Raw genomic sequence first — 285,697 nt, forward strand, 5'->3', positions numbered from 1 at the left:
TATGTAGATATTTTCACAGTCCTCTTTGTAACCATCACCCTCTTTCTGTCCCATGCAGGAAACTCCAGAGATAAGCCATAATCCACAGGTTAATCTCTGGAAAAGTATACTGCGGAAGATACTTTCCTGCAAAAAATGATGCCCTTCTTGAATTTATTTATTTAGTTTTATGTGCTGCCCAATCTCATCTAGAGAAGAACCCATCTCATGTTCCCCTAAACTTCAGAGAATATTTATCCTACAATGCAAGTGTAGCTTGCTCTTCTTTTGAAGCCTACAAAAACCAACCATCCATTGTGGGCTACATTGCATTCCAGTTGAGGATGTAATAAAGGCAAGTTCAGAAGGAGCAACCAGCCCTCCAGTAGAGCCTGCAGAGCCAATACAGTCTACAAGACAGTGTAGTGATTAAGGTGCTGGGCTCTACCTGGGCACGAAGCTTTCTGGGTGATTTTGGGCCACTTGTTCTCAGCTGTGTCTATCTAACATGGTTGTCATAGTGGACAAAAATAAAAAATAAGGGAGTCTTATCTGCACATCCTTTCTCTTTGCCTGGTTCCTACATGTTATACTCTTGGCCAACACACCAACCTGGAGAAAGTTGATGTAGCAAGTGATGAACTACTAGATGGACAGGTCTGGTAGAACTTCATGTACTCATGGAGAAGTTAAGAAAGAACAATCTGGCCTCCGACTGGAGTATTCCTTCTTCAAAACACTACTTCCTTCCTAAAACCATCTGGCCTATAATAACTGGAGTGTGGCCTCTACTCCTGGCTAAGAATCTCACGGTTGGAAAGTTCATGTTCAATCTTCTTCACTACAAAGACAATACAGAAAGCAGCTTTTAAATCTTGAACCCACATAGAAACAGAAAATCGTTGTTGCGTGTTTGGAGTTTAATCCGGCGCCCGGAAAGCAGACTGGATGGAGCTATGAAAAACTATGATCCTCGTTACTGATTGCTCTTGAAATATAATTTTATGGAAGTTAAAGATGGTAACACCGAGTAAGGACTTGTGGGTTATGTTCACACATGCTTGAGCACAGCTATTAGAAGACTGGACTCTGTTTTCTAAGTTTGCACGACACTTTGAAGGATCAACAGATCAACACAAACCACCCTGGATGCTTTCACCCAAAAATTACGACCAAGGAAAATTTTGGTTTGTAATGAAGTTGTTATTACTATTATTACTTATCTTTATTCATTAAACATGAAACTCAATCAACTGAACATTCAAAAAGGCATCACAGATATAATTGACTGGTGCTGATGGTTGATACGGGTTGCTGTTATTATTATTATTATTATTATTATTATTATTATTATTATTATTATTATTATTATTATTATTATTATTATTATTTTAAGATACTTGGTTGATACCTAGGACGTTGGCAGCAACCCATATCAACCATCAGCGCAAGTCAATGATATTGGCGATACATTTTTAAATGTTCAGTGACTGACTTTCATGTTTAATGAATAAAAGATATGATGATGATGATAATAATAATTTGTGATTTTTTTCCAGTTCTTTTTCTTCTACCAGGAGACGCCAGAGTCGAAGAAAAAGAACTGAAAAAAAAAATCACAAAATATCGCAACCTGGCCATCGAAACTACACGGCTATGGATGAAACATGTAACAGTGATACCCATTGTCATTGGGGCACTTGGTTCCATGTCCAAGAATTTTACAAAACACATCAAGAAATTGCGCTACTCGGAATATCATATATTTTAAGAAGATACTTGGTTGATACCTAGGATGCTGGCAGCAACCCGTATCAACCATTAGCACCAGTCAATCATATTTGTGACACATTTTTAAATGTTCAGTTGACGGAGTTTCATATTTAATGAATAAGATAATAATAATAATAATAATAATAATAATAATAATAATAATAATAATAATAATAATAATAATAATAACAACAACATGATGATGATGATGATACCTAGGACACTGGCAGCAACCTGTCTCAACCATTCATGGTATTTGTGATGCATTTTTGAATGTTTAGTTGACTTGAGTTTCATGTTTAATGAATAAAGTAAATAATAATGATAGCTTTGTGTGTACATTGAGCGCTTCTGTACCAGAGACAAATTCCTTGTGTGTCTAATCATGCTTGGCCAAATAAACTATTCAATCCAATCCAACCCAATCTCCTTTCTCTAGCCAGTGGCCTTCCAGGTGTGTTTGGCCATAGTTATTATCATCGTCAGTCGCCACAGCCATCCAGTCGCCACAGCCATCGACTGGAGGATGTTGGAAGGTGAGACCATCACACCTCAGGAGGCACCCGATTAAGGAAAGTCATTAGAAAAATTTGAATAGCGTTTCCAGACTACCTGGGAAGATGGCTGCCATCCATGGCTCTTTTGGCTCAAATGGGAAAGGGTTGAAGTTAGGAAGGACTAGGGGGTCTTGGAAAACCATCACCAGTTCTCAGAGGCACAGGAAATAGGATCCAAGGATGTTCATACCCCTACCCAGATTGCTCACTGTCCTTCTTCAAGCAAACACAATTTAGGAGAGGGGAAAAAAAGGGCCAATTTATCCAGAATAAAACTTCCGATTCTCTCATTCACAATTTCCCGGTCCAGATTTTTATAGCAACAAAGATGATTTGGTGTTAAATCTGGACTAGCCTCCAAATATCTTGTAAACAGATTTTTTTTTTCCTCCCTTGGGGTCGTCATAACCAGCAGAAATAAGCAGCGTGTAATGGGTTATGCATAAATATGTTTCTTTTTCTCTTAAATAAAACAGCCATAACTTTTTTTCTTCTTAAAAAAGCAACTCCATTTTCTTAAGAGGGTTTGTTTTGGTAACGTTTGGGAATATTTTATTTATTTATTTATTTATTTATTTATTTGTCACAATAGTATATGTAAGCGTAAGCATGAAATAACTATACGATATATAAGCATATATATATATATAAGCATAAGTATAAAAAAAGAAAAACTATACGAATTGGATACAATCAAAGGGAACGTTAGGACAGGAATGGTAGGCACGTTTGTGCTCTTATGCACGCCCCTTACAGATTTTGCAAAGAAATTAGGGGAAAAAAGATAAGATTGTACGGTCCAGCCAGAAAACGTCCAGGGAAAATGTCTCACTGGTTGAACTGGGATGGTCCCAGCATGCAACACCCCAATACGACAAGAACAGAATAACAGAGTTGGAAGGGGCCTTAAGAGGTCTTCTAGTCCAACCCCCTGCTTAGGTAGAAAACCCAAGGTCAGAAGTGCTTGGGCCCTTGCTTTTACTTTCATGGGTCATCCCTGCCTTCCAGACAACCTGTAATCTGTCAAGACAGGTAGCAAAAAACCCTTGCCAAAAGCACAGTTCTAACCTCTCCTTCGGTTCACACAACCCATTAAGGGCTCCCCCGCATATTAATAGATAGGATGCAGCTCTACAAAAATAAAAAATAAAAATCTGCAACCCTTCTATCCGCTTCCTCGGTTTTCATTTATTTATTAGCGGGTTTATTTACATATGCATGCATATTTCTATATATATCTCCCCCCCCACCTCCATTCCAAGCAAGGCAGCCTGGCATAATCCTCACCATGGGGGGGGGGGAAGGGGGGAACCCGCGAGTTTGATACCCACGTCGGTCATCCCGATTTGGGACAGATCGGGAGCCTCGTCTCCCTCACCCCCGACCATCCCCTCCAAACTTTGACATGGCCAAATGACTTTGGGTTTTGGTTTTCTGCCCCCCACCCCGCGCCCCCCACCCCGCGTTTAGAGAGGAGGGTCGGTTTCACACGTTCGATCTTCTTGCTAAGCTCGCTGGCAGGGCACACAGAAAGAGAGAGAGAGAGGGGTGGGGGACTGGGGAGGCTTCCAAACTCGGCCGCGTCGCTCGATCCTGCCGGAGACGCCCGCAGCCCGGGAGGGGAAGCGAACACGGGTTCGGTTCCCCACCCAGCCCGAGCCCGATCGATGCACGAGGGCTGCTCGCTTGCAATTTCCTCGTTCCGGAAGTGGCCGCGAACGATCGTCAGAAGCTCCGGGGAATCTCAACCTCCCCCCCCCCCCACATGGGGCTATATAAGCCAACCGGGTGGCTGCCAATCTTCCATCCTGCGACCCTCCCCTCACCCCCACCCACCGTCTTGGAGCCCTGGCGATACGCGCGTGCCCGTGCCCGTTTGAAGCCCACCCCCCCGCTTTTTTTTTTGGCAAAAAAATATATATATACACGTGTATAATGGATGAAGCGGCCAGGCCGGGCCTGAAGACAGGAAGAGCCCAGCGGGGGTCGTGGGGAAGGGAGGTGGAAGGCTGATCCGCACAGCTGCCTGACCCACCCAGTGAGAAAAGAAGAAGACCCGCTCCGGGCAAGGGGTGGAAGAAAGGGTGGTCTTCTGAACGGGTTACTTTTTTAATGCCCGTGACCACCACCCACGACCCTCCCCCTCCCTCCCCACGCGCGTTGCAAGGGGCAGAAGAAAGGCTGGTCTTCTGAATGGGTTACTTTCTTAATACCCGTGACCACCACCCACGACCCTTCCCCTCCCTCCCCACGCGGGTTGCAAGGGGCAGAAGAAAGGCTGGTCTTCTGAATGGGTTACTTTCTTAATACCCGTGACAACCACCACCACCACGCCACGCACGTTGCAACCCACGCACGAAAGGGGCGGCCAGGACGCGGGGTTTTCTCCCCCCCTTTTTTTTTCTTTGCAAGCAGCCTGCTTGAGCCATGCACGTGGGAAGCCGCCGACCCGTGTTGAGGAGCGGGCGCGCGCGCGCGCGTGTGTGTATGTAGGGCGGGGGATGCGTGCAAGGGCGAGTGGCGGAGAGTCCTTCGGCTTGGCACCGAGCCCGCGCCGGCTTCCCTCTCGCTTCGTTTCGTTTCGTTTCCCCGGGAGCTGCGCTGCGGAGTTGGGGCAGCACCACCACCTGGCTGGGCTGGCTGGAAAGTAGGCCGGCGAAGGGAGGCGCGCAGCTCCGGCCGCTGGCTTCTCCGAGCCGGCCCGCCTGGCGTCTGCAGCCGAAGCTCCCACCTGGGCTCCGTGCAGGGGAGAGGACGAGTCCGTCCTCGGCTTGCAATGCAAGCCGCGCCGGTCTCCGGGCAAGCGGGGAAAGAGAAGGGCGATTCCACGCGTGACTGCCGACAAGCCCCGCCGCGTTCTGCGGTTGCAAGCGGCGGGGAAAAGTCGGTGCTTGGAACCGGCCGCGAGACGGTTGCTCGATGCCAGACTCGGTGGCCGGGCGAAGGCGAGGGGCGCACGGGGGGGGGGGGCTTTGGAAGCGACGTCCATCTGCTCCCCTTCCTTCTTCCTTAACCGCCCCCCTCCCCGGAAATCCCGGATTTAGGGAAAGACCGGGTGGCGTAGTGGTTAGAGCAGTAACCAAGTTGGAAGGTACTTCGGAGGTCATCTACTCTGACCCCCTCGCTCAGGCAGAGATCCGTACTAGGGATTCGAACCAGTGGGGAAATCCAATTTTTTATTTTTTTTTACTGTGGCCGGTTCTGTAGGTGTGGCTTGGTGGGCGTGGCTTGGTGGGCAGGGCAGGGGAAGGGTACAGCAAAATCTCCCTTCCCACCCCACTCCAGGGGAAGATGCTGCAAAATCCCCCTTCCCTCCCCAGTCCTGAGGGAAGAATATTGCAGAATCTCCATTCCCACCCCACTCTGGGGCCAGCCAGAGGTGGTATTTGCCAGTTCTCCAAACTACTCCAAATTTCCGCTACCGGTTCTCCAGAACCTGTCAGAACCTGCTGGATTTCACCAGATTTGAACCCGCCGAATTGCCGACCTTTCTGATGGACAAGCTCAATGTCTTAGCCACTGAGCCACCTAGTCAGGTGAGGGACTTCCTCTCTCCCCTCCCCGGGTCAGACACCCCCTTAAGCCGTGCCAACTCCATTAAAGAAGTTGAGGCTGGCTTCTGGAGGAAAAGGTGGTATAGGAAGCCACCTACCCATCAAAATCAAGAAAAAGAGAACCTTGAACTCTTAAATACCTACCAACAGGTTGTCCCAAAGGTGCTTTTTTTTCAGGAATTTCTTGTTTGTTTTCTTTTGAAGACCTTTCTCCTCTCGTCCAAGAAGCTTCTTCAGCTCTGATACTGGATGGTGGGAGAATGGAAGGATTGATACTCCTTGCCAGACAGCTGGTCCTTTGCATCCTTTTAGAGGGTCCTTGAAGCCCTTGGAGGTTTATCTGTATCCTCAGGGTCACCTGAGTGATGCTCCTGGTTCCTGAAGACCTGAAGACACAGATAAAACCTGCAAGGGCTTCAACGTTTGGGGTATCTTGCTTACACATGGGAGGTGGGTGGAAGCATTTTTATCCCCAAATAACATACCTGGCCGTACGGTATGTCACATCCTTTTTAAACAATCATATTCCCTCCAGATGATGATTGATGCTTGGGGTGTGTGTTGCAACTCTATAAACATCTGGAAGAGAGAAGGCTTCACATTTTGTTACTATCGGTTCGCCCCGTGTGCGAACGCTCGATTCGCCTGCGCACCTGCCTTCTGCACATGCGCATGGCCTTCTGCAAATGCGCTTTTGTGCGTGCCTTCCGCGCATGTTACCGGCTTCAAAAACCTGCCTAAATAGCGCCAGGTTAGGTGAGCGGCACCCAAGATTTCCACTGCCGGTTCGCCTGAAACGGTTTTAACCGGCTGAATGCCACCTTCTGAAGGTCGCCCTAGTTGTTATAAGGGCTGTTTCGATCAAGGAAGCTTCCCCAGGTTGTAACAGTCTACCTTGGAATTCCTCTTCTGGAATGGCAGCTGCTCACACAACACTGTCAGCGTCCCCCGATCAGTGGATTAAACCATGCATTGGCCAGCTTGCTTGGATTCACATCGCACTCCCTTCCAAAGGGGTCAAGATTAAGAGGATAGGTCGTCCTTGGCTTACAGCCACTCGTTCAGTGACCGTTGGAGATTATTAACGGCACTGAAAAAAAGTGACGACAGCTTTTCGCATGACCATTCTTGTTCACCCGATCAAAAAGTCAGAGGTTTGGGAACTGGTTTGTATTTATGACGGCTTTTAGTGTCCTGATCCCCTTTTGTGACCTGCTGACAAAGTCAATTTAATTGCAGTGATTCCCTTAATGACGGTGGCTAGAGAGGTCATATCACGGGGCGAGACTCACTTCGCAATTGTCTTGTTCGGCGGCAGAAATTTTGGCCTCCATCGTAGGCCATACGCCGAGGACTGGCTAATAACGCAAAGGATAAGTCGAAGCCTTCCAGCTGCTCGGCTGCTATTTTGCCTTTCTGGCCTGCAGTTCAACAGGAGCAGCGCATATGCCGCCCCAGTTCAAGGTGGGGAGGGTGCGTGGGGTGGCGAGAAATGAAAGAGAAAATGCTGCCCCAAATGGATCTGGGCGAGATGTAAACAATTAGGTCAACGTCAGTAGAGATAATTCCTGGTGGATGAGACAGGAAAGAAGTCAGGGAGGGGTGGGGAGAGAGAGAGAGAGGCGGGTGTTGGTCATCGGGCTTTTGAGTAGCCGGCTGCAGTAGATTTAATGGAGGTCTGAACAGATTTAGAGGGGTGGGCGGAGGAGGAGGAGGGGGGAGGCAGACACTGGAACGGGAGTCAAGGATCGCTTGCAATCTGTCTGGCTGCCGATTTAAATCCCCCGTTTAAAGCTTCTGTTTGGAAGAGAACGGCAAAGCAGAGACGACAAAAAAAAAACGGTTGTCGCTATAATCCCACCCCTAGAAAATTAATACAGTGAGTCCTTGATTTACGGCCACCTTTGAGCCCCCGGTTTCTGTGGTTAAGTAAGAATTGGCTAAGCGAGTTTTGTTCCATTTTACACGCCTTTCTTGGAGTCTGTGATGTCTGTGGAGGTTCTCCGTCATCCAGGTCAGGGGTCTCCAACCTTGGCAACTTTAAGCCTGGTGGACTTCTACTCCCAGAATTCGCCAGCCAGCAAAGCAGCAAAGCTGGCTGGGGAATTCTGGGAGTTGAAGTCCGCCAGGCTTAAAGTTGCCAAGGTTGGAGACCCCTAATCCAGGTCAGGGTTGTGCCAAAGGTGCTTTTCCAGCTGGACTTTCTTGGTTTCTTGCCGAAGACGTCTCGCTTCTCATCCAAGAAGCTTCTTCCGCTCTGACTGTATGGTGGGGGAATGGAAGGGTTGACGCTCCTTTCTTGCCGCCGTTGTTCGGAGAATAATTGCCGTGGTGAAGTTAGAAGCACGGTTAGGCGAATCCGGCTTCCCCATCGACTTTGCTTGTCAGGTGGTCATAAAAGAGGATCACGTGACCCCAGGACACTGCAAGCGTCATAAACACGAGTCAGTTGTCAAGGGTCTGAATTTTGAACACGTGACCATGTGTGTGTGTGCTGCCATGGTAATAAGTCTGAAAACGGTCGTAAGTCACTTTTTCAGCGCTGTTGTAACTTCAGTCACTAAACGAATAGTTTATAAGTCGAGGGACTACCCTGTATCAGAGCTTTCTCGCAGGTGGAAACTAAATAGAAGGTAAGTCTGGCACAAATTTTACAATCTGATTAATTGTGGATGGGGTTTGTTTTGTTTTTTTGGCTACTCTTACCAATGTTTGCTGGGCATTATGAGTATTGTGATCCTTCCTTTCTCAGGATCCTTGCGATGGAGGAAGGCAGAATTAAGCCCCACGACTCTGGGGGTGTTCCTTTGCGACTCGTTTGGGACACCGGGTTAGAAACGGCATGTAGTATTTTCATTTGCACGAAGGTGGGTTTATAGTGTTCCTAGCACTGATGAGGTTACCTAGTATGGTAGCGAAACATCTGCAAGGAAACAAGCAAGCTCAGAGAGCACCGAGGACCCCTCATTTTAACCCTCAGCTACAAATATTCTATATATACAAATAGAATATATATATATATATATATTCCAGAGGATGGTAGAGGACAGGAGGGCCTGCAGGAATGTTATCCATGCGGTCATGATGGGTCGGACATGACTTTGCAACTAAGAACAACAACAAATATTCTCCTTTAATGGTTTTCCTTGGATGACTTTTTAGTATCCTTGTCCACAGAGATGGATTTTTTGATATGCTTAGCGTTGGCTTCATGTCTGTCGCTGTTATTCTCCAAAATAACACCAAGCACCAATAAATAAATAAACAAATAGCACCAAGACAAATTCCTTGTGTGTCCAATCACACTTGGCCAATAAAAAATTCTATTCTATTCTAAATGGGTTTTTTTTAAAAAAAGAAATGGGAAATCCCCTCTCCCATGGAGGCAGGACCACCCATCTATTTATAGCATCGTTAAAGCTAATAAACTTTTAACAAAAATGTGCTGCTATTTTGATGAAGCAACACATATAAAATGATGCAATACAGTCAATTTACACGCAACAGTTTTGTTTGCAAAATTTATCCTCTTCCTGTCACCAAGAAGGGGGAAGCGTGTAAAGATATGAAAACATCACCTGCCGATTCCTAAAAAAAATGTTGTTCAGTCTTACCCACTCACCTGTTGTGACCCAGGCCCAAGTCGGTAGTAGGAAACGGAGTCAGTGAAAAAACAAACTTTATTCAAACAGCTGAGAATTACTTCATTCCCAGCGTAGTTCAACTAAACTAAAGCAAATTCCTCCCAACACAAATTTCTCAGTCCTATCACAAACCTTGGTCCAATTAGTTAAACTGCCAAAGGCCTTTCTTGTTGTTCAGAAGACACTGATACAAAAATAAATGCAAGACGACGAAGCTACCAACGTTGTTTTCCGGCAAAGCCCAAATGCCATTGCTGGTCTTTTAAGCCTTATGGGAGGGGCCAACCATCTCTTGGCCCTACTCCCGAGTCTTCCTCTTTGCTTGGGCTGCTCTTGCCTTTTGGCAGCTCTTCTCATGCGTGCATTAGGAAGAGGCTCCTCCTGTTCCTCTGCCTCGCTACTATCAGTCTCTGGAGGCTCCGGAGTCCACACCTCACTCCTCAATGGCCCTGGCCTCACCTCAGCCTCATCGCTGTCCGACTCCATTGCCAGCTCTGCAGGCTGTTGGTGGACCACAATATCACCTTCCTAACCGTCTGAAACATCAACCTTACCTAAGATCTCGGTCGTAAGGATTGGAAACTTAGAAAAACAAAACGGTCCTGGCCAGGTTGAATTGTGGATCGATAAAACCACCAAGCAGGGGAATTGTAACAACTTCGGACAACGAGTAATAAGCAAGCAGCCTAATTTATTTTTGATGTCTACGAACTCTGGCAAAGCCCCCATTTTTAAAGTCACGCCTGTAAATTTTGAATAACACTCATTATCCTTTTTTTTCTTTTTTTTTTTGCATCTCGTTGAGAAAATTAGGAGGAAAGAAAACGCAATCACAAATTCGCCCTTTGGTACAAAAACACACTCCTGGCTTTAGAAAAAAAGAAACGAAAAAGAAAGCACGAAGAGACACTTTTCAAAAATATATAGATCCGTTTATTAGTTGGCTGGTTCCGGTTATTTTTCTAGTGCTAAACGACCTGGGTTGTCTAGGCAAGAAAACTTCCTGTGTTTTTTCCATTCTTTTCCTCCGTCCAAATTGCAATTTTGTTTTTCGGGTGCGTGAATTATATATTTTTTTTCCATCCTGCTTAAGGAGAGTGGAATTATGAGCGTCTTAAAGTGGAAATACAGAGGTTTTAAACAGACAAACTGAGTGAAGTGTTCTGTCTTTTTTATTTTGCTGGCAGGGTTGGGGGTGTTGTAAGGTGCTTGCACTTTAACCTCTCCCCAAACAGGAAGAATCAATCCAATTATTTTGGGAGAAGGGTTGAGGTTTTTAACTGGAGAAAGTGGTGCCTTAACCTGCTGTAAGATCTAAGCACCTTTTTTCACAGTTTATTATGGTGCCTGCAAAAAGGCCATGGTTATAGGACCGCTTGTTCCCAGGTTAGCTCATTGGTCAAGAAGGGACGAGTTGAAAGAGTTTTAACTAACTTCTTTAGTATTTTAAAAAAACAGGGTGGGTGAGCGAGGGATACGGAATAAAACCAAATCATTTGAAAGAAAGCGAGTATATCTTCCAATTGGGCAGGCAAACCTGTATATAAGATCCTCATTCAGTAGTGGCCAAAATTGTGGAAACCTTTTGGGATGAGTGTATTTTTGAGGTTTGATAGCTAATAACGCCACTTTTTTTTTTTTTGGAGTTTCAAGATAATCCTATTCCACTGCTGGAATGGTCTGGGAATAGCCCAGACCTTAACTCAATTGAAAATCTATGGAGTTGACTAAAGAAACTTGTTAGTCAGAAGTGACCCAGCAATAAAACCCAGTTAATAGAAGCCATCATTCAACCTTGGTTTCACATGATAACAGCTGCACAACTCAAAGACTTGGTTCACTCCATGGGAAGATGTTGTAAGGCCCTAATTCATGCTAAAGATTACCCAACTAAGTATTAATTGATAATTTTTAATTATTAACTGATACATTATTAATGGTGATAATTTTTGTATATATCTCATTTTTTGGGGGGTGACAATTTTTGCATATCTCATTTTTTCTATGTGTTTCATTTTTCTTCTTTATACTGTAACTGCTATTCTAATAGCAAATCCTTCACAAACATTGCATTATTACATTCTTGATGAAATTATCTTTCCATTGATATATAATTTTATGGTACTACTCCGGGAAAAAAAATGGGGTTATTAGCTAGTTTTAGAAAATACACTTTCCCCCCAAAAGGTTTCCACAATTTTAGCCACTACTGTATATATAGGATCATCTTCAAAGTAAGGAAAAATCCAAAGACAGGACATCTGCTTGGGACAATGCCAATAAGATGCCAATGTGCCCACTGGTCATATCGGCACAAATTCACTCCTACCGGCCTTTCTTCTTTGGGATACGGTGGGGACGAGGCGGGCGGAGAGGGAGGGTTAACTCCAAATCTGGTTTCGGTCCAACGGCGGCTGTCGACCTATCCTTCTGATGGATCAGGTTGGTATCTTCTGCAGTGATGGGACGGATGATCTGGCCAGGCTGTGTGATGATCCGGGGAGCCGTCAACTGTTGGAAAGCCCGTTGCGTGTTCCACGTGGAGCCCACCGGCACTTGGATGCTGCGTTCAAACTGTTGACGGTTCTCAAAGGGGAAGGGGAGCTGGTTCACCTGTGGGAGGAAAGGGATCCATCATGGCATGCAAGAAAGACCTTGGGAGACGGGATGCAGAGATGCTGTCTAGGGCAGTGGTCACCAGCGGGTGGTCCGTGGACCACTGGTGGTCCGCGAGAAATTTTTGGTGGTCCGCAGAAAAATTATTTGCATTTTTTTGTATTGCACTAAATCAGGGGTCCTCAAACTACGGCCCCGGGACAGATATGTGCACTGAACGTTTGGGTTGCTGCAGAGAGTCTCCCCCTTCAGAGTCTTTTTATGCGGGTTGGACGGGGGCAGGAATTCCGACTTGGGGTCTATTTTAGCCTCCTGGTGTGGGGTTTTGGGCGAAGGCTGGAGGGAAGCGCTGTTGGTGGCGAAGAGCCGGAAGGCCTCGTTCCAGTGGGACTGCATCATGGCCTGGAACTGGCTGAGCATCTTAGCCCGCTGAGCCTCCGGGTGCCAGTACCTGGCCTTGCACTCCTCCAGGTCTTTCCTCTGCTTGTCTGAATCTGCATTAGCAATAGACATATACTGATCCCCATCGGGATTGAACTCCAGGCTGTGGGCAGAGTTAGCCTGCAATACTACACTTCAACCACTGCGCCACCAGGGCTCATTCAAGCCAGCACAGTATCAGAATAAGGCAGTCGAGGGATATCTGCCTTCTGAGTTAGCGATTATTTTTAAATTTTAGTAGTTTTCATTTATTTTACCCAAGTTCACAATTTGTAAAACACGGATACTTGGCAACATCCATCCCAGATCTAAATTTTTAGATATAAAATAATGGCCTACTTTACACACCATGTTAAGCTTTAGAAATTGTTTCTGGTCCTTGCGTAGCCCCCCCCCTCCCACCTGGGGTGAAATGTAAAATTTATTACTACCGGTTCTGTGAGCGTGGCTTGATGGGCTTGATGGGACTGGGTGGGCATGGCCATTTTTTTTTGTTTACTTTTAAAAGCATTTTTTCTACAACCTCTTCGGCCGAATGGTGATGGTCCCAGCTGAGCTGCACGATCATCAGAGGCTTTTTTTAAACTTTTAAAAGCATTTTTTCAGCCGAAGAAAAAATGCTTTTAAAATTAAAGAAAAAAAAGCCTCTGATGATTGCGCAGCTCAGCTCAGCTGGGCATGGGTGGGGGGTGGGGGCAGGGATTTTTGCTACTGGTTCTCCGAACTACCCACCGCCATCACTACCGGATCGGGCGATCTGGTCCGAACCGGGAGCATTTCACCCCTGCACCCCCAAAAATGCCCAAAGTTGTAATATTTCAAAATTTTCACCCATGCAATCTTTGAGTATAATTTTAGTATGATTTTTGGAAATTGTATAAGATTCTCAGAAATTGTTAAAAAAAGTTTTTAAATATATTTCTTTTTCTATAATATTGGATTCCTATGGATTTTATGTTAGCATATCATAGGCGCCATTTTTTTAAAAAATTTTTTTAATTTACATTTATATCCCGCCCTTCTCCGAAGACTCAGGGCAGCTTACAGTGTGTAAGGCAATAGTCTCATTCTATTTGTATATTTACAAAGTCAACTTATTGCCCCCCCAACAATCTGGGTCCTCATTTTACCTACCTTATAAAGGATGGAAGGCTGAGTCAACCTTGGGCCGGGCTTGAACCTGCAGTAATTGCAGGCTATTGTGTTCTAATAACAGACTCCTTACAGCCTGAGCTATTCCGGCCATTCCTGTTCCTTGCACTTAACCACTGGCTGGGTATGCACAATTCATTTAAACCAGGTTAAAGATGGTAGTAGTGGCATTCTAATAATTCACTGTATTGGTGGAACCCAGAAAACAGGTTAGTAAGTCCAAGGACCAAATTAAGTGCCTTGTGTAAAAACCAGCGAGTGTGTGGTTAATTTATTTATTTTTATTTTATTTATTTATTTGTTGAGTACATATTAGATGTAAGTATAAGCATGAATTGAATACATAAAATGAATACAATTAAAGGGAACATTAGGACAGGGACGGTAGGCACGCTGGTGCTCTTTTTTTTAAAAAAATATTTTTTTATTAAGTTTTACAATTAAACAATTCTTATTCACCGCTTACACATGACTGTGACTATTTTTATATCCTCTTATTAGTATTCACCTATGTTCTACACATTTATACTAATTTTACATTCTATTTAGAGGTTCTAGCACCTTTTTTTCCTTCTATTTTCGATCCAATTATACCATTTCTCCCATATTACATAAAAATCCGAATCTATCAGCACACCCCTTACAGACCTCTTAGGAATGGGGTGAGGTCAACAGGAGACAGTTTAAAGCTTAAAGTTTTGGGGGTTTGGGGAAGAAACCACAGAGTCAGGTAGTGCATTCCAGGCATTGGCCACTCTGTTACTGAAGTCGTATTTTCTGCAATCGAGTTTGGTGCAGTTTACCTTAAGTTTGTTATCTATTGTGCGCTCGTGTATTGTTGTGGTTGAAGCTGAAGTAGTCATTGACAGGTAGGACATTGTAGCAGACATTGTTTATCCGATTCGGAGTTAGCATGGCTGGGGAAATCTGTCTGCTTGGGCCCTGCGCTGTTGACCTGCCAACTCTGGCTTGCTTTTAAATGGGAGCCCCTGCCGTGAGATGGGCAGCTACATCCATCAAATCAATAAATCCAGTGAAGCACCCAGAATTTTAACGGGAAGAACCATCCTGAAAAAAGGAATGTTTGCTCTCACCTGATGAGCGGCGGCTAAAACATTCTGCCGTTCGTTCAGTAGGACGTGGGGCAGGTGCCGGTCTTTCCTTGGGGGTCCAGGCGCTGGCTTGACGAGGAACCTGATTTAATAGCAAGAGTTGGAAAGGATTTTGGAGGACTTCTAATCTAAACCCCTGCTCAAGCAAGAGACTGCATACCCAATTCGGGACAAATAGCAATAGCAATAGAGCTTATATATATTCTTATATACTTTACAGTGCTTTACAGCCCTCTCTAAGCATATTGGCCCCCCAACAATCTGGGCCCTCATTTTACTGACCTCAGAAAGAAAGAAAGCCTGAGGTGGTCAGGATTGAACTGCTGGCAGTTGGGAGAAATAATCTGCAATACTGCAATCTAACCACTATACCACCACAGCTCTAGTGGATTTAGATAGATAGATAGATAGCAATAGCACTTAGACTTATACACCGCTTTACAGCCCTCTCTAAGCGGTTTACAGAGTCAGCCTATTGCCCCCAACAATCTGAGTCCTCATTTTACCCACCTCGGAAGGATGGAAGGCTGAGTCAACCTTGAGCCTGGTGAGATTCGAACTGCCAAATTTCTGGCAGCCGACAGTCAGCAGAAGTAGCCTGCAGTACTGCATTCTAACCACTGCGCCACCCTGGCTCATAGCTGCCCAGTCTCTTACAAACCTCCATTGATGGAACGCCCACAACTTCTGGTGGCAAGCCGTTCCATTGGTTAATTGTTAAGAGAAGCAAAGAGATTGAGCAGAGAATAGGGCAGGGGCCTCCAACCTCATCTCCCGAAGTACCTTTTCTTTTTCTTTTTGCTTGGATGCAGCCCCACGCCTCCCCACTCGCCCCATCCGGGAAGCACCAGATCAATGGTTTTCGGTTTGCCGGCTTCTTCAGCCGCTCGCTTCTCTTTCAGGAAGTCATCCAGGACGTTGTCGCTCGCAAAAGCCTCTCGGATCATCTGCCTCTGGCTTGCGCCGGACTCCAGCTGCCCAAGGAAATAAAAACAGGCTCTGGTGAAGAAGCAGCTCCTTAGGTTCTCAGTCAACAGGCGAGGCAATGGGTCAGGGATGAAATCTAAAAATTTTCCCTACCGGTTCTGTGAGTGTGGCTTAATTGATGGGTGTGGCTTGTTGGTCAGGTGACTGAATGGGCACGGCCAATAATAATAAATAATAAAGTATACAAAACTTGGGAGCGCACCGGTCTACCTTCTTTAAAAATAGAGGCACCGGTCTACCAATTGCCGTTTTTTGGGAGGCATCGGTCTACCTTCTTTAAAAATAGAGGCACCGGTCTACTAGCCGCCTACAGCACTGATCAGCTGTAGTGCGGCCCTTGGAAGCGCCGCGGCAGTCATTTAAGGCCGTTCGCAGCTATATCACTGAGCACTTCAGGGACAGAGAACAGCGAGGCGTGGGCGGTGGGCGGTAGGGTTTTTTGCTACCGGTTCTCTGAACTACCCACCCTCATCGCTATCGGATCGCGCAATCCGGTCCGAACCGGGAGCATTTCACCCCTGCAATGGGTGAAAGTTATAGCTGTGGTTCTCTGGGCTATTTTAAATGTGATTAAAAAAAAAAAAGTTCAATGACTGCATCACTAAATTTCCAACACAATGTCAAACTATTTACTAAGATTGTATTACTATTCTTCTTCTCATCCTATATTACCTATCTTCTTTTCTATTTATGACTATAACCTTGCTGCTAGAGTAGTAGCCAAAATTGTGGAAACCTTTTGGGAAAAGTGTATTTTTGAGGTTTGATGGCTAATAACACCACTTTTTTTTTGAGTTTCAAGTTAATCCTATTCCACTGCTGGAATGGCCTGGGAATAGCCCAGACATTCACCCAATTGGAAATCTATGGCGCCGACTAAAGAAACTTGTTAGTCAGAAGCGACCCAGCAATAAAACCCAGTTAATAGAAGCCATCATTCAATCTTAGTTTCACATAACAGCTGCAAAACTTGGTTCACTCCACGGGAAGACGTTGTAAGGCCGTAATTCATGCTAAAGGTTACCCAACTAAGTATTAACTGACATGGTGATCATTTTTTTTTTTTTTTTTTTTTTTTTTTTATTGAAAGAGTTTTAAAAAAAACAAAAACATTTTCCCCCTTTTTTCCCCCTCTCTCTCACAACAAAAAAAAAAACAAAACATCCCCTCCTCCCCACCCCGGCTTCCGGGACAATCACAAGGTAAACTCCAATCCAAATAACCACATCCAAAGCTTTTCGTCTCCCAACCCCCTCCCCATTACATAAAATAACTTTCTAATTATTCAAAGGCAATCTGATATTTCTTAATCTGATATCTGTTTTGTAGATAATCAATCCATTTTTTCCATTCAATTAAATATCTTTCCTGCGTATTGTCTTTTAAAAACGCTGAGATTTTAGCCATCTCAGCCAAGTTAATAACTTTCAATATCCATTCTTCTATTGTAGGTATCTCTTCTTTCTTCCAGTATTGTCCAATCAACAGTCTTGCTGCTGTTATTAAGTTCAAAATCAGTTTAGTCTCAATCCCTGTACAATCCATTATAATTCCCAAAAGGAAAAATTGTGGCAGGAACTTTATCTTCTTCTTTCCCACACAGTTCCTATAGGTGTCCCTTTGTACATATTAAAATCAAAAAATTCTTTTAACTGTTTCTTACAATAAGTTACATTATCCTCATATCTAAACAGATTTTCATTCAACCTCCATGTTCTACCACCTTTTTTCCCTTGTAATAATTCCATCCATACTGGGCTATGGTCAGTTAAACACCTCGAAAATATCTTCGTTTTCTTCACCCTAGAAAGCAAGTCATTAGAAATTAAAATAAAATCAATGCGTGAAAAAGATTGATGCCTATCAGAAAAAAAAGTAAAATCTCTCTCATCTGGATTCCGTAACCTCCATATATCTCTAAACTCAAAGTCTTCCATCATTTCAAAAAAAGATTTTGGTAATTTTGCATGTATAGGTATCTTCTTGGAGGAAGTTCTCTTATCCCTTCTTGTATCAATTACTCCATTCCAGTCTCCTAATAAAATAAACGAACTATAATCCCAGAGGGTCAACCTCTCATGTAACATTTTGTAAAACTTTTCTTGTTGCTGATTAGGTGCATAAATACCTATCAACAAAGTCTTTTTTGCATCTATCACCAGTTCAATAGCAATAAATCTTCCTTGAATATCTGCCTCAATTAGCTTAGCTGGTATATCCTTCCTGATATATACAACAATTCCATGCTTCTTTTCCAAAGCTGATGCAACAAAATGGTTACCCAATTTTGAATTAATTAAATATTTTTGGTCTGATAATTTTATATGTGTCTCTTGCAAACAAATCACATCATTTTTAAATTGTTTCAAGTAGTGAAATATTTTCCTTCTTTTCTGAGCTGAATTCAAGCCATTAACATTCCATGACAAGATTCTATTTGCCATTACTGGCCTCCTGAAGCTTTGAAGCAGACAACGGAAGCTCCTCCTCCGGTATCTTCCGTCTAGCTCCTCCCACAGCTTCCATAATGGGATCCTGACTTTTACTTTGAGACTGTTGCTCTTCTTTACGCTTAAGGGCTCCTCTTGTCACCCTTTGCTCTTGTGGTTCCTCTAATACTGGCAGCAATAAAGGCTCTTGGGTCACCACGCCTTCTTGAGTCTCTTGAAGTTTTTCTATCACTTCTATTTCGACTTTCAAAACTGTAGAAAGAAAATCCTTTGCCTTTAAAACAGTGTCAATTCTATATCTCCTTCCTTGATAGAATAGTGTCAGTCCAACTGGCACCTCCCATCTGAATTGAATCTGATGTTTTTTAAGTTCTTGTGTAAAAAAAGCAAATTCCTTCCTGTCTCTTAACATCTTTGAAGGAATCTCTTTCAACACCTTCAACTCCTGTTCTCCAATTTTTAAAGTTGTCTGATATGAAACTTGCAGAATTTGATTTCTCATAGTCCTTTTCACAAAATAAACCACAATGTCCGAGGAAGCTTTCTCTGTCTTGCAATCCAAGAATTAACTCTATATATTTTATCAATTTGGTAAGCTACCTCTTGGGGGTCCGCTTCAATAAATTCAGCCAATGCTTCTGATATAATTTTTCTTAAGTCTTCTCCACGCTCTTCTCGCATACCACGAATTCTAAGAGCTCCTTCCATAAGTTTATATTGTAATATCACAACCTGATCTTCATTTTGATCCACTTTTTTCTGAACACCTTTCATTTCATCTTCTAAATACTTATTTGACTGAGAGATCTGTTGCATTTCCACTTCCAATCCTTCAATTTTTTTACTCAGTCCTTGAACTGCCATAAGAATATCTTCTCTTATTTTTGCATTAAAATTCTCCATCATCTCTTTTTGCCTATCTTCAGAAAGTTTTAATTGTTCTTTCAATATTTCCTCAAGACTTGGTTCAGATCCCCTTCTTCCAGAAGGCTTTAAAGGTTTAGCTGCCATTCTGTCTTCAAAAGAATCAGGAATTCAAACTTAATAACTCTCCTTCCCTCCTTTCAGTATAAAAACTCCGTTTGTCACAATCCACAAGTACCGCTGCTTCATCGTACTAAAAATTTTTACTTTCACTTTTAGACGCCATTTTAAAAGTCAATTAATCAAAGACAAAGAAAGGTTTCAAATTTCAAAAAGGGAGTCGGTACTTGCCGTGCTGATTCTACATCAAAGTTCGAACGCTTGTGAAATTCCCGTCTGCTTGGAATATCAATCAATTTAATAAGTTCTCTAGAGCAGAAGCAACATTCCTCTCCTTTTCCCTGATAAAAAACAGGGGCGTGCTGAAGTTGGAAGGAGTGGAATTCGGTGGGGTCATAAATCCAGGAAAATTCGCTCTTAAGAGCAAACCCCCTGTCAGACCTGCCACTCTTCCACAATTCTGATAATCTCTTTCACCCAGAGATTATGCTAAGCTCAGTGAACAGTGATTTATTTTCTGTTTCACTGACTTTTACAATCTTCTAACACGGAGTGCTCTGTTTGAGCACCCAGCAGGAGGGTGACGTCACTGGAGCCTCACATGGTGATCATTTTTGTATATCTTGTTTTTTTCTACGTGTTTCACTTTTCTTTTTTATACTGTAACTGCTATTCTAATAGCAAATCCTTCATAAACATTATCGCATTACATTCTTGATTAAATTATCTTTCCATTGATATCATTTTATGGTACTACTCAAAAAAAAAAGTAGTGTTAACAGCTAGTTTTAGAAAATACACTTTTTCCAAAAGGTTTCCATCATTTCGGCCACTACTGTAGTATCCTTCCTAGTATGGTTTATGTTGATTGCTTATTTATGTACACTGAGAGCTTATGCACTGAAGACACGTTCCTTGTATGTCCAAACACACTGGGCCAACTATTCTATTCTGTTCTATTCTGTTCTATTCTGTTCTACATTCTATTCTATTCTATATTCTATATTCTATATTCTATATTCTATTCTGTTCTGTTCTGTTGTGTTTAGAACTTGCAATAAAGATCCTGTTGGACCTTGAAAGGAGATGAAACAGTATGGAATGGAGCAAATGAAGTGTTTGGGGTCTTGTCTCTCCCAACATCTGTCCCACAAAAGCTAAAAAAAACCAAAAACGTTATAAGGGGTTCTTGGTGCTTGCTGAGCTTGCTTGTTTTCTTGCAGCTGTTTCATTACCCAAACTAGGTAACATCAGTGCTGATTATAGCACTGATGACGTTTTCTAGCTTGGTCATGAAACATTTGCAAGAAAATGTCCAAGGATCCTTCATGTCAACCCTGAGCAACAAATATTCTCCTTCATAAATAAAGGTAAAGGTTCCCCTCGCATATATGTGCTAATTGTTCCTGACTCTAGGGGGCAGTGCTCATCTCCAAAGAGACAGCGCTGTCCGAAGACGTCTCTGTGGTGTGGCCGGCATGACTCAACGCCAAAGGTGCACGGAACGCTGTTACCTTCCCACCAAAGGTGGTCCCTATTTTTTCTACTTGAATTTTCTACTCGAATTTTTTTTCCGAACTGCTAGGTTGGCAGAAGCTGGGACAAGTAACGGGAGCTCACCCCGTTACATGGCAGCACTAGGGATTCGAACCGCTGAACTGCCGACCTTTCGATCGACAAGCTCAGAGTCTCAGCCACTAAGCCACCCCGTCCCTTATAAATAAAGCTTACTAAGTAAAGGTTAAGAAGCATGCACTAATTTGTCTTGGGGGGGCAATTGTTTATCTGGATTTATTCTGAGGACCAGCCCAGATTGCTGCACCTTCCTTCCTTCCTTCGGTGCCCTTTGGATAAGCAACAACTCCTTGCAGGGTTAATTCCTGCAGTGTTGTTGTGTTTTTTTTTTGCAAGATTTCCAAAGTGGTTTGTCCTTGCCGCTGCCGCCTCCTCCTCCTTCCTAGGTGGGGAGAGAGTGACTGGCCCAAGGTCACTCAGCTGGCTTCATGGTCAGAGGTGGGAGTAAAAACTCACAGTGTCTTGGTTTCTTAACCACCGACTCAAAGGGGCTCCATGCACCGCTTATGACCTGCTTCCTTACCAAGTCCAATGCCAGGGAGCTGTGGTTTGAGCTGTTCCTAATGCATCACGAACTAGAGCAGGGGGTCTGCATCCTAACACTCAAAAGAGCCGTTTGGATCCGTTTCTTTCACAGAAAACACCGGGAGCCACAAAACCCTTCCTGTGCCTGACTATTTCCTGAGCAGCTGAATTAAACATTGTTTTCTTCCAAAACTTTTCTTTCCTTGGATTTATCCATGCTTGGCCTACCGGGGGTTCAATATAGCTCAATAAAATCACGTGCTTGGAGGGTGTCGCACATTGGTGGTTGTGACGCATATTGTGAGTGACAGGGAGCCGCAGCAGAGGGGTGAAAGAGCCACATGCGGCTCCAGAGCCGCAGGTTGCTGACCTCTGAACTAGACCGTCCACAGCTAGAAGAAACTGAGGAATGTGTGGCCGGTTCAAGAACAAAAGCATACCTCGGTTTCTTCCACTCGTGGACACATAAAAGAAGCCCAAGGGAGCCGCCGGCTTATTCTTGTAACAGGCCATGACCTGTCTTGTCTTTTTAATTTGGGTTAATGTGATCTGAACTCAACCCTGAAATGAGTGAAAGGAGCAGCTCGTACGGAGAAACTGCTGTAGTCCACTCTGACCAGTTTCAACTGAGCTTAGGCCCCAGTTACTAGACACAAGTGAACATCCATCGGGGGCTTCTGGTTGCTTCCTGCCACTAGTTGTTGCTGTTATTTGTGAAGTCGTGTCCGACCCATCACAACCCTATGGACAACGTTCCTCCAGGTCTTCCTGTCCTCTACCATCATCTGGAGTCCATTGAAGCTCACGCCGACTGCTTCAGTGACTCCATCCAGCCACCTCATTCTCTGCCGTCCCCTTCTTCTTTTGCCCTCAATCGTTCCCAGCATTAGGCTCTTCTCCAGTGAGTCCTTCCTTCTCATTAGGTGGCCAAAGTATTTCAGTTTCATCTTCAGGATCTGGCCTTCTAAAGTGCAGTCAGTCAGGGTTGATCTCCTCTAGGACTGACCGGTTGGATCGCCTTGCAGTCCAAGGCACTCGCCACTAGTGAGATCAGTTAAATCAGGGGTGTCAAACTCGAGGCCCATGGGTCGAATCCGGCCCACAGGATGCTTAAATCTGGCCCACAGGGGCATCCTGGAAATAACGAAGGACCGGCCCGCAGTGCCTCTGCCAGCGGAAATGGAGGCTGCAGCCCTCCCGACCTCCGTTTGCACGGGCAGAGGGTTGCAGGAGGCTGTTGCAGCCGAAAATGGAAGTCGGGAGCCTGTTTTTGCTGGCAGAGCACTTGGGCCTCCGCAGGCGCCCCTGACACGAGTGACGTCGAGCTGGCCAAGCCTACCGTGGCCACGTCCCCCCCCCCAAGGTCAAACACAACCCTGATGCGGCCCTCAATGAACTTGAGTTTGACACCCCTGAGTTAAATGAACCAGGTAGCTCCCATTCATGGTTTGTTCAGCATTACCCTCCAGCTGAGATCCCAGGTTTGTTCCCCTCTAATATACCATGATCAGAGACCAAATAGGATTTCCTGTCCTACGACTTTGTTAAAAGGAAGATCAATTCAAGAGTCCTGGTTCAGACGTTCACAGTCGATCCTAGCTTATTTAGTCACCTCTGGCAGAAAGAAGACAAGCATGGACTCTTAAAAGACTCAGTCAGGGGTTCTTCCTTTTCTATCATTCTGATCCCTTTTGGACAGGAGTTAAAACAAGGAGCAGATTTAGGAAGCACGTCTCGGACACGATCTACCACGACACGAGTGAAGAGGGAAAGGGAAAAGGAAGGAGAAGGAAGAGGGAAGGAAGGGAGGGAGGGAGATTACAATAAGAGGGAATGAGAGGCTGAGGGAAGTCCTGCCTTAGCATTTGGCCGCCACAGGCGCCCCCCCCCCGCCACGAGTGACGTCAAGCTGGCCATGCCCACCCTGGCTACACCACACCCCTCCCCCCCCCAGGTCAAACACAACCCTCCATGAAAACAAGTTTGACACCCCTGCTGTAGCAAGGAAGGAAAAATAAGGAAAGAGGGGAAGGAAAAAGAAAGGAAAATGAAGAGGGAAGGAATAACAAGAGAAGGAAGGAAGGAAGGAAGGAAGGAAGGAAGGAAGGAAGGAAGGAAAGATTATAATGAGTGAGAGAGGGTGTGAGGAAAGTCCTGCCTTAGCACTTGGCCACCACTGGTGCCCCCCAACCCCTGGACACGAGTGACGTTGACTTGGCCAAGCCCATCCTGGCCACGCCCCCCGAGGTCAACAACAATCCTGATGTGGCCCTCAACAAAATTGAGTTTGACACCCCTGCTCTACCAGAACAGTCTACCCTCCTCCCCCACTGATGCTCACCTCATCCTCCACTGCAGCAGGCACAAGTGGGCACCTTGTGGCAGGCGGTGCTCCCGCAAGGACCGCCTTGAGATCAATCAGGGTCTGTTGCTTGGCTGACTTCTTGGACTTGCTGATCTGGGGCTGCAGCAGGGACTCGGCGCCCACCGACTGGGAGGTCTGGGTCTCCTCGGGCTGCCGCATCTCGTCTTCTCGTGGATCGTCTCCTGGCTCCAGGCCCTCTTCAAGATCCTCCAAGGTGCGGATCCGTTTCAGCGTCTCACTCAGGAAGGGCTGCTCCCCTGACGGGGGGCTCGGCGGAGCCTCTGGTGGCATCTCTCCGTTGCCAGGTTCTGTACCGGAAGAATCAAGATAGTTATGGATGACAGGAAAAGACTGCCAGGCTGGACTAGAGCAAAACTCTAGTTTCAGATCGGTTCACACGCGCTAGCTAGGCTAATATGGGAATCGCTCAGGGGTGAAATCCTCTGAAGAGTGCTATCGGTTCTGGTTCTGGAAAGGAACGTTTTGAAGCCTTCCGAGTCTGCAAAGGTAAGTAGAACAGCCGGGGGGCGGGGGGCGGGGCGGGGGGGAATCGCTGTGCCACACAATTTAATTAGCTAGGAAGCAGGAAATCCGATGATTCTAGCGAATATAAATCATGCGTCACAGCTGATCGTTGGATCAGCTTCAACTTCAGCTTCAACCACAATAATACACGAGCGCACAATAGATACAAACTCAAGGTAAACCGCTCCCAACTCGATTGCAGAAAATACGACTTCAGCAACAGGATGGTCAGCGCCTGGAATGCACTACCTGACTCTGTGGTCTCTTCCCCAAACCCCCACAACTTTAACCTTAGACTGTCTACTGTCGACCTCACCCCATTCCTAAGAGGTCTGCATAAGTGCGCCAACATGCCTACCGTCCCTGTCATAATGTTCTCTTTAATTGTATCCATCTCATGGAATCATAATTATGTCTATACCTATATATGTTATCTAATACATGCTTGATGAAATAAATAAATAAAAACAAATAAAAAATAAATACCGGTTCGCCCGAATCGGTAGCAATTTTTTACTACCGGTTCGCATGAACCGGTCTGAACCGGCAGCATTTCACCCTTGGCAATTGCTTATGTTTGCATGACAAACACCACTGATTAGCCCAAATCACTCCCAATTGTCTAGGTGGAATTCATCCGGCCTGGTCCATAATGGCATGTAGGAATGACCTTGGGAGACAGAAGGCAAGAGCTGCAGACAACACAGTGGTCGGGTAAGAGGCAACGGAGCCCACAGAAGGAATCGGGGCATGGCAAACAACTCAGGAGAAACCTCTTTAATTTCTCAGGCTGTAAAAGTGAGGGGGGAGGGAAATATACTTTCAGACCTGCAAAATTCTGTTAATGTAACCTTATGCAATAGAGTAACAGATTAACAGAGTTGGAAGGGACCTTATAGGTCATCTAGTCCAACCCGCTGCCCAAGCAGGAGACCCTACACCATTTCTGACAAATGGCAGTCTAATCTCTTCTTGAAAGCCTCCAGTGATGAAGCTTCCACAACTTCTGGAAGCAACTTCTGTTCCATGGGTTGATGGTTCTCCCTGTCAGGAAATTCCTCCTTATTTCCAGGTTGCACATCTCTTTGTTCAGTTTCCATCCATTATTCCTTGTCTGGCCTTCAGGTGCCTTTGAAAATAGCTTGACCCCCCTCCTCTCTGGGGCAGCCCCTCAAATATTGTAAGACGGCTATCATGTCTCCCCTGGTCCTTCTCTTCACTAGACGAGCCGTGCCCAGTTCCTGCAACCATTCATCCTATTTTAGCGTCCAGTCCCCTAATCATCTTGGTTGCTCTTCTCTGCACTCTTTCTAGAGTCTCAACTTCTTTTTTATAGTGTGGTGATCAAAACTGGATGCGGCATTCTAGGTGTGGTCTTATTAAGTGGTATTAAGTATCTGTCTTGATTTTGATTGTATCCCTGTTAATGCAGTTTAGGATTGCATTAGCTTTTTTTGGCTGCCACCGCAACTGTTGGCTCATATTTAACTGGTTGTCTACTAAGACTCCAAGATCCCTCTCGCAGTTGCTGCTATTAAGCCTGGTTTCACCCAGTCTATATCTGTCCTTGGGGTTTTTCCTGCCTAAGTGTAAGACTTTACTTTTCTCTACATTGAATTTCATTTTGTTAGATAGGGCCCAGTGTTCAAGTCTGTCAAGATCCATCTGGATCTTGAGCCTATCATCTAGGGCAGGGGTAGTCAACCTTTTTATACCTACCGCCCACTTTTGTATCTCTGTTGGTAGTAACGTTTTCTAACCGCCCACCGGTTTCGTAGTAATGATGATGTATAAAGTAGAGAAGTAACTTTACTTTATAAAATTTATAAAGCAGAGTTACAGCAAGTTAAAGCATATAACAATAATTACTTACCAAATACTTTATGTCGGACTTTCGCTAAGTTTGGCAGAATAAATCTTTATAAAACAACTTACTGTAGGTTAAATAGCATATTTTCAGAAATTTAAATTGTCAAGGGGAATTTTATGAAAACCTAATGAAAATGTTTTTAAATAATGCTATTAATTTTTTTTAAAAAAGTCAATTAAATTAAAAAAAAAAGGAAAGTGCTTCTATATGGGACAAAACCACTACCAGCCACCATGAAAGCTGGAATGCCCACTAGTGGGCGGTAGGGACCAGTTGACTACCACTGATCTAGGGTGTTGGCTATTCCTGCCAGTATGACTACATCTTCATACTTCATCTGACTGTGCTTCTTGTCTGGATTACCTCATAAACTTGACACAAGTAGGCTATCTGGTTGTGCAAATGCTCAGACACCCAAACTAGCCAACTACATTCTAACCTACTGCGCCATGCAAAGTCAGTCAAAATACCTGATTTATGGGTCTACACGGCAACCTAGTTGGCTTTGGTTGTGCAGGTAAACTAGGGTGTGTGTGTTTCATACAACGTGCAAACCACGCCAAAGAGTACACAAGTTATCAGCGAAGGGAAATCTGCAGGTTTCCCACTTGTCATCTAACATGCCTCGCTCAAGGCCAAACTGATAAAAACTTGAGTTCACCAATATCTGAGGGAGGCCAACAGATTCTCTAGTCCACGTACAAACTGATGGTGCCTGGCTGAGGAATTCTGGGAGCTGAAGTCCGTAAGTCTTAAAAGTTGCCAAGTTTGGAGACCCCTGACATAGAGGACTCCCAAGATACGATTAAAGCTTTTCTGGATACTTTGGCAGCTCACCTTGAAGCCCAGCCCTACCGTGCTGACATTTCAGGCTCTGCCACTGTTCGTCAGAACCTTGAGACGGATCCTTCTCGTTGGCCACGAGTGGTTCTTCTCCTTCTCCCTCACTCTCTTCGCTGTCTTCTGTTGGGAGATTTGGCTTCTCCTGGGATTCTGCGGGACTTTTTCCTAACATCCAGGGGTTGCTGGAAGCCATTCCGATATGCCTCTCATTGACAACATCCGGAACAAGATCCTTCTCTGCTTCAGGGTTGTCACCTACGTCTTCCTCTTCGCTTTCTGAGGCAGGAGAGATCTTCTTGGTTAGTTCTTTGTTCTGAGCCAGCTGCTCTTGCATAGCTTGCCTAGCCTGGGAAATGAAAAGGCAGAAATCACCATACAGCAGCCAAATATATATATATATATATATTGTAACTCAGAGGTCTTCAAACTTGTGGATTTCAACTCCCAGAATTCTCCAGCCAGCTACGCTATGCTGGCTGGAGAATTCTGGGAGCTGAAGTCCACAAATCTTAAAGCTGCCAAGTTTGAAGACCTCTTCTGTAAGTAGATCAACACAAGTCTCACTCTGACTCCATTATTTTTATCTAAATCTTCAGAGATCACTAATCCAAACCAGGAACAAAAAAGGAACAAGAAGCACACCACAAGTTGTGCAGTTAGCCAAAACTGTATCCGAGCCGATACGCTGGGCCAACTTGTAATTTATAAAGAACGTTTTTGGCCCGGTATCTACTAGGGATGAGGTGTTAAATAGCAAAACTTAAGGAGTAGCTACTTCTGGCATCTGGTATTCCTACAACCTCCAAAGTCAGAAATTCCTGCAAAAAGGCAGACATTAATGAATGAGCCAATATGCATAATTAATCTTCCTTAGACAATTTTCTCCTTTAGGGGTTTTCAACGCTTTCTTGAGATGAATGTAGAAATACTGGGAGTGACTCCATTAAATAGCAATAGCACTTAAGATTTATATACCACTTCATCATGCTTTATAATTCTCTTTTAAGAAGTTTACAGAGTCAGCCTATTGCCCCCAACAATCTGGGTCCTCATTTTACTGACCTTGGAAGGCTGGAAGGCTGAGTCAACCTACAGCTGATCATTGAACTCCTGGCTGTGGGCAGAGTCAGCCTGCAATACTGCATACTAACCACTGTGCCACCAGGAAGGAGAATGAGAAAGGGAATAAGAGGAAGGGAGGGAAGGAGGAATAGTAATAGCATTTAGATTTATATACCACTTCACAGTGCTTTACAGCCCTCTCTAAGCAGTTTACAGAATCAGCCCAACCATCTGGGTTCTCATTTTACCGACCTTGGAAAAATGGAAGGCTGAGTCAACCTTGAGCTGGTCAGAATCGAACTGCCGAACTGCTGACAGTCGGCTGTCAGCAGAATTAGCCTGCAGTACTGCATTCTAACCACTGCACCACCACAACTGAACATCTTAAGATGTTCAGATGAAACCTTCTCCGATGCTCTCTTACCTGGAGGTCATACTTTGCCATAAGGATAGTCGATTTGGCCCACCTGCCCTTATTCTGGTGTTTGAGGCTCATCCTCTCCTGTAGAAAGAAAGACAGAATGGATCAACGCAACGAGCATTGGTGCCCCCTAAAACCAAGAATGCCTGCATGTTTATCTTGAAGCAGAGAGGCCTCATTTTTATTCTTCATTGGCCAAGTGTGATTGGACGCACAAGGAATTTGTCTTCAGTGCATAAGCTCTCAGTGTGCATAAAAAATACGTTCATCAAGAATCATAAGATTCAACACTTAGTGATAGTCAGAGGATACTAAGCAAGCAATCAAAATCATGCTAGGAAACTAAATCAAACAATATAATCGTAAAGATACAACCAACAAGGTTATAGTCATAAGTAGAAGGAGATAAGTAATAGGAAGGATGAGAACAATAATAGTAATACAAACTTAGTAAATAGTTCGACAGGGTTGTGGGAATTAGTTGTTTAGCAGAGTGATGGCATGTGGCGAAAAAAACTGTCCTTGTGTCTAGTTGTTCTGGTGTGCAGTGCCCTATGCCTGTGATGGCGAACCTATGGCATGCGTGCTGGAAGTGGCACGCAGCACCATCTCTGATGGCACGTGAGTTGTTGCCCCAGTTCACCTCCGCTGTGCATACACACGCACCTCCCGCCGGCCAGCTGGTCTTCAGGTCTCTGCCGTGCATACGTATGGGGCGGGGCGTGTGCGGGGGCCGTGTGGCATGCACGAGGGGGTGGGCGCAGGGCCACATGTGCATGTGTGGGGGCACGCATGTGGGGGGGGAGGGCACTGCAGAGGAGCTGCACATGCAATGGGGGGGGGCAAAGCGTGTGGGGGGGCCAGGGCACATGTGGGGGCTGCATGTGCATGCATTTTGGGGGTTCGGGTGTGCACGTGCACATTCGTGCGCACACTTTGGGCATTCGGTCCGGAAAAGGTTAACCATCACTGTTTCCCTGAAAATAAGACCCAACCAGAAAATAAGTCCTAGCGTGATTTTTCAGGATGCTTGTAATATAAGCCCTACCCCCCTCCAAAAATAAGCCCCAGTTAAGATTGTCAGCCATTTAGTACCGTATTTCCCCCAAAATAAGACCTAACCAGAAAATAAGGCCCAATGCATCTTTTGGAGCAAAAATTAATATAAGACCAGTCTTAATTTTCGGGGAAACACAGTACTGTCGTTTTGAAGGTAGAAGTTGAAACAGTTTATGTCCAGGATGTGAGGGGTCTGTAGATATTTTCACAGCCCTCTTTTTGACTCATTGTTGTGTCTACGCCCCCTCGAGCCGGCCCCCCTGCCAGAAAGTGACTCGGAAAGTGTGGGGGAAGGGCCATCAGGACTTACCTCTGGAGCACCGGCTTCCCTGGCTCAGCTCCAGGAGCCAGAGGCAGGCCAGGTGGAAAAGATAACGAGGCCTCCGTCCCCTGACTCTTTCCCCCCGCCCAGGCCACGCCTCCAGACCCAGCCGATGGCAATCAGGCCTGGCTGGACCCTAGGTTTCGTCGGCAGGAGAGGCGGGAACAACAGAAGCAGGAGTGGGGCAGGCCTAGGAAGTGCTGAGTCATGGAGCCACACCCCACAGGATATAAAAGCAGCAAGGGCTGCTATACCCCTTCGTGGCAAGCAAATCAACTGATTAACTAGAGCTGAAGTACTGTTTATTCCTGGTTGACTCATCGGCATCAAGAGAGATAAGAGACACTTGGCAGACGCTCGCTAGTTTGCTGCCAGAGCTGATAGTTGCCAGCTAATTAAGTCATCACTCAGAGTGAGGCGAGGGGGACAGAACACTCGTTCAGTATACAGGTATTAGCTTCATTCGAAAGAAGACCAGCTTCACCTCAATCCGTGCTTTCTCAATCTTCTCCAGCTGTTCCAGGGCAGCTTCCGGGTTGCATTTCCGCAGCGTCTCAAACTCCTGCAAGACCTTCCGACTCTTCCCTTTCCTAAGCATTTTGTGAAACCTTGGGGTGAGAGAAGGAGAGAAAGGCCATGGAGATAATCAACCAAGTTGTGAAGAAGGAGTTGCCGCCAACGCAACGCAACCCAAGAGGACAAAGCGCTGGAGGAGAGCCCGGAACCGCTCGTCCTCTGGATGTTTTTAATATATTACATCTCGCATCATATGGGTTGTCCTCGACTTACAATCATAATGGAATCTACAAAACCATCCTAAATTGTAGTAATGTGACTGTGGGATCCTGAAACGGCCATAAAACATAGGCCGGATGTCAAGTACCAGGAATGTGATCACATTGGAACCAGGTCTTCAGTTCCTTTTGGAAGGGGATCTTTCTTAACTGAATGGTTGCTAAAAGATTGGTCCTAAGGTTAAGGGCTACCAAAAGAAATCTTTTTTTTTTTGTTTACATTTATATCCCGCCCTTCTCCGAAGACTCAGGGCGGCTTACAGTGTGTAAGGCAATAGTCTCATTCTATTTGTATATTTACAAAGTCAACTTACTGCCCCCCCAACAATCTGGGTCCTCATTTTACCTACCTTATAAAGGATGGAAGGCTGAGTCAACCTTGGACCTGGTGGGACTAGAACCTGCAGTAATTGCAGGCAGCTGTGTTTTAATAACAGGCTTCTTACAGCCTGAGCCACACCGCGGCCCCTTGAATTCTAACTCTATTTAGGCCTTAATACAGTGATGGCTAACCTTTTTCTCATTGTTGGCCGATAGTGCATGTGCATGCCAGCACCCATAATGCAATGCTCCCCCGCCCCGTGCATGCGTGCATTATTTCAGGGTTCAAAAAAAAAAAAAAAAAAAAAAAAAAGACAGGGCCTTATTTTCGGGGAAACACGGTACCTGCCCCATTCAAAGGAAGCACCAGTTCCTTGCATTGTAACCCATTCCCACCCGTGGCATTCCAACGCTGCTTACTTTTTGCTCTTAATTTTCCCTTCCCGTCGGGCTTTTGCTTCGTAATAGGACTGCAAGGCCCGGGCTCTCTGGAGCTCCATTCTGCGCAGCTTAGCCTGGAAGACATGGAAAAAGTAAAAAAAGAGCTGGCTGGAAGTTCTGTGAAGTCGCAGCGGAGTCAAGCCCGACTGGGCAGGCAAGGTGAAGGACGGGACGGGCTCAGCCAGGTCAAGGTTTACCTCTTCCAGGCTCATGGCTTTCAAGGAGACTTTTTCCTGGGGGGTCAAAAGTGGATCCTTCACCGGTTGCTGGGCTTTGTGGAGAAGGCTGAAGATCTCTTGCTCCAAGGGCGTCCGGGCCTGCAAAAAAGGGGCATGTGGACTTAAACCACATAACCACACGTGAGGCTGGCAAAGATGTTTAAAGATAAATCAGCTAAACGTTGGAAATGCCACCAGATACCTGGGACGTATTACCACAATGTTGACGAACCTATGGCACGCGGGCTGGAAATGACACACGAAACCACCCCGTGAAGAATGCGCGACCTTGCTGGCTCCTATTCCATGTTCCTGTGATCACACACGCGCGCCATTCAGTTAGCCGTTGCGCGGAAGCAGCGGAACCTGGACGATGCGGCGTTCCGTCACACGCGCGCAGGCCAGCACCCGAATGCCCGGGTAGACATCGTACGCATGTGTGATGGCCAGCTGTTCGTCAGGCGTGCATCCATGCTGACATCCGTGTGCCGGCTCGCGCATGCGCGATGGACTGCTGCTCTTCCGGATATCAGGCACTCCTGCACGTGTGAAGGCCAGCGGGGCCGTGCATACCTCACAGGATGGTTTTGCATGCTACTTCCGGCACGCAAGCTGCCACGTGGTGACGTCAAAAGTTCGCCATCACTGTATTATCATGTCTAGAGCAGGGGTGAAATGTAAAATTTGTTACTACCGGTTCTGTGGGCGTGGCTTGGTGGTGGTGGGAGTAATGTGGCTGGGTAGGCATGGCCAACTTGTTTTTTTTTACTTTTAAAAGCATTTTTTCTACAACTTCTTCGGCTGAAGAGATTGTAGAAAAAATGTTTTTAAAGGGTTCTGGCGATGGCAGCTGAGTTGCCAAAGAGGCTGTAAAAAAATGCCTTTAAAAGGTTCAGACGATCCCAGCTGAGCCGTGCGATCGTCAGAGGCTTTTTAAAAAACTTTTAAAAGCATTTTTTCGGCCGAAGAAAAAATGCTTTTAAAAGTTAAAAAACAACAACCCTCTGATGATCACATGGCTCAGCTGGGCATGCGGGAGGGGGGGCGCAGGGGGGCGGGATTTTTGCTACCAGTTCTCTGAATCACCCGTCACCATCGCTACCGGATCAGGTGATCTGGTCCGAACCGGGAGCATTTCACCCCTGCCTGGTCTAGAGGCAAAAAAATATTGGACAAAAATACAATGACTGGATGGTGGGGAATGGTCAGAGCCGGAGAAGCTTCTTAGATGAGAAGTGAAACGTCTTCAAAAGAAAAAAAACCAGAAAGTCCAGTTGCCTCCTGAAATAGCACCTTTGGGACAACCGTGATACTGGATGACTGAGAATCTCTACAGACTTTTCGGGCACTTGGCAACATGGCCACATTTATGGATTAGTATGACGGAAAAATCCATCCAAATGGTTAAATAGTCTGTGATAAAAACCAGGAGATGGAGACCTCTAGTCTTGGCATGGAAGCTACATGGGGTGACTGAGCCGGTCATTCTATTTCTGCCCTAGATGGAAGAGAAGACCAAGCCTTCCTCTAAACAAGCCATTTCTAAAATGCTGCCCCAAAAATGCAGGAACTTTTTCAAGTAGTTGCCTGGAGTGAAGTCTGACTTGAAGAAAGAAAGAAAGAAAGAAGGAAGAAGAAATAAGAAGCACAATCACAACTTGACCTCCTGTTTGAATAGAACCAACTTAATTTCCTGACAAAAAAGGGACGCAGTGGCTCAATGGCTAAGACACGGAGCTTATCGATCGAAAGGTCGGCAGTGCAGCAGTTCGAATCCCTGGTGCCGCGGTAACGGGGTGAGCTCCTGTTACTTGTCCCAGCTTCTGCCAACCTAGCAGTTCGAAAGCAGGTAAAAAATGCAAGTAGAAAAACAGGGACCACCTTTGGTGGGAAAGTCACAGCTTTCCATGCGCCTTTGGCGTTGAGTCATGCCGGCCACATGACCACGGAGATGTCTTCGGACAGTTCTGGATCTTCAGCTTTGAAACGGAGATGAGCACTGTCCCCTAGAGTTGGGAATGACTAGCACATGTGTGCGAGGGGAACCTTTACCTTTACCTTAATTTGCTGAACCATGGGCTAGGAAAAGCATGGTAAATGGTCCATACAGCACAGGGTATATTTTAGGGGATTACCAAATTGCTGCGCGCCAGAACAGACCAACTTTAATGATCATAGGGTCCAAATAACACTGACCTGCCAACCTGACATCACCTCCTCAATGGGCAAAATGCTCACGCTCTCCTGCTGCAGCGGGAAGATCAGCTGCTCTGCCCGTCGATTCTGCTTCACGACTGGATCCCATTTGTTCAGCGCTTCGGCTGTCTGTGTGTAAGCTGCTTCCCTTACCACCTGCAGACACAACCGGATAACCATGGGCCCCCACATGGTCAAAGCATCCCATTAAGGAGACATTAGAAAGGGTCAGTGACAGAAACTCATTTCCGGTAGCGCTTTACAGACAAAAGGCGCTTTCCTGCCTTTTCTTAATTCCAAATTTTAATTATTTGATTCTTAGTTTTGTTTTATTGTATTTTTTTGATACTGTTGTGGTCCGCGAGCAGCCTGCAGAGCTGGCAACGGAGTCGGACAATGATGAGGCTGAGGAAGAACATGGGCCAGTCCTGGAGGCTGGAGAAGGCCCGGATGAGGGCTCTGCATTGGAGGAAGAGGTGGGGCCAGGGCCCTCTGGGAGTGAGGTGTGGACTACCAACAACAGATACGCATAATTAAAAACATTGTTTTTCTGAACTTACCCGTTGGGACTCTTCCTTACTAAGTGGGATTTCAGTTGGTATTTTCTGCTGGGCTTTTTTCAGCTGTTTCTGAACCGGTCGCAGAGCTGGCACAGCCGAAACCGGTTGTAGGAGCTCCGAGAGCTGGACTTTCTCATTGGCACCTGCAAAAGGCCATGATATTTCTGAGTCGGGAATGTTGAAGTTCACATTGTTATCCTACACACAATTTTCAGAGTTACAGCCTTTGAAGCATCCCCATGATCAGGGGTCTGCAAACTTGGCTCTTTTAAGACTTGTGGACTTCAACTCCCAGAGTTCCTCAGCCAGCTTTTCTTTGGCTCTGGGAGTTAAAGTCCACAAGTCTTAAAAGAGCCAAGTTTGCAGACCCTTGCCCATGATCATGTGATCAAAATTCAGACCCTTGGCAAGTGACTCCTACCTTGGCAAGTGAGTCCTTGGGACCGTTGCTGTCCCAAGATCACGTGATGGTTTTTTGCGACCTTCCGACAAGCCAAGTCAATGGGGAAGCCAGTTTCACTCAACAAATCGGGTTACAAACTTTTATCAGCTGCAATATTTCACTTAGCGACGGTGGCAAAAAAGGTGGTAAAATGGGACAAAAGTCACTTAACAAACGTCTCCCTTAGCAACAGAAATTTTGGGGGCTCAATGGTGGTCGTAAGAAGAGGACTACCTATAGACTGTCGCGGAGTAAAAGTTTTACTATGTGGCCCCTAGGACTTGATGGTACATAATCAAAAGGTATTGTATGGATTTAACAGTGAGAAGCAAAAAAATAATAATAAAATAAAAAAATAAAATAAACCTTACCTCCACCACCCACATCGAATTCTGAAATCTGTGCGCTGGCCTCAGAACGTTCAACCTTTCGTCGTCTGCAGGAATGACAGTAACCAACTTGTTAGTGGGAAAGGATTGCATGGACCGGGATGCCCTATGCACGGTCACTCACGCCCTCATGACGTCTTGCCTGGATTACTGCAACGCTCTCTACATGGGGCTCCCCTTGAAGGGCATCCGGAGGCTGCAGTTAGACCAGAATGTGGCTGCGCGGGTGATAGAGGGAGCCCCTCGTGGCTCCCGTATGACACCTATCCTGCGCAGACTGCACTGGCTACCTGTGGCCTTCCGGGTGCGCTTCAAGGTCTTGGTAACCACCTTTAAATCGTTCCATGGCATAGGGCCGGGTTATTTACGGGACCGCCTACTGCTACCGAATACCTCTCACCGACCCGTGCACTCTCACAGAGAGGGACTCCTCAGGGTGCCGTCAGCAAGGCAGTGTTGTCTGGCGACGCCCAGGGGAAGGGCCTTCTCTGTGGGGGCTCCCACCCTCTGGAACGAACTACCCCCAGGACTTCGTCAACTTCCGGACCTCCGAACCTTCCGTCGCGAGCTTAAAACACACTTATTCATCTGCGCAGGACTGGATTAGATTTTAAATTTATTGGTTTTAAATGGGTTTTATTTTTTATAGTTTTTAAACATTCGGCCTTTTAGAATAAGTTTTTTAATTGTTATTTTAACCTGTATTTATGTGTTTTTATTTGCCTGTGAACCGCCCTGAGTCCTTCGGGAGATAGGGCGGTATATAAATACGATAAATAAATAAATAAATAAATAAATAAATAAATGGTATAACCTTTTTTTTTATTATTTGCATTTCGCCGTGAGCTGAAAACGCACCTATTTATTCAAGCGGGACTGGCTTGAAAGTCTTAAATGTCTTATTAATTTTAATTGGGGCTATTTATAATTTTAAAATTTTAAACTGTTTTAAATTCTCGGCCATTTGTAATATGCTTGTTTTAGTTTTGTTTTAATGTGTATATTGTGGGCTTTTTAATATTTGGCTGTACACCGCCCTGAGTCCTTCGGGAGAAGGGCGGTATAAAAATCTAATAAAATAAATAAATAAATAAATAAATTATATCCCGCCCTTCTCCGGAGACTCAGGGCGGCTAACACTATGTTAGCAATAGTCTTCATTCTATTTGTATATTTATATACAAAGTCAACTTATTGCCCCCAACAATCTGGGTCCTCATTTTACCTACCTTATAGAGGATGGAAGGCTGAGTCAACCTCGGGCCTGGTGGGACTAGAACCTGCAGTAATTGCAGGCAGCTGCTGTTAATAACAGACTGCATTAGCAGCCTAAGCCACAGAGGCCCGTGGCTTTGAGGATGGCTTGTTCTCAGTCTCCCTCACCAAGGACTTTCTCTCTTACCGCTTCCCACCAACCAAGGCGGTGAGGGCATCTACCAGTTGCCGGTGCTTCTTGGCTGCCCCTTCCTCGTCCACCTGTGGAACGAAAGAGTCCCAATGAGCAAGAACTCATCACTTTAACATTTTATTGAATTACAAAATATTGTAAAATACAAAAAGTACCGTATTTTTCAGAGTATAAGATGTTCCGGACTATAAGACACACCTACCTTTTTTGGTGAGGAAAATAAGAAAAAGATTCCAGCAATGTTGCCTCGTTGCAGCAAACAGCCTGCTTTACTTTCATTTTCAGCATAGCTTCATTAGCACAAGAAAAAAAAAAATCTGCTACCAGCAATTTACCTCCTTGCAGCAAGCAGCAGAGGCCCAGCAATAGGCCATGGCAATCCCTGCAGCCTGAAACAGCTGAGAGTCGGGAGGCTGCTCCAAGGGACAATCAACTTGCGCTAATTAGGTTGTGCTGAAGCTGAAATAGGCTGTTTCTTCTTGCTGCTTGCTGCAAGGAGGTAAACTGCTGGGAGGCAGAGGCCAAAGGGTGGGGGCCAGTGGGTGGGCCGAAATATCATATACGCTGAAAAATACGGTAAATAGAAAAGCAGTGGGGAGGAAAAGGGGCAAGAGAAATGAGAAAAGATAAGAAGGAAAAAGAAAAAGTAACATTGACTTCTGACTCTGTTGCAATAAAACAGAGTAAGACATTAACCTCAAATTGCAACTTTTGGCTTTTTCATAATAATTTGAACAAGCCACTTCTGTAAAGATCTATCAATCTATTTGGTGAAACCCAAAGTCAGAATTTCCTTCTTTTCCACTTCAAGCACCAAGTTCAGAAGCAGTCTCCAAGTGGAAACAAAAGTACTTGGTAAAGAAAAGTTCTTTTCTTTAATCAAAGTAGTCAGTTTTGCCATTTCAGTCCACTCAGTCAACTTCTGCAACCATGATAGGAATCAAAGTGTCCTTCCATTTTTGTGCATACAACAGTCTTGCTGCAGTCAACATATATAATAAAGCAAGAACTCATAAATCCAGACGAAAGTAACGTAATTTATGGGAAATTATCCCTGCATCAACAGGCTTTTGTTATCCATTGTTGTTCAGTTGCTAACTTGTGTCCTACTCTTTGCACCCCCAAGACCATAGCACGTCAACACACACACATTCCCCCCCCCACAACATGCTACAGTTACAAAACCTTTCTCAATTAAGACTTTTAGCTACACAATCTGGGATGAACAACCCTTCGAAAGGCGTGAGAGTAAGAATGGATTCCCAGAGGAAAAAAATTGCAGACTATAGGAATCAGGAGCCCCACTCAGGTGACCCTGAGGACACTGATAAACCTCCAAGTGCTTCACTCTAAAAGGATGCAAAGGACCAGCTGTCTGCAAGGAATAAATAAATTCTTCCATTCCCCACCATCCTGTCCGGAGCTAAAGAAGCTTCTCGGCTGAGAAGGAGTCTTCAATCTCCATTCCCACCCCACTCCTGGGAAAAGGATACTGCAAAATCTCCATTTCCTCCCGATCAGCTGGGACTTGGGAGGCAGAGAATAGATAGGGGTGTGGCCAGTCAGAATTTTTACTACCGGTTCTGTGGGTGTGGTTTGGTGGGTGTGGCTTAGTGGGCGTGGCAGGGGAAGGATACTGTAAAATCTCCATTCTCTCCCCAATCCAGGGGAAAGTTACTGCAAAATCTCCATTTCCTCCTGATCAGCTGGGACTCGGGAGGCAGAGAATAGATGGGGACAGGGCCAGTCAGAGGTGGTATTTACCGGTTCGCGGAACTACTCAAAATTTCCGCTACCGGTTCTCCAGAACTGGTCAGAACCTGCTGAAACTCCCCTCTGGCCCATCGGTGGTGGAAATGCATTCTTTGCTACTTATCCGATCCCGTGCAGAGAATGATTATATAAAACCCAACTTCCAGGATCAGAAGGGATCTTTTCTCAGGAGGGAGATCTCACCTCTTCCACCTCGTCCTCCTCGCTCGGGATCAGCTCCCTCTCGGAGGGATCTTCCTCTTCGACAGCTTCCATGGAGGGGGGAGGGGGCAAAGCCACCGAAACTCCAGCCAAACACGAGAACGACCGGCTTTCCTCCTTTTCCGAGCAGGCTACGGAACACGTGTTTAAGAGCCCTCTCAGCCGTAAAGCACGCCGGCAGTTCCGCCTTTGAAGCCAGACTTTTGCAGCAGTTCCGCCCTTTTCCCCTTTCTTTCGTTCGGAATTACAAGCACAGGGGGCCGCTCTTGTCCTGTGCGGGTGCGCCCCGCCTATGCTAATTATTTAAATATTATGCAAATGAGCAATTACCCCATTCCCAGGCGTTTGGGGAAGGGCTGCGATAAAACACTTAGTCGTCCCGCCCGCTTCCTTCAACCTTATCCTGATTTGCAGGGCGAGGTCCCTGGCAAATTTAATAAGCAGGTGGGCGGGGCTACCGCTGACCGCGCCTCCCCTTTGGAATCTGGGCCACCGTGGTGGTGGGGGGGCGCGGCTGACCTGATCCAATGAAGTGTAGGAATTCAACGCCGGCCCCGCCCACCCGTTTCGATTAGTTGACGCAAGAAAAAAAATCGTTCCAGCGCTTTGCTCGCTTAGCCCCGCCCACTAGACGGCTCGCGCCGCCGCTCTTCCCAAATGACGGGCCACCCGACCAATAAGAAGGCTGCCTTCGGGGCCAAGCGGGCGGGTTCGAGTCTCCACACAACATCAGGCGCTGTCTGAGGGGGACGAAGTCCGCCTTTTAAAAAAAAAAAAAATCCCTGCTCTCGTTTGGAGAATGAGCTGCCACCTGGGTCTCCGGGAGGGTCCCCCGAGTTGAGGCGGCGCCTCTTCCTTCCCTCGCCCACCCTCCGACCGAGCGGCAAAGAAGCCAACCGAAGAAAAACAGCCTCGCCCTCTTTCCTCCCGTCTCCCCCCCGCCACCCCCACGCCCGGTGCTTTTAATTCAGCGTAAGTGACAGGCGGCTGGACCAATCGCAGCGCCCACCTGAGCCGGGAGGCGGTGCGGAGGCGCGGCTGGGCCAATGAGCAGCGGCTCTCCCTCACCCCCCTCAGAACCGCGGCGCGGCAGAAAGCAGGAAGGCCTCGGCCGGAGCTGGCCTCGGTCTCAGCCCCGGCAAAGCCGGGCGGCAGGTGAGAGAGCCACGCCACGCTGGTCCGGGCTAGGAAGCCGAGGAAGAGGGTTAGCGTTCCCGTCTCTGGCCTTGCAAGAGTGGGTGGGTGGGTCGGTCGTGCGGTGCAGGGACCCTCCTCAGACCCCCCTCCGGCCTCGCTGCCTCGGCCGCCCGGGGGGTGTGGCTGGCTGGCTGCCCGGCCGCACGTGGGGGTGCGGCACCTGACAGGCCTCCCTTGTCAGACAACTCCCCGCCCCTCCCTCTTCCCCCTTCCCGGTTGGACCTAGGCCGCGCTCTTTCCGCCGCCGCGCACGTGGGAATGCCCAGACGCGTGTCGAGATCGGGTTGGGTTTGTCACTGGCGGGGTGGAGGTGGGAATGGGGGCTTGGGGTCGTCGGGATCCTGTCGGTGGGCACGAAAAAGGTGGCTGGGTGGGCTTGGCTGTTATTGTGGGGGGCTGGGTCGGGGGTGGGGGGGAGGGAAAGCGAGGCCCTGCCTTTGTCTGCCGGGGACGCTTGTGGGAACGTGTGGGGGGGAGGGAGGCCGGGACTCGCGTGGCTGCTGTGTGGTGGGGGGGTGGGGGGCATCCTGCAGAAAGAGAAGAAGAGACGTCGGTCCCTCAATCGGGAAAGAAAGAAGCGGACGCCAATTAAAGCAGGAAAGAAGCTGAACGGGGGCTCCGTGTTTATGCCCCACCCCCGCCTGGCATAAACATCGTTTTTGCGGGGAAAGAAAGAGGCCGGCGTGGATGGACGCGCGTGGATCGAGACCCTTCCTCCCCAAAGCAAGCGAACAAAAGAACCCCTCCTCGCTCTTCCTGCTGTTGAAAAATAAAAAATAGGATAGATAGATAGATGATAGATAAGAATTGGATAGATATAGATATGTATATAGCAGAGAGATCCTTGAAGCCTGCCTTTGGGAAAATGTCAGAAACAGTTCTTTAGTTCTGAATAAGCTCTGCTGATTTTTCTCCAAGGAACTGGATGATATGTGGCTCTTCCCATTCCTTTTATTCTTGCAAAATCATAAAGGGTGGATTAGACAAAAAGCTCCTTCCTTCCTTCCTTCCTTCCTTCCTTCCTTCCTTCCTTCCTTCCTTCCTTCCTTCCTTCCTTCCTTCCTTTCTTTCTCTCTCTCTCCCTCCCTCTCTTCTTTCTTTCTCTCTCTCTTCATCCTTCCTTCCTATCAATCTATCTTAATCTATCAGTCTGATACATCAGTCTAATCTATCAATCAATCAATCTAATCTATCAATCAATCTAATCTATCAATCTAATCTAATTTCGAGTCCCTATTTATTTTGCTTGTTTCATCTTAACCGGTGGAGTGTTTTTCTCTCTCCATGCTCTTTGTCCCGGGTTAAAACTCCTTTTCTTGAAGGGTTGCTGAGAGGAGCCTAAAAAAAAAGGTGGATCTTGTGCGCTTGTTTTTGAGCAGAGCCAAGTTATTTTGAGCCTTGATTCTGAATTTGAATGGGTCTGTTGACAGCTTCTTCTTTCTTCGTCAAGCCTATCCCCGGCTTTATTTGTTCAGGATCCTGGTTGGAGAGCCAGTAGGCTGTGGGCAGTGGAGACTTTGGAAAACCAAAGCTAGGGAAAAAAAGAGAGAAGGGTTTGGTTTTTTTTGTAAATGCTTTATTCTCATTGTCGGTCTGTGTGGCCTTAAAGCAAGTAGGCGAAAAGGTGGGGCAGAAAGAGACAAGAGGAGGGGAGTTGATTATTAACCACCCTGGATCCGGATTCAGTAGGGAAGCAGGTGGGTTCGGTCGTTGGGTAACTCTGGACTGAAGTACTAAGGCCAGCATGTGAACGTCTGGGTTTGGTCCAAAGGCTTTGAGCTAGACTCAAATTACTCTGTGTGATGCAGGGTGTTAACTTTGTGATGACTGCCCGGAAATCCATGCAGCATTTTGTGGTTACAATTGGAATGTAAGTGATGAAATATTATTTTGACTGGATCGGGCTTTACTCCCTGTAGCACAGACTGACATGTCGAGGAGGAGGAAAACAAACCTCTCATAAAACACTACTGTGGTTCTTAGGCTCTCTGTTCATCCTCTGAATCAGAGGAAAGGCTTGTCAGGAATGCAGTGAGGTCCAAGTGAGTTTGGATTGTTTTAAACTAGTCTCGTTTGCCGGGAGGAAGTCATGATCGATTACCCAATTACTGGATCGAGCAGGTTTCTTTCATACCAAGAATCACGGCACGTATTCTTTCCTTCTTGGTCAGGCCCTTGTCTTGCTTCATGAAATTGTACGGTGACTAAAGCTTAAATGTGGCATGTGGGTGTGCCAGAAAGGATTTGCTTCCAGTAATAACAGCTTGGACCAATTTCCTAATCTTAAGTGCCTCCTGAGGAGTTGCCTTGACCTTTCCTTATTGCTTACTTTTCCAGGGGCTGAGGCTGGATTGCTGAGGATGGTGTGTGCTTCCCGGTGGCTGGAGTGGAGACAGGCCATTACCGACTTACCCCACCTTCGGTGAAGGTGCAGCCATGTCTGTGTTGATAGCAAGGAAGAAAGTGACGCGGAAATGGGAGAAGCTACCAGGGAGGAATACGTTCTGTTGCGACGGGCGCATTATGATGGCCCGTCAGAAAGGCATCTTCTATTTGACACTCTTCCTCATTGTGGGGACGTGCGCTCTCTTCTTTGCTTTTGAGTAAGTTCATCATGATTGGCCTGCTTGCTTGTATGTTTTACTCACAAGACTGGAATTCATTAACAGCCCACATTCTTATAGATCTAAGTGCTGCTTGAGCAAGGTCCCTAATATTGTCTGGGACGCTGCACATGCTCTTCACAACCTGTTTTCCTTGTTACCTTCTGGGAGGAGACTTTGTGGTATCCAAAGGAGAACATCTAGATTCAGTCACATTTTTATTCCATAGAGCATCAATCTTGTGAACTCTCAAGTTTCCGTTTCCACTATGTATTCAAAATAGACAGTGATTAACATATGTGTGTGTGTGTGTGTTTGTATTTGTATGTATGTATGTATATGAATGTGTGGATGTAGGTATATATATGTATTTAGCATATATATAAATGTGTGTGTGTGTGTGAGAGAGTAAAAAAACCCCACAAACCTCTCAAAAATAAGGACACCATGAACAAGTAAAAAGCAGATTTATTGTAGAGATAGAGATATATATAGCATAAGCTTTTGCAAAAGTGTTTGTGTGTGTGTGTGTGTGTTGTATGCGTATGGGTAGATACGTACTTTCTTGTGAGAGCAGGCAATAGAATTTCATTTTTAATGTGTGCCAGTGTGTTCAGAGTAAAAAATGACAAGATTATCTTACAGTTGCTCTAGAACAGGACTGCAAACTCCCGGTCCATGGGCCGGATACGTCACGCGCTTGCCATGCCCATGTCCAGCTTAGCGAAGGGGGGGAAAGTCCCAATATGTCACATGATGCCGCCCTGACTACGTGAGTTTGACACCCCTGCTCTAGCATGCTATGGCCCATTTGGCTTCTTTTGGAGATGGATATGCTTTTTCTGTCTTGATCGCTTTGGATGAAAGCAACAAAGTTGTCTCTGTTTGTTTTTTTTCTTCCCACACCAGTACATTCTTTCAAAAGAAGTTGGTCAGAGCAGAACATACTAACACTCAATCTCCATTATTATTATTATTATTATTTTTGAAAAGAAAGGTTTTGCTAAATGATGTCAAGAATTTCTGTTTTGAAAGGTGCTTTCATTCTTGCGGTTTCTTATTTGAAAGAGATAAATCAAATGAAGGAATTTAATACGGTAATTTTAATGCCTTGTAAAAATTGAAAAGAAAATTCTTGGCTCCTTTCCTGGTATGGAATACCGTGTCAGATTTCAAAGGTATTTGAATAGTAGAGATTGGATGCATTTGCCTTGTTAGAGAGAATGTGGTTTCTATTTTGGATTGGGGAGGATTTGTTGCTGACTGGAATGCCCTCTTTTCCAGAATATGGTTCACCTTTGGGAGAATATTCTGATAGGAATACCTTACAGTTATGAACTTAGGAAATGGCATAATAAAAAGATGTTGTCTTCTGCCAATAATGTTTGTAGCATAATTTGCGGGAACCTTTTTGGAATTGCTTAGTTGTGAGGCCATTACGCTAATGTGAGTTTATCTGAAATTTATGCACTTCCCTCACTTTTCAGATTCATAACTTGGCCAGTTGGTCAAAGGAAGGAAGACTCATTTCTGGAAAAGGATGTGGTTTAATGCATATTATATAAAAACGAGCATGTGCAGGGGTCAGTTTTTTTTGCAGACGAAGGGTTCTAGTTCTGTTATACTGGTAGACTGCTGTCTTCTTTGGCTTGTAATTGCTTCTTTGGAACTAAATTTGTTACGAAGGAATGTGGACGCCAGAGGAAACTGGCATGTATGTATGGCACGATCCCCCATATCTTCACCTTTTGGAGCTACAGTATCTTAATGAGTACCTTTTCTCATACTTTCCGTTAAAGCTTTGAGCATATCTGAAATCCCCAGCTGCAGTTGTGGTTAGTAGAAACAGGTCTTTCAGTAATACCATCTCCCACAGCCTCTGTTTTGGAGTAGTTGTTTAGAGTTCTACCAAAATAATTAGTTTTTTTTTAAAAAAAATTTTTACATGCTTTTAAAAGATTTACTTCCAGTATTTATTCTTGTCATGCCTATTTTCACCTGTTGCTTTGGACTAGTCATTTTTTATTTGTTCATTTTTAACATTTATATAGATACAGACTTTGCTGCCGGATCTGCTGACATTCTGTAATAAGATAGCTTGTTGAACATGAATAGGACTTATGGAAGCATAGCATCCTTTATGGTCCTTTGGGTGCTTTGTGTGTATATCCAAGGCCAATCTTATATATCTTGATTCTGGCATTGTCTACCTCCATCTCTTGTAGTGACACTGCATCACTCTTACCAATCTTGGCTACCTCCATTTGTAATGGACTCCTTAAGGTGTTATGACTGTTGCGCGTTCATGAAGATAATAGAGTGATGGATCAGTCTTGTTACACAAATGATTATATGTTGGCACTCATGTCTTTCAACTCGCTTTGATGAACATTCAAGCATTTGCTGGCAAGAGGGGGACAGACTGGTCTGAGCCTGCTTCTCAACCTCGAAAATTAAATGGCATTTGGCCATTTACTTTATTTTTTCTTGTTAACATAGAATTTAGAATAGTAGAGCTGGAAGGGACCTTGGACAACTTCTAGTCCACCCCACTGCTCAAGCAGGAGAATCTATACCATCTCAGACAAGTGACTGTCTAGTCTCTTCTTAAAAACCTCCACAATTTCAGAAGGCAAGCTGTTCTACTGGTTAATTGTCCTCACTGTTAGGAAGTTTCTCCTTAATTCCAGGTTGCTTGTCTCCTAGTTTAATTTTCAACCATTATTTCTTGTCCTGCCCTCTGGTGCTTTGGAGAATAATTTGACCCCCTCTTCTTTGTGGCAGCCTCTCAAATACTGAAATACTGCTATCATATCACCCCTAATTCTTCTTTTCTCTAGAGTAGCCAAACCCAAATCCTGCAGCCATTCTTCGTATGTTTTAGTCTCCAGGCCTTTGATCATCTTAGTTGCTCTTCTCTGAGATTTTTAAAAGATGTTGAGATTTTTCCAAAATCTCAACATCTTTTAAGTAATGTGATCAAAATTGGTTGTAGTATTCCAGGTGTAGTCTTACTTTGCTCAGAATTCTTCCTTGTTTAGCCCTGCGATGGGATGACTGTGTCCAAAAAAACCTGGGGGTCCTTTTGGAGACTCCTGCTTGGATCAAAGCTGGGAATTACAGCCAGGAAGGTCATATTCAGAAACTGATGATGCATGAGTTGTGACCTCCTTTGGATCAGGAGATTAGTAACTCATGGCCTTGTCGTTTTGCGTTTGGATTATCGCAATTTATTCTTTATGGAACTGTCCTTGAAGGCAATTTGGAAACTCTTTAATTGTACGCCTACTAACTTGTCAACACCAATTTTGTAGGAGGTGCACTTGTTATCAGAAGTCTCTTGGGTGGAACTCAAGGTGCTTGATGATCACTTATCAAAGGCCCATGTGGCTCAGGTTGCTGCTATTTTGAGTAGCATCTGTCCCAAAGTACAGTCTGCCCACCCAGTTCCCAAAGATAGGAAGATGTTATGGGTGAGGGAGGATCACGAGGGCAAATTAATGTTACAGGGAGGAAGTAGGGAACCAGGCCTTCTCATCGCAGCTCCTTCACTTTGAAATAGTCCCCCTACAGAAGGAGGGAGGATGCCTCCGTTCCTGTTTTTATTTGGGAAAGCAGCCAAAACTGCTTTTTCCATGGGCCTTTTGGGGTAGGAGGCAAAACACTGAACTTACAGAAGAAGTGTTCTGTAGCTTAAGTGCTATGTGATGAGCTGTGATTTATTGATTTTGCTATTTGTCTTTTATGATCGTTTATACGTTTTCATCTTGTGAGTTGGAGGGATATCTTAATAAAACAAATACTGTTGTATTAATTAAACAACGTTAACTGGAAAGCAGAGAGAATCCTGCCTTGGAGAAGATTTCAGAAGCAGTTCTTCAGCTCTGAATAAGCTCTGCTGATTTTTCTCCAAGGAGCTCAGGATGATATGTGGTTCTTCTCATTCCTTTTATTCTTGCAAAATCATAGAAGGCGGATTAGACAAAAAGAGCTTGTTCATACCCGAGCCACCTTCAGATGCCCAGGTTCTAGAAGTATGGCATTTATGCATGGAAACTGAACCTGTAGTCTTTGTACCACTTTTCTGATATTAGTCCCTGTACCGTATCGGTATTTTCCTGGAGTAATATCTTTAGAAACTGCTTTCACACCTTGGGTGAAGAATGACAAATATCAGAACTGCTCTAGTATTGTATAGTAAACTGTTCCCAGGTTAGAGAATGTGGCAAAACAGTGAATGTGTAGAACTGTTCCATAAATTATATTTATGGAATATAAATATTTAATGTCGTTCACTGAGAAATCTAGGAGAAATATTAACCCCAGTCTGCACTTTGGCATGAATCAGCAATAATGCAAAGTGGGAAATATAGTAACCAGAGGTCTTGTCCAGCACTTTATATGTCGCTGCTTGATTGATGATACAAAATATTAGAAATAAATAGCTATATCCGATATGTGAAAGGTTATGTTTGAAAACTGAGAAAACGTGTCTTAAGCATTAAAAGACAATAGAGAAGATTGCTGTATGTGAACTTTTAGAAAGGTTAATTCAATCATACCAACTTAATTTCGATGAAAGTGACGTTGGAAAACTTCATGTTATTAGTTCAATGTAAATCTTCAATCTGTTCTCCCCTCTTCAGGTTTGCAAGAAGGGATTAGCCTGATAAAGACCATGATGTTCTAACCACCTATGATGCTGGGGAAGTGTTTCTAAATAAAGAAAGGGAACTTTCTTTTTAAAAAAATATATCTTTGCTTATATTGGTTAACGTTTCAATAAGATCCTGGCATTCACCTCTGTAAGCAGAAATGAGAACAGGGTGAGAAAGGACATTGTGAAGGATATCATTGAGGACTATTGTATAAGTTCAGAGCGAAAGTACATAGCAACTTAATGTTGATTTTGTTATGCATGTTTAGCCTGTGAGACAAGGTTAATTGGCTGATTGTGTCACGTCCAAACAAAACACTCACTTTGTTTCTGATTCATATGGAACTTTGAAAAAAACAACCAGAACATTCCGCATTTGAACCTTGCTTCCAGAAGTGTTGAAAGCTATAGGAGGATTATTTTAAGAAATCACTGTGATTCATCTAGGCTAGTATTTAAGCAGCGGGTCTAGGAATATTTTTGATTTTTGGAGTTGGTTCAGGTTTTTGTTTTTGTTTTTAAAAAGCAGATGTTATCAAAATGATTGTGTTGTGAATAAGTTTATCTAAGTCACGTGAACTGATTTCCATGAATGCTTAAATGTTGTTTACATTTCAATATACTTCCTGCCTGCACTTTTAGATCAACCAGATTAAAAATGTTGGCACGGAACACTATTCTTGGCGATGTGCCTTTTCTCCAAGGGGCAGGGCCGCCAATTTGATATAAAAATGTATGTGTTCCTTGGGATGCAGACATGTTTATTGTGTCATGTATATGTTTATGACAGAATACCCAAAATAGAAGAGATAGATGGGGAGGATGATCCATTTGGAATCCCTCTAAACTGGGTTACTGTGCAGTTAAAATATATAAAACTAGACAACCTGTTGTTCATTGCCATTGTTTCAGTGAATATCCATTTGAGACACACATGGTTGAAAATGTTTTGCCCCCTTCGTGCATCGTTTCACCCAGTTAAAGGTTAGAACCATGAAAGTTTTTGTAGTACATAAGCTAATCCACGAGCCAGCAATTCTTGCTCTCATTATTCCTCTTATTCTCCGCTCTCAATATTTAAAGTGCCAGACATTTTAACTCATTAAGTCTTTCTGATTGTTTTTGGTTGAAATATGAGATCAACTGCCTAGATGAGCACAATTTCTGTCTGAGCTTTTCCTCAATTATCATATTTTTTTAAAAAAAGTTGTTTGCAAAATAGGCACATGATCGTTCAAAACCAACTCCCTCACTAAAAACAAGTGCCAACCTAGAGTGTCAATAAATGCCACAGGAGGAGGAAGCCAGAAATCAATGCTGGTCCTTATACAAATGTGATTTGGTTCTAAACTTGCACTGGAAGCTGCTGAAATATTTCCAAGAACTTTCAGCAAATGTGGAATTGACGTCCGAAAGGTGCTTTTTCAGGAGGCAACTGGACTTTCTTGTTTTTCCTTTTGAAGATGTTTTGCTTCTCATCCGAGAAGCTTCTTCAGCTCTGACAAGATAGTTGGGGAAAAGGGAGGATATTCCTTGCAGACAGCTGGTCCTTTGCATCCTTTTAGAGGATCCTTGAAGCACTTGGGGGTTTATCTGTGTCCTCAGGGTCACCTGAGTGGTGCTCCTGGTTCCTGTAGTCTGCAATTTTTTCCCTCTGGAAACCCATTCCTACTTCCACACCATTCAAAGGGCATCCATCCCAAAACTAAAAAATCTGTACAGATTCTCAGGCAATTGGACTTTCGTGTTTTTTCTTCTTTGAAGACGTTTCGCTTCTCATCCAAGAAGCTTCTTCAGCTCTGACAGGACAGTTAGGAAATGGAAGGATTTATATTCCTTGCAGGTAGCTGGTAAACTGCATCCTTTTAGATGAGAAGCAAAACGTCTTCAGAAGAAAAAAACAGGGAAGTCCAGTTACCTCCTGAAAAAGCACCTTTGGGACAACCATGACCTGGATGACTGAGAATCTACAGGGATTGATGAGTATTGTTTTTAGAAAAGGGGTTTCTTGAAATACAAACTGCTTCAACAAGTCCCTTCTTTGGCCTCTAGCGAAAGGGTGGAAATCCACAGTGTTCAGACTCTTGCCTGGAGTCCTTTTTAGAACTTTGTAAGTCTTCACAGGAACTGACCGTCTTTGCGTGTCATTTCAGTGACCTGAATTCTTTCCTATTCCAGGTGCCCGTACCTTGCTATCGAGCTCTCCCCAGCTATCCCCGTCTTTGCAGTAATTCTCTTTTTGTTTTCAATGGCAACCCTGTTGCGGACAAGCTTCAGTGACCCTGGGGTCATTCCACGGGCCCTACCTGATGAGGCAGCTTTCATTGAAATGGAAATAGGTATGTGGAGTGGCAATTGGCAAAATCAGCAGCCAGAAGATGCAGACTTCTCTCCTCCCCCCTCCCCCCCCACCCCCGGTTTCGCCTGGTGAGATGGGCAAAGGTCAGGCAGCCAACGGTCTGCTTTCATTTCAGAGGCAACCAATGGAACGGTGCCTCCCGGCCAGCGGCCACCTCCGCGCATTAAGAACTTCCAGATCAATAACCAGATCGTGAAGCTGAAGTATTGCTATACCTGCAAGATCTTCCGTCCACCCCGGGCCTCACATTGCAGTATTTGCGACAACTGTGTGGGTGAGTGACAAGTGGCTGGGCTCCAATCCCTTCAGGGCTCTTATTCGGGGCTGAGAATATGCACCTGAGTACCTTCTCCCGATGGCCCATTGAGCTGTTCTACAGAATGTAAGACATTCTATTAAGGCAGTAAGCGTTCCCTTTTGCTACTGATTGAAGGGAAAACGAAATTGAAGGCCTGGCAACTCCATCTGCCCGGATGCAGGACGTCTACAGCCAGCCTTCAAACCTCTCTTTAAGTGTAAATTCTAGACTTTCAAGTGAAACGAAAGCAGGAGTTTGGGTAGTTTGTAATTTCGATGCCACGCAAGCCGCCACACTACATCTGCGGTGGATTTGCAACTTCCCTATAATAAGAGGATGAGAATACCTGAAAGCAAGAGCTTGTGTTCTGTTCTTGTTTTTCAGGTTCAGATAAAGTAGGCCTTAGCCCCTCGTGTCTCCCCCCCCCCCCGGCTGCTTCTGGTTCCCTCTGCATTCCCCAAAGAGTCCAATGTGAGGTTTACTTTACCATATGCATAAAAATTCGACAAGCCCCTTTCCTGTAAGTTGCTGGGTCTCTGACGCTATCACGGAGGTACGCTTCTTTAAAACAAAGCGAGTTTGGAAGGCAGAACTCAAAGATTGCACTTGGCAATCCTCCCACCTCAAAGACGAGGGCATGAATCCGTTCCACAGTTAGCCAGAAGGATTTGCAGCGTGGGCTTGGTATGAGAGTGAAACTTTGCAACATGCTGGCCGAAGTTTCTGTGACAGCAGCGAAGAGAAAAGCAGCAAAAGCTTCTCTGTTGTTGTTTTTTCACAGAGCGTTTCGATCACCATTGTCCCTGGGTAGGAAACTGTGTGGGAAAGAGGAACTACCGTTATTTCTACCTCTTCATCCTTTCCTTGTCACTCCTCACCATCTACATCTTCTCCTTCAACATTGTCTACGTCGCCCTGAGTGAGTAAGGCTTGTAGTCAAGGGAGGAGGGATTTGGACCAAAAGCTTTGGACAGGCATCTTGGAAAGGAAGGAAGGAAGGGGGCGGTGATTTGGGGGGGGAAAATGGCCTTCGCCCTTGGTGCGGTTAATAATTGCGGATTAAATAGATTGTGTTTTTCCTTCCATGCAGAATCCCTGAACATCGGCTTTTTGAATACACTGAAAGAAACTCCAGGGACATATCTTTTCTGCTGATTGATCGGTAGCCGGTTTTAACTCGGCCGGAGAGAAATAGGAGAGAAATCATTCTGCCCTGCTCTCCAGTGTGTGTGTGTGTGTGTGTGCGTGCGTGCGTGTGAGGGAGAAATGGGGTAGGATAGCATTGGGAGAAGTGAATGATTCTGTAAGGAATTTGTGTTCCTTAACTGACCTTTCCACGGCTCTGGAGGTTTTGATCTGCTTTTTCACTCTTTGGTCTGTGGTGGGCCTAACTGGATTCCACACGTTCCTGGTAGCATTAAATCAGACAACGAATGAAGATGTAAGTACTTCCGAAGACACAGCTCCCCCTTTTCTCTTCTCTCTCTCTCTCCCCCCTCTTTGTCCCTTTTTTCCTCTCCCTCTCTCCTTCTCCTTCTCACTCCTTCCCTCTCTCTTTCTCCTTCTCTCTCCTCCTCCACTCTCCTTCTCCCTCCCTCCCTCCCCTTTTTTCCTTTCCCTCTCTCCTTCTCTCTCCTTCTCCTTCTCTCTCCCTCCCTCATACACCCACCCACACACACACAAACACACTTGTAATCTCTGTGAGAATGTTCTTTTTTGGAAACATTGGTTTAGAGCTATTGTCATAGAACTCTGGCCTTGCTCTAGACAGGCGTGACTAAGTTTCTTGAAAGAATACCCATTCTCCTTTAAATGGATTGGAGCCACTGGATTTCCTTCCAAAGAACACAATAAGCTTTCTTCCAAACATGTCAATTTTTTTTAAAAAAAGAAATCATTTATTGAAGTAAAGAACTTAAATGCATTTCCACCTTCCGTCCCTTTGCTGCAATTTGCAGTGTTTCTTCAAATCCTTAGGTGGAATAGAGCCCCGCCTATTCAACTGGGCAGTTGTTTCTTCTCATTGGCAAGCGGTAAGGAGTCTTTGATTGATGCATCAGACCCCGGGGGTGTAAAACTCTTCTGTGGATGAGGAAGGCATCTCATTAGGACAAAGTAATTAGAAAAACAGCAGTAGCCAAGCGTTCCAGGAGAGATCGGTTGGAAGAAGCCAGAGTAACTTGAAAGATGCTTTTTCATTTGGAATCTGGGTGTACATCATCATCATGTAGATCAGAGGTCTTCAAACTTGGCAGCTTTAAGACTTGTGGACTTCAACTCCCAGAATTCTCCAGCTGGCGTAGCCGACTGGAGAATTCTGGGAGTTGAAATCCACATGTCTTAAAGCTGCCAAGTTTGAAGACCTCTGATGTAAATCAACGCTAACATTGGTTCTGGATTTTTAGAGGCTGCTGCTCTTGTTCTTTCAGATTAAAGGATCCTGGACAGGGAAGAACCGTGTGCAGAATCCCTACAGCCATGGTAACATAGTGAAGAACTGCTGCGAAGTTCTGTGTGGTCCTTTGCCTCCCAGGTGATTGCTCAATCTGTATCTCGATGTTGTTCTCCCTGTCTATAAAACGGTGCAGCAGCATCTGTGGTGGAGAGGGAATTGATGGAAGGGGCCCTTCCTGCAGATCTGAGATGGAATTTAGCTGTTAAGGCATCCTTGGTGCTCTCTCAGTCACGATGTCTCATGACACAAACTAGGTAACATTCATCAATGCTAGCGATCAATGGATTAGCACCGATGATGTTACCTACAGTAGCGGCCGAAATTGTGGAAACTTTTGGGAAAAGTGTATTTTCTAAATAGCTAATAACACTACTTTTTTAGGAGTAGTACCATAAAATTATATATCAATGGAAAGATTTGATCAGGAGTGTAATGCAATAACTTTCACGAAGGATCTGCTATTAGAATAGCAGTTACAGTATAACGAAGAAAAGTGAAACACGTAGAAAAAATGAGATATACAAAAATTATCACCATGTCAGTTAATACTTAGTTGGGTAATCTTTAGCATGAATTACAGCCTTACGATGTCTTCCCATGGAGTGAACCAAGTCTTTGAATTCTGCAGCTGTTATCATGTGAAACCAAGGTTGAAGGATTGCTTCTACTAACTGGGTTTCATTGCTGGGTCGCTTCTGACTAACACGTTTCTTTAGTCGGCTCCATAGATTTTCAATTGGGTTAAGGTCTGAGTTGTTCCCAGGCCATTCCAGCAGTGGTATCTTGAAACTCCAAAGGTTTCCACAATTTTGGCCACATCATCGATCATGAAACATCTACAAGAAAACACCAAGCTCAGAGAGCACCAAGGACCCCTATTTTCAACCTTGATCTACACATATTCTTCTTTATTGATAATTTAGCTGTTTTCATCTCTATAAACATTCCCCCCCCCAAAAAAGTCTATTTTCCCTGATCATCTGCTTCTGCTTTATAGCGTGCTGGATAGACGGGGCATCTTGCTTCAAGAGAGTGCTATCTCAGGGAGCGGCGCTGGGCCTGAGCCCAGAACGCAAGGAGAGAAGAGAAGCGCAAAGGAATGCAGTGCCCAGGAAGCCGGTGGTGCCCCCGAGGGCGGCAGTGCCTTCCCAGAGCAAAGCCTGGTAAGTGTGGAAAGCAGAGGTGCGCTTAGGATGAAAATTACCACATTTTTCAGAGTATAAGACATACTTTTTTCCTTCCTAAAAGAGGCTGAAAATTTGGGTTCATCTTATACTCTGAATGAAACCTTGCCCACCCATTGGCCCCCACCCTTCAGGCTCTGCGTGTCCTCTTCCTGACTGCAGAGGTTGCTACCGACAATTGGCTTGTGTTTTTGGGCTCTGCGTCTCGTGTTTTCAGCCTCCAAATGCTCCATTTGAGAACCCTTCAAGGCTGCGGGGATCGCCAAAGCACATTGCCCCCAATCACCGCCCGAAAACACGACACATGTGGAGGCTGAAAACATGATGCACGGCGCCCAAAATGGCTACCCGGAACAGCTGCTGCCTTTTCTTACCCCTTCTGTGCTTTGCCTGCTTTAGTCACTGGAGCTCCCACTGACGATCAGCTATGCTTTAAAAGCTGTTTTTCAGCCCCAACATGACGGAAGCAATCTTCCGTGCTTTGCCTGCTTTTCTAATTGCTGCTCCCTCCAACGATCAGCTGTGCTTTAGAAGCTGTTTTTCAGCCCCAACCTCAAAACCAGAGAACGAAGTAATGTGCTGAAGCTGACCAGGCTAAGGATGCTAGCCAGATGAGATAGGCAGAATTTTTTTTCTCTATTTTCCTCCCCAAAAACTAAGGTCTGTTTTATACTCTGAAAAATACGGGTACCTCCTCCCAGCCTTGGCACCAGCACTGTGTTCTAGTAGCCCATAGGGAAGTTGCCGGGTGGATGGATTTCCAGAAAGGATTTCTATAATGGGCAAGATATGAAGCCGCATCTTTAACGTGCCTCCAAATGTCCGTAAGATTGACAGTTTTGCTTTCACAGAGCTGTTTGCGGGACTCTGCTGTGAATTGTTCTCTTCCCTTCTTTTCCTCCTCTGCAGCTCCCTGGACCAACAGACAAGGTGCCCCAGGAAGCCACGAAGTCACCTGTCGCTGCTGCTGCTGCAGAAGAAGAAGAAGAATCATCATCTGTTCAGACACTCGATCCTGCGCAGATGACACCTTAGCCTCCGAGATGGACCCGAGAGTGCTTTTACTTGGCTGCCTCTTGTGAAGCTGCAGCGTGAGCAAGGACGGGAGCAGCTGGCTGGACAGCATGTTGTTCCTTAGGCGGTTTGTTCGCCAGCGGTCGTGAACGGTGACCACAAACTTGACAGTTGCCAATGCTCCCTTTTTCTCACCAGAGGCCGGGCACTCGTCGCTGCTGCTTGACGGGACTCCTACATTCGTCGGTAGTCTCTAAGCCCAATTAAGGGAGTGCCTCTCTGGCCCCAGCCCTGGAACATGGAATGTGCTGGGAAGAAGGCGGAACCTGGTGATTGTGAACTGTGCCATCTTTCTCCTCTGTGACTGCAGTATTGTGTGTTTGACTGGTCCCGTTTGCCAATGGAGTCGGGCTGGATCCATGGAAGCTACTGCCTGCCAAGTTCAGAAATCGTAGCCTTCCTTTAAACGTTCCTGACAAACAGTGCCAATTGGCAGCTCGAAGTCCCAAATAGTCCTAAATTACACCCTGCCAGAGGACCTCGCGGTCCTTTTGTCTGCCCCCCCCCAACCCCCCCTCTCCATGTCTGTTCAGGTATTGGAATCTGTGGTGCAGTATCAACCTTCCCTTTTCCTCCCTCCCTTTTTCGATTAGAAGCGGTTCTGATCGCCTTCCATATCCTGGAAAGGGTAGAACTTTCCTTCTCACTAGCAGTTACCGAAGGGCTGCTGGGGAAATGGGGTCACAAGGGCAGCGTAAATGCTCTGAAAGCAGAAGAGCCAGTGTTGTTGTGGGTAGAAAGTTTTATCTCTGTACAGATAGACGAGGTGGGCTCTCGGTCTGTGACTTCCGTACAGCCCATAATGTCTGTGCTCGAAGCTCTTTTGATCCAGTGCTGGAAGCTGCTTTGAGAAATACCTGACTAAATTATGACTTGAGTCCGGAGACCCTTGTGTGTTATTCAGTCCTCTCTCTCTCTCTCTCTCTCTCTCAGTGTGCGTTGAGAATCCATATGTCGGGGAAGTCATGTGGACTCTGAATTTGTACGGTGTTCTGACCTAGGCTTCCTTAGAAAGCATAAAGCACAAACTTAGTTCCGGCAAACCTCTTTAATTCATACGACTGTGAATAGTTGTCATTCCCAGTCCAAAAGGCTTCTCAAACAGTGTTTCAGGGGAATGTTTATAAATACCCACCTTATCTCCCTTGGAATGCTGCCAGAGAACTAATTACCATGTGCAGGGCAAGGCCAAACTTAGCACAGAATCAAACAGAACTTTTCCAAAGCTTCTACCAACCAGATGAATTAATTACTTCCTGAAAAAGCTCATGTCCCACTCGCTTCTCTTTTATGTCTTATGGGAGGGGCCAATCATCTCCAAGCCTTACTCCCAAGTCGACCCTGTTTCCTTAATTGTTCCTGTCTCCTGGCAGCTCTGCACATGCGCACACTGAGAACAGGCTCCCGCTGTTCTTCTGCCTTGTTGAAGTCAGACTCCGGAGGCAGCAAAGAACTACCAGATGGCCTTAGCCCCCTCTCTGCCTCTGACTCAGAGCCCTCATCCAAGCCTTCCCCAGACTCCAGGACTGGCCCACGTTCCTCCCCAACCTCCTCACTGTCCCAATCTGCTTCCAGCTCTTCTGGACGCTGGCGGGCCACAAAAGATGGGGTGGGCAGGGGGAACAACGACAGATCATCTCTGCCCATAGAATCATTGCAAAGCTATACTACCCCATATGTTTCTAGGGTGATTGTGCCAGTCAGACAGGAAAACGGGAATAAATAATGGAACAATAATGTTCCGGTGGAGAGAGAAAGCTGGCTAAGAATCCTTCCCCTGGGATTATTATTTTCTTCCGGCAAAAGAATTTTGGGGGAATGAATTTAAAAAATAATGCCTTGTCCTCTGAGTACAGTACAGGTAGCCCTCGAGTTGAGACCCCAATGGAGCCCAAAATTTACGTTGTCCAGTGAAACATGCATTAAGTTGAGTTTGCCCCATTTTACGATTTTTCTTGCCGCAGCTCTTAAGTGAATCATTCCATTTGTTAAGCGAGCAACACGGTGAATATCCCATTGACTTTGCTGGGTCAGAAGTTTGCAAAAGCTGATCACATGACCCCAGGCTGGACACTGCCACCATCATAAGTATGAACCACTTGCCCAGGTATCTGAATTTTGATCACGTGACGATGGGGATGCTGGAAGAAGGAAGATCGTGTGAAAAATGGTCATAAAGTCACTTCTTTTCCAGTATTGTTGTAACTTTGAACGGTCGCTATCTGAACTGTTGTAAGTGGAGAACTACCTGTAGCTACCCTCTCTAGAGCGGGAAACAAAGAATGGCCTGAATCTTTGAAACCTACTTCCCAGGAATATCTGCAGAGATTCTCCATCATCCATGTCCTGGTTGTCCCACAGGTGTTTTTTCAAAAGGCACCTGGACTTCCTTCTTTTGAAGACCTTTTGTTTCTCACCCAGGAAACTTCTCGCGAAGAACCAAAGAAGCCTCTTGGATGAGAAGCGAAACGTCTTCAAGGAAAAATAAAGTCCAGCTGCCTTTTGGAACAAATCCCCTCCCCCCCCTGCCTTTGGGATAGTTCTCAGGAAATAACCTGGTTCAGATGCATAGAGAATCCCAGAACTAAAAAAACCCGTATCTTGAAAAATGGTTGGGAAAGAGAATGGCAGCGACGAAATCTCTCACATTCCTGCATCGCCTTGGGACGATCGATCTTTTTTTTTTTTAAACAAGTTTTTATTGATTTTTTAATTTCCCCCCCTTACAAACACACATGGTTTATGAACAGAGTATTGGCCATATCGTATCTTACACAATTCAATATATTCAAATATATTTTACTTAGTTACAATTTTTGCCAGAATATTCTTCTTTCATAATTTTTATTCATATCCTAATGTTTCCTTGCTCATTTCACTAACGTCACATCTTTCGCCCTCAAGTTCTAATTTCTCCATTTTTATTAGTATTCCTTCTCTTTCTTTTCTTTTTTAACGGTTTGGATTTTTATCCTAATATATTCAAATGTATTCGGAGTTGCCTTTCTTCCATTTCATCTTTTCCTTTTCACAGCGATCCTTTCTTCTCTTGCACACTCCTCTTCCTCCCTTCTTTCATCCTCTCTACTTCCTTCTCTCCTCTCCTACTCCTTCTCTACTTCCCCTTACTTTCTCCCCCTCCTCCCTACTTCCTCCCTATCTAACCTCCTCTCCTACTCATTTCCCCGTATCTTGAAAAAACATTGGGAAGAGAATTGCAGCGAGGAAATCTCGCATTCCTGCATTTCCTCGCATTCCTGCATGCTTTGGGACGATTGATCGTAGTGTCAAAGACTTGGAAATTGCTAAGGCTCCTGCCGTGTTTTGGAATAATACACCATCCGCCCTCCGCCACCTGACTCTTTTATTTCTCATCCCAGAAATAGAAGGCGTTTCCATAGTGGCTGCTATGATTGACAGGAGAGGTACTGCATCCAGGTGTAATATGGTAGTCTGCGTGGCTTCCTCTACACCCTGTTGCAGAAAAAAAAAATGCAACTCTTTTTTTTCCAGTGTGTCTGTTTGTCCTTGGCTTCAAGAGCAGAAAAGGCTGCTGGTGTTCTTCCCCTTTGCTGCTGAGAGGAATTGCCTGCTCTCTCTTTTAAGATACCCTTTTTCATGTTCTCTGACAGGTTATTCCAGTCTAGCCATGCTAGCTACCTTAGTATGTCCACCTCTGGTTTCCGTGAAGGTTTTGGATCGTGTGTTTGTGTGTAAGTTTTGTTTGTGTGACCTTGGCCTCAGACGGCCCTCCCCCCCTCGCCGCTCACCTCCATAACGGCTTTTTGTGCGGTGCCCCCACTTTTGATGTAACCCAAGGAAGCTGTGCTAAGCAGACCAGCCCCCTGGGTGCAGAGTGGGAAACCAGGCCACGAATATCTTCTCGGCTCTCTTGCTGCTTGGTTTTCAAGATCAGGCCTGCTTAACTTCACCTTCGCTGTTCTGCAAAACCTGTCTTTTGAGATCTTCGACCCTTTTTGGATGAAGCCTTGGGGGAATAAGCTACCTAGCTGTGCTTCATAATAGAGTCCTGGGCCTATTGTGTTTTTGTTCTTTTCTTTTCTTTTCTTTCTTTCTCTCTCTCTCTCTTTGTTTCCCTCCATTTCTTTTCTTTCTCCCTCCCTTCTTTCTTTTCTCCTCCTCCTCCTTCTTTCTTTTCTTTTCTCCCCTCCCTCCTCTCTCTCCCTCCTTCTTTTCTCCTCCTCCTTCTTTTTTTCCTCCTCCCCTCCTCCTCCTTCCTTCCTTCCTCCTTCCTTCCTTCCCTCCTTCCTTCCTTCCTTCCTTCCTTCCTTCCTTCCTTCCTTCCTTCCTTCCTTCCTTCCTTCCTTCCTTCCTTCCTTCCTTCGGAATATTTTACCTTTTAGTTTTTCTAAAAACAACCCAGACATATAGGTTCAGATCTACACTCCAGAGAAAAATGTGCTTTATTTGAAAAGTCAGTACCAGGGAATAGTGCTTGCCATTTCATACAGTAAGCCAGTCTAAAAATTGCACCTACCTTTCTTTCCTGAGGATCTTGTCCTAAAGCTGCCTAAAACCTAGCTGTTTTACAATAAAGTAGATCTATTGGAAAAGAACTAGAGCAGAGTCCCTCCTCCCCCTCCCCCCTGCCCTTCCCAACTACACCTACAAGAGTGGATACCCCTCCTCGGGTGACTCAGGAGGGTGGGAGAAGCCCCACCCCACTCAGAAGTTCGTTGTCCATATTTGTGGCGGGATTTGGACTGCGCAGAGACTGTGGGGTGGGGGTTGCGGAGGCAAGCAAACACTCTTTGCACCCAAGAGAAAGACTTGGGCACGTGGAGGCAGAGGCGAGTTCGGTTGCTTCTTGGGAAGTCTCAACATAGCTCCTCCTCGCCGCAGGCAAAACTCTGAAAGAGGCACCCCTGGCATGCAACAGTCTGGCAACAAGAGTCTGTGGTGCAGTAATCAGTGCGGATTCTGGATCCGAGCCTTCTCCTTGTTCCTCAGCCAGGATTTTGGAGCTCTATTCCTACTTGGCCTAAAGAGTTATCTTGGCAGGGGAAGGAACAAGAGGCGTGTTCCTGGAAGAACAGCTCCTGCCAGCCAACCAACCAACCAACCGGGGCTCAGGATGCAGAGCGAGGGGCCTTCATCTCAGCCCGAACTGGTCAGAGAATGGGATGGCAGCCCCTCCCCAAGCTTCACGTCTTCTTCCCGACCACTGTCCAAAGTCTCCGCCCCTTCAAAACAGCCGGAATCACGAGGAATGTCTTCTTTGATCTCTCCGGGAAATAGTTGACCCTCCAAGGCGCCTCCTTCCTCTTCAGCCTCGCTGCTTGCTGTGGGAGAAGAGAAAAGCCAGCTATTAAAAAAAAAGAAGAGCGGGGACAGTTCCAAAAGTGGCAACCCTGGAAAGGGAAGAAGGATGGCCTGGCCATTTGTTCCTGGGTCGTTGTGGGCGCTCCATCACTGGAAGTTTCTTTTAAAGAAATGTTGTGACCCAGGCCCAAGTCGGGGGGAAACTGAGTAGGAAATTCAGTCAGTGAAAAAACAAACTTTATTCGAACAGCTGAGAATTGCTTCATTCCCAGCATAGTTCAACTAAATTAAAACAAATTCCTCCCAACACAAATTCCTCAGTCCTATCACAAACCTTGGTCCAATCAGGCAAACTTGCCAAAGGCCTTTCTTGGCAAAAGTTCAGAAGTCACAAAAATAAATGCAAGGCGTAGACAAAGCAGAAGACGAAGCTACCAACATTGTTTTCCGGCAAAGCCCAAATGCCGTTGCTGGTCTGTTTTAAGCCTTATGGGAGGGGCCAATCATCTCTTGGACCTACTCCCGAGTTGTCCTCTCTGCTTCAGCTGCTCTTGCCTTCTGGCAGCTCTTCTCATGCGTGCATTAGGAACAGGCTCCTCTTGTTCCTCTACCTCACTACTATCAGGCTCTGGAGTCCGTACCTCACTCCCCAATGGCCTTGGCCTCACCTCAGCCTCATTGCTGTCCGACTCCATTGCCAGCTCCGCAGGCTGCTGGCGGACCACAAGAAGAAGAGACTGGATGATCCCTTGTCTGAAATGGCATAGGATCTCCTGCTTGAGCAGGGGTCTGGACTAGAAGACCTCCGAGGTCCCTTCCAGCTCTATTCTGATTGATTAATTGATTGGGTGAGAAACAGAAGTTTCTGTAACCTGGCTTGTGAAGAGCAGGAGCCTCTCGGTAAATGTTGGGACCGCCAAACAAGGCTTCCCACTATGGAGCCATGTTCACATGTCATGAGTTAAAGGTAAAGGTTCCCCTCGCACATATGTGCTAGTCATTCCTGACTCTAGGGGGCGCTGCTCATCTCCGTTTCAAAGCTGAAGAGCCAGCGCTGTCCAAAGACATCTCTGTGGTCATGTAGCTGGCATGACTAAACGCCAAAGGCGTTTACCTTCCCACCAAAGGCGGTCCCTATTTTTCTACTTGCATTTTTTTACGTGCTTTCAAACTGTTAGGTTGGCTGAAGCTGGGACAAGTCACGGGAGCTCACCCTGTTACGTGGCACTCGGGATTTGAACCACTGAAGTGCCGACCTAAGCACAGCATCTTAGCCACTGAGCCCCCATGTCCCTTAGATCACATGTCATAGGAAACTACTATTTCAAGATTTGTGATAGTCTATCCCAGGGGTGTCAAAACTCAAGGCCTGGGGGCTGGATCTGGCCTGCGGGATGCTTAGATGTGGCCCATGGGCTCACCCTGAAAACAGTGAAGGACCAGTCCGTGGTGCCTCTGCCAGCAAAAAGGGAGCTCGGGAGGGCTGCGCGCAGACCTCCCGGCTCTGTTTCGGACTGTAACAGCCTCCTGCAACCCTCTGCCAGTGAAAATGAAGCTTGGAAAAGCTGCATGGCAGAAGGTTGCAGGAGGCTGTCGTGGCCCAAAACAGCCTGGGACAGCCGCAGGCGGCCTTCTCAAGCTCCATTTTCACTGACAGAGGCCTGCAGGAGGCCGTCACAGCCAAAAATGGAGCCTCGATGAGTGACATCAAGCTGGCCAGGCCCACCCTGGTCACGTCCACCTCCCTGCCTCCCGAGGTCAAACACAACCCTGATACGATTCTCAATGACACCTCTGGCAGTAGTGGGTTTCACATACCTTCGCTACCAATTCGGAACTTGAGTGCACAGTCACGCACGGTGCTTCTGCGCATGCGTGATGACATCCGGGTGGATGGGTGGAGCTTCCTGCCACCACCAGTTCATTCGAACCAGGGTGAACCAGTAGAAACTCACCACTGACCCCAGGTCTATCTCATTGTGGTCTAGTCCAATTTATCAATTCGGTTTTGTGTCACAGTTGGTGTTGTGTCTGCGCCCCCCGAGCCGGGCCCCCTGCCAGAAAGTGACTTGGAAAGTGAGGGGGAAGAGCCATCAGGACTTACCTCGTGAGCACCGGCTTCCCTGGCTCAGCTCCAGGAGCCAGAGGCAGGCCAGGTGGAGGAGATAACGAGGCCTCCGTCCCCTGACTCTTCCCCTCCCCAGGCCACACCTCCAGACCTGGCTGATGGCAATCAGGCCTGGCTGGACCCTAGGTTTTGTAGGCAGGAGAGGCGGGAACAACAGAAGCAGGGGTGGGGCAGGCCTAGGAAGTGCTGGGAGCTACACCCCACAGGATATAAAACCAGCGAGGACTGCTATGCCTCTTCATAGCAGGCAAATCAACTGTTTAACTAGAGCTGAAGTACTGTTTGTTCCTGGGTGACTCATCGGCATCAAGGGAGATAACAAAGTCATTTGGCATATGCTCGCTAGTTTGCTGCCAGAGCTGATAGTGCCGGCTAATTAAGCCATCGCTTGGACGGAGGCGAGGGGGGACAGAACAGTTGGTCTTTAATACCAAATGTGGTAGGATTTCAAGGTGGGATTTTCTGCACCCAGATCTGGCCTCGCTTCAGGAAAAGAGCCTGACAATGGAGGAAGGAAGAAAGCAAGCTGTTGGGGAGTTGGGAGGGGGGCCCAAGAAGGGCACTTACTGTCATAATCCAGCAGTAGATCGGCTGCTGTAAGCAGCTTGGTGCGATGCTGTGGGTCAGTGATGTTCAATTCATTCAGGTGGTTCTCCTGCAGCTCCTTGAAGTCCTCCACGGTCTGGTAACCATTTAGTAACAGTGTAGAGGTGTGCTCCTGAATGTGGGGGGGTGGGGAAGAGAGACAGTCCTGTTATAATACTTGGGATAGCTTACCCGAGGGGGTGGGTGAGAGGGATTTGTTTTCATTTCTGGCCCTGTAATAGCAACAGCGCTTCGACTTGCTGTATATCCCACTTCACAGTGCTTTGCAGCCCTCTCTAAGCAATTTAGAGCAGGGGGTCTCCAACCTTGGCAACTTTAAGCCTGGCGGACTTCAACTCCCAGAATTCCCCAGCCAGCTTTGAATTCTGGGAGTTGGAAGTCCGTCAGGCTTAAACATTGCCAAGGTTGGAGACCCCTGTTTTAGAGAGTCAGCCTACTGCCCCCAATGATCTGGGTCCTCATTTGATGGACCTCGGGAAGGATGGGAGGCTGAGGCGGTCATGGTTGAACTCCTGGCTACGAGCAGACTCCGTCGGCAATACTGCAATCTAACCACTGCATCACCAGGAAGGAGAATGAGAAAGGGAATAAGAGAGAGGTGGGAATAGCAATAGCACTTAGACTTGTATACTGGTCCCTAGTGCTTTGCAGCATTCACTAAGCGGTTTACAGAGTCAGCATCTTGCCCCCAACAATCTGGTTCTTCATTTTACTGACCTCAGAAGGATGGAAGGCTGAGCTGGTCAGGGTTGAACTCATTGCTTTGGGCAGAGTCAGCCTGCAATACTGCAATCTAACTGCTGCGCCACCAGGAAGGAGAATGTGAATAAGGAAGGGAGAGAGGAAGGAATAGCAATAGCACTTAGACTTATATACTACTCCCTAGTGCTTTGCAGCCCACTCTAAGCGGTTTATAGAGTCAGCATCTTGTCCCCAACAATCTGGGTCCTTATTTGACCGACGACAGAAGGCTGAGTCAACCTTGAACCGGTCATGGATTGAGGGACTCGAACTCCTGGTAACGTGAGCTGAGTTAGCCAGCGATGTTGCATTTTAACCACTAGGCCACCACTGTTCTTGGAGAATGAAGAAGTGACTTGACTCTTGCGTAGAGGATTTAGAACTGGGTCTGGTCCTCCAGAGATTGCTAACGGCAATTCTCATTGCTTGGGAGTTTAGTTTCCAATCCCAATTCACACCATCAAGGAGATCACCTGTTTTTGTTTCATACAATGACACGTAGAATCCTGCTATGAGGAATGGCATATTGGGAGGGGAGGGGCCTGGATTTGGTCACCAAGTAATATTTGGAGCCGTGGTGCGAGGGTAAAGAATGTCTTGGGACCTTTGTACAGCATCTCGAGGAGAAAGACTTCCAAAGAGTTAACTCCTATAGTAGATCAATGTATGAAGGGAAGGGAAGAGCAAATCAGATTCAATTCTGATTGAGGAAGGGATTCAACAGCTCAAGCTATCAGCTCAATAATATGAATTGTGCATCCTTGACGGTCAGTGGTGGGATTCAATTTTTTTTTACTACCGGTTCTGTGGGCATGGCATGGCATGGCATGGCTTGGTGGGTGTGGCAGGAGAAGGATACTGTAAAATCTCCATTCCCTCCCCACTCCAGGGGAAGGATACTGCAAAATCCCCATTTCTTCCCGCTCAGCTGTGACTCGGGAGGCAGAGAATAGATGGGGGCAGAGCCAGTCAGAGGTGGTATTTACCGGTTCTCCAAACTACTAAAAATTTCCGCTACCGGTTCTCCAGAACTGGTCAGAACCTCCTGAATACCACCTCTGACTACGGTAGGTGAGACCTGAGCAAACCTTTTGGCACAAGGTGCCTGCCCAGGTGTGGTCTCGTGGAACAAAGTGCACAGGAGCTATTTGCTCTGTGTGTGTTGCTTTATTTTTGTGCTGAGTACAAGAACTAGCAGTCTCCATCGCAGCTATGATGGAGCTGTTTTCAATGTTTTTGGGAGAAGAAATGACATTTAATGTATTTGTTATGTGACTGTAGCTGTTTGCTAGCCAACTCTAGCAGTTGAGACAGGGATATAAGGTACTGTAACTGTTTTCAGAATAGAATAGAATAGAATAGAATAGAATAGAATAGGAAGGGACCTTGGAGCATAGCACGGCATAGCATGGCATGGCATGGCATAGCATAGCATAGCATAGCATAGCATAGCATAGCATAGCATAGCATAGAACATGCTACCTGTTGGAAGGGACCTTGGAGGTCTTCTAGTCCAACCTCCTGCTTAGGCAGGAAACCCTACATCACTTCAGACAAATGGTTATCCAATCTCTTCTTAAAAACTTCCAGTGTTGGAGCATTCACAACTTCTGCAGGCAAGTTGTCCCACTGATGAATTGTTCCAACTGTCAGGAAATTTCTCCTTAGTTCTAGGTTGCTTCTCTCCTTGATTAGTTTCCAACCCTTGCTGCTGCTGCTTTTTTTTTACATTTTAAATACTTTTTATTTTTTTAAAAAACAAGAAGACATAACAAACACTAACATAAAACATATACTCCTTTACATCAGCTTTGCATCGGTAATCTTCTATTAATCAATTAATCAATCAATCCACCCATTGCTTCTTGTCCTGTCCTCAGGTGCTTTGGAGAACAGCTTGACTCCCTCTTCTTTGTGGGCAGCCCCTGAGATATTGGAACACTGCTATCATGTCTCCCCTAGTCCTTCTTTTCATGAAACTAGACATACCCAATTCCTGCAACCGTTCTTCAATGTTTTAGCCTCTAAATGTTTGAAGTGGCCGTTTTTCCGGTTACGTTTAGAACTTTTACATTTCTAGTTCTGTATCAGACGAAAGGAGAGGGAGCAAGTTGCTTCTTAAATACTGTAACTAAAAAAAAATTGGCTGCAGCAAAACCATGAGTCTAACTGAATGCTAAATGCTACCACATTTGTTATGTGCATTAGAAATAGATTCTGACAATCCAAGACAGTTTTTAAAAAAACCCACACAATTGTGGTTTAATCAACCTCAAATGCAGATTAGGCTTTATTTATCTTTTAAGATGCAAAGCCTAATATTTTCAGGAAGAGGATTTGAAAAAAAAACCCAAACGCAAGTCAAGCACCTGTATTTTTAGTGAGTAGGTATATCTAAAGAAATAGTTTTTCCTCTTTTATGAAATATTTACTCCGCTGCTAATTGCAGTAGCTAGAAATGGGTATCAATATATTGTTCTCCTGTTTTCTGCCACGTCTCAAAATGAAATTTAGGCTGGCACCCCTTTTCCTACTCTGTGGGGAGCTCGAAACATGGATGAGGTCCAAATCCCTGCCCCACAGCCTCTCCTTCAGTTCCCTTTTAATATGACAAGAAATGTTCAGCGAATGGACCAATGCCATTTCCTGTTTATAAAGTATTGTTCTGGCCAGGCCCGCCATCAGGGTGTTGAAGGTGATGAGTAACACTTTTCTGATGCATATGAGGCAGGAGAATTGCTGGAAACTTCCTCACACAGGTCAAACCCAGGGCCCATTTAGTTCTGCTGAGCGTATGTGTTGGCCTTGACTACCCTCATCCTCAGCAGCTGGCCAAGGATGGCCATCAAGCTATACTTGCTTGTTGAGAATGACCACGCACCCTGACTTCTCAACAGGATCTTCCATCGTTTCACCGAGAAATGTCAAGAATTAGAGCCACCTTCTGAATCATATAGTATAAAGGTAAAGGTAAAAGTTCCCCTGCATATGTGTGCTAGTCGTTCCCGGCTCTAGGGGGTGGTGCTCATCTCCGTTTCTAAGCCGAAGAGCCAGCACTGTCCAAAGACGTCTCCATGGTCATGTGACCGGCATGACTCAACGCCAAAGGTGGACGGAACACGTTTTACCTTCCCACCAAAGGTGGTCCCTATTTTTCTACTTGCATTTTTTAACCTGCTTTCGAACTGCTAGGCTGGCAGAAGCTGGGACAAGGAACGGGAGCTCACCCCTATTACGCGGCGCTAGGGATTCGAACCGCTGAACTGCCGAACCTTCTGATCAACAAGCTCAGCACCTTTGCCACTGAGCCATTGCGTCCTAGTTAGAACATTAATTAGTGTTCTTTGGACTTGCTTCCACAAGTTGTGGGTGTTCCAACACTGGAGAGATTGGACAACCATTTATCTGATATGGTATAGGGTTTCCTGCTTGAGGAGGAGGTTGGAGTAGAAGACCTCCAACGTCCATTCCAACTCTATTATTCGGTGGAGGCTTCCAACCTTGCATTTTCCCCACCACAACCACCCTGTGAAGTGGGTTGGGGCTGAGAAACAATCTTGGCCGAAGTCACCCAGCTTGGGTTTCCTTTCTAAGGAGGGGACTAGACATCCTACTGAGTCATTTCCCTTGCCTGTTAGTGCTTCATTGTCAGGGCAACATTCCCCACCTCAAGGTTCATCCGTTGCAACAGCTCCTGCAAGGTTTTGGGCTTTGGCCTTTTGCTCCTGTGCCGCGAACTGGTCTTCGTAGCCGAGACGGTCTCTTCAGGGATGATACTGACGTAGATAAATTTGAAGGAGCCCACTTTGTCGTTCAGAAGGCCAGTCCAGGTGCCGACAGGAGGTTTTGCAATGATGTGGATGATGTCCCCTTTCTGTGCCAAATGCCGTATCGTTAGCATCTTTCAACCAGATCCTAGTAGGTTTCTGGTTTATTTATTTATTTATTTATTTATTTATTTATTTATTTATTTATTTATTTATTTATTTATTTATTTATTTATTGTTCACATTTTTATACCGCCCTTCTCCGAAGACTCAGGGCGGTGTACAGCATAGATAAAACACAGATACAAAAAATTTAAAATACAATATAATTAAAAATCTAATTCCATAAGCTGAATATTTAAAATACGTGAATAAAATTATAGAATAAAATAACCCCATTAAAAACCCCATTAAAGACCCTTGACTAAAATTTATCATTAGGCCAGCCCTGCTTGATGAAAGAAGAAAGTCTTAAGCTCGCGCTTAAAGGTCCGAAGATCAGGGAGTAAGCGTAGTCCCATGGCTAGTTCATTCCACAGGGCAGGAGGCCCCACAGAGAACGCTCTTCCCCTGGGGGCCGCCAGCCGACATTGTTTGGCCGACGGCACCCTAAGGAGGCCCTCCCTGTGAGAGTGCACAGGTCGATGGGAGGCTACTGGTGGCAGCAGGCGGTCCCGTAAATATCCCGGTCCCATGCCATGGAGCGCTTTAAAGGTGATGACCAAAACCTTGAATCGCACCTGGAAGACCACCGGCAACCAATGCAGCCTGCGCAGGAGAGGTGTTACATGGGAGCTACGAGATGCTCCCTCTATCCCCCGCGCGGCCGCATTTTGCACCAGTTGGAGCCTCCTGGTGCTCTTCAAGGGGAGCCCCATGTAGAGAGCATTGCAGTAATCCAGGCAGGAAGTAACGAGGGCATGAGTGACTGTGCATAGAGAGTCCCAATCCAGGAAGAGGCGCAACTGGCGAATCAGGCGGACCTGATAAAAAGCTCCCCTGGCGACGGCTGTCAAATTATCTTCTAAAGACAGCCGTACATGGTTGTACAATCGAGCACAATCGTGGTTCACTCTGCATGTCACAATGGGCTAGGTTTGCACAACACGTTATGTCCTAAAGCTGTGGTTTACATGCTTGATTCACGCAGCGCAGGAAACCCAAATCAAAACATATGACGGGTTCGTATGACGCTTATTCCTAAGAACAACAAAAGCTGCACATTTCCAAAAGCAAACTGTGTTGCAATATCGACTTCTGGGGAACACCAATGAACATCGAAGAGAACTAATTTACTTTTCCGATAGTTATTTCTGTACTATGCATTGGATTAATAGATTCTGCACAGATTTTCTTAATAAAATCAGAATAATATTTTAGAACGCGGGTGTCCATCCTTGGCAACTTTAAGACCTCTGGACTTCAACTCTCGGAATTCCTCAGCCAGCCAGGAAGTGAAATTAAATCTCCCAAACGACCACCAAAAAGCTCTTATTAACCCAGTGATGAAATCCAATTTTTTTTAAAACTACTGGTTCTGTGGGCTTGGCCTGGTGGGCATGGTGTGGCTTGGTGGGCATGGCAGGGGAAGGATACTGCAAAATCTCCATTCCCACCCCGCTCCAGGGGAAGGATACTGCAAAATCTCCATTCCCACCTCACTCCTGGGGGAAGGATATTGCAAAATCTGCATTCCCACCTCACTCCTGGGGAAGGATATTGCAAAATCTCCATTCCCACCCCACTCTGGGGCCAGCCAGAGGTGGTATTTGCTGATTCTCCGAACTGCTCAAAATTTCTGCTACCGGTTCTCCAAACTGCTCAAAATTTCCACTACTGGTTCTCTGAACTGCTCAAAATTTCTGCTACCAGATCTCCAGAACCTGTCAGAACGTCCTGGATTTCACCTCTGTATTAACCCCAATATTCTAAGTGGTCTAGCACTGCTTCTTGAGTGGAGGGTCCTCTTCCTTGTCTGTGTATAATCTTTCCATGATTTTTCTCTTCCTGCTTTTCTTCTTCTTGCCATGGAAAATCAATTTGGGAAGAAGCAATACCTGCCCTGTCTTTTTCACTTATGGCATTGGGAGCACTCTTGGAAAGCTCCCTAGAGCAGGAGTCGGCAACCTTAAACACTCAAAGAGCCACAAAGTTCCTAACTGGAAGCCCCCCATTCAATTCTGGAGCCGACCGGAAGTCCAGTTCCCCCATCATAGAGTCTCCTCCTAGCGTGGCATCCCTTTTCCTCTGCTGACCAGAAATCTGGTTCCCCCCCCACCATAGAGTCTCTTCCTAGCACGGCGTCCTTTTTCCTCTACCTGTCCTAACCGAAAATCCTATCAATTGTGGAGCCGACTGGCGACAGGGAGCCGCAGCAGAGGGATGAAAGAGCCACAGGTTGCTGACCCCTGCGCCTAGAGAAATGCAAAGCACTCACCTGAAGCTTCAGAGAGTCCTTGTCATAAGGGCTGGGAATAAAATCTGTGTGAACCTTGGCTTTTCCACAGAAGGGTCCGTTGTATGGGGTAGAGATGGTCTCTTCCTTGCTGCAGAGGCTGCTCATGGTGGGGCTGAACAATTCCCTTTCTAGAAGGGGACAAGAGCCAGGAGAAAGAAATGTTAGCTGACTCTATGGCAGCTTGGAGACGGTAGTCCTCGACTTACAACGGTTCATTTAGGGACCTGTTCAAAGTTAACGATGTCACTGAAAAAAGTGACTTATCACCATTTTTCACACGTCATTGAAAAATGACCCCATGGTGACATGAACAAAATTCGGACAGTTGGCAACTGGCTCATATTTATGATGGTTGCTGGATCCAAGGATCATGTGATCCCCTTTTGTGACGGAGCAAAGTCAATGGGGAAACCAGATTCACTTAACAACCAGGTTACTAACTGCAGTGATTCGCTTAACAATTGCAAGAAAGGTGGTAAAATGGAGCAAAACTCACTTAACAAACATCTCGCAACGACGTAAATTTTGGGCTCCATTGTGGTCCTAAATCGAGGACTATCTGTACTGAGTTTCTCCATCCTACGAACCACCAGAATCATTGCTCTGCACTGTGTAGTTCTAGGTTTTGTTAAGTAATAGTTGCACTTCATTCTATATTGAGAAAGTATCTGCTGAGCAAAACTCCGCATTGGTGACAGGAAGGGCATCCGGCCAGTAAACACTCAGCTCCATTCAGTTGCCCAGACTCCGCCCCACAAGGGATTGTTAAATGTGGTTGTTAAAAGAAGGTGATGATTCTATGTTAGATGGACGGACCCTATCTCTGGAATATTATATCTGGTTCTGGACATGGTAAACCAGAATAAGTTTAGGAAAGGACTATCAGAGGCCAGAAGCTGAATCTCCTGAAGACAAGGAGAGAAGAGGGATGACTTAGTCTCGAGAAGGAGGGAGAAGCAGAAAGATCTTCACAGTTATTTGAAGACTGTCCAGACCAGGAGCCACCAACCTTTCGAATTTCAGGGACCACTAAATTTATAATTTTAAATCCCGTATTGGACCACTCATATGATCTGCCTAATGACCGCCTGGGTGGGCTTGGCAAGATGGTCATGTGACTGGGTGGGCATGGCCAATGCAATGTCACTCACATTGAGGGGCACCTTGCCAGCCTCTACTCGCTACTCATTGCCTGCCCGCTCGCCCGGGCTCTTTAGGGCCCCAACGGGAAGCAGTTGCTGGAGCTAAGCAGCCACCACGAGAAAGAGTTGGCAAAACCGCTGGCTCAGTTCAAATTGGATTGAGCAAGAAGAAGGCTCAACAAACATAGGCATTCCAAACAGAGGGAAGACCTGCGGGAGTGCAAGGACAGGTACCGGCGCCTGGCGGCTCAGTGGGCTGAGATGGTCAGCCAGTTCCAGGCTATGATGCAATCCCATTGGAACAAGGTCCTCCGACTCTTCACCACCAGCGGCCCTTCCCTCCAGCCTTCACCCAAAGCCCCACACCATAAGTTTAGTTCATGTTACGTAAGTGAAACTAAATGGCGCTATAGTGCGACTGCAAACAAAAGAGCCTCATCCCAGAATAGCTCGCGCATCTCCCCACCACCACCCAGCTGTAACAGACAAGCAGAGCTGGTAGCTGGCGCTCCCCCCCAAACCCAATCCACGATGCGTGACAGGCATGCGCAGACGATGATACACGGCGCATTACTGTGGAACCGGTGGGCGGTTAGAAAATTTTACTACTAACAGAGATACAAAAGTGGGCGGTAGGTATAAAAAGGTTGACTACCCCTGGACTAGACAATCTTCTGCTTCGAATTGGATTCCTGCATGAAGGAAGTGGTTGGATTCAGTTGCAACTGCTCCATTCTCCTCTACATCACGATGAGATTCTGCCTGGTTGGGAATGCAGTCCCCGGCACAGCCAGCCATTTTTTTAAGAAAAAAAAAGGCCACATCAAGTTAAGGAACTGGATGGGAGACCATCAGAAACTCCCTGGGTTATAGCAGAGACTCCGAAATGGCAAGAAACCAGAGGCAGACGGCCACTTCTCTTCTGTGGCCAAGAAAACTTCACCAGCGCAAGGCTGAGGAATCTTCAGAGCTGAGCTCAACTTGTAGGAATCTCTACCTGCCCTTACTCAGAAAATATTTGCTCACATTAAGTAAAGATGCTCAAGTGCCAGAGAAGCACAGAACTTCTGCTATAATGTTCAGTTGCTTCATGTGAAAAGGGAATGAGGCCTTGTTTGGAATAGACCCCATTTTGCGCTGGTGTAGTCTATCCCAAGCATTACCACTTCCATGCGCAGTAAACCTTAAATCGAGGTTACATTGAAGCTGTCTGTCATCTTCACCTCTATAACTGTCTGGTTTGGTTCTGCAACCCAACAAGACAGACACAGACTTCAGAGGATAGTTGGAACTGCAGAAAAAACAATGACTACCAACCTGCCTTCCATTGAGGACCTGTATACTGCACGAGTCAAAAAGAGGGCTGTGAAAATATTTACAGACCCCTCACATCCAGGACATAAACAGTTTCATCTCCTACCCTCAAAACGACGCTATAGAGCACTGCACACCAGAACAACTAGACACAAGAACAGTTTTTTCCCGAATGCCATCACTCTGCTAAACAAATAATTCTCTCAACACTGTCAAACTATTCACAAAGTCTGCACTACTATTACTATTAATCTTCTCATCGTTCCTATCACCCATCTCCTCCCACTTACGACTTTATGACTGGAACTTTGTTGCTTGTATCCTTACGATTTATATTGATTGTTTCCTGATTGCTTATTTGTAGCCTATGACTATCATTAAGTGTTAAATTTACCCTATGACTATCATTAAGTGTTGTACCTTGATGAAGGTACCTTTTTTTTTATGTACACTGAGAGCGTATGCACCAAGACAAATTCCTTGTGTCCAATCACACTTGGCCAATAAAAAATTCTATTCTATTCTATTCTATTCTATTCTATTCTATTCTATTCTATTCTATTCTATTCTATTCTATTCTAGTCTAGTCTAGTCTAGTCTAGTCTAGTCTAGTCTAGTCTATGACAGTAACACTGTTGCTGTATCCTTATGTTTTATATTGATTGTTTCCTAGTATGATTCAATTGCTTATTTGTACCTTATGACTATTATTAAGTGTTGGATCTTATTATTCTAGACGAATATATCTTCTCTTTTTATGTACACTGACAGCGTATTCACCAAAGACAAATTCCTTGTGTGTCCAATCACACTTGGGCAATAAAGAATTCTAATCTAATCTAAGATGGGTGAGCTGTTTACCGTTGGAGGCACTGGGGCTGTTAGTCTCCTGGGTTGCGACCGGAAAGACGGGAAGGTCTTCTTCAACAGGACTGTGGGCTGGAGATGCAGGAGTCTCGGATTCATCGTGTCCCTGCAAGACGAACGTGAAACCATGGAGAACTCTTTCATCCCAAGACAGAAACACAGTTGGCCATGGTTGCTGTGTTTGATCCTTGCTTCCTTTGAAGGCCTGCCTTCCACGAAGGCCAGGCATGCTTTTTGGGGAAAGAGGAAGAGCATGTTGCGCACACACAAGAGTGTTTAAAAAGAAGGAACTGCACAGGTCAACAGGTTGCTTTTCTGACCCAACAGAAGCAAGAAACAGACTCCTGGTCACGAAACCCCCCTCTTTATTTACCTCTTGTGAATTAATTGCATTCACCCACCGAAAAGTCCAGGCAAGAGTCCTTCAAAGAGTTAACTGCAGTGACAGACCTTATCAGTTCCTTGCGATAATTGATAATTGCAAGGCTGTGAGCTCCCAGCCGAAAGGCTGCAAATTAAGTTCTGGCAAGCAAGTCTCTGTGGCATGAAACACAATGAGCAAAATCTTCAGAAATACGAACTGTTGTCTTCTACGACAACCACTCCCCTTTCCTTCTATTTATTCCCCAGCCAGGGAGGAGCCATTCAGCGTCCACGTGTGCTTTGCTTCCTGAGTCAACTCCTTGTCCTCTGTTGTTCACTTCTCCTAACTGCTCTGCGCATACGTGCATCTGGAACAGGCCCCAGCTGTTCTTCCTCCTCACTCATCTCAGCCTCCAAAGGCAGCTGCCTCTCCGGTGGCTGGGAAATGTCAGACGGCCCTGGCTCTATCTCTGCATCTGATGCAGAGCATCCATCAGAGTCTTCCCCAGACTCCAGCACTGTTCCTCCCCAGCCTCCTCATTGTCTGAGTCTGCTGGCAGCTGGTGGTCCACAACAGTTGCTCTAAAAGGAGTTGTGGAGCAACTGCCTGGTTGAAGGTATCTTCCTGGGAGCTCCCCATTAATCATTTGCAGCAAGATACTTGATTCTCATCCTCTCTTCTACGGACTGCCCAAATATCATTGCCCAGCTGCACTTAAAGATTAAAAGATTGGGGATATGAGACAGAACCATGACACAAAACAAAAGGAACTGTCTCATCGGGTAGTGTTGTGGTCTTCCAGCAGCCTGTGGAGCTGGCAGCGGAGTTGGACAGCGATGAGGCTGAGTAAGAAGAGGCTGGGGAAGGCCCGGATGAGGGCTCTGCGTCAGAGGCAGAGATAGGGCCAGGGCCATCTGGGAGCAATGTGCGGACTCTGGAGCCTCCAGAGGCTGACAGTAGTGAGGCAGAGGAACAGGAGGAGCCTGTTCCTAGTGCACGCATGAGAAGAGCTGCCAGAAGTCAAGAGCAGCTAAAGCAAAGAGGAGTAGGGCCAGGAGATGATTGGCCCCTCCTATAGGGTTTAAAAGAACGGCAATGGCTCTTGGGCTCTTTGTCAGAAAACAATGGTGATAGACTTGCTCTGTATCTTGCTGTATTTATTTCTGCTCGGCGTCTTCTGCTTCTGAACATTTGCCAAAAAAAGCCTTTGGCAGTTTGCCTAATTAGACCAAGGTTGGTGATAAGACTGAAGAATTGTGTTATGAAGAATTTGTTTTGGACTACGCTGAGAATGAGTTTAATTCTCATCTGTCCTAATAAAGTCTGTTTGTTTTCGAACTGATTGCGTCTACTACTACCTACTTGGGCCTGGGTCACAACAGGTAGAAAGGAGATTTCATTTCATGTAACCACCTTTAAATCTATTTTAGGCTATTAAAAAAAAAGAGAGGCACATTTGTGCTGTGTATATAAGGTAGCAACAGAAGCCCGCATCCTCAGTTTGGTTACTTGCTGAAGAGCTCACAAGCAGAACCTGCAAGCCTTCACTGTTGCATGCTCTTTTTTTTTCTGCTTTCACAAAACTACACGGAGAAGGAAGTGTATATGTGTGTGTGTGAGACAGAGAGAGAGAGAGAGCATGCAAATAGGCTTAAAGGAAGAAGTTAAATGCTGGGCAACAGTGAGGCTTTTTGGAAGGAGGCATCCTATACAACTCTCTTGCTCAAACACACGCAAACCATATCTTATAATAATGTTCTCTATGGGTTTTATTTTATCAATGGCTAGATAAAAAAATAGGTTGAAGTTTGACAGAGATATTCATAATATAAGAATTGTTGAAATAAACAAAGTATAACGTAGTATCATTGGTTTGAATTAAGAAGGGGAAATGAATGATACAAACATAATTAATGTAAAATCTAGTACATTTTATATGAGGCTAGGGAAGAAGCATTTATAGTTAAACCAAAAATCAATTGATAAAATATTTGGACGTATATTAGACTGGTAAAATGCAAAATAAGATAAATTACATTTTATGAATATGGTGAAATTGCACAAAAGCTTTGTAACCAACCAACCGACACACTGTATTTTGATTGAAGATGTTTTTATGTATGTTTGTTTTAGAAAAATAAAAAAATTCTCTCAAAGAAAAACAAAACAACAGATGCAAACCCAGGGTGGAGTGGACACAGTCTCGCCTCTCACCTGATCTACCAATGCTTTAGCCACTGCCTTGCCCGTCTTCCGGTTCATGGTCCTGGAAATGGCGGCTCTCCATCTCTTGCCCAGCTTTGAGCGCCCTACATCATCCGGGCTAGCTGGTGGGTTGCCTTCAAGAACCTGCAGAGAGAACAGTAGACCTTGGCTTTCCAGGAAGGGAGAAGATGACTCCTCATTGGTATGGGCATGGATGACTTGAGTTCAAGAATGGACCTTCCTAGCTTGGGACACTGATTTTTGGGCTCCGTATCAGATGAAGTCTGCCTTTCAGAAAGCAAACAGTTTCTCTGACCAACCAGTAGACTACAACTAAAGGTAGTCCTGAATTTACCACTCGAGGAGTGCTCATTTGAACTTAAGATGAGCTTGGAAAAAGGGACTGATGACCAGTCTTGCCCTTCTCAGTGCAGTCATAGTGCAGATAAAAATTTGGATCCTTGGCAATGTTGTGTTTATCATAGGGGCAGCATCCTGGAGTCACGTGATCGTCATGGATGATCTTCCCAGTTGACTTCCAACAAGCAAAGTCAATGTGGGGAGAAAACTAGATTTATGAATTAATTGTGTGATTTGCTTAATGATTGGTGCCAAAAAAGGTCATAAAATTGACCACGGTTATCGCTTAGCAACGGGTGGAAGTTCCTAGTCTTGGTCGTAAGTGGAGAACTACCTGTAAGGCAGGGGTGTCAAACTCAATTTCATTGAGGGCCACATCAGGGCTGTGGTTGACTTTGGGGGGCTTCATGGACATGGCCAACTGGGTGGGTGTGGCCAACTTGACGCCATTCCCCAAACTGCTGGCATGTTTCGTCTTTGCACTGGGTAGACCGGGCCAAAGCTACGTTAGCCCAATGTTTCCGCATTGGGTAGACTAGGACGGTCCCGCGGGCTGGATCCGACCACATCGCAGACCACATCGGGCCTTGAATTTGACACCCCCGCTGTAGGGTTAGAGCGATGGAGAAAGGTAAAGATGCAGTTGGGAGGGATTTGGCTACTGATAATAGAAGGATGTGAGCCAGGATTGGTGTTGTGTCTTGCCCGCTCTCACCGCAGCCGGGATCTTCTTATCTGCTTCCGAACACTGAGGAATGTCCTAGCATGCCTCCCGGCCCCAGCCCTGGCTCCATGCCCAGACAGGCTGTGGAGGAGGGAGCATCTCCCGGCCCCAGCCCTGGCTCCATGCCCAGGCAAACGGAGCAACTAGACCCCTCCCCCTCCCCCACAGCATGTGAGCCTGAGGGAGGTCAATTACCAACAGCTGCCGATTGGAGTGACCCTCGCTTCAGGAGAATTGATAGGCGGAGGCAACAGAAGGAAGGGAAGGGCAGGCCTGGATAAGTGCTGAGTCATGGAGCCACACCCCATGGCCTATATAAAGGATCTGCTTTCTGGCAGTCTCTGAGTCAGGCAAAGTCTAAACATATCTTGCTGAAGTCACTTTCTGGTCTCCTGCCTGCCTGCCCTGAGGACTTTGCTAGGACTTTGGCAGAGCTGCAGAGGCACGCCTGATTCGGATTTCCCTGACCAGCGGAGGAGTGGGACACGACAATTGGTGGCAAAGGGGACAATGAGAAGCCAACTGAGCTGTCATTGAAAGGGCAGAAGAAGAGGAGCCCAAGCAGAGGTGGTATTTAGCCAGTTTGCACCGGTGTGGTGAACCGGTAGTGGCGATTGCAGGTGGGCCCATCCACCCACCTTGGCTCCAAGTCATGCTATTTAGGTATGTTTTCGAGGCCGGGCGCATGTCCAGATGCACAGAAGGGCAGGCGCATGCGCGGACAGCGTGCATGGGGTAAACCGGTGGGAAAGGTAGTGACACCCACCCCTGAGCCCAAGGTTTGGGGAATGGATGGGGCGTTACCTCTTCCTCTTCGAGGCTGAATGCCTTGTTGTTCGCCAGCGGGGAGCTGGGTTTGGATTTGGCGAAATCCTTGAAACTGCTGGACCGCTGCAGCGACAGCTGTGGGGGGGAAGGCATAGACGGTCAGGAACAGCAATGGATTGCAGAGCAGAGAAAGCCAACCTTGGGCCTTGGGAATCTTGCAGCCTTCTCCATGGTTATTTATTTTACTTTTATTTCATTTATGTAGCTGCCCATCTCACATCCGTGACTCTGGGCAGCTTACAGGACTCTCGGTGAGAAGGGCTAGCGGGTGGAGCTGCAAGCCAGAAGTGGATGGAGTTGCCAGGAGACCACTGTTCTTTCGCCTTCTCCATCCCTCGGTGCCTCTTACGCGGGAAGGCAAACCTGTGTGCACAGATGTGCCCCCCCCTCCTCCAGAAGAAGAGGCAGTCAATCAGCGAGAGCTGGATGATGCAGCAGGTTACATAAAAAAAATATGAAGTCCTGCTTCTCACCTCCGTTTCCTCTAAACCGGTTCCTGTAGCTGAAAATACACACATTTCGCTGCCTGTTTGCCTTCCCCCACCCCATCTGCTGATGGAACCTGTCACTTTTTCAGATTATAAAGTCCTTGAGACCAAGTTCTCCAAGTTCACCACTCCTCCGAATACAACAAAATCCCTTATGCCACCAGACTTGCAATCCTGGGTTTAGAAAATTTCGAACTCCGCCGCCTTCGACATGACCTGAGTTTAACTCATAGAATCATCTGCTACTAGGTCCTTCCTGTTGAAGACTACTTCAGCTTCAATTGCAACAATACACGAGCACACAATAGATTTAAGCTTAATGTGAACCTCTCCAATCTTGATTGCAGAAAATATGACTTCAGTAACAGAGTTGTTAATGCCTGGAATACACTACCTGACTCTGTGGTCTCTTCCCAAAATCTCCAAAGCTTTAACCAAAAACTATCTACTGTTGACCTCACCCTATTCCTAAGAGGTCTGTAAGGGGCGTGCATAAGAGCACCAACGTGCCTACCGTTCCTGTCCTAATGTTCCCTTTGATTGTATCCAATTTCATATAGTTATTACATACTCATATTCATATATATGCTTATATATTGTATAATTATTTAATGCTTATGCTTATATATACTGTGTGACAAAATAAATAAATAAAATAAAATAAAATAAACAAGTCCTGTTCTCTAATGTGCCTATCTGTCTGCCTGTCTGCTGATGGAGGGATGATGAGGGAAATTTTTGTAAATTTTTATAGGGTGTTATTGTATTTTAAATTTTTGGCCAATTGAATAAGCTTTTTAAGGGGTGTTCTTAATATTATATGTATTGTTTTTCTTTGTATTTTTATTCTGGCTGTGCACCGCCCTGAGTCCTTCAGGAGAAGGGTGGTATACAAATTAAAATATTATGATGATGATGATGATGATGATGATGATGATGATGATGATGATGATAATAATAATAATGAGGGTGATGTTTAAAGAAGAAAAGGTAAACCAGGGCTGGGCTGCTGGGGGTTCGTGGGGTTTCGGGAGAACCTCTAGCTAAGATTCTGTGCACTTCGGAAAACCCCCAAATCCCACTCCTGGCTGGTCCCACCCGCCCCTCCCCTCCCAGGAGTCCCCACGCGGCCCATTTTGGATGCAGTATTGTATTTTTCAGAGTATAAGATGCACCTTAGTTTTTGGGAAGGAAAATAAGAAAAGTTGATTGGCAGATGGATTGGCCTCCCGGAATACCCCCAATCAGCTGTTCCCAGAGGTGAATTTTAGCAACAGGTTCCTTGGTTGTGAGCTCTGTGCCTTGCTCTTTTTTTTTTTGGCCTTTTTTTTTTTTTTGGCCTCTGAAAATTCTGAAACTCTGTTTCAGAAAAAAAACTTTTTTTCCTGCCTCTGAAAGCCTCCGAAACAGCTTCAGAAAAAAAGCCTCTGAAGCTCTGTTTGGGAGCTTCTTTTCTGAAGTTCTGTTTGGAGGCTTTTTTCCTGAAGCTCTGTTTGGGGGCTTCTTTTCTGAAGCTCTGTTTGGGGGCTTCTTTTCTGAAGCTCTGTTTGGGGGCTTTTTTCCTGAAGCTCTGTTTGGGGGCTTCTTTTCTGAAGCTCTGCGTGGTTTGGTGGGGGGATATTGTGACTGGGTGGGCATGGCCAACTTTTTTTTTTACTTTTAAAAGCATTTTTTCTATGACCTCTTCGGCCAAAGACGTATAAAAATGCTTTTAAAAGGCTCTGATGATCCCAGCCGAGTTGTCTGATCATCAGAGGCTTTTGTTTTCTTTTAAAAGCATTTTTTTTGTCTTTAAAAGAAAAACAGTCTCTGACGATCAGGCAACTCAGCTGGGATCGTCAGAGGAGCTCTGACCTCTTTGGCTAAAGAGGTCGTAGAAAAAATGCTTTTAAAAGTAAAAAAAAATGGCCATGCCCAACTGTGGGCGTGGTTTGGTGGGGGGATATTGTGAGTGGGTGGGCGTGGCCAACTTTTTTTTTTACTTTTAAAAGCATTTTTTCTACAACCTCTTCAGCCAAAGAGGATGTAGAAAAAATGCTTTTAAAAGGCTCTGAGGAACCCAGGTGAGCCACACGATCATCAGAGGCTTTTTAAAAAACTTTTAAAAGCATTTTTTCGGCCGAAGAAAAAATACCTTTAAAAGTAAAAAAAACCCCTCTGATGATTGTGCGGCTCAGCTGGGCATAGAGGGGGGCAGGGATTTTTGCTACCAGTTCTCTGAACCACCCGCCGCCATCGCTACCGGATCGGGCGATCAGGTCCGAACCGGGAGCATTTCACCCCCGGTCAGCACTGTTCACTTCCGAATACTGAGTTGTCCGGATGCTTTTTCTAAGTTGATCTAGCTATGTTCTGACTGACTGCCCCTCCCCGCTTCCTCTGCAGCTCTTTCTCTTTCTCTCTCTTTTTTTTTGCAGAGTTGCTTAAAATCGACTCATAGATCAATACCGTGCAGAGGAAGTGGGTTAGCATCAGGTGACCGGCAACTACAGTTTCCAGAATCCAGACACCTGGGAGAGTAGAGAGGGTGAGGGTGGGTTGATTTCTGTTTTTTGTTTTTTTAAAAAAACAACAACAACGAGGGTCTGCAGAAACCCAGTTTGTATCGAGAGCAAATTTGGTGTCGTGGTCCAGGCACCAGGTTAGATACTGGTAAGGTGACCAATTGTCCTCCTTTAGGGAGGACAGTCCTTCTTTTGTAAGTTCTGTCCTCTCTCGAAAAGTGTCCTCCTACATGTCCTCCTTTTCGATATTTGAAGACTAATCTGTAAATCTCCGTATTCAATCGATGCCGAGCTGATCTGTTGTGTGGTGATGGGATGTATTTGTATTTGAGATGACAATTCGTCAAGCTTCGGTACAGTGCAGTGAGACGCGATTATGCGGAGCATGTGCTCTGCACAGGAGAATTGTTTTGAGAGAGTGCACCGCGCGCAAGTGGATTTTTTTCCCCTTCAATTTATTTGTGTCCTCCTTCTCATTGTAAAAAAGTTGGACACCTTAATACTGGGAGGCAGTGAGTTCTAGTCCTGGTTTGGGTACAAAGCCAGATAGGTGACCAGGGGCCGGTCCTTCTCTCTCAGCCTTCCGAAGGAGGCAAGGGCAAAGGACTTCGGAAATTTTGCCAAGAAATCTGAAGACTAATCCAGGCAGGGAGGAGAAGTAGGAGTAGGAGCAGAAGAACTTGTTCTGTTTATAGAAGCTTTTGCTAAATTAAAAACTTATCCAAAATAGAAGAAGGAGAAGGAGAAGGAGAAGGAGGAGAGGAGGAGGAGAGGAGGAGGAGGAGGAGAGGAGGAGGAGGAGAAGAAGAAGGGGAGAAGAAGAGAAAGAAGAGAAGGAAGAGGAAAGAAAAAGGTGGGGAGGAGAAGAAGAAGAGGAGGAGGAAAGAAGAAGAGGAGGAGGGGAGAAGAAGAGGAGAAGAGGAGAAGAAGAGAAAGAAGAAGAGGAGGAGAAGGAGAAGAAACACATGCACATGCATTGCATTGCACACTTTTGGGTGTTCCTGGAAAGGCATGGGCTGAGAACCCAGGAACCCAAATACATCCCTCGGTGCCTATGGGCCGAGTCCAGGATGCTGCGGTGAGAGAGGCTGCTACAGGATGCTGAGCTGCAGCCTTAGTTCCACATTCAGATACGCGCATGCAAATCTGAATGTTCTTGCAAGAACTAATGTTCTTAGCAAGAACTAAGCGAGAAACCAGCCTTTTTCCTTGGAAGAGCAGGAACCGCAGCCCGTTGACCCAAATATACCGCTAACCCTTAGCGGCAACCCCAACCACTGTTCTGGAGACACCTTACATTGTGGGGGGGACGGGACCTGTGATGTTTGCAAAGCTTGTCCCCCAAAGTATGGAGCTGCTAATTTCTGGGAAACCCAGGAGCTATTCCAAGACACCCCGACTGCAAGTTGTAGCTTGGTATGCACGCAGCAGACTGAGAGGGACACACCTTCCCCTGAAATTAACCTGTTGCCAAACTGATTTTGTGTTGGCATTAAGCTCATCTCTTCCAATGGTAGAACTGGGGTCCTAGAAAGAAGGGGAGGAAATGAAGGGAGGTGATAAAGGGAGACATTTTTTAAAAAAAAAGTAGGGTGGGGGAATTTTAAGGAAGAGCCAACCAAGAAGAAAACTGCTTTCTTTCAGTCCTTAATTCTTGTTTTTAACATGAAGGTGAATAGTTGCTTGCTAAGCTCATATGCAAGGGACGCGGTGGCTGAGGAATTCTGGGAGTTGAAGTCCCCAAGTCATAAAGTTGCCAAGGTTGGAGACCTCTGATCTAGAGAGCCCCCTTGGCTACCTTCACTTTAATCTCAAGGAAGGGAAAAGTCTCAGAGGACTTTTTCCAAACTGGGGAATGAGGGCAGCCAGGGAGACTGTAGAGAGATGGAATGTTGTGCTACAGAAACAACACAATGGTAAGTGACAAAATATGACCCAGAGAAATCTGGTGTTGGGGGGGTGGAATCTGAATTCCCAAGAATAAGTTAGAAAAGTAGAAGGAGAAAGGGAGGAAAGGAAAAGAAAGAAGAAAGGGAAGGGAAGGGAAGGAAAAGAAAGGAGGGGAGACAGGAAGGAAGGAAGGAAGAAAGGAAAGAAAGGGAAAGAAAGGGAAAGAAAGAAAGAAAGAAAGTAAAAGGAAGGAAGGAATAAAAGAAGGAAGGAAGAAAGAAAGAAGAAAAAGAAAGAAAGAAGAAAGAAAGAAAAAGAAATAAAGAAAGAAAAGAACTTGTGAAAAGTTAAAAAGTCAGATTTTGGTACAGCTCAGGTAAGGAATCCTTATGATCGGAGGAAGATCATTGTGTGTTCTAACAGTAGATTCTGGTAGATTACTGGAACAGTCTGATGTTAAACCCAACCTCACTACCCAGAGACTTATATGAGTGTCACTGTTATCACGAAACTTGTTCTGGCAGCAGAAAGCAGCACCGCCAAACCACATCCAAGGGCTGTTATTCAAAACGGTTCCCCAGTTACAATAGCCCCCCTTCTCCCTCTCCTTGCATGCCCCTTCTTCGTTAGCGTGAATCCACAACCCGCCTGGCTGCTCCTGCTGCAGGAGCTCTTGAAAATGCTTTGGGTGGTTGTGATGGCGTCCCCGATGGAGTAAACCTCTCTGCTCCATGTGGGGTAGATCAAGAATAGAAACAGACAAACGAACAAAGGAAATTAAAGAAAAGGAAGATACAAATTATGATGTAATCTGGGATAAATGGTTCAAATGGCTGGAGATTAGAAAAAGTGAACAAAGCTGAAAGGGGAGAAACAATAAGCGCAGGATGTTTGTAAGGTAGTGTATAAAATGTATAACTTTAATATTATGAGTAATAGGAACTATAGAGTAATAAGGGATAATGGGACAAGAAGGACATAAATATTATAAGGGGAAATGGGAGAAAAAAATGTAAATATTAGGAGATCACTGCTACAAAACAGTTGTAACAAGGGAATGTATGTTATGCGTTTTGTGTTTGTTATGTTGAGTTATAAATAAATAAATAAAGAATAGAAATAGAATAAGAAAGTTGAAAGGGACCTTAGAGGTCTTCTAGTCCAACCCCTTGCCTAGGCAGGAAACCCTACACCACTTCAGACAAATGGGTATCCAACATCTTCTTAAAAACTTGGAGCATTCACAATATCTGTAGGCAAGTCGTTCCACTGATGAATTGTTCTAACTGTCAGGAAATTTCTCCTTATTTCTAAGTTGCTTCTCTCCTTGATGAGTTTCCACCCATTGCTTCTTGTCCTGCCTTCAGGTGCTTTGGAGAACAGCTTGACTCCTTCTTCTTTGGGGCAGCCCCTGAGATATTGGAACACTGCTATCATGTCTCCCCTAGTCTTTCTTTTCATGAAACTAGACATACCCACTTCCTGCAACCGTTCTTCATATGTTTTATCCTCCAGTCCCCTAATCATCTTTGTTGCTCTTCTCTGCACTCTTTCTAGAGTCTTCACATCTTATTTAGAAGGGACACACGAGATTGATGACAGCATTCAAAACACCGAGCGGGAAACTGGTGTGGATGTCTCTAAGGATGTCTCCAACCTTAAACTGTCCACCGTTGACCTCACCTCATTCCTAAGAGGTCTGCAAGGGACGTGCATACATAAGAGCACCAGCGTTCCTTCCATCCCTGTCCTTTTTACTCTCACTCTTTTCATGTATTCAAATTACGTTTATGCTTTTACCTGTTATCTTATATATGCTTGACAAAGGAATAAAATAAAAATAATAACTAAAAGGGGTGAGGCAGGGCTCAGATTCCCTCGGTGGGCCTTTTGAGTCTTCATCTCCTAACTTGACCCAAAGTGTCTCTCTCCAATGTCCTACAGAGTCTACATTTGGAGGGTCTACAGCCGAGGTAAGGAATCTATGCTACCTTCTAGGCCAGGGGTCTCCAACCTTGGCAACTTTAAGACTTGTGGACTTCAACTCCCAGAGGTCCTCAGCCAGCTTTGCTGAAGTCCACAAGTCTTAAAGTTGCCAAGATTGGAGACCCCTGCTCTAGGCTTCTTCATTGCCTTGTTGCAGTCCATCTCAATGGATCAGCTGGGCAGTTGCCTTGCGAGGGCTTCAGACAGACCTTCCCCAACTCACCTTCCTCTTTTGGACCGGGTCTTTCTCGCTGGCGTTGGATGGCTTCCGACGCAGCATGGTGACACCTCTGAAGGTCTTTAATGCATGGATGGGTGATGCAGGAGGACCGCCAGAGAGAGAGAGAGAGCAGAGGAAAGCAAGAAGCCCAGAGGCCAGGAAACGGGCAGGAAATCAGTGCATCACATGGACCTCCTTTCCCAGCAGCTGGGCCTCTGCAAGAGACGAAAGCGAGACCCAGCCCTGCGCTTGCACATTTTAAACAGGAAGGAAGTGGCAACCTGACGTTCATGAGGACTGGCCTCGTCTGAAGCTACCAAAGATGACTTTGGGAGGGAGAAGTGTTTTGGGACACTTCTTTTCTTTTTAAGACTTGTGGATCTGAACTCCCAGAATTCCCCCAGCCAGCACTGAATGGCTGGGGAATTCTGGGAATTGAAATCCACAAAGCCTTTAAATCCAAGTAGCTTCTTTAGCTCTGACTGGAAGGTGGGGAATGGAAGGATTTATTTATTCCTCGCAGACAGCTGATCCTTTGCATCCTTTTACAGCAGCGGTTCTCAACCTATGGGTCGCAACCCCATTGGGGGTCGAATGACGATGTCTCCCTCTCAAGCCAGCTGCAATCACTCCCAATCGCTAGCCTAATCTGGCTTCAGGCGCAATAAATTTAATAGGGGAGGAGTCTCTGCTTTAATGCCTCCGTCCTCAAGGCAATCGCAAGCACTTCAGATCGCTAGCCAATACGGCTTCAGGCGCGATAAATTAAAAAAGAGAGAAATCTTTGCTCTGATGTCTCCTCTCAAGCCAGCTGCAATCACTCCCAATCGCTAGCCTAATCTGGCTTCAGGCGCAATAAATTTAATAGGGGAGGAGTCTCTGCTTTAATGCCTCCGTCCTCAAGGCAATCGCAAGCACTTCAGATCGCTAGCCAATACGGCTTCAGGCGCGATAAATTCAAAAAAACAGTTTGCCGCTTTCCCCCCCTTCTGCGGCTGCTGAGGCGTGCTGAGATCGCTGCCTATCACCGCGATGAAATTAATCAGCGGTCTTCCTGAAGCGCATCAGGGCAAGCCCACAGTCACTTTCAGGGAATTTCTGCTAAACGGTTGGGGTCGCCACATCGTGGGGATTGTATTAAAGGGGTCGCAGCGCTATAAAGGTTGAGAACCACTGTTTTAGAGGATCCTTGAAGCACTTGGGGGTTTATCTGTGTCCTCAGGTTCACCTGAGTGGTGCAAATGGTTCCTGTAGTCTGCAATTTTTTTTCCTTTGGAAATCCATTCCTATTCCCACACCATTCAAAGGCTGTTCATCCCAAATTGTACAGCTATAAAGCCTGTGGAGATTCTCAGTCATTCCCAAACCAGGAACCATTTGCACCACTCAGGTGATCCTGAGGACACAGGTAAACCTCCAAGTGCTTCAAGGATCCTCTAAAAGGATGCAAATGTCCAGCTGTCTGCAAGAAATATCAATCCTTCCATTCCCCACCATCCTGTCAGAGTTGAAGAAGCTTCTTGGCTGAGAAGCAAAACGTCTTCAAAAGAAAAAACAAACAAGAAAGTCCAGTTGCTTCCTGAAAAAACACCTTTGGGACAATCATGACTTGGATGACTGAGAATCTCTATACACCACAGGCTTTGAAGTTGTCAATGATGTACGACAAGGCTGAAACACTTTGGTTTTATTGAGATTGTCAGAACTAGCAGAATGTATGGACGTCCACCAGATGGTAGCAGAGAGACAGCAACGTCTAACCCTTTGCTACCCTCTTGTGGTCATCTGGATCTTTGCAGCTCAGATCCCTAGATTTATGGTGATTTATTTTATTTATTTATTTTTATTTATTTTATTCAATTTCTATACCGCCCTTCTCCCGAAGGACTCAGGGCGGTGTACAGCCAAGTAAAAAATCACAATATCAATATTAAAAGAAATTAAAACAAGCATATTATAAAATGGCCAAATTTAAAACAAATTAAAATATTAAAATATAAATAACCCAATAAAATTTTAACCCAATAAAATTTTAAGCCAGTCCCGCTTGAATAAATAAGTGCCAGCTCACGCTAAAGGTCCAAGATCAGGTACTTGACGAAACCAGGGGAAGCTCATTCCAGGCGTGGGAGCTCCCACAGAGAAGGCCCTACTCCTGGGGGCCGCCAGCCGACATTGTTTGGCGGACGGCACCCTGAGAAGGCCCTCTCTGTGAGAGCGTACGGGTCGGTGGGAGGCAAACGGTAACAGCAGGCGGTCCCGTAAGTACCCGGGTCCTAAGCCATGGAGCGCTTTAAAGGTGGTGACCAAAATCTTAAAGCGCACCCGAAGACCACAGGAAGCCAGTGCAGACTGCGCAGGAGTGGTGTTACATGGGAGCAACGAGTTGCTCCCACTATTACCCGCAGCTGCATTCTGGACTAACTGCAGCCTCCGGGTGCACTTCAAGGGCAGCCCCATGTAGAGAGCATTGCAATAATCCAGGCGGAAGTTACGAGGGCATGAGTGACCGTGCATAAGGCATCCCGGTCAAGGAAGGCGCAACTGGCGCACCAAGCGGTTTCATATAGATGTTGAACAGGAGGCGAGAGAATCGACCCCTGAGGCACCCCACAAGTGAGGCGCCCGCGGTCGACCTCTGCCCCCTGTCAACACCGTCTGCGACGGTCGGAGAGATAGGAGGAGAACCACCGATAAACGGTGCCTCCCACTCCCAATCCTCCAACCGCGCAGCAGGATACCATGATCGATGGTATCGAAAGCCGCTGAGAGATCTAATAGGACCAAGGCAGAGGAACACCCCTGTCCCTGGCCCTCCAGAGGTCATCCACCAACGCGACCAAAGCTGTCTCCGTGCTGTGACCGGACCGAAGCCGGACTGAACGGGTCTAGATAGACAGCTTCATCCAGGTACTGGGAAGCTGCCACGCAACCACATTTCTACAACCTTCGCCACAAAGCGAAGGTTGAGACTGGACGATAGTTACCCAAAATAGCTGGGTCCAGGAAGGCTTCTTGAGGAGGGTCTCACCACCGCCTCTTTCAAGGCGGCAGGAAAACCCTTCCAACAATGAAGCATTTATAATTCCCTGGAGCCAGCCTCGTGTCACTTCCTGAGTAGCCAGCACCAGCCAGGAAGGACACGGGTCCAGTAAACATGTGGTCGCATGTAACCTTCCCAGCAACCTGTCCACGTCCTCGAGAGCCACAGACTCAAACTCATCCCAAACTACCTCAACAAGACGTGCCTCCTCCATCCCATCTGGACCATTGCAATTTTGGTCTAAACTATCCCGAAGCTGAACGATTTTATCGTATAGATAACCGTTAAACTCCTCAGCCCGTCCCTGCAGGGGTCATCCCGCCTCCTGGCGAAGGAGGAACGGGTCACCCGAACAGGGCGGCTGGGCGGTTATTCGTCGATGCAATGAGGGAGGAAACGTAGGAACGCTTCGTCTCCCTCATTGCCACTAGATAGGTCTTAGTAAAAGACCTCACTAGTGTCCGATCAGCCTCGGAACGGCTAGACCTCCAGGTGCTCTCTAGGCGTCTTCTCCGGCGTTTCATCTCCCTCAGCTCCTCAGAGAACCATGGAGCCAAGTGAGATCTACGCCGGGTCAGAGGCCGCAAAGGCACGACACGGTCCAAAGCCCCAGCTGCGCCCGCTCCCAGGCCGCAACTAGTTCTTCAGTCGTGCCGTGGGCAAGATCCTCAGGAAACGCCCAAGCTCCGCCTGGAACCTCTCCGGGTCCATCAGGCGCCTGGGACGGAACCAACGCATTGGCTCCGCCTCCCGCGGTGGTGAGCGGCGGTCCGAAAGTCTAGGCGAAGGAGAAAATGATCTGACCATGACACCGGTTCTGTCACTAAATCTCCTAATTCCAGATCATTAATCCACTGTCCAGAGATAAAGATCAAGTCTAGTGTGCCTCCCCCCGTGTGTGTAGGGCCATCAGTTACTTGAATCAGGTCCATGGCCGTCATGGAAGCCAGGAACTCCTGAACTGCCGTTGACGACAAGCCGGCCGATGGCAAGTTGAAATCTCCCATGACCAGGAGTCTGGGAATCTCAACTGCCACCTCGGCAAGCATCTCCAGCAGCTCAGGTAGGGCTGTAGTCACGCAGCAAGGAGCCAGGTACGTGATCAACAGACCCATCTGATTCCTATGGCCCCACTTCACAAGGAGGGATTCACAACCAGCTATCTGAGACACAGTGGACTCCCTCGGCTCTAGGCTTTCCTTAATCACAACCGCCGTGATGGCTAGAGAACCGGGGCATCTAACAATGCCTCTCCTTTCCTTAATTTTTAACTAGCTTTTTATGTTCGGTGCAGGGAAGCAATTCCTTCTTTTACCTTTATAACATTCCCCAACCCGCCACTCAGCAGAACTATGGGCTTGTTGCTCTGAAGATTCTGCAACATTTTTTTTTTTGCAAACGAAACCAGGAACTGCATCTATTACATCTGACAGGTTGGGGGGAAAAAAGATCACCCAGGGTTGAGTGACTTTATTTCAGTCATAACCTCTGGCAAAATTTTGAATTTGAATTAAAAATGGGTAAGAACTAAGATCTTCTTGGTAGTATTTTAAAAGTTACAAATCAGGTTTTGCTCCACTTGAATGCAAGGAAGTTATATGCTAATTTCCCCCACCTCTCTCTGTATATACCCTATGTGTAGACAGAAAGAGAGAGAGAGAGAGAGAGGGAGGGAGAGAGAGAGGGAAGGAGATAGGGAAGGAGGGAGAGAGAGAGAGGGAGGGAGAGAGAGAGGGAGAAAGAGAGGGAGGAAGAGAGAGCGAGAGGGAGAGAGAGAGGGAGGAAGGGAGAGAGAGGGAAAGAGAAAGGGAGAGAGAGAGAGGGAGGGAGGGGGAGAAGGAGGGAGGGAGGGAAGGAGGGAGAGAGGGAGAGAGAGGGGGAAGGAGAGAGGGAGGGAGAGAGGGAGGCAGGGAGAGAGAGAGAGAAAGAAGGAGGGAGGGAGAGAGAGAGAAAGAGCGAGAGGGAGAGGGAGAATTGTATTGTTTTATTGCTGTTTATAGCCTACAGTTTCATGGATTTTAATCTTTTCATCCCCAAACTGTCTAAAAAAAAACACTGTAGAACTTCCTTACTGCTAAGACAGCTGTGCAGCGATGGCCCAAAGTCACCACGAGCCAAGCTTGACTTGAAAGAATCTTTAATCTTTCGGATCCAGATAATTAGGACAGGATTACATTCCCAGTTTGTGGCCTCCCTTCCACCATAAATATCAAAGTTGAATAACATCCATAATTAATAAAGTTATAATGAGGTTCTTCCCCCCCCCTTTTTTTCTTTCTTTCTTTATACAGAATAATGATTTGCACATAAAGGTCACGAAACGTGTCATTTCCTGGTAAAACGTCGAAGCAGATTTCAGTAAAAACTGGTGAGCAATTCTCCACGTGTGAGCTTGGTTGGTCTGATGAAATGTGTGTACATTTGTGTCATATGACTTTGGTGGGCAACCAGCTTGCGTCACCCTGATTTCGTGCAGCAAGTTTGGACAAATTATTTAGGTTGCGGGCAGTGGTGGGTTTCAAATTTTTTTACTACCGGTTCTGTGGGCATGGCTTGGTGGGCGTGGCATGGCTTGGTGGGCGTGGCAGAGGAAGGATACTGTAAAATCTCCATTCCCACCCCACTCTTCCTCTTCCCCTCCTCCTCTTTTCCCCTCCTCCACCTCCCCTTCTTCTTCCTCCTCTTCCCCTTCCTCTTCCCCTCCTCCTCTTTCCCCCTCCTTCTCCCCTTCCTCTTCCTCTTCCTCCTCCCTTTCTTCTTCCACTCCTCTTTTCCCCATCCTCCACCCCTTCCTCTTCCTCCTCTTCCTCCTCTCCTTCCTCTTCCCCTCCTCCTCTTTTTCCCTCCTCCTCCTTCCTCTTCCTTCTCCCCTCCCTCTTCCTCTTCCTCGTCCCCTTCCCCTTCCTCCTCCCCTTTCTCCTCCTCCTCCTCCTCCTCCTGCAGTTCCCTAATGTCTCCGGCAGAGGACAAATTCTGTTCTATTCTTCTCTGGAAGACCTCTGTGCAAATGGCTAAGGTGGAAATCCAGACTTTCTGCATGCAAAGCACCAAGCAACCCACCCACCCCGACTACCAATAAGCTGTAAATCGGGGGGGGGCAGGTCCTCTTTTGAGCTGGTAATTGCTGTGGGCTTCCCTTTCAACTTGCAAACTCGGGGCTGGCAGAGCATGGCAAAAGCCCCGAGTTTTAGATTTCCAAATGGCCAGACCCTTCTTTCGACTGGAAGTCACTCCAAGAGTCATGGAAGTCCGTCATTCATTGTAGTCACTCTGTTAAACTGTTGTTCATTGACCATTGGTTTCAGTGGTGGGTTTCAAAATTTTTTACTACCGGTTCTGTGGGTGTGACTTGGTGGGCGTGGCATGGCTTGGTGGGCATGGCTTGGTGGACGTGGCAGGGGAAGGATACTGTAAAATCTCCATTCCCACCCAACTCCAGGAGAAAGTTACTGCAAAATCCCCATTTCCTCCTGATCAGCTGGGACTTGGGAGGCAGAGAAGAGATGAAGGAGGGGCCAGTCAGAATTTTTACTACCGGTTCTCCGAACTACTCAAAATTTCCGCTACCAGTTCTCCAGAACTGGTCAGAACCTGCTGAAACCCACCTCTGATTGGTTTCCATCTTGGGCTCCTACTTTTCTTCGTCTTCAGCCTGCAGATGGAATCAACCATTAGTCTGGTCACCTACCAGTGAGCCACTGTTCTTGTCAGCAGTAGCCCCTCCGCGCCTAGCCCCCAACTCTAATTTTGTTATATGACGTTTTTATGAGGTGATGAGGAACAAACCCAGGCACAGATGGTGCACAGAATTCAGCAGGCCCTTTTTTCCTCTCCATTTCAATCTGTCATCTGCACCTCCATAACTGTCTGGTTTGGTTCTGCAACCCAGCAAGACAGACATAGACTTCAGAGGATAATTAGAACGGCAATAAAAAAAATGGCTACCAACCAGCTATTGGCTACCAACAGGCCATTGAGGACCTGTATACTGCACGAGTCAAAAAGAGGGCTGTGAAAATATCTACAGACCAGGGGTGAAATCTACTTACCTTCCTTACTGGTCCAGAATTGCATGCACCGCACATCACATTCGCGCACAAACCTTCTGCGCATACACAGAAGGTAAAAAACATTACTTCCTGGTTAAAACCAGGAAATAATGACACTTGGGTGGGTGGGCAGAGCTTTGCTCTGCCATCGCTACTGGATCGCCAAACTACCGGCCACAATCGCTATCGGATCGTGCGATCCGGTTTGATCCGGGAGCATTTCACCCCTGCTACAGACCCCTCACATCCTGGACATAAACCATTTCAACTCCTACCCTCAAAACAACACTACAGAGTACTGCACACCAGAACAACAAGACATAAGGACAGTTTTTCCCCAAACAACTAATTCCCACAACACTGTCAAATTAACTACTAAGACTGTAGTTCTTCTCATCCTTACTAGTACTTATCTCTTCCCACTTATGGCTATATCCATGTTGCTTGAATCTTTACAACTCATATTGTTTTCATCATTTCCTAGTATGATTTGATTGCTTATTAGTATCCTATAACTATCACTAAGTGCTGTACCATATGATTCTTGATGAAGGTATCTTTTCTTTTTATGTACACTGAGAGCGAATGCACCAAAGATAAATTCCTTGTGTGTCCAATCACACTTGGCCAATAAAAATTCTATTCTATTCTATTCTATTCTATTCTATTCTATTCTATTCTATTCTATTCTATTCTATTCTATTCTATTCTATTCTTTATTAAGTCTGCATTACTATTACTATTAGTCTTCTCATCGTTCCCATCACCCATCTCCTCCCACTTATGACTGCATGACTGTAACTTTGTTGCTTGCATTTTGCAGGATTTATATTGACAGTTTCCTAGTATGATTTGATTGCTGATTTGTACCCTATGGCTATCACTAAGTGCTGTAACTTATGATTCTTGACGAATGTATCTTGTCTCTTTATGTACACTGAGAGCATATGCACCAAGACAAATTCCTTGTGTGTCCAATCACACTTGGCCAATAAAAGAATTCTAATTCTAATTCAAGTCATAAAAAGATAACACTCAGCGAAATTCTTTAGATGTCATTTTATTAGCAGTACCTATTTGGCTGGTTTTGCAAGCGGACCGGATCAGTTCACGAAAGGATGCTGTATCAGTGGGAAGGACTAACCTCCTGAATGACAGCTGCTCTTCTGTCAATAGGACTTAAGATGAACCAGTGCTGATGTTTGTGGATGTAGCAGGTCCCCATTATGAGTGTAATGACACAGGTGTGCCGTTATCTCTTCATAACATCTTAGTAGGCGTACCAAATAATGATTACGCCTCTGAGTCAGCCTCCTCCAACCTACAGCCCTCCAAATATACAGCTAGTCCTTGACATATGACCACAACCAAGCCCAACATTTCTGTCATTAAGTGAGACATTTGTTAAGTGAGTTTTGCCCCGTTTTTATGATCTTTCTGGCCACTATTGCTAAGTGAACCAGTGCAGTTGATAGGTTAGTAACTCAGTTGCTAAGCAAGTCTGGTGTCTCCATTGACTCGGCTTAGTTATTTTCCTAATAAATCTATTTTTCTACAATTTAATATTATAAGGAGTGAAGGATCCACAAGGAAGGAGCTACCCTCAGAGGAGGTATGGACAGTCCTCATCTTACGACCACTTACTGAACCCATAATATGTGTTGCTAAGGGAGAAATTTGTTAAGTGAGTAAGTAAATTAAGTTACTTTGAATTACTAATTAAGTAACTTTGAACGGTCACTAAATGGACTGTTGTAAGTGGAGGACTACCTGTATTACCTTGTGAAGCTTAAAATTATATCCTCCCTCCCTTCCTTCTTTCAGCCTCTGCTCCACCTTGGCTCCTCAGGAGAGAAACGGAGAATGGGTTTATACAGTTCCTGGCCTGGAATCAGATCAGTGTGGTGGCCCGCCAGCGGCCAACAGAGCTGGTGGCAGGCTCAGACAGTGAGGAGATTGGGGAGGAACATGGGCCAGTCCTGGAGTCTGGGGAAGGCTCTGATGAAGGCTCTGCGTCGGAGGCAGAGATAGAGCCCGGACCGTCCGACAGTTGTCAGCTGCCTTCGGAGTCGGACATCGGTGGAGCAGAAGAACAGCTGGAGCCTGCTCCCAGTGTGCGCATGCGCAGGGCTGCCAGGAGAAGAGAACAGCTAAGGAACAAGGGTCGACTCAGGAGTAAAGCCACAGGTGGACAGTGAATGGCCCCTCCCATAGGGAATAAAGAGCAAAAGGAGGGTTTGCAGGAGACAATTAGTTCAGTTAACTGGTTCGTGATTCTCAGAGACTCCTTGCCAAGTTTTGAAGACATCGGCCTGGCAGCTCTCCAAGCCAGAGAAGGCCTGTGACTGTAAATTCACCCTTGAAAGACTTTGCTGGATGTGAATGAGAGGAATTCACAGTAACTTAATAAAAAGGGGTTTTTGGAGTCTGCTTCGTGGTTTGGGGACGCCTAGGTCAGAACAGCAGGAGATTGTGGTGATGCCAATGGAAATGGGAAGAAGGATGGTCAGTGATGCTTAGAGGCCTAAAATGGAGGCCTGGGAGACATGGGTTGAGGTGGACCATGCCATGAGACTTGGGATCACACAGGGCGAAGAGTTGCAAGGAAGTTGTGGGGTGCTCCTGGATCAATGCTGGGCTCCTGGCAGAACGGTAGAAGCCAGTGTGCTCACTGCCAAGGTGCCAAGAGAAGCTGCCAGCAAGGAGGCGTGAGAGAAAGGCTCTGTGTTCTTCTGCAGCCACCGGTGCTCCTCTTTCAGCTGACGTCTCTCCAGCTCAGGCCCAATGATCTGGCGGATGGTCTCGTAGTACTTGTTGATGTACTGGATCTGCAGAAAGACAGTCATGAATTTCAAGATGGCGTCCCTTTGGTTTGATCCTCTCTATACCCATCTAGCAGGGGTGAAATGCTCCCGGTTCGGACCGGATCGCCTGATCCGGTAGCGATGGGGATGGGTAGTTCAGAGAACCGGTAGCAAAAATCCCTGCCCCCCCCCACCGCCCACGCTTCGCTGTTCCTCTTCTCTGTCCCTGAAGCTCTCGGTGGTGATATAGCTACAAACGGCCTTAAATGACTGCCGCGGCACTTTAAAGGGCTGCAACTACAGCTGATCAGCGCTGTAGGTGGCTAGTAGACCGGTGCCTCTATTTTTAAAGAAGGTAGACCGGTGCCTCACAAAGAAAGGCAATTGGTAGACCGGTGCCTCTATTTTTAAAGAAGGTAGACCGGTGCCACCCAAAAAGGGCGATCAGTAGACCGGTGTCTCTATTTTTAAACAAGGTAGACCGGTATGCTCCCAAGTTTTGTATACATTATTATTTTTATTATTTATTATTATTGGCTACGCCCATTCAGTCACCTGGCCACCAAGCCACGCCCACCAATTAAGCCACGCCCACAGAACCGGTAGGGAAATTTTTTTAGATTTCACCCCTGCCATCTAGGCCTCCTTTACCTGATCCGGAGATAGGAGACTCTGGTTAATGAGGTTCCGTGCATAGGGCACCAGGGACACCACCTTGAACGTCAGGTAGGGCTCTTCGGGCACCGGATACTGCAATCGATCAAAAGAGGGGAGGCTCAAGTCTTGTGGGACATGCAAGACCCCTGGGCTTGGCCCTCCAGGTGGCAACTGGCATTTCGGAATCTTTGGAAGGTCTCTGAGCTTTCTAATGAGATGCAGGAGATTCTGCATCTCATTAGAATGTATGTGTTGCTTCTTCAAGAAATAATAATAAAAACAGGCTTTCTGTTCATGGGGACGAGTTATCCCCTGCCTGCTTGCCAGCTGGGGTTCTAACCACCGTACATATCTGTTATTACAAGTATGTATTATAGTATAGTATAGTATAGTATAGTATAGTATAGTATAGTATAGTATAGTATAGGATAGGATAGGATAGGATAGGATAGGATAGGATAGGATAGGATAGGATAGGATAGGATAGGATAAATATAGGAGGGAATGGAATGGAATGGAAGAGAAGAGAAGAGAAGAGAATAAGAAAGTAAAGAATGGAATGGAACGGAATAGAATAGAATAAAAGAGAAGAGAAGAGAAGAGAATAAAATAAGAAAGTAAAGAATGGAATGGAAAGGAATGGATAGAATAGAATAGAATAGAATAGAATAGAATAGAATAGAATAGAATAGAATAGAATAGAATAGAATAAGAAAGTAAAGAATGGAATGGAAAAGAATAGAATAGAATAGAATAGAATAGCATAGAAAGAAAGTAAAGAATGGAATGGAAAAGAATGGAAAGAATAGAATAGAATAGAATAGAATAGAATATTGGAATGTAGACTAGACTAGACTAGACTAGAATAGAATAGAATAACAGAGTTGGAAGGGATCTTGGAGGTCTTCTAGTCCAACCCCCCCTGCTTAGGCAGGAAACCCTACACCACTTCAGACAAATGGTTATCCAACATCAGTTTAAAAACTTCCAGTGTTGGGGAATTCACAACTTCTGGAGACAAGTTGTCCCACTGATTAATTGTTCTCATTGTCAGGAATTTTCTCCTTGCTTCTAGGTTGCTTCTCTCCTTGATGAGTTTCCCCCCATTGCTTCTTGTCCTGCCCTCAGGTACTTTGAGGAATAGCTTGACTCCCTCTTCTTTGGGGCAGCACCTGAGATATTGGAACACTTACTATCATGTCTCCCCTGGTCCTTCTTTTCATGAAACTAGACATACCCAGTTCCTGCAACCGTTCTTCATATGTTTTAGCCTCCAGTCCCCTAATCATCTTTGTTGCTCTTCTCTGCACTCTTTCTAAAGTCTCTATAAAATAATCTAGAAAGTCTGTAGATTACATCTAATCTGCTCATTAACGAAAGAGCTTTATTACCTGCCATAACACATTTTATTTTCCCTTCCACGTTGTCTCTTGGGGAGTCAATTCCCAAAACCCCATTTCAAACACGTGGAGTATAGGAAGAGGGTCCAGGCCTAAGTAGATTGGCCTGCTGCAGCTCTCATGGCCTGTTTTTGTTGGCTGAGAAGAATTGGGACCATAGTTCCAGTTAAGATTATTTATAGCTCATGCCTATACACAAGAACCTTGTCAACTGACAGCCAGCATTAAATTGGCACCGGATAAGAATCAATAGAATTCAAGTGGGGTTAGATCAGGGTGTCAAACTCAAGGCCCAGGGGCCAGTAGGGTGCTTAGATCTTGTTTGCAGGGCTGTCCTGGAAACAGCGAAGGACCGGCCTGCGGTGCCTCTGCCAGCGAAGACGAGCTCAGGAGGACTGCCAGCGGAGCCGGTGCTCGGGAGGGCTGCGAGCTCTGTTTTCGCTGGCAGAGGGTTGCAGGTGGCCATTGCAGCCAAAAACAGATCTCGGGGGGCCATTTTCTCAGGCAGAGCACTCGGGCCCCAACAGGAGTGACATCGAGCTGGTCGTACCCACCCTGCCCACACCCACTTTACCCTCCCATCCCAAGGTCAAACACAACCCTGATGCGGCCCTCAATGAAATTTTAGTTTGACAACCCTGGATTAGATTGTTTGTGGGAATGGAATGATTCTAGGCTAATTACTTGCTTGACTCTGCTTGCCCTTCCCCTATATATTTTCTCAATCAGTGGTTATCTGGAAATCAGCAAGATGGGGAGGGCTGATAAAAATCCCTCCTCCTTTCAACATAATAATTGTTGGGATAATCCCAGATTCCTTTTTCCCAGAGACCTCCAGCATACCATAGATGAGTCTACTACAGCTAATATTCCAGGTCCTGCAACATTCTTATTCTCTGCATTGAAATATATCTACCTGCTAGGACTGCCTTTCCTAGCTTATCATAGCCAACCGCCTGTTGTGGTCAGCCAGCAGCCTGCGGAGCTGGCAATGGACTCGGACAGCAATGAGACTGAGGAAGAGTGTGAGCCAATCCTGGAGGGTGGGGAAGGTCTGGATGAGGGCTCTGCGTTGGAGGCTGAGGTGGGGCCAGGGCCATCGGGGAGTGAGGTGCGGACTCCAGAGCCTCCGGAGACTGATAGTAGTGAGGCAGAGGAACAGGAGGAGCCTGTTCCTAATGCACGCATGAGAAGAGCTGCCAGAAGGCAAGAGCAGCTCAAGCAAAGAGGACGACTCAGGAGTAAGGCCAAGAGATGATTGGCCCCTCCCATAAGGCTTAAAAGACCAGCAACAGCATTTGGGCTCTTAGCTGGAAAACAACATTGATAGTTTCGTCTTGTTGCATTTATTTTTGTATCAGTGTCTTCTGAACTTTTGTCAAGAAAGGCCTTTGGCAGTTTGCCTAATTGGACCAAGGTTTGCGATAGGACTGAGGAATTTGTGTTGGGAGGAATTTGCTTTAATTTAGGTGAACTACGCTGGGAATGAAGTAATTCTCAGCTGTTCGAATAAAGTGTGTTTGTTTTTACCCTGACTGAGTTTCCTACTACCTACTTGGGCCTGGGTCACAACATCGACTGCCAAGAGGTGATCCTTTGATGGACGGCGTGTTGTGAGTAAACTGATCAAAGGCTGGAAAAAGGATCTCACCTTTGTCTTAGCTTGCACCACAAGTGCAACATCCTCGAGACGGATACCAAATTCCCCATCATGATAATAACCAGGCTCTGGAGACAAAGAAAGGAAGAAAAGTAGAAGAGAACAAAATCTGAGCTATTTCAGATGCTACATTTATGATTGTCCAATGTTTGTGGGTTTTATCTTGTAAGTCACACAGAGTTACCTTGAACCAGAGGTGGGCTGCTGCGGGTTCGGGAGAACCTCTAGCTAAGATTCTGTGCAGTTCGGAGAACCCCCCAAATCCCACTCCTGGCTGGCCCCGCCCACCCTGCCTCTCCCCTCCCAGGAGTCCCCATGTGGCCTATTTTGGACGCAGGTAAGTGCAGGGCACACACGGAGGCTTGGGGAGGGCAAAAAACAGGCCTACTGGAAGTTCGGGAAGGCCAGAAACGGGCTCCAGAGGTCCTGTGGAGCTTGAGGAGGCTGTTTTCGTCCTCTTGGAGGCTCGAGGAAAGCCTCCGGAGCAGAGGTGGGTTTCAGCAGGTTATGACCAGTTCTAGAGAACTGGTAGCGGAAATTTTGAGTAGTTCAGAGAACCGGTAGTAAAAATTCTGACTGGCTCCACCCCCATCTATTCTCTGCCTCCTGAGTCCCAGCTGATCGGGAGGAAATGGGGATTTTGCAGTATCCTTCCCCTGGAGGGGGGAGGGAATGGAGCTTTTGCAGTATCCTTCCCTTGCCATGGCCACTAAGCCATGCCACGCCCACCAAGCCACACCTACAGAACCGGTAGTAAAAAAAATTGGATTTCACCACTGCTCCGGAGCCTGGAGAGGGCAACACCACCACCCCGCCATGGTGCAGGAGGCCGACTAGGCCACGCCCACCATGGCCACGCCCACCCAACAACCAGGCAGAGAACCCCTTGCTAAAACTTTTGAAGCCCACCCCTGCCTTGAACCGTGAGATGTGCTGATGGGGGCAAATATATTTGATACATGAATTAAATAAAATAAAATCAGGTTGTCCTACCTATGGAAGTGAACATTCCCTTGTCCAAAGGAATGTTGTTGGACTGGAACCCCACAGGCCCTGATGGGGGAAGGAAACCGTTATTTCCGAAAATGCAAAATAGTTGCCCATCTCCAACGGTTACACACTATGAGGCGCTGCTTTTTAGTTTTTCCTCGTGACTTTCCCTGACAAGGGCAAGGTCTCTCTCACACATGCATGGCGCAGTGTGTTGTGACTCGTCCTCCCTCCTCTCCTCAGCCAGGCCCCTCCCGTCTCCAACCGGGCCTGTTATCAGACTCCGAGTCTGATAATGAAGATGAACGGCCTGTCATGCCTCCAGCCCCCAGCCCTGGCCCCATGCCCGGAGAGGATTCCAGGAGTGAACAAACAAGCCCAATAAACCTCACTCATACGGCGTGTGTTCCTTTGGCTCAGCCGTCAGAGGAAGCCAGCCAGGGATTGGAATTGCTCGGGCCTACTCCTTCTGACCCCTCCCTTTCCCAAACAGCAGAAGACAATTCAAAGTGGGAGGATCCTCGCTTCCGGAGATCTGAGAGGCAACGCCAGCAGAAGGAAGGGAGCGGGAGGCCTGGATAAATGCTGAGTCATGGAGCCACACCCCACAGCCTATATAAAGGACCTGCTTTTGGCATTCCAACCTTGAGTCAAGCAAAGTCTCATCTAGTTTGCTGAAGTCACAACTTGGACTCCTGCCTGCCCTGATAAACCTCGAAGGAATTTGGCAAGCTGCAGAGGCTTCGTTGCCACGTTTGATATGGACTTCCTTGACCCGGTCGTCAGAGGGGGAGTGGGATACGACACAGTGTGTTTCCTAGCCTACACCTGAAGCACGTTCACAAAACATTAGGGAGCGTGTGTGGCTTTGCAAACCCCTCTTGTGTAAAGTCAACACCGTTTCAGCAGTTGGATGATGCCGTCAATTTTCCGAGCTGGAGAAAGCGAGCTGGTTCGATTGATTAAAATTCTTCTGCAACCCCGGTAGAATCATCCAGATTGAGCTGGATTATTTTTCCATGAAATGACCCTGATGGTACGATCAAAGTGACCATGCAAAGTGAATTAATGTGGATCTTTCAATCGAGCCAATCGTTTCACTAAATGGGATTGGACCTCATTCACGCAGTTTATGCGGGAATGGCCTTAAATTAGGGCTAATGAGGTACAAAAATCCAAATTACCACTAGATGCCTGCCAAGCAATAAACCTTGACTGATTTCTAATGACTGGTTGGATTTTTTTTTTTTTTTTGCAGCCCATCAATGGCAATCCTAGATCTAGTTTTGAATTGTCTTCACTCCCTTCTTCGGAGTTTTAGAGTTGAATCTTTCCAAGTACAGTAGTGGCCAAAATTGGGGAAACCTTTTGGGGAAAGTGTATTTTTGAGGTTTGATGGCTAATAACGGCACTTTTTTTTTTTTTGAGTTTCAAGGCGGCGTTTGGGCTCTTTGCCGGAAAACAACGTTGATAGCCTTGCTCCTTGTCTTGCTGCATTTATTTCTTGTCGGCATCTTCTGCTTTTGAACTTTTGCCAAGAAAAGCCTTTGGCAGTTTGCCTAATTAGACCAAGATTGGTGATAAGACTGAAGAGTTGTGTTATGAAGAATTTGCTTTGATTTAGTTTGGACTACGCTGTGAATGAATTAATTCTCAGCTGTTCTAATAAAGTTTGTTTGTTTTTAAACTGACTTGAGTTTACTACTACCTACTTGGGCCTTAGGGGACACAGTGGCTCAGGGGCTAGGACGTTGAGCTTGTCAATTGAAAGGTCGGCAGCTCAGCAGTTCGAATCCCTAGTGCCACGTAATGGGGTTAGCTCCCATTACTTGTCCCAGCTTCTGCCAACCTAGCAGTTTCGAAAGCACCTAAAAATGCAAGTAGAAAAAATAGGGACCACCTTGGTGGGAAGGTAATAGCCTTCCGTGCGCCTTTGGCATTGAGTCATGCTGGCCACATGACCACGGAGACGTTCACAAAACATTAGGGAGCGTGTGTGGCTTTGCAAACCCTCTCCTTCTAGCACTGATGAGGTTACCTAGTTAGGTAATGAGACCTCTGCAAGAAAACAACGAAGCTCGGAGTGCATCAAAGACCCCACAGTTCAACCCCGAGTTACAGATATTCTCTTCTATCGGTCACAACAGTAACAGCATCAGTGCTAGAAGGCAGAGGGTTTTGCTAACTGGAAGGGCATACCACTCAGGGGTGAAATCAACTTACCTTCCTTACCAGTTCGGAAGTGCATGCGCCGTGCGTGTGCTCACTTCGCTCATGCATGTCACATGCGCGCACAGATCCTCTGCGCATGCTCAAAAACTTTCTGCGCATGCACAGAGGGTACAAAACACATTACTTCCTGATTAAAACCAGGAAGTAATGACAGATGGGCAGGTGGGCGGAGCCTCGCCCCGCAATTGCTACCGGTTCTCTGAACTACCTGCCACGATCGCTACTGGATCGGGCGATCCGGTCCGAACTGGGAAAATTTCACCCCTGATACCGCTTGTATATAAACAGACAGCAAACCCCTCTCCCTTCTAGCACTGATGAGGTTACCTAGTTAGGTAATGAGACCTCTGCAAGAAAACAACGAAGCTCGGAGTGCATCAAAGACCCCACAGTTCAACCCCGAGTTACAGATATTCTCTTCTATCGGTCAACATATGTATAAAAAAACCCAGATTTTTCTCCATGGAAACATACTGTCTGCTTTACAACTGGAGAAATTGTTGAGCCGATTAGAATGGAATTGAATAATCAAATAATCAAACAGGCCTTTCAAATGCTGCAGAGCTACAATTCTCAACTGACCCACCAGCTTGTAGAGGCAGTTGTAGCAACATTGGGAAAGCCATAGCTTCTCCATTCCTGGCTGATGCTGACCAGTGCTAGTCCCCCACCTACTGTCACCGAGCACCCAAAGACATGTGGTCTGACCTAGTCTTCATGCCACTTACACTCATGAACAGACAAGAAGTTGCCGATGCCATGACCGGTGCCATGGCCATAGTTCAACCCAACTTCCCATAAGGGCCGGCGAGCGAACACTTCCAATATTCTTCCTGCAATGCGGAAATAAAATCTTGCTTATTCTCTACAGGGAAAATATTTAGGTTGATTTATTTATAATTTTAAAAAAAATCAAAAAGAGGATTGTGAAAATATCTACGGACCCCTCACATCCTGGACATGAATTGTTTCAACTTCTACCCTCAAAACGACGCTATAGAGCACCGCACACCAGAACAACTAGACACAAGAATGGTTTCTTCCCAAATCCCATCACTCTGCTAAACAACTAATTCCCACAACACTGTCAAACTATTCACTAAGTCTGCACTACTATTAATCTTCTCATCGTTCCCATCACCCATCTCCTTCCACTTATGACAGTATGACTGTAACTTTGTTGCTTGTATCCTTACGATTTATATTGATATTGATTGTTTCCTGATTGTTATTTGTTCCCTATGACTATCATTAAGTGTTGTACCTTATGATTCTTGATGAAGGTATCTTTTCTTTTATGTACACTGAGAGCATATGCACCCAGACAAATTCCTTGTGTGTCCAATCACACTTGATTCTATTCTATTCTATTCTATTCTATTCTATTCTAGTCTAGTCTAGTCTAGTCTAGTCTAGTCTAGTCTAGTCTAGTCTAGTCTAGTCTAGTCTAGTCTACATTCCAATATTCTATTCTATTCTATTCTATTCTATTCTATTCTATTCTATTCTATTCTATTCTATTCTATTCTATTCTATTCTATTCTATTCTTTATGAGGTAATGCTAGATGCACAAATCTTAGTAGAAATTTAGAGGCTATACCGTTCTAAACTATTGCAATAAAACATAGACATGTAAGTTTTCTAAAGGTTAAGATGTTTAGGAGGTAGAGAAGACAGTCTAAAACAGGGGTCTCCAACCTTGGTCCCTTTAAGACTTGTGGACTTCAACTCCCAGAGTCCCTCAGCCAGCAAAGCTGGCTGAGGAACTCTGGGAGTTGAAGTCCACAAGTCTTAAAGGGACCAAGATTGGAGACCCCTGGTCTAAAACATGTGTGGTAAAATGAAACATTCATTGATAATTATTCTAGCTCAGCTTCTTTCAACAGACTGTTTTCCAGATGCTTCGAATAGCTGCAGTTCCTTCTGGCCGAGGATTTCAAGTACACATCTGGAGCCCATTAGTCTGGCATCAGGCTTGAGCAGGCTACATATTATCTCTCAAGTTCTGTCCCCTTGAGGAAAACCCTGCTTATATTTATGCCCAGAATGTGACAGTTGTTGGATTTCTTCACAGTCAGGAAAGAAAACCTGGGAGATCATCAGTAGGGATGTCAGTAGGGATCATCAGTAGGGATTTCCTGGCTTTCTTCCCCCCACTCCCACCCCACTTTCCCAAATTTTCACCTGACGTTCTGGGTGGGAAGACAAGCTTGCTCAAATCAATATTTCCCATCAGCACTCTTGTGTAGGCTTCCTAGAGAAGAAAAGAAGATGGTCTAAAATCACCGCCCTGAGTCCTTCGGGAGAAGGGCGGTCTAGAAATCTAATTAATAAATAAATAAATAAATAAATATTTGGAAGGAAAAGGGTGAGTTGAATTTATAGTCACCCTAGAACCGTGATGGTGCCATAGGTCCAGGGTCCCCAACCTTTTAGACTTCAGGGACCAATAAATTCATAATTTGAAATCCCATGGCCCACTAATATGATCTGCCTAATGACCAGCTGGGTGGGTGTGGCCAATTCCAATTTCATGTCACTCATGGGGAGGGGCACCTCGCCAGCCTCTACTCGCCCCTCCTCTCCCAGCCTCTACTCACCCCTCCCCTCCCAGCCACTCCTCCCCTGCCCGATCGGGCTCCTTAGGGCCCCAACAGGAAGCAGTTGTTGGAGCTAAGCAGCCACCAAGAGGAAGAGTTGGCAAAACAGTTGGCTCAGTTCAAATTGGATCTAGCCGAGGAGGCTCAGCAGAAGCACCTCACTGAGGACTATGAGCATAGGCTTTCCAAGCAGAGGGAAGACCTCTGGGAGTGCAAGGCCAGGTACTGGTGCCTGGAGGCTCAGTGGGCTGAGATGGTCAGCCAGTTCCAGGCCATGATGCAGTCCCACTGGAATTAGGCCCTCCAGCTCTTTGCCACCAGCGGCGCTTCTCTTCAGCATTCGCCTAAAGTCCTGCACCAAGAGGCTGAAGCAGACCCCAAGTCGGAATTTCTGTCCCCCTCTGATCCACACAAAAAGACCCCAAACGGGGAGACTCTGCAGCAATACAAACATTGATTGCACATATCTATCCCAGGGGCTGTAGTTTGAGGATCCCTGATTTAGTGCAATATAAAAAATGCAAATAATTTTTCTGTGGACCACCCAAATTTTCTCGTGGACCACCAGTGGTCCACGGACCACCAGTTGGTGACCGCTGGCTTGGAAAGGTATTTTTTTCCCTGAGGTTCGAAAGGTTGGGGACCCCTGGTCTAAGCCAATATCATCCTTCCAGCGAGGAAATATAAAGTGAACTTTTCTTTTTGGGAGGAAAGCCATTGAAAGTACCATTCAGGTGTGTTTGGGAATCAGCCTTACCTTCTGCAAAGCTGTGGGCTCCCCCCAGTGGATGGTCCGAGTGATGTCCGTGGTGCCGTCGCTACAAAATGAGAAACAAGGAAGAAGCTACTTCAAGACGGAAGATACCTCCACTCATCTCCTAAGGAGCCATAGATTTTCAGACTTCCTGCTAGAATCCTGAGACGGTGGCCTTCGTGTCTTTGCAAACTCTTTGTTTTAGTCCTTCTAAAGGATGGGAGATGAGTAAAGCCAGGTCTGGCATCTAAATACGGGTTATTTACAGCAGATCAGGGATAGAGTTTCTGATGCTGGGTTATTTTATAAGAAAGGTAATTTATTGCCGTTTATTTATTTAGTGTTGCACAATAAATCATAAGTAATCATATTGAGCCTTTGCAATATTGCGATTCAAAACTGAATTCTTTGATTCCGAAGAAATAACTTTCAATAACCTCAAATTCTTTGACAAATTGAAGGCTTAAAAAGTAGATGCAGAATATCTGCCTTCTTTCTATTCTGTAAGAGAACACTTTGAAATGCATTTTTAACCATTCTTTTCTGGTGTTCCTTCCTCCAAGAAATGACTTGGGTATGTTTTTATGTTAACTCCTCTCTGTTAAGATCAAATAGAATAGAATAGAATAGAATAGAATAGAATAGAATAGAATAGAATAGAATAGAATAAACAGAACAACAGGTTGGAAGGGACCTTGGAGGTCTTCTAGTCCAACCCCCTGGTTAGGCAGGAAGCTCTACACCTCTTCAGACAAATGGTTATCCAACATCTTCTTAAAAACTTCCAGTGTTGGAGAATTCACAACTTCCGGAGGCAAGTTATTCCTCTGGTTAATTTTTCTGTCAGGAAATTTCTCCTTAGTTCTAAGTTGTTTCTCTCCTTGATTAGTTTCCACCCATTGCTTCTTGTCCCGCCCACAGGTGGTTTAGAATAATAGCTTGACTCCCTCTTCTTTGTGGCAGCCTCTGAGATATTGGAAGACTGCTACTTTATTTACTCCAGAAGTTGTGAATGCTCCAACACTACTTCCAGTGTTGGAGCATTCACAACCTCTGAAGTAAATAAATATCAGTATTTATTTTGACACGTTCTTCTGCTTTGCTGCCCCTAAATCTCAAAATTTCAACTATGGAGGAAGTTTTAACAGTAACAATAACAGAGTTGGAAGGGACCTTGGAGGTCATCTAGTCCAACCCCCTGCTCACGCAGGAAATCCAGCAAGTTCTGGAGAACTGGTAGCGGAAATTTTGAGCAGTTCAGAGAACCGGTAGCAGGAATTTTGAGTAGTTTGGAACATTGTCAAATATCACATCTGGTTGGCCCTAAAGTGGGGAGGGAATGAAGATTTTGCGGTATCCTTTCCCTTGAATAGGGAGGAAATGGGGATTTTGCATTATCCTTCCCCTTGAGTAGGGAGGAAATGGGGATTTTGCAGTATCCTTCCCCTTGGGTGGGGAGGGAATGGAGATTTTGCAGTATCCTTTCCCTTGAGTAGGGAGGAAATGGGGATTTTGCATTATCCTTCCCCTTGAGTAGGGAGGAAATGGGGATTTTGCAGTATCCTTTCCCTTGAATAGGGAGGAAATGGAGATTTTGCAGTATCCTTTCCCTTGAATAGGGAGGAAATGGGGATTTTGCAGTATCCTTCCCCTTGAGTAGGGAGGAAATGGGGATTTTGCATTATCCTTCCCCTTGAGTAGGGAGGAAATGGGGATTTTGCAGTATCCTTCCCCTTGGGTGGGGAGGGAATGGAGATTTTGCAGTATCCTTTCCCTTGAGTAGGGAGGAAATGGGGATTTTGCAGTATCCTTCCCTTGAGTAGGGAGGAAATGGGGATTTTGCAGTATCCTTCCCCTTGGGTGGGGAGGGAATGGAGATTTTGCAGTATCCTTTCCCTTGAATAGGGAGGAAATGGGGATTTTGCAGTATCCTTCCCCTTGAGTAGGGAGGAAATGGGGATTTTGCATTATCCTTCCCTGGAGTGGGAGGAATGGAGATTTTAGTATCCTTTCCCTTGAATAGGGAGGAAATGGGGATTTTGCATTATCCTTCCCCTTGAGTAGGGAGGAAATGGGGATTTTGCAGTATCCTTCCCTTGGGTGGGAGGAATGAGATTTTGCAGTATCCTTTCCCTTGAGTAGGAGGAAATGGGGATTTTGCAGTATCCTTCCCTTGAGTAGGGAGGAAATGGGGATTTTGCAGTATCCTTCCCTGGAGTGGGAGGAATGGAGATTTTGTATCCTTTCCTTGAATAGGAGGAAATGGGGATTTTGCATTATCCTTCCCTTGAGTAGGGAGGAAATGGGGATTTTGCAGTATCCTTCCCCTTGGGTGGGGAGGGAATGGAGATTTTGCAGTATCCTTTCCCTTGAGTAGGGAGGAAATGGGGATTTTGCATTATCCTTCCCCTTGAGTAGGGAGGAAATGGGGATTTTGCAGTATCCTTTCCCTTGAATAGGGAGGAAATGGAGATTTTGCATTATCCTTCCCCTTGAGTAGGGAGGAAATGGGGATTTTGCAGTATCCTTCCCCTTGAGTAGGGAGGAAATGGGGATTTTGCATTATCCTTCCCCTTGAGTAGGGAGGAAATGGGGATTTTGCAGTATCCTTCCCCTTGGGTGGGGAGGGAATGGAGATTTTGCAGTATCCTTTCCCTTGAGTAGGGAGGAAATGGGGATTTTGCAGTATCCTTCCCCTTGAGTAGGGAGGAAATGGGGATTTTGCAGTATCCTTCCCCTTGGGTGGGGAGGGAATGGAGATTTTGCAGTATCCTTTCCCTTGAGTAGGGAGGAAATGGGGATTTTGCAGTATCCTTCCCCTTGAGTAGGGAGGAAATGGGGATTTTGCAGTATCCTTCCCCTGGAGTGGGGAGGGAATGGAGATTTTGCGGTATCCTTTCCCTTGAATAGGGAGGAAATGGGGATTTTGCATTATCCTTCCCCTTGAGTAGGGAGGAAATGGGGATTTTGCAGTATCCTTCCCCTTGGGTGGGGAGGGAATGGAGATTTTGCAGTATCCTTTCCCTTGAGTAGGGAGGAAATGGGGATTTTGCAGTATCCTTCCCCTTGAGTAGGGAGGAAATGGGGATTTTGCAGTATCCTTTCCCTTGAATAGGGAGGAAATGGGGATTTTGCAGTATCCTTCCCCTTGGGTGGGGAGGGAATGGAGATTTTGCAGCATCCTTCCCCTGCCATGCCCACCAAGCCATATCCACAGAACTGGTAGTAAAAAAAAATGGATTTCACCGCTGAAGTGGATGGTTGGTCAAAGAAAAACAACTTTGTGCTCAAGAGCTGAGGAAGGAAAGGGAAATGCCAACCAGTACAAGGTGAATGGACTCAATTATATGGGTGTAAGGTTGGAAGACCTGAAGGACCAGATCCTACTGGAGGAAACTCTTATCTATCTGGTTGCCAAGACTCAACATCAATTCAATGAGGCATAATAAATCATATTAAACAGCTCTTCTCTGAGTACACCCCAATTTCAACCCTTAGCTGGGAAGATCCTTTGAAATGTTTCTGCCAAATGCTGGCATCTGACCTTGATCCAGAAGGTGGCTCTTGATGGCCATACTCACAAATATTGGCCTCCAGAATCCAATAAGTACATTTCATTGGGAGACAGTTTTCGAGCAGTAAGATTGGATGGGCTGAAAGAAAAAGAAGGAAAGGTACGTTGCTTTCAAAAAGATCCATGGCTGAAGAAAACCAAAGATAATCCTACTCATTGCCCTTCATCAAGTCTCATAGCAATGATAAGCTTGACTATAATGTAATTATAAATTCATGTCACAAAGATTTCAAAATATCTACAGCAGGGGTAGTCAACCTTTTTATACCTACCTGTTGTGTCTCGTCCGATCTCACCACGGCTGGGGCCTTCTTATCTGCTTCCGAACACGGAGGAATGTCCTAGTATGCCTCCCGGCCCCAGCCCTGGCTCCATGCCCAGACAGGCTGAAGAGGAGGAAGTATCTCCAGCCCCCAGCTCTGGCTCCATGCCCAGGCAAACGGAGCAACTAGACCCCTCCCCCTCCTCCACAGCATGTGAGCCTGAGGGAGGTCAATTGCCAACAGCTGCAGACTGGAGTGACCCTCGCGTCAGAAGACTTGATAGATGGAGGCAACAGAAGGAAGGGAGGGGCAGGCCTGGATAAGTGCTGAGTCATGGAGCCACACCCCATGGCCTATATAAAGGACCTGCTTTCTGGCATTCTCTGAGTCAGGCAAAGTCTAAACATATCTTGCTGAAGTCACTTTCTGGTCTCCTGCCTGCCCTGAGGACTTTGCTAGGACTTTGGCAGAGCTGCAGAGGCACGCCTGATTCGGATTTCCCTGACCCGGCCGTCAGCGGAGGAGTGGGACACGACACTACCGCCCACTTTTGTATCTTTGTTAGTAGTAAAATTTTCTAACTGCCCACTGGTTCGGGGGGAGATGCACGAGCTATTCTGGGACGAGGGTCTTTTGTTTGCGATCGCACTATAGCCCCATTTAGTTTCACTTACGTAACATGAAGTAAACTTATGCACAAGCAATACAAATAGTATATTTTCAGAAATTTAAATTGTCACAGGGAATTTTATGAAAACCTAATGAAATTGTTTTTAAATAATGCTATGAAATTTTTTTAAAAAGTCAATTAAATTAAAAAAAAGGAAAGTGCTTCAATATGAGACAAAACTCCTACCGCCCGCCATGAAAGCTGGAACGCCCACCAGTGGGCGGTAGGGACCAGGTTGATTACCACTGATCTACAGCGCATTGACATCACATCTTCTTACAACTGGTTGAGTGGAATGTCTACCTGACCAGAGGTTCACATTACATTTACATTTATTGATTGATTGGCCCTTTGACCATATCAAAGTGCAGAGTTCCAGAAACAAATTATTACTAAAATTTGATAAAAGCAATTTAAAATGGATAAAATACAATCTAAAATGAAATTGGAATAAAATGCAATTTAAAATGAAATTGGAGTAAAATACAGTCTAAATGAAATTGGAATAAAACACAATAATTTAAGATATAGATAAAATACGATGACCGGGAAGGTGGGCGGAGCCCTGAGCCGCCATCGCTACAAGTTCTCCAAACCACCGTCCGCCATCACTACTGGTTCTGCTGAACCGGTCCAAACCGGGAGCATTTCACCCCTGCTTACAATCCAGCAGAGGTGGGCAATCTACAGTCCCCCAAATATTGTTGAACTCTTAACTCCCATCAGTCTCAGCCACCATGGGAATTCTGAGAGGATGGGAATTGCTCTCCAACAACATTTGGAGGAATGGCAGCTTCTGGAAGAAAGTATCCTGTTTTCCCCAGTAGCTTACTAAGTTCTTCTCAGAAGCCTACAAGCAGGATAGGAGGACAAGGATCTCTCCGGGATCTGGTATTCCAAAACCACCAGATTTCTTACCCCCCCACACCCCAAGTTGAGATATAAGCCACATGAAGGCGAATAGCAGTGGTGGGATTCAGCCAGTTCGCACCACTTCGGGAGAACCGGTTTGTTAACTTTCCGAGCAGTCTGATGAACTGGTTGTTGGAAGAAATCATTAGGGGAGAGAACCGGTTGTTAAATTGTTTGAATCCCACCACTGGCGAGTAGCCTTTGAGAAGTCAAACCCTTCAAACATTTCTCTTAACTCCAGTTGCTCAATAAGGAAGAGCTTCTATGCTTAACACGAATGAGATGCTTTTCCTTGTAGGCAGGGGTCGGCAACCAGTTGCTCTGGAGCCACCTGTGGCTCTTTCATCCCTCTGCTGTGGCTCCCTGTCGCCGGTCAGTGCCACAATTTTGGGAGGAGCTTCTGGTTGGGATTGGGGTGGTGGTGGTGAAGCACTGCGTGCCAGGGGGAGAGACTATGGCAAGGGGCGGGTTTTCCGGTCAGTTCCATAATTGATAGGGCTTTTGGTTAGCACAGGTAGAGGAAAAAGGAAGCCGCGCTAGGAAGAGACTCTATGGTGGGGGGAACCAGACTTTAAGTCAGCTCCAGAATTGAACAGTTAGGACTTTTGTGGCTCTTTGAATGTTTAAGGTTGCTGACCCCTGCCTTGTAGGAAAAGGAAACATTTGTCTCTTCTACACCCTCCATTAAAACCTTTCCCCCCCCCCATCTTCTTCCCAGTACCTGTAATGAGCCAAGGCTGCATTCAAGCCACTGGCTGAGATGGTCTCAAAGCTCGGCCCTTTGCAGTGCAGCTCTGCCCTGTGGAAGGAGAAAGAACATCTGGTATTCTGTGACTGGATCCCCACCTTGTGTTAAAACAATCAGAGTTTCTTGAATAAGCTCCCAGTCGCTAGGTTTGCATAGCGCACTGAGCTAACCCTTGAACAATTCATATTATCCTTTGGGGCAATGCATCAATTGAGCTGAATTTCTGACTAGGATTATAGGAGGTATTCTAGCTGATTTGCATCATTAATTCGATATCCGATGAGTTCAAGAGAGTTCTCTAGTTTTGAAATATCAGAACAATTTGATCTCTGGTTGACAATTCAAAGCATCAAGGTGCCAACCAATTTGTGGAATCAATTTCGGACAAAACCACAAAATTTTGCCTAGCAGCACCAGATAGATAGATAGAAAGATAGATAGAAAGATGATAGGATAGAGATAGATAAATAGATAGATAGATAGATAGATAGAGATAGATAGATAGATAGATAGATAGATAGAGATAGATAAATAGATAGATAGATATAGATAGATAGATAGATAGATAGATAGATAGATAGATAGATAGATGGTAGATGATAGGATAGCTAATGATAGATACGATAGACAGAAAGAAAGAAAGAGATGATAGATAGATAGATAGATAGATAGATAGATAGATAGATAGATAGATAGATAGATAGATAGATAGATAGATAGAAAGATGGATGGATGGATGGATGGATGATAGATGATAGATGATAGGATAGATAATGATAGGATAGACAGAAAGAAGGAAAGAGATGATAGATAGATAGATAGATAGATAGATAGATAGATAGATAGATAGATGATAGATGATAGGATAGATAATGATAGATAGGATAGACAGAAAGAAAGAGAGATATAGATAGATAGATGATTGATAGGTGACAGATAGATAGATAGATAGATAGATAGATAGATGATATGATATATAATGATAGATAGGCAAGAAAGAAAGAAAGAAAGAAAGAAAGATAGAAAGATATGATAGATAGATAGATAGATAGATGGATGATAGATGATAGGATAGATAATGATAGATACGATAGACAGAAAGAAAGAAAGAAAGAGATGATAGAAGATAGATAGATAGATAGATAGATAGATAGATAGATAGATAGATAGATAGATGGATGGATGATAGATGACAGATGATAGGATAGATAATGATAGATAGGATAGACAGAAAGGAAAAAGATGATAGATAGATAGATAGATAGATAGATAGATAGATAGATAGATAGATAGATAGATAGATAGATAGATAGATTGATGGATGATAGATGATAGATGATAGGATAGATAATGATAGATAGGATAGACAGAAAGAAAGAGATGACAGATAGATAGATAGATAGGTGATAGCTAGATGATAGATGATAAGATAGATTCATTCATTCATTTTGGGGAATGGAGGCATTCATTTGGCTGTTTTACCTGACTCTCTAGTTGTACTATTTCCCCTCTGCTTAGTAGCGGCACCTAAAATCACCTCATTCAAACTGACCTTCTTAGCGCGTCCAGGTAACGTGCTCCAGACGCCTCATCAACAGACTTCTTGGGCACGTTCTTTTCCAGCCAAACCAAATACCGGATCAGCGCCACAGCATCTCGTATCTGAGGCCAACGCAAAGCAAAGAGAGAGACCCAGGTAAGGGCCGCTGTCACTCAACCCTGCACCGAAGCAGGAGAAGAAGCAAGTAGGGTGGGAGAGAAGTTTCAATATCAGGATTGGATAGGAAAACACCCATGACTTGTTTTATTTTTATTTATTTATTTTTTGCTGGAGTCAGAATAAGATTTAAACAGGGACTTCTTCCTCGGTTCTGCTTTCTCAGCACTTTCCCTGGGTTAGTAAGACTCTTAGAGCTATATTTACACAACAGTCTGCTTGGGTTAGTTTGAATAATGTTTAAATTTGTTTATGGTTTAGCCTGATGTTCAGATCTGGCTTTTGGGGTTAGTGCGAACCATTGGGAGAATCTCCCCTTCTCCAAAGTGGTTAATTTAATAACCAAGTTAAACACGGCGTGTGTACACAGCAACTAAAGTGTGGTTCCAGGACCAATTTCCAGCCACACGGCCTTCCCGAGCCTATTTTTATCTTCGATGGTCAACCCGAAAAGCCTCTGACACATTTTAACTCTCCTTCTCAATGTGATTCATAAAAGCAGAAACGGGGAAAGAAGAGGCTTGCGCCAGTAGTGAGTTTCAAAACCAGTTGCTACCAGTTCGCTCGTGGGTGTGCGCTCACTCGCTCGAGATGCTTCTGTGCATGCGCAGAAGCATCCGGGCAGGTGGGACGAGCCTCCAATCCAGGGCGAACCAGTAGCAACTCACCACTGGTTTGTGCGTATATTTGTTTGCACGTGGTGAAAAACCGGCTTGTAGAAAAAGAATCGGCAACACATCTATCCAATATGTCTGCAATTAAGGCCACCCATTTAACAGATTAACAAAGTTGGAAGGAAATTTGTAGGTCAACCCCCCTGCGCAAGAAGGAGACCCTACACTGTGTGTTTGGTGCGCAGAGTGCATGCCCAGCCACCAAACCGGTAGTAAACCAATTCAGATTTCACCACTAGTTTCCATCCATTATTCCTTGTCTGGCCTTCAGGTGCTTTGGAAAATAGCTTGACCCCGTCAAATATTGGAAGATGCTATCCTGTCTCCCCTGGTCCTTCTCTTCACTAGACTAGACATGCCCAGTGCCTGCAACCGCTCATCGTATGTTTTGGCCTCCAGGCCCCTCATCAGCCTGGTTGCTCTTCTCTGCACTCTGCACCACTGCACAGTGGTGAAATCCAGATTTTTTTACTACTGGTTCTGTGTGCGTAGCTTGGTGGGTGTGGCTTGGTGGGTGTGGCAGGGGAAGGATACATGCCCACCAAGCCCACCAAGCCATGTCACGCCCACAGAACTGGTAGTAAAATTTTTTGAAACCCACCGGTGGACTAGCTATATACATTGTGTTCTTCTAACCTTCCGCCTCTCTGCCCCGCCCTGCCTTTCAGCTTGTAGGCCAGTTTGCTTCGCAAAGCTTCACAGTGCAATGCTCAAAATCTTTCCAACTGAGGGGGTTCCTTTTCGTTGATTCCTGAAGGTCCTTTTGGACCTCAGCTCTCAAGGTCATTGCATCACAAGGGGGGGAGTGTCCTTGCTGTGGATTACATACATGAGCAGCTTCCATCATCTTCTGCTCCTTGGAGTTTTTGACAGCCTTGGAGAGCATGACAGGGGAGAAATCGTCTTCTAAGAGCTTTTCCTGCAAACAGGAAGGTGAGAATTTAGAATGGAGTGGAATGGAAAAGAAGAGAGTAGAAGAGAATATAATAAGAAATAGGAATAGAGTAGAGTAGAGTAAACTAGACTAGACTAGACTAGACTAGACTAGACTGGAATAGAATAGAATAGAACAGAATAGAACAGAACAAGAGTAGAGTAGAGTAAAACAAGAATAGAGTAGAGTGGAGCGGAGCGGAGCGGAGCGGAATGGAATGGAATAATAGAATAGAATAGAATAGAACAGAACAGAACAGAACAGAACAGAACAGAACAGAATAGATCAGAACAAGAGTAGAGTAGAGTAAAACAAGAGTAGAGTGGAGTAGAGCGGAATGGAATGGAATGGAATAATAGAATAGAATAGAATAGAATAGAATAGAATAGAATAGAATAGAATAGAATAGAATAGAATAGATCAGAACAAGAGTAGAGTAGAGTAAAACAAGAGTAGAGTGGAGTGGAGAGGAATGGAACAGAACGGAACGGAACGGAACGGAACAGAACAGAACAGAACAGAACAGAACAGAACGGAACAGAATAGAACAAGAGTAGAGTAGAACAAGAATGGAGTGGAATGGAATGGAATAGAATAGAATAGAATAGAATGGAATTCTTTATTAGCCAAGTGTGATTAGACACACAAGAAATTTGTCTCCAGTGCATAAACTCTCAGTGTACACATATACAATAACAAAGGTATAGGTCAGTGATGGTGCATCAGTGATGATAATAGCAATGCAGCCTATACCACATGGGTACATTTCACAAGCTTAAGACAGCGCTGTGGGAATTAGAGCAATTTCTTGAGCCATGCACCTGTAAATGCACAACTGACAGCAAGCCTTCGCTGGGATCTCAGCATAAAGAACCATGGCAGCACAGTGGTTAGAATGCAGTATTGCAGGCTGACTCTGCCATAACTAGGAGTTCGATTCTGACCGGCTCAAGGTTGACTTGAATCAGGACCCAGATTGTTGGGGGCAAAATGCTGACACTTGTAAATGGCTTAGAGGGGGTTGTAAAGCATTGTGAAGCAGTATATAAGTCTTGTGCTATTGCCCTTCCTTCCTTCCTTCCTTCCTTCCTTCCTTCCTTCCTTCCTTCCCTCCCTCCCTCCTTCCCTCCATTCCTTCCTTCTTTCCTTCCGTGGTTGGAATGCAGTATTGCAAGCTGACTCTGCCTACTGCCAGGAGTTCAATCCTGACGGGGCTCAAGGTTGACTCAGCCTTCCATCCTTCCGGGGTGAGTCAAATGAGGACCCAGATTGTTGTGGGGGGAGGCAATAGGGTGACTCAGTAAACTGCTTAGAGAGGGCTGTAAAAGCACAATGGAGCGGTATATAAGTCTAAATGCTATTGTTGTTGGTATATTTCATTTCAGATCAAGTTGATTTTGAAATGGGGCCCTTCCTACAAGAGCTTTTGCTGCTGCATGAATCTCAGAAGATCTGCAATGTTCCTCTAGCGGAGTTTCATGTGGGATAAGAGGAGGAAAAAGTGCTAACTTGTCCCCGGGGCCTGAGTTCGCCCCAGAAACTCAAGTCAGAAAAACTGGGGAAAAGTTTAGCATATCTACAAGGAGGCTCATTCAGCGATTAAATATTAACCAACTGCATCACTCATCACAGTAAATTCCATTAACCAGTTGCATTAATCTGCCCTCGGTTTCTTCACATTTCATCTTTAAGAGTTTCTGCAATCAACACAGATATCTTTGCTTGTCATGATTCTGGAAGATTCACAATCCAAGGGATCAGAGCTAGGAAGAAGGAAGTGGAATAAAGGCCTCCTCGAGTGGAAATCAAACATTTATTCTTTTTTTTCCTCCAGCCTAGAAATTAAGAATTATATTGGCATCTTGCTTTGTCCTTAGGAGCAGGATGCAAACTGTAGCACAGGTCCAATTCTTTTTTTTTTTTAAATTGCTGATAGCCTGTTGTAATAATGGACATGTGTTTGATAGTTACCCTCTTCTACTTGCTCAATTTGTTGTGTCCTTGTTTACAACTTCTGAGATGATGTTGTGCTTCTGCTTAAACCCTGGTCTTTTAAAAATGGGTTTAAGTTGTTGGGTTGAACAGGTATTAGAAGAGAGAGCTCGTAGGTGGGGAGTGGTTAGGACAGTGATGGCTAACTTTTTCTGGACCGAGTGCCCAAAGCGTGCGCACGAATGTGTGCACGCCCAAACCCCCAAAATGCAATGCGTGCATGGCTCCCGCGCATGCACCCTGCCTCCCACGCATGCTCGCACTCCCCCTGCATGCGCCCTGCGCATACGCACATACCCCCCGCACTCCCCCTGCACATGCACAGTAGAGACCCGAAGACCAGCTGGCTGGTGGCACTGCAGAACAGAACTGGGGCAATGGCTCATGTGCCCACAGAGAGAGCGCTGCATGCCACCTCTGGCCCACATGCCATAGGTTCGCCATCATGGGGATAGGAGTTACTCTCCTTATAACTGTGGGAGAAATGTGAGAGTAGGATAGGTTGGGGGAGAAGACGAATTAGCTTATCTTTCTTTTCTCTTCTCTCTTACCTGAGGGATCTCCTTGTAAAGCCCCAGAGTTGTGTATTCCGTCCCAATCCAGATCATCACCCCATCTTGGTGGGCGTATTTTCTCAGGCTGGCACCTATCTGGTCGTAGTCTTCCACCTTCACACACAGAGATTCCACACACCCTGCTGTCAGCATCTGGAGCGCTTCGGTGCCCAGCCGGCTCCGGTTCACAAACAGACTGGAGGGCAAATCAAAGGAAAAATGAGACGTCCCGTTGGAAATGAGTTTAATCCTCCTAGAATAGAAGGACGGTTGCAGAAGCTGATGGAATTGGCTGAAATGGCAAAACTGACTATTCTGCTCAAAGAAAAGAACATAACTACTTTTGTTTCCACATGGAAACCAATCAGTCATTCAGCTGGTTTGGACTGGTTCGGGCGAACCGATAGTGGCAACCTGTGGGTGGGGCTGCTCACCCGCCCACCTGTTCCGGCACTATTCCATCCTATTTAGCCATGTTTTTTAAGCTGCGTGCATGCGTGCAAGCCACGCACGTGAGGAAAGCACATGCGCGGAAGGCCGGGCATATGCATGGAAGGTGCGCGCGCACATTTTCGATGCGTGGCGAACTGGTGGTAAAGTTATGTGAAACCCACTTCTGATGGAAACCGCTTCTGAACTTCATGCTTGATGTGAAAAAGAATGAAATCTTGACTTTGGGTTTTGTAGATTACAGCAGAGGTCTCCAACCTTGGCCACTTTAAGACTTGTGGACTTCAACTCCCAGAGTTCACAAGTCGTAAAGTCTTAAAGTCTTAAAGTGACCAAGGTTGGAGATCCCTGGATTAGAGTGATAGACTTTTGCCAGAAATAACTGGTTCATACTATTATGGTAAAACCAAAAGCTGTGAATTTTTTTTGATAATGCCCTTTTCTACCATAATAGAGAGAGTCGGAAGTCAATGTTTCTTTTTCTTTCCTTACCCTTCCTCATTTTTCTTTGCCCTTTTCTCTTTCTCCTCCTTGTCCTCTTATTTGCTTTTGTATTTTATAATATTTTATAACTTCATAAAAATGTTTTGGAAAAAAAAAAAAAGGAAAATGTGGCCTTTCCAAATGTTGGGCAGCTACATCTCCCAGCGTCTTTTGCAGTAGTGGGGTCCCCTTACCTTCGCTACTGGTTTAGAATCGGGAGTGCGTTGTGTGCGCACGAGCGAAGCGAGTGTGTGGCACTTCTGCGCATGCGCAGACTATCCGTGATGATGTCCGGGCAGGTGGGCAGAGCCTCCCATTACAGCCACTACCAGTTTGCCCAAACCTGGGTGAACCGGTAGAAACTCACCACTGGTCCTTCCCCATTGGCCATGCTGGCTAGGCTGCTGGGAGTTATGGTTCAGCATTTATAGGAGAGCTCCAAGCCTTCCTTTCCATCCCACTATTGTTCTCTGGACTGGAGAGTAGCATTTCCTGGCCATGCTTCCTCCTTTGAGCCCCATAGTAACCCCTTTGCCAATTAGGCAAGGTTAAAAGTTGACGATCGACATAACATCAACCCACTGAATTTTGGCCATGCCAAGATCTCAGCCCACTGCTTGCAGCTTTCAGCCCACTGACCATTGACTAAGAAGAAGACAAATGGTCTTCTCCTGGGTTCAAAAGGCATTTCCACAACTATTCTCCAAGTGATGAAGAGAACGGCTTAAGCCAGCTTTCTTCAACTCGCTCTGTTCCAGAAACGCTGAACTACAATTCCCATATGGACAAAGGCTCTTGGAATGTGTAGTGCACGACATCTGGAGGACATCAGGTTGACGCAGGCCTCTCTTCCCCCGCATTTGTTTTGCTGTTCGCTGAAAATATATACAAATATAACACGGACGATGGTGGAGCATTCATTTATTTTAAAACTCTCCCCATCTGCGCTATTCTAAACAGTGAAGTTATTTTAACACAAAGCCCTATGAGGCAGACCCACTGCAGGCTTTTCACAACCCAAAGTCTTCCTTCTTCCTTCTCGTGCCTGTGAATTCAAATATTAAGATGTAGGCTTGCTTTCAACCACACAAAGTTCACGCCATATAAACATGGCTCTTGTCCCATTCCCACCATGATTTTACAAGTCCTGTAATTCATATCCTCCTTAAGAACGCACGCCTTGTCCTGCCACCTCAGTTCAGAGTTCTAGGCTGGTTCAAAGGTCCAGCTGGTTTCAAAGGTCCAGCTGGCACTTGGATTCCTTTGTAGCACCCAGCCGAAAGGCTCTGGAAGCACATGGGCCAACCCTTTTGCTGTCTCTAAATGTGGACCTGCCACGTTGCTGCCACGGTCAAGAGTTTTGTCCTTCTGACATTTTTGTATTCTTTTTGCAAACAACTTTTAACCAGAAATATTTTTGTTGGTTATCTTACCAGAAAAGTATAATAAAGGGGTGAAATCCAGCAGGTTCTGACAGGTTCTGGAGAACCGGTAGCGGAAATATTGAGTAGTTCAGAGAATTAGCAAATACCACCTCTGACTGACTCCAGAGTGGGGTGGGAATGGGGATTTTGCAGTATCCTTCCCCTGGAGTGAGGAGGGAATGGGGATTTTGCAGTATCCTTCCCCTGCAGTGGGAAAGGAGGCATTTTTGCCCTTCCCGGGCTCTGGAGGCTTTCCTCGAGCCTCCATGAGGGCGAAAACAGCCTCCCCAGGCTCTGGAGGCCCTCTGAAGGCCGTAAATGGGTCCATTTCCAGCCCCCCCGAACTTCCGGTAGGCCAGTTTTTTTCCCTCCCCAAGCCTCCACAGATGCCGTGCACTTACCTTTATCCAAAACAGGCCATGTGGGGACTCCTGGGAGGGGTGGGGCGGGGTGGATGGGGCGGGGCCACAGAATCTTAGCTAGAGGTTCTCCCGAACCCCTGCGAACCCCCCGCCAGCCCACCCCTGCTTACAAAGCTTTCAGATGTGCACCAAGGGCTTTATTATTTCCTCTATTTTTCTGAAGAACTTCAGAAGTGATTACCGGGACCTCAGCAACTCAGCAATATGCGCCACCCAAATGAATCTGCACCGAAGACGGGATCTCAGGAAGTTCAAGAGAACCCATGGAACCAAACTCCGCCCCCCCCCAACCAAACCCTCTTTAGCCAACACAGAGAAGATGAAGAAGGTAATTGTCTCTTCTAAAGACAGCCCAACTATGTCTGAGCACGCTGATCTGTGGGGGGCGGAGATGGAAAAATCAAAATGGGAAAGAATGGGAGGGGAAAGGAAAGGAATGGAAAGCTGACTGCTCGGCTGGACCCTGGCCACGTTTCGCGGAAGCTCCCACTTACGATGGGAACCAGACTGTTGTCTGAATTGTGGCAGGGAGATCAAGTACCTGATATCTGTCTTGGTGAGAAGAGTGTAAGCGTAGAAGACGGGGGTGTAAGGAATGTCATCTCCTCGAAGATTGAAGAGCCCTATGGGGGGAACCAAAAGGCGTCTGTAACGTTAAGCCATTAAAGGAAGAGACAATCGCAGAAGAGGGACAAGGAAGCAGCCAAGGCCACCACAGGGAGCCAGGGAGAAGAATTTGAGACAAAGATGGGAAGAAGAGATAACTTGAGGTTTTGTGTAATGAGGAAACAAAACCCACGACTGAATCTTTAATACGCTGGGCAGAGCCGTGGTGGCCCAGTGGTTAGAATGCGGTATTGCAGGCCAATTCTGCCGACGGGCAGCAGTTTGGCAGTTCGATTCTGATCGGCTCAAGGTTAACTCAGCCTTCCATCCTTCCGAGGTCGGTCAAATGAGAACCCAGATTGTTGGGGGGGTGGGGGTGGCAATAGGCTGACTCTGTAAACTGCTTAGTGTTTACAGGCTAGAAACCAGGAGACTTATGAATTCTAGTACAAGCTTAGGTATGAAAGCAGCTTGGTGATTTTGGGCCCAATTTGGGTTGTTATTGGGAAGAACAAAGGAGGAGGTATTAGGTATGTTCAATGCCTTGAGATATTTATAAAAATAAGGTTGGAGATAGCTAGATAGTTGATGGATATTGAAATAGAGCTAGCTAGCTAGATTGATAGATTGATTGATAGATATAGTTAGATAGACAGACAGACACAGAGATAGAAAGATACATAGCTAAATACATAGATAGAAAGATAGATAGATAGATAACGATAGATAGACAGACAGACAGACAGACAGACAGAGATAGATAGATAGATAGATAGATAGATAGATAGATAGATAGATAGATAATGATAGACAGATACAGAGAGAGAGAGAGAGGGAGATAGAAAGTTAGATAGATAGATAGAAAGATAAATAGATGATAGATAGATAGACGGATAGATAGATAGATAGATAGATAGATAGATAGATAGATAGATAGATAGATAGATAGATGATGGATAGATAGATAGATAGAAAGATAAATAGATAGATAGAAGATAGACAGACAGACACATAGATAGATAAATAGATAGATCAATCGATAGATAGCTAGAAAGATAAATTATAGATATAGATAGATAGATAGCCAGACACAGAGATAGGTAGATAGGTAGATAGGTAGATAGTTAGATAGAAGGAGGGGGGAAGAGGGAGGGGTGGAGGGAGGGAGAGAGAGGGAGGGATCTAGGAGAGAAAGATATAAATAGATGCCTGTTAAATATTAACCAACATACATGCCGTCTCTTCAAGGCCAGAAAGCAAGATTGCTGTGGGCTTCTTGCTGTGTTGCTCCATCTGCGACCGAGCGTGGGCAACCTTCTCTTGCCAGGTACTTCCTAAAGGGAAGAAAAGATCGTAAGAATGGGAGGTCTGACTGATTAAAAGGCCAATTTCCTGGCCTTCATTTATAAAACAGCATCTAGTCTGGCCCAAGGGAGCAAGAAAAACAATACCCTTTTTCTCATGGCCTGCAGTGCTGCTTCTACTAAAAAGCAGAGCTGATAGGCAGCCAATTTAAGGTGAGGAGGTTTGCCCTAAGGCCACCTTTCTCCAATTGAGCTGTTCCAGAAATATTGGAAGGGAAGAGCAGGCAGAACTGGGGTGGTGGAGTTAAATATGTCATCAGCTTAGAATCCTTACGTTGCCACAAATGATCCAAGTCCGACTCCAAATCCAACCTCTTTTGAATTTTGTTGACCCTTATCTGCCACCAATTTATTACTGAACTTTAGTTGACCAGATTCTTGTGTATAGGCTTAAATAAATCTTCTGTACCATACCTTAATGAATGTTCCTGATGTTTAAAGGTAAAGGTAAACATATGTGCTAGTTGTTCCCGACTCTAAAGGGAGGAGCTCATCTCCATTTCAAAGCCGAAGAGCCAATGCTGTCCGAAGACGACTCCGGCATAACTCAATGCCAAAGGCGCACGGAACGCTGTTACATTCCCATCAAAGGTGGTCCCTATTTTTCTACTTGCATTTTTTACATGCTTTCGAACTGCTAGGTTGGCAGAAGCTGGGACAAGTAATGGGAGCTCACCCTGTTATATGGCACTAGGGATTCGAACTGCTGAACTGCCGACCTTTCTACCAACAAGCTCAGCGTCTTAGCCACTGAGACATCACATCCTTGATGTCACTGATGCTTAGTCAGGGGTGAAATCTACTTACCTTTCTTACCGGTTCGGAAGTACATATGCCGCGCGTGTGTGCTTGCTTCGCTGGTACACACGCATGTCACATGCGTGTGCAAACTTCCTGGTTTTAACCAGGAAGTAACAACCCCCGGGTGGGTGGGCGGAGCTTTGCTCCGCCATCGCTACTGGATTGCCGAACCACCATCTACGATCGCTACCAGATCGCGAGATCAGGTCAGAACCAGGAGCATTTCTCCCCTGTGCTTAGTGCCTGACAAATATTGATCTACAAACATCCTTTGTCTCCAGGCAAAATGACCCCGAACTCCCCACCAATCTCCCCTTGGCACTTGGTTTGTGCTTCACACGTACCAGTGAAGTCATCTGTGAGTCGATAGATTGTGTTGATAGGAGGAGGAAGCCGCTCGCTGCCCCAGACGAGGTCCACCAGGTTAACTTCAAGGAAATCCAAAGTCCTATTTTCACCTTCCAGGATCTGGTGATAGTTATACCAAGAGTCTAGGGAAAGAGAATGGGAAGGAGAGCTCTTGAAACAGTGCAGCAGAAGGGCTGTCATCAGCCAGCAGATTGTAATGCAGCGGTTCTCAATCTGTGGGTCGCGACCCCGTTGGGGGTCGAATGACAATTTGCCAGGGGTTGCCTAAGACCATCGGAAATATGGGAAGTATACTTGCGAGTCGAAGAATCGCGCTCCAATGGTTGACTCCACAAGCCAGCTGCAGGCTCTTCAAATCGCTAGCTGAATTCGGCTTCAGGCGCGATGAATTAAAAAAGAGCGAAATCTTTGCTCTGATGTCTCCCTCTCAAGCCAGCTGCAATCAATCCCAATCACTAGCCTAATCTGGCTTCAGGCGGGATAAACTTAACAGGGGAGGAGTCTCCGCTTTAATGCCTTCGTCCTCAAGGCAATCGCAAGCAGTTCAGATCGCTAGCCAATACGGCTTCAGGCGCGATAAATTAAAAAAAACCAGTTTGCCGCTCTTTTCCCATTTCTGCGGCTGCTGAGGTGCGCTGAGATCGGTTGGGGTCGCCACATCGTGGGGAATTGTATTAATGCGGTCACAGCACTATAAAGGTTGAGAACCACTGTTGTAATGGGAGATAGGGGAAAGCACACAGCTGGCATTTAAGCATTTCAGTGCAAGCTGCTAATGCAGGGCAGTGAGTTGACCAGCCACCTCCTTCTTGAGCAAGTCCTGATGTGCTCAAGAAGCTCCAAAGATGCTTCAAATCCAGAGGTGAAATCTGAACTGGTTTGTTACAGGTTCGCTGGCCGCACATGCGGAGTTTGCACCAAACGCACGCTGCATGCGCAATACACATCAAAAGGAGGCTTGGGAAAGTAAGTAGAACAGCGGGGGTGGGGGGTGGGGGTGGGTGGGAAATCAGCTGTGGCGCGTGATCTTGGGGGGGCTCTGTGGTGGGGGGCCTCTGTGGCTCAGACTGCTAAAACAGTCTGTTATTAACACAGCTGCTTGCAATTACTGCAGGTTCTAGTCCCACCAGACCCAAGGTTGACTCAGCCTTCCATCCTTTATAAGGTAGGTAAAATAAGGACCCGGATTGTTGGGGGCAATAAGTTGACTTTGTATATAAATATACAAATAGGATGAAGACTATTGCTAACATAGTGTAAGCTGCCCTGAGTCTGCGGAGAAGGGCGGGATATAAATGCAAATAAAGAAATAAAGAATCTTGGGAACCTTTTAAAAAACTTTTAAAAAGCTTTTTTTATTACCGGTTGGGGCGAATCGGTAGTAAAAAATGCTTTAAAAAAGTAAAAAGAAGGGTGCGTTCACAGCTCTGCCGTGCGATCGTTGAAATCTTTTTTTAAAAAACTTTTTTAAAGCATTTTTAAAAAAGTGTTTTAAAAAGGTTTAAAAAAAATTCTGATGATCGCACGGCACAGCTGAATTCTGAAAAAACAACTTTTTTACAATTTTTTTTTACCGCTGGTAAAACCAATAGCATTTTTTACTACCGGTTCGAGTGAACCGGCCTGAACCGGTAGCATTTCACCCTTGTTCATACCAATAGAAAAGAGGAAGGGATCCAATCCAACGGTTTCCCCAGCAGGAACTTCATTGAGTATCCATTGTCCAATAGAGGTGAGCCACCCTGCAAAAAAAAAGACATCAGTGAGCCATGCCTCTTTCTTTCTCTGGATAATAATAATAATAATAATAATAATAATAATAATAATAATAATGATGATGATGATGATGATGATGATGATGATAATAATAATAATAATAATAATAATAATAATAATAATAATAATAATAATAATAATAATAATAATAATTTAATTTTTATACCGCCCTTCTCCCGAAGGACTCAGGGTGGTGAACAGGCAAATAAAATAATACAATATATTACAATAAAACACATTTTAAAAAACTTATTCAAAATAGCCTAAATTTAAAATACCATACAAAATATAAAAAAATAAACCCCAATAAAATCCATATTTAAAAACCCTATTTAAGCCAGTCCTGCTCAAAAGAATAGATATCTCTTCAGCTCGCGGCGAAAGGTCCGGAGGTCAGGAAGTTGTCGAAGTCCTGGGGGAAGCTCATTCCAGAGGGTAGGTGCCCCCACAGAGAAGGCTCTCCCCCTGGGGGTCGCCAGCCTACACTGTTTGGCTGACGGCACCCTGAGAAGACCCTCTCTATGGGAGCGTACTGGCCGGTGGGAGGCATGTGGTAACAGAAGGCGGTCCCGAAGATATCCCGGTCCTATGCCATGGAGTGCTTCAAAGGTGGTAACCAACACCTTGAAGTGCACTCGGAAAACCACAGGTAGCCAGTGCAGCCTGCACAGGATCGATGTTATATGGGAGCCACGAGTGGCTCCCTCTATCACCCGCGCGGCCGCATTCTGAACCAACTGGATTAGCAGAAGGACTAGATGTTGTAACCCTGGACCAACATGGCAGAAGCCGAGTGCCATTTCAGTGGTCACAAGAGCAAGCCTATGACTCAATTGTGGGAAGGACCATGGAACAGTGCACATTTGCGAACTGGTAGGAAAGGTAAGCAAATACCAACCCTGGGCTGGAGACTAAAACCTATGAAAAACGGTTGCAGGAACTGGGTATGTCTAGTTTCATGAAAAGGAGGACTAGGGGAGACATGATAGCAGTGTTCCAATATCTCAGGGGCTGCCACAAAGAAGAGGGAGTCAAGCTATTCTCCAAAGTACCTGAAGGCAGGACAAGAAGCAACGGGTGGAAACCGATCAAGGAGAGAAGCAACTTAGAACTAAGGAGAAATTTCCTGACAGTTAGAACAATTAACCAGTGGAACAACTTGCCGCTAGGAGTTGTGAATGCTCCAACACTGGAAGTTTTTAAGAAGATGTTGGATAACCATTTGTCTGAAGTGGTGTAGGTGTTTCCTGCCTGAGCAGGGGGTTGGACTAGAAGACCTCCAAGGTCCCTTCCGACTCTGTTATTCTAGTCTATTCATTTTAAAGTTGCCAAGCTGAGGAATACTACTTTGGGATATTGCTTACATGGCTAAGAGATAGTTGGCAGCACGGGAGCTGCAAAGAGAGAACGTGGAGCTCTGTGGAACGAGCTGCCGGTGGGACTCCGTCTTCTCCCTGATCTTCGGCCCTTCGAGCGCGAGCTCAAGACCTTCTTTTTTCACCAAGCGGGGCTGGCCTGATTGATTTTAATATTGTGGGTTTTTAGTGGGCTCTTAACAGGGTTTTTTATCTCTCTGTAATTTTTTTATTTAACTATTTTTAATATACGGTGTTTAAATTAGATTTTTAAATTTGGTACTGTATTTTAAAAATTTTCTGGATTGTTGTTGTTTTATCTGCTGTACACCGCCCTGAGTCTTCGGAGAAGGGCAGTATAAAAATGTAAATAATAAAGAAAGAAAGAAATAAGAAAAAATTAAGACACGGACAAACCTGATTTCTGCAGCTCCCAATTGCAGTCCATCTGACGCTCAGCCTGAATCCAATAGCGGCTGTCCGTGAAGAGAGCGGCTTTCTGCAGGGTGATCACACCAGTCCCTAAGGATGAAATTCTAAAAATCAGAGGCGCTGAAGACAAAATCTATTTGAAAAACAACATCTTCTTAAATTTAGTTTTCACTGCTGTTTCCCCGGATGTTGTTTTCTGGTTGGTGACAAAGGGACACACACACATGCTGCATGAGCTTCGTAGCATGTGAATCTAGGGCTGAATTTTTTTTATTTTTTTAAATTTTATTTTACATTTATATCCCGCCCTTCTCCGAAGACTCAGGGCGGCTTACAGTGTGTAAGGCAATAGTCTCATTCTATTTGTATATTTACAAAGTCAACTTATTGCCCCCCCAACAATCTGGGTCCTCATTTTACCTACCTTATAAAGGATGGAAGGCTGAGTCAACCTTGGGCCGGGCTTGAACCTGTAGTAATTGCAGGCTGCTGTGTTCTAATAACAGACTTCTAACAGCCTGAGCTATCCCGGCCCTTAAATGTTCCCGGTTTGGACTGGAACGCCCAATCCGCTAGTGATGGTGGCGGGTGGTTCAGAGAACCAGTAGCAAAAATCCCTGCCCTCCCCCGCCCCAGCTGAGCCACGCGATCATCAGAGGTTTTTGGGTTTTTTTAAAACTTTTAAAAGCACTTTTTCTTCGGCCAAGAATGTTTTTAAAAGTAAAAAAAAAAGCCTCTGGGATTGCCAGAACCTTTTAAAAGCATTTTTTCTACAAGTTCTTCGGCCAAAGAGGTTGTACAAAAAATGCTTTTAAAAGGTTCTGGCGATCAGGCAACTCAGCTGGGATCATGAGAACCCTTTAAATGCTTTTTTTCCTCTGGCGATCCCAGCTGAGTCGCCTGATCATCACAGGCTTTTAAAAGCATTTTTTTACAACCTCTTCGGCAGAAGAGATTGTAGAAAAAATGCTTTTAAAAGTTAAAAAGAAAAGTTAGCCATGCCCACCAAGTTACATTACCCCCCCACTTCCCACCGAGCCATGCCCACAGAACCAGTAGTAACAAATTTTACATTTCACCCTGTGTGAATCTATTATAAATTAAGATTTTTTAGGCCTAAATTGAGAGGAGGTGCTAGTGAATCTCCCTGAAATCCAGTTCTCAAGGAAGGTGAAACTATTTTGCCAGTTAATGCTACGCCTAAGTTTGAAATCTCAAGGGTGCCTTTTCTGAAAACTGCTCATGTCAGACTCGACTCGAGAAAGCAGTGGAGACATTTTTAGTTTACATACATTTGTAGGTTCAGGGATTGGAGGACAGACGTGGGAAATGACACGTGGGAGGTTTATCTCTCTTTTTGTTGATTTTTAGAAAGTGCAGAGAGTGGGAAATTTGCATCGAACACATTTAACCATCTTGAATACATTAAATATAGCCGTTGCACTGCAGTTCTGCCGAGACAAGATTCAGTAAGAAAAAAGGCATTCGTTTTTATTATTTTACATAAAGACGTTTGTTCTTTTTCTTTCTTAAACAGAGTCGTAAATTCACCCACAGGGTGGAGCGATCTGACGTTGCATTTATCCTGGGACTGGAGACAAGCCATTGTAGGCCCAGCAAAGTGGATTTTGTGTATTCAACACAACAAAAATAATATGATCTATGTTACTCAGCCTTCCCTGGAATTAGGGTGCAACTATACTATTTTCAGGGACACAGTGGCTCAGTGGCTAAGACGCTGAGCTTGTCGATTAAAAGGTCGGCAGTTCAGCAGTTCGAATCCCTAGTGCTGTGTAACGGGGTGAGCTCCTGTGACTTGTCCCAGCTTCTGCCAACCTAGCAGTTTGAAAGCACGTAAAAAATGCAAGTAGAAAAATAGGGACCACCTTTGGTGGGAAGGGAACAGCGTTCCGTGCGCCTTTGGCATTGAATCATGCCAACCATATGACCATGGAGATATCTTTGGACAGCGCTGGCTCCTCAGCTTAGAAACGGAGATGAGCAGCGCCTCCTAGAGTCGGGAACGACTAGCACATTCCTGATGACCTGAGGCTCAACTAAGAAATTTAGAGTTTGAGGGTTGCTGCATTTCTGGAAGAGGACTCACCCGACGATCCTGAAAAACCCGACATCCAAGTGAGTCGCTTGTCCCGTTCTGCGATGTATTCACTCTGGAAGATGGGAAGGTTTTCAGAAAAAGGAGACAGCCCATGGATGTCCCATGCGAACAGGATCCTAGGCCTTTCTATACTCCAACTCTCCATGGCCAACTCACTGTGGCCACCTCACCATGGCCAACTCTGCATAGCCAACTTGCCACAGGCACCTCACCACAGCCAACTCGCTGTGGCCCCCTCACCATGGCCGCCTCTCCATGGCCAACTCTCCATGGCCAACTCTCCATGGCCAACTCACTGTGGCCATCTCACCATGGCCAACTCTGCATAGCCAGCTTGCCGCGGCCACCTCACCACAGCCAACTCGCTGTGGCCACCTCACCATGGCCGCCTCTCCATGGTCAACTCTCCATGGCCAACTCTCCATGGCCAACTCACTGTGGCCATCTCACCATGGCCAACTCTGCATAGCCAACTTGCCGCGGCCACCTCACCACAGCCAACTCGCTGCAGTACAATTCACTGCAGGACAATTGATCAATTCAATTTAATTATTTAAAATACATAAAAATTGTTTTAATTTTTGTTATTCAGATTTCATTTCCCCCCCCCTTTTACATCCTTTCTTCAGTGTCCCAAAGGAGCTTTTTCAAGAGGCAAGTGGACTTTCTGGTTTTTCTTTGAAGACGTTTTGCTTCTCATCCAAGAAGCTTCTTCAGCTTCTTCAGAGCTGAAGAAGCTTCTCGGATGAGAACTGAAACGTCTTTAAAGAAAAACCAGAAAGTCCACTTGCCTCTTGAAAGAAAAACACCTTTGGGACAGCCATGACTGGGATGACTGAGAGTCTCCATAGACTTTTCTGTCATGATTCTATTTCACCATTTCTTCAATATCAATGTAATTCTTTGTCCTGCAGTGAGGTGTCCCATGGCAAGTTGTCCCATGGTGAGTTGTCCATGGTGAGCTGGCCACAGTGAATTGTCATGAACCACTAAGAAATGGCATTCTACATGGACCTCCCAGAAGGGTGGAACTGAATTATGATAGGTGTTTGAAATATTTTTTTTTAATTTGCATTTATATCCCGCCCTTCTCCGAAGACTCAGGGCAGCTTACACTATGTTAGCAATAGTCTTCATCCATTTGTATATTATATACAAAGTCAACTTAATTGCCCCCAACAATCTGGGTCCTCATTTTACCTACCTTATAAAGGATGGAAGGCTGAGTCAACCTTGGGCCTGGTGGGACTTGAACCTGCAGTAATTGCAAGCAGCTGCTGTTAATAACAGACTGTCTTAGCAGTCTGAGCCACTCAAGGACCCTTAATTTGGGGTTACGTCAGGACTTCCTGTACTTGTAGTGGTCTGCCAGGCAGCCCGCGGAGCTAGCAGCAAAGTCAGATAGTGAGGAGGCTGGGGAGGACAATGGGCCAGTCCTGGAGTCAGGGGAAGGCCCGGACGAGGGCTCTGCGTCGGAGGCAGAGATGAGGCCAGGGCTATCTGGGAGCAATGCGCGGATTCCGGAGCCTCCAGAGGCGGACAGCAGAGAGGCAGAGGAACATAGTGTACTATGTTCCTAGTGCATGCATGCAAAGCACTGCCAGAAGGCAAGAGCAGCAAAAGCAAAAAGGACGACTCGGGAGTAAGGCCAGGAGATGATTGGCCCCACCCATAAGGCTTCAAAGAGCAGCAACGGCTCTTGGGCTTTTTGTAGGAAAGCAATGTTGCTACAAGTCTCCTGTTTCTGAACTTCGTGGGGTTCTTGCCAAGAAAAGCCTTGGCTTCTTGCCAAAGAAGACAAAGGTTTGTGATAAGGCCGAAGGACTTTTTCTGAAGGACTTTGTTTTGGACTTAATTTGGACTAAGATTTCTAATAAAATAGGTTTGTTTAGGACTGATTGTGCCTGGTAATAACTACTTGGGCCTAGGTCACAACACTACTGCTCCTGCGTATTTACCACTTGAGAATGGTGAGAAACTGGGTTCTGTAAGGAAGATCCAGTCTGAAGACTGCAGAAAGAGAACCCTGGTCCTACAAATTGTTGATTCAGCCTTCCATTGTTCCTAGGTGGGTAATGTGAGGACCCAGATTGTTGAGGGGCCATAGGCTGACTCTGTAAACTGCTTAGAGAGGGCTGTAAAGCACTGTGAAGCAGTATATAAGTGCTATTGCTATTGCCCTTCCTTCCTTCCTTCCTTCCTTCCTTCCTTCCTTCCTTCCTTCCTTCCTTCCTTCCTTCCTTCCCTCCCAGTGGTTAGAATGCAATATTGCAGGATAATTCTGCCCACTGCCAGCAGTTTGATCCTAACCGGCTCAAGGTTGACTCAGCCTTCCATCCTTCCGAGGTCGGTAAAATAAGGACCCAGATTGTTCGGGGGCAAATAGGCTGACTCTGTAAACCACTTAGAGATGGCTGTAAAGCACTGTGAAGCGGTATATAAGTGTTGTGACTCGTCCTCCCTCCTCTCCTCAGCCGGGCCCCTCCCGTCTCCAATCGGGCCTTTTATCAGACTCCGAGTGTGATAATGAAGATGAAAGGCCTGTCATGACTCCAGCCCCCGGCCCTTGCCCCATGCTGGGAGAGGATTCAAGGAGTGAAAGGAGAAGCCCAATAAATATCACTCATACAGCGTGTGTTCCTTTGGCTCAGCCTTCAGAGCAGGAAGCCAGCCAGGTGGTGAAATTACCTGGGCCTACTCCCTCTGACCCTTTTCTTTCCCAGATGCTGACAGCAGATCCAGTTGAAGACAATTTAGAGTAGGTGGACCCTCACTTCCGGAGATCTGAGAGGCGACGCCAGCAGAAGGACGGGTGGGGCAGGCCTGGATAAATGCTGAGTCATGGAGCCACACCCCACAGCCTATATAAAGGACCTGCTTTTGGCATTCCAACCTTGAGTCAAGCAAAGTCTTATCTAGTTTGCTGATATCGGACCCTATCGCTGAAGTCACAACTTGGACTCCTGCCTGCCCTGATAAACCTCGAAGGGACTTGGCAAGCTGCAGAGGCTTCGTTGCCAAGTTTGTTACGGACTTCCTTGACTCGTTCGTCGGAGTGGGGGGTGGGACACGACAATAAGTCTAAGTGCTATTGCTAAGTGCTATTATTCATCCTGTGGTGGAAATTCAACCACGACAAGAAAACCAACCAATTCTATCTCCTTGCCTCACTACTCCATCCCTGGAGATCAGGTGGACCTGTTCTGGTCTTCTTTGACTTACCAGGTGCGCATCTGTGTTAGGCACAATATAGGCTGACAGCTTGTGGGTTTTCATGTGCTCACGTAGGGCCTTCAGCCGCTCGCCCGTCCCAATCGCCGTGGGCGGCAAGTACTTACGGCATAGTAAAAGAGGGCAGCCGAGGGTTTAGGCGAGGGAAGAGAGGGACAGAAGGATAAAGAGGTCAGCATCTGTACAGTTACTTTTGTGTACAATCAGCACCTGGATGATTTTGAAAAGCTCAATTTGGGACTTGAGGGTGACCGTTCAGGAGAAAATCCCAGACTGGGAAGTTAGAAAAGGGTGAGCCACCAGTTCTTGTTTCGTGGCCACAAAAAACCATAACCATGGGCAGCTTAAGAACTGCAAGGCCCATCAAATCCGTTGGGTAGGCAGGCAAATGATGGTTGATAAATACATACAACAGGGCATCCATCAAGTCTAGCAACTGAGCTAGGAGTTGAGAAAAGGGCGTTTGGCTTTTTATGAAAAGAACGCACAGCTTTCATGAAGGGTGATAGCCCAGGATGTGGTCATGAAGTAGTGAATTTCAACAGAATAATCATAATTTTTGCCGTTTTTCTTCTTCTTCTTAGAGGTAGGGGGCAGGATATCCGCAGGGTGGGCGGATGGGGTCAAAAAATGGAAAATGGGGGACCAGACTATGTGATCAAAGCCCCACCCTTGTAAAAAGTGCAGGGCTCCTTCCTTCCTTCCTTCCTTCCTTCCTTCCTTCCTTCCTTCCTTCCTTCCTTCCTTCCTTCCTTCTTCTCTCTCTCCTTCCTTCCTTCTCTTCTTCCTTTTTTTTCTTCTTCCTTCCTTCCTCTCTCCTTCCTTCTCTTCTTCCTTCCTTCTTTCTCCCCTTCCTTCCTTCCTTCCTTCTCTCTTTTTCCTTCTTTCTCTTCTTCCTTCCTTCCTTCCTTCCTTCCTTCCTTCCTTCCTTCTTTCCTTCCTTCCTTCCTTCTCTTCTTCCTTCCTTCCTTCTCTTCCTTCCTTCCTTCCTTCCTTCTTCTTCCTTTTTCTTCTTCCTTCCTTCCTCTCCTCCCTACTCTTCCTCCTTCCTTCTTTCTCCCCTTCCTTCCTTCCCTCCTTCCTTCCTTCCTTCCTTCCTTCCTTCCTTCCTTCCTTCCTTCTTCTCTCTCCTTCCTTCTTTCTCTTCTTCCTTCCTTCTCTTCTTCCTTCCTTCCTTCCTTCCTTCCTTCTCTTCTTCCTTTTTCTTCTTCTTCCTTCCTTCCTTCCTTCCTTCCTTCCTTCCTTCCTTCCTTCCTTCTTCCTTCCTTCCTTCCTTCCTTCCTTCCTTCCTTCCTTCCTTCCTTCCTTCCTTCCTTCCTTCCTTCTTCTCTCCTCCTCCTCTTCCTCCTCCTCCTCCTCCTCCTTCCTTCCTTCCTCCCTCCTCCTCCTCCTCCTCCTCCTCCTCCTCCTTCCTTCCTTCCTTCCTAGACAGCCATAAACCAAAGATGAGCAAAGGGCTTCAACTGGATGGTTTTGGTTGTCATCTCCATTTTTCTAACCATCTGTCTGGGGACATCCCTGGATTGTGCCGATTTACAGAAAACAGGCACACAAACTTACTTTCACCGGCCCAGCACATCTTTTGATGACATAAACCGCAAAGAGGAAGAAACGGAGAGAAAAGGTGGGGGAAAAGTGGGATTTGGCTCCCAAAAATTTCATTGGGGTGATCCTGAAGGACTTGCGGGGGCTGCAAAAGTAGATCTGGATTGTCTCTTCTGACCAGGAAGGAGGGGGCTTTGCTCAGGCATCAGAAGTTACCCAAACCTTATTTTTTGGGGAGAAACCGTTCTAACATATTATCAGAACACACATTTTGGGCCAGGTTCAGGAACTCACCGGTGGGTTAGTTGTACAGTTTCTTGTGTCTTCTGACACAGAACGTGCTTGCATAGGATGCCCTGTGATGCAGCCTAGGGTGAAAGGAAAAAACTTTTATTCATGGAAGCCTTCTTTAAACAGCCTGGGAGGTCGAACATCCATCCATCCATCCATCCATCCATCCAAGTAATGCGCAATCTTGTCTTTTTCATTATTCCCTTTTGTCAAAACATTGGATGGGGAAACCACCCATCCGTTTCCTCCTGCATCTCTGTAAATAAAAGGATCGAAAGCACTTCCTGCTGGAAAGGGCTAAGACTCAGGGCTAAAGCTCAGTGGCTAAGACGCTGAGCTTGTCGATCGAAAGGTCGGCAGTTCGGCAGTTTGAATCCCTAGCGCCGCGTAACGGATTGAGCTCTCGTGACTTGTCCCAGCTTCTGCCAACCTAGAAGTTCGAAAGCAGGTAAAAAATGCCAGTAGAAAAAATAGGGACCACCTTTGGTGGGAAGCGTTCCGTGCGCTCCAAGATCCTTCCAACTCTGTTATTCTATGATAAATTCTATGAGTTTTTTTTAAAAGTCACACAAAATGTACATTTTGCACATTTAATGCTTTTGTGTGTTCAAATCTATGCTGCTCTCTTTTAATTTGACCTTGTTTGTGACCACAACATTTGAATATCATTTTTCCTGAGCAGGATAGAATAGAATAGAATAGAATAGAATAGAATAGAATAGAATAGAATTTTTTTTAAAATTTGCATTTATATCCTGCCCTTCTCCGAAGACTCAGGGCGGCTTACACTATGTCAAGTAATAGTCTTCATCCATTTGTATATTATATACAAAGTCAACTTATTGCCCCCAACAATCTGGGTCCTCATTTTACCTACCTTATAAAGGATGGAAGGCTGAGTCAACCTTGGGCATGGTGGGGCTTGAACCTGCAGTAATTGCAAGCAGCTGCTGTTAATAATAGACTGTCTTACCAGTCTGAGCCACAGAGGCCCTTTTAGAATAGAATAGAATAGAATAGAATAGAATAGAATAGAATAGAATAGAATAGAATAGAATAGAACAGAATAGATTTTTTTATTGGCCAAGTGTGATTGGACACGCAAGGAATTTGCCTTTGGTGCATATGCTCTCAGTGTACATAAAAGAAAAGATACGTTCATCAAGAATCATAAGGTACAACACTTAATGATAGTCATAGGTTACAAATAAGCAATCAGGAAACAATATCAATATAAATCATAATATTGGGATATTGGGTCAATTGCAATCTGAGATGAACACCTCTTAACACGGGGAAAGTTTTAGCGTAACAAAAAATTAGAAAAGTTTTCAAAACAAACTGACTGGGTGCTGCTCCACCTAGAAGATATTCAGCGGTCAACATTGGTGGTCACCTTATTGTAGCAGTCAAGGCAAAACATTCCACGAGTGTTTCTCTTGAGTTTCCTTTCTTGGCAGTGGCAAATACCTTATTAAGGCATCAAATAGTCTACAGTTTGCTGATACCGTACTGTATCAATACTGTAATTAGCCATTAGATCTCACCTAGTGATAGGGCCTGGGCCTGCTAGAACTGTATTCAAAAAATTAGCAAGTGTTGGATCCCCTCCAGTTCTAATTAGTTTGGTCTCTGGACTTAATATCATTAAGAGATAATTTGCATCCCTTCACTTCAAAATGGGATCAATTAGTCCTAACACTCTCATGGCCCAGAGGGTTCTGATTGGCTAGGATTTGGTTTCATCTTATATTAACAATACATTAATATCGCAGATGTTGGGACAGGGTGGCTCAGGGGCTAAGACGCTGAGCTTGTCAATCGAAAGGTCGGCAGTTCAGTGGTTCGAATCCCACGTGCTGCCGCGTAACAGGGGTGAGCTCCCGTTACTTGTCCCAGCTTCTGCCAACCTAGCAATTCGAAAGCAGGTAAAAAATGCATGTAGAAAAATAGGAACTATATTTGGTGGGAAGGTAACAGCGTTCCGTGCGCTCCAAGGTCCCCTCCAACTCTGTTATTCTATGATAAATTCTATGATGGTGGGAAGGTAACAGCGTTTCATGTGCCTTTGGTGTTGAGTCATACCAGCCACATGACCACAGAGATGTCTTCGGACAGCGCTGGCTCTTCGGCTTTAAAACAGAGATGCTCACCGCCCAATAGAGTCGGGAACGACTAGCATATATGTGCGAGGGGAACCTTTACCTTTATCTTTACTAATATCACCGAGAAGGGAACTACGTTTCCCAAAACCCCACGCCTTTCTGCTTTGTCATTTGCAGTGCTTCTAAACAAGACATTTCCCATGGTCCCCAGATCAGGAAGTCCTGGAGAACTAAGAAAAGGAAATGAAAGCGCCGAAAAAGTGTCACATCATGCAATGTTTCAGCAGGTGCCCAGGAAACAAAATCTCACTGTTAGTTGCTACATTGTGGGTCAGATTGACTCAGATGAGTCCTTTCAGTTTTGCTGTACTCACCAGACCACTGAAGTCACGAGAACTCATCTGGAGAGTAACACAAACGAGAACATCCTTTCTCCTGGTTGCTTAGTTCCAGGAAAAGGTGTCCAGGTCTCAAACCACGATACGTACCATGAAGGAAGAGCAAAACCCCGGCTTGTAGGACGTAAGAAACGGAGGCCATGTCCTTCCTCGGGCTGGAGACGTTGCCAAGAGAATAATCTCAGGAACAGATTAATCCCATCAACCAGGTGAGAGTCCAACCGTGCCAACGTCACAAAGATGGAAGAACAGTCCAAGGTCAGTCCAAACAACCCTTCCAGATTATCCGGCTCGCGATGCCTCTCTTTCTGTTTTCTCCAATAAAGCAAATAAGCGTGTGACAGACAGAGAGAGAGAGATGCAAAGTCCAGATTTCAGCATCGGAAAATGATTTTGTTTTCCTTTCTGGAACGTCGTCGGTACTGCTTTTTCCAAACAAAACAGAAGAAGCCACTAAACCAGTTCTATTGTTTAGTTTACACTCCAGTTGTCTCCGGGCTGAGCCCAGGCGTGGCGATCTTGGGTAGGAAATCACAAAGTCTGTGAAAGTCCAGCAAGGAAATACCAAACATCTAGGAATCATCCAAACGTTACAGGTCAGTTCCTAGATAGGACTAGAGACAGTCCAGCTTTTCCTTGCCCCAGTAGTGTTTAAACCCTACAAGTCTTGTCTTTGGAGTCTGAAGTGGGTGGAGGTAACCTCAACAATGTATTAACGTGGCCGCTGGAGGAAAAGAAATAACGCAACTGACAAGCACAGCAACAATCAAGTCAGAGGAAGTCTCAGGCTGGCAACAGTCCCGTGAGTGAGCAATTGCTCTTAGTAATATATTCCAGTAAAGAATTGGGTTGAAAAACTTCGAAGTTTTTAATGGGAGGTGCTAACTTCAAAGGGACTTGAAGCGTAAACAAGGGAACATCTGTCTCCCGATGCAGCTGAAGGTTACAAAAAACGAAGCTTGCTGCAGTCAGAAACATGGCATGGCTCATAAAAACAAATAATAATAATATTATTATTATTAATCAGGCCGAAAAGGGGAAGGGTTAAAAAGAAAAGTAAAAGAACAAGAAAGGAAACTAACTAGGATGTTTTTTTAAAACAAAACAAAACATTGAAATGTAAATAATAGATCAATCAAAAAAGGAAACAGGGTTGCTGGCAGACCAGCAATCCAATGGTGAGTTCACAACCTCTGGATTCAGTGTTTTTAGACAAGGGAGGGAGGGAGGGAGGGAGATATGGGATTGAATTGCATCAAGATGTAAGCCATGTTAGTTAAAAAGAAACATCTGACGTGTGTCAGGGCGCTAACTTTGGTCTCTGTTCGGCTCAAAGGAAAAACTAGTTGTAGATCAGCGGTTCTCAACCTGTGGGTCAGGACCCCGTTGGGGGTCGAATGACGATTTGCCAGGGGTCGCCTAAGACCATCGGAAATATGGGAAGTATACTTGCGAGTCGAAGAATCACGCTCCAATGGTTGATTCCACAAACCAGTTGCAGGCTCTTCAAATCACTAGCCGAATTCGGCTTCAGGCGCGATGAATTAAAAACATCAAAAACATCATTAAAAAAGGACAACAAAGAATGTTCTTTCTGCGACAACTCAGTAAGTTCAAACTGCCCAAGGAGCTGCTGATCCAGTTCTACAGAGGAATTATTGAGTCTGTCATTTGCACCTCTATAACTGTCTGGTTCGGTTCTGCAACCCAACAAGAAAAACACAGACTTCAGAGGATAATTAGAACTGCAGAAAAAATAATGGCTACCAACCTGCCTTCCTTTGAGGACCTGTATACTGCACGAATCAAGAAGAGGGCCGTGAAAATATTTGCAGATCCCTCGCATCCTGGACATAAACTGTTTCAACTCCTACCCTCAAAACGACGCTATAGAGCACTGCACACCAGAACAACTAGACACAAGAACAATTTTTTCCCGAAGGCCATCACTCTGCTAAACAAAGAATTCCCTCAACACTGTCAGACTATTTACTGAATCTGCACTACTATTAATCGTTTCATAGTTCCCCTCACCAATCTCTTTCCACTTATGACTGTATGACTATAACTTGTTGCTGGCAATCCTTATGATTTATATTGATATATTGACCATCAATTGTGTTGTAAATGTTGTACCTTGATGAACGTATCTTTTCTTTTATGTACACTGAGAGCATATGCACCAAGACAAATTCCTTGTGTGTCCAATCACACTTGGCCAATAAAAAAAAAAAAAGAGCGAAATCTTTGCTCTGATGTCTCCCTCTCAAGCCAGCTGCAATCACTCCCAATCGCTAGCCTAATCTGACTTCAGGCGGGATAAATTTAATAGGGGAGGAGTCTCCGCTTTAATGCCTCCGTCCTCAAGGCAATCGCAAGCAGTTCAGATCGCTAGCCAATACGGCTTCAGGCGCGATAAATTCAAAACGCAAATAATTTTATGGTTGGGGTCACCACATCATGGGGAATTGTATTAAAGGGGTCACCACATTGTGGGGAATTGTATTAAAGGGGTCGCAGCACTATAAAGGTTGAGAACCACTGTTGTAGATGATCGGGGAAAGTGAAAGCCAATACACAAAATTAGCCTACAATTCACGTTTGGCAAAGCAGTGTGAATGTTCTCAAGGAGTTGTGAACTGATCAATGCTTTGTGTGTGTGTGTGGGGGGCTCCTCCAGTTTTTGCTATGCTGGAGAAAACGTTTTTTTCTCCAGTAAAGGAGAGTATTTGTAGCTCAGGGTTGAAATGCGGGGTTCCTTGGTGCTCTCAGAGCTTAGATGCTTTCTTGCAGACCAGTGGTGGGTTGCTCCTGGTCTGGATCGGTTCTATAGAACTGGTAGTAAAACCGACGGGAGGCTCCGCCCACTGACCTAAACGTCATCAAAACTCTTCTGCGCCTGTGCAGAAGAGTGTGCATGCGCGCGCAGGCGGGCACAATGCAAACCAATAGCAAAGGTAACTAGAACCCACCCCTGTTGCAGATGTTTCAGGACCAAACTAGTGTAGAAAGTTAGCACCGACCCCCACCCCTCCTAGAAGAATGAAATATTTTGAGAAATATTAAAAAAGGCAGGATAAAATATTTCTCCTAAAAGAGAAATTAAAATCTTTTAGGGAAACAGAAATTCAGAACCCCAGCTCCCTGCCCCCAGCAGATATTCTGTGCCCATTAGAATAGAATAGAATAGAATTTTTATTGGCCAAGTGTGATTGGACACACAAGGAATTTGTCTTGGTGAATAAGCTCTCAGTGTACATAAAAGAAAAGATACGTTCATCAAGGTACAACATTTACAACACAAATGATGGTCAATATATCAATATAAATCATAAGGATTGCCAGCAACAAGTTATAGTCATACAGTCATAAATGGAAAGAGTTTGGTGAGGGGAACTATGAGAAGATTAATAGTAGTGCAGATTCAGTAAATAGTTTGACAGTGTTGAGGGAATTATTTGTTTAGCAGAGTGATGGCCTTCGGGAAAAAATTGTTCTTGTGTCTAGTTGTTCTTGTGTGCAGTGCTCTATAGCGTCGTTTTGAGGGTAGGAGTTGAAACAGTTTATGTCCAGGATGCGAGGGATCTGCAAATATTTTCACGGCCCTCTTCTTGATTCGTGCAGTATACAGGTCCTCAATGGAAGGCAGGTTGGTAGCAATTATTTTTTCTGCAGTTCTAATTATCCTCTGAAGTCTGTGTTTTTCTTGTTGGGTTGCAGAACCGAACCAGACAGTTATAGAGGTGCAAATGACAGACTCAATAAACTTAAGAAAGACTGGGCCAACCTATCTACAAAACAAAAGACCTTCAGCTCCAGGATGATGGGATTTAGACACGACCCTTCAGGATATAATAGGATTAACCCACTACCATCCAGCAGCAGAACTCACTGCATTGCACAATCTCCTAAGGTCATTGCATCACCCTCCAAACTTCAACCAAACCTAGCTCAGACAACCTATAGAGCTAACTCCATGGGAGTCTGACAGCAGCCAATAGAATACATGTTCTTGTACAGGAACAGGAAGCTCAAGTGCCAAGCCTAAGAGAAGGTATAAAACCCCCTCACTTTCAACTCCATGTGGTCAGCTGCCCAGAACCACAAACCACCATGTGGTTTTGCTTCATCAATAAACCATTTTTCTAACCAGGCTCCATTTTTACCCATTGTCTTTCTCCTGGCTTGGAACTCAACCGGATGGATATTTCTTCCAATACTAAGTAATATCGTTACTGCTCTGCTCATCACTGATGATATTATCTGTTTTGGGAAATGAACCATCTGCAAGAAAACAACCAAGCTTAGAGAGCACCTTGAAACGTTGGTTATATCGAGCAAGAATTGCCCAGCAAAGCTGCTCAGTTCTCTCAAGAACTTTTAATTCCAACCACACAAGATCTTTGCAGCCAAGGTCACCTCACAGCTCCTCCAGTCCTGTTAAAGGACCTTGAAATTCTTTCAAGCTTCAGTCTAAATTGATTACAGCTGCTCTTGCGGTCCCAAGATGTATTCAAACTACACCGATGAAGAAAATTATAGGAGATTTTTAAGAAGACGCTGGACAAGCACTTGTCCGAAATGGTGCAGGGCCGTGATGGCGAACTTATGGCATGCATGCCACAGATGGCATGCGTAGCCATATTGGTGGGCACATGAGCTCAGCTCCGGAGCACATGTGCACACCAGCTAGCTAATTTTCGGGCCTTTTGGGTGCATCAGAAGTAGGGAAACAGGCCTCGGGGTAGTGGGAAAGGCCTGTTTTTCTCTCTCACCAGGCTCCAGAGCCTTTCTAGGGAGGGTGAAAACAGCCTTCCCCATCCCACCCCCCCAGGCTCTTCGGAGGCCGGAAAACCCCTAACTCAATAAATCATTTTAACAAAACACCCAGTCCTATTGCACCAGTGTGAACATGTTACACGTTGCGCCAGCCCTGCAGTCCATCATACTACGTAGTTCAGTGGTGAGTTTCAATTTTTTTTACTTCCGGTTCTGTGGGTGTGGCTTGGTGGGCGTGGCATGGCAAGGTGGGCGTGGCTTGGTGGGTGTGGCAAGGGAAGGATACTGTAAAATCTCCATTCCCACCCTATTCTCAAAGCTCTCCCACCTCTAATAGGCACTACATAAACATGCCCAAATAAATAAATGAATGAATAAATACAAAATTATGCATATATCCACATATATTATATGACCCGGAGAAACAACACAGTCTAGTTCAGATGTATACATGTACATGGTGAGAGAAACGAATCTTGATAGTTTGCCAGACGGATGGCATAGGGGACAAAATCAGAATATGGTAGTCCTGCTAGAAATACTTCGAAACCTCCTCCCAGAGGAGAGCAACAGAAACAGACTGTGAAGTGTGTATGTGTGTTGTGGTCCGCCAGCAGCCTGCGGAGCTGGCAACGGACTCAGACAGTGATGAGGCTAAGGAAGAAAATGGGCCAGTCCTGGAGGCTGGGGAAGGCCCAGATGAGGGCTCTGCATCAGAGGCTGAGATAGGGCCAGGGCTATCGGGGAGTGAGGTGAGGACTCCAGAGTCTCCAGAGACTGACAGTAGTGAGGCAGAGGAACAGGAGGAGCCTGTTCCTAATACATGCATGAGAAGAGCTGCCAGAAGGCAAGAGCAACTCAAGCAAAGAGGATGACTCGGGAGTAGGGCCAAGAGATGATTGGCCCTCCCATAAGGCTTAAAAGACCAGCAACTGTGTTTGGGCTCTTTGCCGGAAAACAACATTGATAGCTTTGTCTTGTTGCATTTGTTTTGTATCGGTGTCTTCTGAACTTTTGCCAAAAAGGCCTTTGGCAGTTTGCCTAATTGGACCAAGGTTAGTGATAGGACTGAAGAATTGTATTGGGAGGAATTTGCTTTAATGTAGTTGGACTACAATGAGAATGAATTAATTCTCAGCTGTTTGAATAAAGTTTGTTTGTTTTTACACTGACTGAGTTTCCTACTACCTACTTGGGCCTGGGTCACAACAGTGTGGGGTCTCTAACCATGCTTTGAGCTCTAAGCATATAGCGCTTATAAGCAGTATCCTGAATAATGTGAAGTGAACTTCCTATAAACTCCACTGTCCTCACCACTCTCTGTAGGGACTTTCTATCTGAGGCACTGCAGCCACCAAACCAAACAAGGATGCAGTTTGTTAAAACGCTCTCTGTCGTGCCTTTTTTAAAAGTAAAAAAAACCAAAACCCTCTGATGATCGCGCGGCTCAGTTGGGATCATCAGAACCCTTTCCAAGCATTTTTTCTACAATCTCTTCAGCCGAAGAGATTGTAAAAAAATGCTTTTAAAGGGTTCTGGCGATCAGGCAACCCAGCTGGGATCATCAGAACTCTTTAAAAGCATTTTTTCTACAATCCCTTTGGCCGAAGAGGCTGTAAAAAATGCTTTAAAAGGGTTCTGGTGATCAGGCAACTCAGCTGGGATCATCAGAACTCTTTAAAAGCATTTTTTACAACCTTTTCAGCTGAAGAGATTGTAGAAAAAATGCTTTTAAAAGTTTTTTTTTTAAAAATTGGCCACGTCCACCCAGTCACAATACCCCCCCATCAAGCCATGCCCACAGAACCAATAGTAACAAATTTTACGTTTCACCCCTGCTTTAAAGCCATATTATTTAAAGCCTTTGCTCTTTCTATAGGGAATTTCAGATACTTTTTAAATTTTCTCCTATCTTGAAGAATTTCCCTGTAGAGAGCATGACTTCATTGTCACCTCAGACATATCCAGGGGTGGGATTCAGCTAGTTCAGACCGGTTCGGGTGAACCGGATGCTAATTTTATATCTGGTTTGTAGAACCGATAGTTGCAAGGACTGGCTGGCCCCTGCCAGGAATTTTCACGCAGCCCGTTTTGGATGCCAGGTAAGTGCAGGGCATGCACGGCGGCTCCGGGAGGGTGAAAAACGGGCCTCCCAGAAGTTCCGGAAGTCCGTAAATGGGCCCTTTTCTGGCCTCCAGAGGGCCTCCAGAGCCCGGGGGAGGCTGATTTCACCCTCCCGGGGGTTCGAGAAATGCCTCTGGAGCTTGGGGAGGGCGAAACCCCCCCCCCACTGTGGTGTGGGAGGCCAAGTAGACCACACCCACCATGGCTACACCCACCCAGCAACCGGGCAGAGAACGGGTTGCTAAAATTTTTGAATCCCACCCCTGGAAATATCTTTCTATTATTATTTTTTTTATTTGAATTTATATCCCGCCCTTCTCCGAAGACTCAGGGCGGCTTACACTGTGTTAAGCAATAGTCTTCATCCATTTGTATATTATATACAAAGTCAACTTTTATTGCCCCCAACAATCTGGGTCTTCATTTTACCTACCTTATAAAGGATGGAAGGCTGAGTCAACCTTGGGCCTGGTGGGGCTTGAACTTGCAGTAATTGCAAGCAGCTGTGTTAATAACAGACAGACTTAGTCCGTTGAGCCACCAGAGGCCCTATGTCTCTACAGGTCGTCCTCAACGTATGACCACAAATGAGTCCAACATTTCTGTTGCTTAAGCGAGACATTGGTTCAGGGAGTTTTACCCCACTTTACGACTGTTCTTGCCACGGGTCATTAAGTGAATCGCTGCAGTGCTGTTAAGTGAGGAACACGGTTCTTAAGTGAGTCTACTTCTCCTCACCCCATCAGAAAGCCAGAAAAGAAGATTGCAGGACCTTAGGACAATTAATTTATTTGTTTAGAAAATTTATACTACTATCTACAGGGTGACTCAAGGTGGCTTAAAGGTAAAAAGTTAGCGGTTCCCCTCGCACATATGTGCTAGTCGTTCCTGACTTTAGGGGGTGGTGCTCATCTCCGTTTCAAAGCCGAAGAGCCAGCGCTGTCCGAAGACGTCTCCTTGGTCATGTGGCCGGCATGACTAAACGCCAAAGGCGCACGGAACGCTGTTCTCTTCCCACCAAAGGTGGTCCCTATTTTCCCACTTGCATTTTTTATGTGCTTTCGAACTGCTAGGTTGGCAGAAGCTGGGGACAAGGAACAGGAGCTCACCCTGTTATGTGGCCCTAGGGATTCGAACCGCTGAACTGCCGACCTTTCGATCGGCAAGCTCAGACTCTTAGCCAACTGAGCCACCGTCTCCCTGGCTTAAAAGGATATAAAAACACCATAAAAAAGGAAATAAAAATCATAAATAATAATAATAATAATAATAAAATAATACCAGTAACCTCCTTCCCCACACCTGTAGATGTGCTACCTGGCTATCCTCAGGAAATCTGAGCATATATACTGATTTCTTTTTTTTATAACCGCATATATTCCCCCCCTTCCTCCTTCCCTCATTAGGACAATAGCACTTCAATAGTCTTTCCCAATGTGAAAAACAAATGATTCTTTCACTGATCTTATTAGAAGAAATAGAAAGACATGATTACCGCCTGCTGCACGATAAAAAGTGCCATTAATTAAAATCACATGTAAAAGAAACCAGATTAAACAATGTATTTATTTATACAAATTAGAGGCCCTCCACATAAAAATTCTGGGCAGCTAAGAAAAAAAGAGGAGAGCCCGCTATAACATTTCCCCTTTTTTCTATTTCTTTCTTTCTTTCTTTTTTTTTTTGGTTGAGTGGGGGTGTGTTTTTCCTTTTAAATTTATTTGTAAAAGTTGTCGTATTTTTCCTTCTACCTTCACTCTGCCCTAAGCGTCTTTCCTTTACAATCATGTATTCCTTTTCCTTTTGGGTTGTTTTGCTTTTCTTTGTTCTTTCTTGTTTTACCTAATTAAAACAATAAAATCAGGGAGGGGGAAAAAACCGGGGCCAGCTTGCAACTTTCAAAGCCAAGAAGCAAGAGTAATTAAGAACACAGATCATATAAATGTTGGAAGAAAACAGAGACATCGGAGAGTAAAAAAAATAAATAAAATTATACGGAAGCTCGACACCCATCCTACCCAAAATCTCAGAGGACCGGCAGAATTTTAGCAAATTTCTGAACTTAATACAGGGAGAGCGATCGGGATATCAGGGGTGACCCTGTTTCAGAGGGCAGAGAAGCCAAGAGATGGTTCGGACAGGTTTGGGCGAACCGGTAGTGGAAATCGCGGATGGGCTTGCTCGCGTGTCCTGGCTTTATGCTGTCCTATTTAGGCACATGTTTGGGGCCGGGCGCATATGCAGAAGGTGTGCGTGTGAGCAATGCACATGCGGAGCCGGGCACATGCACACAGGCTCATATTTTTGGTGCTGGCCGAATCGGTAGGTCAATTATGTGACTCCCACCTCTGCCTACATCCCAATATACAGGTAGTCCTCGATTTACAACCAAAAACTGAGACCAACATTTCTGTTGCTAAGTGAAACATTTGTTAAAGTGAGTCTTGCCCCGTTTTCTGACCTTTCTTGCCACAGTCGTTAAGGGATTCACCGCAATTGTTAAGTGAATGACCTGGTTGTTAAGTGAATCTGGCTTCTCCGGTGACTTTGCTGGTCGCAAAACGGGATCAGCTGACCTTGGGACACGTCAACCGTCGTAAATACAAGTCAGTTTCCAACTGCCTGAGTTTTGAACATGTGACCCTGGGGATGCTGCAGTGGTCATAATATATGAAAAATGGTCCTAAGCAGAGGTGGTATTCAGCCGGTTCTAGCGAACCGGTAGTAGCAACCTGCTGGCCTGTGCACAATCCCGTCCTATATTGCTGTGGTTTCGATGCCACGCGCATGTGTGGAGGGCCTGTGTGTGAATCCCCATGTGGTTTGATGCCACATGCCTGTGCGGGTAGCACTCCACAGGTGGGTTTCAGCAGGTTCTGACCAGTTCTGGAGAACCGGTAGCAAAATTTTGAGTAGTTCAGAGAACCGGTAGTAAAAATTCTGATTGGCCCCACCCCCATCTATTCTCTGCCTCCCAAGTCCCAGCTGATCGGGAGGAAATTGGGATTTTTCAGTAACCTTCCCCTGGAGTGGGGTGGGAATGGAGATATTACAGCATCCTTCCCCTGCCATGCCCACCAAGCCATGCCCACCAAGCCAAACCACGCCCACCAAGCCACACCCACAGAACCAGTAGTAAAAAAAAATTGAAACCCACTACTGCAGCACATGCATGCAAATTCCCATGTTTTTTGACGTCACGCACATGAGTGGATGGCGCAGGCTCACATATCCGGTGCTGGGCGAATTCCGGTGGTGAACAGAATGCGAATCCTACCTCTGGTCATAAGTTGCCTTTTGTCAAGTGGTGTAAATGGTTTGATTGGTCACTAAATGAACTGTTGGAAGTCAAGGATTACCTGCATATGTGCTACCAGTCCATCCTCAGCAACTCTGAGCATCTATACTAATTTCTTTAACACTGCATATATTAGGAAAATTGCACTTTGATAGTCTTTCCCAATGTGAAAAGCAAACAATTCTTTTACTGATCTCATTAGGAGAAATAGAAAGATATACTTACCGCCTGCTGCATGATAAAATGTGCGGTTAATTAAAATCACATGTAAAAGAAACCAGATTAAACAATGTATTTATTTACACAAATTAGAGGCCCTTAGTCTCCACATAAAAGTTTCTGGGCAGCTAAGAGAAGGAGAGGAGAGACACTATAAAATTTCCCCCTTTTTCTACTATTTTTTTTTAATACCGCAACCATCGTAAATACGATGGTTCAGCGGCCAAGCGTTTGAATTTTGATCACGTGACCACGGCGATCCTTGTAAGTGTGAAAAACAGACATAAGTCACTTTTTTTCAGTGCTGTTATTATAACTTTGAACCAGGGGTGAAATTTAAAAATTTTCCCTACCAGTTCTGTGGGTGTGGCTTAATTGGTGGGTGTGGCTTGGCGGTCAGGTGACTGAATGGGCATGGCCAATAATAATAAATAATAAAAATGATAAAGTGTACAAAACTTGGGAGTGCACCGGTCTTCCTTCTTTAAAAATAGAGGCACCAGTCTACTAATTGCCCGAATATTTAAAAATAACAATAAAAGTAATAAAACCCCATTAAAACAAATTCAAAACTTAAAATTCTAGTCCAGTCCTGCACAAATAAATAGATGTGTCTTAAGCTCGCGGCGGAAGGTTCGAAGGTCAGGAAGTTGGCGAAGTCCTGGGGGAAGTTCGTTCCAGAGGGTGGGAGCCCCCACAGAAAAGGCCCTTCCCCTGGGGGTCGCCAGCCGGCACGGCCTGGCCGACGGCACCCTGAGGAGTCCCTCATATGTGTGTTTGTGTGTATGTGTGTGTGTGTGTGTGTATACAAAAAAAAATATTTTGCAGGATAGTGGGTGGCCCGTTTCTTTCTATTTACAGTGCAGCCTGCTTTCCTTTCAAATCCATTTTCAAGTCTGCACAAATGGCCTTTCTCACGGAAGCGACAATATTTCAGTGATAAATCAAAAGAATTTTTTTTTTAATGTAAATGAAAGAGCTGCTGAGAAAAATAAAGCTGCTGGGTTAAAAGGAAGTATGTGGCAATCTATGTAACACACCCATAAACACAGAGTGAATTCGCTGGGACATCTAGTCCTTGACTTACAACAGCTTCATTTAGTGACCGTTCAAAGTTACAATGGTGTTGAAAAAAGTGACTCATGACCATTTTTCACACTTACGACCGTTCCGGCATCCCCATGATCATGTGATCAAAATTCGGACACTTTGCAACCGACCCATATTTATGACGGCTGCATTGTCCCAGGGCCGTGTGATCTCCTTTTGCGACCTTCCGAGTCAACGGGGTAGCCAGATTCATCTAACAACCATGTTACGAACTTAACAACTTGCAGTGATTCGCTTAACAGCCGTGGCAAGAAAGGTCACAAAATGGGGTCAAAATTTACTTAACGAATGTCTTGTTTGGCCACAGAAATGTTAGGCTCAATTGTGGTCGTAAGTCTAGGACTTAGCTGTATAAGTTGGGCGCTATCTAACAAAATGAAATTCAACAGTGAAAAAAGCAAGGTTCTACATTTAGGCCAAAAAAACAAAATGCACCAGTACCGTATATGTGGTACCTTGCTCAATAGTAGTACCTGTGAGAGGGATCTTGGAGTCCTAGTGGATAACCATTTAGATATGAGCCAGCAGTGTGCAGCAGCTGTTAAAAAAGCCAATTTTGCAGCCCAGTCAGTTCTGGGCTGCATAAACAGAGGGATAGAGTCAAGATCACGTGAAGTGTTAATACCACTTTATAAGGCCTTGGTAAGGCCACACTTGGAATATTGCATCCAGTTTTGTTCGCCACGATGTAAAAAAGATGTTGAGACTCTAGAAAGAGTGCAGAGAAGAGCAACAAAGATGATTAGGGGACTGGAGGCTAAAACCTATGAAGAACGGTTGCAGGAACTGGGTATGTCTAGTTTAATGAAAAGAAGGACTAGGGGAGACATGATAGCTGTGTTCCAATATCTCAGGGGCTGCCACAAAGAAGAGGGAATCAAACTATTCTCCAAAGCCCCTGAAGGCAGGACAAGAAGCAATGGATGGAAACTAATCAAGGAGAGAAGCAACTTAAAACTAAGGAGAAATTTCCTGACCGTTAGAACAATCAATGTGGAACGACTTGCCTGCAGAAGTTGTGAATGTTCCAACACTGGAAATTTTTAAGAAAATGTTGGATAACCATCTGACTGAGATGGTGTAGGGTTTCCTGCCTGGGCAGGGGGTTGGACTAGAAGGCCTCTAAGGTCCCTTCCAACTCTGATGTTATGTTATGTTATGTTAAGTCAATGACCGGGTTAAGCCACACGGAATGATAGTTTGATAACACTTTATTGGGTGTGCTGATTGCTCTTATCGCTTTTTCTCAAAAAGAAAGAAAGAAAGAATTCAGCAATTTCAGGGAGTTAAAAAAAACCTAAGAGCAGAGTCCTTTCAAAGGGCGAAGACTTTAAACGGGAGTCAGCAAAGATTCTTCTTCTAATTTTATACGCGTTTATATGATTTTTTTTTAAAAAAAAATGTTTAATATTGGAATTGGCAATATTACAGGGGACCAGGGCTGGGCTGCTGGGGGTTCGCAGGGGTTCGGGAGAACCTCTAGCTAAGATTCCATTCAGTTCGGAGAACCCCCAAATCCCACTCTTGGCTGGCCCCGCCCACCCCACCCCTCCCCTCCCAGGACTTCCCACGCAGCCCGTTTTGGATGCAGGTAAGTGCAGGGTGTGCCCAGAGGCTCGGGGAGGGCGGAGGCTTGGGGAGGGCAAAAAATGGGCCTACCGGAAGTTTGGCAAGACCGGAAACGGGCCCATTTCTGGCCTCCAGAGGGCCTCCGGAGCCTGGGGAGGCTGTTTTCGTCTTCCTGGAGGCTCGAGGAAAGCCTCCGGAGCCAGGGGAGGGCAAAAACACCCCCTCCCCCGCCATGGTGCAGGAGGCTGACTAGGCCACGCCCACCATGGCCACGCCCACCCAGCAACCAGGCAGGGAACCCGTTGCTAAAATTTTTGAAGCCCACCCCTGCAAGAGACCAATGATTCTACCATCCCAAATGCTGTTCTTTTTTGTCTTTTTTTTTTAAAAAATATTTTTTTTTAAAAAAATATATATCTATATATGTATGGAAAAAGGCGTTTAAAAATGTTTTTAAAAAATAAAAACGTTCCTAGCAAACCACAGTGCAAGCTGAAAAGGTTATTAGTCCAAATCAAATCTTCACATGGGAGAATCCAGATGTTGTCAGCTGCAATTGCAGGCGAGGAGGGTGAAATTGAGGGAGTGGGAGGGTCACATTAATTCCCTTATTGCGTGTCTGTTTTCTTAGAAAGCCTGAGTCAGCTCACACGAAGGTCCTTCCCTTCCTTTTTATGCCCTGGGAAGGTGATTATTCTGAGCGAGAGCAGCTGGACCACAATTATTCCATTAAGTTGGGACTCGAGCGACTTATCGACTTGGTATCAATACTGAGAGTCCTCAACTTACGGCCACAACCGAGCCCAACATTTCTGCTCTTAAATGAGACGTTTGTTAACCGAGCTTTGCCCCATTTTGCGACTTTTCCTGCCACAGTTATTAAGTGATTGGCTGCCGTTGATAAATTAATAACACGGTTGTTAAGCGAATCTGGTTCCTCCCGCCCGTGGGCTTTGCTTGTGAGAAAGTCACAAAAGGGGATCATATGACATCCAGCGGGACTCTGAAACTGTCGTAAATAGGAATCGGTTGCCAAGCATCTGAATTTCGATCACGTGATCGTAGGGATGTTGCAAAGGGTCGTAACCGTGAAAAACATTCCTGAGTCGCTTTTTTCGGTGGTGTTGTAACTTTCAATGGTCACTAAACGAACTGTTGTAAGTCCAGGACTACCCATAGAGGAGAAGATTTGTAGCTCAGAACTGAACTATGGTGTTGTGGTCCGCCAGCAGCCTGCAGAGCTGGCAACGAGTCGGACAGCGATGAGGCTGAGGAAGAGCGTGGGCCGGTCCTGGAGGTTGGGGAAGGCCCAGATGAGGGCTCTGCGTCGGAGGATGAGGTGGGGCCAGGGCCATCGGGGAGTGAGGTGCGGACTCCGGAGCCTCCAGAGACTGATAGTAGTGAGGCAGAGGAACAGGAGGAGCCTGTTCCTAATGCACGCATGAGAAGAGCTGCCAGAAGGCAAGAGCAGCTCAAGCAAAGAGGACGACTCGGGAGTAGGGCCAAGAGATGATTGGCCCCTCCCATGCTTAAAAGACCAGCAACGGTGCTTGGGCTTTGCCGGAAAACAATGTTGATAGCTTCCTCTTGTTGCATTTATTTTGTATTGGTGTCTTCTGAACGTTTGCCAAGAAAGGCCTTTGGCAGTTTGCCTCATTGGACCAAGGTTGGTGATAGAACTGAGGAATTTGTGTTGGGAGGAATATGCTTTAATTTAGTTGAACTACGCTGAGAATGAAGTAATTCTCAGCTGTTTGAATAAAGTTTGTTTGTTTTTACAGTGACTGAGTTTCCTTCTACCTACTGGGGCCTTGGGTCACAACATGTGGGGGTCTCTGGCGCTCCCTGAGCTTGGTTGTTTTCTTGCAGACGTTTCGTTCATGCTAGCACTGATGAGGTTACCTAGTTTGGCGAATGAAACGTCTGCAAGAAAACATCCAAGCTCAGGGAGCACCAAGGAACCCTCCTTGTAGACTTGGTTTTAACGCAAATAGCCTGCCGAAATGAGGAAGAAGTCCACCAGAGCGGTGCAATGGCCTAGAGGTGGAGCTCTCGCCTCACAATCAGGAGGCTGTGAGTTCGATCCTAGCTAGAGGCTGATATTTCTCTGGCCACAATGAGAATATATCTGCTGAAAAAAACAACAACTCCACATTGGCAACAGGAAGGGCATCCGGCCAGTAAACACTCAGCTCCATTCAGTTTGCCCAGACTCCACCCTGCAAGAGATTATGGGGTCATTAAAAGAGGATGCTGAGGAAGAAGAAGTCCACCCAAGTTTGTGACACGGGAGGATCTTCGAGGCAATCCCTTAATCCAAGGTAGCAACCATTTCCTGGGAACAGCCTTGCTTCGGGTACCATCAGGGATGCGGTAACCATGAGAACAGCACACTCGGCTCCCTATTGGCTCCCGGGCTTGGCATACTTAGCTCTGCTTCTCCCAAGCTCTCGATCTGCTTATAGAACAGCCAGAAAGGGAGAGGGAGAGGGAGGAGAAGGACCAAGCTTGGCTCCTGGTTTCTCCTGGGTTTTCCATGGCCTTGTTCCAAGTTTTGAGAAAGGCAGTTGGGAGGCAGGCAGGCAGGCAGGGCCAAGATGCCGCCTTGATTATGTAAGTGCCTTCAACGCTCATCAAAGGAGAACCGACCTATCTCGCCCGCAGGTCAGAGCCATCAAACCTTCTCCCTCTTGAAATCCAGCAAAGTCAGCTGTTTTCCTCCCTTTCCATAGACCGTGCCAAGGCCTTGGCACTCGGGCAGACAGCTGGTGCGCTTTTTTTCCCCCCTTCCAGGCATGGCAAGCCTTACTCAGAGGTTCCGTCTGGGATACTCTATCCTCCCACTCCACCCACCCCCCTCCTTCCTTCCCTCCCTCCCCTGAGGAAAGCTGTCATGACTTTGCTAACGTGCAGGAATGCACGGACCCGCAGAGGAGTTTCTAACAACCACAACATCCTGCCGTTAGCAACACATTTGTGGCCAGCCAGCTTCACTCCGTGTTTTTGCCGCAGCGGCTAAAAAAGCCACGCAGGGACGCTTGCAAAATATGTTTCCTTGTTCAGCTCTTCCCGTTAGCCTGAGATAAGAACTGCTGGCAACTTTAAGAAGGTTATTTCAGGGTCTTTCCCTTACAATCTCTCTCTCTGATCATTCATGAGTCATATATATTTTTGCTCATTTGACCGTAGGTACCTGGCACCAGAGGGAGCTATGATAACCACCATCGCTTTAACCCAAGATATGTTGATTTATAGAGAAGGTGTTCACGGGCTTGGATACGTTTTGAAGAATAAGGTAACTTTTAGGACCAAGATCAAAGGAATTAAAATATATACATATCAGGGGTGAAATGCTCCCAGTTTGGACCAGATCGCCCGATCCGGTAGCGATGGTGGTGGGTAGTTTGGAGAACCGATAGCAAAAATCCCTGCCCCCCCAATGCCCAGCTGAGCCACGTGATCATCAGAGGTTTTGTTTTTTAACTTTTAAAAGCATTTTTTCTTTGGCTGAAAAGATGCTTTTAAAAGTTAAAAAAAAAAGGCTCTGATGATCGCGTGGCTCAGCTGGGATCGTCCGAGCCTTTTAAAAGCATTTTTTCTACAACCAGGTTGTAAAAAAAATGCTTTTAAAAGTAAAAAAAAAAAGTTGGCCACGCCCACCCAGTCACATTACCCCCCCCCCTCACCAAGCCATGCCCACAGAACTGGTAGTAACAAATTTTACATTTGCTCAAAATTTCCACTACCGGTTCTCCTTATTTATTTATTTATTTATTTATTTATTCACACAGTATGTATAAGCATAAGCAGGAAATAACTATGCAATATATAAGCATATATATAAGTATGTAATAACTATATTAATTGGATATAACGAAAGGAAACAATAGGACAGAAACAGTAGGTACGCTTGTGCTCTTATGCACGCCCCTTACAGACCTCTTAGGAATGGGGTGAGGTCAATAATAGGCAGTTTTTGGTTGAAGCTTTGGGGATTTTGGGAAGAGACCACAGAGTCAGGTAGTTATAAACCTAGTTTATTCCAAGCATTAACAACTCTGTTACTGAAGTCATATTTTCTGCCATCAAGATTGGAGCGGTTAACATTAAGCTTAAATCTATTGTGTGCTCATGTATTGTTGCAATTGAAGCTGAAGTAGTCTTCGACAGGAAGGACATTGTAATAGATGATTCTATGAGTTAAACTCAGGTCATGTCGAAGGCGGCGGAGTTCTAAATTTTCGAAACCCAGGATTGCAAGTCTGGTGGCATAAGGGATTTTGTTGTAATCAGAGGAGTGGAGAACTCTTCTTGTAAAACCTGCTGGATTTCACCCCTATTTTGCAGCCTTCTTGGCTGTCCACACTTCCCAGTTTAAAAAAAACCCTCTCTGGGGGAAATCTCACTCACCAAAATTGAATGGAACCAGGAGAAGCCAGGAGAAGTAGTTACTAGGGGGAAAACTGTACAAGGAAAGGAAGGTTCCCTTCCCTCTACCCAGTTCAAGGACATCCCCTCCACTGGCTAGAATATGTCCATATTTCTTTTTTTTTTTTCTTGGAATGGCATTTCAAAAATAACTTCTCTTTTTTTCAAAGCGAATGAAAATTGAAAGGAAAAACTATCTGGAGAATTTTTTCATGAGGAACCTGAAAAAAAAGAAAAGAAAAAGAGAGAGAGAAGGAAAAAGAGTCTTGAAGAAGCCCATTGATAAAATAGCTGCCTAACAGATTAGACTGATCTACCTGGAATTTCTTCGCAATTTCCATAATATGATGCACGTCTCCTTAAATCATACTTGAATTTTGAAAATCAAACACATAATTTGGTGCAACCAGAAGCATGAAGATGGACAGACCTTCCTCCTCCTCCTCTGCTAATCCCTTTGACTGTTTGCATCAATTTTGGATAAGTTTTTGATTTAGCAAAAGCTTCTCCTCCCTCTCTCCCCCACTCCCCCTCTTTCCCTCCCTTCCTCCCCCCTCTCTCCCCCATCCCTCCCCCGAACTTTTGGACTAATTATTGGTGGGCGTTTCAATTCAAAGTTGCATGTAGGTTGGTGAATGTGATAGGCTTCTGGTCAAAGATAATGAATTGAAACAATTGCTCCATCAGGCACCAGTTCACAGTTTGGGTTAGCCTTCCCTGATTCCAGCTTGAGACACACATCCATCCACAAATTTCCAAAGGCCAAGCAGCCTGTTTGTGTGGCTATTCTGAATCAGATTTCTGGACCATGCAGAAAAGTTATAAAGTTCCTTTTTCCTTCTATAATGAGAATGGATTCCTCCTCCCCCCCCCCTCCTCCTTCTCCTCCTCCTCCTCCTCCTCCTCCTCCTCCTCTTATTCTTCTCCTCCCTTCTTCTTTCTATATAAAGCTTCTATAATCAGTTCTTCTTCTTCTTCTTCTTCTTCTTCTTCTTCTTCTTCTTCTTCTTCTTCTTCTTCTTCTTCTTCTTCTTCTTCTTCTTCTTCTCCTCCTCCTCCTCCTCCTCCTCCTCCTCCTCTCCTCCTTCTCCTCCTCCTCCTCCTCCTCCTCCTCCTCCTCTTATTCTTCTCCTCCTTCTTCTTTCTATATAAAGCTTCTATAATCAGTTCTTCTTCTTCTTCTTCTTCTTCTTCTTCTTCTTCTTCTTCTTCTTCTTCTTCTTCTTCTTCTTCTTCTTCTTCTTCTTCTTCTTCTTCTTCTCCTCCTCCTCCTCCTCCTCCTCCTCCTCCTCCTCCCTTCCTCCCCTCTCTTTCTCCTCCTCCTCCTTCTTCTCCTCCTCCTCTTATTCTTCTCCTCCTCCTCCCTTCTTCCTCCTTCTTTCTATATAAAGCTTCTATAAAGTTCTTCTTCTTCTTCTTCTTCTTCTTCTTCTTCTTCTTCTTCTTCTTCTTCTTCTTCTTCTTCTTCTTCTTCTTCTTCTTCTTCTTCTTCTTCTTCTTCTTCTTCTCCTTCTCCTCCTCCTTCTCCTCTCCTCCTCTTATTCTTTTCCTCCTCCTCCCTTCTATCTCCTTCTTTTTATATAAAGCTTCTATAAACAGTTCTCCTCCTCCTCCTCCTCCTCCTCCTCCTCCTCCTCCTCCCCCTCCTCCTCCTCCTCCTCCTCCTCCTCCTCCATGGTTTCTCTATCATGATTGCTCCCCCCCTGGAGTAAGATATGGGCAGCCAATTTGAAATCCCAAGAGAAACTGATTACCGATGCCCTACTTCTCCCACCTCAGAAGAAGCAGCCAATTGTGCGTGGCAGTTTCCCTTCTTCCCCATTGCTTCCTAGGCTTTGATGTCAATTGCCTGGGCTACATCAAAGCTTCTGGAAAGGCATAGCAGGTATTAACATGCAAGGTGATACTGTAGCTCAGGAGCTGTGGTGCAGCAGAACTGGAGAAGTAGAGGGATCGAGAACTCAAGGCCCTGCGACACTGTCCGACTACAAATCCCAATCTCCTGAGCCAGGCCAGGTAGTAGAGTAATGGGAAATATAGCCCAGAACATCTGGGGCTACAAGTCTCTTACGTTTTAGAACCAAAGTGAAACGATAAACTAGGGAATCATTACGTTTTGCCTTTAAAAAGAGCTCTACCCACACTGCCAGCGTGGACTGATATAAAACCACATAAAGATTCATTTCATGCCAGTCCAGCAGGTGGCAGCACCCACCCCGGCCTTGGTTGATCTTGCATCTATCTAATCCTTGTTAGTATTTGGATGGGAGACAAACAAGCGATCTCAGTGTTGGAGAAAGTTCCAGGAAGTAACCTGACTAGGTGGCTCAGTGGCTAAGACCCTGAGCTGGTCGATCAGAAAGGTTGGCAATTCGGCGGTTCGGATCCCTAGTACAGGTCTCCCGGGTGAGCAGGGGGTTGGACTAGATGACCTCCATGGTCCCTTCCAACTCTGTTACCTTCCCAAGAAACTAGGCGGTCACGTCCACATTGCAAGAAAGAGCTGGGTTTAGCTCAAGGGACTTCGATGACAGTCAGGACCGCTCTGGGCTGCTAAAGGCACCAAGTCTTATTGCAAAGTTGAGAAGTTTGGGCCTCTGGTGGCTCAACAGGCTAATGCAGCCTGTTATTAACAGCAGCTGCTTGCAATTATTGCAGGTTCAAGTCCCACCAGGCCCAAGGTTGACTCAGCCTTCCATCCTTTATAAGGTAGGTAAAATGAGGACCCAGATTGTTGGGGGCAATAAGTTGACTTTGTATATAATATACAAATGGATGAAGACTATTGCTTGACATAGTGTAAGCCGCCCTGAGTCTTCGGAGAAGGGCGGGATATAAATGCAAATAAAAAAAAATGCTGACACCCTCCATCTGGAACCCCTTGAGCAAGAAACCTAGGAGAGAACTGATCTTGCTTGCTACATGTGACATGTCTGTTGCTCTGACAGACGAATTCAATTCCCTGCAGAAACCAGATTTCTGTACTGTCTGCAACAAGGCTGCTAGAGTCAATCCGGGGAGCCGGGAGGGGACGGGACGGAGAAGAGTTTGCAGAGCTGAAAAGCGGCTTGCTCAAGGACTCGCAAGGGTATTTCTCCAGCGCCTTTCCTTAAGGCTGACATTGGGCCACCTGCTTTTGAGCTGAAGGGCTGGACATGACAAGAGAGAGACAAGTCCAGCTGGAGGATGTGCGGCTTGACAATCTCAACCTCCCCCCCTCCGCAAGAATGGGGGCTGACGTGCTACAGGGCGCTGCAGCCAAAGCGGCCCTCTGCAACATTTTGCGTCTATTTTTTTAAAAAAAGTTGCATTTTGCATCTATTGAATAGTTGCATCTCCTTGACGTATCTGGAGCTTTGTCGGTTTGCAGGAGTGAGAAAGAGAAAGAGAGAGAGAGAGAGCGAGAGAGCGGGAGAGAGAAAACACATTACCACTGGAACTTTTGCCCCCCCTCTTAGAGTTGTTTGGCGTGCCGTTTTCCTAGAATCCCAAAGCTGTGGGCAGAGCAGGAATGACATTGGCTCCAGCAACGCGGAGTTTCTGGAAAAGGAGCCAAGTTGTTCAAGCAATCTGTTGAAGCTGAAGAAGAGCCAACGATGGAAACAGAAAAGGATTTGCAACCATCGGCTGGAAAAGAAGTCGAAGTCGAAGTAGAGGAGCGACAGTGTGGGGCCCCTCTCGTGTTTTCGTCTTGAGATGGGCCAAAAGTGAAACTAAGTGCTTAGATCATTGGAAAAAGGAGGGGAAACCATTTTCGACTAAAACTTAAGTTTTTGTTCGGCAGGATTTTAACAAAACAGAATAACCGAGTTGAGAGGGACCTTGTAGGTCATCTAGCCCAGAGGTCACCAACCATTCATACTTCAGGGACCATTAAATTCATAATTTTAAATCCCGCGGACAACTAATAAGATCTGCCTAATGACCAGCTGGGTGGGTGTGGCTAGATGGTCATGTGACTGGGTGGGCATGGCCAACTCGATGTCACTCATGTCGAGGGGCGCCTTGCCAGCCTCTACTAACCCCTCCCCTCCCAGCCACTCCTCGCCTCCCCGCCCGGGCTCCTTAGGGCCCCAACAGGAAGCAGTTGTTGGAGCTGAGCAGCCACCACGAGAAAGAGTTGGCAAAACAGCTCAGTTCAAATTGGATCTGACCAAGGAGGCTCAGCAGAAGCACCTCACTGAGGACTACGAGCATAGTCTTTCCAAACAGAGGGAAGACCTCTGGGAGTGCAAGGCCAGGTAGCAGCGCCTGAAGGCTCAGTGGGCTGAGATGATCAGCCAGTTCTAGGCCATGATGCAGTCCCACTGGAACAAGGCCCTCCGGCTCTTGGCTACCAGAGGCACTTTCCTCCAGCCTTCGCCCAAAGCCCCAAACCAGGAGGCTGAAGCAGACCCCAAGTCAGAATTTCTGCCCCACCTCTGCCCCACAAAAAAAGACCTTGAAAGGGGGAGACTCTCTGCAGCAGCACGAACGTTCATTGCATGTATCTGTCCCAGGGGCCGTAATGTGAGGACCCCTGATTTAGTGCAATATAAAAAATGATTTGCACTCTGCTAGCTCCATTCAGTTGCCCAGACTCCACCCTGCAAGGGATTATGGGATTGTTAAAAGACGATGGCTTCCATTTACTGGGCTGTTAATGTCAATGGGCCAAAAATGTAGAAGGAAAGAATTCCATTGGCCCAGAAGAAGAAAACATTGGAGGGTCAATCAACAGTTTCCCCCAGATTTCTCAAGGGCTTAAAATGACTCTGGTTGCAAACAGTGTCTGGATGGGATGGAGCTAAGCAGGTGGATGGAAAGTTGTAGAACCGCAGGTAGTCCTTGTTTAGCACCCACAATTGGACTGACAGTTTGGGCTCTAAGTGAAGCGGTTGCTAAGTGAAACCGCCACTGTACTCAGGATCTTATTTCAGCCTTATTTTACTTTACAGACCTGAAAGGGTTGCAAACTCGAGGACTGATTGCGAAGTTACTTTTTCATCACTGTTGTAATAGCAGTAGTACTTAGACTGATATACCGCTTCACAGTTGCTTTACAGCCTTCTCTAAGCGATTTTACACAGTCAGCATATTTCCCCAAATAATCTGGGTCCTCATTTTACTGACCTTGGAATAGAATAGAATAGAATAGAATAGAATAGAATAGAATAGAATTTTATTGGCCAAGTGTGATTGGACACACAAGGAATTTGTCTTGATGCATATGCTCTCAGTGTACATAAAAGAAAAGATATGTTCATCAAGGTACAACATTAGAACACAATTGATGATCAATATATCAATATAAATCAATATAAATCAGGAAGGACGGAAGTCTGAGTCAACCTTGAGCCAGTCAGTATTGAACTGTTGGCAGTTGGCAGAATTAGCCTGCAATACTGCATTCTAACCACTGTGCCACCACAGCTTGGAAGGAAGGAAGGAAGGAAGGAAGGAAGGAAGGAAGGAAGGAAGGAAGGAAGGAAGGAAGGAAGGAATAGCAATAGCCCTTAGACTTATATTGCTTCGCAGTGCTTTTCAGCCCTCCCTAAGCGGTTTACAGAGCCCCAAACAATCTGGGTCCTCATTTGACCGATTTCAGAAGGGTGGAAAGTTGAGTCAACCTTGAGCCAGTCAAGATCGAACTGCTGAACCGCTGGCATCCGGCAGTCGGCAGAAGTAGCCTGCAGTACTGCATTCCAACTGCTGCGCCACCACGGCTTGTAATTAGCGAACGGATGAGCCGGCCCCAAAATGAGAACTATCGGTAAACTAGAAGGAGGATTGTCCATGGACACGATGAACTTGAGGGGGTAGAATGGAATAGAATTTATTGGCCAAGTGTGATTGGACACACAATGAATTTGTTTTGGTGCATATGCTCTCAGTGTACATAAAAGAAAAAGAAAAAAAAAATACCTTCATCAAAGGTACAACATTTACAACACAAATGATGGTTTGTGTTGTAAAATGGATGCAGCAATGAGACAGACCAAGCTGCCAATGTTTGTTTGCGCAAGATAGCTGAGAAAGGGTTACTGGTACCCTGATGCTTGCATTTTAATATTTACTGTAGTCGCCAGTCTGAGTAAATGACCAAAACCACTCTCTTTATTCTTTAGACACCAGATTCTGTGCCGATGCTAAGAAACATTTCCTTGCTAAAAAGCAACAGCAGACATATGCTAAAGAAACGAACATATCAGCAAGTGCAGAAAAGGGCATTTCTGAACAGCATTAGGCAAATGTTGCCATCAGAGAAAAACAATATTTTGTTTTAATACAACTAACAACTCAGAAAGCTCAAACTACCCAAGGAGCTGCTGATCCAGTTCTACAGAGGAATTATTGTATCTGTCTTCTGCACCTCTATAACTGTCTGGTTTGGTTCTGCAACCCAACAAGAAAAACACAGACTTCAGAGGATAATTAGAACTGCAGAAAAAACAGTGGCTACCAACCTGCCTTCCATTGAGGACCTGTATACTGCACGAATCACAAAGAGGGCTGTGAAAATATTTACAGACCCCTCGCATCCTGGACATAAACTGTTTCAATGCTTACTCTCAAAACGACGCTATAGAGCACTGCACACCGTAACGTAACGTAACGTAACGTAACGTAACATAACATAACATAACATAACATAACATAACATAAAACAGAGTTGGAAGGGACCTTGGAGGTCTTCTAGTCCAACCCTCTGCCCCCTGCCCAGGAAACCCTACACCATTTCAGACAAATGGCTATCCAGAACACACCAGAACAACTAGACACAAAGATAGTTTTTTCCCAAACGCCATCACTTTGCTAAACAAATAATTCCCTCAACACTGTCAAACTATTTACTAAACCTGCACTACTATTAATCTTCTCATCGTTCCTATCACTCATCTCCTTCCACTTATGACTGTATGACTGTAACTTTGTTGCTTGTATCCTTACGATTTATATTGACATTGATTGTTTCCTGATTGCTTATTTGTATCCCATGACTATCATTAAGTGTTGTACCTTATGATTCTTGATGATCTTTTCTTTTCTGTACACTGAGAGCATATGCACCAAGAAAAATTCCTTGTGTGTCCAATCACACTTGGCCAATAATTCTATTCTATTCTATTCTATTCTATTCTATTCTATTCTATTCTATTCTATTCTATTCTATTCTATTCTACTCTACTCTACTCTACTCTACTCTACTCTACTCTACTCTACTCTACTCTATTCTATTCTATTCTATTCTATTCTATTCTATTCTATTCTATTCTATTCTATTCTATTCTATTCTATTCTATTCACAATAAATGGTAATAACCTAGTGTAAGCCGCCCTGAGTCTTCGGAGAAGGGCGGGATATAAATGCAAAAAAACAAAACAAAAACTGACAACCTATCAGCAGGATCGACCACTAGGTGGCACTGCAATCACATTGGAATCGCTCCCATAATCCTCCGACTTCACACACACACACACACGAGACTGGGATCTGTGTGAGATAATGTTGGTGCTTATCGCCTTGCTCCAAAGAGACCGAGAACATTACTACAGCTTGATTCATTTCTCTTGAAGAAACTAATTCTGGGGTTTTTCAACTTTTAGAAGGGTGGACTTCAACTCCCAGATTTCCCCAGCCAGCGAGGAGAAATTATCTGACACTGAGAGCAACCAACCAATGGAACAGAAGTTGCCCTCAGAAGTTGCGGGAAGCTTCATCACTGGATGCTTTCAAGAAGAGACTGGACTTGCCATCTGTCAGAAATGGTGTGAGGTCTCCTGCTTGGGTGGGGGGTGGGGGCTGGACTAGATGACCTACAAGGTCCCTTCCAACACTGTTAATCTGTAACATCACGCAGGAACCTTGCAAGGGGTAGATAAAACTGAGCGAGGCAACGACAGGCTACGATTCCTCCGTATAACTTTCGCGACGAAGCTGGAATTTGAATGGTGTCTCTCTAAACAGAGCTGACATCAGCACCTTGGCCAGCTGCCCTGGGTAAGACCCTTCCTGATTTCCTTTGACATCAGTTGTCCTGGTCCAGCCTTCCAGCTGTTACCTGCTTGGCTTTCAAATTACCCCCAACGCCTCTAAAATCAGACCTCCCTCCGTGGCATCGTGGGAAATTTAACGGGAGAGTAAATGTCTATGGAGATTCTCAGTCATCCAGGCAGTTGTGAAATCCAATTTTTTTAAACTACCGGTTTTATGGGCGTGGCTTGGTGGGCGTGGCTTGGTGGGCATGGCAGGGGAAGGATACTGCAAAATCTCCATTCCCACCCCACTCCAGGGGAAGGGTACTACAAAATCCTCATTCCCTCCTCACTCCAGGGAAAGGATACTGTAAAATCTCCATTCCCACGCCACTCCAGGGGAAGGATACTACAAAATCCTCATTCCCTCCCCACTCCAGAGAAGGATACTGCAAAATCTCCATTCCCACCCCACTCCAGGGGAAGGGTACTGCAAAATCTCCATTCCCACCCCACTCCAGGGGAAGGGTACTGCAAAATCTCCATTCCCTCCCCACTCCAGGGGAAGGGTACTGCAAAATCTCCATTCTCACCCCACTCTGGGGCCAACCAGAGGTGATATTTGCTGGGTCTCCAAACTGCTCAAAATTTCCACTACCAGTTCTCCAGAACCTGTCAGAACCTGTTGGATTTAACTCCTGCATCCAGGTCATGATTGTCCCAAAGGTGACTTTTTTTCAAGAGGCAACTGGACTTTCTGGTTTTTCTTTGAAGACGTTTTTGCTTCTCATCCAAGAAGTTTCTTCAGCTCACTGAAGAAGCTTCTTGGGTGAGCTGAAGAGAAGAGCTGAAGAAGCTTCTTGGATGAGAAGCGAAAACGTCTTCAGAGAAAGACCAGAAAGTCCAGTTGCCTCTTGAAAAAAATTACCTTTGGGATAACGAGAGAGTAGATTTGTTTGCTGCATGGACAGCTGCTTTCATAAGTAGGTAAATATGCTAGGAAATACAAGTCCATGCCAACCTTTTTTCCTGTAGACCAGGGGTCTCCAACCTTGGCAACTTTACGCCTGGCGGACTTCAACTCCCAGAATCCTCCAGCCAGGAAAAGGGAATTCTGGGGAAATCTGGGAGTTGTAGTCCTCCAGGCAAAAAAATTGCCAAGGTTGGAGTCGCCTGCGACTGAGGAGACTGAGCCTACGATGAGGAAAACTACGGTGCCCTATCAGCTGGTCATGATTTTAAGCCATTATTATGTAAAAAAGATGCTGAGATTCTTGAAAGAGTGCAGAGAAGAGCAACAAAGATGATTAGGGAACTGGAGGCTAAAACATTCAAAGAACGGTTGCAGGAATTGGGTATGTCTAGTTTAATGAAAAGAAGGACTATGGGAGACATGGTAGTAAGTATTCCAATATCTCAGGGGCTGCCCACAAAGAAGAGGGAGTCAAGCTATTCTCCAAAGCACCTGAAGGCAGGACAAGACGCAACGGGTGGAAACTAATCAAGGAGAGAAGCAACTTAGAACTAAGGAGAAATTTCCTGACAGTTAGAACAATTAATCAATGGAACAACTTGCCTCCAGAAATTGTAAATGCTCCAACACAGGAAGTTTTTAAGAAGATGTTGGATAACCATTTGTCTGAAGTGGTGTAGGGTTTCCTGCCTGAGAAGGGGGTTGGACTAGAAGACCTTTAAAGCCCCTTCCAACTCTGTCATTCTATTCTATTCTATTATGTTGTTGTTGTTGTTGTTATTATTATTATGTTATTATGTTATTATGTTATATTATGTTATTTTATTCTATTAGGGAGTGGCTCAGTGACTAAGATGTTGAGCTTGTCGATCGAAAGGTTGGCAGCTCAGCGGTTCGAATCCCTAGTGCTGCCATGTAATGGGGTGAGCTCCCGTTACTTGTCCCAGCTTCTGCCAACCTAGCAGTTTCGAAAGCACGTAAAAAATGCAAGTAGAAAAAATAGGGACCACCTTTGGTGGGAAAGTAACCGCGTTCCGTGCGCCTTTGGCGTTGAGTCATGCCGGCCACATGACCACGGAGACGTCTTCGGACAACGCTGGCTCTTTGGCTTTGAAACGGAGATGAGCACCGCCCCCTAGAGTCAGAAACGAGTAGCATGTACATGCGAGGGGAACCTTTACCTTTTTCAGGGAGTGAGTAGCTTTAAAATAGGCAGGAGTTGAAAGCTAACCCACACTGCAGCTCTTTAAAGCAGCCATGTTTTCCCCCCATCCCGACCTAGGATTACAACATGGCTGTTTTAAAGAGGTTTGCATCCTTAATTCGGTCCAAATCCACCTTTTGGAACTGAATGCGAAGTGCCGCCTAACCTGACATGCCTGTCCATTCAGAGAGCCTTAGCCCAACTCTCTGTTCTCACCGCCCCACTGCAGAAGTGGGCATGCACGAGCCACAGTTGGTTTTTCAACTGCAAAAACCATCTCTCTTCATTTTTTTGGAGGGATGGAGAGAGAGAAGGCCGGGCAGTTGGCATTGCCATGGCAACCCAAGCTCCAGGTTGGTAAGGACCAGCATCACCATAGTAACAGGAAGATAAATGTCTCTTTTTCCTCCCTTGTCATAATTAAAACAGCATCCTGAAACTGGTCATTTTCCAGGTTGCCATTGGATATATTAATGCTCTTGTTGCTAAACTGATCCCTTCTTTACCTTGTCTCCCCTCCCTCCCTCCCTCCCTCCCTCTCTTTCTCTCTCTCTCTCACTCACACACACTTGTCCTTGCTGACTTCTGTCTGCGAAGAGGTGAAGTTGTCTAGTGCTCACTTTATGCCAGTAAAATAGATTGTGTTAAGCAGTAAATCCTGCACTGCATGAATAGCTCAGCCTAGGAGAGAGAAGCAGGCTGAGAATTGCTCAAGGCGCTCAATTTATGTAATTACTGAGAAAATGCATGACAAAAAAAAAAAGGGGCCTTGGAGGTGGGGCAGGCTTCTGTCCAAAATAATCACTCAAATTAGGTCTGTTTTAATTTTGGTAATACACTTCAAAAGCACTCCCAGAAGTCTTTTTAAAGAGAAACCGACCTCACAGTTTTCCTGAAAAAATTTACTTAGGGCAAAACTTTGCTTCCCCCCCCCACCCCCATGTTCCTTTGGGGACATTTCCCTCCCACTCCCCCACCGCAAGCTCTTCACAGGCCCAACCATGTTGGATGGTTGTGTTTTATCCCACACAACAAGCCTTGCAGGGCTGGGCTGCCGGGGGTTCGCAGGGGTTCGGGAGAACCTCTAGCTAAGATTCTGTGCAGTTCGGAGAACCCCCAAATCCCACTCCTGGCTGGCCCCCCCCCTCCCAGGAGTCACCACATGGCGTGTTTTGGATGTAGGTAAGTGTAGGGTGCACGCAGAGGCTCGGGGAGGGCAAAAAAATATTGCAGGTTCAAGTCCCACCAGGCCCAAGGTTGACTCAGCCTTCCATCCTTTATAAGGTAGGTAAAATGAGGACCCAGATTGTTGGGGGGCAATAAGTTGACTTTGTATATAGTATACAAATGGATGAAGACTATTGCTTGACATAGTGTAAGCCGCCCTGAGTCTTCGGAGAAGGGCGGGATATAAATGCAAAAAAAAAAGGGAGGAAAGTTAGGGAAGGCCAGAAATGGGCCTGTTTCTGGAGGCCTCCGGAGCCTGGGGAGGCCATTTTGACCTTCTTGGAGGCTCAAGAAAAGCCTCCGGAATCCGGGGAAGGCAAAAATGCCCCCTCCCCCGCCATGATGCAGGAGGCTGACTAGGCCACGCCCACCATGGCCACACCCACCCAGCAACTGGGCAGAGAACCCCTTGCTAAAAATTTTTGAAGCCCACCCCTTGTCTCTGCCTTTTTAGCTGCTTAGGAAAAAGCTATTTCCACAGGATGTCCTCAAAACAAGGGCCCGGGTCTCCCCTGCTTTTCTCCTTTCCTTGAGATTGACAAATGGTGGTGTTTTTCTTTTTCTGTCCTCTTTTCTGTCCTCTCTCCTTTCTCTTCTTCTTCTTTTTTTTTTTCCAGCTCAGAAAAAAAGAAAGGGGGAAGGAAGAGGAAAGGAAGAGAGAAAAAAGAAAGGAAGGAAGGAAGGAAAAAAGAGGAAGGAGGGGAAAGAAAAGAGGAAAAAGAGGAAGGAAGGAAAAAAGAAAGAAAAGAAAGAGAGGGGAAAGAAAAAAGAGAAAGGAACGAAGAAAGGAACGAAGAGAAAGAGAGAGAGGAAAGAAGAGAGAAAAAGAGGAAGGAAGGAAGGAAGGAAAAAAGAGGAAGGAGGGGAAAGAAGAGAGGAAAAAGAGGAAGGAAGGAAGGAAGGAACGAAGAGAAAGAGAGAGGGAAGAAGAAAGAAAAAGAGAAAGGAAGGAAGAAAGAGAGGAAAGAAGAGAAAGAGGAAAGAAGAGAGAAAAAGAGGAAGGAAGGAAGGAAGGAAGAGAAAGAGAGGAAAGAAGAGAGAAAAAGAAAGGAAGAAAGGAAGAAAGTGAAAGGAAGGAAGGGAAAAAAAGAAGGAAGGAAAGAAAGAGAGAGAGAGAAAGAAGAGAGGAAGAAAGGAAGGAGAAAGAAAGGGAGGGAGAGAAGGAGGAGGAAAGAAGAAATGAAGAGAAAGAGGAAAGAAAAGAGGACAGGTGGTAGGAATAATGCAGACATTTGCTGGATACGGTAAGTTGCAAAGAAACCTAGGATGTTATTATATTTTCAGTCCAATCCCCTTGGAGAAAACAAATGTCTGCCCCAAATCCCAGCAAAATACTGCTGGAACTGAGCGAGGCTGCGCTTGGCCCATCTCCTTCCATGAGTTTTGAATTCCATGAATTCCAATTGCCATTGCAAAGCCTTTTCCTTGGTGGTCTCAGCAGGCCTTTCACACAGGAAACATTCAATTAAAGAGGCAAGAGACCCTCTGGACTTTTGAATCGGTCTGAAAGGATGGGATTAGTTAGTACTTGGAGACAGGAGCACCGTGAAAATAAAATAAAATGTCCTTCTGCCTATAATTAGAAGGTAAAACTTCATTTGTTGGCCAAAAAAAAAGAGAAAGAAAGAAAAGAAAAGAAAAGAAAAGAAAAGAAAAAACACAGAATGCAGATAGACCAGTGATGGCAAAATGGTCACGCAGAAATGTCACGCACTTGTCAGGACCACGCTCTGGAAAAGCCAAACCTCCAGGTTCTAGCTTGCATGCGTGCCGACGATCAGCTGGTCGGCATGCATCCACAGGCCGGTTTTCAGCACTGCTGTGCGCACGAAGGGATCACGCTCTGGAAAAGCCAAACTTCCGGGTTGTAGCGCACATGTGCACCTGATGATCAGCTGACCAGTGCGCATCCACAGGCCAGTTTTCAGCACTGCCAGGTACGGGAAGGGATCACGCTCCGGAAAAGCCGAACTTCCTGGTTGTAGCGCACATGTGCACCTGATGATCAGCTGACCAGTGCGCATCCACAGGCCGATTTTCAGCACTGCCGTGCGCGCGAAGGGATCACGCTCTGGAAAAGCCGAACTTCCGGGTTGTAGCGCACATGTGCACCTGATGATCAGCTGACCAGTGCGCATCCACAGGCCGGTTTTCAGCACTGCTGTGCGTGCAAAGGGATCACGCTCCGGAAAAGCCGAACTTCTGGGTTCTAGCGCACATGTGCACCTGATGATCAGCTGACCAGTGCACATGCACAGGCCGGTTTTCAGCACTGCCGAACGCGCGAAGGGATTGCGCTCTGGAAAAGCCGAACTTCCGGGTTGTAGCGCACATGTGCACCTGATGATCAGCTGACCAGTGCGCATGCACAGGCCGGTTTTCAGCACTGCCAGGTACGCGAAGGGATCGCGCTCCGGAAAAGCCGAACTTCTGGGTTCTAGCGCACATGTGCACCTGATGATCAGCTGGCTGGCGTGCATGCGCAGGCCAGTTTTCAGCACTGCTGCGTGTGAAGGACAGATGATTGTCGCACATGCGTGCGCGCCAGGAACCCGGAAGACAAACAGGCAAGGCTGCATGTGCTGGGCGACATGTGTTCACATGCCACTTTGGGCACGGGTGCCATAGGTTCGCCATCACAGAGATAGACCCATGAAGTTACCTTTCTCCCTATCTCAAGGTGAAGGAGAAATTGAGTCTGGGTATCAAGTTTAGTTTAAATACAGCTTAAACTAAATCCTAATAGCTGAGTTATCCTTCAGGTGAAGCCAAACAGAAGCCCTGTTGCATTAGCAATACGAATCTGGTTTATCTCTCAGCCCTCGCTCAGTCCCACTTCTCCTGTTACGATGATTTATTTCACAATTGTCTGCCCTCCAGGACTTAAAAGCCGGAATAACCTTTTTAAAAGAGTAAGGGGGTTAAAAAACTGACCGGTCACTAAACAAACGATTGTAAATTGATGATTACCCGTAAATCCCAAACTACAAGCAAACAAACAAACAAACAAACAAACAAACAAACAAACAAACAAACAAACTCTGAGACTATTTGTGAGGCTCTGTTCTTATATATATATATGTGTGTGTGTGTGTGTGTATCTGTATCCAGTCCTTTTTAGTTTTATACACATATTCTCTTAATCATATATTTATAGTCTCTTTTAAATGCATAATGTTGTACGTCATAGTTATAAACATTATTTTCATAGTTGTACCATAACATTCTATATATTTATCTCTCTCCTTTCCCCTCTCTACTTCATTCTCCTCCTCCCTTTTCCTCTCGTCTCCTCTCTCCTTTTCTCCACTTCCCTCTCCTTTCCTCTCTCCTACTCCTCTCCTCTCATCCTTTTCCTTCTCTCCTTTCCCCTCTCTACTTCCTTCTGTCTCCTTCTCCTCCCTTTTCCTCTCCTCCTCTCCCCTCTCCCCTCTCCTCTTCTTCACTTCCCTCTCCTATTCCTCTCCTTATCCTTTTCCTCTCCTCCTCTCTCCTCTCCATTTCTCCTTTCCTCTCTCCTACTCCTCTCATCCTTTTCCTTCTCTCCTTTCCCCTCTCTACTTCCTTCTCCCTCCTTCTCCTCCCTTTTCCTCTCCTCCTCTCCCCTCTCCTCTCTCCTCTTCTCCACTTCCCTCTCTCCTACTCCTCTCCTCATCTTTTTCCTTCTCTCCTTTCCCCTCTCTCCTTTCTTCTCTCTCCTCCTCCTCCCTTTTTCTCTCCTCCTCTCCTCTTCTCCATTTCCCTCTCCTTCCCTCTCTCCTACTCCTACTCCTCTCCTCTCATCCTTTCCCTTCTCTCCTTTCCCTTCTCTCCTTCCCTCTTCTTCCTTCCTTCGCCTCTTCCTTCAGCTTTTCTCCCCTCCTCTCCTCCGCCTTCTTTCCAACATGTGGACCCCTGTACTAAAGCTCATCCTTGGGAGGGTGGGAAGAGAGAGAGAGATCAGGGTCCCTTCCAAGTTTCCTCTGGATCAGGGCTGCTCGTTGGCGGCTGATCTTTTACCTGGCTGGGATCGGAGCCATGAATGTGCCCCTCTTGGGTGTTGAACACAAACGTTTGCCCCCCCCATCCCCGGGAGAGCAGTGAAAGTGACATAAATCGCCTCCAGGCTGGCAGCCTAAATTGCAGTTTCATTATATTCCTGCACCAGGGGAATGTTATCAGATTTTCCAGTTGCAAATCAGGGTGCCTTCCCTCCTGGGAGAATAATGACGTTGAAGCTCGGCTGCAAGGCGATAGGAGTTGTTGTTGTGCAGGGAGAAGACAACAGCCGAGGGTTGTGTGTGCATTTCCCCCGCCTGTCTACCTTAGCCTGCAAAGCCTCATCGCTTGCAGCCAAGTCAGAGGTCACAGCCAGCTGGGGCATAGGCCAGGTTCAGCCGCCCCTCGTTGAAAACTAGTCTCTGGGAACTGGCTTTCTTAGAAACGTGGCTGGCTGCTGTTTAATCTCTATTTATCTTTAGGTGGTTTCTACGTTCTGGGACTTGGAAGGAAGAGGGACGAGACGGGTTCAGAAAGGGGGACCATCATTCACTGTTCTTTTCAAACCTCCCATTACAGATGGGAGGTTGAATGACTAGCCTCGTGGTGCGACCGGAACAATCTGGAACTAAACACATTCAAAACCGTATCAACAGTAGAGACCTTCACATTTCTCGGTTCTACCATATCGCAAGATCTAAACTGGACAGCTAACATCAAAACCGTCATCAAGAAAGCACAACAAAGAATGTTCTTTCTGCGCCAACTCAGAAAAGCTCAAACTGCCCAAGGAGCTGCTGATCCAGTTCTACAGAGGAATTATTGAGTCTGTCATCTGCACCTCTATAACTGTCTGGTTTGGTTCTGCAACCCAGCAAGAAAGACACAGACTTCAGGGGATCATTAGAACTGCAGAAAAAACAATGGCTACCAACCTGCCTTTTATGGAGGACCTATATACTGCACGAGTCAAAAAGAGGGCTGGGAAAATATTTACAGACCCCTCACATCCTGGACATAAACTGTTTCAACTCCTACCCTCAAAACGACGCTATAGAGCACTGTACACCATAACAACTAGACACAAGAACAGTTTCTTCCCAAACGCCATCACTCTGCTAAACAAATAATTCCCTCAACACTGTCAAACTATTTATTAAATCTACACTACTATTAATCTTCTCATCATTCCCATCACCCATCTCCTTCCACTTATGACTGTAACTTTGTTACTTGTATCCTTACTATTTATACTGTTTCCTGATTGCTTATTTGTAGCCTGTGACTCTCATTAAGTGTTGTATCATTAAGTGTTAAATTTGTACCCTATGACCATCATTAAGTGTTGTAAGTGTTGTACCTTGATGAAGGTATCTTTTCTTTTATGTACACTGAGAGCCTATGCACCAAAGACAAATTCCTTGTGTGTCCAATCACACTTGGCCAATAAAAAAACTATTCTATTCTATTCAATCTTTTCCCACGTGTGCCCGCTGAATTGGGAATCCCAGGCTGGAGCAGGAGAGATATTTTTTTTAACATAGATTCCTGGCGTGTTTTCCATTGTCCCAAAACACAAAATACAGAGAGTGCTTCCCTGCTGCTTAACACGGGCCACAAATCAAGTTGAGAACAGAAGAAGACTGGGTCATTCTTTGAAGGGGTTCAGGCTAAGCTTGATTGATTTAACAGAGATTTGTCGAAGGAAATGGTTGGTGGTTCAACAATCAAGCTGAGAACAAGGAGGGCTGGGACAGTCTGTGAAGGGAGTGTCGCAACTATGCTCGAGTTATTTAACTGTGATTTGCTGAAAGAACTGTCATTCGGTGCCCTGTGAAAAGCCAGGCTGGGTTGGGCCCAATGAGGTTGTAGCTAAATTGTACCGTCTGTTTTATTCTTGCCTGTACACCGCCCTGAGTCCTTCGGGAGAAGGGCGGTATAGAAATCAAATAAATAAATAAATAAATAAATAAATAAATAAATCAGGGGTGAAATGCTCCCGGTTCGCACCGGATTGCCCGAGCTGGTAGTGATGGTGGCGGGTGGTTCGGAGAACCGGTAGCAAAAATTCCTGCCTTCTACCACCCTGCTGAGCCATGCGATCATCAGAGTTTTTTGTTTTTTTTTAACTTTTAAAAGCATTTTTTCTTCAGCCAAAAAAATGCTTTTAAAAGTAAAAAAAAAAAAGGCTCTGATGATCGCGTGGCTCAGCTGGGATCGTCAGAACCCTTTAAAAGCATTTTTTCTACAACCTCTTTGGCCGAGGTGGTCTGCAGAAAATTTTTTGGTGGTCCGCAGAAAAATTATTTGCATTTTTAATATTGCATTAAATCAGGGGTCCTCAAACTATGGCCCCTGGGACAGATATGTGAAATGAATGTTTGTATTGCTGCAGAGAGTCTCCCCCTTCGGGGTCTTTCTGTGGAGGTCAGAGGGGGGCAGAAATTCCAAGTTGGGGTCTGCTTCAGCCTCCTGGTGCGGGGCTTTGGGCAAAGGCTGGAGGGAAACATCACTGGTGGCAAAGAGCCTTGTTCCAGTGGGACTGCATCATGGCCTGGAACTGGCTGACCATCTCAATCCACTGAGCCTTCAGGGGCCAGTACCTGACCTTGCACTCCTGCAAGTCTTCCCTCTGCTTGGAAAGCCTATGCTCCTAGTCCTCAGTGAGGTGCTTCTGCTGAGCCTCCTTCTTGGTCATTTGAATTGAGCCAGCTGTTTTGCCAACTCTTTCCCATGGTGGCTGCTTAGCTCCAACAACTGCTTCCTGTTGGGGCCCTAAGGAGCCTGGGCGGGTGGGCAGGTGAGGAGTGGGTGGGAGAAGAGGGGTAAGTAGAGTCCCGCAAGGCGCCCCTCAACATGAGTGACATGCCCACCCAGTCACATGACCGCCTAGCCATGCCCACCCAGCCAATCATTAGGCAGATCGTATTAGTGGTCCGCGAGATTTAAAATTATGAATTTAGTGGTCCCTGAGGTCCGAAAGGTTGGGGACCCCTCTTCTAGGCGACCCTAAATTAGAATAGAATAGAATTCTTTCTTGGCCAAGTGTGATTGGACACACAAGGAATTTGTCTCGGTGCACACGCTCTCGGAGTACATAAAAGAAAAGAAAACATTCGTCAAGGTCAGGCAGTCGTTTGTCAAGCTGGCTCTCTGTTCCCTTGGCCAGCCGTGCCCGCTCCTTTATAAAAAGAAACCAACCAGGGCCGTCAGCGCATGAACCAGAGTTGGTCTGGGCCCTGGAATGAAGAGTCGGGCGATGCCAAACCCCTTGCCAAGCACCTGTTCCCCAACGCCACCCGTTCGGCCTCTACCTCATCCTTCCCCTCCCTAAACAAAGTCTGCATTTGCAAACAGGAAAACCAATTTCCTTGGGGAGGGAGAGGGGAAACATGTCGGTTGAGCCGCGGGGCTCATCTGGACCACGTTCCGCCATGGATGGGAGTTTCTTCGAAGGTCCTCGTCCGGCAGGATACTTCGCAGGTTGGCCCAAGGATCGTGCGCAAGTGACCACATCCTCTCTTTGTTGGCTATTGTTAGCCTTCCGTCACCTGCCTGCCGGAGCGGCTGATGGCATGACTAAGGCCCTTGCTATGCTTCTAGGAAACAGGATGCGCCTCGCAGAGCCCATCGGGGAACGCAGGAATGTGGAAATCGGGAGGGTGTGGGGGAGAGAAAGGCTCCGCGAGAAGGTGAAGAAGACCTCATCTTGCAGAAGGAGGCAAAGCTAGAGCAATGCCCAAAGCGATGGGGAGTACAGGTTGCGGACAATAGGGATGTTCTGTAAGAAAGCCAGTGGTTAAGACACCACACTGGAACGCGAGAGACTATGAGTTCAAGTCCTGTTCTTAGACACAAAAGCCAGCTGGGTGACTTTGGGCCAATCACCAGGAGACTGTGAGTTCTAGTCCTGTCGTAGGCATGAAAACCAGCTAGGTGACTACTCAAAATTTCCGCTGCCGGTTCCCCAAATGGCTCAAAATTTCCAATACCGGTTCTCCAGAACCTGTCAGAACCTGCTGGATTTCACCCCTGGCTGTGAGGGAGGGACTGCCCCAAAGTCACTCAGCTGGCTTTAATGTTTTAAGGCAGGACTAGAACTCGCTTGCATGGCCTCTTCGGCTCAGACTGGTAAGACAGTCTGTTATTAACAGCAGCTGCCTGCAATTACTGCAGGTTCAAGCCCCACCAGGCCCAAGGTTGACTCAGCCTTCCATCCTTTATAAGGTAGGTAAAATGAGGACCCAGATTGTTGGGGGGCAATAAGTTGACTTTGTATATAATATACAAATGGATGAAGACTTTTGCTTGACACAGTGTAAGCCGCCCTGAGTCTTCGGAGAAGGGCGGGATATAAATGCAAATTAAAAAAAATGGTGGCCAGGGAATTCTGGGAGCTGAAGTCCACCCATCTTACAATGGTTGAAGTTCAGAGGCGGTGCCCTAGACAGAAACTTTTGGGGACGGTTCACCTTGTCCGTATTCTCCACTTGCCCAGATTTTAAAGCGGCGATGGAGTGTAGTGGGGGGAGATGAAGAAGCGTGGGTTTGATCCTTGTGTAATTAATGGCTGGATCGATGTGTGGTTGAAATGTTGACATCCCAAATGTTTTTAGTGGCCTCTGTATTCCCTGGGAGGTCTCAGCCATCTGAATCCAGGTTCATGCGGTGGGGGTTGGTTGGTGTGTAAATCCAACTTTGCTAAATAGCTGAAGGGGAGGGGATGGGACCTAGAGCCATTTTGGGGTAGAAGGAAAAGGTAGTTTCCTTAGAAGCTTTTTTTGGCTTGGTTGAACAGGTGAGAAAGGGTCAGAGCCCTCTGTGTGGCATGCATTTCTCAAAAGATACGCTGCCCCATAATGCAGTGATGGGTTTCAAAATTTTTTTACTACCAGTTCTGTGATTGCGGCTTGTTGGGCGTGGCATGACTTGTTGGGCGTGGCTTGGTGGGCACGGCAGGGGAAGGATACTGTAAAATCCCCATTTCCTCCCCATCAGCTGGGACTCGGGAGGCAGAGAATAGATGAGGGCAGGGGCCAGTCAGAATTTTTACTACCGGTTCTCCAAACTACTCAAAATTTCCACTACCGGTTCTCCAGAACTGGTCAGAACCGGCTGAAACCCACCTCTGCCGTAATGATAAAATAAGGAACCAGGGGAAAAAAAATCCTGCTGTTTTTAGAAGTTTAGACTAGAATGAATGAGCTAGAAGGGTCCTTGGAGGTCTTCTAGTCCAGCCCCCTGCTCAAGCAGGAGAACATATACCATTTCAGACAAGTGATTGTCTAGACCCGTGATGGCGAGCCTATGGCATGCATGCCACAGGTGGCATGGAGAGTCTTTTCTGCGGGCACGCCAGCCGTCGCCCTAGCCTAGCTTCACCATGCATCTGTGCATGCCTTCCGCCGGCCAGCTGGTCTTCAGGTCTCTGTCGCATATGCACGGGGGGCGGGGTACATGTGGGGATGTGCAGGGGTGGGGTGCATGCATGGGGTGGGTGGGGGGGTGCAGGTTGGTGTAGGAGGCTTTCCAGGCCCAAAACAGGGTGCAGGGGCATCACACGAGCCCCCCTCCGCGCTGTGCTTTGAGCCTGGAAAGCCTCCTGCGCCAATCTAGAAGCCAAAACAGGGGGTGGAGGGGATGGGGTTCATGCGTGGGGGGCAGGTTGCATGTGCGGGGCACGCGTGCATACATGGGGGACACGTGCACACATTGTATTTTGGGGATTTGGGCACTTGTGCGTGCATCCGTGCTTTTGCGTTTTGGGCACTCGGCCCCAAAAAGGTTAACCATCACTGGTCTAGGCTCTTCTTGAAAACTTCTAGTAATGGAGCGCCCACAATTTCTGGTGGCAAGCTGTTTGCCTCCAGAAATATTTACAGATTTACATATTTACAGAAATATTTACAGACCCCTCACATCCAGGACATAAACTGTTTCAACTCCTATCCTCAAAACGACGCTATAGAGCACTGCACACCAGAACAACTAGACACAAGAACAGTTTTTCCCCGAAGGCCATCACTCTGCTAAACAAATAATTCCATCAACACTGTCAGACTATTTACTGAATCTGCACTACTATTAATCTTCCCATAGTTCCCATCACCAATCTCTTTCCACTTATGACTGTATGACTATAACTTGTTGCTGGCAATCCTTATGATTTATATTGATATATTGACCATCATTTGTGTTGTAAATGTACCTTGATGAACGTATCTTTTCTTTTATGTACACTGAGAGCGTATGCACCAAGACAAATTCCTTGTGTCTCCAATCACACTTGGCCAATAAAAATTCTATTCTATTCTATTCATTGGTTCATTGTCCTCACTGTTAGGAAGTTTCTCCTTAATTCCAGGTTGCTTCTCTCTTTGATTAGTTTCCATCCATTGTTTCTTGTCCTGCCTTCAGGTGCTTTGGAGATTAATTTGACTGCCTCTTCTTTGTGGCAGCCCCTCAAATACTGGAATACTGCTGTCATGTCGCCCCTAATTCTTCTTTTCTCTAGACTAGCCAAACCCAAATCCTGCAGCCGTTCTCTGTATGTTTTAGTCTCCAGGCCTTTGATCATCTCAGTTGCTCTTCTTTGAACTTTTTCCGAAGTCTCAACATCTTTTAAGTAGTACGGTGACCAAAATTGGTTGCTGTATTTCAGGTGTCGGTTTCATTAAGCGCATTCATTCCATACTTGTTTCTTGTTTTGGTTTAACTTACCGGTAACCCTTAATTATTGCTGCTCATTATTGTTTTGCAAAATGGGTTCTGGGTCTGCAAAAAAATTAGAATTAAGATCCAATTTCACAACCAATGAAAACTTGATTCGCTTCCGTCGGTTTCGGATTTGTTGTAAGGATCGCCTGCTTGCTTTCCAAATCTTTCTTCCCAACCTTAAACAAACTCAATTTCTCACTCCCCCCCCCCCGAAAACTGAATTCCCTGAGAAAGTAGCAAAATCTAAATGGGAGAGGTTAAAGCTAGGTGGGGTTTGGGAAGCTTGTGTTCCCACACATTTGGAAGACATCAAGATGAGTGGATGAGCATCGGAGGAGCAAGGATGCAACTACGATAAGAACAGTATGGGTCCACAACATTGCTCTAATCCAGTGGTCACCAACTGGTGGTCCGTGGAATGCTGGTGGTCCGTGAGAAAATTTTGGTGGTCTGCAGAAAATTTATTTGTATTTTTTATATTGCACTAAATCAGGGGTCCTCAAACTACAGCCCCTGGGACAGATACGGGCAGACCAACTTAAAGGAACCCCATCATAGCTTAGCATCAGGTGGGGCTCACTCACCCCATGACTTCTGAACTGGGAGGTCAAAGAGGCTCCCTGGCAGATGTACTGAGGGTCACACCTCCTCTTCCCCCAAGAAGCAGCCACTGCCCAGAGGTTGGGTCCCTTGGTCCTGACATTCCAGAAGCATGATGCGCCTTGAGCCGGATTCTATCCTGCATCCTTCCTCTTCAAGAATATTTCCTTCTGGGTTTCCTGTTTATCCCCCAGATGCAAAGCCATTTGGAGAGACCTCTTGAAGCCTTTAATGAAGCTATTTCTTCTTCTCTCTCCCCCTCCCCCTCCTTTCTTCTCCTCTCAACTTCTGCTGTCTTGGCTCTGGTCATCCTGCAGATGTTCGCATCACGGGAGGAATCTGCCAGCCGTTGCCAGCTAAGCTTGCAAAAATGCAACCCGCGACAATAACCTCCTTTCCTCTCTTCGCGGCTGGCAGGTGTCTTGGTGCGCAGAAATAACCGCCATCGATGTTGTCGTTATTTGAGGTCCCTCGGGAACAATAGAAGGGCCAAAGCTGGGCATCAGCAAGTTTTTCCAAAAGGAGAGGATTTCCTCATAAATTGGACCATGATTCCTTCAGCCATGTTGGTTTAAGGAGACGATCGTTACTGGCTGGGTTAATGCACAAATCAAACTCCCATTTGAATTTATGCAAGATGGAGATCAAACCACTGGATTGCCCCAAGTGTTAGGCATCAATTTTGGATGAGTTTTGGATTTAGCAGGAGTTTCCTTAAACAAAGCAAGAAGTAGTAGTCTTCTTCTTCTTCTTCTTCTTCTTCTTCTTCCTCTTCTTCTTCTTCTTCTTCTTCTTCTTCTTCTTCTTCTTCTTCTTCTTCTTCTTCTTCTTCTTCTTCTTCTTCTTCTTCTTCTTCTTCTTCTTCTCCCTCTCCTCCTCCTCCTCCTCCTCCTCCTCCTCCTCCTCCTCCTCCTCCTCCTCCTTTTCCTTCTTCCTCTTCTTCTTCTCCTCCTCCTTCTCCTCTTATTTTTCTCCTCCTCCTCCCTTCTTCTTTCTATAAAAAGCTTCTATAAACAGTTCTTCTCTCCTCCTCCTCCTCTTATTCTCTTCCTCCTCCTCCCTTCTTCCTCCTTCTTTCTATATAAAGCTTCTATAAAGTTCTTCTTCTTCTTCTTCTTCTTCTTCTTCTTCTTCTTCTTCTTCTTCTTCTTCTTCTTCTTCTTCTTCTCCTTCTTCTTCTTCTTCTCCTCCTCCTCCTCCTCCTCCTCCTCCTCCTCCTCCTCCTCCACCTCCTCCCTTCCTCTTCCTCTTCTTCTTTTCCTTCTCCTTCTTCTTCTCCTCCTCCTTCTCCTCCTCCTCCTCCTCCTCCTCCTCCTCCTCCTCCTCCTCCTCCTCCTCATTCCTTCTTTCACTTTCCCCCATTTTTTGGGAGTGCCTTTCACTTCATCATTAGCACTCCTATTTATAAACTTCACGCTACAAATCTTACACAAGGCATTCTTCCTTTCTCATACGTGTAACGATAAAATACGAATATTCCCCAATGCATCTGACTGGCTGTCAGATGGATGGATGAGCATAAACAAATATCATAGTCGTAAGTCAAGGATGACTTGGGTGCAATATGCTATTTCTAGAGAATTCAACAAGACACCTGGATAGAGCCAAGGGCTGTTCACCTTCAAATCAGTTCACCTTCACAATCTACCTTCTCCATCTGGAAATACAGTTGGAATAAGGATTGAGGGCTCAGCTTTCTTTGCTATCCCGTTGGTCAACAGACCCCATGGAGATGGATGGCTTTCTCTCCAGTTGTTTCTTCTCAACCTTCTTCCCTGCTGACTGCAGCCGTTTGGATGGAATTTAAAAAGGGCCGGTTAGCTCAGGCTGGTAATAGCCTGTTATTAAGAACACCGAAGCCTGCAATTATTGCAGGTTCGAGCCCGGCCCAAGGTTGACTCAGCCTTCCATCCTTTATAAGGTAGGTAAAATGAGGACCCAGATTGTTGGGGGGGCAATAAGTTGACTTTGTAAAAATATACAAATAGAATGAGACTATTGCCTTATACACTGTAAGCCGCCCTGAGTCTTCGGAGAAGGGCGGGGTATAAATGTAAACAAAAAAAAAAAAAAAAAAATCAAGTACCGTTTTTTAAAAAGAAATTAGCCTGGAGATCATCCGAGGCCTGCCTGCTTCTGCCCCTGGAGCTCTTCACTCCAAGCTTGACAGTATGACTTTGACACCCAAGTGGTCCAGTTCATTTCGGTCTACCTTGGAACCCCAGCAGCATTTAGAGAAAGCATCAGGTTAGCGTAAACATTTATGGAAAGCTCAATTTGCTGTTTATGAAAGTATTTAATGGGAGGTGGGGAAGCATTACGTCCGCCAACACTACCTCTGCTTTTTGGGGTCTGGAGCCTGCTTCATACATTGGGCAACACTAGTCTAGTGTCTATTCTAATGAAGAGAAGGACCAGGGGAGACATGATAGCAGTCTTCCAATATTTGAGGGGCTGCCACAGAGAGGAGGGGGACAAGCTATTTTCCAAAGCATCCAAAGGCCAGACAAGGAATAATGGATGGAAACTGATCAAGGAGAAATTCAACCTGGAAATAAGGAGGAATTTTCTGACAGTGAGAACAACTAATCAGTGGAACAGAAGTTGCCTTTGGAAGTAGTAGTTCTTCTTCTTCTTCTTCTTCTTCTTCTTCTTCTTCTTCTTCTTCTTCTTCTTCTTCTTCTTCTTCTTCTTCTTCTTCTTCTTCTTCTTCTTCTTCTTCTTCTCCTCCTCCTCCTCCTCCTCCTCCTCCTCCTCCTCCTCCTCCTCCTCCTCCTCCTCCTCCTCCTCCTCCTCCTCCTCCTCCTCCTCCTCCTCCTCCTCCTCATTCCTTCTTTCACTTTCCCTCATTTTTTGGGAGTGCCTTTCACTTCATCATTAGTACTCCTATTTATAAACTTCACGCTACAAATCTTACACAAGGCATTCTTCCTTTCTCACACGTGTAACGATAAAATACGAATATTCCCCAATGCATCTGACTGGCTGTGTCTATTCTAGTGAAGAGAAGGACCAGGGGAGACATGATAGCAGTCTTCCAATATTTGAGGGGCTGCCACAGAGAGGAGGGGGACAAGCTATTTTCCAAAGGCCAGACAAGGAATAATGTCTCGCTTAGCAACAGAAATCTGGGGACTCAATTGTGTCCGTAAATCAAGGACTAAAATGTCTCACTTAGCAACAGAAACAGTAAATCAAAACAGTAAACCTGTAATCAGTAAATGTGCTTGACCTGAAGACAGGAAGCCAAGATCTGTTCTGCTGAACTTGCATCTTCTTCTTCTTCTTCATCATCATCATCGTCATCATCATCATCATCATGAAGTTGAGAAAACAATCTTTCTCAAACTGTGGAGCCAACTTCAGAATTCCAAACTTAGCTCTAGGTTGCCTTTTAACCTTCACCCAGAAGGTAATTCTCCCCAATTCTGGAGGGACCATCCCTTCTTCAAGCAGGAGATGAAACAGCTCATCTACAAGAGCCTCTCTTGCCAATTAGGTGGTATTTCACACCCGACTGGCTAAAACAACTCCAGCGAAGGTCAAAAGCTGAAGTCCGTTGGAGAGGATGTGGTTTGCAGCCTGCACGTACTCACATGTTCTGTGGTGATGACACCGAACGCAGAGGTTTTTTTTTGGGGGGGGCAGAAGATGCGTCTTTTGAAACCAAACATGTAGATTACCGAATGACTTGGCTTCCAAATGTTCTTCTTGAGTTCAGCGACTTGGAACCTGAGTCAAGTGGCAGAATTCCTGGAAGCTGCCAAGGCGCAGATTGCAAAAGGCTGGAAAGAGAAAGTTCAGGAACTGGGGAAGATAGAAAGGATTTTGGTGAAGGGCTGATGAAACTTTTTAAGATTTCTTTTCAGCCAATAGAAACCGGTCAGGGATGTTCGCGGAGGGAAGAACAGATGTTTCTCTTGAAGTTAAGGAGATCAAACCCATATGGAAGACTTTTAGATCTTTTTTTTCTCGTATATCAATATTTCTTCCCCAAAGATGACGAGAGTTAAACTTCTGTGTACTGGGCTGAAAATAATGGGCGTTACTTAAAAAAAAAAAAAAAGATTTGGGAAGGATCGTGTTGTAAAGTTGCAAATGCTAACCCGGTTCCTTGGAACTTCGTAAGAAAAGTGAAACCAAGTAGAAAAAATTGCTTTCAAAACAGTTCCTCCCTCCTCACTTTATTCTTTTGCTATAATGGCTTTTAAAATCTTTTCTACTGTTGTTTTGCACAAAATGCAAGAATCACAATAGGAGTAGTAGTTTTAGTGTTTTTTTTTTCTTTGATCCTCCAGATCAGGGTGGCTGGGTGTGACTGCCTCTTTTGGCCAATTGTGAAGTGGGCAGTTTGCACCCGTGTGCAAATCTTGAAACTTCCTCCAACAATGACACCCGATTATTGCGGCAAAGTAACTGAAAAACGGACACTCTGGATTTTTGTCCTCCTGCAACAAAGCACCTGGAAATAAGAGTTTAAATACTAAAACAAGCTCAATATTTTTTTCCCATCCTTTCCTTCTTTGCAATAAGGGAGAGAAAAAATCTCAGCTGCACTCACAACAACAGAGAAGAGAAGAGAAGGAAAGAGAAGAGAAGAGGGAAGGGAAGGGAAGAGAAGGGAAGGGGAGGGAAGAGAAGGGAAGGGAAGGGAAGGGAAGGGAAGGGAAGAGAAGAGAAGAGAAGAGAAGAGAAGAGAAGAGAGGAGGGCAGGGCAGGGCAGGGCAGGGCAGGGCAGGGCAGGGCAGGGCAGGGGAGGGGAGAGGAGAGGAGAGGAGAGGAGAGGAGAGGAGAGGAGAGGAGAGGAGAGGAGAGAAGAGAAGAGAAGAGAAGAACAGAGTTGGAAGGGACCTTGGAGGTCTTCTAGTCCAACCCTCTGCTCAAGCAGGAAATCCCATACTATTTCAGACACATGGCTGTCCAATCTCTTCTTAAAAATCTCCAGTGTTGGAGCAACTACAACTTCTGGAGGCAAGTTGTTCCATGGATTAATTGTTCTAACTGTCAGGAAATTTCTCCTTAGTTCTAGGTTGCTTCTCTCCTTGATGAGTTTCCACCCATTGCTTCTTGTCCTGCCCTCAGGGGCTTTGGCGCATAGCTTGACTCCCTCTTCTTTGGGGAAACCCAAACACTGCTATCAAGTCGCCCCCCACCCCCATTTTAAGCGCTACTACCCCCAACCATCAAAAAAGGTTGTAAATCCCCAACATGATGATAGGAACCATTGAAAAGATGACAACCCCTTGGTTACAACTAGACTCAGAACGCTGAGTGTCCTGATGAATTTTGCAGGTATCTGTGCCCTTCAGTTTGCTCCTTGCTGTCTTCACCATGGGCTATCTTCCCTCTGCCAGTCAGAGCAACTGATGTGGTTAAACCAAAGGATGCTATTAAGTAAAAGAACTTTCAGCTGTGCAGAATGAAATATCCAGCTCCCCCAAACATAACCCCCTGGTGTCTCAGTCAAGGCTGTTGTGGGGGACTAAACAAGTGGTGGGTTTCAAATTTTTTTTACTACCAATTCTGTGGGTGTGGTTTGGTGGGCGTGGCATGGCATGGCTTGGTGGGCGTGGCAGGGGAAGGATACTGTAAAATCTCCATTCCTTCCCCAATCCAGGGGAAGGTTATTGCAAAATCCCCATTCGCTCCCGATCAGCTGGGATTCGGGAGGCAGAGAATAGATGGGGGGGCGGGGCCGATCAGAATTTTTACTACCGGTTCTCCGAACTACTCAAAATTTCTGCTACCGGTTCTCCAGAACTGGTCAGAACCTGCTAAAACCCACTTCTGAACTAAACCATTTGTCTTGGATGGTATAAGGCAGTAGTGAAATCCAATTTTTTTTACTACCGGTTCTGAGGGTGTGGCCCGGTGGGTGTGGTGTGGCTTGGTGGGCGTGGCAGGGGAAGGATGCTGCAAAATCTCCATTCCCTCCCCACTCCTGAGGAAAAGATATTGCAAAATCTCCATTCCCACCCCACTCTGGAGCCAGCCAGAGATGTTATTTGCCGGTTCTCCGAACTGCTCAAAATTTCCACTACCGGTTCTCCAGAACCTGTCAGAACCTGCTGGATTTCACCCCTTGTATAAGGGTCCTGCCATTGACAGAGGGATGGACTAGAAGACCTCCAGGGTCCCCTTCCAGCCTTAGGAGTTAATGATTTGATTAGTTGAAGTTGACAGGGCTCCACATTCAAATATGAGGTTGGAGAGGTGTGGTTCTTAAATGCTGGGTCATTTCCTGGTTGAACCCAAACCAACAACTAAAAAAAGAGAAAGAAAGATGCTGTCGAAAAATATTATTTATTTATTTATTTATTTATTTATTATTCGTATTTGTATACCGCCCTATCTCCCGAAGGACTCAGGGCGGTTCACAGGCAAATAAAAACATATATGTACAAATTAAAATAACCATTAAAAAACTTATTCTAAAGCCAGATTCTTAAAAAATAATATAAATATTAAAACTAATTAAAACCCCTATAAATTTAAAATCTAGTCCAGTCCTTTACCCTGTTTCCCCCAAAATAAGACATCCCCTGATAATAAGCCCAATCGGGCTTTTGAGCGCATGGCAATAAGGCCAAGCGCTTATTTCAGGGTTCAAAAAATATATAGATATAAGACAGGGTCTTATTTTCAGGGAAACATGGTAAAATGTGCAGAAATGGATCGACTGACATTAAAGATAAAAGAAAAAGAAGATACAGAGTATTTTCGAAGACGGGACTTATTTTACAAATGATCGGATAATAGAGGTAAACATTAGGAGTGGGGACATTATGATTATGTAAGCTGACTGATCCAGACCATACACTGTTCACAAAGCTGTATGCTAAATGAAAATGTATAAATAAACTGTTTTTTTAAAAAAGATGCTGTCGGAAAAAAGGAAATGTGAACGAATGTCAGAGAGCTGGTTATCTTTAATCCCATTTGAAGGTCTGTAGAGATTCTCAGTCATCCAGGTCAAAGTTGCTTTTTCAGGAGGCAATTAGACTTTCTGCTTGTTGTGTTTTTTACTTTTGAAGACGTTTCACTTCTCATCCAAGAAGCTTCATCGGCTCTGACCATATCCACCACTATATCCTGTCAGAGCCGAAGAAGCTTCTTGGGTGAGAAGCGAAACATCTTCAAAGAAAAAAGAAAAGAAAACAAGAAAGTCCCATTCCAGGGCTGAGTCATCCCAAGATAATAACTGCCCAAACATTTTGATCCGTCTGGCTCATCATCTTCGTTAAATACAGTTTGTTTCTCTCATGTATAGTGAGTCGTCGGATCGCACGTTTCTGTATTTTATTAAGGTCAGGAGACTTCATTTCACCTTTCCTCCAGTAACTCAAGGCAGGAGATACTTATTTATTTATTTATTTTTATTTTATTTTATTTGCATTTATATCCCGCCCTTCTCCGAAGACTCAGGGCGGCTTACAATGTGTTAAGCAATAGTCTTCATCCATTTGTATATTATATACAAAGTCAACTTTTATTGCCCCCAACAATCTGGGTCCTCATTTTACTTGCCTTATAAAGGATGGAAGGCTGAGTCAACCTTGGGCCTGGTGGGACTTGAACCTGCAGTAATTGCAAGCAGCTGCTGTTAATAACAGACTGTCTTAGCAGTCTGAGCCACCAGGATACGCTCCTCCCGACTCCTCTTTTTACTTCACAACAGCCCTGTGAGGCGGGTCATCCTGAGGGGCAAAAAAGGCTTGGCTGAGGGAGGGAGTGGCGGGAGCGGATTGACGATGTCAATCTTGGGGTTTGTTCGAAACTCCCAACTGGATCCAGCGATGAGAAAACAGAGCAGCTGCTGTGGGCCTCTTGTTTTCCCAGGCTATGGAAAAAGCTCCATTGTTTCTCGAGGGTGCTTGCCCTGAATTTGCAAAGGGCTTCTCTGTGATTTTTTTAAAACAACAACAACAACAACCAGCAAATCAACACAACCTGTAGCATGTGCACCTCTGGAGGTAAAGACCGAGGGCAGACCATTGCATGGGGCAAGGGGTCCATGCATAAGCCCCCTTACACCAGCTCAGGGGCTCCAGGGAAGCCTCGGGGGAGGTGGGGGGCTCCAGGGGAGAACCGAAGGGCCAAAGGAGGCTGGCCCAGCCCTTGAAGACCCTCTTGATCTGAAATGAACCTTTGGGACTCACCTTTCAACAGGTGAGAAGGTTCCTGGCCTAGAGAGGCTCCATGACTTGGGAAGGGGGCGTGCAAAAAAAAGGGGTAAGTAGGTGGGCATTAGATAGGGATGCGGTGACTTAGGGGCTAAGACGCTGAGCTTGTCAATTGAAAAGTTGGCAGTTCAGCAGTTTGAGTCCCTAGTGCCACACATAACGGGGTGAGTTGCTTGTCCCAGCTTCTGCCAACCTAGCAGTTCGAAAGCACATAAAAAATGCAAGTAGAAAAATAGGGACCACCTTTGGTGGGAAGGTAACAGCGTTCCGTGCGCCTTTGGCGTTTAGCCATGCCGGCCACATGACCACAGAGACATCTTCGGACAGTGCTGGCTCTTCGGCTTTGAAACGGAGATGAGCACTGTCTCCTAGAGTCGGGAACGACTAACACGTGTGTGCGAGGGGAGCCCTTTACCTTTTACCTTTACCTAGGTGGGCGTGGCTTGGGGAAGTAGCTCAGAAAGGTCCAGAGTGAGGAGAAAAGGAGAACTAAAAAGAAATTTTTCCAAATCTTGGGAAAAAGCAGAACTGTCCACCTGGAGCTAGGTGGCTCCCTAGGTGGCTCAGTGGCTAAGATGCTGAGCTTGCCGATCAGAAAGATCGGGGGTTTGAACCCCTAGTATAGGTTTCCTGTGTGAGCAGGGTTGGTGAAATCCAAATGTTTTTACTACCGGTTCTGTGGGCGTGGCTTGGTGGGCATGATGTGGCTTGGTGGTTGTGGCAGGGGAAGGATTCTCCAAAATCTCCATTCCATCCCCACTCCTGGGGAAAGGATACTGCAAAGTCTCCAATCCCACCCTGCTCCTGGGGAAAGGATATTGCAAAATCTCCATTCCCATCCCACTCCTGGGGAAAGGATACTGCAAAGTCTCCATTCCCTCCCTGCTCCTGGGGGAAGGATATTGCAAAATCTCCATTCCCACCCCACTCTGGGGCCAGCTAGAGGTGGTATTTGCCGGTGCTCCGAACTGCTCAAAATTTCCACTACCGGTTCTCCAGATCAGTGGTCCCCAACCAGTGGTCCGTGGACTCACTGGTGGTCCCTGAGAATTTTTTGGTGGTTTGCAGAAAAATTATTTGCATTTTTATATTGCACTAAATACTATTTATCTTTTTAAAAAATTCATATTAGTGGTCCTCGGGATTTAAAATGATGGATTTAGTGGTCCCTGAAGTCCGAAAAGTTGGTGACCCTTGCTCCAGAACCTGTCAGAACCTGTTGGCTTTCACCCCCCTGGGTTGGGCTAGATGACCTCCAAGGTCCCTTCCAACTCTGTTACTAGGAAGCCCCCCCCCAAAATGGGCGATCTAAAGAGCGGCGGGAGCAGGGGTGGGGGTGAGGTGGGGTTCGCTTAGCAAATGAGAAGGAGGGGGCGCGATCCTGGCGGGCCCGATCCGATCCCTCCTGGCCGGGTTCCCGCTTCGTGCTGAGCCCAGGGCCGGCGAGAGGGAATTCTCGCCTGGCGGGGGCGTCCCTGGCGGTGGCGGGAGGCGCCGCCGTGGGAGCAGGGTTGGGGGTGGGCGGACCGGGTGGGTTGGGGGCGTGGAGGCAGCCACATGACCGGGCGGGCCGCCTCCAGCTCCTGCTCGCCTACAAATGTAGCCTGGCGGCGGCTGGAGCAACCTACCGCCTTGCTCGCTGGCTGGCTGGCTGGCTTTACCGCTGCCGCCCCTGCAGCTGCTGCTGGCCGCGGGCATTGCCGTGGCGGCCGCGTGGGGCGCGATGGGCGTGCGGCGCTGGTGGTTGCTGCTGCTGCTGCTGCTGTGCCTGGCGCTCGGATCGGCCTCTGGAGGTGGGTGGCCGGGGGTGGCCGGGTGGGTGGAAGCGCTGCCCATCTGCCCGGGGATGGGGACCGTGCCAGGCGCGCCTTGACTCCTCCTGGGGGTTAATCTCTGGGCTGGCAGGGGCAGGGACGGACGAGTTGGGCGTCCGACTCGCCTCTGTTGTTTAACAGATGAGTTGGAAGGGGACCTTAGAGGTCCTCTAGTCCAACCCCGGGCCTCCCGCGGTAAGGAGGAGGGTGTAGGGCTCCCATGGCCCCCTGGCTCCTCAGCTTAACCTCCTTGCCGGCCTCTCTTCGTCGTCTCCCGGCCTGGCAACAGTAATAGTGTAGGGTCTCTCCTAAGCAGGAGACTCTACACCGTTTCTGGCAAATTTCTGCCTCTAGCGCCAGACGACGCCTGCTTAGCTTCAGTCCCGACTGGCTGGCTGGCCGGCCGGCAGCTCCTCTCCTCGTCCCGCGAAGGGCAAAAGGGAGCCCCGGAGAGCCAGGCTGGGAAGGAGGGAAGGAAGGAAGGAAGGAGCCGTCCTACTTCCAGCCCCTCTTTGATGGTATATATAGGTACTCCGGCTTGAACCAGGGGGCTGGATTAGAAGACCTCTAAGGTCTCTTCCAGCTCGATTTCTCTTGGAAGAAATTGGCTGCTTCAAAAAGGGCTGGAGGCGCTGAGCTTCCAGCGCGCCTGGAGAGGAGGAGGAGGAGAAGGAGGCGGAGGAGGCTCGACCTGTTGAATGCCTGCCTGCCTTTCGCGGGAAGGGAGCGGGGACCGGTTTTCTGTAAAGGGGGAAGAAGAGGATTCCGAGCGGGCGGCGGGGACTCCAGTATAAGGCACCTGCGGCGCAGCCAGGTAACGGGGGAAGCCCATTCCGGAGGGAGCCGCGCGGCGCCGGCCCATCGGAGCCCGGACACGTCCCTCTCTTGGCGATGGGGCCAGGGATAGGGCGTCTCTCCTCCGTCGCTGTCTCCCCCCCCCGGGGGGGCGTTGCAGCTGGAGGAAAAAGCTCCTAGAGAAAAGATTGCGGGGTAAGGGAAAAGCCAAGGCGGGCCTGGGCTCGGCCTTAAGCCAAAACCCTCGCCCCGGGTGGAGGAGGGAGGGAAAGGGTGCCTCTGAGCCTATGCAGAGCGCGCTTGGCGCGTTGCGTTCCCATCCACGCGCGTGCTAGGGAGGGAGGCCAAAGCGTGGACCGCCAGCCTCGGTTTCTTCTCCTCTCCTTCCCTCCTTCGTGTTTCGCTTTTGTGACCTTCACGCTGTCGCCCGGCTCTTCTTCGACCTTTCGTTTCGATCCCTCCTCCCCGCCGTTGCTATGTTTGGGATCCCGGGCGATCCTTTTCGCCCAGGCGCTGCAAGAGAAGCAGCAGCAGCGATGGAGAGAGAAACACACACCCGTTGGGGCGCAGGCCTTTCCGAAGGGGAAGAGCTGGAAAGTTGTGTGGGGTTGTTTTTTTTTGGGGTGGGGGTGTTACACACACACGCACGCAAAACCCTTTGCCGGGGAGGCCTTCGGGGGTGTCTGTGTGTCCTTTTCCCCCTGTCTGCTGGCTCCTGTCACTCAAGGTTGCGGATCGCAAGCTTGGCATGCGGGACGCATCGCAATCCTGCACTGAATGTGCCCCCCCCCCCGTGTCGTATTTCACATGTGCTGCGTAAAAGACGCCCGTTAAAATCTCACCCATTCCGGGTCGCTATGGATTTTTCACGCGGTCACCCACTTTGGACTGCCTGAGGTTTCAGCCTTGTTTAAAAGGCAGCTAGGATTTTTCACCTGGGCAGGTGACTCTCCTTCCCCCCCCCCCAGCTCTTTTATGTTTTTTTCCACTTCGGCCTGAATCCACATTCATCTTTGGTCGATTACAGTTTAGCACTGGGGGGCGGGGGGGAGCAGTGAGAAAGGATCAGAATTGGCACACTTGAAGATTTACAAACCCCCCTGCTTGAAGTTGGCTTCAAATCCCAGCTGGTTCCCAGTGGAACCCATTTTCCTAGAGTGGATGGAATAGAATAATGTATTTAATTAAAGATATCGTTGGAGATTTCAGCTTTTGTCTGGCTGGTCCTGTGAGGCTAGGAAAGATTAACAATGCAATTTTTATTTGTTTATTTCTTAATGTTAAAGTAAGATAATATAATATAATCTGGGCTGTGCGTGGGTTGGGGGGAGCGGGGGAATCTTGTTAGAATTAAATAGCACCATAGCTGATGTGTTCCGGATTATTTAAGAATCTTTGTGCTAGCCCTTTGCAGTAGGCTCAAACAGACAGTCCTTGTTTAATGACTGCCTTGTTTAATGACCATTCGCAGTTGTGATGGTGACCAAAAAATAACTTTAGGATCAGATCTTCTCAATTTATAGCTCCGTATGTCAGAGCTGGAGTCAAGTTGCAGTGTTTTAATTAGGGGCTGCTTTGCTTAATGACCAAATGGCTGGTCCCAGTTGTCGTTAAACAAGAACTATTGACTCCTAATATTGCAAACATGGAAGTGAATGGACAGTAGAAGTGAGACTTGAATCCGGGACCTGCCCTGGTTGCTGTGTTCCTGCAAGGGCTTACTACGTGGGTGAAAAATAAATCCTACCAGATGTAAGTAATTGTGCACAGATTTCTTCCTCAAAATTCTTGACTGGCTCTTTATAGCTGGCTGCCCTGGCAGAAAGGTGGCACTTTGGAATTTGGGAGTTGCAGCACTCAAAACTGAGTGGCGCAGAGTCCCTGTTGCCAGGAATCCCCCAGAATGAAGAAACAGGAAGAAGCATTTGAAGCAGAAGAGAGAAGGGATTGGATTGAGTCCAGGGTTGGGGGTGGGGGAAGTGATAGAAAAAACTCAAAACTAAGCAAACCTTTGCCACAGGCTTTCCAAAACTTTGCCGGTCAGCCTGGGTGCAGAAAGGGCCTTGGCTTGTGCAAACCTGCTGGATTTCGTGTAGTCTTCCCCTTGGGGTGTGGTTGTGGGCCTGCCCCAGTTCTTTCAGCAACGCTGCCCTGTTGTAGCTCGGGGTTGTAAAGCCTCCTAGAAGCAGGAGTTAGGACCATTGGTATTTGTGACCTGGCTTGGAACAGGTCACGGGTGATTTCTCCCAGGCAGCCTTGCCTTCAAAGCTTGGTTGAAGATGTTTGAGATATAATTCCGATGGCGTCAACGATATAACAGAATAACAGAGTTGGAAGGGATCTTGGAGGGCTTCTAGTCCAACCCCCTGCCCAGGCAGGAAACCCTACAGAACTTCAGACAAATGGTTATCTAGCATCTTCTTAAAAACTTCCAGTGTTGGAGCATTCGCAACTTCCGGAGGCAAGTTGTTCCACTGATCAATTGTTCTCACTGTCAGGAAATTTCTCCTTCATTCTAAGTTGCTTCTCTCCTTGATTAGTTTCCATTGCTTCTTGTCCTGCCTTCAGGGGCTTGGGAGACTAGCCTGACTTGGGTGAAAACCAGCAGGTTCTAGAGAACCTGTAGCAGAAATTTTGAGTAGTTTGGAGAACCGGTAGCGGAAATTTTGAATAGTTTGGAGAATTGGCAAATACCACCTCTGGCTAGCCTCAGAATGGGGTGGGAATGGAGATTTTGCAGTATCCTTCCCCTGGAGTGGGGAGGGAATGGGGATTTTGCAGTATCCTTCCCCTGGAGTGGGGTGGGAAGGAAGATTTTGTAGCATCCTTCCCCTGCCATTCCCACCAAGCCACGCCCACAGAACTGGTAGTAAAAAAATTTGGATTTCACCACTGGCTTGTCTCCCTCTTCTTTGTGGCAGCTGAGAAGATATTGCAACACTGCTATCCTATCATTCGTAGTCCTTCTTTTCATGAAACTAGACATACCCAGTTCCTGCAACCGTTCTTCATATGTTTTGGCCTCCGGTCCCCTCATCGTCTTGGTTGCTCTTCTCTGTGCTCTTTCTAGAGTCTCCGCATCTTTTTTACATCGTGGCGACCAAAACTAGATGCAGTATTCCATTTTATATCTAAAAGGGCTTGCATGGGGTGTAGGTTTTTTTTTTTTTGGCTATGACTGATTCCAGCTTATTAATTAAAATGGGTTGATGATGTGCTGAATTAAGAAGCTCCCTCCTGTGGCTTCAGAGGGAGGTGAGAAGCGGCTGCACATGATGCATATTTGAACAGAGTGAATCAGGGCACAGGCGTCTGCAGGAGGCAAGGCCGGGCGAGTGATGTCCCACAACATCTCGCAGCGTTGCACAAACGGCACACATTATGTAATATATTTGCCTGACGTGACACGCGTGTGCCATCCCTGGGACTCCTGCCAGACAGGTTGGGGGAAGAGAGAGGACATTCTGTGGGCTGCGAATTTGGGAGGGCACCCTCGGTTGTTTTTTTTTCAAGTCCCCAAGCTTTCAACCGTCGGTGGATGCACAAGGCTGTGGGTTTTGACATTGCAAAAACAATGTAAGAAAACCACAGTTCTTTGAAAGGCTGGAAAGATGGTGGAGTCTAATGCACACGAAGGCTTAACACCTTCACAAATTGGTTAGCCTGTAAAGGCATTGCAAGACTTGTTATTTTAAGCCGCTTTGGTCCAGGGAGCTTACAAGAATTAAAAGTTTGGAGGTTGCGCGTAATTGGAGTTGCACATTCTAATGCAGCTTAGCATGGAGCAAGAAGGGGATTGGATTCCAGTAGATCAGGTTCGATTCACACACGTTGCGTTAACCTGCCCTCTTTGGCTTTCACAAAGCCTGTTGGGGGGAACTCGGCTAATGGTGGCTTATTCGGTCAACCACGGCTAAATCATTGGTTAGTGTGAATCTGTCGCCATATACAGGGCGACCCACTTACTTTCATGCTTCCTTCTTAGGTTGAGATATGTCTTTCAAAACAGGGACATGGTGGCTCAGTGGCTAAGACGCTGAGCCTGTTGATCAAAAGGACGGCAGTTCAGTGGTTCGAGTCCCTAGTGCCACGTATAATGGGGTGAGCTCCCATTACTTGTCCCAACTTCTGCCAACCTAGCAGTTCGAAAGCAGGTAAAAAATGCAAGTAGAGAAAATAGGGACCACCTTTGGTGGGAAGGTAACAGCGTTCCGTGCGCCTTTGGCGTTGAGTCATGCCGGCCACATGACCACGGAGACGTCTTCGGACAGTGCTGGCTCTTCGGCTTTGAAACGGAGATGAGCACCACCCCCTAGAGTCGGCAACGACTAGCACATATGTGCGAGGGGAACCTTTACCTTTACCTTTACCGTATGGCTTTCAAAACAATCATTTTAAAGCCATATTCCCCATCCTAGGGTGGGTCTTTTGAACCGCAGACTTCAAGCTCATTAGGAAGTTTGTGTTATGGCCATCAACCCATCCAGGATGCTTCAGAAGAAGCTCGCAATCACAGTCCGGAGAAAAGAGCGGAAAACCCTGTCTGTGCACAAATAGGTTTGCGTGAACAAAAGAATCTTGTTCTGCAGTTCATTACAAGAGTGAGACTTGGGACCAAACTAAAGCTCTCTGAATTTGGCAACTCTGGTAAGACTTGTGGGCTTCACCTCCCAGAATTCCCCAGCTGGCAATTTCTAGAATGGAATAGAATGGAATGGAATACAATAGAGTAGAACAGAACAGAACAGAACAGAACAGAACAGAACAGAACAGAACAGAACAGAATAGAAGAAATGGAGTGGAGTGGAGTGGAGTGGAGTGGAATGGAATGGAATGGAATGGAATGGAATAGAATAGAATAGAATAGAATAGAATAGAATAGAATAGAATAGAATAGAATAGAATAGAAGGAGTGGAGTGGAATGAAATAGAATAGAATAGAATAGAATAGAATAGAATAGAATAGAATAGAATAGAATAGAATAGAATAGAAGGAGTGGAGTGGAGTGGAATGGAATGGAATGGAATGGAATAGAATAGAATAGAATAGAATAGAATAGAAGGAATGGAGTGGAATGGAACAGCATACCATAGCATAGAATTTTTTATTGGCCACATGTGATTGGACGCACAAGGAATTTGTCTTGGTGCATATGCTCTCAGTGTACATAAAAGAAAAGATACCTTCATCAAGAATCATAAGATACAACACTCAATGAATTTAAAGAAGGAAGAGGGTTATCAACTTCCCACCCCCCAAAAGAAAGGCGGAAATTCGACTCCAGAAAGCAAACCGTCTTTGTTCTGTAGAAATCAAGCACTGTTGCACCAGAGGGTTACACGGACCCCTGAATGATGATGCGTAGGAGTCTTATCGTTGCATTGTTGTCCCTCTCATTTCTCCCATCCCTGGTTCAGTTGAGATTGCCCCTGCCGGCCCTTTGCTTTTTAAAAAAGAGCCTCTGAGGATGCTGTCAGCAACATGCTGAGTGGGGCTGCGTGTCAGGCGGATGTTTGCCCACTACTCGGGGGTCTTGCCCATTGGCCTCTGTTGACAGGAACTTGATTCTCTTCCTCCTCTCCCCTCCCCCCCTGCCACCAATAACAGCCTTGGACAAAGCGCTTTTCATGCCAGGAACAAACCCCATCCTGTCAAGGCTGCAGGGCCGGAGGGGCAGAGCCAACCAAAGTGCCATCTCTGCCTCACGACAAGCCACAAGCCTCTCATGCCAGGATAGCCCTTGCTGGGAACGATTTTTGAAGGGTCCATCCATCCGTGCATCTGTTAAGATAGCCTGGTTGGGGAGGTTGTCCTACTAGAGTGAAAGGGATCAATAAAAGGGGGATATTTGTAGCTCAGGGTTGAAACGTGGGGTCCCCGGTGCTCTCTGAGCTTGGTGGTTTCCTTGCAGGCGTTTCATGACCCTAGCTAGGTAACACCATCAGTGCTAGAGCGTGTGGGCTTTCCTCCCGGTTTATATTCAGTGGTTTGCTCAGGTAAACAACCTAACAGAAAAACAAGGTCCTAATCAATGAACTACCAAGGACAAAGCCACCGCCACCAGTGCAAAGTACTGAATATAAACAGGGAGCAAACCCCACACTCACTAGCACTGATGATGTTACCTAGTTGGGTGATGAAACATCTGCGGGAAAACCACCAAGCTCAGAGAGGACCAAGGACCCCACAATCTTCCTCCTCCTCCTCCACTCCACAAACTCCCTCCGTTCCAGCACTGATAATATTACATAGGTGGGTCATGAAACATCTGCAAGACAACCACCAAGCTCAGAGTATCAAGGACCTCACAGTCATTCTCCTCCTCCTCCTCTCCACAAACTCCCTCCCTTTCAGCACTGATAATGTTACATACTTGGGTCATGGAACATCTGCAAGAAAACCACCAAGCTCAGAGAGGACCAAGGACCCCACAATCTACCTCCTCCTCCTCCTCCTCCTCTCCACAAACTCCCTCCGTTCCAGCACTGATAATATTACATAGGTGGGTCATGAAACATCTGCAAGACAACCACCAAGCTCAGAGAGGACCAAGGACCCCACAATCTTCCTCCTCCTCCTCCACTCCACAAACTCCCTCCGTTCCAGTACTGATAATATTACATAGATGGGTCATGAAACATCTGCAAGACAACCACCAAGCTCAGAGAGTATCAAGGACCTCACAGTCGTTGTCCTCCTCCTCCTCTCCACAAACTCCCTCCCTTTCAGCACTGATAATGTTACATACTTGGGTCATGGAACATCTGCAAGAAAACCACCAAGCTCAGAGAGACCAAGGACCCCACAATCTTCCTCCTCCTCCTCCACTCCACAAACTCCCTCCGTTCCAGCACTGATAATATTACATAGGTGGGTCATGAAACATCTGCAAGACAACCACCAAGCTCAGAGAGTATCAAGGATCTCACAGTCATTGTCCTCCTCCTCCTCTCCACAAACTCCCTCCCTTTCAGCACTGATAATGTTACATACTTGGGTCATGGAACATCTGCAAGAAAACCACCAAGCTCAGAGAGGACCAAGGACCCCACAATCTTCCTCCTCCTCCTCCACTCCACAAACTCCCTCCGTTCCAGCACTGATAATATTACATAGGTGGGTCATGAAACATCTGCAAGACAACCACCAAGCTCAGAGAGTATCAAGGACCTCACAGTCGTTGTCCTCCTCCTCCTCTCCACAAACTCCCTCCCTTTCAGCACTGATAATGTTACATACTTGGGTCATGGAACATCTGCAAGAAAACCACCAAGCTCAGAGAGCACCAAGGACCCCACAATCCTCCTCCTCCACTCCACAAACTCCCTCCGTTCCAGCACTGATAATATTACATAGGTGGGTCATGAAACATCTGCAAGACAACCACCAAGCTTAGAGAGCACCAAGGACCCCACAGTCCTCCTCCTCCTCCTCCTCCTCCTCCTTGTTTTTTAAGCTGGTGCAAACTTGTGTATTTTTCCTGACTAGCCTGGCCTTTGTCCCCCCCATCCCGCCACCCCACCCCCGTTTATCTGTCATTTTCTCCATCGTAAAGACCTTGAACTCTGGAAAAGGGCCAGTGTATTTATGAAGTTGAATCAACATTGGCATTTCGTGAGCTTTGCCATAGCTGGCATATCCCACACGAGCCGAGGGAAATCCATTGGTTGAAGGGCCGAAGCTGAAAGATATGGTCAGATTCAGACTACATGACATCCAGGAAATACTTCATTGCTGAATTGGTCCGGTTGGGGACAATTCAGGAAGCGAAGCCTGAAGGTTGGGCCTTCTGCCACGACTCCTGGAAGGTTGGTCTCGAAACAGCTCTTAGAGGAGCCGGTCTCAGGTTCAGGATCTAGTGAATCCCTTTCAAACAAATATGAAATGGAGTACAGCATCCAGGTTTGGTCACCACGATATAAAAAAGATGTTGAGACTTTATCTCTATGTTTAGATCACATGGAGTGTTAATGCCACTTTATAATGCCTTGGTAAGGCCACACTTGGAATATTGTGTCCAGTTTTGGTCGCCACGATGTAAAGAAGATGTGGAGGCTCTAGAAAGAGTGTAGAGAAGAGCAACAAAGATGATTTGGAGACTGGAGGCTAAAACATACGAAGAACGGTTGCAGGAACTGGGAATGTCTAGTTTAATGAAAAGAAGGACTAGGGGAGACATGATAGCAATGGTCCAATATCTCAGGGGCTGCCCCAAAGAAGAGGGAGTCAAGCTATTCTCCAAAATCCCTGAGGGCAGGATAAGAAACAACGGATGGAAACTAATCAAGGAGAGAAGCAACTTAGAAGTAAGGGAAAAGGAAAAAAATACTATTACATAAATGTAAAGCTATGTTGATATATGTACAGCTTTTCCGGCTAAATGGAAAAGAAATCGAAAAGAGAGGATATATGAATAGATAATTGGGGCTGCTCGGATACCAATAAGGAAAATATTGAATTGAAAATAAAGGGAGAGGGAATGGAAAGAGGAGTAGAGGGGAGATAAGAGGGGAGAAGGGGAGAGAGGAACAGAAGAAAGGGAAAAGGAGAGGAAGAAAGGAAGGAGAAAACAGAGTAGGAGAGAAGGTTAGAAAGGGGGGGAGAAGCGAGGAGTGGGGGAAGGGAAGGGGAAGGAGAGAAGAGGAAGGAGAGGAGGAAAAGTAGGATTGTTGTAAAACAAGTGAGAAAGATTGAGTAGATATATGATTAATAATGGATAAGAGACTGTACATTGGTTACATATGGTTACGTGAAATAAAATAAAAAACTTTTCCAAAAAAAAAAGTTAAGGAGAAATTTCCTGAAAGTTAGAACAATTAATCAGTGGAACAACTTGCCTCTAGGAGTTGTAAATGCTCCAACACTGGAAGTTTTTAAGAAGATGTTGGATAATCATTTGTCTGAAGTGGTGTAGGGTTTCCTGCCTAAGCAGGGGGTTGGGCTAGAAGGCCTCCAAGGTCCCTTCCAACTCTGTTATTCTATTTTATAAGGGACTGGAGGCTAAAGCATGAGGGTTGGAGCCCTCTGCCCTGATTATTGGAAAATTGGTCTCAAACAGCTTGAGGGGGAGTCGGCCTTTGGTTCACGATGTAGTGAATCCCTTTGGTTTGAGTGCGAGAAACACGTGTGAAAATGAGGGAAGAGATAGCAATGGGAAAATTTGCTGGGGGGAGGGGGGAGAAAGATTTCCTGTGGGATCTCTTAGGATTGGAGTCAGTGACTAGATTCACATACAGGTAGCCCTTGACTTCATGACTGGTCCTTTAGGGCAGTGGGTCTCCATCCTCCGCAACTTTACAACTTGTGGACTTCAACTCCCAGAATTCCTCAGCCAGCAAATCTGGCCCTGAAAACCAGGGTCCTGATGACCGGCATTTATGAATGTTGCAGCTTCCCCAGAGTCACGTGATCAGAATTCGAGCACTTGGCAACTGGCGTGTATTTATGACGGTTTACGATGTCGTGTCCAGGCATGATGTTATGCGATCATCATTTGTGAACTTCCCGACTGGCTTCCAACAAAGTCATTTGTCTAAATGATCACCCAATTTACCGTTACAGCGATTTGCTTAAATCTTAAATCACAGTTGAATCTACTTAACCGCGGCAGAAAAGGTGGTACAGTTGGATGAGGCTCACTTAACAACCGCCTTGCTTAGCGACAGACATCCTGGTCATCTACGGAGCTTCTCAATGATCCAAGTCAGGGGTCGGCAACCTTAAATAGTCAGAGAGCCATTTGGACCCGTTTCCCACAGAAAAGAAAACACAGGGAGCCACAAAACCCTTCCCGTGCCTGACTATTTCCTGAGTGGCCACAAAACTAGCATGTATAGTTGAATTAAAGATTCTGTTTTCTTCTGAAACTTTTCTTTTCTTGGATTTATCTATGATTGGCCTACTGGGGATCGAAAAGCTTAATAAATTGCGTGTCAGTGGGTGTCGCACATTGGCAGTTGTGATGCATATTTTGAGCGACAGGGAGCCGCAGCAGAGGGATGAAAGAACCACATGCGGCTCCAGAGCCACGGGTTGCCGACCCCTGATCCAGGTCATGGTTGTCCCAAAGGACAATGGGATCAGGGTAAGAGAGTTGACAATGAATCCTGGATTAAATCTTCACCTTTGTACCAATGTGTGGTTTTGCATATTGTTGGGTGTGATACAGTGATGGAATTCAATTTTTTTTACTACCAGTTCTGTGGACGTGGCTTGGTGGGCGTGGTGTGGCCTGGTGGGCGTGGCTTGGTGGGCGTGGCAGGGGACGGTTACTGCAAAATCTCCATTCCCTCCTCACTCCTGGGGGAAGGATGTTGCAAAATCTCCATTCCCACCCCACTCCTGGGGGAAGGATACTGCAAAATCCCCATTCCCTCCTCACTCCTGGGGGAAGGATGTTGCAAAATCTCCATTCCCACCCCACTCCTGGGGGAAGGATACTGCAAGATCTCCATTCCCTCCCCACTCCAGGGGAAGGATACTGCAAAATCTGCATTCCCACCCCACTGCAGGGGAAGGATACTGCAAAATCTCCATTCCCTCCTCACTCCTGGGGGAAGGATATTGGAAAATCCCCATTCCCACCCCACTCCGGGGCCAGCCCGAGGTGGTATTTTCCGGTTCTCTGAACTGCTCAAAATTTCCCTAACCGGTTCTCCAGAACCTGTCAGAACCTGCTGGATTTCACCCCCTGGTTGGATTAGATCAGGGGTCTCCAACCTTGGCAACTTGATGGCTTGTGGAGCACATGCTGGCTGAGGAATTCTGGGAGTTGAAGTCCACAAGTCGTTAAGTTGCCAAGGTTGGAGACCCCTGGACTAGATGACCTTCAAGCTCCCTTCCAACTCTGTTAATCTGTAATCTTCTTCCCCCCAAAACATAGGGTCTTCCTAGGAACCAGAGTTCCTTGACGCTTTTATACTCTTTTTTAAAATCCTTCCCATTGTAGAAAAAGTGACATCAGAGCAACAGAATCTGACGAGGAACCGATTTTGGTAGCCTCCAGGATCCAAGACTCCTTTCTAACGAAGTGGGAAGGAGCCTCGAGAGCCTCCAGATTGGTGCTGGCTAATAAAGAGATCCAGGGCCCCGATGATTTAAAGAGGCCTGGCAATGCATCTTCTCTTTTCTATTGTGAAATCAAAGCGCTGGAGGATACTCCTTCCCTTCAAGGCAACAATTTTGCGCTTCCCGAAGCTGTGGAGAAGAAAATGTGGAGGAGGACGGGAGGGGAGTGGAAAGATCGGGTGGAAGGGGCTGACCGAGGAGTCACAGTTCTAGTACTTTGTATAACTCTTCTCTCCCTTGTCCAGCCGCGACAGTCAGATTTATGCAAAGAACTCCGCTTAGTTTTCTTTTCCTCCGAAAATGTGCTGGCCAGCTCCTGTTTGCAGACCGTGTGCCTGTTACTTAGTGCTGAAGCTTACAATTTTTGGTGCTGCTAACTATTGGATATTAAAGCTGGACCGATGGAAAAGAGAGATTATATCTATTCCGAGATCTTTGGAGTGGGTGGGCCATTTCACCCACGCAAGGAATCTTTAGCCAAGCATCAGCAGCGGAGAAGAAAAACAAAAACAAAAGTCACATTGGCAAATACTCTTGCACCAAAAAGCAAGAAAGCTAAGAACCACTGGTCGGCTGCTGGGGGTTCGTGAGAACCTCTAGCTAAGATTCTGTGCAGTTCGGACAACCCCCAAATCCCAGCCCTGCCCATCCCACCTGGCTCCTCCCAGGAGTCCCCATGCGGCCCGTTTTGGGTGCAGGACGCGCACGGAGGCTCAAGGACGGCAAAAAACAGGCTTACTGGAAGTTCAGGAAGACCAGGAATGGGCCCATTTCCAGCCTCTGGAGGGCCTCCAGAGCCTGGGCAGGCTCTTTTCGCCCTCCCGGTGGCCCAAGGAAAGCCTCCGGAGCCCAGGGAGGGCAAAAACACCACCCCCCCCGCTGTGATGCAGGAGGCCGACTGGGCCACACGCACCATGGCCATGGCCACCCAGCAACTGGGCTGAGAACCCGTTGCTAAAATTTTTGAAGCCCTCAGGGGTGAAATGTTCCTGGTTTGGACCGGATCGCCCGATCCGGTAGCAATCTTGGCTGGTGGTTCAGACAAACCGGTAGCAATCGCGGTGCGAGGCTCTGCCCACTGGCTCGGCTGTAATGTAATGTATTTTGTATTTCATATATTTTGAACCCTCTGCGCATGCGCAGAGGTTATGCGTGTGCATGTGACGCGTGCGCCCGCACTTCCGAACTGGTAAGGAAGGTATGAAATCTACTTACCTTACCTTACCTACTTACCTTACACCCCTGAGCCCACCCCTGCTAAGCACCTGTAGGCAGGAGAAGAAACACTGGATGGAAACTAACCAAGGGGAGAAGCCACCTAAAACTAAGGAGAGACTTCCTAGCTGTGAGAACAATTAACCCGTGGAACCAATTGCCTTCGGCACTCCATCAGTGGAGGTTTTTAAGAAGAGACTGGACAGCCATTGGTCAGAAATGGTATAGGTCTCCTGTGGGAGCAGGGGTTGGACTAGATGACCTTCAAGATCCCTTCCCACTCTGTTGTCTATGGAGATCCTCAGTCATCCAGGTTCATGGTTGTCCCCAAGGTGCTTTTTTCCCCCCCAAGAGGCCACAGGACTTTCTAGTTTTTTTCTTTTGAAGACGTTTCGCTTCTCATCCAGGAAGCTTCTTCAGAGCTGAAGAAGCTTTTTGGATGAGAAGTGAAGCATTTTCAAAAAAAGAAAAGAAAAAGAAACCAGACAGTCCAGTGGCCTCTTGGGGAAAAAAAGGATCTTGGGGACTTCCAACTCTGTTACTTGTTATACCAGACAATATAGAGTTAAAGATTAAAGATACATGAGAAGGACATTAAGCCTAGTTTTGGACTGGAGGCAGCGTCTTCCTGGCATTAAGTTGTTTTTCTGAGGCTTTGCTTGTAGCCTGGTATGTGTCTTGCCTGATACTTTGTTTTTTTAAAATGTATTTTTATATTAAAAGACCCTCAAAGATCGCCGTCTTTCCGCTTAGCTTCAAAAAGCGATCGGTCTTTTTTGGCAGACGCTTTTGGGAGATCCAATATGGGATGAGTAGATGTAGCGTCAACGTTGGCCTATGCAGGCACATTAAATTTATTATTATGGCCATTACAGGTCAAACAGATGCTTGAAACTGTCAGTAAGGCTATGATTAGTGCCTCGGACGCCAGAAGACCTTGCGAGACCTTTATATCAAAGTAAAATGCAACTTCTGCCGCCTACGATGGCGCTTCCCCAATCCGTGGTCTCATCTGTCAATTATTTGTAGTTGTTGAACAAAACAATGTACCAATTCGGTCAGCCTCTTCCATAAAACCACCATCTGTTTAGCAGACAATGACGGCAGGGTTGCGTACGAAATGAAAGCTAACTGCATACGGGAATGAGTTGAGAGTTCCAGGAGCTTCTACTCTAGATTTGCGACCGTTTGCCGAAGGTTTTGAACAAAACCAGGAATTCTAGAATTTGGGGGAGACTAAATTGACTGGTGCTGTGACTCAGTGGCTCAGATGCTGAGCTTGTCGATCGAAAGGTTGGAAATTCGGCAGTTAGAATCCCTAGTGCTGTGTAACGGGGTGAGCTCCCGTTACTTGCCCCAGCTTCTGCCAACCTAGCAGTTCGAAAGCATGTAAAAAAAGGAAGTAGAAAAAATAGGGACCACCTTTGGCAGGAAGGTAATTGCGTTCCATGCGCCTTTGGCGTTGAGTCATGCCAGCCACATGACCATGGAGACATCTTCGGACAGCGCTGGCTCTTCAACTTTGAAACGGAGATGTGCACCGCCCCCTAGAGTCGGGAACGACTAGCACCTATGTGCGAGGGGAACCTTTACCTTAAATTGACCGATTCCCTGGTAAAGAAACCATTCCCACCATCGCCTCATTCCTTGTCTTCCTGCAGGTCCAGTCTCTGAAGCAAGTGATGGGAAGGAACTCATGGAAGGAGACACCATGAATGTGGTGCACCCCAAAGTGATCCGGAGTGTTGGGGGGCACCGGCACAATGCCTGGAGGAGGTATCGCCGACCTCGCCCTCGTCTTTCACATAAAGGACCCATGCCTTTCTAGCACAGGTAGAGAGAAGGTGGGAGACGGGTGATGGAAGACGAGGGTGGATACCAGGGACATAATGCATGAATAAAAGAATCCTGGGGTTGTAGCAGGGGTGAAATGCTACTGGTTCACAGTAATAAAAGCTACCGGTTTGTGCAAACTGGTAGCAAAAAAAAGGCTAGCGGTTTGTCTGAATCGGTATTTCCAAAAATCAACTGTTCCCCCCTCCTTGCTGTTCTACTTACCTTCTTAAGCCTACTTTTTCCATGCACAGCGTGCGTTTGGCGTGCACTGTGCATGTGCACGCACATTGTGCATTTGGCGTGCAACACGCATGCGTGGGCAGCGAAAACCGGTGGCAAACTGTGGAGGATTTTATCACTGGATTGTAGGCTAAAGAACGAAGTTCAAGAAGCCCCCGGAAGGTGCTGTTATTAAGACAATCCCATAGGGTTGCCAAACCTCCTACAGGGAAGTATCTACGCAGATTCTCCATCGTCCAGGTCATGGTTGTCCTAGCGGTGCTTTCTTTCAAAAGACAACTAGACTTCCTTGTTTTGCTAGATGACCTTTTGCTTCTCATCCAAGAAGCTTCTTCAGTTCTGACTGAACGGTGGAGAATGGAAGGATGGAAGCGAAAGGTCTTCTAGCAAAATGAGGCCTACAATTCTGGGATCCCTTGGTGATCTTTCGGGATCTTACATGGAAGTATCCATAAAGTCACCCAAAGTTGAACGGTGCCTCAAAGGTACCTCAAAGGTGCCTCAAATGGTGCCTCAAAGCAGAGGTGCTATTCAACAGGTTCTGACAGGTTCTGAAGAACCGGTAGCGGAAATTTTGAGCAGTTCGGAGAACTGGCAAATACCACCTCTGACTGGCCCCAGAGTGGGGTGGGAATGGGGATTTTGCAACATCCTTCCCCCAGGAGTGGGGAGGGAATGGAGATTTTGCAGTATCCTTCCCCTGGAGTGGGGTGGGAATGCAGATTTTGCAGTATCCTTCCCCTGGAGTGGGGAGGGAATGGAGATTTTGCAGTATCCTTCCCCTGCCACACCCATGAAGCCACACCCACCAAGCCACACCCCCGCCCACCAAGCCACGCCCACAGAACCGGTAGTAAAAAAAACTTGAATTGCCACCACTGCCTCAAAGGTATTTTAAGTGCCAAGAGCAGGCGGTTTACTCACCTTGGATTTTGCTCCAATAGTGCGGTATTTTATTATAGGCCTTCCTGCTATAAAAGAAAATTAAGCAGGAGGTGAAGTGTGTGTCCTCCTTTTGGAGGGGCTCTTGAAGTCATATGCTAGTCCCGAGCGAGGCCTGCTTGACGATTTGGCGGAACCTCTTGGATTCAGCCAAGAGATCATTGGCCGTCTTTATTTCTCCACATCCCTGGAGAAAAAGAAGCCGTTCGCTACAATTTAGGAAGTTTGCCTTCCTAAATACGCCAGAGTGGTGTGATGTGTTGAGGATGGTGGCCGGATGCCTCCAGGAAGCCTTTAACGTTGCTCTTTCTTTGATCTTTACAGGATCAAGGACTGCCTGGGAATGACCCGCCCTGTTGTGCCCTCTCTGCTTGATCAACTTTGCTTGTAAAGGGCTTCCATCCATGGCAGAGTTTGAACCGGAGCTGTCTGCCCCCACCCCGGGAAGCCCCCGAGTGGGAGGGAGGGAGGGAGCATGTGAGTCCAGCATTTCCGCCTTCTATTGTCTCATGGTGCCTCCTGGTCAAGCTGGTGACACTTCTCTGACTCTCTCTTCCCACCGCCGGGCAAAAGCTTAAAAGGATGCGAGGAGGACCCAGAAGGTGAGAACGGTAGAGAGGAAGGAAAGGAAAGGAAAGAAGGGAAGGCGTAGCATCGGCTCTTTTGCCACAGAAGTTAGGCGGCGTGTGGGAGAACACCCTCACGTCGTCCGTTCCCCCTAACTGGTTGCAAGGCCTTCTTCCACCAGCGGTGCCCTTGGAGCCCAAGGTCCTTTGGCCAGTGAAAAGCACTTTCGATAGATCATCAGCAACCCACCCCCCCACCTCCCAGGCTTCCCCCTGCCCTGCCCCCCTTTGGCATTCCTCCCATCACAGCATTCCCAAGAGCCACGTTTCCACAACCGCACAAAACGCAGCCGCGTGAGACAGCCGCAGCTTTTCTCCTTGCGATGCTTAAGCTGAGCTGCTACCTTTCTGCCGGCCCCTCCAGAGTTAACGTCGATCCAGGGAAGGACCCACCCTGCAACGGGGCGGGAAAGGAGACAGACAGACCAAGTTGGGGTTCTGCGTCCCACACCTGCCTTCTGCACAACGTCCCGAGAAGCCTCGAGCGTCGCCTTTCCAGGCGCAAAACGGGACTTCCTGCCCAGCGTCTCTCTTTTTTTAAAAACAAAAATCATGCGCCCCTTTCCCACACAAGACCATCCGTGTGCCTTCTCCCCGCCCCCCCAAACCAAATTTTGCCCAACCAAGGAGGGCCCCGTTTCCTACAGTCTCCATCCTGAGCCCAGGATACGATCTCTTGCTTGAGACCCTCACCCTATTCAAAAGCGGCAGCTGCAATGGGCAGGAGGATGAAGTCCCAACTTTCAAGAGTCCCTCAAGAAAACCCCGTTGAAGTCAAGAATAGACAAGCTAGCTTCAGTCCGTGTGTCCTTTTAGGTCAGTGACTTTCGGCAACTGCTCTTTCCTCCACTCTCTCTTACAAGATGGGCCTTATGAGATGGGCCTACCTTACTGGGGAGGTTGTAAACGTGACCGAAACAGATGTGAATGCTCTTTCGATGCATGAAATACCGCCCTATAAGTAGTTTAGTGTCGCAACTGCATTTTGGTGTGGAGGAGCCTTCTCACCAAAGAATCTCTCCTGGGGCTTTTGCACTTGCAAAACAAAATCCCACCCCAACCCCCGGCTTGTAAAAAGAATCGCCTGTGCTCTTCTTGTTTTGCACTTGTGTGTATGGGGTGGGTGGGGGTGCACTTGTGTGTTTGGGCCATGGGGAGGGAGGGGCTGCGCAGAAGCCTGGTGTGGCAGCTCCCATCTGTGTAACATTTCCCCCCCCCTTCGGGTGGCTTTTCTTTGTAAAGAAACACTAATTTATACCAGCTAGGGATGCCTCCTTGCTTAAACCCTTGTTGGTAACTGGGTTACCAGTGTGTGTGTATCTGTAAAGGTTTGTTCTATGTAAATATAGCTTTATAATAAAGAGATACGAAAGAAATAAAAGTTTGTGGTTTTTGTATTGGAGTCATAAGACAATATCCCCTTCCCTTCCCTTCCCTCCCCTCCCTTCTCTTCTTTCTCTTCCCTTCCCCTCTCCCCTTCCCTCCCATCCCTCCCCTCTTCTCTCATCCCTTCCCCTTTCCTCCCTTCCCTCTCCTCTCCCTTTATTTCCAATCCTCCCCTCCCCTTCTCTTCTCCCCTCTTCTCTCCCTCCCTCCCTCCTTTCCTCTCCTACCTCCCTCTTTGCTCCTCCCTCCCTCCCTCCCCTCTCCTTTCCTTCCCTCTGCTCTCCTTTAGTTCCTCCCTCCTCCCTCCTCCCTCCCTCCCTCCTCCTCCCTCCCTCCTCTCCTTTCCTCTCTCTCTCTCTTTAGTTCCTCCTCCCTCCCTCCTCCTTTCCTCTCCTTCCCTCCCCTCTCCTCCTTTCCTTCCTCTCTCTCCCTTTATTTCCTCCCTCCCTTCCTCCCTCCCCTCCTTTCCTTCCCTCTCCTTCCCTCCCCCTCTCCTCCTTTCCCTTCCCTCTCCTCTCCCTTTATTTCCAATCCTATCCTCCCCTCCCGTTCCATTTCCTTCCCTTCTTTTTTCCTCTCTTCATTAGAGAGCTCAAGGATGCACTGTTATAAATATTTGTCCATCTCTGTCTGGAAGAGCTCACTTCACATAGAAATCCACAGCAGCTGGTCCACACACCGCCTTCTATATCTGGTTGGCTTGTGATGCTACCTTGCTGCTATATTACACGGTGTGTAACTTTTGACCAACCATGTTTGGTAGCTCGTGAACTGTGTTGCAGGCGACAAACATAGGCTGTCCTTGACTTAACAACCACCCGTTTATCAACCCATTCGAATGCACAACGGCACTGAAAAGGTGAGTTACATACAACAGGTCCTCGCACATACAACCGTCGCAGCATCCCCGTGCTCACGCGATCAACAATTGGATGCTTGGCCACCGGCATGTGTAGCCAATGGTTGCGGCGTCCCAGGGTCATGTGATCATCATTGATGACCTTTCCAGCAACTTCCGCTAAGCAAAGTCAATGGTGGGGGAGGGGAGAAGCCTGGATTCGCTTAACAACGGTGTGATTCAACTGCAGGGATTCGCTTAACAACCAAAGCAACAAGAGTTGCAAAATCTGGGGCTATTCACTTGTTTATCAACAGAAATTCTGGTCCCAAATTCTGGACTATCTGTAAAAACAACAGCAACTGCTACTACTACTACTAGGATAAATTTCCTGACAGTTCGAACAATTAATAAGTGGGACAGTTTGCCTCCAGAAGTTGCGAATGCTCCAACACTGGAAATTTTTAAGAAGATGTTGGATAACATCTTTGTCTGAAGTGGTGTAGGGTTTCCTGGCTAAGCAGGGGGTTGGACTAGAAGACCTCCAAGGTCCCTTCCAATTCTGTTATTCTATTCCCCCTCCCCCTCCTCTTCTTCTCCTTCTCCTTCTCCTTCTCCTCCTTCTCCATCATCATCTAGTCCAACCTCCTGTCCAAGCAGGAGACCCTCCACCATTCCTGACAGGTGGCAGTCTAGTCTCTTCTTGAAAGCCTCCAGTGATGAAGCTCCCACAACTTCTGAAGGCAACTTCTGTTGCATCGGTTGATTCTCACTGTCAGAAAATGTATTCTTATTTCCAGTTTGAATCTCTCCTTGATCAGTTTCCATCCATTATTCCTTGTCTGGCCTTTGGGTGCTTTGGAAAATAGGTTGTCCTGCTCCTCTCTGTGGCAGCCCCTCAAATATTGGAAGACTGCTATCGTGTCTCCCCTGGTCCTTCTCTTCACTAGACTAGCCATACCCAGTTCCTGCAACCGTTCATCGTATGTTTTAGTCTCCAGTCCCCTAATCATCCTGGTTGCTCTTCTCTGCCCTTTTTCTAGAGTCTCATCTATGAGAATCTCCAACTGTAGGTAAAGGTAAAGGTAAAGGTTCCCCTCGCACATACGTGCTAGTCGCTCCCGACTCTAGGGGGTGGTGCTCATCTCCGTTTCAAAGCCGAAGAGCCAGCGCTGTCTGAAGACATCTCCTTGGTCATGTGGCTGGCATGACTCAACGCCAAAGGCGCACAGAACACTGTTACCTTCCCACCAAAGGTGGTCCCTATTTTTTCTACTTGCATTTTTACATGCTTTCGAAACTGCTAGGTTGACAGAAGCTGGGAAAAGTAACGGGAACTCACCCTGTTACAGGGCAGCACTCGGGATTCGAACCGCTGAGCTGCCGACCTTTTGATCGACAGGCTCAACGTCCTAGCCACTGAGCCACCGCGTCTCCAACTGCATCTCCAACTGCAGCTTTGATTAATTCAACAGTTTTTGACATTGTATTATGGTGGCATTCCTTGTAGGAAAAGGCCAAGGGCTTAAGAAATAAAGAAATCCAGATTTGGGAGCTCGGGAAGCCTAAAGAACAGCTCAGGCAGAATTATGCTCACTAATTATATGGCTCCATCATGCTCAAGGTTGTGTACAAGAATATATGAACGTCTTTAATAGACTTTGACGGCCGCTTGACTGAACCTTCGACGTTCCCACAATTAAAGATAAATGCTGCATTTTTCTTCTTCTCCTTCTTTGAAACTGCAGATATGCGGTTCTGGGTTTCATCCCATCAAGCAGCTGTTTGAAAACACAACAGGGAAAGGGTGTGGGGGTAAAAGTTATTTGCAAAAAAAATCAAAATAAAAATCTAATTCAACATTTGCTTGACCTAAATTCGAACATGGACAAGTGTAAAAATAATAATAATGGGTGTCTACCTTGAAGTTATTGGGGTTAGTTCTAGGAGATGAGCATAAGGAAGGGATTTCCATTTGATTACTAACTGGTATCCTTTAGAATCAATTAAGAAAGTTATGACAAAGCAACCATCTACTCAGTGTTACATATATTGATGGCAGCTAGAATTTGTTGTTGTTGTTAGTTGCGAAGTCGTGTCCGACCCATCGCGACCCCATGGACAACGTTCCTCCAGGCCTTCCTATCCTCTACCATCCTCTGGAGTCCATATAAGCTCATGCCAACTGCTTCAGTGACTCCATCCAGCCACCTCTTTCTCTGCTGTCCCATTCTTCTTTTGCAGTCAGTCTTTCCCAGCATTAGGCTCTTCTCCAGTGAGTCCTTCCTTCTTCTTAGGAGGCCAAAGTATTTGAGTTTCATCTTCAGGATCTGGCCTTCTAAAGAGCAGTCAGGGTTGATCTCTAGGACTGATTTGTTTGTTCGCCTTGCAGTCCAAGGGACTCGCAGGAGTCTTCTCCAGCACCAGAGTTCAAAGGCCTCAATTCTTTGGCGCTCAGCCTTCCTTATGGTCCAACTTTCACAGCCATCCATTACAACTGGGAAAACCATCGCCTTGACTATACGCACTTTCGTTGACAGGGTGATGTCTCTGCTTTTTAGAACGCTGTCTAGATTTGCCATAGCTTTGCTTCCCAGGAGCAAGCGTCTTTTAATTAGAATTAACTAGAATTACGTGTGCTAAATATTGGGAAAATGTGGAACACCCCACGAGATGATGACATAATTAGGAAAATTTGGGATTATGCAGAAATGGACAGATTAACTTTAAAACTTAATGATAAAGAAGACTCGAAATATTACAGGAGACGCAGAATAAATTTTATGAATGGATAGAGACGAGAGGTAGAAATGAGAGGGAAGTTTATGAATGTCAGTACAACAAAGATTTTTTAAAACTACGGATATAATATGGAAAAATTTGTAAATAAGCTAATGTAAGTAGAAACTTAGTTGAAGTTTTCTTTTATTTCCTTTTGTTTTCCTTTTGGTTGTATTGTTGCAATTACTGTTAACCTGGTACAGTTATAGTTATTAGCATGTATGTTCAGATTTATCATTGACTTCTCTCTCTGGCTTTGCTTTATTTGCACTGTTACCCTGACATGGGACTATCTTTTCAATAAAATAAAATAAAATAATTTTTTTAAAAAGAACTGATTAAAGCAGGGGTCTCCAATCTTGGCAACTTTAAGCCTGGAGGACTTCAACTTTGCTGGCTGGGGAATTCTGGGAGTTGAAGTCCTCCAGGCTTAAAGTTGCCAAGGTTAGAGACCGCTGGATTAAAGTGATTCAACATTTCCCAATCAAAATACTGAATACTGAAATTTAGGCAACATTCTCCCTTCTTTACCTTCATTACCTTCAGAGGACTTAAAAAGAATTTCATCCTGGCTCACTGGGTTGAAATATTTGCACGTTTTATCTCATCTGATGGCGAAATTGCCTCTTCCAAATGCCGCTCAATAAAATACAGGTTACTGGAAAAAGGTGCTTCCAACATTTCGTGTGATTTTTCTGGATGTTCATTACAGGCCTGGGGTTAAACCAGGACAGAGAGAGGGGTGTGTGTGTGTAGACATTGACACGGGAATGGAAGCTTTTCTGATTTGTGGAATTAATGGTCCACAATTTGGAAAATAGAGGGACCAGCTGCTGCAAAGCCGGATGATGTATGTGTGTATGTGTGTGTGCCACTCAGGGAATTCCATCTGGGGAAAAAAAAAACACGGGAACTCTAGTTTTCTTTCTTCAAATGCTCAGAGCTCCATCTTGTGGCAAGTCGTTTTATTCAAGAGCTTCTATAATATTTCATCCAATTTAGGGATTAAGATGAACCGGAGTTTTCCAAATGAAGACTTTCGGAGAGAAGTGTGAATTTTACACTCTGTGATGAATCCAGACAATTAGTGTGTAGCCAGTCTTGGTTAAAAAGGGACGCGGTGGCTCAGGGGCTAGGACGTTGAGCTTGTCGATCGAAAGGTCGGCAGCTCAGCGGTTCGAATTCCTAGCGCTGCCGTGTAAAGGGGTGAGCTCCCGTGACTTGTCCCAGCTTCTGCCAACCTAGCAGTTTCGAAAGCACGTAAAAATGCAAGTAGAAAAAATAGGGACCACCTTGGTGGGAAGGTAACAGCGTTCTGTGCACCTTTGGTGTTGAGTCATGCCGGCCACATGACCACGGAGACGTCTTGGGACAGCGCTGGCTCTTCGGCTTTGAAACGGAGATAAGCACCGCCCCCTAGAGTCAGCATCGACCAGCACGTATGTGCGAGGGGAACCTTTACCTTTACCTTAATCTTGGTTAAAGCATGACCTAGCTGGCACTTGGAACCAACCGGGATTTTGTGCATTCAACCTCCTTGAGATACAAGAGCATCAGGGCAGTGGTGGGCTGCTACTGGTTCGCCCTGGTTCAAGCGAACCGGTAGCAGCGGTGGCAGGAGGCTCTGCCCACCTGCCCGAACGCTTCTATGCATGTGCATTGTTTGTGCGCATGAGCATGTGCGTGCCCATGAGCAAACCGGTAGTGACGGGTTTTGAAACCCATCCCTGCATCTGGGCTGGTATTCACTCACTTTCCCTACCGGTTCGCAAATGTGAGTGTGTGCATTTGTCCAGCCTTCTGTGCACGCGCTTTGCTGGTGCACGTGCCTTCAGCACATGCACAGAAGGCTGAAGGCCTCAAAAGGCCTCAAAAATGTGACTACATAGGATGGCAGAGAGCTGGGGCCACCTGTGATTTCTGCTACCGGTTCGGGCAAATCGGTCCGAACCGTCTGAAGAGCAATACCACCTCTGAAGAGATTGAGATTCTTAATCATCCAGGTCACGGTTGTCCCAAAGACTTTTGAGATACAAGACTTTATGATAGGGCTGCATATTGTTTCTTTCCACTCGTGACCCTTCACCGCTTTCCCAGAGCCTCACCACTTTTCCTTTCTCAAAATGAAAACCTTGAGAAAAAGGCAGAGCAGCTGTTAAGAAAATTCTCATAGCAGGCTGGAGGATTCTGGGAGTTGGAAGTCCACCCTTCTTCAAGCGGCCAAGGCTGAGAAACACTGAAGTCCGAGAGATTTTGACCATTTTGCAGTTGGTTTAAAAACTTGCTGAAGCTCCTTGAATGTCACTCAATATGACCCACAAATCTTGGCTTGTTTTTCTAAGTGCCACAGAGCTTCTTTTAAAACTGCCCCGCAGAGTCCTAAAGAGTCGGTTGTCAACTTGATTTTTGCCCATGCTCAAAAGAATTACCAGAGACAGGGAAAGGCAACAAGAATAGGAATAGGAATAGGAATAGGAATAGGAATAGGAATAGGAATAGACTGGACTGGACTGAACTGGAATAGAATAGAATAGAATAGAATAGAATAGAATAGAATAGAATAGAATAGAATAGAATAGAAGTTGGAAGAGACCTTGTAGATCATCTAGTCCAAGCCCCCATCCAAGCAGGAGACCCTACACCATTTCTGAAGATGGCAGTCCAGTCTCTTCTTGAAAGCTTCCAGTGATGAAGCTCCCACAACTTCCGAAGGCAACTTCTGTTCCATGGGTTGATTGTTCTCACTATCAGAAAATTTCTCCTTTCCAGGTTGAATCTCTCCTTGGTCAGTTTCCATCCATTATTCCTTGTTTGGCCTTCAGGTGTTTTGGAAAATAGCTTGACCCCATCCTCTCTGTGACAGCCCCTCAAATTTTTAATTTTTTAAAAATTAAAAATTAAAAATTTAGCGTGCATAAGAGCACAAAAGTGCCTACCGTTCCTGTCCTATTGTTCCCTTTATCATATCAATTTGATATAGTTGATGCATATTTTTTTACATATATGTATATATTTTCTTCAAAATATGTTGTTCTATCTATGACAATTGTTTGTGCATACTGCTGTGACAAAAAGAAATAATAAAAAAAATATTGGAAGACAGTTATCCTGTCTCCCCTGGTCCTTCTCTTCATTAGACTAGCCATGCCCAGTTTCTGCAACCGTTCATCGTATGTTTTAGCCTCCAGTCCCCTAATCATCTTGGTTGCTCTTCTCTGCACACTTTCTAGAGCAGGGGTATCAAACTCAAGGTCTGTGGGCTGCATCCGGCCAACAGGGTGCTTAAATCTGGCCCTCAGGGCCACCCTAGAAACAGCGAAGGACCAGCCCGCGGTGCCTCTGCCAGCGAAAACGGAGTTTGGGAGGGCCACATGTGATCCTCCAGAGCTCCGTTTGCACTGGCAGAGAGTTGCAGGAAGCCATTGCAGGCGAAAATGGAGCTCGGGGGCCTGTTTTTGCTGGAAGAGCACCCAGGCCCCCACAGGCACCCCCAACAGGAGTGACGTTGAGCTGGCCATGCCCAATGTGGCCACGCCTCCCCTGGCCCTCTGAAGGTCAAACAGAGCCCTGATGCGGCCCTCAATGAAATAGAATTTGACACTCCTGTTCTAGAGTCTTTTTCGTAGTGTGGTGACATGATTTTTTTTTCTTAAACCCGGAAAAAATGCAGTTTTGCAAATCACAAAATCGTCGTTCTTTCTTGAGAACACAACCGTGCGCATCCGACTAACTACAAGCTCGAAAGGAAAGAACATTGCCCTGAATTGAATCAACCCAAACACGACCAGAGGCGGTGGAGGTCCCGCCGAGAATAAGACGGCGAATCCAACATGGAAAGTGAGAAACACATGGGCTGCCTCGCAAAATAGTTGCTGCCTGAAGCGTCTGATTTACAGAATTGTTATAACCATCATACACGAGAAGACAAATCAGATACCTTCATGCTGGCCCCAAATTGGCTTGCCCTTCCTTGGTCAAGTGGTTGGGTTTATTTATTTATTTTTAAATAATTTGCTACCCATCTTGCCACAAAATAACTCTTCCAGTGGTGCGATCCTCCCGGTTTAACAACCAGTTCGGTGATCGTGTGCTTTGCACATTTTTACTTTGAAAAAAATCTTCACTTTCGCGCTTCTTCGGGGAAACACAGCTGAGGCGCAGAAATTTGTTCTGTCTCGTGAATCAGCTGAGAAGATAAAGGTAGGAAAATAGCACGGGCGGGTGTGTGGGCCCATCTGATCGTCGGGGCGAACCAGTTCACTCCCAACTCATCGTCGGAACTACCAGTTTGCCTGAATTGGCCCGAACTGGTAGAATCCCGGCACTGGACTCTTCTAAACAAAACGTGAGGCTCTGTGCACTGACACAAATGTCTATTTTTTTAAGAAAATGGTTAATAGAAACCAAATGGAACAATGAAGGTGCTAGGGAGGATTGCCTTGGAGATGCAGAATTTCCTCTTTTACTTTTTGGACAGTTTTGGTAAAAAAAAAAAAAAAAGGTTATTACTTTGCTTGGCCGATGCCCCAATTTAGCAAGCGATGAAAATTCAAGAGTACACAATATGTCAAGAGGATGGTGTTTCTAGACCATGGAGATTCAGCCACGGGGACAGCATGCAGGAGACACTGTCATGGCAACGGCAGGGACTTGATGTTCCTTCTCTTCAGTTTTCCCGGAGTTCCTCTTCCAAAACTCTCTGATGGGGCTGGTCACCCTTTGCTTAAATCCAGGATTCTGACCCGTTTACAAATAAGAATAGAATAGAATAGAATAGAATAGAATAGAATAGAATTTTTATTGGCAAAGTGTGATTGGACACACAAGGAATGTTGTGTCTGCGCCCCCCAAGTCGGGCCCCCTGCCAGAAAGTGACTTGGAAAGTGAGGGGGAAGGGCCATCAGGACTTACCTCGGGAGCCAGAGGCAGGCCAGATGGAGGAGATAATGAGGCCTCCATCCCGACTCTTTCCCCCCCAGGCCACGCCTCCAGACCTAGCTGATGGCAATCAGACCTGGCTGGACCCTAGGTTTCGTAGGCAGGAGAGGCGGGAACAACAGAAGCAGGGGTGGGGCAGGCGTAGGAAGTGCTGAGTTATGGAGCCACACCCCACAGGATATAAAAGCAGCAAGGGCTGCTATGCCTCTTTGTAGCAGGCAAATCAACTGCTTGACTAGAGCTGAAGTACTGTTTGTTGACTCATGGGCATCAAGGGAGATAACAGAGACAGTTGGCAGACGCTCGCTAGTTTGCTGCCAGAACTGATAGTACTGGCTAATTAAGCCATTGCTTGGACTGAGGCGAGGGGGACAGAACAAGGAATTTGTCTTGGTGCATATGCTCTCAGTGTACATAAAAGAAAAGATACCTTCATCAAGGTACAACATTTACAACATAAATGATGGTCATAGGGTACAATTTAACACTTAATCATACAATACTTAATGATAATCATAGGGTACAAATAAGCAATCAGGAACAATCAATATCAATATAAATCATAAGGATTACCAGCAACAAAGTTACAGTCATACAGTCATAAGTGGAAAGATTGGTGATGGGAACAATGAGAAGATTAATAGTAGTGCAGATTTAATAAATAGTTTGACAGTGTTGAGGGAATTATTTGTTTAGCAGAGTGATGGCCTTTGGGAAAAAACTGTTCTTGTGTCTAGTTGTTCTGGTGTGCAGTGCTCTATAGCGTCGTTTTGAGGGTAGGAGTTGAAACAGTTTATGTCCAGGATGTGAGGGATCTGTAAATATTTTCACAGCCCTCTTCTTGATTCGTGCAGTATACAGGTCCTCAATGGAAGGCAGATTGGTAGCAATTATTTTTTCTGCAGTTCTAATTAGGGGCCTGGGCAGAAATTTTGGAAACTGGCCAGTGGAAGAGGGTAGAGGTGGGAGATAAAGAAATAAAGATCCAAGAGAGGAATATGGGAGACAAGTAAAAAAAAAAAAAAAAAAAGCATAGCAATTAAAGTATTGAAGCGGGAAAGAGACGATGGATAGATGATCCCTATTTTTTGTTGTTCTGATCGGCTTTCTTTTTGTCTCTCTCTTTTTTCTTTTTTTAGATAGGTGACATGACATGAAAGAAAACATTTTTTTAATAAAGGGTGATATGATAAAAAGTTAGAATAAGAGATAAAAATAAGAGACGGGGAATATGAGTGTATACGCTTCTATATAATAAAAGCAATAAGAGAAAATATGGAATAATTGAATAATGATAGACTGCAACTTAATATAAATGTGTATTATTATTAGAAATATATAAGTTGATTGAATGTAATAAGCTATGATTAATTTTACTAGTTTTATTTGTATTGGGGACGTGGTGGCTCAGTGGCTAAGACACTGAGCTTTTCGATCAGAAGGTCGGCAGTTCAGTGGTTCGAATCCCTAGTGCCGTGTAACGGGGTGAGCTCTCGTTACTTGTCTCAGCTTCTGCCAACCTAGCACTTCGAAAACACATTAAAAAAATGCAAGTAGAAAAATAGGGACCACCTTTGGTGGGAAGGTAACAGTGTTTTGTGTGCCTTTGGCGTTGAGTCATGCCGGCCACATGACCACGGAGATGTCTTCAGACAGCGCTGGCTCTTCGGCTTTGAAACGGAGATGAGCACCGCCCCCTAGAGTCAGGAACGACTAGCACATATGTGTGAGGGGAACCTTTACCTTTACCTTATTGGTATTAGAATGCATGATACCCAAGTGCCACACTGTTCAAGCACTGATATGTTTGTAAAAAAATTAAAATAAAAATCTTGAAAAAACAAAACAAGAAAAGCACAGATGCCGGATGGAAGAGAAGGGAGGACCAGTTCTGGCTCTGTGGCAGAGTTAAGGTTTAAGAACGACCTACAATGGACTTCTGATATGTCTTCTGAACATTCTTGTAAAGAGCATATTACTTTACTTGATTGCCATTGCACCTCGTACAACGAAATTAAACATCACCTTCAGTGTACCTCATACATAAGAAAACTATAAAAATAAAATAGAAACACACATCCTTCGCATTCTATACAGTTGAATTGAAAACTCCTGATACTGCATTAATATTGCACTATACATTAGAATTCAATATAGTTACTGCTTTGGGATAGAAGCTGTTTTTCAGCCTATTTGTCCTGTACCATCTGCCAGATGGTAATAGTTCAAAAAAAAAATGGTGGCCAGGATGAGATGGATCATTAAGAATGTTTTGAACTTTCTTAAGGCAGCGGGTTGTTATTAGAGAATAAAGCAGTAATTTCTGCACAGAATCACAGTGGTGGGTCTTTGAATCCAACTCAAGCTAAGAGTCCAAGTGAAAGCCTATATCTAACCTCGCTTGCTATCCCTCAAGATCAGCCAAGGTGAACTGGGTTCTTTTAGCCAGCCAGCCCTTGCAGGATATACGATCACATTCAAGATGAATGAGTTTGCAAGGCCCCCCCGCCCCCCGGCAGGCTATTGCTCTCACAACAACTCCACCACAAACGGCTGCCCACAATTTAGCTTAGAAGGTTGTGCAAACTCAACCGATATGGTCAGTTTATGATTCAGCTAACGCAGAAAATGGGGAAATCCCAGCTAATGGAATGACCCAAAAGTGCATCATGCAACCACAGCGTCCAGTGGCTCGGAGTCGGAGGTGATTTTAACTCAATCTGAATCAACTTTTTACAGTTTTTAAAAGGTTAGCTGCAACCCATAACGTTAAATGGACACTAACTGGGAGGTTAATCACTTAAGCTGCCAGATAATAGGCTACTAAGTCCACAGTCCACCTGCGGACTGGCAAACTTTTTGAATATTCTTCAAAAAGCAACACACTGCAATTGAAGTAAGATGCTCATTGTTCAGTGCCAGATTAGGGAGAACTCTGGATAGGTTTCTCTCTTCCTACTGTAGTTGACAAACCTTAGACGTGTAGAAAAAACAACAACAACCCTAGATCCTACAAGCCTAACATTTGCCCAGCTCTATCCTGCTGTGCAAGGGACGTGGTGGCTCAGGGGCTAGGACGTTGACCTTGACGATCGAAAGGTCGGCAGCTCAGCGGTTCGAATCCCTAGTACTGCCATGTAACGGGGTGAGCTCCTGTTACTTGTCCCAGCTTCTGCCGACCTAGCAGTTTCGAAAGCACGTAAAAATGCAAGTAGAAAAAATAGGGACCACCTTGGTGGGAAGGTAACAGCGTTCCGTGCACCTTTGGCGTTGTCATGCCGGCCACATGACCATGGAGACGTCTTCGGACAGCGCTGGCTCTTCGGCTTTGAAACAGAGATGAGCACCGCCCTCTAGAGTCAGGAACGGCTGGCACATATGTGTGAGGGGAACCTTTACCTTTACCTATCTTGCTGTGCACCGTGGGGCATGTAGGTGGTACCACTGCGTTGTGGTGGTGCAATGGTTAGAATGACATACTGCAGGGCTAAGTCACTGAAAGAGACGTTCCTAGATTTTTGTGAGGCGAGAAAGACTCGGGAGGTTACAGTTTCCTTAAAGGAGTCTTGATTAAAAGCATTTTTTGGGGTGGTGGTGAGGAAACAGAACTGGAAAAATAAATTGCACCTGTTATTCCTTCACCTTCCGTTATTCCTTCACTCCTCCTTCGCAGATTTATGGACTCACCCTTTTCCTCCCAGCGTCGTCACACTGCCCTTATATTAGAAATCCTCCTTCGCCTGAAAAGCTTCAAGCATTGCGAGGAAGATTTCACACAGACCGAAGCCTGGTGAAGCAGAAACCCGCCTCCCACTAATACTTTGGGTATTCCGACACTGGCTTCTATCTGGAGGAAGCCAACATGCCCGGTGACTTGGAACCTATCAGTGGAGCCAAATCCATTTTGCTGCAGTCGGCAGCCCTCCGTGCGATTGCTTGAGTCAAGGAATTTCAACAGCCTCCGTCTTCGGAGGTTATCAAAGCACTAAAAATAAAAATGTGGAGGATTTGGCATAGAAAAGGGAGCAAACCTTGCATCAGCAAGCGAGGCTGTGGAAGAAGAGGCAAGGCCCATCTAAGAAGGGATGGATTCTGTTGAGGCCTGTTGGCTGCCGGCCTCTCCAGCAGCTGAATCAGAGGAGGCGGCGGCGGTGTGGGACTCAGGGTTGGCATTGAGGCAACCTGAGGGCTCCGAGGGGGAAGAGGGAATGGAACTGGCAGAGAGAGAGAGATAGAGGCGGAGCCTGGGCCATCTGTCAGCCCACAGATGTAGAATCAACAGCTCCCAGGTCTGGAGGTGGCTGATGAGGAAGAGCTGTGTCCAGGGCTTGACGCGTGGATGCACAGAAGGCAGAGAGGAGTGCAGTGGAAATCTGTAGGCCGGTCTTTGGGACAGAAGAGCCACCGCTGCTAACGAAGCCCCACCCTAGCTCTGGGGATAAAAAGCAGAGATGAATAGATGTCACGTACAACTATTCATCTTCTGACCGGCCACACTTGTTAGCCTGTGGGGAGAGAGAAACTTTTTTCTGGGGCTGCTGGCGCTCCTAATAAAGGAATCTTTGAGTTAACTTGAGAGAGTTGGTCGTGTTTGGAGAGCTGGGCCAGAAGATATTTGTTAGGTAAGTTTTGCCCCCCTTTTCTTGCCACAGTTGTTCAGCGAATCGCTATGGTTGTTAAATTAGTAACACGGTTAAGAAAATCTGGCTTCCCCATGGACTTTGCATGTCAGAAGGTCACAAAAGGGGATGACATGATCCTGGGATGTGCCACGGTCATAAGTATGTACCAGTTGCCGAGCATCTGAATTTTGATCCCATGAGCGCAGGATGTTTCGATGGTTGTAAGTGTGAAAAAGGATCGTAAGTCACTTTTTCAATGCTTTCAATTGTAACTTTGGATGGTTACTAAGCAAACTGTTGCAAGTCAAGAACTATCTATATTTGCAAATCATCTAGTATTACGGCTTGTTAAATACAGGTCACCCAAAACCGGGTTGATTTCCAGAGCATAAAGGAGGATTGCCAAAACGTAAGGCTGTCCTATAAATAAAATGTTGTGGTCCACCAGCAGCCTGTGGAGCTGGCAGCGGAGTTGGACAGTGAGGAGGCTGGGGAGGACAATGGGCCAGTCCTGGAGTCAGGGAAAGGCCCGGACGAGGGCTCTGTGTCAGAGGCAGAGATGGGGCCAGGGCCCATTGGGGAGCAATGCACGGACTCCGGAGCCTCCAGAAACGGACAGCAGGGAGGCAGAGGAACAGGAGGAACCTGTTCCTAGTGCATGCATGCACAGAACTGCCAGAAGGCAAGAGCAACTAAAGCAAAAAGGATGACTCGGGAGTAAGGCCAGGAGATGATTGGCCCCCTCCCATAAGGCTTAAAAGAGCAGCAACTGGGCTCTTTGTAGGAAAGCAACGTTGCTACATTTGTTTCTAGTCGTCCTCTCAGGGCTTTGCCAAGAAAAGCCTTTGGCAGAATGCCAAAGACAAAGGTTTGCGATAAGGCCAGAGGACTTTTTCTGAAGGACTTTTTTTTTGGACTTAATTTGGGCTAAGCTGAGAATGAAGTAATTCTCAGCTGTTCTAATAAAATAGTTTTTTTTACGACTGATTTGTGTCTGGTAATAACTACTTGGGCCTGGGTCACAACATAAAAGCACAGTTATGTGCGAAGTGTAAACTGAGCCAATGATTCCATCTTTGCCAAGATTCGCAAGGTTTCCCAAAATCTCCATTCCAGCATTGCTAAGGGTCCCCGACAGATCTTTGGAGAAGAGATCAACCACTCCGCTCCTTGCCACCAAATACCAGGACACCTTTTGCACAATGCAGATTTATTTTGAAACAAATTTCCCAATAAATTATACAGTTAAAAAAAAAAAGACAGAGAGAGAGAGAGAGAGAGAGAGAGAGAGAGAGAGAGAGCAAGAAAGAAGGAGTGAATATGCACAAAGTACAGAAACTTGAAAACGGACAACTGGAAAGACAAAGTTGCAGAACCTTCAAGGGAAGGGGGAAACCAACCACCCGGTTTTGCCCGTGGACCTCGCTCGAAAGCAGGGATCTGCTGCGTCGACCTTCCCCTCTCCTCCCCCTCCCACTTCTGCTTTGGCAGTGTGTGGTGTTTTGTGAAGTACAAGGGGTACTACTACAGTGGGGAGACCAGCTGAGCTGTGAGCAAGGCCCACAGATGGGAAGAGACAACCGAATTGTACAAACGCAGGCTAAGAGATAAACGGGGCTTGCGGTGGGCGCCTTGCTTGTCTTCCCAAACAGAGAAAGGATCCTGGCCCTCTTTGCTACTTAGAGGATAAGACTGGTGGAATGAAAGGCGAGGAAATACAGTACTAGACTGGGAGTGGACGGAACTGTTACCGCGTGCCGGCCAAGATCAGCAAACGGGCTGTCTGCTAAACCACCAGGAAACCTCCTGCTTCAGCAACCGGCACAGATGAAACTTAGGGACAGGAAATTAAAGCATCTTATCCCTGTAATAACTGTCCCGGGGCCCAGAACCCCTGGACCCTCCTCTTTCTCCTCCCTTGGCCACTCGGCTGGCTCACAGCATGCATGCCAGGTCCTTAGTAGTCATCTGCTCCCAGCAGGAAGCCCAGGATGAAACCATTGGCTCGCTGGCGATCTTGCAAAGTCTGCTTGGACACCAGGTTGGGTGGAGGTCGCAGCAGGAGGCTGGCGAAGAGGGTGGCTGGGAGGAAGAAGCAAACATTCGGGTGAGACAAGGGGTTGGAGGTGGATGGTGAGGGGGCTGGAGGAAGAATGGGTACCCGTCCACCCGGTTGGTTCTCACCAAGCATGTTGGCACTGACGTTGTTGCTCTCGGAGTACTTCAGAAGTTCTCGCAGGAAGGCCATCACATAGCGGAAGACGTTCCTGTGTGAGCGTGGCAACTGACAAATAACCTGGAAAAGGAACAGCAATAGCAACATATACGCCGTTCCGTAGCATTTGGCAGCCCTTTCTGAGCGGTTTACGAGTGTCAGCCTATGCCCCCCCTCCCCAACATTCTGGGTCCTCAGTTGACTGTGTCAGTCTATGCCCCTCCTCCCCAACATTCTGGGTCCTCAGTTGACTTGACCACGGAAGGATGGAAGGCTGAGTCAACCTTGAGCCCCGTCAGGATTGAACTCCTGGCAGTAGGCAGAGTCAGCCTGCAATACTACATTCTAACCACGGAAGGAAAGAAGGAAGGAATGGAGGGAGGGAACGAAGGAAGGAAAGAATGAAGGATGGGAAAGGAGGGAGGGAGGGAGGGAGGGAAGGAAGGAAGGAAGGAAGGAAGGAAGGAAGGAAGGAAGGAAGGAAGGAAGAAAGAAAGGAAGAGCAATAGCACAAGACATATATACTTCTTCACAGTGCTTTACAGCCCTCTCTAAGCAGTTTACCGAGTCACCATTTTGCCCCCAACAATCTGGGTCCTCATTTGATGGAAGGCACTGAATCGACCTTGAGCCCGTCAGGATCGAACTCCTGGCACTGGGTAGAGTCAGCTTGCAATACTGCATTCTAACCCATTGCGCCACCACGTCTCTTATAAAGAAAGGAGAATTACGACCACAACACTTATGTTGGAGATGCATTAACGGTACTGACCCTTGATATTGGGTCTCTGCTTACGGCATCCAGGAGGAAGCGGGACTCCCTATGCATATCCCTGGAGGGTCCAAGCTGGTACCCGAGGGGAGAGTGAAAGAGACCAGGGAATGTTTGGCCATGTCCTACTCACCCGGGAAAAGGGTTGATCTCCCTGGAGATATTGATGCCAACCAGGGACCAAAACCTGGTCCCTCCACTGCTGAAAGGGGGAATGGTGACCAGGATGAACTGAGATGAACAACCGTTTGGGGGTCCTACCTGCCGGCAGAGGCGACTATCCTGGGAGCAGTCAAGGCAGCGCTGGTAGAGTTCGTAGCAGATGACGGGCTCGGGAAGGGCCTCCAAGAAGATCAGCAGGGCTTCAGCAACAGAATGATTGCTGCCAGCTGAAGGTCCTCCGTCAAGGAAGTTGATGACCGCCACCATCTACACTTTGTCTCCTCCTATGCAGGTGCAGAGCCCTCCCTCCCTCGCCTTCTTGCTTACTCCTTCTGTTTTAGCAGGTAGATTCAGCCTACAAATTACTGTATTTTTTTGGAATATAAAACACACTCCTCCCCACCTAAAAGAGGCTGAAAATTTGGGCGCGTCTCATATTCCGAATGTAGCTTTTCCCAAAAAAAATTTCAGCCCTAATGAGGGGCTAACGAGTGAAGCGATCTTCCGCGCTTCGCCTGCTTTTCTCATTGCTTCTCTCTCCGATGATCAGCTGTGCTTTAGAAGCTGGTTTTTAGCCTATGAGCGTAGCGAGGGCGTGCACGCTCAAAACCAGCGAACTAATGTGTTGAAGCTGACCAGACTAAGGACGCTAGCCAGAAGAATACCTGGTAGGCAGAATTCCCCCCCCCCATTTTCCTCCCCAAAAACTAAGGTGTGTTTTATACTCCAAAAAATACGGTAACTCACAGGCTTAGGGGAACAAATATTCCTCAACTTACAACCGTCCTCCTAGCAACTTTAAGTTGTGACCTACTTGAAAAAGAGGATCTGAAGTTCCCAAATTGTCCCCCTGATCATCCGTTACACTTTGGGCACTCAGCAACATGGCTGCATTTATGGATGTTTTCACTGGCCTGTGGTCATGTGTCTCCATTGTACCATGGTTTTAATGAAAACCGGCACTTCCTTCCGGTTTTCGGCAAAACCCACACCATGGCAAAAAATGTGCTCGCTTAACGATTGCATCATTTACACATACAAGTGCAGCATGTGCTGAATGATCACCACAAAAAAAAACAACGTCAAATCAGATGGGTTGTGCGACTGACCCATTTTATGACAGCTACGACTTAAAACCATAATGCGCAGGCTCTGATATGGTCATAACTTGAGGACTATCTGGTTAGGGATATTTGAGGCATCAGATAGAGAAAAAGCAGAATCCAGACTAAATCTATCTGTTTGGTCCTCTTCGGGGAAGGATACGGATGGACTCCGGGATGCTGGTGTCCAGGCACTCAATAATATCCTGCAGTTCATCTTGCACGCCGGGGGTCTGGAACAGATCCTCCTGCCAGAGAGAAGCGCCATGTAACACTCGTGCTGGACTAATGAAATATGCTAGAGCCGTGATGTCGAACCTATGGCATGCGTGCCACAGGTGGCATGTGTAGCCCTATCAGTGGGCACGCGAGCTCAGATCCGCCAGCTGATTTTTGGGCCTTCTGCGCCCATTAGAAGTAGGGAAACAGGCTGTTTCCTGCCTACGGAGGGCAGGGGGGAGGGAGGGAGGGCGAAAACGGCTTCTCCTACCCTTCCCCAGAGGCCAGAAACTGCCAGTTTGCCAACTTCCGGTTGGACAGGAAGTGACATTTTTTGCTGTCCCCAGCCTCCAGAGCCTCTCTAGGAGTCTCTGGAGGCTGGGGACAGCAAAAAAGTCACTTCCTGTCCAACTGGAAGTTGGCAAATGGGCAGTTTCTGGCCTCCGGAGGAGTGGGAAAGTCCGGTTTCGCCCTTCCCAGATTCATAGAGAGGCTCTGGAGTCAGGTGAGAGAGAAAAACGGGTCTACAGGCCATCGCGTGCTGGGGGTGGTGGTGTCGTGTGCACATGCGCGTGACACCCCCCCCATCTCCTGGCACGCGATGGCAAAAAGGTTAGTCACCATACAGGCTTGTTTACCTTTGCTTCAACCTGCTGGGTTAATTCTAACCATTGTGATTCGTAAACCAGTGTTAGCTTAGTTGCGATGGGCAAAGCTAGCCATGATCAGACAGAAACGGCAGTTTTTTCACTGCCAAATGAAAACTTCATTTGTTAGCCAAGACTAACAATCATCATCTCCTTTTAACGACCCCATAATCCTTTGCGGGGTGGAGTCTGGGTCACTGAATGAAGCTGAGTGTTTACTGGCCGGATGCCCTTCCTGTCACCAATGCGGAGTTACATTCAGCAGATATATTCTCATCGTGCCCAGAGAGAGAAATATCTGCCTCTACCTAGGATCGAACTCAGAGCCTCCTGATTGTGAGGCGAGCGCTCCACCTCTAGACCACAGCACCACTTGGCCAAGGCTAACGATCATGATGCATAAAACAATGCGTGCTTAGATCAGATGTCTCCAAAATTGGCAATTTTAAGACTTGAGGACTTCCAACTCCCAGAAGCTGTTGTTCAATTCTGGGAGTTGAAGTTCACGAGTCTTAAAAGTTCCCAACTTTGGAGACCACCACCCCCGGCTTAGATAGTCCCTCTAGCATACCTGATGGCAGGCATTCTTGAAGAGATGGTCCACCAGAAGCCAGATCTCCTTGGGTATGTGCAAAGGTCGATCATTAGAGTCTTCATCCTGAGGCATCATCTTGAGAAGAGACTTCTCCTGATTGAAAAGCGAATGGACTGGCTTCAGAACCTCCGGATACTCGGAGGGGCTTATTTTATGTCTCCCCACCGGAACGTCAATCAACGCCATCTTTGCTTTGCAGCATCCCCGAGAGTAAGCGTAAAAGCCACCTCCGCTACTTCAAAAACGTAGATTCCTTAGACTGAGCTGATTGTCACCTCTCGGTGGATCGGCAGACGATCGAGAATGAATCGTTCTTTTTTTTTTTTTAATAGCGACACTGGGATGGCTTCTCCCATCCAAAACTGACCTGCTAAAATGGAAAGCGTGAAATAACCCACAGTGGATCGTAGGAGGAAAAGTTCATTTGTTCATTTCTGAACAAAGATGGTTTGGCGGCTGCCCTAGCACTTTCAACAATGAACAGAGAAGGGTTCCTTTCATTTTGTAGGTAAAGGTTCCTCTCGTACATATGTCCTAGTCGTTCCTGACTCTAGGGGGCGGTGCTCATCTCTGTTTCAAAGCCGAAGAGCCAGCGCTGTCCGAAGAAGTCTCCGTGGTCATGTGGCCGATATGACTCAATGCCAAAGGCGCACGGAACGCTGTTCCCTTCCCACCAAAGGTGGTCCCTATTTTTCTACTTGCATTTTTTTTTTACGTGCTTTCGAACTACTAGGTTGGCAGAAGCTGGGACAAGTAAAGGAAGCTCACCCTGTTATGCGGCACTAGGGATTTGAACCGCTGAACTGCCGACCTTTTGATCGACAAGCTCAGCGTTTTAGCCACTGAGCCACCGCATCCCTCATTTTTTTTTTCATTTTTTAAAATTCATCTAAATGGTTTTGGACTTCAGAAAAGTTTCCTCTTGGTTGTTTTACAAATGGAGACTGCTGTGACAAGAAGAAATAGAGCAAGAAGGACATTAATTTATCTATTCTGGCTTCTGCCGATATTTGCCTTCCAATCCCCGATGGAAATTTCTCATTAGAGCAAGGGTCCCCAAACTTGGCGACTTTAAGACTTGTGGACTTCAGCTCTCAGAATTCCCCAGCCAGCATGGAAGCCTTAAAGTCGCCAAATTTGGGGACGCTTGCATTAAAGCAAGGATGGGCAATGCAGGAACACTACTTTGTTTTTGTTGGTCATCATTGATAATGCCCAACGATTGATTATGGCCATCAATACTCAACTGATTATGGTTATCAATGTCATGGATTATACCCCTTCCAGGTGGGGCGTAATCAAAATAATTGCCCTGCCCTCTGCTAAAACCACCAAATTGGAAGGAGCATTTGGGGCCATTAAGTCGAGATGTCTCCTCAACCAAGTCCTCCTCTGCAGATGGCCATCAACCTTCTAACTAACCCATTGGGACTTCGCAGCAAGCAACACTTTTATTCTGTAGGACATTTGATTCGAGAAATAGTTAGGGTTAAACGTGGCCGGTTGTTGCAATCTTTCCTCTTCCCTTTCTAGCCACTAATCATCGTCACTACATTCTTTCAATTTGGTTCCAATTTATCTGGATTCTTATAAAAAGTCAGGAGTGGACTTAGAAATCAAGGTGAGATCAAACCACAGTAGAATTGCTACTTCCTGTGGTCTGGAAGCTCTTAATTCTGATATACGGTAGCGGCCAAAATTGGGAAAAGTGTATTTTTGATGGCTAATAACACCATTTATTTTTTTTTTAAGTTTCAAGATAATCCTATTCCACTCCTGGAATGGCCTGGGAATAGCCCAGACCTTTACCCTATTGAAAATCGATGGGAGCCGACTAAAGAAACTTGTTAGTCGGAAGCGACCCAGCAATAAAACCCAGTTAATAGAAGCCATCCTTCAATCTTGGTTTCACGTAATAACAGCTGCAGAACTAAAAGACTTGGTTCACTCCATGGGAAGATGTTGTAAGGCCGTAATTCATGCTAAAAGTTACCCAGCTAAGTATTAACTGACATGGTGATCATTTTTGTATATCTCGTTTTTTCTATGGTGATACCTTCTGTATATTTCATTTTTTCTATGTGTTTCACTTTTCTTTTTTATACTGTAACTGCTATTCTAACAGCAGATCCTTCATAAAGGTTATTGCATTACATTCTTGATTAAATTATCTTTCCATTGATATATAATTTTATCTTACTACTGCAAAAAAAAAGTGGTGTTATTAGCTAGTTTTAGAAAAATACACTTTTCCCAAAAGGTTTCCACAATTTTGGCCACTACTGTTGTTTAAAACTGACTTTTATATATATATAAAAACAACTACCACCATATCACACCACTAACATATATCCCTTTTGGCATTTGTGTTAATAGATCCCTTGTGCATCTATTACACATAGTCCTCGACTTACACAACAGTTCTTTTAACAACCGTTCAAAGTTATAATACCACTGGGGGGAAAAAACAATGACTTATGACCATTTCTCACATTTTCGACCACCGCAGCATCCCCATGGTCCGCTGATCAAAATTCAGACCCTTGGCAAATTGACTCATACTTACGACGGTTGCAGTGCCCCGGGGTTGTGTGATCCCCTTTTGTGACCATCTGACAAGCAGAGTCAACGGGGAAGCCAGATTGACCGAAAAAGCCGTGTTTACTACTGTAACGACTGCGGCGATTCGCTTAACAAAACTGTGGGAAAGGTCGTAGATTGGGACAAAACGCCTCGCTTAGCGATGGAAATCTTGGGCTCAACTGGGGTTGTATGTCGAGAACTACAGGTACAGTTCCAATCTTCTGCGCAGATGCCACCACCAAGCTGTGCATTCCCCATGCCATAATTCAGCCTTGAATTGCTTCACCTTCAGTGAAATATTCTTGTTGTGCCTTGCCCACCCTCCTCTCCTCAGCCGGGCCCCTCCCATCTCCTGCTATCTGAGCCAGAGACTGATAGTGAAGAAGAATGGCCTGGCATGCCTCCAGCCCCCAGCCCTGGCACCATGCCCGGACAGACTGAGCAAACAAACCTCCCTACAGCGTGTGAGCACGAAGCCAGCCACGAGCTAGAATTGCCGGCAGCTGAGGACGAAAAGACACAGTGGACAGATCCCGGCTTCCGGAGAATGGAGAGGTGACGTCAGCAAAAGGAAGGGAGGGGCAGGCCTGGATAAGTGCTGAGTCATGGAGCCACACCCCATGGCCTATATAAAGGATCTGCTTTTTGGCATTCCTTGAGTCAAGCAAAGACTCATCTGGGTTGCTGAAGTCACACCTTGGATTCCTGCCTGCCCTGAGAACTCTGACAGGAATTTGGCAAAGCTGCAGAGGCTTCGTGGCCACACTTGATACAGACTTCCCAGACCCGGCCGTCAGAGGAGTGGGACACGACAATTCTGCATTTCTCTCCAGTCAGTGCCCCCCCCCGTGCTGTGTCTCGGCCCTGTTTCCCCTCACCTACCGAGAGAACTGTGAAGGCTTTCCAGCCCCATTACCTTTTCAAGGCAGCTGTCCTCTCCCTGAGAGCACAATTGAGGAGGCAAGAGGCGAAAAAGGAAAAAAGAAGACAAAAAAAAAAGAAAAGAAAAGAAAAAAGACACAAAATGTGTTAACTGGCACGAGTCCAAAGCAGAGAAAGAAACCCACCATCTACAGGGAAGTCAGAAGCCAGATGGTGGGAAAACGCATGCGATAAAAAGCGAGCGAGCGCGGGGAAAGGGAAGCTCGGGTTAAAGGGCAGATGGAAACAGGAGACCTTTGTTGTGGTCCGCCAGCAGCCTGCGGAGCTGGCAACAGAGTCAGACAGTGATGAGGCTGAGGTGGGGCCAGGGCCATCGGGGAGTGAGGTGCGGACTCCAGAGCATCCAGAACTGACAGTAGTGAGGCAGAGGAACAGGAGGAGCCTGTTCCTAGTGCACGCATGAGAAGAGCTGCCAGAAGGCAAGAGCAGCTCAAGCAAAAAGGACGACTCAGGAGTAGGGCCAAGAGATGATTGGCCCCTCCCATAAGGCTTAAAAGACCAGCAACGGCATTTGGGCTTTGCCGGAAAACAATGTTGGTAGCTTTGTCTTCTGCTTTGTCTACGTCTTGCATTTATTTTTGTGACTTCTGAACGTTTACCAAGAAAGGCCTTTGGCAGTTTGCCTAATTGGACCAAGGTTTGTGATAGGACTGAGGAATTTGTGTTGGGAGGAATTTGTTTTAATTTGAGTTGAACGACACTGGGAATGAAGTAATTCTCAGCTGTTCGAATAAAGTTTTTTTTTTTTCCACGGACTGAGCTTCCTATTACCTACTTGGGCCTGGGACACAATGCCTGTTGATTCAATGAGGGGGAACCTGGAAGGGCAGGATTTGGACAGCACAACAGGAAAGCAAAGGCAAAGCTGCAAGGTGTGCTGGTTGGGAGGGCTGAAGTCCCCTCTGCGCTGGCTGGGATGAAAGGACGGAGGAAGTTCAAGCAGGCGGGTGAGGAAACGGAGATGCTCCGTTGAGTTCAGCTGCCATCCGACATCCCAGGAGGCTCCCCCCCCCCCAGCACACTCAGCTGCTTACCAGGTCAATGAGCTTGGTGACGGGGACTTCGCGGATGGGCTGCCTCATCCGGCACAGGGCTTCCAAGGAGGTCCCGAAGCAGCTGACCAGGTAGTTACCGCTGATGGTGAGGAAGTAATCCTTGCCCCGGTCGAGGTGAAGGACCAGGATCTCCTCGATCTTGTCCTCCCCCGAATTGAGAAGGGTCACCGCGTCCTTGCTGACGTAGACGTCCAAGGAGATGTCCACCGTCTCATCTGGGATGAGGAGAAGACCAGGGGTGAAATCCAGCAGGTTCTGGAGAACCGGTAGCGGAAATTTTGAGTAGTTTGGAGAACCGGCAAATACCACCTCTGTCTGGCCCCAGGAATGAGGTGGGAATGGAGATTTTGCAATATCGTCCTCCTGCCACACCCACCAAGCCACACCATGCCACGCCCACAGAACCGGTAGTAAAAAAAAAAATTAGATTTCACCACCGGATAAGACCCGTGAAAGCTTCGAGACAGAATCTTGATGGTGGGACTCGGTTCCACCATGAAGAGGCATTGGGGGTGGTGGGGGTGGAGGGGGAGTGGACAAAAAAACAGAATTCCAACATGTTTTTCAAGACTCACTTGGCTCTAAATAACCTTCGTAGGGTTCGGCACGGAGCCACGGTTTGCAGTACTGCGTATCGTTGAGCTTGGGGATAAAGGAGAAGTGGCAGGGGACTTGGCCGTTGTTCGTGATCTGGAATTTCTCCTTCTGCAGTTGCCGAAACTTTACATTCTCAAAAGAGAACTGTGGGTACAAAGCAGAAAGAAAAACAAAACAATAAAAAAACAACCTGAGTATTTTTCAGCAGAAAAGGGAAACCCGCTCCGAACACCAGAATTGGCTTCTATTTTAAGTTTACACAAGAAGGATATACCGTGTTTTTTTGGAATCTAAGACACACTTATTTTTCTTCCCTAAGAGGATGAAAATTTGGGTGTGCCTTATACACTGTATGTAGCCCCGCCCCCCTGCCGTCCCCCTCATCCTTTGGCCTCTGCCTCCCAGCAATTTGCCTCCTTGCAGCAAACAGTAATCAGCCCGTTTCAGTTTCAGCACTGCCTGATTAGCACAAGCAGCTGATAAGTTGGTTGGTTCGGCCTCCCGACCCTCAGCTGTTTCAGGCTGCAGGGATTGTCATTGCCTATTGCCGCCTGGGCCTCTGCTGTTTGCTACAAGGAGGCAAATTGCTGGGAGGCAGATTGTTTTTTTCTTGTGCTAATCAGGCTGTGCTGAAAATGAAAATGAAACTAAAGCAGGCTGTTTGCTGTAAGGAGGCAAATTACTGGGAGGCAGACGCAGATTCCCGCCCCCCGTTTTCCTCCCCCCAAAAGGTAGGTACTTCTTAATAGTCAGGAGCGTCTTATACTCTGAAAAATACGGTATTTGGTTCACACAAGCACTTCAGGAATTTGCCTTCCTCTGAAGAATTTGGGTCTTTTCTAGGGCAGATGTTTCCTGCAGATGTGTTGGACTCAATTCCCAAGGTCACGCACGTTAAGAGATTTATGTGAGTTTAAGTCCAATACATCTGGAAGATACCCAAGATGGGGGCTTCCCGTGGCTGAAGAACTTCCCTCTTGAGGAAGGAAAGAGTATTTTTTCTCGCCCTTACCTCCCTCCTGCTCAGCTCCACTGATGGAAGGAAGTCATTCTCCATCCTGTCCATCATCCGAACAATGTCCTCAAATACTTTCCGGTACCGTCGGTCATCTACAACTTTCACCTTTGGGAAAAAAACCAAGATCGCGTTATTTGAAGAAAAGGCTTCAAAATGAGCTGAAACATACCTTACTTAACCGAGCTCTGGCCAACCTCTTAGAGTTTCTGGAATGGATCCAGCAGTTCTCCAACCTGGCCTTGTTGGAGAAAAGGAGCAAGGTTGTTTCCAAGCTCGGTGATGCAGTGGTTAAGAGTGCAGCACTGCAGGCTACTTCTGCTGGCTGCCTGCAACTTGGCAATTCAAATCTCACCAGGCTCAAAGTTGACTCAGCCTTCCATCCTTCCAAGGTGGGTAAAATGAGGACCCAGATTGTTGGGAATATGCTGAATATAAGTCTAAGTGCTATTGCTATCTGTGTCTATCTCTGTCTGTCTGTCTGTCTCTCTCTCTCTCTCTCTCTATCATCTATCTGAATGCATTATTGCAGACTTAACTCTGACCAATGCCAAGAGTTCGATCCTGACCTGCTCAAGGTTGACTCAGCCTTCAATCCTTCCGAGTTGGGTAAAATGAGGATCCAAATTGTTGGGGGAAATATGCTGAACTCTGTAAACCGCTTAGAGAGGGCTGTAAAGCACTGTGAAGCGGTATATAAGTGCTATTGCTATTGCCCTCCCTCCCTCCTGATTAGAATGCAGTATTGCAGGCTAATTCTGCCCACTGCCAGCAGTTTGATCCTGACTGGCTCAAAGTTGACTCAGCCTTCAATTCCTCCGAGATCAGTAAAATGAGGACCCAGATTGTTGGGGGCCATAGGCTGACTCTGTAAATCCCTTAGTCAGGGCTGTAAAGCACTGTGTATAAGTCTATGTGCTATTGGTATTGCTATGCCCTATGTTCTCACCCGGCTCCCAAACACGACAAGCCCTCTGTAATTAACCCCTTTATTAAGAGAACCAGCAGCCTTGGCCCAGAGTCTCTCTCTCTCTCTCTCTCACACACACACGGCAGGCTAACGAAATCTTTAAGTGCCTGTGGAAAGCGATGCTCACTCTCTTTCCCCCTGAAATGACTCCCAACGCACCAGGAGTCTCTCTCTCTCCCCACACTTGCAAAAGAAGTCCTGGAAAGTGCGCTTGCTTTCTTCCAGCAGCAGAGACACACTCTCAGAAGGTGCTGCATATTCCAAGAAGAATTCTGATAATTTTCAGACAGGATTTGGAAGTGCGGGGTTATCAGTTAGCAGACCGGCAGGGAGATGAATAGTTGTCTGCCACACCTATTCGTCTCCGCCCCCTGCCTTTTATCCCCAGAGCTAGGGTGGGGCTTAGCTAGCAGCGGGTGGCTCTTCCATCCCAAGGACCGGCCCATAGATTTCCACTGCTCTCCTCTCCTCTCTGCCTTCTGTGCATCCGTGCGTCAGGCACTGGACCCAGCTGTTCCTCCTCTTCCTTATCAGCCACCTCCAGACAGGGGAGCTGTTGACTCTCCATCTGAGGGCTGAAGGATGGCCCAGGCTCTGCCTCTGCCTCTATCTCTCTCTGACAGCTCCATTCCTGCTCTCAGGTTGCCTTGATGCTGACCCTGACTCCCACACCGCCTCCTCATCTGATTCGGATGCTGGAGGGGCCGGGCGGCCGACAGGCCACAACACCCCATATGACAACCAGCTTCACGCAGGGACTACATGTCAGAAACTGAGCGACTGAATGGAATTACCCCTATGAGGAAGAGGGAGCTGACGGGCTTGTGGTCGCTTGTTTTAAGTTCCATGTGGCTGCGGTATTGGAGCTGGTTGATGTTGCCTCCTCTCCAAAGAATCCGGTCACACCAAGCTGGCACACGGCATTTTCCACTGGAAGGAGATAGGATCAAAAATCAGGGATATTCTGGAAGCCACATTACCTTCCATGATCTCTGCACCAAACAAATTTCAATTCCTGAGATCCATCCTTCTTTGGGATCTACCCAGTGATGAAATCTGAACCGGTTTACTACTGGTTCGCTGGCTGCGAATGTGCGTTGCGCGTGCGCATGAACAGTGCGCACTACGCACCAAATGCAAGGTGTGCACGCACACGCAGTGCACACCAAAAGGAGGCATAGGCTAAGTAGAACAGCACACCGGGGGGGGGGGGAATCAGCTGTGGCGTGCAATCTTTTTTTTTACTTTTAAAAGCATTTTTTTTACAACCTATTCGGCCGAATAGGTTGTAAAAAAATGCTTTTAAAAGTAAAAAAAAAAAAGAGAGGCTCTGGCTATGATCTTCAGAGCCTTTTTTGTAACCTTTTAAAAGCATTTTTAAAAGAAGTGGCAAGCGGGTGACTGGGCATCGGGTGGGCATGGGCGGGGGTGGTGGGGCGGCAGGGATTTTTGCTACCGGTTCTCTGAACCACCTGCCGCCATCGCTACCGGATCAGCCAATCCGGTCCGAACCGGAAGCATTTCACCCCTGGATCTATCCTCTAATTTAACAACAACAACAAAAACTGTTTTACAAGACCATTAAGTCCCAGGCAGGTTAGGTGGGTGGAAACTAACTATCGGGGTGAGATTCTTACCTGGACTGAACTATTGGGGCGAGATTCTTACCTGGACTAAACTATTGGGGCGAGATTCTTACCTGGACTAAACTATTGGGGCGAGATTCTTACCTGGACTAAACTATTGGGGCGAGATTCTTACCTGGACTGAACTATTGGGGTGAGATTCTTACCTGGACTGAACTATTGGGACGAGATTCTTACCTGGAATCCCACCGATCTGTTTTAGAGTCATATTTGTACGTGGGGATGAACTTGATTTCACCTTCTGTGAAATCGGCAAAAGCTGCTTTTTGGGTACGCTGAATATTCAGCTGCAGGCAAAAGGCAACAGTCAGTCAGCTGACCTCACTCAGACCCTCTTGTATTGACAGGGAGGGCCGTGAAAAACTTAAGACTGCCTGTCACATGACTTTGGGGAGGGGGGTGGCTCAACCATCCTTATTCAAAAGGCATCGTGGCGGGACTATGACAATTTGCCACGGCCAACTCGCCATGGCCATCTCGTCACAGGACAATTCCTTGCGGGACAAGAGTTACACTGACATCGAAGAAATGGTGGAATAGAATCATTAAAGGAAAGATGCAAACGGAGGGACAGAATGAAATGTGAGTGGCAAAAATTGGAATACCGTATTTTTCGGAGTATAAGAAGCACTTTGCCCCCCTTAAAGAGGCTGAAAATTTAGGTGCATCTTATACTCCTAATGTAGCCCCGCCCAACCCCCACCCTTTGGCCTCCATGCGACCTCTTCCTGCCTGCAGAGATTGCCACTGACAATGGCTTGTGTTTTTGGGCTCCGCGCGTTGTGTTTTCAGCTCCGTTTGAGAGCCTTCCAAGGCTGCGCGGATTGCCAAAGCACATCGCTGCCGATCGCCGCCTGAAAACACGACATGTTTGGCTTTTTACCACTTCCGAGGTTCACTGGAGCTCAATCCGAAGATCAGCTGTGCTTTAGAAGCTTTTTTTCAGCCCTAATGAGGCGCTAGCGATCTTCCGCTCTTCGCCTGCTTTTCTCATTGCTGTTCCCTCCGACAATCAGCTGTGCCTTAGAAGCTGTTTTAAGTCCCAACCGTGCTAAAACCAGCAAACTAATGTGCTGAAGCTGACCAGGCTAAGGACGCTAGCCAGAGGAATACCTGGCAGGCAGAATTCCCCCTCCCCCATTTTCCTCCCCAAAAACTAAGGTGTGTCTTATACTCTGAAAAATACAGTACATTTTTACTGATTTTAAATAATTAAGTAGAATTGTCCCATAGGAAGTTGGCCGTGGTGAGTTGTCGCATTCCTCATTCTGTTCCCTCTTTTTCTCTCCCACTTCTTTGATGTCAGGAACATTAAGAGCAAACAGTTGATTTCTAGGCATGTAAGAAACAGCTGCTGGCAGCCAAACAAGGAAAGGAAGCTTAAACTTCCAAAATGTACATTCAATGAATGCCTTTGTACTACCGCCGACAAACATTAAGATAACAAAATGAGTTCCAGACAGCACAATCATCACAATGTTCACGAATCATATTATTAAAATCACGGGATGAAGAAGGTCTAAAGGCCTGTCTCATAAGGGAGGACCCATATCCAAGAAGAGGGGATACCGTATTTTTTGGAGTATAAGAAGTACGTTAGTTTTTGAGGAGGAAAATAAGAAAAAAAAATCTGCCTACCAGCATCCATCGGTATTCATCTGGCTAGCATCCTGTCAGTGTGTGAGAATTTGAGGGCTGTTTGGAAACTGAAACAGCAGTTGCTGTGTGAGCAACCAGGAAGGAGACAGCAAGGAGCCTGGGCGTGGCTTAGCTCAACTGTTCTGTACTGATCTCTGAAACTAAAACTGAAACTCCTCTCCTCTGCTTGTATTTACTACCACGTTGGAAAACCTGCTTTTGGTATTGTATATTTACTTCATGTGTTTATATGTGTGTGTGTGTGTGTGTGTGTGTATCTATATACATGTATGTACGTACATACGTATGTTATTGAATCCTGCTGAATCAGTTACTTGTATTATGTATATATAAAGAGAAGTTATTGAATCCTGCTGAATCAGTTACTTGTGTGTGCTCTCTGGATGTGATCGCTGCTGCAAACTCTTGACACGTCCTTGCAGCAAATAGTGAACAGCCAAGTCTGGTTCAGCACATTATTGCAGCCTGATTTAGCACAAGCAGCTGATCGGCGGATGGATCGGCCTCTCAGATCAGCTGTTCCAGGCTGCAAGGATTGCCACAGACCATCGCCTCCTCTGTGCCTTGCATTTTTGACTACACTTGGTGTATAAGATACACCCAAATTTTAACTCTCTTTTTTGGGGTGGGGGGGTGGGGAAGTACATCTTATACTCTGAAAAATACGGTGGATATTCCAACTTCTTCTTTTTTAAAAAAAAAAACACCTGCAGGGAATCTCTCCCTCCTTTTCCTTCTTACCTGGTCAAAGGTGAGCAGTTTCTGAAGCTCGTTTTTAGCGATTAGACTTTTTACATCATTGGAGTCGGGGAGGCAAAGCCTGTAATTCAGATCTCCCAGCCAGATGACAACACTGAAGGATACGAGAAAGAACAGAGAAAACTATTACAGGCACTCCTCCACTTACAAACAGTTCTCTTAGTGACCATTCAAAGTTACAACGGGTGCTGAAAAAAAAGAGATGACCGTTTTTTCACACTTACGACCACCCCATGATCACAAGATCAACATTCAGATGCTTGGCAACTCATATTTATGACCGTCGCAGTGTCCCGGGGACATGTGATTCCCTTTTTGCGACCTTCTAACCAGCAAGGTCAATGGGGAAGCCGGATTCATTTAACAACCATGTGACTAACTTAAGAACTCCAGTGACTCACTTAACAACCGTGGCAAGAAAACTTGTAAGCTGTGGCAAACTTGCTTAACTAATGTTTCACGGAGCCACATAAATTTTGGGCTCAAATGTGGTCGTAATTCAAGGACTAGCTGCCTCACTGGCAAGCACGGAGGAGAAACAGCTAAGCCTTTTTAATGGAAAGTAGAGGAGGGTTACAAGCAGATAATAGGGTGGTGACATTACACTGAGCCTGATCTCTTTTCAAACATCATTCCGAGAATCTTTAAAACGCTTTGTGGTTTTGGACCAGAAGGTCTGCAAAAACCACCGGCCCAAACTCACTGATACATATCTGCAATGATGCTCCGTCCCTGGATACCTTCTGCTACCTGAGTCAGAAAATGAGCAAAACGCAAAACGTCTTTTTATGGCACCGGCCCGTATTTTGCATTTGGAAATAGCCTTTCTGGCAGCGTTCCTCTGGTGCACATCGTAATAATTTCTCCGCTAAGAAAAGATCTTTTTTTTTTTTTTTTGAAGGTCCCCAGAAACTCTCCTCTCCAATTCTACCGGACTGTCTATAAATCTGGTGCCCTTACTCTATGGTTCAGATGTCTTAATTCCTTTCAGAATTGTAGTTCTGATCTGTCCCAGTCTGAGAGTGGTCTGTGGTAAAAGTTAAATCTCTGTGGTAAAACTCAAAAAATAAATTAGGATGTATTACTTATTTATTAGGGACGCTCAGTGGCTATGACGCGGAGCTTGTCGATCAAAAGGTCGGCAGTTCAGCGGTTCAAATCCCTAGTGCTGCGTAATGGAGTGAGCTCTCGTGACTTGTCCCAGCTTCTGCCAACCTAGCAGTTCGAAAGCACGTAAAAAATGAAAGTAGAAAAATAGGGACCACCTTTGGTGGGAACAGTGTTCTATGCGCTTTTGGCGTTGAGTCATGCCGGCCACATGACCACGGAGACGTCTTCAGATAATGCTGGTTCTTTGGCTTTGAAACGGAGTTGAGCACCGCCCCCTAGAGTCGGGAACGACTAGCACATATGTGTGAGGGGAACCTTTACCTTTACTATTATTTATTAGTGGTGATAGCATGGTTTTATTACTGCTTCCCTCACTGTCCCGTCCTAAGTAGGTGTCCTTGGCTAAAGATGTTCTACTTGAAACCTTAGCAAAGCAACCAGAAAAAGTCCGTACATTTCTCCAAACTGTGCTCACCAGAATTCAATCAATCAATCAATCAATCAATCAATCAATCAATCAACCAACCAACCAACCAACCAACCAACCAACCAACCAACCAACCAACCAACTAACTTCTGGTGGCTGAGCCTCTGGTGGCTCAGGCTGCTAAGACAGTCTGCTATTAACACAGCTGCTTGCAATTACTGCAGGTTCAAGTCCCACCAGGCCCAAGGTTGACTCAGCCTTCCATCCTTTATAAGGGAGGTAAAATGAGGACCCAGATTGTTGGGGGCAATAAGTTGACTTTGTATATAATATACAAATGGATGAAGACTATTGCTAACATAGTGTAAGCCGCCCTGAGTCTTCGGAGAAGGGCGGGATATAAATGCAAATAAAAAAAAACCCAACAAAATAAAACCCCAACCAACCAACCAACCAGATATTATATCACGTATTATGGTATCTAATCTAAAAACTCGTAGTTTATTTAAGTGTGCCACAGATATGACCCAATTTAAATATATCTCTGTGGCCGTGAATTCTTTAAGGGCTTGGGCTTCAATCATCATCCTCTTTTAATGACCCCCTAATCCCCTGCGGGGTGGAGTCGGGGCAACTGAATAGAGCTGAGTGTTTGCCGGATGCCCTTCTCGTTGCCAAGGCGGAGTTTTGTTCAGCAGATATATTCTCATTATGCCCAGAGAGAGAAATATCTGTCTCTACCTAGGATCGAACTCGGAGCCTCCTGATTGTGCGGCGAGAGCTACACCTCTAGGCCACCACACCACTCATGGCTGGGGCTTCAATGAATGTGTTTACTTCATTGAGCCAAACGTGTTCCTTTCCGCCTTGCTTCAACGAAATCAGTAACGCGGCTCCCGCTGAACCACTCTCCCCGCCACCCGTGTCCCACCCTTCGGACGCACTCGTGTTTCATGATGGTCAGCTGGGGCAGATTCTGGTCGGGAACCTGGAAGCTCATGCGGGCGCAGATGTCCTTATAGTCTTGATTGCGCTGCTCGAAGTTCTCCACGTGGGCAGCCAGGTGGGAGTTGACGATGCAGAAGCTGGTGTTGTGGAAGACGAACCTGACGGCCACACCACCCTTGTTGCCCTGCAGGAGGCCCGACAGGAGGAGGGAAGAGCAGAAGGAAAAGTGTGGGTTGGAGGGTGACGAGGAGACAACCTGGGGAACCCGACGTCCTGGGGCCCCCGCTCACCATCTTGCCCATGATCCCGGTGCCAACCGTCTCCGCCGCCACGTCTTTGATGAAGTCGATCTGCTCCTTCCTGGCGAAGATCAGCAACATCATGCCAACCAGGCGCACCAGCTGCACCTGCCAAGATTGGAGATTCTAGAATGGTTGCCCTGCTCTCAGTACGGGCCCTGATTCTAGGGAGCTGCCCGGCTTGCCCTCAACAGGATGAGGGAATGGGACTTACTTTCCTGTACTTGGCTTTGTGGTGCAAAGCCTTCTCCACGGCCGCCAGCCACTCTTGCTCTTTGTTGGAGTCGAAGTAGAAGAAGGCTTCTGTGCTCAGGTCCAGCTCCTGGAACCTGGAGGGGAGAGTTCGGCAGATGCCAAGCGTGGCCTCAAAACCCCGGCGGTCAGCTTATCATCAGCCGTCCTCGGCTTGAGGAGCCCTGGTTAGAATGCGGTATTGCAGGCTAACTCTGCATTCCCACTGCCAGCAGTTCGATCCTGACCGGCTCAAATTTGGCTCAGCCTTCCATCCTTCCGAGGTCGGTAAAATGAGGACCCCGATTGTTGGGGACAATATGCTGGTTCTGTAAATCGCTTAGAGAGGGCTAGAAAGGGCTGTGAAGTGGTATATAAGTCTAAGTGCTGTAGCTATTTTCCTTCCTTCCCTTCCCTCTCCCACCTTCTTTCCTTCCTTTTTCTCCTTCCATTATTTTCTTTCCTCTCTTGCATTTTACATTCCTCTTTCATTTTCTTTCCTTCCTTCTCCTTCCCTCCATTCTTCCCTCTCTTTCATTTTACATTCTTTTTCCTTCCTTGCTTCCTTCCTTCCCTCCCTCCCTCCCTCCCTCCCTCACTGTGGTTAAAATGCAGTGTGGCAGGCTAATTCTCCCCACTGCCAGCAGTTCGATCTTGACCGGCTCAAGGTTGACTCAGCCTCCCATCATTCCGAGGTCGGTAAAATGAAAACCCAGATTGTTGAGGGCAAGATGCTGGCTCTCTAGACTGCTTAGCAAGGGCTGTAAAAGCGCTATGAAGAGGTATATAAGTCTAAGTGCTATTCCTATTAGGAGCCCTGGTGGCACAGTGGTTAGAATGCAGTATTGCATGCTGACTCTGCCCACTGCCAGGAGTTCGATCCTCACCAGCTCAAAGTTGGCTCAGCCTTCCATCCTTCGGAGGTGGGTAAAATGAGGACCCAGACTGTTGGGGGGCCAGAGGCTGACTCTGTAAACCGCTTAGAGGGCTGTAAAGCACTGTGAAGCGGTATATAAGTCTAAGTGCTGTTGCTATTGATGCAGTCACTTCCAAAGCTAGTTGTTACTGTTCTTTGAAGAAAAATCCTTATTGCAGTCAAGACTAGTCCGATACTATCTATCGGTCCATCCATCCAACCATCCTTTCCCCAGGGAGCTCAAGATAATATATTGAACATTTACAATATATTGCTTCCCCTTCGTCTTCCCTCCCCTCCTGGAGGTAAGTGGACCCTTCCCAGCCCTTTGCTTCTGGGTTAACATGTAAGAACCCTAAGACGAAATCCTGGGGATTATTTTTCTCTAACTGCGCCAAATTTAAAGCTAATGATTGCTATGAACAGAACTGGAGTGAATAAAGTCTCAGTTACAAAAGGAACAAGAAACTGGAAACAGAACCAATGTGGTAGCAAAAGAGAAAGCAAGAATGGTCTTAATAAGGCTCTGGTCCCGCTAGGGATCTCACCCTACGCAATATATGTCTGGAGGCTCCGCGTCCGAGATCAGCCAAGGCTCCAAACCCCCATCTGGCGATTGTCCGTTGACATTCCATGTCCCTATAAAAAACCTGCAACATACAGAAGGAAGCGGAGTGGTTGAGGCAGGGTTAGAGGTCCCTAGAGGTCAGAGATCATGACCCCAAAAGCAATGAAAAGAAAAGAAGTTTCCTCAAAAGCGAAAAGGCAGGCTGGATCAGCGGTCACCAATTGGTGGTCTGTGAACCACTGGTAGTCTGCGAGAACATGTTAGTGGCCCGCAGATTTTTTTTTTTGCATTTTTTATATTGCACTAAATCAGGGGTCCTCAAACTACGGCCCCCAGGACGGATACGTGCAATGAACGTTTGTGTTGCTGCAGAAAGTCTCCCCCTTTGGGGTCTTTTTATGTGGGTTGGAGGGGGACAGAAGTTCCAATTTGGGGTCTGCTTCAGCCTCCTGGTGCAGGGCTTTGGGCGAAGGCTGGAGGGAAGGGCCGATGGTGGTGAAGAGCTGGAGGACCTCGTTCCAGTGGGACTGCATCATGGTCTGGAACTGGCTGACCATCTCAGCCCGCTGAGCCTCCAGGCACTGGCACCTGGCCTTGCACTCCCGCCGATCTTCTCTCTGCTTGGAAAGCCTATGCTCCTAGTCCTCAGTGAGGTGCTTCTGCTGAGCCTCCTTCTCGGCCAGATCCAATTTGAACTGATCTGTTTTACCAACTCTTTTCTCATGGTGGCTGCTTAGCTCCAACAACTGCTTCCTGCTGGGGCCCTAAGGAGCCTGGGCGGGCAGGAGAGAAGTGGGTGGGAGGGGCGAGTAGAGGCTGGTGAGGTGCCCCTTGACGTGACATCGAGTTGGCCACGCCCACCCAGTCACATGACCACCTAGCCACGCCCACCCAGCCGGTCATTAGGCAGATCGTATTAGTGGCGCGCGGGATTTAAAATTACGAATTTCAGGATGGACCGGCAATGCTGGGAGATGAAGAGGCCCATTTCTCTCAGGTCAACCTCCACGGGTGCCTTTGCACGGCCCTCACCTGAAGTTCCGGATGTTGACGTATTCCTTCTCCCGCTTAAGGACGAAATGCTTGATGAGCCCTTCTCTCTGCCCGGATTGCGTGTGGGTGGACGGCGCAAAGAACGTGCGCATGGTGTTGCTGCCTTTGGGTGGGTCCTTGTTGGTATTCTCCTTCTCCCGGGGGTATCTAAAGGAAGGAGATGAGGCATGGAGTCAAGCTGGCCTCTGCAGCCGAACCTAGGACGTCCATCTCTGAGACGACTTACGATCGGCTGGGAGGCTGGGGTGGAGGTGGGGGGTCTCGACGGGCACTCATCTGCTGGTTCTGCAAGTTCCTTTTCTTCTCCAGGCTGATGGCGCTGAAATTATCCTCGAAACCCAGAAGGCCTGAAGACAAGGAAAAAACAAAAACATTCAAACTAGCCTTCAGAAATTCAACAGCAGAATGGAAGAAATAGGCTAACTAAGATAACAGATTAACAGAGTTGGAAGGGACCTTATATGTCCAACCCCCCGCCTAAGCAGGAAACCCTACATCATTTCTGACGAATGGCAGTCCAATCTTTTCTTGAAAGTCTCAAGTCCCCACAACTTCCGAAGGCAACTTCTGTTCCATTGGTTGATTTTTCTCACTGTCAGAAAATTCCTCCTTATTTCCAGATTGAATCTCTCCTTGATCAGTTTCCATCCATTATTCCTTGTCTGGTCTTCAGGTGCTTTGGAAAATAGCTTGACCCCCTCCTCTCTGTGGCAGCCCCTCAAATATTGGAAGACTGCTATCATGTCTCCCCTGATCCTTCTCTTCACTAGACTAGCCATGCCCAGTTCCTGCAACCGTTCATCGTATTTTTAGTCTCCAGTCCCCTAATCATCCTGGTTGCTTTTCTCTGTACTCTTTCTAGAGTCTCAACATCTTTTTTATAGTGTGGTGACCAAAACTGGATGCAGGTCTTACTAAGACCACACTTAAAAGAGTTTCTTAAGAATTTAGCACTTAAGAATTAAGAATTTAACACTTAAGAGTTTCTTAAGAGTTGGTTTCTAAATTTATTTTATTATGTAAAATATAAAATACAAAAAAAGAAAGAAAAGAAGAAATTTAAGGGCACGAAAGGGAACGGGAAAAGTGGATGTGAGATACAAGGGGGAAGAGAAAAAAGAAAGAAATGGGGGCATTGACTTCCAACTCTTCCTAGCTCAGTCCAAGATAAACACGTTCCAGCCTCAATTTTTTGCTTTTACACATTAATGTATAACTAGTCATTTCCATAACACCAAATCTTTCTAATCAACACAACCAAGATCAAAGTTTCATTTTTTTTTCTTCACAAGCAAGCACAAATTCCAGAACTGATATCTAAATAAGAACGTATTTTCCTCTTTAAATCAAGTAACCAAGTTAACTATTCCTGCTTTATCTTCCTTGCTACGGGGAAGTAACGTATTATTTCTATTTGCACCTAGTAATCTTTATAAAACTGTCACCATTTTAAAAAGGTGCTTTCCCATTCTGCTATTCTAGCACCACTGTCGTCTGATAACTTTCTTCTGGGTGCAGCCCAGATATTTCCAGACTTCAATTTCCACTCCAAGGATTTGCAGCGTGTCCTTGATAACGGGGGTGGGGTGGGGTGGGAGTGGGGGTGATTCTGGGAGTTGACTCTCAAGACATCGAGAGGACTTCCAGAATGTTCCAGGGAGGCTGTGGAAACACAAGGCCATTTCTCTTCCACCACAATATTCCATAACACACGAGCACACAGTAGATACAAACTCAAGGTAAACCGCTCCAAACTTGATTGCAGAAAATACGACTTCAGCAACAGAGTGGTCAATGCCTGGAATGCTCTACCCGACTTTGTGGTTTCTTCCCCAAACCCCCAAAACTTTTAACCTTAAGACTGTCTGCTGTTGACCTCACCCAGTGGTGGGATTCAAATAATTTAACAACCGGTTCTCTGCCCTAATGATTTCTTCCAACAACCAGCTCCCCAAACTGCTCAGAAAGTTAACAAACCGGTTCTCCCGAAGTGGTGCGAACTGGCTGAATCCCACCACTGACCTCACCGCATTCCTAAGAGATCTGTAAGGGGCGGGCATAAGCGCACCAACGTGCCTACTATCCCTATCCTAATGTCCCCTTTTATTCGTATCCATTTCATGTATTAATAACCAGGTTTATACTTATATCTGTTATCTAATACAGGGGTCCCCAACCTTTCGGACCTCAGGGACCATTAAATTCATAATTTTAAATCCCGCGGACCACTAATATGATCTGCCTAATGACCGGTTGGGTGGATGTGGGTAGGTGGTCATGTGACTGGGTGGGCGTGGGAAACTCAATGTCATGTTGTCGAAGGGCTGTCCCGGTGTCTGGAAGCCGTACGGGTCTGGATGGGGAGAAACAGACTCAAGCTCAATCCCTCCAAGATGGAGTGGCTGTGGATGCCGGCACCCCGGTACAGCCAGCTGCAGCCGCAGCTGACTGTTGGGGGCGAGTTATTGGCCCCAATGGAAAGGGTGCGCAACTTGGGTGTCCTCTTGGATGGGCAGCTGTCGTTTGAAGATCATTTGGCGGTTGTCTCCAGGAGGGCCTTTCACCAAGTACGCTTGGTTCGCCAGTTGCGCCCCTTCCTTGACCAGGATGCCTTATGCACGGTCACTCATGCTCTTGTCACTTCCCGTTTGGATTACTGCAATGCTCTCTACATGGGGCTGCCCTTGAAGTGCACCCGGAGGCTGCAGCTAGTCCAGAATGCAGCTGCGCGGGTAATAGTGGGAGCAACTCGTTGCTCCCATGTAACACCAATCCTGCGCAGTCTGCACTGGCTTCCTGTGGTCTCCCGGGTGTGCTTTAAGATTTTGGTTACCACCTTTAAAGCGCTCCATGGCTTAGGGCCCGGGTACTTACGGGACTGCCTGCTGTTACCTGATGTCTCCCACCGACCCGTACGCTCACACAGAGAGGGCCTTCTCAGGGTGCCGTCCGCCAAACAATGTCGGCTGGCGCCCCCCAGGGGTAGGGCCTTCTCTGTTGGAGCTCCCACGCTTTGGAACGAACTTCCCCCTGGTTTACGTCAAGTGCCTGATCTTCGGACTTTTCGCCGTGAGCTGAAAACGCACCTATTTATTCAAGCGGGACTGGCTTGAAAGTCTTAAAAGTTTTATTAAATTTTAATTGGGGCTATTTATAATTTTATGATTTTAAATTGTTTTAAATTTTCGGCCATTTGTAATATGCTTGTTTTAGTTTTGTTTTTAATGTGTATATTGCGGGTTTTTTAATATTTGGCTGTACACCGCCCTGAGTCCTTCAGGAGAAGGGCGGTATAAAAATCTAATAAAATAAAATAAAATAAATGTTGAGGGGCGCCTTGCTAGCCTCTACTCGCCCCTCCCCTCTCAGCCACTCCTTGCCTCCCCGCCCGGGCTCCTTAGGGCCCCAATAAGAAGCAGTTGTTGGAGCTAAGCAGCCACCATGAGAAAGAGTTGGCAAAACAGCTCAGTTCAAATTGGATCTGGCCGAGAAGGAGGTTCAGCAGAAGCACCTCACTCAGGACTAGGAGCAAAGGCTTTCCAAGCAGAGAGAAGACCTGCAGGAGTGCAAGGCCAGGTGCCAGTTCCTGGAGGCTCAATGGGCTGAGATGGTCAGCCAGTTCCAGGTCATGATGCTGTCCCACTGGAACGTGGCCCTCCGGCTCTTCGCCACCAGTGGCGTTTCCTTCCAGCCTTCACCATAAGCCCCACACCAGGAGGCCAAAGCAGACCCTAAATCAGAATTTCTGCCCCCCTCCAACCCACACAAAAAGACCCCAAAGGGGGAGACTCTCTGCAACAACACAACCGTTCATTGCACGTATCCGTCCCAGGGGCTGTAGTTTGAGGACCCCTGATTGAGTGCAATATAAAAAAATGCAAATAATTTTTCTGCGGACCACCAGTTGGTCACCGCTGATCTAATACATGCTTGACAAAAATAAATAAATAAATAAATAAAAAAAAATAGATTTCTGCATTCAAAACATTATTTGCTAAACGAACTTGCCCAGGGGGAAAGCATGCAAGACAGGTAGACCTTTACCTGCAGGAAGAGGCTCAACGGGGCCCGAGAGGCCTTTCACTTGGTGCCAGGAGGCATGGTCCACAAATTCAGGGAAAGGGGCTTTTGATGACGCTGGAAGAAAAGAGGCACCTCGGTCAGTCACCTCCAGCTCTGGCCATCACCCGACTTAGGTTTTCATTGATGACATCGTAAGGAAGGAAGCGGAAGGAACGAAGCATCACCTTTCTGAACTCTGAGCACCTCGGCAAGGAACTCCAAGCATCGCTCCTCGTCGGCTATTTCAAACAGGCGCTCGGCGGTCCGATCGCCCTGGAGGCGGATCTTGCAACCAGCTTGGGAGTCAAACACAAGAAAAGCACATGTTCAGGAAACAGGCATCAACGCCGATAAGTCCGAGAACGGACGTTAGCCGGTCGCAATTTACTTTAAAAGGATAGAACACGGGGGTGGGGGATTGTTAAAAAGACAGCAAAGGAAGAGGAAAAGGCCACAGCAGGGTTTTATTATTATTATTATTTTTTTTTTGGAAGCAACCAACTCTGCTCAAAATCGGAGCAGCTTTGGGAGTTGGGGCTGCCCTCTTTGAAGATCAGAACTGCACCAAGGAGCAGGATGTGCTCTGAGCCGTTGCTCTGGAAAATTCATTACTGTAGAAAAAGAAACAGAAACTATACCACAGTTAAGACTTTGACCCCGCTGCACCTAAACTGCCTGACCTGGAAATCCAAACATATATTGTACATTATGCTAAACGAAAGAAGAAAGCAACGTTGAAGAGGGCCTCTGGTGGCGCAACAGACTAATGCAGTCTGTTATTAACAGCAGCTGCCTGCAATTACTGCAGGTTCAAGTCCCACCAGGCCCAAGGTTGACTCAGCCTTCCATCCTTTATAAGGTAAGTAAAATGAGGACCCAGATTGTTGGGGGCAATAAGTTGACTTTGTATATAAATATACAAATAGGATGAAGACTATTGCTAACATAGTGTAAGCCGCCCTGAGTCTTCGGAGAAGGGCGGGATATAAATGTGAATTAAAAAAAAAAAAGAAGAAGAGGAAAAATAAGGATATCTAACTTTCGTTATAAAAAAAAAAAGTTGCGGAAGATCCTGAATGGAGCGTCTGAATTAGGTATATTTTGGGATAGGCGTCCATGGCTGGCCTGCTTGAGGGAAAAGACTCGGATATCCATGAGAGAACCATCTTCCCAAAGGAAGCTGAGCTTGTTGTGACCCAGTAAGAAACTCAGTCCGTGAAAAAGTAAAAAAAAACTTTATCCGAATAGCTGAGAATTACTTCATTCCCAGCATCGTTCAACTCAAATTAAAACAAATTCCTCCCAACACAAATTCCTCAGTCCTATCGCAAACCTTGGTCCAATTAGGCAAACTGCTAAAGGCCCTTCCTGGCAAACGTCCAGAAGCCACAAAAACAGAGACGTAGACGAAGCAGAAGACCAAGCGGAAGACACAGCTACAATGTTGTTTTCCGACAAAGCTGAAATGCCGGTGCTGGTCTGTTTTAAGCCTTATGGGAGGGGCCAATCATCTCTTGGCCCTACTCCTGAGTTGTCCTCTCTGCTTGAGCTGCTCTTGCCTTCTAGAAGCTCTTCTCATGCATGCATTAGGAACAGGCTCCTCCTGTTCCTCTGCCTCACTACTATCAGCCTCTGGAGGGTCTGGAGTCCGCACCTCACTCCCCGATGGCCCTGGCCTCACCTCTGCCTCATCGCTGTCTGACTCCGTTGCCAGCCCCGCAGGCTGCTTGCAGAGCACAACAGCTCTTGAGACCCAGTAGTGATAAAGGCACCAGGCTAGAAACCAGGAGACTGAGAGTTGTAGTTCCATTTTAGGCATGAAAACCCAGCTTGGGTGACTTTGGGGCAAACCCCCCAAGGGGACAATGAATTCCTGTTCTACCTTCGGTATGAAAGCTGGTTGGGTGACTTTGAGCCAGCCACTGTCTCTCGGCTCAACAAACCTCACTGGCTGGTTGTGGGGAAAATAGGAGGAGGAAGGAGTGTGAGGTGTGTTCCTTGCCTTGAGTTGCTTATAAAAAATAAGGGCTGGATATAAATAAGTCACTAAATCATGGTACAGCCATTAAGACGTTGGGCTGAGTCACTCTCTTTCAACCCATTTAATCTAGAAAGTATTCTCTGTACGTAATTTTGAGCAACCGAAGGAATGGAAGATACAAATCTAATGAAGAACCAAATGGGGAAGGGAGAGAGGGAGGGTAGGAAGGAAGGAAGGAAGGAAGGAAGGAAGGAAGGAAGAGGCAAGGCAGTGAGGAAGTGAAGGAAGGAAGGAAGGAAGAAGAAAAGAGACAAGGGAGTGAGGAAAGGAAGGAAGGAAGGAAGGAGAGAAGAGACAAGGGAGTGAGGGAGTGAAGGAAGGAAGGAAGGAAGGAGAGAAGAGACAAGGGAGTGAGGGAAGGAAGGAAGGAAGGAGAGAAGAGACAAGGAAGTGAGGGAGTGAAGGGAAGAAGAAGAGACAAGGGAGTGAAGGAATGAAGGAAGGAAGGAGAGAAGAGACAAGGGAGGGAGGGAGGGAGGAAGGAAGGGGTATCAAATAATTTCTGGTGAAGAATGAAACAATCCTTTCGCCTAAATTCATAGTTTGAATTAACCAGCAAAATCTCAAACTTGCTGTACCTTCCCCATTAGTGCAATCCAGGAACTTATGCTTATCAGCTTCGCAATAAATCAATATACAGAATACTCTTTGAACCAGAGTTTAATAGCTTGCCTTGTTCCCCCCCCTCCAAGAGATAAGCAGAAGGGCTCCTTGTTCATTTAACTGTCATCTTATTAACTGTCATGTACGATAATACACATGTGACCTTCGGAAGCACTTACATTTGCTAAATGACTAATTCCAAAGAACGATTAAAAACAACAACAAAAAAAAAAAAGAAGAAGGGGAGGAAGGGAGGGAGGGAAAAATGAGGTTTTTCTGCATCAAATAATGCCAAACATTATTTAAGAAAGTCAAATGAGGTTAGCTCCTGACTTATAAGGAAAGGTATGCGCAAAACAGGTCTGGAGAGATTTAATCTATTGTCCTCCCTTCCTAGCTGCTTGTAGAGTAACACGATCCTTTCAAATAAAAAAATAAAATAAAAATGCGACATGCATTGGCTCAGATGCTTCTCTGAAGGTGGGTGAGCTTAAACTAGTTTTTTTCGGGGTGGGTGGGAGAGATTGCCCTACCCTCACCCCCAAAGCAGCAAAATGAGTCCTTGCAAGGCTTGAGGCTCCTTTCGGATCCTTAAATTCTCAAAATCCCCTCCCCAGCCGCGGTCCATAAGACGCCTTTTTAAAAACACCCTGGCTGTCAAGGGAGAGGGATCACTTCAGCCGCTCCACAGCTGAGCAAGAGCAAGCAAGATAAGACAGCCGTCTCCATCCCAACCAGAATTTGCACTTTTATCACCGTTTCCGCCCAGCCGACGCCTGAGTGGAAGAGAGTTGAAGAGGCATGCAAACTAAAACAGAAGCTTATTTATTATCAGTGATATACACTTTAAAAAAAACAAACGAACCTGGACATTGAGCTTCATTGCCTGCCCTTTTCCACACCAAGGTCATAACAACAACAACAAAAACCAAAACAAGAGTCTTCTCCTTTTCTTTGGTAATGGAATGGGAGGAGAAGACTTTTGAGAAGACAGAAATCCAGAGTTCCTTGCTTCCTTATGAAGGGTCGGCCATTCTGCAGATCGTGCAAGAGATTTTTGGGCATGGCTAGCGAGCGAGGCCTTTAAACGGTGGTGCTGGAGAAGACTCCTGTGAGTCCCTTGGACTGCAAGGCGATCCAAGAGGAGATCAACCCTGACTGCTCTTTAGAAGGCCAGATCCTGAAGGTGAAACTCAAATCCTTTGGCCACCTAATGAGAAGGAAGGACTCCCTGGAGAAGAGCCTAATGCTGGGAACGATTGAGGGCAAAAGAAGAAGAAGGGACGACAGAGAATGAGGTGGCTGGATGGAGTCAATGAAGCAGTCGGTGTGAGCTTAAATGGACTCCGGGGGATGGTAGCAGACAGGAAGGCTTGGAGGAATGTTGTCCATGGGGTTGCCATGGTTCGGAAATGACTTTGCAACTAACAACAATGATAGATGATAGATAGATAGATAGATAGATAGATAGATAGATAGATAGATAGATAGATAAATTGATCGATCCAAGGAACTCCTGCATGTTCTTTGGACTGCAAGGTGATCAAACTGGTCAGTCCTAGAGATCAACCCTGACTGCTCTTTAGAAGGCCAGATCCTGAAGAGGAAACTCAAATCCTTTGGCCACCTCATGAGAAGGAAGGACTCCCTGAAGAAGAGCCTAATGCAGAAAATGATGGAGGGCAAAAGAAGAAGGGGACAGCAGAGGAGGTGGCTGGATGGAATCACTGGTGTGAGCTTAAATGGACTCCAGGGGATGGTAGAGGACAGGAAGGCCTGGAGGAACATTGACCATGGGGTCACGACAGGTGGGACACGACTTCATAACTAACAACAACCACCACCACTAAGACTCCAGGATCCCTCTCATGGTGACTGCTATTAACTTGCCTTCCATTGAGGACCTGTATACTGCACGAATCAAGAAGAGGGCCGTGAAAATATTTGAAGATCCCTCGCATCCTGGACATAAACTGTTTCAACTCCTACCCTCAAAACGACGCTATAGAGCACTGCACACCAGAACAACTAGACACAAGAACAGTTTTTTCCCGAAGGCCATCACTCTGCTAAACAAATAATTCCCTCAACACTGTCAGACTATTTACTGAATCTGCACTACTATTAATCGTCTCATCGTTCCCATCACCAATCTCTTTCCACTTATGACTGTACGACTATAACTTGTTGCTGGCAATCCTTATGATTTATATTGATATATTGACTATCAATTGTGTTGTAAATGTTGTACCTTGATGAACGTATCTTTTCTTTTATGTACACTGAGAGTATATGCACCAAGACAAATTCCTTGTGTGTCCAATCACACTTGGCCAATAAAAAAAAAATTCTATTCTATTAAGCCTGGATTACTACATTGAGAAATGAGAAAAGAGTAAATAGAGACATGGGCTCTGTTTTTCTATGGAGATTCTCAGTCATCCAGGTCATGGTTGTCCCAAAGGTACTTTTTCAAGAGGTAATTGGGCTTTCTGGTTTTTCTTTGAAGACGTTTCGCTTCTCCAGCTCTGGGCTGGATAGTGGGGTTCCCGCCCTCAGAGCCGAAGAAGCTTCTCGGATGAGAAGCGAAACGTCTTCAACAGTAAAACAAGAAAGTCCAGTTGCCTCCTGAAAAAAACAAAACCACACCTTTGGGAGATTGAGGATTACACTGGGAGTTGGCTAAGCCTGTATAGATAAATGTCTCTCTGGAATTTCGAGTTTACACTTGCAGGCATCTTCAGAAGCAACCACAGTTTTGAGATTTTATATATTTTTATCCTGCCTTTGTTGTTTTTATAAATAACTCAAGGCACCAAACGGACCTAATGTTCTTTCCTCCTCCTATTTTTCCCACAACAACAACCCTGTGAGGTGGTTTGGGCTGAGAGAGAGAGACTGGCCCAAAGTCACCTAGCTGGCTTTTATGCCTAGGACAGGACTAGAACTCACAGTCTCCTGGTGATTGGCCTAAAGTCACCCAGCTGGCTTTTATGCCTAGGACAGGACTAGAACTCCCAGTCTCCTGGTGATTGGCCCAAAGTCACCCAGCTGGCTTTCATGCCTAGGACAGGACTTCAACTCCCAGTCTCCTGGTGATTGGCCCAAAGTCACCCAGCTGGCTTTCATGCCTAGGACAGGACTAGAACTCCCAGTCTCCTGGTGATTGGCCTAAAGTCACCCAGCTGGCTTTTATGCCTAGGACAGGACTAGAACTCCCAGTCTCCTGGTGATTGGCCCAAAGTCACCCAGCTGGCTTTCATGCCTAGGACAGGACTAGAACTCCCAGTCTCCTGGTGATTGGCCTAAAAACACCCAGGTGGCTTTTATGCCTAGTACAGGACTAGAACTCCCAGTCTCCTGGTGATTGGCCAAAAGTCACCCAGCTAGCTTTCATGCCTAGGACAGGACTAGAACTCCCAGTCTCCTGGTGATTGTCCCAAAGTCACCCAGCTGGCTTTCATGCCTAGGACAGGACTAGAACTCCCAGTCTCCTGGTGATTGGCCTAAAGTCACCCAGCTGGCTTTTATGCCTAGGACAGGACTTGAACTCCCAGTCTCCTGGTGATTGGCCCAAAGTCACCCAGCTGGCTTTCATGCCTAGGACAGGACTAGAACTCCCAGTCTCCTGGTGATTGGCCTAAAGTCACCCAGCTGGCTTTTATGCCTAGGACAGGACTTGAACTCCCAGTCTCCTGGTGATTGGCCCAAAGTCACCCAGCTGGCTTTCATGCCTAGGACAGGACTAGAACTCCCAGTCTCCTGGTGATTGGCCTAAAGTCACCCAGCTGGCTTTCATGCCTAGGACAGGACTAGAACTCCCAGTCTCCTGGTTTCTAGGCAAGTGCCTTAACTACTATACCAAACTGGCTGGCTGGGATTAAAGCTTATTTGGACTCTCCTGCACAAAAAACCAAAAGAAGGCATAAACGCTGTCTGCCCACCCCCCTCAAAAAGGAGGGGCAAACTTGGTTTGGAACTACTGCCCCCTGGCATCAATGTACCAAGAGTCTCTTGAAAGTCAAAAGTTGTTTTTTTTTTAGAAAAAGGAAAATAGGTTGTCAGCCTCCGTAAGTGTTCCCACCTCTGTTTTACATCATCCTTGATGGTACCCTTTACCAATTCCATGGCTCTGAATTTTCGGAAAGATTTCTGCACCACCACCCCGTCCCCAGTTCTGATCTCATGTAGCTTGTGATGCCAGCATTCTGGAATACCATTTCCGCCCGCCCCCCCAGAAAAAACATTAGCATACTCTCTGAATTGTCTCCCTGACTGAAAGTAAACATCATATCTACGTAATCACACCGGACATCTGCTTCCTGGTTTCACTCCATCCTTGCTGAATTTTATATCGTGCTTTTTGGTTTTTCTCTATAGTATCAGGCAGAGCAATAGAACGTATGGTTTATAGGTTTGGACACCTAGAAAAGGCACTGTTCAAACATGGAAATGGAATATGTGATATAAAACAATAAAAAATATTTAACACGAAGAAGGAGGAGGAGGAGGAGGAGAAGAAGAAGAAGAAGAACTGTTTATAGAAGCTTTATATAGAAAGAAGGGAGGAGAGAAAAAGAATAAGAGGAGGAGGAGGAGGAGAAGAAGAAGAACTGTTTATAGAAAGAAGAAGGGAGGAGGAGGAAAAGAATAAGAGGAGGAGAAGAAGAAGAAGAAGAAGAACTGTTTATAGAAGCTTTATATAGAAAGAAGAAGGGACGAGGAGGAAAAGAATAAGAGGAGGAGGAGGAGGAGGAGGAGAAGAACTGTTTATAGAAGCTTTATATAGAAAGAAGGGAGGAGAGAAAAAGAATAAGAGGAGGAGGAGGAGGAGAAGAAGAAGAACTGTTTATAGAAGCTTTATATAGAAAGAAGAAGGGAGGAGGAGGAAAAGAATAAGAGGAGGAGGAGGAGGAGGAGGAGAAGAACTGTTTATAGAAGCTTTATATAGAAAGAAGAAGGGAGGAGGAGGAAAAGAATAAGAGGAGGAGGAGAAGAAGAAGAAGAAGAACTGTTTATAGAAGCTTTATATAGAAAGAAGAAGGGACGAGGAGGAAAAGAATAAGAGGAGGAGGAGGAGGAGGAGGAGAAGAACTGTTTATAGAAGCTTTATATAGAAAGAAGGGAGGAGAGAAAAAGAATAAGAGGAGGAGGAGGAGGAGGAGGAGAAGAAGAACTGTTTATAGAAGCTTTATATAGAAAGAAGAAGGGAGGAGGAGGAAAAGAATAAGAGGAGGAGAAGAAGAAGAAGAAGGAAGAAGAAGGAGGAGGAGGAGGAGGAGGAGGAGGAGGAGGAGGAGGAGGAGGAAGAAGAACTGTTTATAGAAGCTTTATATAGAAAGAAGAAGGAGGAGGAGGAAAAGAATAAGAGGAGGAGGAGGAGAAGGAGAAGAAGAAGGAAGAAGAAGGAGGAGGAGGAGGAGGAGGAGGAGGAGGAGAGGAGGAGGAGGAGGAGAAGAAGAACTGTTTATAGAAGCTTTATATAGAAAGAAGAAGGAGGAGGAGGAAAAGAATAAGAGGAGGACGAGGAGAAGGAGAAGAAGAAGGAGAAGAAGAAGGAGAAGAAGAAGAAGGAGGAGGAGGAGGGGAGGAGGACCGAATAGTCCAGTTCTGGTCACTTTTCCCAGAAAACCTCCATCCAGGCAGCAGCAGAAGGCAGAGAAGAGAAGAAGAACTGTTTATAGAAAGAAGGAGGAGAAAAGAATAAGAGGAGGAGGAGGAGGAGAAGAAGAAGGAGGAGAAGAAGAGGAGGAGGAGGAGGAGGAGGAGGAGGAGGAGGAGGAGAAGAAGAACTGTTTATAGAAGCTTTATATAGAAAGAAGAAGGAGGAGGAGGAAAAGAATAAGAGGAGGAGGAGGAGAAGGAGAAGAAGAAGGAGAAGAAGAAGGAGGAGGAGGAGGAGGAGGAGGAGGAGGAGAGGAGGAGGAGGAGAAGAAGAACTGTTTATAGAAGCTTTATATAGAAAGAAGAAGGGAGGAGGAGGAAAAGAATAAGAGGAGGACGAGGAGAAGGAGAAGAAGAAGGAGAAGAAGAAGGAGAAGAAGAAGAAGGAGGAGGAGGAGGGGAGGAGGACCGAATAGTCCAGTTCTGGTCACTTTTCCCAGAAAACCTCCATCCAGGCAGCAGCAGAAGGCAGAGAAGAGAGAAGAGCAAGAGAATGAGTCAAGTGGGAAAGACGAACGCGTCAGCCTTTCAGAGAAGTCTCATTTCTGAGGAAAAAAGACTCACAATTTGTGGCTATGTCGATCAGCAAAGTTTCTTCAGCCTCTGGAAGGAAGGGGAAAAACAACAACCAAGAATCAGAAAACTGCAAAATGCAAAAAGATAAGAATAGGAATTTTTCCACTTGGGCTAACTAAAGGGGGAGAAATTCAAGTGGTTGTGGGGGGGGTGGGGTGGGGGGGGGACGGGGACGGACGACCACACTTGATAAAACAAAAAATGTGAAGACGCACTCCATCAAGTAGTAACTTTTTTAAAAAAAAAAAAGAATTCATCATAGGATTTATTCAGTGACAATGCAATGTGTAAAGAATTTGTTGTTGTTTGCTTTCCTTTACTTAATATCTGTCTAGCCTAGGGGTCTGCAAACTTGGCCACTTTAAGACTTGTGGACTTCAATTCCCAGAATTCCTCAGCCAGCTTTGCTGGCTGAGGAATTCTGGGAGTTGAAGTTCACAGGTCTTAAAGTGGCCAAGGTAGGAGACCCCTGGGTTAGCCTATTTTCAATTGCTAAATCTTTACTACAGATTTAGTAAAAAAAATAAAAAAATAAAATTGGACCGTCATAGTAAATGTTCAGCATTACATTCCATGGATAAAATCAGTCAAATCTGTTCCAATCTTTAACAGAATCTGTAAGAGCTGTAACCCATGAATGCATTATCTGTTCTAAGATGGATAGAGTCTTGCCTTGTAAAACTTTAATTTTTTTTAAATTTTTCCTTTTAATACAAAGAGATGTAATGTGACTATTTAAACATAACTGTACCCAGAACACACCCTGTCTGATGAAAATTGAATGTTATATAAATAACTAAACAAATAAATCAAATAAAACATGAAGAAAAAAAATCTGGGAGGCTGCCATCTTGTCAACCCTAGTCCTTGTTATTGCACAAAGTATCTGTTACCCAGACGACACGCTGTTGAATGAACGATGAAATTAAGGGGTAGACTTTTAATCCTGGTTTGCAAGAGCTCAGCGCCTGGACTGTGTTTCATATGTTTACAAAAACACCAAGGCCATCATTAAATATTTATGGAGATCCTCTGTCACCCAAGTCATGGGTTGTCCCAAAGGTGCTTTTTTCAAGAGGCAACTGGGCTTTCTCATTTTTCTTTGAAGAAGTTTTGCTTCTCATCCAAGAAGTACCTTCAACTCTTTTTCTTTGAAGATGTTTTGCTTCTCATCCAAGAAGCTTCTTCAGCTCTTTTTCTTTGAAGACGTTTTGCTCCTTATCAGTGGTGAAATCCAATTTTTTTTTACTACCGGTTCTGTGGGCGTGGCTTTGTGGGCATGGTGTGGCTTTGTGGGCGTGGCTTTGTGGGCGTGACAGGGGAAGGATACTGCAAAATCCCCATTCCCTCCCCACTATGGGGCCAGCCAGAGGTGGTATTTGCCAGTTCTCCGAACTGCTCAAAATTTCTACTATCAGTTCTCCAGAACCTGTCAGAACCTGCTGGATTCTGTCACATCCAGGACATAAACTGTTTCAACTCCTACCCTCAAAACGATGCTATAGAGCACTGCACACCCGAACAACTAGACACAAGAACAGTTTTTCCCCGAAGGCCATCACTCTGCTAAACAAATAATTCCCTCAACACTGTCAAACTATTTACTAAATTTGCACTACTATTAATCTTCTCATCGTTCCCATCACCAATCTCTTTCCACTTATGACTGTAACTTTGTTGCTGGCAATCCTTATGATTTATATTGATATATTGACCATCATTTGTGTTGTAAATGTTGTGCCTTGATGAAGGTATCTTTTCTTTTATGTACACTGAGAGCATATGCACCAAGACAAATTCCTTGTGTGTCCAATCACACTTGGCCAATAAAAAATTCTATTCTATTCTATTCTATTCTATTCTATTCTATTCTATTCTATTCTATTTCACCCCTGCTCCTCATCCAAGAAGCTCCTTCAGCTCTTTTTCCTTGAAGACGTTTTGCTTCTCATCCACAAAGCTCCCTCAGCCCTGAAGAAGCTTCTTGGATGAGCAGCAAAACGTCTTCAAAGAAAAAGCTAGAAAGTCCAGTTGCCTCCTGAAAAAGCATCTTTGAAACAGGGCTAACAGTTCATTAATCAAGCAAGCAAGGGGATTCTCTGCTATGTTTCTCTGCTATGTTTCCACTGGCACAGGATTTATGGTTGCACGAAAACTCCCGACCAGCATCTCTGGTTGCTAGGGTCCAGATTCTGTTTGTGGTTTTGATTTTGACACGAACCTTTCCTGGATTGCAGGAAACCATGAGTCATCAAACCAGAAAGAAAACAAGACTTTTGAATACCTTGAACACATTTAAAACGGCTGTTCACTGGAATGTGTTCTTGAAGAGGGGGGTCTGTCCCCTGGGAGCTTATAACCAACCTGCAATTAAAAAAGAAGAAGAAGTGATAACTTAAAAGAGGCACAAAAGAAGGAAGCGGAGGAAAGCGCGCAAACATTCTTCGTTTTGCCCTTCCAGGCAAAAATACTACACGTGGGATGACTCACACACAGGTACAAATGGGAATGGTGTTACAGCATTTGTCCAAACACAAGAGACTACACACCCCGCACATAAATTGTTTCAACTCCTACTCTCAAAACGAGGCTATAGGGCTCTGCACAGCAGAACAACCAGACACAAGGAGAGTTTTTCCCTGAATGCCATCACTCTGCTAAACAACTAATTCCCACAACATTGTCAAATAATTTACTAAGACTGATTTACTATTCTTCTTCTCTTCCTTACTAGTATCTATCTCTTCCCACTTATTACTATAACCGTGTTGCCTGTATCTTTCAATTTATATTATTTTTGTTTCCTAGCACGATTTGATAGCTTATTAGTAACCTTGACTATCAGTAAGTGTTGTATCTTTTTATTCTTGATGAATGTATTTTAGTCTCCTTATGTACACTGACAGCATATACACTGAAGACAAATTCCTTGTGTGTCCAATCACACTTGGCCAATAAAGAATTCTATTCTATTCTATTCTATTCTATTCTATTCTATTCTATCCTATCCTAATATTCTATTCTATTCTATTCTATCCTATCCTAATATTCTATTCTATTCTATTCTATTCTATCCTATTCTATTCTTCTATTCTATTCTTCTATTCTATTCTATTCTATTCTATTCTATCCTATCCTAATATTCTATTCTATTCTTCTATTCTATTCTTCTATTCTATTCTTCTATTCTATTCTAATATTCTATTCTAATATTCTATTCTATTCTAATATCCTATCCTATCCTATCCTAATATTCTATTCTATTCTATTCTATTCTATTCTATTCTATTCTATTCTATTCTATTCTATTCTATTCTATTCTAATATTCTATTCTATTCTACACAACGATTTTCTGTAGTGCAAATGAGGGCTACATTTTGGCTGGGGAATTCTGGGAATTGAAGTCCACACATCTTAAAAGCTGCCAAGGTCGGGAATACTGCCACAGGCTAACAAGTACAAGGATCTGTGTACAGGTTTGTAAGCAGCGGCGACAGAAATGTTCGCCCTTCACTGGGGACTTACTCATATTCTCCGCCACGTTGGACCAGGCTCAACTCACACGGCATTTGCTGACCTGCATTCACCTCCACGCCCTAAAGACCAGCTAAGGAAAAAAGGATGAGCGAAAAAGCAAGGAAGGATCCTTCAAAGGATTTCCAACCGGCAGAGTCTCCGTATCGTGTTCTGTCCTTCTCTCTCCATCTTATTCAACCTCTGAAAGAGGATAAACCTCAGCGCCTTGCCGTGCCAGCTTCCTACCCCCCCCACCCTCTCTCTCTCTCTCTCTGCAAGCTCCTTAAGGAACATTTCACAAAAAGGGAGAGCGAGAGAGGTACGAGCCAAAACATTTGACCTAGGGGGAAAAAAAAAGCACTATACTTTAGCAAGAATGACCAGAAAGTGATTGAAAAAAAAAAACACCACACCGCCATCAGTTTTGAAAGCCGTGTGATTACAGGGGAACCAAACACGTGGCTAAGAGACTGAAAGGTCGGCAGTTCAAATCCCTACAGCAGGTCTCCTGCGTCAGCAAGGGGTTGGACTGGATGACCTCCAAGGTCCCTTCCAACTCTGTTACTCTAACGTTTGTTTCTGACTTCCATGCTTTAAACTAAGACCTGCTGTGCGCTAAATATCCCAGGGGGAGAACCATCTCTCCTGTATTAAATCCAGTTCATTTTCCAACAGCAATCCCAGCCAGGTGTTTCTGAGAAACTCAATTTACCTGCAGGGAAAAAAAAATAAAAGCTTTCTCGACTGACTGCCCGAAAGTATAGAAACGGAACTGCTGAATATGGAGATGTGTTCTGCTGCTCGCGTAATTTGGGGATTGTGATTTTGGGAAAATGGACCAGAAAAAAAGTAGATGATAAATAGATGGTAGGAGATAGAGATACCGGTAGATATATGGATAGCTAGCTAGCTAGATGACAGATAGATCAATACACATAGATCAATATATAGATGATAGACAGACAGAAGTAGGTAGATAGATAAATAGGAAGTTTGATAGATGATAGATCGATACATAGATGATAGATCGATAGATGGTAGACAGACAGAAAGAAATAGGTATAGATAAGATAGTTCGATAGATGACAGATAGATCGATAGATAGATCAATAGAGATGACAGAGATATAGATGATAAATCAATAGAAAGATGATAGACAGACAGATAAAAATATATAGATCAGGGATCTCCAACCTTGGCAACTTTAAGACTTGTGGACTTCAACTCCCAGAATCCCTTAGCCATCAAAGCTGGCTGAGGAATTCTGGGAGTTGTAGTTCACAAGTCTTAAAGTTGCCAAGGTTGGAGACCCCTGATACAGATGATAGATGATAGACATAGCTAGATATAGACAGACAGAAATAGAGCTAAAAAGATATAAATAGATAGATCCATACATAGATGATAGATCAATAGATAGATGATAGACAGACAGACAGAAATAGGTAGATAGATAAATCGGTAGTTCGATAGATGACAGATAGATCGATATATAGGTGACAGATCGATAGATAAATGATAGACAGACATAGAGATACAGACAGAAATAGGTAGATAGATAGTTTGACAGATGACAGATCAATCGATCGACAGATCAATAGAGATGACAGAGATATAGATGATAGATCGATTGAAAGGTGACAGACAGAAATATATAGATGATAGATAGGTAGATGATAGACATAGCTAGATATAGACAGACAGAAATAGAGCTATAGAGATGTAGATAGACAGATTGATTGATAGATACAAACAGACCAGAAGGACTGAGGAAAGTACAAGAAAGAGAAGACAACAGTTAAAAGAGCTGGAGAGGATTAGAAAGATCCTAGAATCTCCTTGGAAGATACATACTCTTTCCAGAGATCTAAAGAGATCCAGATGCTGATAAACATCTTTCTACACATCCACCAGACCGACAGCCTGACTAGATAACCCTTTGATTCGGTACCTGCCCCTGTACTATGGTGAGAACCGGCCTTTTAAAAACCGGGCAGAAAACATGAAAAGTTCTTAGTGGCAGAGCCGGGATGTTTTGCTTTGCCATCCATTGCAAGGATTCCCACCCCCACAACTCCCCAGCCCTCCGGGATCAGCAGCAGAAACAACCACACCGCGCACCGTTTGCATCTCAATTAGCCCGCTGGAAGGAGGAGGAGGAGAACAAGAGGAACCTGGCAAAGGTTTTGAATGCTCTGAGCTGCTGCTCGGCAAGCAAATTTGGGCCTGGGAAGGCGATTCTGGCACCCTTACCCTAGCCTTAATACCAAGGGGGTTCAAACGCTGGAAGGGCCCTCCTGGACAGGCCACCCCAGTTGGCCTGGGGGGGAAAAAGGAACAGGAAAGGAGGGTGCCCATCGTCCCCTGCCCAGCCCGCAGGAGAGGAGGGTGCCCATCATCCCCTGCCCAGCCCGCAGGAGAGGAGGGTGCCCATCATCCCCTGCCCAGCCCGCAGGAGAGTGCCCATTGTCCAGCCTGCAGGAATGCCCATCATCCCCTGCCCAGCCCGCAGGAAGGTGCCCATTGTTCACTGTCCAGCCCACAGGAAAGGAGGCTGCCCATCATCCACTGCCCAGCCAGCAAGAGTGCCCATCGTCCACTGCCCAGCCCGCAGGAGGGTGCCCACACTGTCCACTGGCCAGCCTGCAGGAAATCAGGCTGCCCATCATCCCCTGCCCATCCCGCAGGAAATCAGGCTGCCCATCATCCCCTGCCCATCCCGCAGGAAATCAGGCTGCCCATCGTCCCCTGCCCATCCCACAGGAAAGGAGGGTGCCCATCATCCCCTGCCCATCCCACAGGAAAGGAGGGTGCCCATCGTCCCCTGCCCATCCCGCAGGAAAGCAGGCTGCCCATCGTCCCCTGCCCATCCCACAGGAAATCAGGCTGCCCATCATCCCCTGCATAGCCCGCAGGAAAGGAGGGTGCCCACTGTCCCCTGCCCATCCCGCAGGAAAGGAGGGTGCCCATCATCCCCTGCCCATCCCACAGGAAAGGAGGGTGCCCATCGTCCCCTGCCCATCCCACAGGAAAGGAGGGTGCCCATCATCCCCTGCATAGCCCGCAGGAAAGGAGGGTGCCCATCATCCCCTGCCCAGCCCGCAGGAAAGCAGGGTGTCCATCGTCCCCTGCCCATCCCACAGGAAATCAGGCTGCCCATCGTCCCCTGCCCATCCCGCAGGAAAGGAGGGTGCCCATCGTCCCCTACCCATCCCGCAGGAAATCAGGCTGCCCATCATCCCCTGCATAGCCCGCAGGAAAGGAGGGTGCCCATCGTCCCCTGCCCATCCCGCAGGAAATCAGGCTGCCCATCATCCCCTGCATAGCCCGCAGGAAAGGAGGGTGCCCACTGTCCCCTGCCCATCCCACAGGAAAGAAGGGTGCCCATCATCCCCTGCATAGCCCGCAGGAAAGGAGGGTGCCCATCGTCCCCTGCCCAGCCCGCAGGAAAGCAGGGTGTCCATCGTCCCCTGCCCATCCCACAGGAAAGCAGGCTGCCCATCGTCCCCTGCCCATCCCGCAGGAAAGGAGGGTGCCCATCGTCCCCTGCCCATCCCGCAGGAAATCAGGCTGCCCATCATCCCCTGCATAGCCCGCAGGAAAGGAGGGTGCCCATCGTCCCCTGCCCATCCCGCACGAAAGCAGGCTGCCCATCGTCCCTTGCCCATCCCACAGGAAAGCAGGCTGCCCATCATCCCCTGCCCAGCCACCCCTGAGCTTTCAAGAGGAAGTCCTTTCGGAGGAAGCAAGCCGGGCAAGTCTTCCAAGCCACTTGGCCCTGAACATCACCCATTTCTGGGGTGCTTCGAGGACAGCAGGGCCTCCTCCCCCCACCCCACCCCCACTCCTGTGCCCCCCCCAACCCTCCCCACCCCCAAATGGGGAAGGGGGGGGGACTCCAAAGCCAAGAGGGATTGATTTTAAGAAAGGGAGGGGGGGCTCCCACTCTAGCTGCCCCTCCCCAGGGCAAGGTCAGAGCCTGCCCCCCCCCACTTGTTTAGACAAGCGCCCCCCCCACACCCCATAACTGCCCCCCCCAACCAGCTGGGCTAAGGATACAGCGAGGGTCCTCTTCCCGGGGTCGGGGGTCGCCAGAGGGTCCATGGAGGCGGCCAGGCCCCGTGGCGGGGCAGGGGATGCTCGTTCCCGGGGGGCTGCGCTGCCCCCCCCACCAACTCCCCCTCCCCACCGCGCGCTCCCGACTCGGCGGCGACCTTCGGCGACGCGCAGCCCGCAGGAGAGGCAGGAAGGGAGCAGACGAGGGGCAAGCTAGAGCGGCGCCGCTTCCGCCCGGCGGTGGGGTGGGGTGGGGTGGGTAAGAAAGCCACGCAGCGCCCTCTGCCGGAAGGGAAGGCCGCAGGCGCCGAAGGTGGTGGGGAACGACTGGCTTAAAGCGGGAGTTGCGATAGGAAGGCGGGAGGCTGGTGGAGGCGCCCGGGCTTTGTAGTAGTAGTAGGAGAAACATGGGAGTTGCGGCGTAAGGGATGGCGGAGAGCATCGCCACGGGGATCCCTTGCTTGCGCCGCAATTCCCATGTTTCCCCTTCTTCTACAAACCCCATGTGTCTGCACCAGCCTCCCGCCTTCCAAAGAATGGAATGGAATGGAATAGAATAGAATAGAAAGAATGTTTTCTTTCATTATATCCAATTAATATAGTTATTGCATGCTTATGGTTTTATATATATATATGCTTATATATTATTTAGTTACTTTCATGCTTATGCTTATATATACTGTTGTGACAAAATAAATAAATAAAATAAATAAAAATAAAAATAGAATAGAATTAATGGAATGGAATGGAATGGAATAGAATAGAACAGAATTAATGGAATGGAATAGAATGGAATGGAATGAAATTAGAATAGAATAGAATAGAATTAATGGAATGGAATAGAATGGAATTAATGGAATAGAATGGAATGGAATGGAATAGAATAGAACAGAATTAATGGAATGGAATGGAATGGAATGGAATAGAATAGAATAGAATAGAATAGAATTAATGGAATGGAATGGAATGGAATGGAATTAGAATAGAATAGAATAGAATTAATGGAATGGAATGGAATGGAATGGAATGGAATGGAATGGAATAGAATAGAATAGAATAGAATAGAATAGAATAGAATAGAATAGAATAGAATAGAATAGAATAGAATAGAATAGAATATTTTATTGGCCAAGTGTGGCTGGACACACAAGGAATTTGTCTTGATGCATGCATTCTCAGTGTACATAAAAGAAAAGATACGTTCATCAAGAATTCTAAAAGCTATATCCTTTGGGTTTAGATTTAATAAAGGCGGGTTTCCCCCCCCCACTCAAGGTCATAAAAGTGTAACAAAGCGAACAGATAAGAGATTTTAAAAAGGAAGTGAAAAAAAGGAAGAAAACGTAGAATTATGATTTCTCCCCGTCTTATTATTGAGTAATTGCCATTTTACTTTCCACCCCCCCTTCCTCCTCCTTGGACTTATTTTATCCTCAAATCTCTTAAATCAGCTGCTTGGTCTTCTTTCTGAGGGGAAAAAAACCACCATATAAGGCTTTTAAGGTTTTTTTTTTAAGTCTCTATTGGGTTTTTTTTTTCCCCCTTGGTCAAAGAATTTACCATGTGCCTCAATGGTTAAAACACTGAGCTTGTCAATCAGAAAGGTCGAGGTCTCCTGTGTGAGCAAGAGTGGACTAGATGTGTGTGGACTAGATGACCTCCAAGGTCCCTTCCAATTCTGTTACTGTGAAATTGGGTTAGTTTTATCATCTCTTCTTCCCTGGTGGACCTCCCATTTTTATCAAAAAGGCGACTTACTTACTTACTTACTTACTTACTTACTTACTTATTTATTTATTTATTTATTTATTTATTTATTTATTTATTTATTTATTTATTTATTTGAAGTGGTGTTTTTTTTTAAAAAAATTGGAAATCGAATCCGAATGCTCAATTTCTTTATCCCATTCTTGCCTATGTTTGCAAATAATTCTTAACTCCTAATAAAACAATCATGGTTTGCTCAATGGGTCCATTTTTTTTCTTTAGTTTGTCTAAAAGTGTTTCTGCAACTAACCTAACTTGATTTTTGAATGCAATAGAAATTTTATTCATGTAGGCATTTTACCAGATCAAAAGTACAGAACTATAACAAATATACAGGTATACAGGTATAGGCAGCAATATAAATTTCCTAAAATACATACATACATACATACATACATACATACATACATACATACATATATACATGCATACCAGAATATGGCTGGAGAATTCTGGGAGTTGAAGCCCACACATCTTAAAAAGTTGCTAAAATTGATAATCTATTCTATTCCTTTCCATTCCATTCTTTACTTTCTTATTCTATTCTATTCTATTCTATTCTATTCTATTCTATTCTATTCTATTCTATTCTATTCTATTCCTACTCTATTTCTAATTCTATTTCATATTCTCTTCTACTCTACTCTTCATAATTCTATTCTATTCCTTATTGTATTGTACTATACTATTCTAATCTCCTCTCCTCCTAATTCTCTCCCCTCCTCTCCTCTCCTTATTCTATTCTATTCTATTCTATTCTATTCTATTCTATTCTATTCTATTCTATTCTATTCTATTCTATTCTATTCCTACTCTATTTCTAATTCTATTTCATATTCTCTTCTACTCTACTCTTCATAATTCTATTCTATTCCTTATTGTATTGTACTATACTATTCTAATCTCCTCTCCTCCTAATTCTCTCCCCTCCTCTCCTCTCCTTATACTATTCTATTCTATTCTATTCTATTCTATTCTATTCTATTCTATTCTATTCTATTCTATCCTTCTATTCTTTATTCTACTCTACTCCTTATTCTATTCTATTCTATTCTATTCTATTCTATTCTATTCTATTCTATTCTATTCTATTCTATTCTATTCTATTCTATTCCTTATTCTACTCTATTCTATTCTATTGTACATTTAAAGGATATACAGGTAACATGTGCATTCTTCATCTTGAAAACCTTCCTATTTTCTAAAAGGCTGGGTTTTTTTTAACCACGATCTGTTGAGCGAGCAGCTGAATCCAAACCAAGTTAAGGCCCTACATTACATCGCGTGAACCCTATTTTAGCACCCCAAACCCACCCACGCACCGTTGAAAGAAACGGAGGAGATCCCTGAAGGTTTGTTGGGCCGTGAGTAAGTAACTCCCAGTAGCTTTCCTCTTTGGCTTTGGTTAACATACGGGAAGCACAATTTACGCTTGGGAAACTCTCCAGGGGCGGCTGCCAAAGTTAACATTTTAAATTTCCCATTTAATTAGAGTCGGTGATGGGTAAACCATGCGCTTCATCAGCAGCGGCAGGGTGGGTATAAATTTTCACTCCATCGGCTTGCTTCAGTGACTCTGGAGATTATAGCTCCATGAATATGAATGAAATTCCATTATGTGCCATCAAGCCCAGGGCAGGGTGGCGGCGGCTGTATTGCTCTGCCCCCGGGACTCTGAGCTAACCTTCCCCTCCTGGGTGCAGAGTGGCAGGGGATTCATTTCTGGAGAACCTTCCACTCCGGGGGGTTTTACTGAGCGTTTTCTACTCCTGGTGGACTCTGCCCCGGTGAAGCAGACGGACCACCCTTGGCCCACCGTGGTAGGTGGTTGGTTCGGGTCAACAGCGGTGGGTGGGTTGGCATTGGCAAGCTTGCTTCCAGATAACGGTGCAGTGCAGTCCTGACATTCACGTGTGTGTGTGTGTGTGTGTGTGTGTGTGTGTGTGTGTGTGTGTGTCACAGGAAATAACGGGCTTGCAGTGGTCAGGACATAAGACGTGTCTTGACCTCTGGTGCTCTATCCGTGAATGAAAAAAATGAAATGAATGAAACAAGTTATGGCTGGTCCAGAATCCATCCATCCATTCTTCCTTCCTTCCTTCCTTCCTTCCTTCCTTCCTTCCTTCCTTCCTTCCTTCCTTCCTTCTCATTTCCTTCCTTCCTTCCTTCCTTCTCATTTCCTTCTTTCTTCCTTCCTTCCTTCCTTCCCCATCCCACCTTCTTTACTTCCTTTTTCTTCTTCCCTCCATTATGCTCTTCCCTCTCTTTCATTTTACATTCCTCTCTTTCATCTTTCTTTCCTCCCTCCCTCCTTTCCTCCCTCCCTCCCTCCCCTCTTCCACCTTCTTTCCTTCCTTTTTCTCCTTCCTTTCATTATTTTCTCCCCTCTCTTTCATTTTACATTCTCCTCTTTCATTTTCTTTCCTTCCTTCCTTCCCTCCCTCCTCTCACTTTCCCACCTTCTTTCCCACCTTCTCCTTCTCTCCATTCTTCCCTCTCTTTCATTTTACATTTTTTTTCATTTTTCCTCCCTTCCTTCGTTTCATCCATCCATCCATCCTTTTTCTTTAGATTTTGTCAAGCACCAGGGAAACCAGGAAATTCAGATAGTTCAAATGAGTATAAAGAGGGGTTCTGGGTGCTCTTTGCTTGTTTTCTCCCAGACGTTTCATTACCCAACTAAGTAACATCATCAGTGTTAGCAAGGAGTGTTGTTTGCTCTCAGATTATATTCTGGTGTCTTGCCTGTCTATGTGGGTGGGGGCGGTCTTAAGAGATTCTTTGGTTGGGCTGTGGCTCTTTGGCAGTTCCTTGATTGGGGTATTGATTGTTGGTCTGAGTATAAAGATTTATTGCAAGCTTAAGCTCTCTACAAGAATCTGGCCAACTAACGGTCAAAGAAAATGAGCGGGGGATAAGAAAGGCATTCAAGGTTGGCTGGACTTTGCTCTCTCGTGGGCACCCGGGGACTCTTGACTTACGATGCGTTTGACCCAGTGGTGGGATTCAGCCAGTTCGCACCACTTCGGGAGAACCGGTTGTTAACTGTCTGAGCAGTTTGGCAAACTGGTCCTTGGAAGAAATCATTAGGGCAGAGAACCGGTTGTTAAATTACTTGAATCCCACTACTGGTTTGACCCCTCCCTCGGCTCAGCCTAGTCACCTCCTACAGATTGGACGTTTACCGCATTTAAAATCCTTAATGGAAATAAACAACGTTGCATTTGGAGGCCACATTACATAATGCCTCCATAGGTCATTGTGCAAGGAGGAAGCTGTGTCTTCTCCCCCCTCCACATCCAGTGCTGTTTGTAATGACCATCAGCCTGCACCAGGAGGCAGTATATTCACGCATGTAAAAAATGCAGCCACCAAGCTACACCAGTGGTGAGTTTTTTTTTCTTTTCTAACGTGCTGGAGCCGGTTGCAGAAAGAAGCATGCACCAGCAGTGCATTTGAATCCCCTGTTTTGCAGGGCTTGGGTTTATTCTCAGAACTCAGAAAGTTCAAACTGCCCTAGGAGCTGCTGATCCAGTTCTACAGAGGAATTATTGAGTTTGTTATCTGCACCTCTATAACTGTCTGGTTTGGTTCTGCAACCCACAAGAAAGACACAGACTTTTTTTTTAAAATTTATTTATTTTTGTCACAACAGTATATACAATCATCAACATAAACAATAACCCATCATGAGAGAAAAAAGTATATATAAGTAAAAGTATAAGTAAAAGTATGCATATAATACTATAATGAAGAGAACAATAGGACAGGAATGGTAGGCACTTTTGTGCTCTTATGCAAGCCCCTTAACTACTTCAGAGGATAATTAGAACTGCAGAAAAAAAACACCACCAACCTGCCTTCCACTGAGGACCTGTATACTGCACGAGTCAAAAAGAGGGCTGTGAAAATATTTACAGATCCCTCGCATCCTGGACATAAATTGTTTCAACGCCTACCCTCAAAATGACGGTATAGAGCACTGCACACCAGAACAACTAGACACAAGAACAGTTTTTTCCTGAATGCCATCACTCTGCTAAACAGATAATTCTCACGACACTGTTAAACTATTTACTAAATCTGCACTATTGGTAATCTTCTCATCGTTCCCATCACCCTTCTCCTTCCACTTATGACTGTATGACTGTAACCTTTTTTTAAAAAATGTGAATTTATATCCCGCCCTTCTCCAAAGACTCAGGGCGGCTTACACTGTATTAAGCAATAGTCTTCATCCATTTGTATATTATATACAAAATCAACTTTTATTGCCCCCAACAATCTGGGTCCTCATTTTACCTACCTTATAAAGGATGGAAGGCTGAGTCAACCTTGGGCCTTGTGGGATTGAACTTGCAGTAATTGCAAGCAGCTGTGTTAATAACAGACAGATTTAGTCTGCTGAGCCACCAGAGACCCTTGTTGCTGGTATTCTTACGATTTATATTGATATTGATTATTTCCTGATTGCTTATAGAATAGAATAGAATAGAATAGAATTTTTATTGGCCAAGTGTGATTGGACACAAGGAATTTGTCTTGGTGCATATGCTCTCAGCGTACATAAAAGAAAAGATACCTTCATCAAGGTACAACATTTACAACACAAATGATGGTCACAGGGTACAATTTAACACTTAATGATACAACACTTAATGATAATCATAGGGTACAATTATAATCATAGGGTACAATAATAAAAAAATATTTGTTCCCTATGACTATCATTAAATGTTGTACCTTATGATTCTTGATGGAGGTATCTTTTCTTTATGTACGCTGAGAGCATATGCACCAAAGACAAATCCCTTGTGTGTCCAATCACACTTGGCCAATAAAAAATTCTATTCTATTCTATTCTATTCTATTCTATTCTATTCTATTCTATTCTATTCTATTCTATTCTATTCTATTCTATTCTGGGTTCTTGACAACCCAGACATCCATGGGCCTGAATCAGTAAAATTGCAAAACCTATCCCTCCCTGCCTTCCTCCAACCAAACAGTGCCTGGAAAAAGCAATTTTTATTTAGGGAGGAGGACTGTTGAGAAGTGGGGCGGGGGTCAACACAGTATTTTCCCTTCCTTGGAACAGCTGCTGCTTCCTAGAAAGTTAGCACATTCCCATAACCTCCAGAGTCTGCATTTGTGGTCCTTCCCTCTCTTTATATCCCCTCCCCTCCCGCATCTAGCTTCTCTTTGTATTTTAATTAAATCTCCCTCCAAAAAGCTGCATCCAAGGCTTCAAGGAGGTGGGATCCAATTAACTTTATGGAGCTTTAATGCGACTTTCTCTCTCTCTTTTTTTTTATTATTGTCGGGTGATGTGGGGGTGGGGGAAAAAGGGGAGCTGATATGTTCAGATGGAGAGTTTTATGGCATCTGTCTAGACGAGGCCTTGGCTTTTAAATGCCACGGCTTTTTCTCGGCGATGGGAACATCTGGTGAGAAACTCCAGGACAGGTGTTCCTGGTATTTAAAGCCAAGCAATACCCTCTGGAAAACTCTTAGCTAATTTTAGGTTGCCTCCGAAAAACTGGTCCATCTTTTATAGAAGCTCTTCGGTGTGTGCCATCTCCCGCCTACGCCGATTCCAATTTGACCGCCCGTAAATCTTAGATTTCCTTTAAAATTAAAAAAACAAGATTCTTTTCTTTAGCGCCGCTGGCCAAGTTTATTTATTTGAGCCGTGGTGACGCGGTGGTTAGAAATGCAGTACTGCAGGCGACTTCTGCTGGTTGCTGGCTGCTGGCATTTCAGCAGTTTGATCCAGACCAGCTCATAGTTGTTGTTTTTTTTAAATTTGCATTTATATCCCGTCCTTCTCCGAAGACTCAGGGTGGCTTACACTATGTCAAGCAATAGTCTTCATCCATTTGTATATTATATACAAAGTCAACTTATTGCCCTCAACAATCTGGGTCCTCATTTTACCTACCTTATAAAGGATGGAAGGCTGAGTCAACCTTGGGCCTGGTGGGACCTGAACCTGCAGTAATTGCAAGCAGCTGCTGTTAATAACAGGCTGTCTTACCAGTCTGAGCCACCAGAGTTGACTCAGCCTTCCATCCTTCTGAGTTTGGTAAAATGAAGGACCTGGATTATTAGGGGCATTATGCTGACTCTATAAACCGCTTAGAGAGGGCTGTAAAGCACTGTGAAGCGGTATACAAGTCTAAGTGCTACTGCTATTGTTAACTCTGCCCATTGCCAGGAGTTCAATTCTGACCGATTTGAAGTTGACTCACCCTTCCATCCTTCCCAGATCAGTAAAATGAGGACCCAGACTGTTGGGAGCAATAGGCTAATAGAAATAGAACAACTATCATCAACCTTTAACGACCCCATAATCCCTTAAGGGGTGGAGTCTGGGCAACTGAATGGCGCTTAGTATTTACTGGCCGGATGCCCTTCCTGTCGCCAATTCGGAGTTTTGTTCAGCAGATACATTCTCAATTGTGCCCAGAGAGAGAAATATCTGCCTCTACCTAGGATCGAACTCACAGCCTCCTGATTGTGAGGCGAGAGGCCTCCGCACCACTCGTCCAGTAAATGGAAGCGTTTGGCAAAAATCAGCAAGTTCCTTTGCAATGATTAACTCAACTGCTTTATTGGACTGCCTAAGCTGACAAGGATCGATCTGTTTGATTGGTGCAGGTAGTCCTCGACTTACAACATTTCATTCAGTGACCGCTCCAAATTAGCACATCACTGAAAAAAGTGACTCAACGACTGTTTTTCACCCTTACGGCCGTTGCAGCATTTCCCACGGTTTTTTTTTTTTTTAATTTGCATTTATATCCCGCCCTTCTCCGAAGACTCAGGGCGGCTTACATTGTGTTAAGCAATAGTCTTCATCCATTTGTATATTATATACAAAGTCAACTTTTATTGCCCCCAACAATCTGGGTCCTCATTTTACCTACCTTATAAAGGATGGAAGGCTGAGTCAACATTTGGGCCTGGTGGGACTTGAACTTGCAATAATTGCAAGCAGCTGTGTTAATAACAGACAGACTTAGTCTGCTGAGCCACCAGAGGCCGGTCACGTGATCAAAACGCAGAGAGTTGGGAATTGACTCCTGTTTATGAACGGTCGCAGTATCTCGGGGTCACGCGACCCCCTTTTGCGACCTTCTGACAAGCAGAGTCGACGGGGAAGCCGGATGCCCCTAACAGCCGTGTTACTGCAGTGTTTCACTTAACAACTGCAGCCAGAAAGGTCGCCAAATGGGCAAAACTCCCTTAAGAAACGTCTCGCCTAGCTACATCAATTCTGGGTTCCATTGTGGTTGTAAGTTGAGGACTACCTGCATTGGGCCCTGCTTGGGATAGGGGACAATGGTCTCGTGTATTCTTGGAGCTGAGTGTTTTAATAGCCGGATGCCCTTCCTGTCGCCAATGTGGAGTTATATTCAGCAGATATAATCTCAACATGCCCAGAAAGAGAGAGAGAGAGAGAGAGAGAGAGAGAGAGAGAGAGAAATATCTGCCTCTACCTAGGATCGAATTCACAGCCGCCTGATTGTGAGGCGAGAGCTCCACCTCTAGGCTACCGCACCACTCCAAGATAAAAGCCAACAGTGCTCCCTTCAAATTCCCTGAGGATTCTGGGTGCTAAACCTTATTATGCCCCCCCCCTCCTTCAGTTCCCTCTCTCGTCTCTCTCTTTATAGAGACCAAGTGCTAAGCCAGTTAGGGGCCATCGACCAGAAGAGGAAGTTGATTTCCTGAGGAAATGCCTTCACGTCTCCTGATTTGACCGTCTGCGGGAAGGAAGAGCATCTTTGATGACCAGAATCCGGATACTTTGTGAAGGTGGGGCTGAGTTGAACTGCTTACGTGTGAAATGCCATGGTGTCCCTCATTAGAATAGAATAGATTAGAATTCTTCATTGGCCAAGTGTGATTGGACACACAAGGAATTTGTCTTTGGGGCATACGCTCTCCGTGTACATAAAAAGACATGATACTTCGTCAAGAATCATAAGGTCCAACACTTAATGATAGTCATAGGGAACAAATAAGCAATTAAATCATACTAGGAAACAGTCAATATAAATCTTAAAGATACCAGCAACAAGGTTACAGTCATTCTATCGTAAGTGGGAGGAGATGGGTGATAGGAATGATGAAAAGATTAATAGTCACCCATCTCCTCCCACTTACAACTGTATGACTGTAACCTTATTGCTGGTATCTTTAAGATTTATATTGACTGTTTCCTTATGATTATCATTAAGTGTTGTACTTTATGGTTCTTGATGAATGTATCTTTTCTTTTATGTACACTGAGAGCATATGCACCAAGACAAATTCCTTGTGCGTCCAATCACACGTGGCCAATAAAGAATTCTATTCTATTCTATTCTATTCTATTCTATTCTATTCTATTCTATTCTATTCTATTCTATTCTATTCTATTCTATTCTATTCTACTCTACTCTACTCTACTCTACTCTACTCTATTCTATTCTATTATTTGTATCCTATGACTATCATTAAGTGTTGTACTTTAGGATTCTTGGTGAATGTATCTTTTCTTTTATGTACACTGAGAGCATACGCATCAAGACAAATTCCTTGTGTGTCCAATCACACTTGGCCAATAAAGAATTCTATTCTATTCTATTCTATTCTATTCTATTCTATTCTATTCTATTCTATTCTATTCTATTCTATTCTAAGCTAGTAATGCAGACTTAGTGAATAGTTCGACAGTGTTGAGGGAATTATTTGTTTAGCAGAATGATGGCGTTCGGGAAAAAACTGTTCTTGTGTCTAGTTGTCTTGGTCTGCAGTGCTCTACAGTGTAACTCTGAGGGTAGGAGTTGAAACAATTTATGTCCAGGATGTTTGGGGTCTGTAAATATTTTCTCAGCCCCCTTTTTGACTAGTGCAGTATACAGGTCCTCCGTGGAAAGCAGGTTGGTAGCACTTCTTTTTTCTGCAGTTCTAAATATCCTCTGAAGTCTGTGTCTGTCCTGTAGGGTTACAGAACCAAACCAGACAGTTATGGGGGTGCAGATGACAGACTCAATAATTCCTCTATAGAACTGTATCAGCAGCTCCTTGGGCAGTTTGAGCTTCCTGAGTTGGCGCAGAAAGAACATTCTTTGATGTGCTTTTTTGATGACGTTTTTGATGTTAGGTGTCCGTTAATTCCATAGCTAATCAAACTCTCCCCTGCAAAAAGGCAGAGCCTGGCTGTCTCACAACCACCCATCACGTTTGCCCTGCCTGAAGAGTTGTGTTATGGCAAGGCTTAGCTTGACAGAGGGTCTAGCTAGAGCAAGAAGACATTAGCACCGATGCCTTTGGGCAAATAAATATTTTAGTCCGCGATGCTGAAGCTGACTTGTAGACTCCGGGATATTTAATATAAGAAGACCCTTCTCATCACTTTGTCTTGTCAAGGGGATTTCTTCAGGATGTCTCAACACCAATTATTTCCGCCTGCCTCTGTAAGATTCATATCCTGCTTTCCATTACAAGAATTAGCAAAGCTGTTTATGTTAAAAAGAGTTGTTACATCTGATCAAAGGGAACCCTGTCATGTTTTAAACACCCAAGAATAATAAGCAAATGATTATTGCGGCAACTAGCAAAAATAGCGACAGAGGGGAATTGAAAAGAAGGCTGGGATAGATATGTGTTTTTGGTTTATTGTGCAAATATTTCAAATATTGTGCTGGGCCAGACCTGGGATGTTTTATTTGATTTATTTATATTTATTTTATTTGTCAATCGTATATAAGATAACAGGTAAAAGTATAAACATAATTTGGATGCATTAAAAGAGTAAGTAAAACGTTTAGCAAATAACGTTTTGAATGCAGAAATCTATTTATTTTTATTTATTTATTTTGTCAAGCATGTATTAGATAACAGATATAAGTATAAACATGGTTATTAATACAGGAAATGGATACAAATAAAAGGGAACATTAGGACAGGGATGGTAGGCACGCTGGTGCACTTATGCACGCCCCTTACAGACCTCATAGGAATGGGGTGAGGTCAACAGTAGACAGTTTAAGCTTTAAGTTTTGGGGTTTGGGGAAGAAACCACAGAGTCAGGTAGTGCATTCCAGGCACTGACCACTCTGTTGCTAAAGTCGTATTTTCTGCAATCGAGTTTGGAGCAGTTTACCTTGAGTTTGTATTTATTATTTGCACGTGTATTGTTGTGGTTGAAGCTGAAGTAGTCATTGACAGGTAGGACATTGTAGCAAATAATTTTATGTACTACACTTAGTTCAGATTGAAGTCTGCATAGTTCTAAGTTCAGATTGAAGTCTGCATAGTTCTAAGCCCAAAATTTGGAGTCTGGTGGCGTAAGGTATTTTATTCCGAGCAGAGGAGTGGAGGACTCTTCTCGTGAACTATCTCTAGACTCTCTCGATTGTATTTATGTTCAATATGCAGTGCGGGTTCCAGACAGATGAGCTGTATTCAAGGATTGGTCTAGCAAATGTTCTGTTTATTTATTTATTATTTAAATTTCTATACCGCCTTTCTCCCAAAGGACTCAGGGCGGTTTACAGCCAGAGTAAAACAATTAATATAAAAATTAAAACCAATTTAAAAGCAAGAATTCAAAGTTGGCTGGACAATATAAAACCAATAAAAACCCCATTTAAAAACCATTAGGCCAGTCCTGCGCGATGGAACAGAAATGTTTCCAGCTCGTGTCGAAAGGTCCGGAGATCAGGGAGTTGGCGGATACCCGGTGGTAGCTCATTCCAGAGGGTTGGTGCCCCCACAGAGAAGGCCCTCCCCCTGAGGGTTGCCAGCCGACATTGTCTGGCCAACGGCACCCTGAGGAGACCCTCCCTATGGGAGCACACTGGTCGATGGGAGGCTGCCGGTAGCAGCAGGCGGTCCCGTAAATAACCCGGTCCTATGCCATGGAGTGCTTTAAAGGTGGTAACCAACACCTTGAATTGCACCCGAAAGACCACCAGAAGCCAGTGCAGCCTGCGCAGGAGGGGTGTTATATGGGAGCAATGAGTCGCTCCCTCTATCACCCGCACAGCCGCATTCTGAACCAGTTGAAGTCTTCGGGTGCTCTTCAAGGGGAGCCCCATGTAGAGAGCGTTGCAGTAGTCCAGACGGGAAGTGATGAGGGCGTGAGTGACTGTGCATAAGGAATCCCGGTCTAAGAAGGGAGGCAACTGGCGAATCAGGCGAACCTGATAAAAAGCTCCTCTGGCGACGGCCGTCATATGTTCTTCCAACGACAGCCGTGCATCCAGAAGGACACCCAGATTGCGGACCCTCTCTGTAGGGGCCAGTGACTCGTCCCCCACAGTCAGCGATGGCCTCAGCTGATTATACCGGGATGCCGGCATCCACAGTCATTCGGTCTTGGCAGGGTTGAGTCGGAGCCTGTTTTTCCCCATTCAGACCCGCACGGCCTTCAGACACCGGGACATCACTTCAACGGCTTCACTGGGATGGTTAGGGGTGGAAATGTACAGCTGAGTATCATCAGTGTACAGATGACACCGCACCCCAAACCCACGGATGATCTCACCCAGCGGCTTCATATAGATGTTGAACAGGAGAGGCGAGAGAACCGACCCCTGAGGCACCCCACACAAGAGGCGCCTCGCGGTCGATCTCTGCCCCCCTGCCAACACCGTCTGCGACCGGTCAGAAAGGAAGGACGAGAACCACCGAAGAAGAATGGTGCCCCCCACTCCTAACCCCTCCAGCCGTCTGTAGTTAGTTCTAGAGCATACAAATACTGGGTATGTCAAAAAAAAAAATTCCCCCCCACAACCCTGTAGCCACCCCTGTGATTTTGTGACCATACCCTGCTTAGTTTTCTGTAGTTCTAATTATCCTCTGAAGTCTGTGTCTGTCTTGTTGGATTGCAGAACCAAACCAGACAGTTATAGAGGTACAGATGACAAACTCAATCATTCCCCTGTAGGATAATAAAAGCTCCTTAAATCATAAGAAAGAAACAACTTTAGGGTGATCATATTAACCTGCCCAATTCAATCATAAACCATATTTTCCAACGCATGATTGGGTTCACACAACCAGGAAGTCCAAATCAAGGAAGCTACCTTGTAGCTTTAGTGCCATGTGTGAACTCCAAATGTTTTAATTAAAGACATCCACCAGCTTGGCCTTCCTCTCATAGGAAGGTGAAGAGAAGATTCTCAGAGGGGGGGAAAAAAAATCAATACTAACACTCTGTAAACGTGTGTCGGTGTGTCTGTGTGTGTTAGGGGTCTGCAGGAACCTGGGAAAACGTGGGAGCATCCAAAGCCCGCTCGTCAGAAAAGGCTATTTATAGAAACAGCAGCAATCATAAGCCCTAATTGGTGCCACGGTTGCTTTGAAAGTTGCATTGTTCAGGAATCTTTCGTAAACAGAGCGATGTCACCCTGGCCGCTCGGCTGGGAAAGGCCACCTTAAAAAGAACGGGTCATCCAGACGAAGGCTGACCCCATGGAGGTGTCAGATAGAGCAAAGGAGGATAAGCAGCATAAATAAATAAATAAATACCCAGCTCCCCAATTAAAAAAAGAAAAGAAAAGAAAAAACAATGGCAAATCCAGCTCACAAGCCCAAGGTGATGCACCGCCAGCTCTTAAATACCTCTCAGGGCTGTTTCCTAAAAGAAAAAGAAGTGGAAGAATGGACTAGACTAGAATAGAATAGCAGAGTTGGAAGGGACCTTGGAGGTCTTCTAGTCCAACCCCCTGCCCCGGCAGGAAACCCTACATCACTTCAGACAAATGGTTATCCAACATCTTCTTCGACTATTAATTTTAATGGGTTTTTTTTAATGGTTTTAATATGTACCGTATATACTCGAGTATAAGCCGAGTTTTTCAGCACGTTTTTTGTGCTGAAAAACTTCCCCTCGGCTTATACTCGGGTCTATACGGCTTATACTCGAGTTTTTTTTTTTTTAAAAGCCCCTCGGCTTATACTCGAGTATATACGGCTTATACTCGAGTTTTTTTTTTTCTTTTTTTCACATTTTACCGGACGGAAGCCCTGCCGGTGCAGTGAGAGGGCGGGGCGGGGGAGCCGCCAGCCTTCTCAGCTGAGGGAGGGAGGGTTTCCCCAACCGGTAGGTGCCTCATTTCCCACCCTCGGCTTATACTCGAGTCCCCAGTTTACCCCAGTTTTTGGGGTAAAATTGGGGACCTCGGCTTATACTCGGATCGGCTTATATTCGAGTATATACGGTATTTTAATTAATGGGCCAAATTGAATAGGTTTTTTAAAATTGGTTTTTTAATTGCATATTGTACTTCTTTATTGTGTTTTACTTGGCTGTAAACTGCCCTGAGTCCTTCAGGAGAAGGGCGGTATAGAAATTAAATTATTCTTATTCTTATTCTTATTCTTCTTAAAAACTTCCAGTGTTGGAGCATTCACAATTTCTGGAGGAAACTTGTTCCACTGATTAATTGTTCTAACTGTCAGGAAATTTCTCCTTAGTTCTAGGTTGAATCTCTCCTTGATTAGTTTCCACCCATTGCTTCTTGTCCTGCCTTCACGTGCTTTGGAGAATAGCTTGACTCCCTCTTCTTTGTGGGCAGCCCCTGAGAACACTGCTATCATGTCTCCCCTAATTGTGCTTTCCTTTTTCACCCAAAAACCTTGTTGTGATCTCTCTGTTTCAGCACATGGATGCAGTGGTGAAATCCACTTTTTTTTACTATCGGTTCTGTGGGCATGGCTTGGTGGGCATGGCAGCGGAAGGATACTGCAAAATCTCCATTCTTACCCCCACTCTGGGGCCAGCCAGAGGTGGTATTTGCCGGTTCTCTGAACTGCTCAAAATTTTCTGCTACCAGTTCTTCAGAACCTGTCAGAACCTGCTGGATTTCACCCCTGCATGGATGGCATTCTTGGTTCAAACACAGCAAGTTCTGGAGATGAAATGAGAAGTAATGTTGATATAGCGATAGAATAGAATAGAATAGAATAGAATAGAATAGAATAGAATAGAATTTTTATTGGCCAAGTGTGATTGGACACACAAGGAATTTGTCTTGGTGCATATGCTCTCAGTGTACATAAAAGAAAAGATATCTTCATCAAGGTACAACACTTACAACACAAATGATGGTCAATATATCAATATAAATCATAAGGATTGCCAGCAACAAAGTTACAGTCATACAGTCGTAAGTGGAAAGAGATTGGTGATGGGAACTATGAAACGATTAATAGTAGTGCAGATTTAGTAAATAGTTTGACAGTGTTGAGGGAATTATTTGTTTAGCAGAGTGATGGCCTTCGGGAAAAAACTGTTCTTGTGTCTAGTTGTTCTGGTGTGTAGTGCTCTATAGCGTCGTTTTGAGGGTAGGAGTTGAAACAGAAATAGACGGAGATCCACAAGGCATCGTGTGGTTTACAAGCCCAGCTATCGTGGTTTGTAAACCGTGATTTATAGCTTAGCGTCGGTGTGGGAATCCAGCAATTGCTTTCCACTAATGCTCATTTGAAAACCAATAGTAGAATCCTAGCTGGATTCAGTTAACGACCGTGTGATTCACTTAGCAACTGTAGTGATTCACATAACAACCATGGCAAACAGGTCATAAGATTGAGAACAACTCAATTAAACACCACTTCGCTTAGCAACCAAAATTATGTTCCTAAGGACGTTCATAAATCCAGGGCTACCTGTCCACATTTGTCAGTCACTATTTGAGAAACCTGTTGGACATCTACCTGTGTCCCAAATATAATAGACTTTTCATCCGCCTTCTGCTTAGTACTGCCCATTTTAGCCTTTCAGATGACAATACAAGCAGCTCGTTCTTTCAACGGCTTCTAATAATGAAATCCTGAAACAGTATTTTTGGAATCGTCATCTCTATTTTCAGTTTTTTACAATTTGTGCCCCACGGAAGTGCAGGGTGTACAACCTCCCGGAATTTCCAGCTGGCATGGAGAGAATATTCTTTGTCTTGCACCGCTGAACCAAAAAGGGCATATGTGCTGTTCTGCAGGAGAAGGCATTGGTAATCATCAATGATTCATCATTTGGGCAAATTTGTACAGACAGCCACTGGGATTGCGTTTCTCACCAGAAATAATTCACAGTGGAAAAATATGCAGGCAGGCCCTGTCCAAAATATATTGGCTAGGATTCTACTATTGGTTTTCAAATGAGCAGAGCCCCTCTGAAAAAAAAGTGTATTCAATCAATCAATCAATCAATCAGAATAGAGCTGGAAGAGCCTTTGGAGGTTCAAATACAGATTAACAAAGTTGGAAGGGACCTTGTAGGTCATCTAGTCCAACCCCATGCCCAAGCAGGAGATGCCTACACCATTTCTGACAAATGGCAGTGTAATCTCTTCTTGAAAGTCTCAAGTGATGAAGCGCCCACAACTTCTGAAGGCAACTTCTGTTCCATTGGTTGATTGCTCTCACAGTCCAGAAAATTTCTCCTTATTTCCAGGTTGAATCTCTCCTTGTTCAGTTTCCATCAGGGGTGAAATCTATTTACCTTCCCTACTGGTTTGGAAGTGCGCACACTGTGCGTGTCACATACGATTTTGGACCTTCTGCGCATGTACAAAGCCTTCTGCACATGAGCAGAGGGTAAAAAGCAGGTTACTTCCTGGTTTTAACGATGCTCGGGCTGGTGGGCAGAGCCTCATGCTGCTGCTGCTACCAGTTCTCCAAACCACCCACCACCGCTACCAGTTCGCCCAAACTGGTGTGAACCAGTAGGATTTCACCCCTGGTTTCCATCCATTATTCCTTGTCTAGCCTTCAGGGGCTTTGGAAAATATCTTGACCCCCTCCTCTCTGTGGCAGCCCCTCAAATATTGGAAGATGGCTATCTTGTCTCCCCTGGTCCTTCTCTTCACTAGACTAGCCATGCCCAGTTCCTGCAACTGTTCTTTGTACGTTTTAGCCTCCAGTCCCCTAATCATCCTGGTTGCTCTTCTCTGCATTCTTTCTAGAGTCTCAGCATCTTTTTTATAGGGTGTTGACCAAAACTGGATGCAGTATTCCAGGTGTGGTGTTACTAAGGCTACCATTCCAGACAGGTGGCTGTCCAGTCTTTTCTTAAAAGCCTCCAGTGATGAAGCACCTACAACTACATCTGAAAGCAAGCCCTTCCTCTGGTTAATTGTCCTCCCTGTTAAGAAGTTTCTCCTTAATTCCAGGTTGCTTCTCTGCTTGATTAGTTTCCTGGAAAGAAGAAAAGGCTCCTAAATTGAAGGATGCCAAGACTTGGACAGGGGTTAGTGAGCAGATTAAAAAGCTCACTTAAAGCCAAATATGACTTTCATATTTGGAGAGAAGTAAATTGGCAAAATTCTGATAAGATGGTGAGAAGAGAGGGAGATGGACTATACTCATGACACGTTTGTTTCTTTGTACCTTGCCTTTATTATTTTTACAAATAGCTCACTGAATGCGATGAACATACCTAATGCTCCTTCCTCCTCCTAATTTCCATATAATAACGAGAACCTTGCGAGGTGGGTTGGGCTAAAAGAGAAGGACTGGCCCAAAGTCACCCAGTTGGCTTTCCTGGCTAAGGTTGAATTAGAACCTACTGTCTCTTGGTGATGGGCCCAAAGTCAGGTGAGACTAGAACTCATAGCCTCTTGCTTTCTAACGTGGAGCCTTTACCGCTGGCTTAAGCTGGCTCTCCATGATGGTCTGTTGCTTGTTGTTTTGGTGACACCTATCTAGGTAGCATGGGGATGTGGTGGTTCAGTGGCTAAGACGCTGAGCTTGTTGATCAGAAAGGTCGGCAGTTTAGCAGTTCGAATCCCTAATGCCACGTAACGGGGTGAATTCCCATTATTTGTCCCAGCTTCTGCCAATCTAGCGGTTCGAAAGCACGTAAAAAAAATGCAAGTAGAAAAATAGGGACCACCTTTGGTGGGAAGGTAACAGCGTTCCGTGCGCCTTTGGCGTTGAGTCATGCCGGCCACATGACCACGGAGACGTCTTCGGACAGCGCTGGCTCTTCAGCTTTGAAACGGAGATGAGCACCACCCCCTAGAGTCGGGAACGACTAGCACGTATGTGCGAGGTGAATCTTTGCCTTTATCTTTATCTAGGTAGCAATAGATTTTTCACCCAGTTGGATTTTGGGGGGCTGGAGAAAAGGACTGGATTGGGGAGCCCTTCGCATTTTTATGGCATTTTGCTGAATTGGTCGGCATTTGGCAATGCCAGCTGCCTCTACTAAGCAGGGGTGGGTTCTATTTATCTTCGCTACTGATTCGCAATGGAAGTGCGCTCACACATGGTGTTTCTGCGCATACGCAGAGTGTCCGTGGTGACATCCGGGCGGGTGGGCTGCTACTACCAGTTCGCAAGATCTGGAGTGAACCGGTAGCAACCCACCACTACTAATGAGCCTCCACATTTGGAAACTTGGCAGCAGTAGGGTTTTTTGGTTTTTTTTTTGAAATCTTGTATTTTTTTTTCTCATTAAAATTGTATACAGGTAATCCTTGATGGATAACCGTTCATTGGGAAATTGCTTGAAGTTGCTGGAAAAAAAAAGCAACTTTAGCAACCAGTCCTCTTTATAACATTGTGTCCTCATGTTCACTTGATCAAAATTCTTGCTTGGCAACCGGATTTATGCCAGATCTCGGTCATGTAATCACCATCTGCAACCTTCTCAGCTGGGTTCTAAGGAGCGAAGTCAATGAGGGAGCTGGATTTCCTTAAGAGCCACAGGATTTGCCATCAAGAGCCGTGGTGGCCCAGTGGTTAGAATGCAGCATTGCAGGCTAATTCTGCCAACTGCCAGCAGTTCAGCAGTTTGAATCTCACCGGCTCAAAGTTGACTCAGCCTCTTCCGAGATGGATAAAATGAGGACCCAGATTGTTGGGGGAAAAATGTTGACTCTGTAAACTGCTTAGAGAGGGCTGTAAAGCACTGTGAAGCAGTATATAAGTCTAAGAGCTATTGCCCTTCCTTCCTTCCTTCCTTCCTTCCTTCCTTCCTTCCTTCCTTCCTTCCTTCCTTCCTTCCTTCCTTCCTTCCTTCCTTCCTTCCTGTTAGATTGCAGTGTTGCAGGCTAATTCTGCCCACTGCCAGGAGTTTGAGCCTGATTGGCTCAAGGTTGACTCAGCCTTCCATCCTTCCAAAGTCAGTAAAATGAGGACCCAGATTGTTGGGGGCAATATGCTGACTCTGTAAACCACTTAGGGAAGGCTGTAAAGCACTGTGAAGCAGTATATAAGTCTAAGAGCTATTGCTATTGCTATTCACTTAACCCTGGTGAATCACTTAACCACCCCCACAAAAAAAAGGGTCATAAAATTGGGTGTGACTCACTTAACAGCTGTCCCCCTCAGCAACTGAAGTTCTAGTTTCAATTGTGGTCTTAAATTGAGGACTACCTGTACATAAAACTCATGAACAACAGATTACTTATATATTGGTGTAGGTTTTTATGGTCAGTATCTGTTGAGTTTCGGAGTTAGTGTTGTGTCTCGCCCGCTCCCCCTGCCGCAGCCGGGCCCCTCTTATCTCCTGCCGGACGCTGATAGTTCAGAAGAATGTCCTGGCATGCCTCCAGGCCCCAGCCCTGGCACCATGCCCGGACAGGCCAAGCAAGATGAAGGGCCTGACGTGCCTTCAGCCCCCAGTCCTGGCACCATGCCCAGGCAAACGGAGCAACTAAACCCCTCCCCCACAGCATGTGAGCTTGAAGAATGTGAAGCCAGTCATGAGCTCAGATTACCAACAGCTGGAGGCTGGAGAGATCCTCGCTTCCGGAGAATTGAGAGGCGACGTCAGCAAAAGGAAGGGAGGGGCAGGCCTGGATAAGTGCTGAGTCATGGAGCCACACCCCATGGCCTATATAAAGGATCTGCTTTCTGGCATTCTCTGAGTCAGGCAAAGTCTAACTTGGATTGCTGAAGTCACTTCCTGGTCTCCTGCCTGCCTTGAGAACTCTGATAGGACTTTGGCAGAGCTGCAGAGGCACGCTTGATACGGACTTCCCCGACCCGGCCGTCAGCGGAGGAGTGGGACACGACAGTTAGTGACCACGGTTTGGATAACAGATTTCCTGTTGTTTCTCCAGGAACTGTGCGGTTGACACAGGCAACGGATGGGTCTCCTGTCTTCATAGCCAGGTATTTTGGCTTCTGACTGGTCAAGCTGGTTTCCAGTTGATGCACCACTAGAGTTCAGTCTTAAATAGGAAAGCCACCGTAACGTTTGCAGGAGCTGTGGCCAGCGATTTCTTTCTTTCGCCTTTGCCTAACAAGCCGCTTACATTCTTCTTGAATCCTCTGTCTTTTGATTCTTGGCTTGCAGTCAAGCCTTCGTTTCTGTTGGCCAGGTACAGCTTAATGGGACAGGGAATTTGTGTGCGTTTCCACATTGCGCTAAAACTGTCTTTCCTTTAATCGTCGTGAATGGAAGAAATCACCATCGGCGGGTTCAAAGCGAAACTCAGGCCATCAACAAGGAAAACGTATAATGACTTCAGGCTAGGTTCTGTATAAACATTTTGAGGTGGTATGAATGCTGGGATTTTGAATAAACGTTATGACCATTTTCACAAAGTAGGTGTTACGGCGGTGGCTCGTAGTGAAGACACAAGTTGCATCTCTCTGTCAGTTATATTTTAAAAGAATGCAGCTAAGATTTGTGGGGGACCAGAAGTTTTGGAAAGAAGGAGGAGATTGTTGTGACCCAGGCCCAAGTAATAAACTTAGTCCTTGGAAAAACAAACTTTATTCAAACAGCTGGGAATTACTTCATTCCCAGCGTTGTTCAACTCAAAGTAAAACAAATGCCCCCCAACACAAATTCCTCAGTTATCTCACAAACCTTAGTCCAATCAGGCAAACTGCCAAAGGCCCTTCCTGGCAAACGTCCAGAAGCCACAAAAACAAAGACGTACACGAAGCAGAAGATGGAGCAGAAGACGCAGCTACAACGTTGTTTTCTGGCAAAGCTGAAACACCGGTGCTGGTCTGTTTTAAGCCTTATGGGAGGGGCCAATCATCTCTTGGCCCTACTCCCGAGTCGTCCTCTTTGCTTGAGCTGCTCTTGTCTTCTGGCAGCTCTTCTCATGTGTGCATTAGGAACAGGCTCCTGCTGTTCCTCTGCCTCACTACCATCAGTCTCTGGAGGCTCTGGAGTCCGCACCTCACTTCCCGATGGCCCTGGCCTCACCTCAGCCTCATCGCTGTCTGACTCCATTGCCAGCTTGGTAGGGTGCTGATGGACCACAACAGAGATTTGAACTTACTTTTGGTGTCACAAATGCCACAATGGAGACCTGGACTTAGTACCATGCATAAATCCCGTTGATTTTAAGTAGTGTCATGTTGTCCATCTAAGTAAAAATGCTTGAGGATATGTAAGGTCCTTGGCGCTCTCTAAGCTTGATTGTTTTCTTGCAGACGATTTATTACCCAACTAGGTAACCTTATCAGTGACAAACAACCAAGCTTAGAGAGCACCAAGGACCCCATGGTGTTCAACCTTGAGTTCCAAATACTCTCTTCTATCACTACTTGAGGACTTCATGCATTATCCTTGAGTTCGATGAGATGACCGTTGTTGAGGTTCCCTTCAGTCTTTTTCCAAAGCACCTGGAGGCCAGACAAGGAATAATGGATGGAAACTGAACAAGTAGAGATTCAACCTAGAAATACGGAGAAATTTTCTGACAGTGAGACCCATCAACCAATGGAACAGAAGTTGCCTTCGGAAGTTGTGGGAGCTTCATCACCGAAGAGATTGGACTGCCATCTGTCAAGAATGGTGTAGGGTCTCCTGCTTGGGCAGGGGGTAGATAACCTACAAGAGTGTTGTGACTCCAGCCCCCGAATCTGGCCCCATGCCCAAAAGTGACTCTGAAAGTGAGGGGAAGGGCCGGTAAGGCTTACCTCGGGAGCACCGATTCCTTTGGCTCGACTCCAGGAGCCAGAACCAGACCAGTTGGAGGACGTAATGAGGCCGTCATCCCCTGATTCCTCCCTTCCCCAGGCTACGCCTTCAGACCCAGCTGATGATAATAATCAAGCTTGGCTTGACTCGCGCTTCAGAAGATTAGAGAGGCGGCGTCATCAAAAGGAAGGGTGGGGCAGGAGCCCTACCCCACAGGATATATAACTTTGGGACTGCTCTCACTCCATGGGAAGCAAAAGTTTAGCTGATCCGTTTCAAAAAGAGCTGAAAGTCTTGCTACAGGAGTCATTTGTTTGAACTTTAGCAGGCAGCTGCGATTTCTCTGCCAGGACTGATAAGAGCTGTGAATCCACTGGCTGAAGGCCAGCTCGTGGGTCTGAAGTGGGGAAGGAGACAGAACAAAGGTCCCTTCCAACTCTGTTAATCGGTATCCAGTCTCAAAGACTTCTTTGCAAGCGCATCTCTCTGTTGGCCCTTGTTAAGCAAGAACGTGCTATGTTGACATCAACCTAGACAGAAGTTCCCTGAAGATGGACTCCAGCACAAGTCCAAGAGCTCAGAAGATAAAACCTCTGGTCCAGGGGTGAAATGTAGCCGGCTCTATCCGGCTTGTGGAAGCCGGGTAGCACCAGTGGCAAGTAGTTTGGAGAGCCGGTAGTGCCGGCGCCAGGAGGCTCCGCCCCTCCAAACCAGGACGCCATTGTGTCCTGGTTTTGACCCTCTACACATGCGCAGATTATGGCACATGCACATTAGCAAGCTGGTAGGAAAGCTAAGTACATTTCCAACCCTGCTCTGGTCCCGGTGACCGACCCAGATTGATCCCTGCAAGATTATCCTAGGACACGTACAGGGGTGAAATCCAGCAGATTCTGACAGGTTCCGGAGAACCGGTAGCAGAAATTTTGAGTATTTCGGAGAACCAGCAAATACCACCTTTGGCTGGCCCCAGAGTGGGTTGGGAATGGGGATTTTGCAGTATCCTTCCCCTGCCACGCCCACCAAGCCCGCCCACAGAACCGGCAGGAAAAAAAAAGTGGATTTCACGTATGTTCACCCTCATTCACATCAACCTTTGCTCTGCCTCTTCCTTTGTTCAGCAAAGTCCCAGCAACACCGTTGATGAGAAGTGGAGAAAATAAAGGTGTTACTCTAGCTACCTTGGGAATGGCAAGCCTTTCAAGAGAAGCTCATTTCTGTTTTAAGAAGCCGACAGATATGGAACGTACAAGCGTTAATAAGTAGCACATGGAGCAAGATTGCAATGAGGAATGGCTTACAAACCTGGTGGTAGGAACTTGCTTGCGGTTTCTCCTTCTGCTTTGTTGTCGACCATTTCTCTTTCAGTCTTCCTACTTTGTATTTCCCCCACTCTTGTCTTGAGGCTCTGAAGACATGGAGCAGCTGGGGAGTAAAATAAGTCTGATCCTGATACTTGAGGGATGGCGGTAAGAAATATTGCAGGCTGGAAGGAGCTGAATTAGAAAGCAATTCCATTCTCAAAGGGGCCGTGACAGAAGAGGTGACAGACTCCAGATTTTAAAAAAAGGACAGAAGAAAACTTTATGCTACAGTGCTCTCTTCTTCAGAATGAGTTTTCTTCTCACCGGGGAGCTGGACGGATGTTCAACGTTGTCCATCCCATCTTCCAGCATGAATGATGATTTCAAAGCGTCGGCTTTAGTTGCCCGTTCACTTGTTGCTGCTGTTATCCTGGTTGGTTGCACAGTCAGCCAATGTCGAGACCGGACTTGGCATTTTGATCCACCTTCCCAAGGATTCTGCGATCGGCAGCTGTCGTCGTCTGATGGTGTCGAAAGGTATCGTCGCAGGATGTGGGCTGTTCCAGTAAAGCTGCCTTTTGCAATTGACTGATGGTGATTTTGTCAACGCTGATAGGGTTCAAGCAGGGGTGGGCTGCCGGGGGTTCGCAGGGGTTTGGAAGAACCTCTAGCTAAGATTCTGTGCAGTTCGAAGAACCCCCAAATCCCACTCCTGGCTGGCCTCGCCCCACTGACCCCGCCCCTCCCAGGAATCCCCACGCGGCCCATTTTGGATGCAGGAAAGTGCAGGACGTGCACAAAGGCTTGGGGAGGGCAAAAAACGGGCCTACTGGAAGTTCAGGAAAGCCGGAAACACATCTCCAGAGGGCCTCTGGAGCCTGGGGAGTCTGTTTCTGCCCTCCTGGAGGCTCGAGGAAAGCCTCCGGAGACTGGGGAGGGCAAAAATGCCCCCCCCTGCTGTGGTGCAGGAGGCTGGCCAGGCCACGCCCACTATGGCCACGCCCATCCAGCAATCAGGCATAGAACCCATTGCTAAAATTTTTGAAGCCCACCCCTGGAATCAAGTGGTGTTCCAGATGTTTTGGGAATTGCACCCAAGGCGCCTATCACTATTAGTACCATCTTCGCTTTCTTTTGCCATAGTCATTTTATTTCTATTTTCTTTTCCCATAGTTGTTCTATTTCTGGAGTGGTGCGGTGGGCTAGAGGTGGAGCTCTCGCCTCACAATCAGGAGGCTGTGAGTTCGACCCTAGATATTTATTTATTTTATTTATTTTATTTTATTAAATTTTTATACCGCCCTTCTCCCGAAGGACTCAGGGCGGTGTACAGCCAAGATAAAACACGAAATATATACAAGTTAAAACATTTAAAACCTAGCAAATTACAAAAAGGCTGAATATTAAATATAGGCAGATAGTTCTCTCTCAGGGCAAAATGAGAATATATCTGCTGAACAAAACTCCGCATTGGCGTCAGGAAAGGCATCTGGCCGTTAAAACACTCTGCTAGCTCCATTCAGCTGCCCAGACATCACCCTGCAAAGGATTATGGGGTTCCTAAAGGATGGTGAGAGTTGTTCTATTTCTATTAGCA

At 46.0% G+C, this 285,697-nt stretch overlaps 5 protein-coding genes across 10 annotated transcripts; 1 reads left to right on the top strand and 4 right to left on the bottom strand.

Annotated features, from left to right (window-relative positions):
- Nucleotides 1-10,475: 10,475 nt before the first annotated feature.
- UTP14A (UTP14A small subunit processome component) lies at nucleotides 10,476-38,938 on the bottom strand. Of its 3 annotated transcripts, none has more exons than XM_058154685.1 (14): nucleotides 38,542-38,938; nucleotides 36,580-36,653; nucleotides 35,160-35,224; nucleotides 34,347-34,489; nucleotides 33,787-33,942; nucleotides 31,570-31,689; nucleotides 31,352-31,446; nucleotides 30,301-30,424; nucleotides 28,439-28,516; nucleotides 26,965-27,298; nucleotides 23,691-24,022; nucleotides 15,612-15,802; nucleotides 14,811-14,910; nucleotides 10,476-12,120 (listed from the first exon to the last, which is right to left on the bottom strand). In XM_058154685.1, the coding sequence occupies exons 1-14, from the start codon at nucleotides 38,611-38,613 to the stop codon at nucleotides 11,833-11,835; spliced, it is 2,172 nt and encodes a 723-aa protein (XP_058010668.1). In that variant the 5' UTR covers nucleotides 38,614-38,938; the 3' UTR covers nucleotides 10,476-11,832. The 3 variants fall into 3 exon arrangements, with proteins under 3 accessions (XP_058010668.1, XP_058010666.1, XP_058010669.1); XM_058154683.1 differs by having other exon boundaries at nucleotides 26,947-27,298; XM_058154686.1 differs by lacking the exon at nucleotides 35,160-35,224 and having other exon boundaries at nucleotides 26,947-27,298; nucleotides 38,542-38,695.
- A 632-nt stretch (nucleotides 38,939-39,570) lies between these two features.
- On the top strand, nucleotides 39,571-55,263 carry ZDHHC9 (zinc finger DHHC-type palmitoyltransferase 9). 2 transcript variants are annotated; one of them, XM_058154689.1, is made up of 10 exons: nucleotides 39,571-39,714; nucleotides 42,094-42,359; nucleotides 49,195-49,355; nucleotides 49,491-49,649; nucleotides 50,455-50,592; nucleotides 50,764-50,810; nucleotides 51,010-51,114; nucleotides 52,103-52,206; nucleotides 53,126-53,291; nucleotides 54,222-55,263. In XM_058154689.1, exons 2-10 carry the CDS (start codon nucleotides 42,193-42,195, stop codon nucleotides 54,345-54,347), a joined length of 1,173 nt encoding a protein of 390 aa, XP_058010672.1. In that variant the 5' UTR covers nucleotides 39,571-39,714; nucleotides 42,094-42,192; the 3' UTR covers nucleotides 54,348-55,263. The 2 variants fall into 2 exon arrangements, with proteins under 2 accessions (XP_058010672.1, XP_058010673.1); XM_058154690.1 differs by lacking the exon at nucleotides 39,571-39,714 and adding an exon at nucleotides 43,005-43,131 and having other exon boundaries at nucleotides 42,236-42,359.
- A 3,462-nt stretch (nucleotides 55,264-58,725) lies between these two features.
- SASH3 (SAM and SH3 domain containing 3) lies at nucleotides 58,726-84,456 on the bottom strand. Its single transcript, XM_058154691.1, has 8 exons — nucleotides 84,265-84,456; nucleotides 77,150-77,248; nucleotides 75,271-75,405; nucleotides 72,687-72,798; nucleotides 69,349-69,497; nucleotides 66,812-67,018; nucleotides 62,365-62,515; nucleotides 58,726-59,689 (listed from the first exon to the last, which is right to left on the bottom strand). The coding sequence occupies exons 1-8, from the start codon at nucleotides 84,319-84,321 to the stop codon at nucleotides 59,505-59,507; spliced, it is 1,095 nt and encodes a 364-aa protein (XP_058010674.1). The 5' UTR covers nucleotides 84,322-84,456; the 3' UTR covers nucleotides 58,726-59,504.
- A 7,941-nt stretch (nucleotides 84,457-92,397) lies between these two features.
- Nucleotides 92,398-136,814, bottom strand: XPNPEP2 (X-prolyl aminopeptidase 2). Of its 2 annotated transcripts, XM_058154687.1 has the most exons (21): nucleotides 135,751-136,805; nucleotides 133,161-133,234; nucleotides 131,313-131,423; nucleotides 128,079-128,142; nucleotides 125,957-126,061; nucleotides 124,064-124,150; nucleotides 122,384-122,530; nucleotides 121,107-121,208; nucleotides 119,810-119,891; nucleotides 116,487-116,685; nucleotides 113,839-113,928; nucleotides 112,171-112,280; nucleotides 110,592-110,669; nucleotides 108,033-108,104; nucleotides 104,455-104,515; nucleotides 103,282-103,351; nucleotides 101,825-101,929; nucleotides 98,868-98,927; nucleotides 97,866-97,942; nucleotides 94,809-94,907; nucleotides 92,398-94,181 (listed from the first exon to the last, which is right to left on the bottom strand). In XM_058154687.1, the coding sequence occupies exons 1-21, from the start codon at nucleotides 135,800-135,802 to the stop codon at nucleotides 93,981-93,983; spliced, it is 2,046 nt and encodes a 681-aa protein (XP_058010670.1). In that variant the 5' UTR covers nucleotides 135,803-136,805; the 3' UTR covers nucleotides 92,398-93,980. The 2 variants fall into 2 exon arrangements, with proteins under 2 accessions (XP_058010670.1, XP_058010671.1); XM_058154688.1 differs by lacking the exon at nucleotides 94,809-94,907 and having other exon boundaries at nucleotides 135,751-136,814.
- Nucleotides 136,815-218,329: 81,515 nt separating this feature from the next.
- Nucleotides 218,330-260,345, bottom strand: OCRL (OCRL inositol polyphosphate-5-phosphatase). Of its 2 annotated transcripts, XM_058196908.1 has the most exons (24): nucleotides 260,140-260,345; nucleotides 256,090-256,160; nucleotides 254,848-254,927; nucleotides 252,552-252,590; nucleotides 243,865-243,975; nucleotides 243,662-243,754; nucleotides 239,844-239,964; nucleotides 239,597-239,764; nucleotides 238,545-238,646; nucleotides 237,064-237,178; nucleotides 236,841-236,957; nucleotides 236,547-236,734; nucleotides 234,048-234,159; nucleotides 231,825-231,934; nucleotides 230,796-230,931; nucleotides 229,029-229,139; nucleotides 227,995-228,160; nucleotides 227,399-227,634; nucleotides 226,339-226,362; nucleotides 222,816-222,932; nucleotides 221,542-221,626; nucleotides 220,375-220,502; nucleotides 219,311-219,422; nucleotides 218,330-219,208 (listed from the first exon to the last, which is right to left on the bottom strand). In XM_058196908.1, the coding sequence occupies exons 1-24, from the start codon at nucleotides 260,182-260,184 to the stop codon at nucleotides 219,084-219,086; spliced, it is 2,712 nt and encodes a 903-aa protein (XP_058052891.1). In that variant the 5' UTR covers nucleotides 260,185-260,345; the 3' UTR covers nucleotides 218,330-219,083. The 2 variants fall into 2 exon arrangements, with proteins under 2 accessions (XP_058052891.1, XP_058052892.1); XM_058196909.1 differs by lacking the exon at nucleotides 226,339-226,362 and having other exon boundaries at nucleotides 218,332-219,208; nucleotides 260,140-260,344.
- Nucleotides 260,346-285,697: the final 25,352 nt, after the last annotated feature.

Source organism: Ahaetulla prasina, chromosome 11 (genome assembly GCF_028640845.1).
Source record: "Ahaetulla prasina isolate Xishuangbanna chromosome 11, ASM2864084v1, whole genome shotgun sequence".
In the NCBI taxonomy this organism is placed as follows: Eukaryota; Metazoa; Chordata; class Lepidosauria; order Squamata; family Colubridae; genus Ahaetulla; species Ahaetulla prasina.

What these genes read in the sequence shown, in the direction of transcription:
- UTP14A (XM_058154683.1), bottom strand. Translation starts at nt 38,613, where the DNA reads ATGGAAGCTGTCGAAGAGGAAGATCCCTCCGAGAGGGAGCTGATCCCG. An exon ending in GGGAAAATTAAGAGCAAAAA is followed by an intron (nt 30,425 to 31,351) that starts GTAAGCAGCGTT and finishes TCTCACCCCAAG; the next exon opens with GTTTCACAAAATGCTTAGGA. An exon ending in TTGAGAAAGCACGGATTGAG is followed by an intron (nt 28,517 to 30,300) that starts GTGAAGCTGGTC and finishes TTCTTTCTACAG; the next exon opens with GAGAGGATGAGCCTCAAACA.
- ZDHHC9 (XM_058154689.1), top strand. Translation starts at nt 42,193, where the DNA reads ATGTCTGTGTTGATAGCAAGGAAGAAAGTGACGCGGAAATGGGAGAAG. An exon ending in GCTCTCTTCTTTGCTTTTGA is followed by an intron (nt 42,360 to 49,194) that starts GTAAGTTCATCA and finishes TTCCTATTCCAG; the next exon opens with GTGCCCGTACCTTGCTATCG. An exon ending in TGTGGTCCTTTGCCTCCCAG is followed by an intron (nt 52,207 to 53,125) that starts GTGATTGCTCAA and finishes TCTGCTTTATAG; the next exon opens with CGTGCTGGATAGACGGGGCA.
- SASH3 (XM_058154691.1), bottom strand. Translation starts at nt 84,321, where the DNA reads ATGCTGCGTCGGAAGCCATCCAACGCCAGCGAGAAAGACCCGGTCCAA. An exon ending in TCAGCCTCGAAGAGGAAGAG is followed by an intron (nt 75,406 to 77,149) that starts GTAACGCCCCAT and finishes TTCTCTCTGCAG; the next exon opens with GTTCTTGAAGGCAACCCACC. An exon ending in AGGACTCTCTGAAGCTTCAG is followed by an intron (nt 67,019 to 69,348) that starts GTGAGTGCTTTG and finishes CATTTGGCACAG; the next exon opens with AAAGGGGACATCATCCACAT.
- XPNPEP2 (XM_058154687.1), bottom strand. Translation starts at nt 135,802, where the DNA reads ATGGCCTCCGTTTCTTACGTCCTACAAGCCGGGGTTTTGCTCTTCCTT. An exon ending in TTTACAAGGAGATCCCTCAG is followed by an intron (nt 113,929 to 116,486) that starts GTAAGAGAGAAG and finishes TCCTGTTTGCAG; the next exon opens with GAAAAGCTCTTAGAAGACGA. An exon ending in CTTCTTGTCTGTTCATGAGT is followed by an intron (nt 98,928 to 101,824) that starts GTAAGTGGCATG and finishes TTCCCCCATCAG; the next exon opens with GGCCTGTGGGGTTCCAGTCC.
- OCRL (XM_058196908.1), bottom strand. Translation starts at nt 260,184, where the DNA reads ATGGACCCTCTGGCGACCCCCGACCCCGGGAAGAGGACCCTCGCT. An exon ending in CCCCAGCCTCCCAGCCGATC is followed by an intron (nt 239,765 to 239,843) that starts GTAAGTCGTCTC and finishes TCCTTCCTTTAG; the next exon opens with ATACCCCCGGGAGAAGGAGA. An exon ending in CGTCAGTGCCAACATGCTTG is followed by an intron (nt 219,209 to 219,310) that starts GTGAGAACCAAC and finishes TCTTCCTCCCAG; the next exon opens with CCACCCTCTTCGCCAGCCTC.